The sequence below is a fragment of the Elephas maximus genome, chromosome 7 (genome assembly GCF_024166365.1).
Source record: "Elephas maximus indicus isolate mEleMax1 chromosome 7, mEleMax1 primary haplotype, whole genome shotgun sequence".
In the NCBI taxonomy this organism is placed as follows: Eukaryota; Metazoa; Chordata; class Mammalia; order Proboscidea; family Elephantidae; genus Elephas; species Elephas maximus.
In genome coordinates, this window is record NC_064825.1 from 98,958,796 (window position 1) to 99,217,015 (window position 258,220).

General features: G+C 39.2%; 1 protein-coding gene and 1 pseudogene across 3 annotated transcripts; one reads left to right on the forward strand and one right to left on the reverse strand.

The window, feature by feature from the left end:
• Window positions 1–47,649: 47,649 nt before the first annotated feature.
• Window positions 47,650–241,023, forward strand: HSD17B12 (hydroxysteroid 17-beta dehydrogenase 12). 3 transcript variants are annotated; one of them, XM_049890925.1, is made up of 12 exons: window positions 47,650–47,705; window positions 47,961–48,143; window positions 124,942–124,988; window positions 127,953–128,028; window positions 170,547–170,654; window positions 189,054–189,118; window positions 189,920–189,964; window positions 210,479–210,513; window positions 219,579–219,660; window positions 221,444–221,509; window positions 237,844–237,993; window positions 238,505–241,021. In XM_049890925.1, exons 2-12 carry the CDS (start codon window positions 47,984–47,986, stop codon window positions 238,607–238,609), a joined length of 939 nt encoding a protein of 312 aa, XP_049746882.1. In that variant the 5' UTR covers window positions 47,650–47,705; window positions 47,961–47,983; the 3' UTR covers window positions 238,610–241,021. The 3 variants fall into 3 exon arrangements, with proteins under 3 accessions (XP_049746882.1, XP_049746883.1, XP_049746880.1); XM_049890923.1 differs by lacking the exon at window positions 47,650–47,705 and having other exon boundaries at window positions 47,813–48,143; XM_049890926.1 differs by lacking the exons at window positions 47,650–47,705; window positions 170,547–170,654 and having other exon boundaries at window positions 47,809–48,143; window positions 238,505–241,023.
• Window positions 171,100–174,114, reverse strand: LOC126078858 (uncharacterized; annotated as a pseudogene).
• Window positions 241,024–258,220: the final 17,197 nt, after the last annotated feature.

The window sequence follows — 258,220 nt, forward strand, 5'->3', positions numbered from 1 at the left end:
GTAAGGAAACGTTTACTATTGTCTATCCCTCTGCTAAAAACAGCATTTCAATTAGAGGAAAAAAATAATGTGCTTTTAAACTTTGCTTATCCTAACTGATGTCAAACACTACAAAGACAATAGAAAGCAGGTTTTTTTAAGTTAAGTAAAACAAATTCATAGAAGTTTTTCACTCGAAAAAATCAACTTGCTCTTAAAAATAAAAGATCCATGTTTTTGCGCTTTCCCATAGACTGACATAATCATAAGATCCCACAATTCATCTTTTCTAAGTATTTCAGATGTAACCAAATTAAAATAAAAATTATATTTCTTTGTGGAAAGTTCCCCAAAAAATATCTGGCAAAATCAGAAGCAAGAGATTTTTTAGACACGTAGAATGTTCCTAAACATAAATATAAACTGATATGATAATAAAAAACACTGTTTTCATAAATTTGAGGGACTGGTTTTTACTTTAAAAGCAGGCCAGAGAATTAAAGTTAAGATTTAGGCAGTAACCAGGAAGCTTAAACTCCTGGATATACTTTCATATCAGGAAAATATTGTTTCGTAGTATCAGAATGTAAACATAAACAATTTGTTTAATCAGGCAAGAATCTGTGTTTTGTGTGTAATCTGTTTTCAGCTTTTGGTAACTGTCGTACTGGTAACGTAAGAAAGAAATGATAGACTCACTTTTTTGGCATCTTAGAATATTAGTAACTCATTCTGTTTTTGGCAGTAATTAGTGCAGTTTACTTGCATGAAAAGTATAAATTACATATGTGAAATTCAGATGTTTAAAAGCAGGTAAACTGAAAATGCAATTAAAATGTCTAAGCAAACATTTGAAGTTATTTTATGAAGTTAAAAGAATAAAAATAATTAGTTATAGAAATTATACATAGACCCTGTCGTACGATTTGCAAATGTGTACATTCTAGCTCCGAAACCAATACCACATTTGGGAAAGAATTAGATTGCAATGTTGGCCTTCTGTTAACATCCCTTCTAAGACATGAACAAAATTTCTCCTAATTTTAAATATGTCAATATAGTTGCATATGAATTTTTTTTTTAGTACAGAGATTTAGGTTTTAAAAAATTTATGTAGTAAAATAGAATCTAAAAACTTTAGAAGAAAAATACTAAATTCTTTGTATGATTGCAGAATCCATTTCCAGAATAAATTTGTCTTCTCCTTATAGACATATTTATATTAGTATTAAGTATATAGGTTAAGACTTACTTAACTTAATTAGGATATACTAAACTCCTAAATCATTTTTAAAAGAAGGATTATGGTAATCTGAAAAATTATAAAATTACTCCCAATGTGATCTTTAAATGAAGCCCTTTATTTTTGTCAGTTTTTTAAAAATCTTATATTTTGAGGGTTAAAAGAAAAGAAAAAATTATCGACCTCCTAATGGAAAATATAATCTCATAGCACTGAGAAGAAAGTTGTAAGCATGTGATAAAAAATAGGAATCAGTTTCATTTCTGGCTTATTTTTGAGTCCTTCTTATGAATCACACATATTTTGATATCAGTAGTATAAAATGTACATTATGCATTAAATGTTTACTGTTTGCCAACTATTAAAAAAAATAATAAAGGGAAAAATACAACTTTCCCTAGCTAAATACTAACTAAAGTGTTAAGTGAAAATTAGAAAAATACAGAAGCTAAAATAGTATGATGAACTAAAATTCCTTAAATAGATAGATAGGTACATATGTATATGTAATTTTTAATCCAGGTATAGCATTTTATCTTAATTGCTTATAAAACTACCTACTGTACATGAGTGAAAAAGGAAATAATAGAGAAGAATTTTTTCATTGTAGTTTACCAGATCAAAAAATGTTATTAATAAGCTAACTGCAATAATAAGGAACATGTTTAAAATAGAATATTGTAGTGTTTTGCTGAAGATGTATCTTTCCAGCGAGGCCTTGGGTTTTTGTGTCTGTGTTAGGATTTCTGAGTTATATGATTTGAAATTCATGATACATTTCTAGTGCCCTTTCAAATGGTAAAATATTTCCGTGGAAAAATCAAACATTGTGTACATTTTATTTTATATTTGGGCATGAGAAAAATAGCAGGTTCTTTGGGAGAATTCTAGTTGTTTTAGTGCATGAATCAAATGACAAATAATCACTCTGACCCTCAGTCAGTTACACGTTTGAGCATGTTCAGTTTGTGTATGAGCAACTTAGAGAAATTTAATTTATGCTGATGATACAGAGATCTTGAAATATGATTGTTATCTTTACGGAAATTATGGGCAATATATTTTAAAGAAATGTATTTTAAAACTCTTGTATTTAATTAAAATGAGAAAGACTTTTAAGGAATTCTTTCATGAGTAAACTATGTGATTGTGCACTTATCTAAATAAATAAGCTTCTTTTACTTTAGTTTACCTTTCGAATTATATTAAAATGTTTCTTTACCTGTTGTTTGTCTGTATTTTATAGTCAGAAGACAATAAAGCAGTAGTATATCCTATTTCTGATAATCTTTCCATCAGTATAGAGAGAGAAAGAGAAAGCAAACTATGTTGGCAAAATAGGCTTTTCCCCTCAAAAAAATTTAGTTTGAAATTGAAAAGATATATTGCCCACAACTGATTTGTTCTCATTAGGGCTTATTTGAAGTTGCATGAATTTTTAAGTCAATATATTTCAGAAAATGTATCTTAAAAAATGGAGAGATGTATAACATTGTGGTCAGTTATAGGATACTTTTTCTCTCTTGTTGATTCCTAGAGCTTAGAAAATAAAATTTAAATTACTAATGTTAAATACAAGATTTCTGGGCTATAATAATTTAGAAAAATGCCAAAAAATTAGAAAGGCGAAAGGGAAGATTAATTGAAGTTAAATGAGAAACATTTGACACTGAGCGCTCTGGAGATAACAAATTGTACTCCGTGAGGAGTATTTTTCTGGGCAGCTGGGGGTTTGTTTATGTGACAAGTAAAGGCGGAGAGACAGCATAACTGTAACTTGACAGAAATTCCGAAGTTAGTTTCGGGTTGTTAGGGTGAAACTAAGTGCAACAATTGGGTGTTGGAAGGGTGAAGGAAGCAGAACTCGCCACCCCAGCCGTCACAACAGGGTTAACCGCGGCGCCGCCCGGTGCACTCTGGGAGTTGTAGGCCGCGGGCATTGTGGGAGTTGTCGTAAAAGTTTGCTTTCTTGCAGTGATGGCCGTCTCTGAGGCAGGGAGTTGGGGGTTTCCACCTTTTCGGGTGGATTGGGGGCTTTCTGTCCCGTCAGAAGGCCCCCAACAGCCCCCAGGTTGCCGAGGGCTTGTTAATTATGTACTTAGGAGGTGGGCGAGCTGTCTTACGGGTTAACTTTGGGGCCCGCAGTCTCCAGATCGGCCTCTGGTGTCCAGATCGGTCTCTGGTGGCTCCTGGCAACTTCGGGCTCGGTGAGGGGCTCCTGCCCTCCAGACCTTGGCCTTCTGGCCTTATGCGTTCGAACTATCGGGGTGGCCAGTGCCTTTGCGTTTTGGGGTGTGCCTTATTTTGTTGTGGTTTGTGCCCTGCACGCCTCTCCCGTTTGTTACAGAGTCCTGCTCTGTCCACGTAGTCGTTGGTGCTTGGGTTCGTTTTCTTGGGTCTGGCGGGATTTGTGCAAGATGTGGGATTTTGAAAGTTGTGGACAGTAATATCTTGGATGTTGTCTGTCTTGTTTGGGGCGTAAAAAAGTTGCATGAGAAACGAGCGTGTGCGCGAATTTGTGGTTTGTCTTCTCTTGCAAGTGGTGAACCTTGTCCTTGTTTAGTAATGCGGAGGGGCGTGTTAGGCAGTTCCTACTTGTGAAATGCCTTCCTAGTAACTTTAATGTGTTCTTAAATGCATGAAAGCCTCCGGAGGGCTGTTCGGCAGTAATTTGTAGAAAGGTACGTGTCCAAAACTGCATGTAAAACAAAATGCCAGATCACAATTACCTTTAGTTATTGGGAGCGAACTTTTGGGCCTTCCTCGGGTTGTGAAGTAAATTGGGTACTTTTAGCTGTGTTACCTTACTCTTTTGGCTCACCGATCTTTTGCATGTTGGGACACTTTGATCTTATTTCGTACTGGGTACTTCTCAGTACTTGAGGCAAGATAGGGCACTGTGTACTGGCATGTCACTGCATGTATGACTCTCAGGATACCAGATAGCCAAGCACATCAGTACCTTGTTACCTCCCCAGGCAACCTTGAACCTCACTCTATTTCTGTCACTGTGTGTGGCTCCATAAGCTCTTCCTTGTCTGTGTAACTTGAAATCTAAAGATTCATGAAAAGCCATTTCTCAGACGCTATTATTTAAAAGCTTTTTTTCCCCACAAGTAGAGCTGGTGTCTAGAAATTTTTTTCACTCAAATTTAATAAAGTAGGGGATTTGAAATAGGGTACAACAGTGGTTTGGGAAATCAGCTATAAATGTTCCATTTTTTTTTCTTGGTATTTTAGAGCATGTAAAACCTGTTTCTATGTCATTGCATCAGACCATTTTAGTATAGATAACATTAAAAGCCCTTTAATGTTTTGTGATGAACTAGGTTTTCAAAATTTTCTTGTTGTCTGGTTTTACTTAGGACTCGACTACTTGAAAATGTATTAATGATAGAAAAAGAACAAGGGTAAAGGGTAGCTGGGTTTGTATGTGTATTTCTGTTGAATGTGATTCCAGGTATAGATTGATAGACTAAAGTCCGTTTGCTAGTCAAGTCTCAGGAAAGAATTTCCTTCTGTCTTTCTCTGCGACCTGACCCCAGTGTGTCGTAGAATATTAACTAATTTATCAACTGAAAAAAGATTTGGAACTTTGTTTTTAAATGATCTATATTGTCCATGGAGCCCTGCTGGCAAAGTGGTTAAGAGCTCAGGCTGCTAACCAAAAGGTCGGCAGTTCGAATCCACCATCTGCTCCTTGGAAACCCTGTGGGGCAGTTCTTCTCTGTCCTATAGGGTCGCTATCAGTCATAATCTACTTGGCGGCACACAACAACAACATATTGTCCATATTTGTTATTGTCTGGCAAGGTAAAATATGATTGATTCTGGTGAATTGGTTTTACATCTTAGGAAGACTCTGGATGGTAGATTTGTAGATTCATGCAGAATTGTTCAAAACCAACCACAACTACACTGTCAGTTTGCTTTTAAAGAAGATGCATAAGTTTATATTTGCCAGGTTACCTCTGACTTGAGTTAGCAGAAGCAATGATTCATTAGAAGGTGCTATACAGAGTGGAAGGATACTTACTTTGGTAAGTTTAGAGATAAACTTACCTCTACAATTTCACAGAATCCATCTGGAAATTTAGAAGCAGAACTGTCTTTCTACAAAATGGTGATGTTTTGCATCCCAAAATTTTGTACATTTAATCCCTGCAGCCTTTTTTGTACTCTGCTTTCCACCTCCATCATTTCAATTCTGCTACTGGTGTGCAATGTTCCTTGTAATATACAAAGTCAAAAGTAGTTTCAGAAAAAAAAAAAAATTGTATATGGTAAGATCCACTACCTTTTGGACAAGATGATTCCTAAGATTGTGTGTACTGATGTGATAGACTTGTCAGAGACTTTTTTAAATTTAGGCTTTGCATAGTTTTGATGAAACTACTTTGAATGAGACATAACATGGAAGTGTAACTTTCTTGACCTAGGTGTTTAAATGAAAGCCGTTGGTTTAGGGATTCATTCAAAAAAGAAATGCAGGCTTACTTCCAAATAATAGAGTTTGGAAGATAACAAAAAAAGTTTTCATTTTAGACTGCGGCCCAAATTTGGAAATGCTAGGTACGTAGAAGTTGAAGTAGGAACTTCTGTTTTGAGCTTTTACTCGAATCCTTTCTAATCCGTTGTTTCCTGTACATAACTGCTCAGAGTGCTGAAAGTGAGCATTTCTTATTAATGTGTTTCTGCGTCTGTGAACATTTGTAGGTAAAACTGCACATAAAAAAAAAAAACAACCAAACCCAGAGCTGTCGAGTCAATTCCGACTCATAGCGACCCTATAGGACAGGGTAGAACTGCCCCATAGAGTTTCCAAGACAGCAAATCACCCATTCAGGATTTGGCCCTTATTTTTCATTTACATTATTGGAAAAGGAAGACTTGTTGATTGTAGTTAGTGTACTTGTATGTGAATTTTGTTTTCTTACATTTAATACTTTTGTTTTTAGATTGCAGTGCTTTCAAATATGGAATGAATTTCCACTCCCCCTTCCCCTATCCTTCCAGAGTTTTTGGGAGAAAGGGGAAAAGTGTTTTAAATTTTTCTATGCCTGCCAATGCAGAATTTTATTTTCTGATTATTCCTACATGCATGTCCAGGACAGAGTGCATTATCTCTGCTCTGCTGGGCCCTACTTTTTGAAGTCAAAGTATTTATCATATGATTTTTATGGGCAGGAGACAGCAAACCAACAGTTCCTCCAAAATACTGTGTGTAGATTAAAAGACATAAGCTCATTTCCATTGAAAAGAAAACAAGATCATGTGCATATATCCCGCCACTTATAAAACTATTTATCTTAAAGTGTCAAAAGACCATAAAAGATCATTTTGCTTTCTCCTCTGCCTGCCTTATTTTTCTTTTTGTTCACCTCTCTCCCTCAGAATGCCTGCGTGGTTCCAGCATTTAAATGACATTTTTGTCTATTTTGGAAAATACTTTTCAAATTACTTGCTTCAACTTTTAAAACCCATTTTAATCTAGAATATTCATAATAAGGACATGATATTATGTCCTTGTCATATTACATTTTTATGATTAAGAATGCTGTAAATGTTGTGTTTCTTTTCTGTAAAAAAAAAAAAAACTGAACTATGACCTCCTTAGACCTAAGCATGAAATGCCAGAATTTGGCCTGGAAAAAAAAAAAAAGAGATGTATGGCTTTACCTTCTTTTCTATTGTCAGCAGTCTTTAGTTAATGAAGAGATGTATGGCTTGTCATTTTCAAAAGCAATCAGAGTATCACTTCTTGCCAGCCACTCTTGAAATACAGTTTGTGAGCATTTTATTAGGAAAGTGTAAGATGAAATTCTTGAATTTGCATAAAAGAGTAAAAGAAGGCAATTCTATATGTGTTTACTAGTTTAAAAAAAATTATTTGTAAACTGCCACCATAATTTTTTGTTTTTAAAACTCTGAAATCCAGTTTTCTAGATTTAAAATTGTTTTTAAAGGAGATTTTTTTTTTTTGAGCGAGGGAACCCCATTTTTAAATGAAGTTGTAGTAAAGTGTGGCCAATTTATCCCTTTTTGTTTTGTTATTAATCAAAGATGTAAACTATGTAATTTATAAGGCAAAAAAAAAAGTTCATGGTACTAGAGGGTTAAAGTTAAGGCATTTGTGATTATAAACTTTTCTGTACCATTTGTTATAATTACTTTTTGATAGAATTAGAATTTAAAATATAATTTTAAAATATTTGTGAAATGGCTTACTCCTGGATAAGATCCTATAATCATACTCATTCTTTGGAGACTGAAAGAATTAAGTAAGTTTTTTATCCTAACAAAAGGTTTTAAAAAAGGAAACCAACAGTAAAGTAAATTAAACCGAATTCTGTTTTCTTCTACTTGAGGAGGAAGTAGTCTAAAATTAAAAATTTGAAAAATACAATTTTTAATAAATGAAAAAAGTTTAATATGCTTAATATAAAGAGCTTTTATAAATCAGGAAAAGGTGGAAGGGCAAAGCCATGCTTTGGGTTTGTCAGTTCACAAATGTAAAAAGAAAAAAAAAAGTGGCAATTAATAATGTGGAAGATTGTGTTTTGCAAAGATTGCACAGCGGTATCTCTTAGCTTGAATGTTCTTTTGCAGTGGACAATGTCACTGTGTCATCAAGAGATGGAGTCTACCTTTCTACTTCTTTGAATTTGGGTGGACCTGTTGACTGCTTTGACCAGTAGAATACAGTAGAATACACAATAATGCTAGTTCCAGGTGTATTCCTTACCTGACTTGATAGCTTCTGTTCCCTGCCTTTTGAAAGGCAGCTACTATGTAAGAAATGAAATTACCCTGAGGCCACTATGTTGTGAGAAGCCCAAAGTCTTGAAAAGACGTCCTGGAGAAAGGCATAAAGTAGAGAAGTCAAGAAGCATTAAAGAGCCAAACCTGTGAGTGAGGAAGCCTTTTTGGAAATGGACCCTCCAGCCCCAGCCACCCTAGCTGCTGCTATGTAAGTCAAATGAACCTCCCAGTCTAGCTCTTTCCAATTCCTGACCTGTAATATCATGAGCAAAATAAAATGGTTGTCTTAAGCCTCAAAGGATTTGAGCAGTTTGTTAAGCAGCGATAGATAACTGGGACACATACAAGAAAAAAAGTTCATGTAATAGACAGATGACAGTATGGGAGAATAGATTTACAGTGTCTAAATCTGACAAGGAACAGGTATCTAGACTATGATGGGTGCCTAGATCTTCAAACAAATAATAAGAGCCCCGATAGAAAAATGGGCTAAGATTATAAACAGGCAGTTTTTAGAAGAGGAAACCTGACAGGCTAACAACATATAAAGGTATGCTTAAGCTCATTAGTAATGGCAGGAATTCATATTAATGCAATAATAAAATATCACTTTATATCCAGTAGATTAACAAAAATTAGAGAAGTGGATAATGCCAAGTATCAGTGAGGATGTGAAGGACAGGAACCCTTATCTACTACTGGTGGGAATGTAAAGTGATGGAGCTATTCCAGAAAGCGAGCTGTCAGAATTTAGTTAAATTAATATAAACTGTTTTTGAGTATCTATCCTTAAGAAATTTCACACAGGTCCCTAAAGGAACAAATATGTGCATATTCATCACAATGTTTTTGGAGGCAAAGGCTTGGATCCAACTTGGGTGTCTTAATCACTGGGAGCAATAGATAGCAAAAAATGGTAGATGCATATATTTAATACTACATTTATCAGATACAGTCAAAAGAGTACATATATCCACTACAACATGCATATATCATAAAAGAATGTTTAGTGAAAAGAATAAACAATGGAATTTATGGTACAATACCATTTATGTACATTTAAAACATATGGACATACAGAAAATGTTTTACAGGAAAATGTTCAAAAGCGTATGTGTCAGATACATTGGAATGGTTTTCTGAAAGCAAGAAAAATGCTGCCTGTGGAGGTAAAAGAAGAGAGAATAGGAGTGGGAAAGGAGGTAAAAGAAACTAAGAGGCCAATGATGATGGTGTGTTGTGAACTGAGGTATATGATTATCTTCTGTGCCTGAAGTCCAATGATGTTCCCTTCCCCCCAAGAAGAGGAAGTTACAATTTTACAGTAATTGAAGAAAGTAAGTTGAAGAAGTAGAACTATTTTTAAAATCTGCCACTTTTGGGGAAAAAAAAAATTTTAATGAAATTATTTCTTACAAAAGTGTGGTCAAACAAGCATTTTCTTATTTTGGGGCTGTGTAAATTGGTGTGACTTTTATAGAGGACAATCTGACCATATTTACCAAGGGTCTTAAAAATGCTCGTGTCCTAGCAACAAACAATTATAAATTGAAGTTAAGAAAGCAAAACCATTAAAAATAGCACCAGTAAACATGAAATATTTAGGGATACACTTAATAAAATGTATGCAAGACCTGTACACAAATGATAAAACATTGCTGAGAGAATTAAAAAATATCTAAATGAGAGTTATACTATGTTCATGAATTGGAATATTTGATATTGGAAATATGTCAACTCTTCTCAAGTTGACCTATAGATTCAAAGCAGTCCCAATTGAAATTTCAGCTTTTTGGTAGAATTTGACAAGCTAATTCTAAAATTTATACAGAAATGTAGAGGATCTAGAATAGCCAAGATAATTTTGAAAAAGAACAAAGTTGGAGAACTTATAATACCAGATTTTAAAACTACAGTACCATATTTTTACAAAAGTAATGCACACCTTCTGCATTTGCTTGCCAGCCACATCGTCTCTCCCACCCCCACAATACACCCTCACAAGTGCTGCCAGGCCAATCATCTTCCACGTATTGTAAAAAAAAAATTAGCATGTTTATGAAAATACCTTCTGGGGGGAGAGTGCACAAGTCACATGCAGAAGGCACACATTATTTGTGTTAAAATGCAGTAATCATGACAGTGTGGTTTTGACATAATGATAAATCTATGGGACAAAACAGAGTGGAAACATACATCATCAAGTGATTTTCAACTAAAGGTGCCAAGGTAAGTCAGTAGGGAACAGATAATCTTTTCAACAAATGGTACTGGAACAATTGGATAGCTGTATACAAAAAGATGGACCTCATCCTGTATACAAAAGTTAACTTGAAGTGGATCATAAATCTAAACATAAGAGCTAAAATTATAAAAATTCGAGGAGAAAATGTTTGCGATCTTGAGGAAGACAGATTTCTTGAATTTAAAAAATAAGAACCATAGGAAGAAAAATTGATAAATTGGATTTCATTAAACTTTTCCTCTTCAAAATACACTTAAAGAAAAAGCAAACCGCGGACTAGGCAAAACTGTTTGCAAGACATTAGATGAAGGACTTACATCCAGGATTTATAAAGAACTCTTAAAAAAAACCCTTGCAACTCAGTAAGACATAACCGAATTAGAAGTAAAAGATTTGAACAGACATTTCATAAAATAAATGAATGGTAAGTAAGTGCATGAAAACATGCTCATTGTCATTACTCTTCAGGGAAACACTAAAACACACTGAGGTACCACTACATACCCACTACATAAAAAAGGACTTAACAGTATCAAATATTGGTTAAGACGTTGAGGTACTCGTCGTGGGTCTTTAAAGCCTCTGAGCAGCCATCTAAGATTCTCCACTGGGAGATCCTTCGGGAGCAAAGGAGAATGAAGAAAACTAAAGACACAAGGGAAAGATTAGTCCAAAGGACTAATGGCTCACAACTACCATGGCCTCCATCAGACTGAGTCCAGGACAACTATATGGTGCCTGGGTACCACAACTGACAGCTCTGACAAGGATCACAATAGAGGGTCCCAGACAGAGGTGGAGAAAAAAAGTAGAACAAAATTCTAACTCAAAAAAAAAAAAAAAAGACTAGATTTACTGGCCTGACAGAGATGGAAGAAACCCGGAGAGCATGGCCCTCAGATACCCTTTTAACTCAGTAATGAAATTACTCCTGAGGTTCACCCTTCAGCCAAAGAGTAGACAGGCCCATAAAACAAAACAAGACTAAAGGGGCACACCAGTCCAGGGGCAAGGACCAGAAGCCAGGAGGGGACAGGAAAGCTGGCAATAGGGAACCCATGGTTGAGAAGGGAGAGCATTGACATGTTGTGGTGGTGTTAACCAGTGTCATAAAAAAATATGTATACTAACTTTAATGAGAAGCTAGTTCTGTAAACCTTTATCTGAAGTACAATTTAAAAATATATATAAAAAAAAAGATTGAGCTATTTATAAAACCTAAAATGATAACGATCATGGAAGAAAAAAATAGGGACAACACTAGGGCCCTAATTCATGGCATAAATTACAATACAAGCCATAACTAATGATGTATGAACACCAGAATGTAAAGTAGTTAACTGGGAGCTCCTAAAAATTAAAAGACTTAAACTCATCAAAAGACTTTATGAAAAGAATAAAAAGAGAACCTACAGACTGGGGAAAAAAATTGGACTACAACATATCCAACAAGGGTCTAATCTCTAAATTCTATAGAATACTTCAACACCTCAACAACGAAAAGAAAATTAATCCAATTAAAAAATGGGCAAAGGATGTGAACAGACATTTCATTCAGGCAGCTAACAGACACGTTGTTAGGTGCCCTCCAGTCAGTTCCCACTCATAGCCACCCTGTGTATAACAGAACGAAACACTGCCTGGTCGTGTGCCATCCTCACAATCATTATGTTTGAGCCCATTGTTGCAGCCACTGTGTCAATCCATCTCATTGAGGGTCTTCCTTTTTTTCACTGACACTGTACTTCACCACACATGATGTCTTTCTCCAGGGACTGGTCCCTCTTCATAGCATGTCCAAAGTATATGAGGGAAGGTCTTGCCATCCTTACTCTCAAGGAGCACTCTGGCAGTATTGCTTCCAAGGCAGACTTGTTCCTTCAGCAGTCCATGGTATATTCATATTTGCCAACACCATAATTCAGAGGCATCAATTCTTCAGTCTTCCTTATTCATTGTCCAGCTTCACATGCATATGAGGTGATTGAAAGTATGGCTTGGGTAAGGCACATCTTAGTCCTCAAAGTGACATCTTTGATTTTTAACACTTGAAAGAGGTCTTTTGTAGCAGATATCCTCAATGCAATACATCATTTGATTTCCTAACTGCTGCTTTCATGGGTATTGATTATGGATCCAAGTAAAATAAAATACTTGATGTCAATCTGTTCTCCATTTATCATCATGTTGTTTATTGGTTCAGTTGTGAGGATTTTTGTTTTCTTTATCTTGAGGTGTAATTCATACTGAAAGCTGTGGTCTTTGATCTTCAGCAGTAAGTACTTCAAGTCCTCTTCACTTTGAGCAAGCAAGATTGTATCACCTGCATATCACAGGTTGTTGATGACTCTTCCCCAATCCTGATGCCACATTCTTCTTCATATAGTCCAACTTCTCGGGTTATTTCTTATGTTATAAGGATACAGATTGAATAAATATGATGAAAGGTGCAATCCTGACTCAAGCCTTTCTTGATTTTAAACCATGCAGTAGTGCTATGAGTCAGAATCGACTCGAGGGCACTGGGACTGGGTTAGCATCCACTTGCTCTGCTGGAAAGACTGCCTCTTGATCTATGTACAGGTTCCTCAGGAGCACAATTACGTGTTCTGGAATTCCCTTTCTTCGCAATGTTATCCATAATTTGTTATGATCCACACAGCCGAATGCCTTCGCATAGTCAATAAAACACAGGTAAACATCTTTCTGGTATTTTCTGCTTTCAGCCAGGATCCATCTGACATCATCAGTGATATCCTTGGTTCCACGTCCTCTTCTGAATCTGGCTTGGATTTCTGGCAGTTCCCTGTTGATGTGTTGCTGCAACCAATTTTGGAAGATCTTTAGCAAAATTTTACTTCTGTGTGATATTAATGGTATTGTTTGATAATTTCTGCATTGTTTTGGATCACGTTTCTTTGGAATGGGTACAAATATGGAACTCTTGTAGTCAGTCATTTGGCCAGATAGCTGTCTTCTAAATTTTTGGCATAGATAAGTCAGCATCTCCAACACTGCATCTGTTTGTTGAAACATCTTAATTGGTATTCTGTCAATTCCTGGAGCCTTGTTTTTCTTCAATGCTTTCAGTGCAGCTTAGACTTCTTCCTTCAATATCACCGGTTCTTGATCATATTCTACCTCCTGAAATAGTTGAACATCAACCAATTCTTTCTGGCATAGTGACTTTGTGTATTCTTTTCATCTGTTTTTCATGCTTCCTGCTTCATCCAGTATTTTGCCCATAGAATTCTTCACTATTGCAACTCGTAGCTTGAATTTGTTCTTCAGTTCTTTCAGCTTGAGAAATTCAAGCATGTTCTTCCCTTTAGGTTTTTTAACTCCAGGTCTTTGCACAATTCATTATAATATTTCACTTTGTCTCCTTGAGTCACCCTTTGAAATCTTCTGTTCAGCTATTTTACTTCATCATTTCTTCATTCGCTTTAGCTATTCTATGTTCAAGAGCAAGTTTCAGAATCTCTTTTGACATCCATTTTGGTCTTCTTTCTTTTCCTGTGTTTTTAATGACCTTTGCTTTCTTCATGTATGATGTCCTTGATGTCTTCTCACAGCTCATCTGGTGTTTGGTCGTCAGTGTTCAATGCATCAAACCTGTTCTTGAGATGGTCTCCAAATTTAGGTGGGATATACTCAGGGTTGTGTTTTGACTCTCATGGACTTGTTTTAATTTTCTAAAGCTTTAACTCGAACTTGCAAGTGAGCAATTGATGGTCTGTTCTGTAGTTGGACCCAGCCTTGTTCTAAGTGATCATGTTGAGGTTTTCCATCATCTCCTTCCACATATGTAATCAATTTGATTCCTGTGTTTTCCATTGGGTGAGGTTCATGTGTATAGTCTCCATTTATGGTGTTGAAATAAGGTATTTGCAATGAAGAAGTCATTGGTGTTGCAAGATTCTATCATGTGATCTCTGGCATCATTTCTATCACCAAGGCCATATTTTCCAAATACTGGTCTTTCTTTCCAATTTTTGTATTCAATCACCAGTAATTATCAATGCATCTAGATTGCTTGTTCGATCAATTTCATACTGCAGAAGTTGGTAAAAATCTTCAGTTTCCTCATCATTGGCCTTAGTGTTTGGTGCATAAATTTGAATAATAGTCCTATCAACTGATCTTCCTTGTAGGTGTATGGATATTATCCCATCACTGACAGCATTATACTTCAGAATAGATCTTGAAATGTTCTTTTTGATGATGAATGTGACAACATTCCTTTTCAATTTGTCATTGCTGCCATGGTAGACCATATAATTGTTTGATTTAAAATGGCCAATACCAGTCCATTTCAGCTCACTAATACCTAGAATATCCATCTTTGTGCATTCCATTTTATTTTTGACAGCTTCCAATTTTCCTAGATTCATACTTTGTACATTCCATGTTTCTATTATTAGTGGATATTCGTGACTGTTTATTCTCATTTTGAGTCATGCCACATCAGCAAATGAAGGTCCAGAAAGGTTGACTGTATCCACATCATTAAGGTTGAGTAGGCGGCTCTTCCTCGGTTGTGTTTTGAGTGCCTTCCAACCTGAGGGGCTCATATTCTGGCACTATATCAGACACTGTTCTGCTGCTATTCATAGGTTTTCACTGGCCAATTTTTTTTTTAATAATTTTTATTGTGCTTTAGGTGAAAGTTTACAAATCAAGTCAGTCTCTCACACAAAAACTTATATACACCTTGCTACATACTCCCAATTACTCTGCCCCTGATGAGACAGCCCACTCTCTCCCTCCACTCTCTCTTTTCGTGTCCATTTCGCCAGCTTCTAACCCCCTCCACCCTCTCATCTCCCCTCCAGGCAGGAGATGCCAACATAGTCTCAAGTGTCCACCTGATCCAAGAAGCTCACTCCTCACCAGCATCCCTCTCCAACCCATTGTCCAGTCCAGTCCATGTCTGAAGAGTTAGCTTCGGGAATGGTTCCTGTCCTGGGCCAACAGAAGGTCTGGGGGCCGTGACCACCGGGATCCTCCTAGTCTCAGTTAGACCATTAAGTCTGGTCTTTCATGAGATTTTGGGGTCTGCATCCCACTGCTGTCCTGCTCCCTCAGGGGTTCTTTGTTGTGTTCTCCGTCAGGGCAGTCATCGGTTGTAGCTGGGCACCATCTAGTTCTTCTGGTCTCAGGATGATGTAGTCTCTGGTTCATGTGGCCCTTTCTGTCTCTTGGGCTCGTAATTACCTTGTGTCCTTGATGTTCTTCATTCTCCTTTGATCCAGGTGGGTTGAGACTCATTGATACATCTTAGATGGCTGCTTGCTAGAGTTTAAGACCCCAGATGACACTGGCCAATTTTTTCAGAAGTAGACTACCAGGTCCTTTTTCCTAGTCAGTCTTAGTCTGGAAGCTCTGCTGAAACCTGGCCACTAGGGGTGACCCTGCTGGCATTTGAAATACCGGTGGCAAAGCTTCCAGTATCACAGCAATACGCAAGCCAAACAATTCAGCAAACTGACAGATGCATGGTGGCATTAGCCATTAGAGAAATGCAAATCGAAACTGCAATGAGATATCATCTCACCCCAACGTTACTGGAATTAATCAAAAAACAGAAAATAACAAATTTTGGCAATGTTACGAGGAGATTGGAACTCTTATGCACTGCTCGTGGGAATTTAAATGGTACAACCACTATGGAAAACAATATGGCACCCCCTTAAAATATTAGAAATAGAAATACCATACGATCCAGCAATCCCACTCCTAGGAATATATCCTAGAGAAATAAGAGCCGTCATACAAATAGACATATGCACACACATGTTCATTGCAACATTATTCACAATAACAAAAAGATGGAAACAACCTAAGTGCCTATCAACAGATGAATGAATAAACAAACTATTGTATATACACACAATGGAATACTATGCAATGATAAAGAACGATGATGAATCTGGAAAACATTTCACAACATGGATGAATCTGGAGGATGGATGAATTACGCTGAGTGAAGTAACTGAATCATAAATGGACAAATACTGTATCAGACCACTGTCATACAAACCCAAGCAAAGGTTTACACACAGAAAAAAAAACAGCCTTTGATGGTTATGAGGGAGGGCAAGAGTGGGGAGGGGAAATTGCTAATTAGATAGTAGACAGGTTTTAATTCTGGTGAAGGGAAAGACAACACGCAATATAGGGATGGCAACACAACTCGACCAAGGCAAAGTTTTAGAAGCTTCCTAAACATATCCCAACACCTTGAGGACTGAGTTACTGGGGCTGAGGGCTGGGGACCATGGTCTCAGGGGACATCTAGGTCAACTGGCATAACATAGGTCATAAAGAAAAACTTCTCCATCCCACTTTGGTGAGTAGCATCTGGGGTCTTAAAAGCTAGCAAATGGCCACCTAAGATCCATCAATTGGCCCCAGAACATTTGGAGCAAAGAATAGTGAAGAAAATCAAAGACACAAGGCAATGTTAGTCCAAAGGACTAGTAGAACACATAAACCACAGCCTCTACCAGCCTGAGCCCAGAAGAACTCGATGGTGCCCAGAAACCACCACTGACCACTCAGACAGGGGTCATGATACAGGGTCCTGGGCAGAGCAGGAGGAAAATGTAGAACAAAATTCAAATTCACAAAAAAAGACCAGACTTAGTGGTCTGACGGTGACTGGAGGAACCCCCAAGACTATGGCCCCCAGAAACCATGCTAACTCAGAACTGAAGCCACTCCCTAAGTCTACCTTTCAACCAAAGATTAGACAGGCCTATAAAACAAAAACACATAAGAGGAACATACTTCTTAGTTCAATCCAGTATACGAGAGCAAATGGGCAATGTCTATCCAAAAGCAGAGATGAGAAAGCAGAAAGGGACAGGAAAACTGGATGAATGGACACTGAAAACCCAGGATGGAAAGGGAAAGGAGGACAGTGCTGATACATTGCAAGGACTGCAACAATGTCACAAAACAATTTGCATGTAATTTTGAATGAAAAAGTAAAAAAAAAAAATTACTTTGACAAATATTTATTGAGCACCTACTATCTGAAAGACAATATTCTAGGCGATTTTCAAAGGAAATGAGAGAGTCAAAGTCCATGTCCTCATGGAGATTATGGTCTAGAGAGGAATGTGGTCAATAAACAGATATGTCAGTGCATAATATAAAGTAATATCAGGCAATGATATTGTGCATTGAAGAAAGATAAGCAGGTATAGGGTCGAGAGAGATTGGTGGGAGAGTGCTATCTGAACAAACCTGAATGAAGTGAGGGAGATTTTGGGGAAACAGTGTTCCAGGCAAGAAACATATGATAGTTAATTTTTTGTGTCAGCCTGCCTGGGCTATGGTTCCCAGTCGTTTGGCCAAACACTAGTTGCTATCATGGAGTAGTTACATATGAATAAATCAGTGGCCTTCAGTACAGCAGGTTGCTGTCTATAATGTAGTGTAATGCAACGTAATTACATCTAACGTAATATAATACAGTCATTTTCCATAATGGAACCTAATGCAATGTAATCAATCAATCAGTTTAGGTCATACCAGTGTAAGGTGAATCCTAAACCTAATCACTTCTGAGTTATAAAGAGAACAGAATAAACAAAGATGCACACATACAGAAGAAGACAGATGACATGTGAGGATTCTGTATCAGCAAAGGAACAAGGAATGCCTGGGACTACCGACAAGAAGGAATAGACATGGCCAAGAAGCTGATTTATACTTTTTTGCCTCCAGAGCAATGAGAAAATAAATTTCTGTTGTTTAAAGAAAAAAAAAAAAAAGGTACAGAGTGCTGGAGAAAATGGTACCGCCACTTTGGAAAAACAGTCTGGCCATTTCTTATAAAGCTAAATACTCACCATATAGCTTATAACTCCATCCCTTGATATTATTTTCCCAAAGGAAATAAAAACGTACCCACACAAAGACTTGTCTGTGAATGCTCATGGCTTTTTTTGTTGATAATAGCCCCAAACTGAAAACAATCCAAATATTTATCAACTGTTGAGTTGACAAACCAAATGAAATACTGTTGTTGTTGGGTGCTATTGAGTTGATTCTGACTCACAGCGACCTCATGTGACAGAATAGAACTGCTCCACAGGGGTTTCTAGGTTGTAATCTTTACTGGAGCAGATTGTCGTTTCTTTCTCCCATAGAGCTGCTGGGTTTGAACCTCCAGCCTTTCAGTTAACATCTGAACGCTTAACATTGTGCCACCAGGACTCCTAAATGAAATACGACTAAGCAATAAAAAGGCACAAACTACCAATAACACACAACATGGATTAATCTCAAAAGCATTATGCTAGGTAAGAGAAGCCAGACACAACACACTACATGACCACTTTATTTAAAATTTAGACATTCTCAAAAAGGCAAAAAAACAAAAAACCTAGAGTGACAGTATGTAAAATTAGTGGTTGTGTTGCATAGAGAATCAGGGAGAGGATTTACTTTAAAGAGGCTTGAAGAAACTTTTGGAGATAATGGAAGTATTATGTATCTTGTCTGTGATGTTTACATAGGTACATTTGTCAGTAGCTGCCTGGGGCACCTCTCTAACCTTTCCTCCTATCATTCCCTTTCTTACCTTTACTCCCTCACACTCCAATTATGCTACTTTTTCTTCTTTCCTGCTCTGTAACTTTAGAAACTTAATGTATGCTGTTCCTCAATTCCCCCAATACCTGGGTGCTGGGAATGAGGGTATAATGGATTGAATTGTGTTCCCCAAAAATATGTGTCAACTTGGTTAGGCAATGCGTGGTTGTCCTCCATTTTGCGATTTTCCGATGTATTAAAAATCATAATCTCTGCCTATGATTAAAGAGCTTTAGGGTGGAATGTAACACCCTTGCTCATGCCACATCCATGATCCAGCGTAAAGGGATTTTCCCTGCGGTGTTATCTCTCAAAAGAGATAAAAGGAAAGGGAAGCAAGCAGAGAGTTGGGGACCTCACACCACCAAGAAAGCAGCACCAGGAGCAGAGTGCATCCTTTGGACCCTGGGATGCCTGCAGCCGAGAAGCTCCTCAACCAGGGGAAGATTGAGGACAAGGACCTCCCTCCAGAGCCGACAGAGAGAGAAAGACTTCCTCTGTAGCTGATGCCTTGAATATGGACTTTTAGCCTACTTTTTACTGTGAGGAAATAAATTTCTCTTTGTAAAAGCCATCCACCTGTGGTATTTCTGTTATACCAGCGCTAAATGACTAAGACATTTCTCCATTCCCCACCTTGTTTCAAAGAAAAGAAGGCTTATTAAGATGCTCACAATGCAAAATAAATAGAAGGAGGCTAGAGACAGGAAAATTCTTTGGATATCCTGTATAGATAATGTGAACATAGTTCACTTATTATACCTATTTCACAGAGACATAAGTCATATTTGGATTTAAAAAAAATTTTTTTTATTGTGCTTTAAGTGAAAGTTTACAAGTCAGTCTCATGTATAAAAACTTATATACACCTTGCTATATACTCCTAGTTTTTCCCCTCTAATGAGACAGCGTACCCCTTCTCTCCATCCTCTATTTCCGTGTTGGTTCAGCCAGCTTCTGTCCCCCTCGGCCTTCATATCTCCCCTCCAGACAGGAGCTGCCCACATAGTCTCATGTGTCTACTTGATCCAAGAGACTCACTCCTCACCAGTATCATTTTCTATCTTATAGTTCAGTCCAATCCTTGTCTGAAGAGTTGGCTTTGGGAATGGTTCCTATCTTGGGCTAACGGAAGGTCTGGGGACCATGACCCCCGGGGTCCTTCTAGTCTCAGTCAAACCATTAAATCTGGAATTTCTACAAGAATCTGAGGTCTGCATCCCACTGTTCTCTTGCTCCTTCAGGGATTCTCTGTTGTGTCCCCTGTCACGGCAGTCATCGGTTATACCCAGGCACCATCTAGTTCTTCTGGTCTCAGGCTGATGTAGTCTCTGATTTATGTGGCCCTTTCTGTCTCCTGGGCTCATAATTACCTTGTATCTTTGGTGTTCATCATTCTCCTTTGCTCCATGCAGGTTGAGACCAACTGATGCATCTTAGATGGCCACTTGCTAGCGTTTAAGACCCCAGATACCACGCTCCAAAATGGGATGCAGAATGTTTTCTTCATAGATTTTATTATGGCAGTTGACCTAGATGTCCCCTGAAACCATGGTCCCCAAACCCCCGGCTCTGCTACTCTGGCCTTCGAAGCTTTCGGTTTATTCAGGAGACTTCTTTGCTTTTGGTTTAGTCCAGTTGTGCTGACCTCTCCTGTATTGTGTGTTGTCTTTCCCATCACCTAAATTAGTTCTTGTCTACTATGTACTTAGTGAATCCCCCTCTCGCTCCCTCCCTCCCTCCCCACTCTGGTAACCATTAAAGAATATTTTCTTCTGTGTTTAAACTATTTCTTGAGTTCTTATAATAGTGGTCTCATACAACTGACTACTTTCACTCAGTATAATGCCTTCCAGATTCCTCCATGTTATGAAATGTTTCACAGATTCATCATTGTTCTCTATAGATGTGTAGTATTCCATTGTGTGACTATACCATAATTTATTTATCCATTCATCCAGTGATGGGCACCTTGGTTGCTTCCATCTTTTTGCTATTGTAAACAGTGCTGCAATGAACATGGGTGTGCATGTATCTGTTTGTTTAAAGGCTCTTATTTCTCTAGGATATATTCCAAGGAGTGGGATTGCTGGATCCCATGGTATTTCCAGCTTTTTAAGGAAGCACCAAATCGAATTCCAAAGTGGTTTTACCATTTTACACTCCCACCACCAGTGTATAAGTGTTACAGTCTCTCCACAACCTCTCCAACGTTTATTATTTTGTGTTTTTTGGATCAATGCCAGCCTTGTTAGAGTGAGATGGTATCCTATTGTAGTTTTGATTTGCGTTTCTCTCAGGGCTAATGATCGTGAGCATTTCCTCATGTATCTGTTAGCTGCCTGAATATCTTCCTTGGTGAAGTGCCTGTTCATATTCCTTGGTCCATTTTTGTAATTGGGTTATTTGTTGTTGGGTTTTTTCAGTATCATGTAGATTTTAGGGATCAGACGCTGATCAGAAATGTTATAGCTAAAAACTTTTTCTCAGTCTGTAGTTAATCTTTTTACTCTTTTGATAAAGTCTTTGGATGAGCATAGGTCTTTGATTTTTAGGAGCTCCCAGTTATCTAGTTTCTCTTCTGGTGTTTGTGCATTGTTAATAATGTTTTCTATACTGTTTATGCCATATATTAGGGCTCCTAGTGTTGCCCCTATTTTTTCTTCCATGATCTTTAACTTTTTAGATTTTGTATTTAGGTCTTTGATCCATTTTGAGTTGGTTTTTGTGCATGGTGTGAGGTATGGTTCTTGTTTCATTTTTTTGCAGATGGATATCCAGTTATGCCAGCACCATTTGTTAAAGACACCGTCTTTTCCCCATTTAACTATTCTGGGGCCTTTGTCAAATATCAGCTGCTCATATGTGGATGGATTTATGTCTGGATTCTCAATTCTGTTCCATTGGTCCATGTATCTGGTGTTGTACCAGTACCAGGCTGTTTTGACTACTGTGGCAGTGTAATATGTTCTAAGATCAGGTTGTGTGAGGCCTCCCACTTTGTTCTTCTTTTTCAGTAATGCTTTACTTATCTGGGGCCTCTTTCCCTTCCATATGAAGTTGATGATTTGTTACTCCATCTCATTAAAAAACGTTGTTGGAATTTAGATCTGGATTGCATTGTATCTATAGATCGTTTTTGGTAAAATAGACATTTTTACAATGTTAAGTCTTCCTATCCACTAGCATGGTATGTTTTTTCCACTAATGTAGGTCTCTTTTGGTTTCTTACAGTAGTGTCTTATAGTTTTCTTTGTATAGGTCTTTTACATCTCCGGTTAGATTTATTCCTAAGTATTTTATCTTCTTGGGGGCTACTGTAAATGGTATTGATTTAGTGATTTCCTCTTCAATGTTCTTTTTGTTGGTGTACAGGAATCCAACTGATTTTTGTATGTTTATCTTGTATCCTGATACCCTGCTGAACTCTTCTATTAGTTTCAGCAGCTTTCTTGAGGATTCTTTAGGGTTTTCTGTGTATAAGACTATGTCATCTACAAATAGATATACTTTTACTTCTTCCTTGCCAATCTAGATGCCCTTTATTTCTTTATCTAGCCTAATTGCTCTGGCTAGGACCTCCAGCACAATGTTGAATAAGAGAGTGATAAAGGGCATCCTTGTCTGGTTCTCATTTTCAAGGGAAATGCTTTCAGAATCTCTCCATTTAGGATGATGTTCGCTGTTACCAAAACCAAACCCACTGCCATCGAGTCGATTCCGACTCATAGCCACCCAATAGGTCAGAGTAGAACTGCCCCATAGAGTTTCCAAGGAGCGCCTGGCGGATTTGAACTGCTGACCTTTTGGTTAGCAGCTGTAGCACTTAATCACTATGTCATAAGGTTTCCTGTTGGCTGTTGGCTTTCTATAAATGCCCTTTATAATGTTGAGGAATTTTCCTTCTATTCCTATTTTGCTGACAGATTTTACAATGAATGAGTTTTGGGCTTTGTCAAATGCTTTTTCTGCATCAGTTGATAAGATCATGTGGTTCTTGTCTTTTGTTTTATTTATATGATGGATTACATTGATTGTTTTTCTAATGTTGAACCATCCGTGCATAGTTGGTATGAATCCCACTTGGTCGTGGTGAATTATTTTTTTGATAAGTTGTTGAATTCTATTGGCTAGAATTTTGTTGAGGATATTTGCGTCTAAGCATGAGGGATATGGGTCTGTAATTTTCTTTTTTTGTGGTGCCTTTACCTGGTTTTGGTATCAGGGTTATGCTGGCTTCATAGAATGAGTTTGGGAGTATTCCGTCCTTTTCTATGCTCTGAAATACCTTCAGTAGTAGTGGTATTAACACTTCTCTGAACTTTTGGTAGAACTCTCCAGTGAAGCTGTCAGGGCCAGGGCTTTTTTCTGTTGGGTGTTTTTTTACAATCCCTTCTTTTGTTATGGGTCTATTTAGTTGTTCTACTTCTGTTTGTGTTTGTTTAGGTAGGTAGTATGTTTCTAGAAATTCGTCAATTTCTTCTAGGCTTTCAAATTTGTTAGAGTACAGTTTTTCATAGTAATCTGATATGATTCTTTTTAATTTCAGTTGGGTCTGTTGTGATATCACCCAACTCATTTCTTATTTGGGTTATTTGCTTCCTCTCCTCTTTTTCTTTTGTCGGTTTGGCCAATGGTTTATCAATTTCATTAATTTTTTTCAAAGAACAAGCTTTTAGTCTTGTTAACTCTTTCAATTGTTTTTCTGTTCTCTATTTCATTTAATTCTGCTCTAATTTTTATATTTGCTTTCTTCTGGTGCCTGTGGGTCTCTTTTGTTGCTCTCTATTTGTTCAAGTTGTAGGGAAAATTCTTTGATTCTGGCCCTTCTTTTTTTTGAATATGTGCATTTATTGCTGTAAATTGACCTCTGAGTAGTGCTTTCACTGTGTCCCAAAGGTTCTGACAGGAAGTGTTTTCATTCTTATTTGGATTCTATGAATTTCTTTATTCCGTCCTTAATTTTTTCTATAGCACAGTCATTTTATTGTTCAGTTTCCAAGTGTTTGGTTTCTTTTCCCTGCTTTTTCTGTTATTGATTTCTACTTTTATGGCTTTATGGTCGGAGAAGATGCTTTGTAATATTTTGATGTTTTGAATTCTGTGAAGACTTGCTTTAGGGCCTAATATGTGTAGACATGGTCACTCTTGAGTAAGAGCTGACAGTAAAGTGGGTAGACCAGCCAGGCTAGAGAACTTGGCATTATGAAGGGTAACCAAGTAATTTTGCTTTTGTTTTTACTGTTTCCAACAGCTTGTTTTCTCTCTCTCTCTCCTTTGTCTGTAGACAGTAAACAAACTGATTTGGGCTAGTTGAGGCTATAGAGCTATGGCTTTTATCATTGTTATACAATTTCATTCTTGGTTCTGTAAAGGAACACTCCATAAATTACCAGCTAAGGGAAATGTTGAGCCAATGGATAAGCTACAAAATTTTTAAGTTGTGATTGATTTTTTTTCACCTGTTGCTCCTTGCAAGTTTTACACTTTTCCTTCTACAATAATAACCTATTCGTTCATTTAATGAATACTTATTGAGAGTCTGTTATATATTTACCATGGCCACAATGTTGAGTATGACAAACAGGCCTTTACAGACTTTACATGTAGTTGGAGTCAAGTATATGCAAACACTCTGGGGTAGGATGGACCTTGGTAAATTCAAGGATTGTAGAGAAGGCTCTTACAGTGAAAGTATAATAAGCAAGGGAGGGGGGCAGGGGCCAAAGCGTGATATGCTTCCTTAGGACACACACACACACACACACGCCGTATTAGTTTTCTATTGTTGCTGTAACAAATTATAACAAACTTAGTGGCCTAAAACAGCACACATTTATTATCTTACACTTCTATAGGTTAGAATTCCAACATCAGTCTTACTGGACTAAAATCAAGGTGTTGGCAGGCTGGCATTCTTGTCTGGAGATTCTAGGGGAAAATCTATTTCCTTGCCTTTTCTGCTTTCTAAAGACTGCCCACATTTCTTGGCTCGTGGCCTCTTCCTCCATCTTTAAAGCCAACAATGTTGCATCTCTCTAACCTTTCTTCCGTAGTCACATCTTCCTCTCTCAACACATCCAGGAAAGGTTCTCTAATTTTAAGGTCCCATGTGATTAGGTTAGGCTGGATAATCTTTCCATCTCAAAGTCCTTAACTTAATCACATTATTATAATATGTTACCATATAAAGTAACATTCATAGGTTCTAGCAATTAGAGCATGCACATCTTAGGGGGCGTTATTTTGCCTAGTACACACATACAGACACACATATGCAGACACAAATATATGTAATGAATTTTTAAACTTGTATAGAGATTTTTTTTAAAAAAAAGATTGAAATAGATATGTTGTTGGTAGGTGCCATTGAGTCAGTTCCGACTCATACTGACCCTATGTACAACAGAATGAAACACTGCCTGGTCCTGTGCCATCCTCACAATCGTTATTATGCTTAAGCCCGTTGTTACAGCCACTGTGTTAATCCATTTCATTGAGGGTCTTCCTCTTTTTCGCTGACCCTCTGCTTTACCAAGTATGATGTCCATCTCCAGAGACTAATCCCTCTGACAGCATGGCCAAAGTATGTGAGACGTAATCTCGCCATCCTTGCTTCTAAGGAACATTCTGGTTTTACTTCTTCCAAGACAGATTTGTTTGTTCTTTGACTGTCCATAAAAGCAAAAAAACTAAACCCAGTGCCGTCGAGTTGATTCCAACTCATAGCGACCCTATAGGACAGAGTAGAACTGCCCCATAGAGTTTTCAAGGAGTGCCTGGCGGATTCGAACTGCCAACCCTTTGGTTAGCAGCCGTAGCACTTAACCACTACTCCACCAGGGTTTCCACAGTATATTCAATGTTCTTCTCCAACACCACAATTCAAAGGCGTTAATTCTTCCTTGGTCTTCATTATTCATTGTCCAGCTTTCACATGCCTAGGAGGCAATTGAAAACACCATGGCTTGGGTCAGGTGCACCTTAGTCTTCAAGGTGACGTCTTTGTTTTTTTTAACATTTTAAAGAGGTCCTTTACAATAGATTTGCCCAATGCAACGCGTCTTTTGATTTCTTGACTGCTGCTTCCATAGCTGTTCATTGTGCACCCAAGTAAAATGAAATCCTTGACAACTTCAATCTTTTCCCTGTTTATCATGATGTTGCTTATTGGTCCAGTTGTGAGGATTTTTGTTTTCTTTAGTGTTGAGGTGTAATCGTACTGAAAGCTGTGGTCTTTGATCTTCATCACTAAGTGCTTTAAGTCCTCTTCACTTTCAGCAAGCAAGACTTGTCATCTGCATAACACAGGTTGTTAGTGAGTCCTCCAATCCTTCTTCATATAGTCCAACTTCTTGGATAATTTCTCAGCATAAAGATTGAACAGGTGTGGTGAAAGGATACAGCTCTGACGCACACCTTTCTTGACTTTAAACCACGTGGTATTCCCTTGTTCTGTTCAAACAACTTCGTCTTGATCTCTGTACAGGTTCTTCATGAACACAATGAAGTGTTCTGGAATTCCCATTCTTCACAATGTTATCCATAATTTGTTATGATCCACACAGTTGAATGCCTTTGCATATTCGATAAAAACATACATAGACATGTTTCTGGTGTTCTCTGCTTTCAGCCAGGATCCGTCTGATATCAGCAGTGATATCCCTTGTTCTATGCCCTCTTCTGAATCTGGCTTGAATTTCTGGCAGTTCTCTGATGATATATTGTTGCAGCCGCTTTTGAATGATCTTCAGCAAAATTTTACTTGCGTGTGATATTAATGATATTGTTCGATAATTTTTGCATTTGGTGGGATCGCCTTTCTTGGGAATAGGTGTAAATATGGATCTCTTCCAGTTGGTTGGCCAGGTAGCAGTCTTCTAAATGAGTACTGGCAGTGCCACATCTGTTTGTTGAAATATCTCCATTGGTATTCTGTCAATTCCTGGATTTTTGTTTTTCGCCAATGCCTTCATTGCAGCTTGGACTTCTTCCTTCAGCACCATTGATTCTTGCTTATATGGTACCTTCTGAAATGGTTGAATATTGACCAATTCTTTTGCACACAGTGGCTCTGTATATTCCTTCCATTTTCTCTTGATGCTTCCTGAGTTGTTTAATATTTTCTCTATAGAGTCCTTCAGTATTGCGACCCAAGGCTTCGTGTTTTTCTTCAGTTCTTTCAGCTTGTGAAATGCCAAGCATGTTCTTCCCTTTTGGTTTTCCATCTCCAGGTCTTTGCGTATGTCATTATAATATTTTACTTTGTCTTCTCAAGCCACCCTTTGAAATCTTCTGTTCACCTCTTTTACTTCATTTCTTCCTTTCACTTTAGCTATTCTACATTCAAGGGCAAGTTTCAGAGTCTCTTCTGACATCCATTTTGGTCTTTTCTTTCATTCTTGTATTTCAGTGACCTTTTGCTTTCTGCATGTATGACATCCTTGATGTAGATATAGGAACATAATAATAGGTATAGGAACATAAATAATAAAGGAACATAAGCAATAAGATAGTGTACCCTGGAACAAAACCACGGTCATTTTAGAAAGAACAGAATTATTAATTTTGTGCATATATTATTAATACATCTCTGATGAGATATTGCCCTTAATATTGCAGAAAAAAAGAAATGGAGAACCACAACCACAATGAGCAATAGGAATGATTCCAGAAGACTATCTAAGAATGTATCTTAAGTTGGATTCCCCACGAAACAGACTCTGAGATTGAGATATGAGTGCAGGCTGTGGGGAACAACATCTTTAAGGCAGTAAGGGAAGCAGGATTAAGCTGAAGAACGAGTTAAACTGTTTACAATTGTAACAGAGGCCTCAGCCTGTCTCACAGGGAGCTCTGGAACTGGGATGGCCCTTCAAAGATGTCCAGAATTGAGGTGTGGGGGCCAGACTCTTGTAGTCCCGCTTGGACCAGTCATTAGATGCAGCCTGACCCTGGGGAAGGGGCAAGGCATCATCTCCATTTGGCCAAGAACAATTCCCATAGAGGAACACAGCTATAAGCTCTCAGCAACCAGTACTCTTGGCCAATGGAGAAAATGAGTGTCTAGGTTCTGGAGTCTCATACCCCAGCTTCTACTATATTATGCCCTTATTTACATAGAGCTCAAACACAAGCAAAACTAAACATATTGTTATTTCATATATATTTGTGATAGATTTATACATATTTTATTTTATTGTCCAAGGAAATCTGTATTCTTCATCAGGTCCCCTTTACTTTCCTCGGGTAACTACTACCTGTTCTCAGATTTGAACTGAGCCACAGGCAGAGCATGAAAATGCATCTTTCTCTCTCTCCTCCCCACATTGGTGCCAGCTCTTGCTCTGCCTCCTCTTGGCCCCACTAGACACCAATGGCCAGGGGCAGGGAAGGAGGGAGAATGGTGTCCGGTAAAAGTATACATAATTTAAAGAGTAGAATGATGCACAACATTTAGAAATGTGATAACCTCTGGAAGGTGGTATAGAGTAGGGTTTTGGTTTTTTGGTTCTTGTGTTGGGTGGTGAGTTTACAGTTATTGATTATACACTTTATAACCAATTTATGTTTCATGTAAGTATCTTGTACTTTGTATGTATCAAATATATTTACAATGAAAGGAAGAAAGAAAAGAGCTGGGCAAAATTAATAGTAGAAATTAAATTAGCTAGAATTTTTAGGAAAAAAAAAACGGCTAAATCCTGAATCCATTGCTGGTAAGCATTCACGTGACTTTTTTTCCCCTATATCATTTGCCTGAAGTTTGCTTACATCCAAATCAAAACCAAACCCAGTGCCGTTGAGTCGATTCTGACTCATAGTTGTCCTACATTTTGTTATTTTTATGTCTTTTTTTTTTTTTACTTTAGATGAAGGTTTACAGAGCAAATTAGTTTCTCATTAAATGATTAATATACATACTGTTTTGTGACATTGGTTGCCAGTCCCACGACATGTCAACTCTCTCCCCTTCTCGATCTTGGGTTCCCCATTACCAGCTTTCCTGTCCCCTCCTACCTTCTCGTCCTTGCCCCTGGGTTGGTGTGCCCATTTAGTCTCATTTTGTTTTATGGGCCTGTCTACCTTTGACTGAAGGGTGAATCACAGCAGTGACTTCAGTACTGAGTTAAAAGGGTATCCGGAGGCCATACTCTTGGGGCCTCTACAGTCTCTGTCAGACCAGTAAGTCTGGTCTTTTATTGTGAGTTAGAATTTTGTTCTAAATTTTTCCCTAGCTTTGTCCGGGACGATCTATCATGATCCCTGTGAGAGCAGTTGGTGGTGGTAGCCAGGCACCATCTAGCTGTGCTGGACTCAGTCTGGTGGAGACTGTGGTACTTGTGCTTCATTAGCCCTTTGGACTAATATTTTCTTGTGTCTTTGGTTTTCTTCATTCTCCCTTGGTCCAGAAGGGGTGGGACCAGTGAAGTATTTTAGATGGCTGCTGACAAGCTTTTAAGAGCCCAGATACCACCCACTAAAGTAGGATGTAGAACGTTTTCTTTATAAACTCTGTTATGCCAATTGAGCTAGGTGTCACCTGAGACCATGGTTCCCAGCCCTCAGCCCAGTAATTTGGTCGGTTAGGGAGTTTGGATGTGTCTATGAAACTTCCATGACCTTGCCTTAGTCAAGTTGTGCTGACTTCCCCAGTATTGTGTACAGTCTTACCTTTCACCAAAGTTACCACTTATCTATTGTCTAGTTAGTGTTTTTCCCTCCCTATCCCTCCCCTCCCTTGTAACCATCAAAGATTGTTTCTTTCTGTGTGTAAATCTTTTCATGAGTTTTTACAAAAGTGGTCTCATGCAGTATTTGTCCTTTTGTGATTGATTTATTTCACTTAGCATAATGCCCTCCAAATTCATCCATGTTTTGAGATGTTTCATAGATTCTTCATTGTTCTTTATCACTGCATAGTACTCCATTGTGTGTATGTACCATAGTTTGTTTATCCATTCATAATGAGCTCTTAGGTTGTTTCCAAATTTTTGCTATTTGGATTTCTAATTGCTGGTTTTGTATGATTTCTAGTTGTTTGTTCATTTTCACATTTTGTTCCTGCATTATTTTCCTGAATTCTTCCATTGCTCTGTCTGTGTTTTCCCCAATTTTGTATGATTTTGTCTATTTTCTCCTTGTTTTTGTTAACGTTTTCCTTCACCTCTTGGAGAGCCCTGGAAATTGGAGTTTTAAATTCCCAATCAGGTAGTTCCAGTGCCTTTTTTCCTACTGGAAGGTCATCTGGTGTTTTTTTTGTTATGTTTTGGGTTTTTTTTTTGGCCACTTTCTGGAGCCATCCTGTTCTGTTTTTTAATGTTTTGATATTATCTGCTGTATTTGCACAGGGATTATTTTCTTCATTTATTGGCTGTAGATTTGTTTGTTTCATCCTACTTTTTTTGTTTTATTTGGTTATGTCTGGGCAGGTGGGCTGGGTGTGCTTTGTTGCCTGCTCATCTGTGGGTACAATGCTTCTCACCGCTTTGTCCAGGTGGACAGGGTCCATCACTCAGTTATGGTGCAGCAGGGCAGGTCCAGTGGGTGGGGGGGGAGGGGTGAGGATGGGTCATTTGTGGCACTTACTGGGGCTGATGGGGAAGGGCCAGGGGACAATGCAGGGTGGGGTCTGGTGGTCCACACCAGTGCTGCTCAGGTGCATGGCACTTGGCATATGGTGCAGATAAGAAAGAGGGAAGGGAAAGGATGTGATCCGTGGAGATAAGTAGGTGAGAGAAAAGAGAGAGAAACAGAAGCAAAAACAAACAAAAAAGAAGAAGAAAAGTAAATAAAATGGTGGCACAGCAGGTTTCAGTGGAGGGGGGCAGGACAGACCCAGCGAGGCCATGTGCTGGTGGCTCTCTAGCTGAGTGATGTGGCTTGGCCTGTTGAGATGGGGTGTGGGCAGCGCATGAGGCTAGGTGGGCAGGAGAAAGGAAGAGAGAGAAGAAACAACAGAAGAACAACAACACAAAAATTGGGGGTGGGGCTGAATTGGGGTGGCGGTGAGCTGATGACTCTCTTGTTGGGTGGTGCAGCACGGCCCATCAGGAAGGGTTGGAGGCAGTGCAGGACCTACATTGGAGGGAGAAGGAAAATGGAGAAAGGGAAAGATAAAGGAAAATAAAAATATGGTGCTGAGGGAGCCAGCTTGTGGGGGTGGTTCAGACCTGGGGAGGTCATGTGCAGAGGCTCTCTAGCCAAGCAGTACAGCACAACCCGTAGAGAAGGAGGGGGGGACAGTGCACGGGGCTAGGTGGGTAGAAGAAAAGAGAGGAAGGAAGGGAGAGAAAAAAAAAAAACACAAAAAAAAGAATAAGAAAAAACAAAAAAAACGGCAGGGATGTTGTGTGCTGACAGCTCTCTGGCCAAGTGGTGTGGCACAGCCCATCAAGAAGTGGGGGTGAGGGGGATGGCAGATGGGGCTAGCTGGGTGAGAGAAAGGAAAGGAGAGAGAAGAAACAAACAAAAAAAGGCACTGGAGGGGCCACTTGGTAGGTGCGAGGCGGACCTGTGTGACTATGAGCTGGTGTCTTTCCTGCTGAGTGATTGTGGCCCATTGTAAAGCCACAGACAGTGAAGAAGGGTGAGGGTGGAAAAGCGTGTGTCCCTGGTTACTGAGTGCTTTGTCTCCTCTTGGAAGCTCCAGGAAGTTGCCTTTCTGTACTCCCTGTCTGCCATTCTTGGTGGCTAAGGTCCAAAATGGCAAATCCTTGCTGTGTTAGCTAGTAGGAGATCTCTGCACCATAGCTCTCCTCGTTCTCTCTTTATCAATTTCTTATTCCATTTGGGGCTTGACTGAGTTCTATATTCCTTCATTTGATGCTTAGGGTACCAGGATTGACATTTGTATCTGTTTTACTAAGTTTTTTGGGTCTTTGCTGTAGAGGGAAAGCATGATGCTCTGTCTATAGCACCATGTTGACCTTTTTTTTTTTAAGTGGAAGAATACTTTGGGTAAGGTTGTTGGAATGATTATTAGACCTGATGATGCAACAAAGAAATCCAGTTAATGTGTAATATTGACCTGTCAAGATTTCACTGCTTTTTTTTTTTATGGTATATTATTGAGTGGAAAGAGAAAAGTTGCTGGATTATGAGCAACTTTTGTATGAGCCCAGTTTTTGGTTTAAAAATTGTGCACATACAGAATATATTATATAATTTTATATTTATGTAGGTGTTACAGATTGAACTGTGTCCCCCCAAAATGTTTTGTAAATCCTAACCTCTGTGCCTGTGGTTATAATCCCATTGAGGAAAGAGTTTTCTTTGTTATGTTAATGAGACAGGATTAGTGTCGAATGTGTCTTAAACCAATCTCTTTTGAGATATAAAAGAGATTAAACAAGCAAGCAGAGACAGGGAAAGAGACATGCCAAGCCACATGAAGACCGCCCAGGAGCAAAAGCTCGAAGGGGATGATGATCTTTCTCCAGAGCTGACAGACAGAGAAAGCTTTACCCTAGAGCCAGCACACTGAATTTGGTCTCCTAGCCTCCTCTTACTGCGAGAAAACAAGTTTCTGTTTGTTAAAGCCAGGCACTTGTGGTATTTCTGTTATACCAGCACTAGATCACTAAGACAATAGGCCAAGAAATTGAAGGATACACTCAAAGTTGTTAACCGTGATTGAGAGAATAGGACATGGGATGAGATACTTTTTCATTTTGTGTAATTCTGTGAGCTTTTGAAATTAAAAAGTAAATAAAATGTTAAAAGTTTATTTTCTAATAATTTGTTTCAAATTGAATGATTTTATTTTTATATAAGAAATAGTTTTACAGAAGTCTCCATGAAATGTTGAGCCTAAGTTTTGTTATAAAGTAGGTGATAGAGCAGAAAGAACCTGGGATTTTAGCGTAGAGTTCTTGTTTGAGAACTAGGCCCACGCGCCAGAGTGGTCCTTAGGCCAGAAGTTCACCTTAAAAAGCCAATTTCCTTGTAAGGATTAGGATTTTATTGTGATGTTTCAATAGGATACTGTGTATGAAATCACTTTGAAAATGCTAGTGCCATACAGAAGCATAATAAATGTCAATATTTACTTCTTACAATAATATTGTTTGTTAAGAAAATTAAATACAGTATTAACTTTTTGGAAATCTCCCAATTTCTACTGCTAAACATTTCAGCTTCTTTTAAACTGGTTTGTTCACTATGGCACTTTTTTTTTTTTTAAACCCGGGACTGAACGTCTTCTCAACTGAATTTAAAGGAGAAACAAAGTGCAATCTTTTGAGATACAAGTTTGAATGAAGATGAGCTAGAAGAAGGAAGAACAGTTTAAAATTTTTAACTTTTGTTGTACAGCCAAATGAAGTATCCAACTCTGTTGTCCTAGAGAATTAGCCAAAAAGGTATTCTGAAAAATTCTAACTTCTATGAAATTCCCTAATTGTGGATTTTCTTTCACTGTAATGAACGACATCTGTTTTCAGCATGAAAATCTGATCTAAAACTCAATCTACAGAAATATCGAAAACAAATTTAAAATTCAATGGGCATATTTATGTACTAATATAACACAATATTGTTGCTTCACATTTTCTCCATATTAACAACTATTCTGAATTCTAAATTCTTTTTAATAAATGAGACTGAAATCCAAAGTAATTGTGTCTGTTATTAGTGTAACAACTGAATATTTCTAGAAACTCTTCGGCTCCCTTAGGCATTGTTTATGCTGTCATCTCTGAACTAGTCTTTGAAATATGATTTCATAGCCACAATTTATTAGTTCAAATCTCAGTTCTACCACTTTCTATGTATACATAGGAAAGCTCTTAAACTTTGTAAGCCCCAGCCTTTTCACCTGTAACATGGGGGTAGTAGTAGTAACTCCCTTATCGAATACTTAATATTTGTCAATTACTGTACATATGTACAATTTGAATGCTTAGTAGCTGTCCTGGATTGAATTTTGTCCCCTGAAAATATCTGTCAACTTGGCTAGATCATGATTCCCAGTATTGCATGATTGTCTACCATTTTGTCATCCGATGTGATTGCCCTATGTGTTGTAAGTCCTACCCCTATGATGTAATGAGATGGATTAGTGGCAGTTGTATTGATGAGATCTACAAGGCTAGTGTCTTAAGCCAATCTCTTTTGAGATATAAAAGAGAGAAGCGAGCAGAGAGACAGGGGGTCCTCATACCACCAACAAAGCAGTGCTGGGAGCAGAGTGCATCCTTTGGACCTGAGGTTCCTGCGTGGAGAAACTCCTAGTCCAGGGGAAGATTGATGAGAAGGACCTTCCTCCAGGGCTGAGAGAGACACAGAGAGAGTAAGCCTTCCCCTGGAGCTAATGCCCTGAATTTGGACTTCTAGCTTACTAGTCTGTGAGAAAATTAATTTCTCTTTGTTAAAGCCATCCACTTATGGTACTGCTGTTATAGCAGCAGTAAATGACCAAGACAGTAATCAAATCAACACAGGGTCATACAGCTAATAAAAGGTAGAATTAGGATCTGGTCATCATGTGAATACCTGATACCAAAGCCTAAAATTTTATTGTATTGCTTCCTCTCTGGACAGCTATAATTATTAATATGTATTTGGTTAGTATGGATCTACCAATCCCTGGCAATTATTGTCTATATGTTAAGTTTTAGCACAGAATAGTGCTGAATAGGAGTGGGCCATCATTATAGGGTTCTGTATGCATTAGAGTTGGCAGTGGTTCATATAATGTATTCAGTGGTTCATAAAATGTATTCAAAGACCAAAAAATCCCATTGCTGTGAAGTTGATTCTGACTCATAGTGACCCTATAGGACAGCAGAGAACTGCCCTGTAGGGTTTCCAAGGCTGAAATTTTTACAGAAGCAGATTGCCACATCTTTCTCCTGTGGAGTGGCTGGTGGGTTAGAACTGGCGATCTTTTAGTTAGCAGCCAAGTGCTTAACCTTTGCACCACCAGGACTGCCTTATTTAAAGACAAAGGATTGCTGTTCAGTTCTAAAAGTGTGCAACCACTTGAACTCCAAAGAGCTTAGCTCTGCTGTATAACCATTTCATTCTGTGGAAGACACTCTTTTTTTACTTTTAGGAGATAAAATTGAACACTCCTAAAAGGAGGCTGAGGTAATCAGAATAAATGTGTATATTTTTCATAAAGACTATCCCTATTAATTACATGAGCAGTGCCCAGATTTTACAAAAAAAAAATGAATATGAAAATGAGATGGTCCCACCCTTCAATATTCCTTTTAGTTAAAATAACATACTCGGAATGAATTCTAATAGCAATGGAAAGTCTATTTCCGTGATACATGTCCTTATTTATAAAAAAACACAAAAGCAATGCTTTTTCGTTGTCTGTTTAATTTTGTGTCAGATGTTCTGGTAGGTGCTGGAGGTGCCTATATGTATTCTACAAAATCGTAACAAGACCCTTACTAGTTATTTTTTGCTCTCTCCACCACTGCACCTCGCCCCCTTCTTTGCCAGATTAGTTCCTACTTATCCTCAGAGCCCAGCTCAAATGCCATTCCTTAGAAAGACCTTCCATAGCAGTCTCTTCTCCCCATCTAAATTAGGTCTCCCTGTTATTCTCTTTCCTTAAGCCCTATTCTTTCTTTATTTGTGATGTTTTTTTTTCATTCAAAAACTTATTGTGACATTGGTTGCAATCCACACAATGTGACACCATGCTCCCCTTTTCCACCCCGTGTTTCCTGTGTCTGTTTGTCCAGTTCCTGTCCTTTCCTGCCTTCTCGTCCTGCTTTTGGACAGGAACTGCCCATTTGGTCTAATGTATTTGATTGAACTAAGAAACCTGTCTAATATTGTCTGCAAACTGGGCTTTGGGAATGGTTTCAGTTTTGGGTTAGCAAAGCATTTGGGGGCCATAGTTTTGGGGATCCCTCCAGTCTCTGTCAGGCCAATAAGTCTGGTCTTTTTCTGTGAGTTTGAATTCTACTCTACATTTTTCTCCTGTTCTGTCTGGGACTCTCTGTTGTGATTGCTGTCAGAGTAGTCATTGCTGGTAGCCAGGCACCATCTGGTCTGTTGTGTTCTCAGGCTAGTGGAGTCTCTGGTTCCTGTGGTCGCTTAGTTCTTTGGGCTAATATTTTCCTAGTGTCTTTGGTTTTCTTCACTCTGCTTTGCTCTGGGTGGGATGGAACCAACAGAAGTATCTTACGTGGCCGCTTGCAAGCTTTTAAGACCCCAGACGCTGCTCACCAAAGTGGAATGTAGAATATCTTCTTTATGAACTATGTTATGCCAATTGACCTAGATGTCCTCCAAGACTATGATCCCCAGGCCCCAGCCCCAGCTACTTGGTCTCTCAAAGTGTTCAGATGTATCAAGGAAACCATCAAAGAATGCTTTTTTCTGTGTGTAAATCTTTTCCTGAGTTCTTATAATAGTGGTTTCATACAATATTTGCCCTTTTGTGACTGACTTATTTCACTCAGCATAATGCCCTTCAGATTTATCCGTGTGAGATGTTTCACGGATTTGTCCTTGTTCTTCATCGTTCCATTATGTGTATATACCATAATTGTTAATCCATTCATCTGTTGATGGGCATTTAGTTTGTTTCCATCTTTTTGCTGTTGTGAATAATGCTGCAATGAACATAGGTGCGAATATGTCTATTTTGGTGGTGGCTCTTATTTCTCTCGGGTATATTGCAAGGAATGGGATTGCTGGATCATATGGTATTTCTAGCTTTGTAAGAAAGTGCTGTATCATTTCACAAAGTAGTTGTACCATTTTACACTTTCACCAGCAGTGAGTAAGAGTTCCAACCTCCCCACAACCTGTCCAACATTTATTATTTCGTATTTTTTTGATTAGTGCCAGTATTGTTGTGGGGGGAGGTATCTCAATGTAGTTTGGATTTGCTTTTCTCTAATGGCTAAGGATAGTGAGCATTTCCTCATGTATCTGTTAGCCACCTGAAAGTCTCTTTTGGTGCAGTGTCTGTTCATATCCTTTGCTCATTTTTTAATTGAATTATTTGTCTTTTTGTTGTTGAGGTGTTGGAGTACCTTGTAGATTTTAGAGATTAGACCCTAAATTGGATATGTTGTAGCCAAGTTTTTTCCCCAATCTGTGGTTTCTTTTTACTCTTTTGGTGAAGTCTTTTGATGAGCATAAGTGTTTGATTTTTAGGAGCTCCCAGTTATCCAGTTTCTCTTCTGGCATTTGTGCATTGTTAGCTATGATTTGCATCCTATTTATACCATGTATTAGAGCCCCTAACATTGTCCCTATTTTTTTCTTCCATGATCTTTTTCATTTAGATTTTGTATTTAGGTCTTCGATCCATTTTTAGTTTTTGTATATGGTATGAGGTATGGGTCCTGTTTCAATTTTTTACAGATGGATATCCAGTTATGCAGCACCAATGTTAAAGAGACTGTCTTTTCCCCATTTAACAGGCTTTGGGCCTTTGTCAAATATTAGCTGCTCATAGATGGATGGATTTGTGTCTGAGTTCTAAATTCTGTTTCATTGGTCTATGTATCTGTTGTTGTACCAGTACCAGACTGTTTTACTACTGTGGCTATAAAATAAGTTCTAAAATCAAGTAATGTGAGTCTTCCCCCTTTGTTCTTCTTCTTCAGTAATGCTTTACTCTCCAGGGCCTCTTTCCTTTCCATATAAAGTTGGCGATTTGTTTCTCCATCTCATTAAAAAATGCTGTTGGAATTTGGATGGGGATTGCATTGTATGTACAGATTGCTTTGGGTAGAATAGACATTTTCACATGTTGAATCTTCCTATCTGTGAGCATGATATATTTTTCCACTTATGTAGGTCTCTTTTGGTTTCTTGCAGTAGTGTTTTGTAGTTTTCTTTGTACAGGTCTTTTATGTCCCTGGTTAGATTCATTCCTAAGTACTCTATCTTCTCAGGGGCTATTGGAAGTGGTATTGATTTGGTGATTTCCTTTTTGAAGTTCTATTTGTTGGTGTAGTGGAATCCTACTGATTTTTGTATGTTAATCTTGTATCCTGCCACTTTGCTGAAATCTTCTATTAGTTCCAGTAGCTTTCTTGTGGATTCTTTGGGATTTTCTGTGCATAAGATCATATCATCCGCAAATAGAGATACTTTTAGTTCTTCCTTACCAATTTGGATGCCCTTATTTATTTTTCTTGACTTATTGCTCTAGCTAGGACCTGCAGCACAATGGTGAATAAGAGGGATGATAAAGGGCCTTAAGCCTTATTCTCTACTTTGTTGTACTTTTTTGCATTTTTAATCATATAATTAGTTGGATGTTTTGCCACTATTTTCATTTATCTATACATCATTCATTTAACAGGTATTATTGCATACCTACAAAATATCAGGCACTCGTAGATGCTGAAGATACAGTGGTGAACAAGTTTAAGGTCCCTGCCCTCATGAACTTACATTCTATTGGGAAGGTGGACCAAAAAAAAAAAAAAAAATCAATTTTAAAGCCTGAAATGCTATAAGGAAAAGAAAGCCAAGTAAGAGGCTAAAGACTGGTGGGGCAGAAGGGAGGGGGCTATTCTGCACGTATATTTGTATAGGATGGTCAGATAAAAACTCTTCTAAAGGGTATAATGCATGAACAAAAACCCAAATAATATAAAGGAGTTGGCCTTGGGAAGATAGAGGTAAAAAAATAAACAGTTTATGAAGAACAGTAACAGCCTTAGAATTTTGCTTAATTAATCTGATAAGAGAGTGGAGAAAGAGCCCGGGGTGGACAGGGAGAGTGTGAAAATGGTGTGGGGGTGTTGTCTGACTTCCCTCTAACTTCACAAGGGTGAAAGAGAATCAAGATCAACAGTCCAAGGCTGATTCCTCTGAGGCAGAGGTAAGACATGCTTCCTCTCTCTGACACCAACCATCCGACACACAGCACTCTCTACTTCTCTGCCGGGTTCAGTAATTCATGACAAAGACCACACAGAACCCACAGACAATACTCACAATTATGGGGGTTTATTAGGGAAGCAACAGATTACAATTCAGGTTCACAAATACTCAGGATACAGTTCTTCCATCAGAACTGCCTCTTCCCAGCCATGCTCAAAGACATGCCTCTCTCTGGCCCTTGGCCTCTGCTCTGCTTAGGCAAGTGTCACAAAGCTCTTCTAGCTCTGCCAATAAGTCCCCAGAGGCACCCCACTCCACCAGTAAGCCTTGGCCCAAAGGCCCTCAGCTTTATCGCTCTGTGTGCTGGTGTAAAAATGGCATGGGGGCGGTGTCTAATCTCCTCTTACTTAACAAGGGAAAAGGTGAATCAAGATCAACAGCCCAAGGCTGGTTCCTATGAGGAAGAGGTCAGACAAGCCTCTTCTCTCTGCCATCTTTACCAATTCTGACACCAACCATCCCTCCGACAGCACTCTCTACTTCTCTGCTGGGTTCAATAATTCATTGCAATGGCCAGGCAGAACTCACAGATAATATTCAAGATTATGGGGTTTATTAGGGAAGTAACATTTGCAATTCAAGCTCAGGAACACTCAAGATACAGTTCTTCCATCAGGGCAGCCTCTTCCCAGACGTGCTTGCAGGCATGCCTCTCCCTGACCCTTGGCCTCTGACCAAAGGCACTCAGCTTTTTCTCTCTGTGGGCTGGGAAGCTCACCATGCTGTCTCCAGCTTCTGGGTCTCTGCCGCTGGCTCTCGCTGCCTTCAGGCTTACGGCTCTTTCTCTCCATCTCCTAGTTCCAAGAGCTTCTCAGCACAGAGATCCCGAGTCCAAAAGACATGCTGGCTCCTGGCTATTCTTCTTTCGTGGTGGTGGGATCTTCTCTGTGCTCTGGAATTGGCTCTCTTTTAAGGCAAAACTGACCAATCCCCTTGGTAGGCCACAATTGCCTTATTTGTACAGTCCCACCCAATCACTCCCCTACATGTCTGTCAGTTCGTCGTACTGTGGGGGCTTGCATGTTGCTGTGATGCTGGAAGCCATGCCATCAGTATTCAGATACCAGCAGGGTCACCCATGGAGGACGGGTTTCAGCTGAGGTTCCAGGCTAAGACAGACTAGGAAGAAGGACCCGGCAGTCTACTTCTAAAAAGAATTAACCAGCGAAAACCTTATGAATAGCAGCGGAACATTGTCTGATATAGTGCCAGAAGATGAGCCCCCCAGGCTGGAAGTCACTCAAAAGATGACTGGGGAAGTGCTGCCTCCTCAAAGTAGAGTCAACCTTAATGAGGTGGATGGAGTAAAGCTTTTGGGACCTTCATTTGCTGGTGTGGCATGACTCAAAATGAGAAGAAACAGCTGCAAACATCCATTAATAATCAGAACATGGAATATACAGAGTATGAATCTAGGAAAATTGGAAATTGTCAAAAATGAAATGGAACGCATAAATGTTGATATTCTAGGCGTTAGTGAGCTGAAATGGACTGGTATTGGCCATTTTGAGTTGGACAATCATATAGTCTACCATGCTGGGAATGACAACTTCAAGAGGAATGGTGTTGCATTCATCGTCAAAAAGAACATATCAAGATCTACCCTGAAGTACAATGCTGTCAGTGATAGGATAATAAATATCCATATGTCTACAAGGAAGACAAGTTAATACAACTATTACTCAAATTTACACACCAACTACTAAGGCCAAAGATGAAGAAATAGAAGATTTTCAGCAGCGTCTGCAGTCTGAAATTGATCAAACATGCAATCGGGATGCCTCGATAATTACTGGTGATTGGAACACAAACGTTGGAAACAAAGAAGGATTGGTAGTTGGAAAATATGGCCTTGGTGACAGAAACAACGCTGGAGATTGAATGACAGAATTTTGCAAGACCAACGACTTCTTCATCGTGAATACCTTTTTTCACAAACATAAACAGCGACTATACACATGGACCTCACCAGATGGAACACAAAGGAATGAAATCGACTACATTTGTGGAAAGAGACGATGGAAAAGCTCAGTAACATCAGTCAGAAAAAGGTCAGAGGCTGACTGCAGAATAGACCGTCAATTGCTCATATGCACGTTCAAGTTGAAACTGAAGAAAATCAGGGCAAGTCCACGAGAGCCAAAATATGACCTTGAGTATATCCCACCTGAATTTAGAGAACATCTCAAGAATAGATTTGACGCCTTGAACACTAATAACCGAAAACCGGACGAGTTGTGGAATGACATCAAGGACATCATCCATGAAGAAAGCAAGAGGTCATAGAAAAGGCAGGAAAGAAAAAAAGACCAAGATGGATGTCAGAGGAGACTCTGAAATTTGCTCTCGAAAGTCGAGCAGCTAAACCAGAAGAAGAAATGATGAAGTAAAAGAACTGAACAGAAGATCCCAAAGGGCAGCTCGAGAAGACAAAGTATTATAATAACATGTGCAAAGAGCTGGAGATAGAAAACCAAAAGGGAAGAACACAATCAGCAAATCTCAAGCTGAAAAAACTGAAGAAAAAATTCAAGCCTCAGTTGCAATAGTGAAGTATTCTATGGGGAAAATATTAAATGATGCAGGAAGCACTAAAAGGAGGTGGAAGGAACACACGGAGTCATTATACCAAAAAGAATTAGTCAACGTCCAACCATTTCAAGAGGTAGCATATGATCAGGAACCGATGGTAATGAAAGAAGTCCAAGCTACACTGAAGGCACTGGCAAAAAATATGGCTCCAGGAATTGGCAGGATATCAATTCAGATGTTTCAACAAACAGATGCAGTGCTGGAAGTGCTCACTCGTCTATGCCAAGAAATTTGGAAGACAGCCACCTGGCCAACTGACTGGAAGAGATCCATATTTATGTCTATTCCCAAGAAAGGTGATCCAAATGAATGTGGAAATTACCGAATAATATCATTAATATCACACGCAAGAAAAATTTTGCTGAAGATCATTCAAAAGCAGCCGCAGCAGTATATAGACAGGGAACTGCCAGAAATTCAGGTGGGATTCAGAAGAGGACATGGAACCAGGGATATCATTGCTGATGTTAGATGGATCCTGGCTGGAAGCAGAGAATACCAGAAGGATGTTTACCTGTGTTTTATTGACTATGCAAAGGCATTCAACTGTGTGGATCATAACAAATTATGGATAACATGGTGAAGAATGGGAATTCCAGAACACTTAATTGTGCTCATGGGGAACCTGCACATAGATAAAGAGGCAGTTGTTCAGGTAGAACAAGAGATACTGCGTGGTTTAGAGTCAGGAAAGGTGGGCATCAGGGTTGTATCCTTTCACCATACCTATTCAATCTGTATGCCGAGCAAATAATCCAAGAAGCTGGACTATATGAAGAATGGGGCATAGGGACTGGAGGAAGACTTCTTAACAATCTGTGTTATGCAGATAACACAACCTTGCTTGCTGAAAGTGAAGAGCACTTGAAGCACTTACCAATGAAGATCAAAGACCACAGCCTTCAGTATAGATTATACTTCAGCATAAAGAAAACGAAAATCCTCACAACTGGACAATAAGCCACATCAAGATAAATGGAGAAAAGATCGAAGTTGTCAAAGATTTCATTTCACTTGGTTCCACAATCAACACTCATGGAAGCATCAGTTAAGAAATCAAGACGCATCGCATTGGGCAAATCTGCTGCAAAGGACCTCTTTAAAGTGTTGAAAAGCAAAAACGTCACCTTAAAGACCAAGGTGCGCCTGACCAAAGCCATGGTATATTCAATCGCATCATATACATGTGGAAGCCAGACAATGAATAAGGAATACCAAAGAAGAACTGACGGCTTTGAATTGTGTTTTTTTTTTTTTTTAATAATTTTTATTGAGCTTTAAGTGAACGTTTACAAATCAAGTCAGTCTGTCACATATAAGCTTATATATACCTTACTCCATACTGCCACTTACTCTCCCCCTAATGAGTCAGCCCTTCCAGTCTCTCCTTTCGCGACAATTTTGCCAGTTTCTAACCCTTTCTACCCTCCTATCTCCCCTCCAGAGAGGAGATGCCAACACAGTCTCAAGTGTCCACCTGATACAAGTAGCTCACTCTTCATTAGCATCTCACTCCTACCCAATGTCCAGTCCCTTCCATGTCTGATGAGTTGTCTTCAGGAATGGTTCCTGTCCTGGGCCAACAGAAGGTTTGGGGACCATGACTGCCCAGATTCCTCTCGTCTCAGCCAGACCATTAAGTCTGGTCTTTTTATGAGAATTTGGGGTCTGCATCCCACTGCTCTCCTGCTCCCTCAGGGGTTCTGTGTTGTGCTCCCCGTCAGGGCAGTCATCGGTCGTGGCCGGGCACCATGTAGTTCTTCTGGTCTCAGGATGATGTAAGTCTCTGGTTCATGTGGCCCTTTCTGTCTCTTGGGCTCATAGTTGTCGTGTGACCTTGGTGTTCTTCATTCTCCTTTGCTCCAGGTGGGTTGAGACTAATTGATGCATCTTAGATGGCCGCTTGTTAGCATTTAAGACCCCAGACTCCACACTTCAAAGTGGGATGCAGAATGTTTTCATAATAGAATTTATTTTGCCAATTGACTTAGATGTCCCCTGAAGTCATAGTCCCCAAACCCCCACCCTTGCTCCGCTGACCTTCGAAGCGTTCAGTTTATCCCGGGAACTTCTTTGCTTTTGGTCCAGTCCATTTGAGCTGACCTTCCCTGTATTGAGTATTGTCCTTCCCTTCACCTAAAGTAGTTCTTATCTACTAACTAATCAGTAAATAACCCTCTCCCACCCTCCCTCCCTGCCCCCCTCATAACCACAAAAGTGTGTGTTCTTCTCGGTTTATACTATTTCTCAAGATCTTCTAATAGTGGTCTTATACAATATTTGTCCTTTTGCCTCTGACTGATTTCACTCAGCATAATGCCTTCCAGGTTCCTCCATGTTATGAAATGTTTCACAGATTCGTCACTGTTCTTTATCGATGTGTAGTATTCCATTGTGTGAATATACCACAATTTATTTAACCATTCATCCTTTGATGGACACCTTGGTTGCTTCCATCTTTTTGCTATTGTAAACAGTGCTGCAATAAACATGGGTGTGCGTATATTTGTTCGAGTGAAGGCTCATATTTCTCTAGGGTATATTCTGAGGTGTGGGATTTCTGGGTTGTATTGTAGTTCTATTTCTAACTTTTTTTTTATTAACTTTTATTGAGCTTCAAGTGAACGTTTACAAATCAAGTCAGTCTGTCACATATAAGTTTATATACATCTTACTCCTTACTCCCACTTACTCTCCCCCAATGAGTCAGCCCTTCCAGTCTCTCCTTTCGTGACAATTTTGCCAGCTTCCAACTCTCTCTATCCTCCCATCCCCCCTCCAGACAGGAGATGCCAACACAGTCTCAAGTGTCCACCTGATATAATTAGCTCACTCTTCTTCAGCATCTCTTTCATACCCACTGTCCAGTCCCTTTCAGTTCTAATGAGTTGTCTTCTGGAATGGTTCCTGTCCTGTGCCAACAGAAGGTTTGGGGACCATGACCGCCCGGATTCCTCTAGTCACAGTCAGACCATTAAGTCTGGTCTTTTTGTGAGAATTTGGGGTCTGCATCCCACCGATCTCCTGCTCCCTCTGGGGTTCTCTATTGTGCTTCCTGTCAGGGCAGTCATCGATTGTGGCCGGGCACCAACTAGTTCTTCTGGTCTCAGGATAATGTAGGTCTCTGGTTCATGTGGCCCTTTCTGTCTCTTGGGCTCTTAGTTGTCGTGTGACCTTGGTGTTCTTCATTCTCCTTTGCTCCAGGTGGGTTGAGACCAATTGGTGCATCTTAGACGGCCGCTTGTTAGCATTTAAGACCCCAGACGCCGCATTTCAAAGTGGGATGCAGAATGTTTTCATAACAGAATTATTTTGCCAATTGACTTAGAAGTCCCCTTAAAGCATGGTTCCCAAACCCCCGTGCTTGCTCCGCTGACCTTTGAAGCATTCATTTTATCCCTGAAACTTCTTTGCTTTTGGTCCAGTCCAATTGGGCTGACCTTCCATGTATTGAGTGTTGTCCTTCCCTTCACCTAAAGCAGTTCTTATCTACTAATTAATCAGTAAAAAATCCTCTTCCTCCCTCCCTTCCTCCCCCCCTCATAACCACAAAAGTATGTGTTCTTCTCAGTTTATACTATTTCTCAAGATCTTATAATAGTGGTCTTATACAATATTTGTCCTTTTGCCTCTGACTAATTTCGCTCAGCATAATGACTTCCAGGTTCCTCCATGTTATGAAATGTTTCACAGATTCATCACTGTTCTCTATCGATGCGTAGTATTCCATTGTGTGAATATACCACAATTTATTTAACCATTCATCCGTTGATGGACACCTTGGTTGCTTCCAGCTTTTTGCTATTGTAAACAGTGCTGCAATAAACATGGGTGTGCATATATCTGTTTGTGTGAAGGCTCTTGTTTCTCTAGGGTATATTCCGAGGTGTGGGATTTCTGGGTTGTATGGTAGTTCTATTTCTAACTGTTTAAGAAAACGCCAGATAGATTTCCAAAGTGGTTGTACCATTTGACATTCCCACCAGCAGTGTATAAGAGTTCCAATCTCTCCGCAGCCTCTCCAACATTTATTATTTTGTGTTTTTTGGATTAATGACAGCCTTGTTGGAATCAGATGGAATCTCATCGTAGTTTTAATTTGCATTTCTCTAATGGCTAATGATCGAGAACATTTTCTCATGTGTCTGTTAGCTGCCTGAATATCTTCTTTAGTGAAGTGTGTGTTCATTTCCTTTGCCCACTTCTTGATTGGGTTGTTTGTCTTTTTGTGGTTGAGTTTTGACAGAATCATGTAGATTTTAGAGATCAGGCGCTGGTCTGAGATGTCATAGCTAAAAATTCTTTCCCAGTCTGTAGGTGGTCTTTTTACTCTTTCGGTGAAGTCTTTAGATGAGCATAGGTGTTTGATTTTTAGGAGCTCCCAGTTATCTGGTTTCTCTTCGTCATTTTTGGTAATGTTTTGTATTCTGTTTATGCCTTGTATTAGGGCTCCTAGGGTTGTCCCTATTTTTTCTTCCATGATCTTTATCATTTTAGTCTTTATGTTTAGGTCTTTGATCCACTTGGAGTTAGTTTTTGTGCTTGGTGTGAGGTATGGGTCCTGTTTCATTTTTTTGCAAATGGATATCCAATTATGCCAGCACCATTTGTTAAAAAGACTATCTTTTCCCCAATTAACTGACACTGGGCCTTTGTCTTGAAGAATTTTCTTCCTGCAATTTGATCGCTTGCTGGGGATTGGCCTTTGCTTATGGATGCAGATGTTGGAAAGTTCCAGCTGGAACAGAAAACATTCTTCAAGACCAAAGAACACGTTTGTCTCATCAGAGTACTGGTTTGATGGGGACAGGCAATTTAAAAGTTGGCTATATTTTTTTTTTTTAAAGGCATGAAGTGGCTGGCTTACTGACTTTCGTGGGTGTGCTTACACTCAATATGAGGGGGACAAGGGAGGATCCCCAATGAATAGATTCCTCCTTTCCTGATGGATCTGGGAAAGAGAGGGTGGGGGAAGATGCTGATAGAATTATATGATTCATTTGTGAGTGTTGATGGTTAACATGGTTAATTATGATTGTAAAAACACCAGCTCATGGTGTCAAACATCTCTTCACTTTGTCGAATTCTGGTCAGCTCATTCCTAGTTATCCAAGCTAGGTCATAATGGGTAGCAGTCTTAGGCTCAAGAGTTCACACACACCTCCCAGCACTTCAGACAGCCCCTTCACGCTCTCATCCGTAATCCCCTTGGGCTATCTCAACAGGAGTGAACTCCCTTTACTTCTGACAAGGCAGCCCTTTCTCTGTCTCTTTCTCACCCCTAGCCCTTGTGGGCTAGGCCAGTGGTTGCCAATAAAATACGTCCACACTCAGCCCTCTCTGCACTGCTGCACTGAGAGATAAGTCTGTTACACTAAATATTACATAACTATGACTTCAGCTTCAAGCTCGTTGAACTGTTAGCCCTTTTATTACCCTTAAATCCCTTCCTTAAAAAAACCTCTCAAGTGTTAAGTCAGCAGGCCTCACTGGCTAAGGATAAGCTCTAGATATCTTATGCGAGCTCCAAACCATGCCAGCAAAGGAACAATAAAAACTGTTGAAGAAGGATGAGCGAATAAGTGTGAACCATTTTATTGCACTACACAATTTCTTAACTTTGCTTTGTGGTCTTACTCCTTTGGAACTTCTCTTAGGTAGTTCCCATACACACTGTGGAGCGTCCCGGAAACTCCACTCCCCTCTCCCCATAAAAAAAGCAAGTTAATAATAATAAAGTAAAATAAAAATCTCTATCGTCCTTTCCTGCCCAGTTAAAACACCGACTTGACTCCCTTCTCAGCAAGCTGTTTTTCTGTAGTATATTTTCATTCATCTTGCAATTCTTATTCCATAGTTATTCAACTCCATCATTATTTGACGTAAACTCGAAAACGTTGGGAATTATGTGCTGTTTAATGCTCAGCGCTGGACGGAGGCCTTGCAGTTGGAAGGCACTCAATAAGTGAGTGTACTGAAACGATTGCGTGCTGTGGGGCAGGCTTAGAAACAGGAGACTGCAGCCCTCTGTCCAGAAAAGTTGATGGGAACAACAGCAGCGCATTGACAAAGAAGTGTTTAATCAGGAGGTGAAAATAAAACCCTGCCCGAAAGGCTCCACATCTACTCCTCACTACAATCTTCCCATTCTCTGTGGCTTCTCCGATTCCTTTCCTTCACAATCCCGGCTCAAACCAGGCTGGGTCTGACCGGCCAATCGGAGCGCAGGCTTCTAGAGTCGCGAGGATCGCCGCAGCCAATGAAAGACCTGGGCGATTTGGTGGTGAGACGCACCGCTCACTGGCCGAATACTGGGGGACGTAGAGACGCGGTTGGGCGGGCTGAAGCTTGATTGGCAGGCAAGCGATCTGCTGCCGGAGAACGGTAGCACCGCACATTGTGCGCGCGGGGAGAGGGGTCGTGGTTGGGGCAGGGAAACTCTAGGGGGTGGGCTCTGGTCTGTTTAGGAGTCAGCCAACGGCTGATACGTTACCGCAGAAGGAAGGCTGGATCACCAATGGCGGCACGTATACGGCGCTGTGGGCGGGGCTTGGGGCAAAAGCCCAGTAGGAGCAGCGCCTGTTACTGTCGTCTTCGCCGCCACCGCCGGCGCCACGCCTGGATTCATTCATTCCTTTTTTTTCATTCACGCAGGTAGTGAGGCCTAGTCGAAAGCCATGGAGAGCGTTGTCCCGGCCGCCGGCTTCTTCTACTGGGTGGGCGCGGGCACCGTGGCCTACCTGGCCCTGCGCATCTCGTACTTTCTCTTCATGGCCTTTCGGGTCTGGGGGTTAGGTAATGAGACCGCAGTCGGACCGGGGCTCGGTGAATGGGCAGGTGAGTCGGGTCCAGCGCCGCCGCCTCCTCCCTCCTGCAGCCGCTCGCCGGGCTCCCGGCCAGGCCTGGTCCATGCTGGCGAGTTCGGGGACCTACGCGTGGCCTGCTCTCCTCGGCTCCTTTCTCGTTCCTGAAGCTCCTGCGACCTCCCTCTGTCTCCCTTAGCCATCGTCTGGCTCGCTTAGATTTGTAGAGATTGTGTTTTTAAATACTAAGAAAAAACTAAAGTGGGGCAAAATATTGCTGGCTCAACTCCGGGAATCTGAATTGCCACTTTGTGCGTGCGGCGGAAATCGGGTCTTAACTCCCTGGGACTTGAGCGCTTTAAGCCATGCGGGTTCATGGCCGGGAGTCACAGTTCTTTTGCTTTCGCTTCAGTCACAATATACTCAACTTGGTTCACTCCTTCTGAGCGTTTTTAAAATAAAGTGTTCTCTTGTCTTGAGTACTGGCCCGGTGCTAAGGCTGAAAAAACATTTCTTTTGGGGGGATGAGGACAGGGGAAGAGGTGTAGGGACACGAAATTTCAGAAAGTTTTTGCTCTTGGGAAACTTACTTCTCCAGTCACTTGATTCGGCCTGCTTCATGTAATTTACAAAGTTTCTTTTAAAAAATCCTCGAAAAACTGTTCTGGAGTCATGATAGTAGCAAGAACTGTTGCTTCTTCAGAAAAAAAAAAAAAAGGTAACTCTGTATGTTAAAATCGGAAATAGTTTTTGCAGAAGGTACGTTTGTAGAAAAAAGTGTTCCCATAAAGAGTAACTCAAGCAAATGGATCTTGTTGTGTCCAGTCGGAGAGTTTAAAAAATGGGAGACAAGGGTCACATTGGAGCCCTTAGAAAACTTAACTGCAGGGAAGTTTTGCACTGGCTTTTTTTCTAACTTGTTTTCTTTCTTTTTTTTTAAACCAAGTGATTGCTTATGATTTGCTGTGGTCGTTCTTTGGTTATTTATTTTGATGTTTTATAATTAAGTGGTCACTTCACGTAGCATTTTATTGAGTTTTGGGGTGGTTGGGGATTGCGTTCAGAGTAGGTGTAAGTAAAATACATAATTAATGTTACTCTTTATTTGTTCATTCAAAAACATTTAAACAGCTCAGGAAAAACGTAAGTTACATTTTGGTACAGCAACATAAATATTAAGAGAAAACATATCAAACAGGAATGGATTTGTACCTGAGAGCTCTCCCCATGATATGAGGCAATTATCAACGTAACACTATCCACGATCATTTGTTATCTTTTGATAGTCTTTGAAAAGTAAAGTGCTCAACTTGATTATAATCTGATTTCACAAGTGAGTTACTAAAATTTTTTGGTTGCTAGCTTTGAGAAACTTGTTTGTGGACTTTTGCAATAGTTACACAAGATGGTATTAGGAAATCGTATAACTGGAAAATCAAACCCAGTGCCATTGACTAGATTGCGACTTATAGCAACCCTATAAAACCCCTTGCCACGGAGTGGATTCCGATTCATAGCGACCCTATAGGACAGAGTAGAACTGCCCCATAGAGTTTCCAAGGAGCGACTGGTGGATTCCAACTGCCAACCTTTTGGTTGGACCTTTTGGTTGGCAGCCATAGCTCTACACAGCCAGGGAATTTCGCAGATTTGCAAACAAAGATGCTAATGTTAATAACTTTTTAATACCTAAAGTTGACCATCCCCCAAATCAAACCCATTCCCATTGAGTGGATTCAGATTCATAGTGACCCTATAGGACAGAGTAGAACTGCCCCATAGGATTTCCAATGAGTGGCTGGTGGATTTGAACTGCCGACCTTTGGTTAGCAGCCGAGTTTTTAACCACTGCGTCACAGCAAGTCCTAGTCATCAGTATATGAATTCATCATAAAAGCCAAGTGATAATGATGTTGTCTTTTCATAAATAAGATTTGTGTTGGAAAGATTTGGCCCCAGAGAAAGGATATTTGATAAATTAAGGCAATTGTATAAGATTTAGAAAGGAAATTTGAACTAGAACACTGGCATAACAGAGAAAATGAACATGTCCTAATTGAACTTATTCATTGTCCAGCTTTCACATGCATATGATGTGATTGAAAATACCATGGCTTGGGTCAGGTGCACCTTAGTCTTCAGGGTGACATCTTTGCTCTTCAACACTTTGATGAGGTCCTTTGCAGCAGAAGCTGGACAATGAATAAGGAAGACTGAAGAAGAGTTGACGCCTTTGAATTCTGGTGTTGGCGAAGAATATTGAATATACCATGAACTGCCAAAATAACGAACAAATCTGTGTTGGAAGAAGTGTGGCCAGAATGCTCCTTAGAGGCAAGGATGGTGAGACTGCGTCTTACATACTTTGGATGTGCTGTCAGGAGGGATCAGTCTCTGGAGAAGGACATCATGCTTGGCAGAGTGTACAGGGTCAGTGGAAAAGAGGAAGACCCTCAACGAGGTGGATTGACACAGTGGCTGCAACAATGAGCTCAAGCATAACGATTGTAAGGATAGCGCAGGACAGGGCAGTGTTTTGTTCTGTTGTGCATAGGGTCGCTATGAGTCAGAACCGACTCAATGGCGCGTAACAACAACAACAATTAAACTTATTGTCAAGGTCAATTTTTGCTGGACTTTTGGAAAATCTGCTTAAGCGGAAGAAGTGATCAAGTTATTTGTTAACATTACTCACATTTTGTTGCCAGTGTCTTAAAAGTAAATACTTCTTTTATCTCTAAATTCAGAGAATCTTTGAAAAACAAAGAAAATTAAGAGTAGCTCATCTTGAACAGATTCTCTGTATCGGGTGGAGGAGTGAACTAAATAAGTTGAAAAACAAACTAGCAGAGATGACACTTGAGTAACTAGGGCTGATATGGTTAAAAATCGGTAGATAATTTTTTGAACCAAAATTACGATCTTAGAATTAATTTTTCTATGTAAATAGTGCTAAAAAGAGCCCCCTCTTCAAAATTGCTATCTTAAGCATGTCTATGTGTATTCCTGTGCAACTGAGAGTAGATGCTCGTAGGAAAAGTATTAAGGAGACATTGCCTTTCTAAAATTAATGTTCATTTATCATCTTCCTCTCCATAACCAATGAAATTCTAAGTGTTCTAATGTGTGTTGAATTGATGGCATATTTTTTTTTATTCTTGTTATTCTTAAGTCTCTTCATGTGAATATGTTTAATTACTCCAGTTCAGGTTTTAGGATTTGAAGGGTAAGGACTGCGGTGCCTCATTTTTTGTTTTTCTCCCACATTAACTGGCACTTTGATCAGATATGAACTCAAACTTAAAAACAAAACCTTGCAGTGAATCATGCTACTTATCGCTGGGCCCTTGGCAGGGGAAGTTAGCCAATCTAGTAGTTAGACTCTTTGCGGGTGGAGCTTCAGTTTTTTGAAGGTCATTGTAGCAAGTAATCAAAATAAGATTGCTAACAAAAGTGATCAGTTTGCTGATTATTAAGTAAAGAACAGTCATTGCTCCGTGACAATAGTGAATGTAATCTGCAGGATTTGGCCTTGAGCATAGATATATTTTGCATTTATTTGAACAGTTTATATCATTGGAGTTCTTAGTAAGGTGAACGATATAGGAATAAGGTGGAGATGATAGATACAAAGGCGAGGTAAATATACTTCCAAAGTCAAGATATTTTATAATTTTGAACACAAAACAGCATTTTGAGCACCTTATTTTTAGTTGTAATGGAGAAGATATTGCTTCTGGCAGCAAAGAATAAAGGATCTACTATCAATTAGTGAACTAAAATTTTTTTTTTTAACAGCTTTGTTGAAGTATAATTCACATACCATATGATTCACTCATTTAAAGTGTACGGTTCAAGATTTTTATTATTTTCATGGGGTTAAGCAACCATCATCACAATCTAGGAAACCGTGGTGGCGTAGTGGTTAAGTGCTACAGCTGCTAACCAAAGGGTTGGCAGTTCGAATCTGCCAGGCACTCCTTGGAAACTCTGTGGGGCAATTCTACTCTGTCCTACAGGGTCGCTATGAGTCGGAATCGACTCGGCGGCACTGGGTTTGGTTTTTTGGTTTATCACAATCTAATTTTAGAACATTTACGTCCCTCTTAACCTGCCCATTAGCTGTAACCTCCCCTCCCTACCTGCGAGCCCTAGGAAACCACTAATCTACTTGCAGCCTCTATAGATTAACCTACTCTGGATATTTCATATAAATGGAATCAGACACTATGTGGTCTTTTGTGACTAGCTTCTTTCCCTTAGCGTAGTGTTTTCAAGGTTCATCCATGTTGTATCATGTATCAGTAGTTCATTTTATTGCTGAGTAATATTCCATTGAATAGAGTGAGTTTAGATTTTACAAAGGGCCTTCACTTCTTCATTTGCCCTCTGCACATCTGCATTTGCAAATCCCTAAGATTTTACAGCTTTAGGTACTGATGGAACTCATCAGGCTCTGTACTACTCCACGGTTTTTCAAATCTGTAGATAATGAGGACTTAAATAGGAAAAGTGGTAGGGGGATTCTCCTGTAGAAGAGCCATTAAAACCAGGGGTTTGAGCAGATTGCAGCTAGCAGGGCAATCTTAAAGCTCTTAGGCCAGAGGCTGTGTCAGAAGAAGCAGGTGCAGCTGGAGAATCTGACTAAAAGCTTGTCTTGATCTTGGACCCCTGCTGAAAATTTGCATTTCTAACAAGTTCCCAGGAAGTTATATATAAGAATCACATGGGGATCCTGTTAAAATGTAGATTCTGATTCAGTATATTTCAGGGTGGAAACGAAAATTCTCAGCAGGAGTTTGAACCAGAATGAACCAGTTTGAAGCCCTGAAAAACTGGCTTTCCTTAGCCAAGCTCCAGGAACCGAAAGAATTCTCAGAAGCACGGATGTGATCCGCGTTTTGTGTTTTCACACTGGATGACCTTACAGGATTGGTTTAGTTATGTCAATGGTTGAAGGTACTTGAGTAACCAGGGTCCGTTGACAGTAGGTCCCTATTTTGAACTAGGTTTTGAGGTCTCACATCATTTGAAAAATTATAGATGAAATGTTAATTATTTGAATTGGAAAACCCAGGAGAAAAATTAATAACTGCTATTTATTGAATGTCCACAGTGTGCCAGGCACTTGAACAGATTACCTTTAATCTGTCTTTGAGCTGTTCTCCGTGTACATATGAGGAGATGGAGGCTTTGGCACTTGTCTGTGGCTTTGTAGTTAGTGAGTTGCAGAGTCAGGATTTGAAGCCAACTTGCCCATGCTGCAGCATCCCCACTCTGTGTGTGTTGGTGATTGACTTGTAGACTGGATGAATACTTGGGGGTGGATTCCTTTATACCCTGGGAACTTTATTGTTTGATTGAAGGCACAGTTTTGAATTGGCTCATGCTTGGTATTTCTGGAAGCATTGCAAATAGTTAATACATTTTAGAATCAAGTAGTTCAGGATTTTCTTCAGTTTTGCATCCACAAATCATGTTGCTTTATGACTTTTTGGAAAGTTACTTGAGGTACTTCATAAAGCAAAAGGGTTTGCCTGTCATCAGAATGGCAGGACCTAACTTCGAATGCTGTATTTTGTGTTTATCACTCTGACATTGTCAAATGGATTTAGCAACTCCCTGGAGCCCAAACCAAAAAACCCAGTGCCATCGAGTTGATTCCGGCTCATAGCGACCTTATAGGACAGAGTAAAGGAGCGCCTGGTGGTTTTGAACTGCCGACCCTTTGATTTGCAGCTGTAGCACTTAACCGCTACCAACTCCCTGGAGGTAAATGTAAGTTACCTGTAATGTGCTCCTTGTTGACATTCAGAAAATTCTAGTATTAGGGTATAGATACTTGTTTTGGCTAGTGAGATAATGTTGATCACAGTAGACGTTGCAAGAAAAAAAACCACTGATGTTGAGTTGACTCCGACTCATGGCAACCCTATGGGACAGAGTAGAACTGCCCCATAGAGTTTCCAAGGAACGCTTGCTGACCTTTTGGTTAGCAGCTGTAGCACTTAAACCACTACACCACCAGGATTTCAGCAGTGTTTAAAAGAAAGTGGGTCATGTAGGGGAGGACAGAGAAGCATATACACTTGGCCTAAAAGTTTTTGAAGATATTTATTCACTCAGCACTCCAGTTTCCTAACGGTAGTCTATGTGCCTAAGTGGAACGAGAGCTCCAGATTGGAGCTAGCAGGGCAACCTTAAAGTTCTTGGGCTGTGTCAGAAGAAGCAGGTGCAGCTGGAGAAACTGACCTGAAAGCTTGGCTTGATCTTGGAGGAAAAACCAAAGTGGAAAATTTGCTGGGATTAGGAGTTCAGCCTCTGTACTCTGTACTCTGAGCTCGATTATCTTTTCTCCCATCAACCTCTATTTTTCCTCCCCACCTCTTTCTGTTCTCCTTTCTGTGCAGCACTCACTTTCCTGTTCAGCAGTCAAACCTGAGTCTTGGAGTCTCAAACCTAGATTTGAATCCTGGTGGCGCAGTGGTTAAGAGCTACAGCTGCTAACCAAAAGGTCGGCAGTTCGAATCTACCAGGCGCTCCTTGGAAACCTATGGGGCAGTTCTCCTCTGTCCTGTAGGGTCGCTAGGACTTGGAATTGACTCATTGGCAGTGGTGCACGCAGTGCTGCTTGCTAGCAATGTTACATTGGGTAAGGTAGTAAACTCTTGAATCTTCTTTCCTCAACTGCAGAATGGGAATAATACTGGTGCCAAGCCATAGAATTATTGTGAAGGGAAAATGAGAGTCCTTATTATATGTAAGACAGATAGTACAGTGTCTGGCACTGTAAGTGCTTAATAATTTATTGTTATTGTTATTCATTGTAATAACATCATACTAATTGCCAGTATAAGGCTTAGAAAAAGTAAACATCTGGATGACTCCTGTCTTCTGAAACTGAAATTACTATTACTACTGCAACTGGGAATGTTGAGCTTCAAAACTGTTTTTTTGTTTTTGGTTGGTTGAATTGGGGATAATTTATTTCTTGCAGTGTCAGAAAAATTTGTTGAAAGATTTAGATAATGAGATTTGTAAGTTCAGAATACTTGGGTAAGTGGATTTGAATAGATCAATTCCAATGCCATTTGTAGATAAGGATACTTTTTTTTTTTTTAAATTGTGGATCCTTTATTTTGTTTCTTCTCATCATTAGTGAAAACAAAAATATAGCAGTTCACGTGCATGTCTTCTGGGATAAATTGAGATTAAGACTAGGGAGGCAGGGTGAGCAAATCCTTCACTATCCACCAAAAATATTATTGGGTGTCAACCATGGATCTTATAGTCAAATAAACTAAAACCAAACCTGTTGTCATTGAGTTAATTCCGACTCATAGCAGCCCTATAGGACAGAGTAGAACTGCCCTGTAGGGTTTCCAAGGCTGTAATCTTTGCAAAAGTAGAATGCCACATCTATCTCCCATGGAGCGGCTGGTGGGTTTGAACCACTGACCTTTTGGTGGGTAACCCAACTCTTAACCACTGCGCTGGGAGGGTTCCTTTATAGTCAGATGACTGTAGTCAGATGAATGAATTGCTGTAAGTGATGGGGAGAAGGGGTACCCGGTTCTTTGGGAGCTTATGAAGGAAGGTCAGAGAGGACTTCCGTGGGGAAGCCAAGACTGAGCTGAGGTCTGGAGGGTGCGTGTGGGCTAACCAGGTGAAGAGTAGCAGAAAACGCTGATGTAAGAACATTGTGGACAGAGGGAACGGCAGGTGCTAAGTTCCTGAGGCAGAGAAGAGCAGGACGCCCATGAAACAAAGCTTGAGTGACTGGTGCCAAGAAAAGATGAGGATAATGTGAGATGGGACTGAAGAGCTGGAAAGGGGCCAGCAAGCAGGGTTATTTAATCTTCACCCTAAGAACAATGGAAAGGAATTGAGGATTTTAAACAGAAGGGTGATGAAGCTGGTATGCAACTTTAAACAGAATTTCTTGTTTCTGTGACCTCCCAGAAGTTGTTGCTGCCCTCTGAGAAAACAGTGTCACTGAAATAGACCAATGGAAGTTTTTCAGATAATCTTAGTTAAGATTACTCCCCCGCCTTTTTAAAGTGGATTCGTACTTTACAGTAAAGGAGGCATTTTTGTGCACTCCCTGGTTATCATTCTCAGAGACCACGTCTCCCTGGTGGAAAAATCTGACCAATGAGGTATGACAAGCTCTACTCTTACAGGAACTGAGCGATGGGGTTGTTGAATGACCCCTGAAACTGGGTTATTGCTTTCACAAGGTAATTCCATAATACAGTGGTGTGACAGCTGAGAAGGCTACCACAAATCTTATTGGAGGGAATGCTTTGTTTTGTTTACTGATTTTGTGTAGTGTTATTTGCCTTATCTCCAACTGGAAATTCTGGGGAGACTCTCCAGTTTCTCAAAAGTTATCTTTACTACCACTAAGTGAAATTACTTTTGTTCAAATAAGCTAGTCATTGCTGGAAGGGGAAAGGCTAGAAAATCAAAGATTTTAAACAATTAGTGCATTTCAAGAGTATTACGTAGGGAAATAGTATACCTAACAAAGGAGCCCTGGTTAAGAGCTTGGCCGCTAACCAAAGGGTAGGCAGGTTGAATTCACCGGCTGTTGCTTGGAAACCCTATGGGGCAGTTCTACTCTTTCTTTAGGGTCCCTATGAGTTGGCTTGATGGCAACAGGTTTTTTAATTTTTTTTATATATATCCCTAACAAAAAGGGATTGGCTTTGGAGTCACTCAAGCAAGGGCAAACTGTTGCTTCCTAAGTTATTTGACCTCGGGCAAAGATAGTTAACCTCTGAGCATAACTTTCTTCATCTGTTAAAGGGGAATCGTACTTCTGAGGATTATTGTGACGATGAAATCAGATATAAGTGAGGTTCTATTGTAGTCCTTTATTTTTATGGATACTAAGTAACATATTTAAGAAAATCATTTATTGTTACCAGTTACTCCTATTTGTTGAAAAGGGATTGTTGAAACTAAGAAATGATTGTAGTTCCCTCAGCAGACATACCGCTGAAAATCTGAATTTATGAGCAGATCAGCTAGGAGGTGATTGGGGCTGTTGCTGAAGAATTCCTAGCTTTGTGGAAAGATTTACTAAGTGGTTCCTGTAAATATGGTTCCTCTTAGTGCATGTAAGATGATGGACGTAGAAAATTTTGGTTATATGCAACTTTTCAATAATGTTTGTAAAAGCCTTAAAGTCATCTTTGACTTTTCTTTAACTCTCACCCAACATACAGTCTCTCAAGAAATCCCGTTGACTTTAACCTCAAAATATATCCAGAGTCCAATCGCTTCTTCCATTCTGGTATAAGCTACCAGAATCTCCTGGCTTAATCATGATAACAGCTTCCTGTCTGCCTGCTTCCACCTTGGCTTCCCTGTCGCCCGTTCCCAACTTAGCAGCCCAAGCAATCTTTGAAAAACTTAAAGTCAGGTCATGTGATCCTCTGCCTAGATCCCTCAGTGGCTCCTCATCCCTCACAATAAAAAAGAGAATTCACTCAGTGGTCTGCCTACAAGGTACCTGTCTCCTTTTACCTCTGACCTCGTCTCTGCCTGTTTTCTCTAACTCCATTCTAGCCACACTCACCTCTTGCTGTTTCTTGAACAGGCTGGTTTGAGGAGTTTGCCTTGGTTATTCCTCATTCCTGGAGTGCTTCTCCCCCAGATATCTGCTGGCTAGCTCTTCTTTCTTCTTTCAAGTCCTTGCTCAAATATTACCTTCTCAATGAAACCTACCTTGCTACCTGTAAACACACAATCTTCTCCCCCCTCTTCTGATCCCTGTTACCCTGGCCTACTTTTCCTTTTTGTCATAGCGGTTATCAACATCTCTCATACTGCACGCTTTGCTTATTTTATGATGTTTCTGGTTTGTCTACCCTTGTCAGAATGTAAAAAGGAACCCTGGTGGCACAGTGGTTAAGGCGCTTAGCTGCTAACCAAAAAGGCCAGTGGTTTGAAACCACCAGTGGCCCTGTGGGAGAAAGATGTGGCAGTCTGCTTCCATAGAGATTTACAGCCCTGGAAACCGTATGGGGTCGCTATGAGTTAGAATCGACTTGACGGCAGTGGGTTATTAGAATGTAAGCACCATAAGGTTGGGATCTTTGTCTTTTTTGTGTACTTATGTATCTTAAGCATGGGGGCAGTGGTGGTTTGGTGGTAGAATTCTGGCCTTCCATGCAGGAGACCCGAGTTCCATTCTGGCAAGTGTACCAGATACTTCCATGTCTTTGCTCGAATGAATCAGGGCTTCAAGCCAGTTCGTTCCAGTTCAAACCCCTGCTGAGAATTCGCTTTGCCACTGAATATACTGAATCAGAGTCTACGTTTTACTGAGAATCTACATGTATACATAGGAATCACCTGGGAATCTTGTCAAAATGTAAATTCTGACTCAGTATATTTGGGGTGGAAATGCAAATTCTCAGCAGGGGTTTGAAACCAAATGAACTGGTTCCAAGCCCTGGAATGAATAAATGCAGATTTCTTTCTACCTTAGTACATGTCCTTCTATCCCACACCCTTCCTGATTGTTTCTGCTTGTGAAATTCTACCCATTTTTCAGAGTCTATATTATGAATTTTTCTTGAGGGCCCTCCAGCTGGAAGCAATACACCCTTTCGGAAGCGGAATAGTTCTAGCATGTGGGCTTTTTCACACTTTACCTTATTGTGTGTCTGTCAGTGTGTGTGCACATGCATGCAAATGATTACTTCATTTCTTCTAGATGGTAAGATCCATTAGAGTGAACAATAAATCTTATTTAGTGAATGGATTTTTTTTTTTTCTTTAGGTTCGGGTGTATTCCAGTTGGGAGTGGAATTTTTGTTTTGGATTTGTATTTTTTGCAACTTAATTTGTATACCTGTTTCCTCCTTTTTTTTTTTATTAGAATATTTTATTGTGTTTTCCATGAAGGTTTGCACAGCAAATTAGGTTTCCATTTGACAGTTTCTATACAGTTTGTTCAGTGACATTAGTTACATTTTTTATGGTGCATCAGTTTTTGCATATTTCTGTTTTGGTTGTTCATTTGCCAGTAATCTAGTTTCCCTGCCCCCTTGCCTTCTCATACTTACTTTTGAGTAAGTGTTGACCGTTTGGTTCCCCCTTGTTTTAAACCTGTTGTTGTTTGGTGCTGTAGAGTTGATTTCAACTCATAACGACGCCCTGTGACAGAGTAGAACTGCCCCATAGTGCTTTTCTTGGCTGTAATCTTTGCAGAAGTAGATCACCAGGTCCTTCTCCCATGAAGCTGCTGAGCGGGTTCAGTTAGCAGCTTAACCTTTGCACCACAGGGGCTACTTCACATACCCCCAAACCAAACCAAATCTCTTGCTGTCAAGTTGATTCCAACTCTTAGCGACCCTACAGTACGGAGTAGAACTGCCCCATAGGGTTTCCAAGGAGCGGCTGGTGGATTCGAACTACCGACCTTTTGGTTAACAGCCAAGCTCTTAACCACTGTGCCACCAAGGCTCTTGACACACCCCCTAAAAAGCTGTAATTAAGCCAAGGGTGGTTAGACAAAGGCTAGTTACAGTTTCTATAGCAGGGCCACTGTAATAGTTCTGAAAGTGTGTAAATACAATGAGATAAAAAAGATGTATTTCAGTAGCTTTGGTAACAAGCTAATGTTTCTTAACCTGTGGTTTTAGGAAACTGTCAGGGAACCACTCACTCTACCAAATTTAGTCAACATTTAAGTATCAGTGGATATTTGGTAATGTATTTATTTTGGTCTGAAATCTTCCTTACGAAATTGTTATGAATAGGTTTTCTTTTAGTAAGGCTTTTCCAATTAAAGTTTCAGTAAAATCTTACTGATATGGAGTAATTGGTATGACCTAGCAGAATTAATGAAAAATGGAATTCTGGGATATGGTGACCAAAATGTAGTTTTGTTACTTTGAAGTCCTGATAAAAATAAACCTAAACCTTCTAGAACCCTCAGATTTTTTGAATTGTTAGAGATATTGAACTGCATTCCCTGGAAATCTCTTTAGTAGTAAAGGCATTGCAGATAAACCTGGATAGCCGATAACTGTTGGAAAGCTAACCACAGAACATTAACTACATGGTTTATTTGCTCTGTGGAAAGAGGTGAATCCTACAGTTGGTACCAATCTTTAAAAATTTAGTCAGCCCTTTTATGAGAAACTTTGCGAAAAAGGGTAAATCATCAGGAGGCAGAGGAGAATAATGATAAAACAACAAAACTGGAAGGGAAATATGTGCCGGAAAAGGTAACTGCTTGCTCAAGATCATGTGTCCAGCTAGGGAACAGCCAAACATGACTGGTCGATGGCAAAGGGCAGAAAATGTGGATGCATCTTTGGTAGGCAGAAAATGTGGATGCATCTTTGGTAGGCAGAAAATGTGGATGCATCTTTGGTAGGTAGTTTAAAAGCAGTGGAGTCATGGGTGGCAGGCTCTGACAATAAAGTAGAAGGGACTTGCCAGAAATGAATTAAAGAGAGGAAACCAGATGAGGACAAGAGCAGTAATAATAAGAATGCTGGCAGATTGGTCTTCTTCACAGCTTCCTGAAAATGAAGAAGCTGTACTAGTTCTAAAGCTGATAAGGGGAGAAAAACAGTCCTCTCTTCGTTACAAGAGCCTGATCTCTTGAAGAAATGACATGTACCTCAGTAGCCCCCAAAGGCACCATTATGTTGTACTCTTTGTTTACCCTACCTGGGCATTATGTCCAGGGGACCTTTTTCATTGTATATAATGTTACAAGCTAAGTCAGCTGATCCAGGGTCTCTTACCTACAGTCTCACCTGCGTCTATACCTCAGATTACTGGGTATGCTGATGACACTGAATTGTCAAGGAAATATAATGTCTTACCATATGTCCCTCAAGGTGGCCAGGAAAGGCTATATAGCATCATTTAGAAATTTAAATACAGCTTTAAAATTCCCTTAACATTCCTAGTATGTAGAAAACTCATTCTCCGGATTGGTTTTACTGTAGTGACTGGCATTAACTGCTCACAACCAAGCTAACATCCAGTAAAAATATTGCCAAGCTTGCTTTAAGGATAGTTAAACTCCAGTGCTGTCACGTAAACAGTGCTAATATAGTAAACAAGCGCCCCTAATTCTGCACATTCAATCTAATGATTTTGCTGTGGAACAGAGAGCCGCTGCTTATCTGTGTGTTCAATACCTATTGTTGCCTGTCATGTGAAAGGAGGTGATGATCTCTTTATAGGTAATGTGAAGAAAACACATCAGGCTAGACAACAATGTTCACACATTCGGAATTCGAGGAGGCTGAATTAATGACATTTTACTGTAATGATGATGTCTTAATTTACAAAGTGCCTTTGCAAGGATTCTCAAATGATTTCCCGAACAACTTTATGAATCAGGTTAGGGTTGGCTGTGCTATTTTCAATTAGATATATGTATACATATGGACCAGAGGGAGACACAGTGATTGGTGTGTGGGTTACATAGCTAGGGAACGGTCGGAAGAAATTTAATCAGGTTTTCTGGCTTAAGGCTCTGCGTTCTCCCTAAGTTTCTTCCAAAGTTCCTGTCATGGATTGAATTATGTCCCCGCAAAAATGTGTGTATCAGCTTGGTTAGGCCATGCTTCCCAGTATTGAGTGGTTGTCCTCTATTTTGTGATTATAATTTTACGCTGAGAGGATTAGGGTGGGATTGTAACACCACCCTCAGCCAGGTCACCTCCATGATCCAAGGTAAAGGGAGTTTCCCTGGGGTGTGGCCTGCACCACCTTTTATCTCTCAAGCGATAAAAGGAAAGGGAACCTCATATCACCAAGAAAGAAGCACCAGGAGCAGAGCACGTCCTTTAGACCCGGGTTCCTTGTGTGAAGAAACTCCTCGTCTGGGGGAACATTGATGAGAAGGCCGACAGAGAGAGAAAGCCTTCCCCTGGAGCTGACGCCCTGAATTTGGACTTGTGACCTACTAGACTGTGAGAAAATAAATTTCTCTTTGTTAAAGGCATCCACTTGTATTTCTGTTATGGCAGCACTAGATGACTAAGACAGTTCTGAATAAGGGTGACTTCAAGGTAATTTGGAAATTACCTGCGGAAGAGCTCATAAGTTAAGAGGTTCTCAAATGTTGCTTGAAGGCGGAAAGGTCCACTATATGCCATGGTAATCTCCAAATTCATGTGAACCATAAGAATCAAGTGAATGTGTTTGTTAAAAATATAGATTCTATAATTTCATATGGAAACCCTGGTGGCATAGTGGTTAAGTGCTACAGCTGCTAAAGAAAAGGTTGGCAGTTCGAATCCGCCAGGTGCTCCTTAGAAACTCTGGGGCAATTCTACTCTCCTGGAGGGTAGCTATGAGTCGGAATCGACTTGAAGGCATTGAGTTTTGAGAGCTTCATACAGACCTCCAAGACAAAAAAAACCTCCAAGACGAGAACCCAGGAAACTGTATTTTTAATAAATAAGATGTTACTTAAGATCGTGCATGTTGGGAAACGCTGAACCATGGTAAAACTAAGCTTAGAAGAAGGCATTGTAGACTTTGTAGCTAAATATCTATTCTTCATATCAGAGTTTGGCTTATGATAGTGTTAAAACTCCCAGTGATTGCTATATTAAATATTTACTTACAATTTTGACGGTTAAATAGGGGTTCTGATATAGGCTAGCTCTGTGTTCATGCATTTGGAATAGATTAAAACACACACACACACACAAAAAATACTTGGAAATTCCATATGTTATATGCAATGACAGCCACATGAACAAATCCAGTATTTCTCAGTCTCCACCATTTGGAGATTGGGGTTGAGGGTAGGGAAGCCAATAAGAATTAGTTTTTGGTGAATGAAAATAATAGAATTTTTCATTTGCTTTGGTCCAGGCATGTCCAAGAGGGACAATTGAAGACTTTGGAAACTTAGCTATAAAGAATTGAGAGAACAGTATTTCATTCATTTTTTTTTTGCTTTTATTTGTGACTTCTTTTTAGTGGTCTCATGTTAATTGATTTGTATTATGTTAAGAGAAAAGGAAACCTGTTTTTCTTTACGGGGGAGGTAAAATTTTAAGTCATCTTCATTGTGAAATTAATAAAAATGGTACCTATTAATGATTATTCTTAAAGAGCTGAAAAGGATGTTCTAAGTAGTCTTTTTTTTTTTTTTTTAAGTTCTCCAAATGGTGAGGCAGAAGCCAGATGGGCTTTCGTTCAACCAGAAGAAATTTAGATTTCAGTTGGCTGTCTGGATGACCTTTGTAATGATTAAACAGTGTAATTGGGTTGTTCATTCATTCACTCGTCAGCTAAATGTTCGTTGCATGCTGACTATGTGCCACACACTGTTCTGAGTATGGGGATATAGTGAGAAAGACAGCCATGGTCTCTATTCTCTTTAGGGCTGCATCTAGCAAGGTACCATTACATAAGTAGCTCCAAAAAGTGTGATAGAAACTGAAATGGGAAAAGTACAAGTGCTATGGGGGCACTAACCTAGCTCAGGAGGAAGTAACAGTTAATCTACAATGTGGAATAAAAGGAATAGAAGGAAGATGATGATGTTAATAATGGTAATAGGATATAACACTTATTAAAAAGCTTACATCGTGCCAGGAACTTTTCTAAATACTTTACCTGAGTTAATTTGTTTAATCTTCATATATTCCAGTGAGGTAGGTCCTCTATTATCTCCGTTTTACTGAAAGAAAGCTAATATACAGAGAAGTCCAGTTATTTGCCCCAAGTCACACAACTAGTGAGGGAGGACCTAGGATTTGAGCTCAATCTGTCTTCTGAAATTCCTGTTAACCACTATGCTAAACTGCATTGATGAGTTAGAGGTAGGCAGGTGAGGGGTTTGGAGGACAGGGGACCATCCCAACCAGAGAGAACACCTTGGGTGAAGATCTCAAGGAAAGTGAGAACATTTCAGGAACTTCTCATGAAAGACAGGACAGCTGAGAGTCCTAAACCAAAAAACAAACCCACTGCAGTCTAGTTGATTCCTACTCATAGAAATCCTATAACACAGAGTAGAACTGCTCCATAGGGTTTCCAAAGAGTGGCTGGTGGATTCAAACTGCCAACCTTTTGGTTACCAACCAAGCTCTTCCCACCCTCCCCCTTTTTATTGAACTTTAGGTGAAAGTTTACAGAACAAACTAGTTTCTCATCAAACAGTTCACACGTTGTTGTATGACATTGGTTAACAACCCCACGAAACGTCAACACTCTACCTTCTCAACCCTGGGTTTGCTATTACTAGCTGTCCTGTTCCCTCCTACCTTCCAGTCCCTGCCCAGGGCTGGTATGCCTGTTTAGTCTTGTTTTGTTCCATGGGCCTGTTCAATCTTTGGCTGAAGGGTGAACCTCAGGAGTGGCCTCGTTACTGAGTTGAAAGGGTATCTGGGGACCATACTCTCAGGGTTTCTCCAGTCTCTGTCAGGCTAGCAAGTCTGGTCTTTCTTTTTGAGTTAGAATTTTGTTCTACATTTTTCTCCAGCTCTGTCTGAGACCCTCTATTATGATCCCTATCAGAGCAGTCAGTGGTGGTAGCCGGGCACCATCTAGTTGTCCTGGACTCAATCTCGTGGAGGCTGTGGTAGATGTGGTCCATTAGTCCTTTGGGCTAATCTTTCCCTTGTGTCTTTAGTTTTCTTCTTTCTTCCTTGTTCCCGAAGGGGTGAGACTAGTGGAGTATCCTAGATAGCTGCTGCCCGGGCTTTTAAGACCCCAGACACTACTCACCAAAGTAGAATGTAGAACATATTCTTTATAAACTCTGTATGCCAATTGAGCTAGATGTTCCCTGAGACCGTGGTTCCCACAGCCTCAGCCCAGCAGTTCGGTCCCTTAGGGAGTTTGGATGTGTCTATGGAGCTACCATGGGCTTGCCTTGTATATAGGTTGTGCTAGCTTCCCCAGTATTGTGTACTGTCTTACCCATCACCAAAGTTGCCACTTATCTGTAGTCTATTAAGTATTTTTCTATCCCCACCCCTCCCCTGCCTCGTAACCATCAAATATTGTTTCTTTTTGTATGTAAACCTTATCATGAGTTTTTACAGTAGTGGTCTCATACAATATTTGTCCTTTTGTGACTGACTTATTTCACTCAGCACAATGACCTCCAGATGCATCCACGTTATGAGATGCTTCACAGATTCATCGTTGTTCTTTAGCATTGCATAATACTCCATTGTGTGAATGTACCACAGTTTGTCCATTCATCTGTTGATGGGCATTTTGTTTTTTTCTATCTGTTTGCTATTGTGAACAATGCTGCAGCGAACATGGGTGTACATATATCTATTTGTGTGATGACTCTTATTTCTCTAGGATGTATTCCTAGGAGTGGGATTGCTGGATCAAATGGTATTTCTATTTCTAGCTTTCTAAGGAAGTGCCATGTCATTTTCCAAAAAGGTTGTATCATTTTGCATTCCCACCAGCAGTACATAAGAGTACCTATCTCCCTGCATCCTCTCCAACATTTGTTATTTTCTGTTTTATTGATTTGTGCCAGTAATGCCGGGGTGAGATGGTATCTCATTGTGGTTTTGATTTGCATTTCTCTGATGGGTAGAGATTGTGAGCATTTCCTCATGTGTCTGTTGGCCGCTTGAATGTCTTCTTTGGTGTCTGTTCATTTCCTTTGCTCATTTTTTAGGTGGATTATTTGTCTTTTTGTTATAGAGGTGTTGGATTTCCTTGTAGATTTTAGAGATTAGACCTTAGTCTGATTTGTAATAGCCAAAAGTTTTTTTTCCCAGTCTGTAGGTTCTCTTTTTACTCTTTTGGTGCAGTCTTTTAATGAGCATAAGTGTTTAATTTTTAAGAAGATCCCAGTTATCTAGCTTATCCTCTGGAGCTTGTGTGTTGTTGATTGTGATTTGTATCCTGTTAATGCTGTGTATTAGGTCCTGTAGTGTTGATCCTATTTTTTCTTCTATGAGCTTCATGGTTTTTAGCTTTATATTAGGCCTTTGATCCACTTTGAGTTAGTTTTTGTATATGGTATGAGTTATGGGTCCTGTTTCATTTTTTTTGCAGGTGAACATCCAGTTTTACCAGCACTATTTGTTAAAAAGATAGGCTTTTCCCCATCTGATGGACTTTGGGCCCTTGTCAAAGATCAGGTGACCATAGGTGGATGGATTTATATCTGGGTTCTCAATTCTGTTCCATTGGCCAATGTATCTGTCAATGTACCAGTACCAGGCTGTTTTGACTATCATAGCTGTTTAGTAAGTTCTGAGGTCAGGTAGTGTGTGTCCTTCTACTTTATTCTTCTTCTTCAATAGTGCTTTATTTATCCAGGGCTTCTTCCCTTTCCGTATAAAGTTAATGATAAGTTTTTCCATCTCTTTAAAGAATGTTGTTGGTATTTGAATCGGCATTGCACTGTATTTGTAAATTGCTTTGGGTAGAATTGTCATTTTCACAATGTTGAGTCTACCTATCCATGAGCATGGTATATTTTTCCATTTATGTAGATCTGTTTTGGTTTCTTGAAGTAGTGTTTTGTAGTTTTGTTTGTATAGGTCTTTTACATCCTTGGTTAAACTTATTCCCAAGTATTTTATTTTCTTAGGAGCTATTATAAATGGTATTGTTTTCCTGATTTCCTTTTCATTGTTCTCTTTATTGGTGTATAGGAATCCAACTGATTTTTGTATGTTTGTATGTTGTATCCTGCAACTCTGATGAATCTTTCTATTAGTTCCAGTAGTTTTCTCGTGGGGTCTTTTGGATTTTCTAAGTATAGTATCATATCATCTGCAAATAGGAACAGTTTAACTTCTTCATTACCAATTTGGATGCCCTTTATTTCTGTTTCTTGCCTTATTGCTCTAGCTAAGACTTCCAGAGCAACCAAGCTCTTAACCACTGTGCCACCAGGGCTGAGAGTCCTGGGGTGTGGGGGAAGAAAAACCAAACCAAACACATTGCTGTTGAGTTGATTCAGACTCATAGCTGTCGAGTTGATTCCAACTCATAGCAACCCTGTAGGACAGAGTGGAACTGCCCCACAGGATTTCCAAGGAGCAGCGGATGGATTCGAACTGCCAACATTCTGGTTAGCAGCCAAATGCTTAGATAAGACTGGAGAAATAAAGGCAGGGGACAGATCACAAAGGCCATTTTAAGCGGTTTGTTTGTCCTAAAAGTAGTGGGGAATATTAAGCAGTAGAGTGTCTTGGTCAAATTTATATTTTGGAAAGTTCTCTTTGGCATTTTGGAGAATGGATGTGGAGGGAGCAACACAGGAGATAGGAAGATCAGTTGGAGACCTGTATGGTGAGACTGGTAAGCCAGGCATTGGGTGATCGTGGCTTGGATTAAAGTAATGGGGCAAGAACTGGGAGGGAATCAGACCTGAGAGAGGTCGAAGGGGGAAGCCATGGGCCCTTAATTAGAAATTTGTTGTGGGAGTGAGGGAGACGCAAAGTCAAAAGGACTGTGAGGTGTCTGGACTTTGGGTAAATGCTGGTACTAAACACTGAACTTCGAACACAAAGAGAAGGAACAGGCTTGAGGAGAAAAATAATGAGCTTGATTTCTGACAGGCTTTCTATGGATGTCAGGTAATCTTACCGTAGATGAGCAACAGGCTGAGCCCAGTGTTTTAAATTCCTTACTTAAGTCCTTTGTTTCAGCAATCATTTATAGTTGTCCTAAATGATATGCTATATTTTACAGCCTGTAGAGACGTTTGACACCTCAACATGTAGTATTTGGGGAAAGGGAGAACATTATTTTATTTAAAATAATTTTTATTGTGCTTTAAGTGAAAGTTTACAAATCAAGTCAGTCTGTCACATATAAGCTTATATATACCTTACTACATACTCCCATTTACTCTCCCCCTAATGAGTCAGTCTGCTCCCTCCTTCCAGTCTCTCCTTTCATGACCATTTTGCCAGTTTCTAACCCTCTCTTTTTTTTAACCCTCTCTACCCTCCTATCTCCCCTCCAGAGAGGAGATGCCAACACAGTCTCAAGTGTCCACCTGATACAAGTAGCTCACTCTTCATCAGCATCTCTCTCCAACCCATTGTCCAGTCCCTTCCATGTCTGATGAGTTGTCTTCGGGAATGGTTCCTGTCCTGGGCCAACAGAAGGTTTGGGGACCATGACTGCCGGGATTCCTCTAGTCTCAGTCAGACCATTAAGTCTGGTCTTTTTATGAGAATTTGGGGTCTGCATCCCACTGCTCTCCTGCTCCCTCAGGGATTCTCTGTTGTGCTCCCTGTCAGGGCAGTCATCGGTTGTGGCTGGGCACCATCTAATTCTTCTGGTCTCAGGATGATGTAAGTCTCTGGTTCATGTGGCCCTTTCTGTCTCTTGGGCTCACAATTATCATGTGACCCTGGTGTTCTTCATTGTCCTTTGATCCAGGTGGGTTGAGACCAATTGATGGATCTTAGACGGCCGCTTGTTAGCATTTAAGACCCCAGACTCCACACTTCAAAGTGGGATGCAGAATGTTTTCATAATAGAATTTATTTTGCCAATTGACTTAGATGTCCCCTGAAGTCATAGTCCCCAAACCCCCACCCTTGCTCCGCTGACCTTTGAAGCATTCAATTTATTCCAGAGACTTCTTTGCTTTTTTTAGTCCAGTCCATTTGAGCTGACCTTCCATGTATTGAGTATTGTCCTTCCCTTCACCTAAAATAGTTCTTGTCTACTAACTAATCAGTAAATAACTCTCTCCCACCCTCCCTCCCTCCCCCCCTCGTAACCACAAAAGTGTGTGTTCTTCTCAGTTTATACTATTTCTCAAGATCTTCTAATAGTGGTCTTATACAATATTTGTCCTTTTGCCTCTGACTAATTTCACTCAGCATAATGCCTTCCAGGTTCCTCCATGTTATGAAATGTTTCACAGATTCGTCACTGTTCTTTATCGATGCGTAGTATTCCATTGTGTGAATATATCATAATTTATTTAACCATTCATCCGTTGATGGACACCTTGGTTGCTTCCAGCTTTTTGCTATTGTAAACAGTGCTGCAATAAACATGGGTGTGCATACATCTGTTCGTGTAAAGGCTATTTCTCTAGGGTATATTCCGAGGAGTGGGATTTCTGGGTTGTATTGTAGTTCTATTTCTAACTTTTTAAGAAAACGCCAGGTAGATTTCCAAAGTGGTTGTACCATTTGACATTCCCACCAGCAGTGTATAAGAGTTCCAGTCTCTTTGCAGTCTTTCCAACATTTATTATTTTGTGTTTTTTGGATTAATGCCAGCCTTGTTGGAGTGAGATGGAATCTCATCGTAGTTTTAATTTGCATTTCTCTAATGGCTAAAGATCGAGAGCATTTTCTCATGTATCTGTTAGCTGCCTGAATATCTTCTTTAGTGAAGTGCATGTTCATATCCTTTGCCCACTTTTTGATTGGGTTGTTTGTAGAGAACATTATTTTTGAATGCTTTGAGTGTATCCCATGTAGCATGCTTTAGTCTGGTAAATCAGTTTGTTATTTCCTTTTAATGCAGAAGAGCAGGGAAGTATACTGAAAAGTGCACTGGATTTTCAGAAGACCTGAGTTCTTACCCCAGCTTCCCCCTTTTGTTACTCACTAGCTGTGGAAACTTCGGTCAGCCATTTTTCTCTTTTGTCAAATGTATCTAAAAATACCCACTTTGTCTATCTTCAGAGCGTCAAGAGTGTATGAGATCATCTTTGGAAGCACAGTTTAAAGTACAAAGCATTATGCACACACAAATCACTGGGCCCTTTTTCCCCTTTCCATTTTCAGTTAGAAACCTCGAAATAGAATTGCCCCATTAGTTGATCAAATTGTTTGTGTGAGGTTCAAATTGCTGCAGAGATTTATTTTGGGATCTGTTGCCACTTTGTCGTGATCAACACCTGAGTCTCTTTTGATGTGATTATCTAATATATGTCAATTATAGAATGCACTTAAAACTTTTTTACAACTTTGTTAATGAAAGCTGATTTCTGAATTAAAAGTTGAAGTACTTTACTAATTGGGTTAACTTTAAAAAAATACTTTAAGGTTCAACTCTATTTTTAGCATACACTAAAGCTATGGTTAGGTACAATGGATTAAGGATAATTTAGGTATAACGGATTAAGGTTAAATTATTGCTAATGAAGTGTCATTTCAACTATGTTATCATTGAAAGACGTTTATAGCTTGACATAACTGTTTAAAGTCCCATTATTGTATTATAAGCTTAATTATAAGAGATGATTATAAGTTCCCATCATTTCTCACTCAATACCCCACTGTTCCTGCCACAGACTAAAAGATATTTAGAGTTTTCTTTTTTTTTTAGTTAAAGGCTTTCTATTGTTCTCATCGTTACTTGGAGTCTTATGAATTATGATGTTGATGACATAACAGTACTTTTTAGGTATGTATAGCAAAGGTAAAGGAACCCTTGTGGTACAGTGGTTAAGTGCTTGGCTGCTAATTGAGAAGTTGGTGGTTTGAACCTACCATACAGGGCCCTGGTGGTGCTGTGGTTAAGCATTCACCTGCTAACCAAAAAGTCAGCCGTTCAAATCCACTAGCCACTCCTTGGAAACTCTTTGGGGCAGGTCTACTTTGTCCTATAGGGTCACTATGAGTCAGGATCAACTGAACAACATATAACAACAACATAGAAAAAGCATCATATTTGAAATAAATATTTTGCAAAATGTACTTTGAATCTAACTTTTAAAAATATAGCAAAGATTAGTTGTTGTTGTTAGGTGCCATCGAGTTGGTTCCGACTCATAGCAACCCAATATACAGCAGAACGAAACACTGCCCTGTCCTGCACCGTCCTCACAACCGTCGTCTTGCTTGAGCCCATTGTTGCAGCCACAGTGTCGATCCATCTCGTTGAGGGTCTTCCTTTTTTTCTGCTAACCCTCTACTTTACCAAGCATGATGTCATTCTCCAGGGACTGATCCCTCCTGATAACATGTCCAAAATATGAGACGTGATCTTGCCATCCTTGCTTCTAGGTAACATTCTGATTGTACTTCTTGCAAGCAGATTCATTTGTTCTTTTGGCAGTCCATGGTGTACTTAATATCCTTCGCCAACACCACAATTCAAAGGCCTCAATTCTTCTTTGGTCTTCCTTATTCATTGCCCAGCTTTCGCATGCATTTGAGGCAGTTGAAAACATCTTGGCTTGGGTCAGGTACACACCTTAGTCTTCAAGGTGACATCTTTGCTTTTCAACACTTTAAAGAGGTCTTTTTATAGCAGATTTGCCTAATACAGTGTGTCTTTTGATTTCTTGACTGCTGCTTCCATGGGTGTTGATTGTGGATCCAAGTAAAATGAAATCCTTGACCACTTCAATCTTTTCTCCATTTATCATAATGTTGCTTATCGGTCCAGTTGTGAGGATTTTTGTTTCTTTATGTTGAGGTGTAATCCATACTGAAGGCTGTGGTCTTTGATCTTCATCAGCAAGTGCTTCAAGTCCTTTTCACTTTCAGCAAGCAAAGCTGTGTCATCTGCACAACGCAGATCATTAGTGAGTTCCTCCAATCCTGATGCCCCGTTCTTCTTCACATAGTACAGCATATCAGATTATTTGCTCAGCATACAGATTGAATAGGTATGGTGAAAGGATACAACCCTGATGCACACCTTTCCTAACTTTAAACCAATCAGTATCCCCTTGTTCTGTTCAAATGACTGCCTCTTGATCTATATACAGGCTCCTCATGAGCACAATTGAGTGTTCTAGAATTCCCATTTTCGTAATGTTATTCATAATTTATTCTGATTCACACAGTCAAATGCCTTGCATAGTCAGGAAAACGCAGGTAAACATCTTTCTGGTATTCTCTGCTTTCAACCAGAATGCATCTGACATCAGCAATGATATCCCGGGTTCCACATCCTCTTCTGGATCTGGCTTGAATTTCTGGCTGCCCTGTTGTTGATATACTGCTGCAGTCTCTTTTGAATGATCTTCAGCAAAATTTTACTTGAGTGTGATATTAATGATATTGTTCGATAATTTCTGCATTCGGTGGGATCACCTTTCTTGGGAATAGGCGTAAATATGGATCTGTTCCAGTCGGTGGGCCAGGTAGCTATCTTCCAAATTTCTTGGCATAGATGAGTGAGCACTTCTAGCTCTGTCTCTGTTTGTTGAAACATCTCAGTTGGTATTCTGTCTATTCCCGGAGCCTTGTTTTATGCCAGTGCCTTCAGTACAGCTTGTACTTCTTCTTTCAGTTCCATTGGTTACTGATCATGTGCTACATCCTGTAATGGTTGAACGTCCACCAATTCTTTTTGGTACAGTAACTCTGTATATTCCTTCCATCTTTTTTTGATGCTTCCTTGGTCATTTAATATTTTCCCAGTTGAATCCTTCACTATTGCAACTCGAGGCTTGAATTTTTTCTTCAGTTCTTTTGGGTTGAGAAATGCTGAACGTGTTCTTCCTTTTTGATTTTCTAACTCCAGGTCTTTGCAGATGCCATTGTAATACTTTACTTTGTCTTCTTGAGCCACCCTTTGAAATCTTCTGTTCAGTTCTTTTACTTCACCATTTTTTTCTTACACTTTAGCTACTTGAAGTTCAAGAACAAGTTTCAGAGTCTCTTCTGACATCCATTTTAATCTTTTCTGTCTTTTTAATGACTTGTTGCTTTATGTATGATGTCTTTACAGAACTTGTCTGGCCTTTGGTCATTAGTGTTCAACGCGTCAAATCTATTCTTGAGATGGTATCCAAATTCAGGTGAGATATGCTCAAGGTCAAACTTTGGCTGTTGTGAACTTGTTCTAATTTTCTTCAGTTTCATCTTGAGCTTGCTTATGAGCAATTGATGGTCTTTTCTACAGATGGAAAAGACCTTGTTAAGACTGATGATATTGAGCTTTTCTACTCTCTTTACACCGATGTAGTTGATTTGATTCCTGTGTAGCAAAGATTAGAACTACATGTGAACATCCACATTTTCTTATAATATTTGCTTCAAAACATTACTATTTTGATAATCGTGAATTACCTCTTTTTCTATACGTGCAATTTTTCTTTAATATTAATATTATTAATTACTAATTGATATTACAGCAAATGGAAATATTTACTTTTATCTCCTTTTGCATTCCTGTCTTAGTTTTCGTTCCCTTAGAAGCAGATACTGAAACAGAGATTCACGTACAAGCAGTTTATCTGGAAGGTGATTCCAGAAAACACTGGGAGGGGAGCACAGGGGTGAGACAGGAAAGATAAGGTAGCCAACAATGGGGGTTATCAGGTAAATTACCACTGTGGTCAACTGGAGCTTAATCCTACTGTGGAACCCCAGGAGCTAGTGGGGAACACACAGCTCAGTGTTTCTGACTCGAGAGGCCTGGGAGCTGGGGTATGTATATACCAATTTGGGTATTTGTCACTAGTTGAGGGCTCGTTGGGGTGTGGAGCGGCATTAATTCTCTAGCACTTCTAGTCTGCAGTGTACTTGGTATACTTGTGTGTTGCTGCTTCAGCCACCAGAGAAAGCCCTTGGGCAAAGAAATTGCAGTAGAATGTGCACTCCAATAGTACTGTAGGAGGGGATATGGGCAGGGCACCACCAGGTCAGCTGTAATTTTCATCACAAAATTTGCACTTGATTTCATCTTCTTTAAGCAAAGGTGCAAAAATAAACTCGAAGAAAGGATAGGAAGGAGTTAATTCCTGGATATAATAAAATAAATATTTACACTAGATTTGAGGCATAACTTGATATATGAGTTATAATCTGTCATTGTGGGTAGGAGTTTTGCCACCCCTCTCAGGGTTGTTGAGGGGTTGGCCTATTGTAAATATTTTAACATTTTATATAAATACAGATAACCAATGGCTAAATATTGATGGGCCTCATAGGGTTGTGTTTGTGTTAAAGTATGCATTCATCTCTTCCTCTTTACTCTTTAATTTTGACCCACTGAGTGAGAGATGATTTCCACATGGTCACTACAAAATGAATACAACCTTTGGGACAGTTATGGCAGATACAGTGGGTTGCCTATTGACAGAATCCCAATTTTGTGTAGGTATTGAATAACCATATACTTCTGGGGAGGTCAGCCCCCTCCTTGGCCCCAGAGGCCAAATCTGGATTAGTTTAAGCTTCTCTTGGTGATTACTTTCCCCTTGCTGTGGTTGGTTTGGAAATGGGCATGTATCATAGTTCTGGCCAATGAGATGAGAGAGGAGATCTGCTGGAGGGAGGTCTGGGAAGACTTTCCCTACCCTTAAAAAGGGGTAAGAGGAAGGGTATTGTTATGTGCGGATGCGATGTCTGCAGCCATCCAGAGGGAACCACCTGGGGGAAACACCAACACACTGAAGATTACAGAGGAGAAAGATGGAAAGCACCTGTGACCTAGATGCTGTCACTGAGCTGCTGTGTTAACCCACTCTGAGGGTGCCTTACACTTCTTGCTATTTTGAAATAATCAACCCCATTGGTCTTAAAACTATTTCTGTTGCTTGAAGCTGAAAGCATTCTAACTTACAGATTCAGTAAAAAAAAGAGAATTTCTCTTGCTTTGAATAAAATTTTATCATTGATTTAAAGCCCTATAGATTTAGGTGAACTTAATTTATTGCTTCTCATTTGAATACCAAAATGAATGAAAGGAGGCAGGCTTTGGTATGAAATATGATTGCAAACTTCATTAAATGAATAAAGTCTCATTCTTGATTATGCTGGTCATTGAGTTCTTATCCATATCAAGCCATTAAATTGTTTTAATGCCCGTGTCTACAGTTTATAAAGCCAAAAAATATGGGTGTGAGAGAATTGTCTTCTTGACATTATTCTTTCAGAATTATTACCTAATAATTCAGGAATATTGGCTTTTCAATTAACTTGAAGTTTCTTAGGATGGTTTAAGTTACCTCTAAGTAGCTATTTGTTTTTAGGGAGTCTTTGGTAACCTGGGAACCTTGGCCATTTTAGTTCAACTGAATTAGAAAAGGATCAGGACTGGGTATAAAGAGGTGAGTGTGTGTATGTGTGACTGTGTTACTGACCTTAGCACATTTTTTCTCTAGTTTTGTTACAAAGCCAGTAAGAAGTCAGTAGTGTTTATTATCCTGGTGGCACATTTTTAGCACTGCCGTTTCCCTGTGTTAACGTATTCTTAAGTATAAAAATTATGAAAAACATTTCAGATATTTCTTGTTTGGGATGATCATCAAGTATAAGGGTTAGAAATTCACTGGTACTCAAATGCCTTTATTTAAAAAATCCATATGGTGGGGGAAATAGGCCATTGGGTCACTGGAAAAGCTGGGACAAAGATACATGGAGCACAGAGAACTGGACTCTGCTTTTTATCCTAGGTGGAGATATGGCTGTAGAGATGCTGGGTTTATTTCAAGAACCGGGAGAACCTACTGTAACTTAGTCAGCCTTTGGCCTATGAATTAATGTATGTGTGTGTTGTGCATGTTCTTTTCCTGCCTTTCTACACTCATTACTTTTGGAAAGATGACTATTCCTGTACTTAAGGAATAGTATCTGGTTGTATAATAATGGGTCAAAGGCAAGTACAGGAAGAATAGAACAGCTATTATTCCCCATTTTAATTTTGGAGCTTTGTGCCTCTATTTTTAGTTACGTTTTTATATTACTACCATCTCTGCCCTGATTTGGTATTGGTGCCTCATATCAGCCAGGGAGGTTATACCGTCTATTCTTGAGCTTTCTCTATACTACCATAATTATTCTTTCATTTAATTTATTCAAAAAATATTTGCTCACCTTTAATGTACAGGACATTTTTCAATGTGCTGGGGGCTGGGTAGCAGTGAACAAAATGGGCAAAGTCTTCGTTGTCATGGAGCTTGCATCTGAATGGAGAAAGACTGACAGTAATCAAACAAATATTTGTTAAGTCTGGTGGTGAGGAGTACTATGAAGAAAAATAAAGCAAGATGGCTGACAGAGAATAACATGAGGAGGGTAGAGAGGAAGTTGTATCCATGCTGTTTTACAGAGAGTGGTTAGGAGAGAGTTTCTCATAACGTGTCATTTGAACTGAGACCTGAATAGTTTCCTCCCTCCATTCCAACTGTACTGGTCTCCTTGTTGTTCCTTGTAAATCTTCCACACAAGCTTTATACTATCTTGTCCCTCTGCCTCAAGAGCAAATTTCAGAGTCTCCTCTGACATCCGTCTTGGTCTTTTCTTTCTTTCCTGTCTTTTCAGCGACCTCTTGCTTTCTTCATGGATGATGTCCTTGATGTCATTCCACAACTCGTCTGGTCTTCAGTCACTAGTGTTCAATGCGTCAAATCTATTCTTGAGATGGTCTCTAAATTCAGGTAGGATATACTCAAGGTCATATTTTGGCTCTCATGGACTTGCTCTGATTTTCTTCAGTTTCAGCTTGAACTTGCAAACGAGTGATTGATGGTCTGTTCCACAGTCCGCCCCTGGCCTTGTTCTGACTGATGATATTGAGCTTTTCCATCGTCTCTTTCCACAGATGTAGTCAATTTGATTTCTGTGCATTCCATCTGGCGAGGTCCATGTGTGTACAGTCGCCATTTATGTTGGTGAAAGAAGGTATTTGCAATGAAGAAGTCGTTGGTCTTGCAAAATTCTATCATTCGATCTCCAGCATTGTTTCTATCACCAAGGCCGTATTTTCCAACTACCGATCTTTCTTCTTTGTTTCCAACTTTCGCATTCCAATCACCAGTAATTACCAATGCATCTTGATTGCATGTTTGATCAATTTCAGACTGCAGCAGCTGATAAAAATCTTCTATTACCACCCTAGTGGTTGGTGCGTAAATTTGAATAATGGTCATATTAACTGGTCTTCCTTGTAGGTGTATGGATATTATCCTATCACTGACAGCGTTGTGCATCAGGATAGATCTTGAAACGTTCTTTTTGACGATGAATGCAACACCATTCCTCTTCAAGTTGTCATTTCCAGCATAGTAGACTGTATGATTGTCCGATTCAAAATGGCCAGTACCAGTCCATTTGAGCTCACTAATGCCTAGGATATCGATGTTTATGTGTTCTATTTGCAGCTAAAGCAAAAGGAAGAATTGAAGTAAAAGAACTGAACAGAAGATTTCAAAGAACCTCTCGAGAAGACGAAGTAAAGTATTATAATGACATGTGCAAAGAGCTGGAGATGGAAAACCAAAAGGGAAGAACACGCTTGGGGTTTCTCAAGCTGAAAGAACTGAAGAAGAAATTCAAGCCTCGAGTTGCAATAGTGAAGGATCCCATGGGGAAAATACTAAACAACGCAGGAAGCATCAAAGAAGATGGAAGGAATACACAGAGTCATTATGCCGAAAAGAATTAGCTGATATTCAACCATTTCAAGAGGTGGCATATGATCAGGAACCGATGGTACTGAAGGAAGAAGTCCAAGCTGCTCTGAAGGCATTGGTGAAAAACAAGGCTCCAGGAATTGATAGGATATCAGTTGAGATGTTTCAACAAACAGATGCAGCACTGGAGGTGCTCACTCGTCTCTGCCAAGAAATATGGAAGACAGCTTCCTCGCCAACTGACTGGAAGAGATCCACATTTATGCCAATTCCCAAGAAAGATGATCCAACCGAATGTGGAAATTATAGAACAATATCATTAATATCACACACAAGCAAAATTTGATTGAAGATCATTCAAAAACGGCTGCAGCAGTATATCGACAGGGAACTGCCAGAAATTCAGGCTGGTTTCAGAAGAGGACGTGGAACCAGGGATATCATTGCTGATGTCAGATGGATCCTGGCTGAAAGCAGAAAATACCAGAAGGATGTTTACCTGTGTTTTATTGACTATGCAAAGGCATTCGACTGTGTGGATCATAACAAACTATGGATAACACTGCGAAAAATGGGAATTCCAGAACACTTAATTGTGCTCATGAGGAACCTTTACACAGATCAAGAGGCAGTTGTTCGAACAGAAGAAGGGGATACTGATTGGCTTAAAGTCAGGAAAGGTGTGCGTCAGGGTTGTATTCTTTCACCATACCTATTTAATCTGTATGCTGAACAAATAATCTGATATGCTGTACTATGTGAAGAAGAACAGGGCATCAGGATTGGAGGAAGGCTCATTAACAACCTGTGTTATGCAGCTGACACAACCTTGCTTGCTGAAAGTGAAGAGCACTTGAAGCACTTACCAATGAAGATCAAAGACCACAGGCTTCAGTATGGATTGCACCTCAACATAAAGAAAACAAAAATCCTCACAACTGGACCAACGAGCAACATCATGATAAATGGCGAAAAAACTGAAGTTGTCAAGGGTTTCATTTTACTCGGATCCACAATCTACATCCATGGAAGCAGCAGTCAAGAAATCAAAAGATGCATTGCATTGGGCAAATCTGCTGCAAAGGACCTCTTCAAAGTGTCGAAGAGCAAGATGTCACCCTGAAGACTAAGGTGTGCCTGACCCAAGCCATGGTATTTTCAATCATATCATATGCATGTGAAAGCTGGACAATGAATAAGGAAGACCGAAGAAAAGTTGACGCCTTTGAATTGTGGTGTTGGCGAAGAATATCGAATATACCATGGACTGCCAAAATAACGAACAAATCTGTCTTGGAAGAAGTGCAACCAGAATGCTCCTTAGAGGCAAGGATGGCGACACTGAGTCTCATATACTTTGGACATGTTGTGAGGAGGGATCAGTCCCTGGAGAAGGACATCATGCTTGGCAGAATACAGGGTCAGCGGAAAAGAGGAAGACCCTCAACGAGGTGGATTGACACAGTGGCTGCAACAATGAGCTCAAGTATAACAACGATGGTAAGGATGGCGCAGGACCGGGCAGTGTTTTGTTCTGTTGTGCATAGGGTCACTGTGAGTCAGAACCGACTTGACAGCACCTAACAACAACAACATCCCTCTGCCTAGAACACTGTTTTTACAAATAGCCATGATTTAAGTAAACAAGTTTGGAAGTGATCAATTGTGTTATCAGGCAAATGATTCTTCTTCTCTTAGGACTTCAGAATTTTGGCATTGGATCTTTTTGGTGAATCAGTTTTAAAATAACATGAATAATTTGTTTAGGTATATATGAGGTATATAGATGACCTTTTTGAAGATCTAATCCTAAGTTATTTCGTTAACTTCCATTTTTCAAAATATTAACTAGGACTAGTTGTAACAAAAAACTCAGTTATAATATTTTGTCAGTTGACCTAATAAAACATGATGACTTGGGCAATATCTGTAGAGACTTGACACAACGTAGAAAGCTTGCTGATAAGTTGAAGCCTAATAACATTTTTTTTTTTAAGTATATACTATTGTCTTATAAGCTTCTTTGAAAACTGTGCATTTACTACTTTACCTAGATGTGCAGCATTTAGGTGTCTCTGTACTAATCTTTTCCTAAAGATAGTGGAAATATTGGGATTCGTTTCTAAGGAAAAAGCAGCTATGAATGAATTGCTGAATAGCACCCCCTATTGGCTTATGTGCAAAATAATACAGAAGAATAACCCTATTTTTGCTGAGAATGTGATTTATGTTATTACAAAAGAACTGAGTGGTTCAACACCACATCCACGTGGCGATATCTTACTGGGACAGTAGCTGCATCGCTGTGGTTGAAAAGGAGAATTTCAATCTGCAGATCCCCTTTAGGTTCGTTGGTACCTAAAGTGGGTCATTTTCACCCTCATATTATGTCTTTGTTTTACACCTCATCTTTTATCTATACTTTATAGGCAGTGGGGTTTGAACCGTAATTTTTTTTTTTTATCTTAGCTGTAAGCCAATTTGTGATTATCTTTTATAATGGTTTTCAAGGAGAACAGATGGGATTCAGAGATATTACTGAAACATCCTTTTAGATAGCAGTTGTAACTTTGTTCCTCACCCATACATTTTCTGGAACTAGAGAACACACCAAATCAGAGTTCACCAAATTTTCTCCTTAGACAACTGTGCCCTCCAGTGGAGAAAGCACAGGGCAATGAAATAGCCCAGGTAACAAGCAGCAGAGAGACAGAGGAGAGGGGTATAATACAACCAGGTAAGATCCAAGCTGCGCAACTATTTCCTACATAAATGAAAGGGGTTGTTTTCACCCCTCATAAGCCAGAATATTATGGCCAAGTCCTGATCTTCATGAGTTTGTTGAAGATCCAAAGAGGGGTTCGTTAGCAATGCTTTGACTTAATTGCCTTTAGCAAAGCAGTTAATGCAACACTTCACTGTGTTTTATCCCTCCATAATGACGTATTCAGTTTATGAAACATTAGACAAGTCTAGTAGGAGTTGAGGTAGGAAGTAATTGGATTTTTTTTTCCCGAGAATGAACTCAGATAATGTGACTTTTTATTTTCAAATTTGAAGATCCAAAAGAAAACCTCAATTAATTAATGGAAGAAAACAAGGAAGATTTTACTGCTGAACATGTGCTATGTACATTCAAAGCACTCAGAAAATTGTGAATTGGCCACTGCTTCCTCCTTTTCTGAATAGAAAGGGCTGTTGTCTCGCGCTGCGGCTGCTGAACCGAACGTGGTCTCTCAGAGAACACTAGGCATCATCTGTGTGAATGGTGACTGGCTGTGCCTGTGCCCCTGGGAGCATTGCAGAGGGGTGTGATCTGAACAGGGGCCGGCACACGTGCCGCTCTGGGCTGGGGAGTGAAGGCGAGGTTGGGGTGCTGAACTAGGCAGCCTTTTGATGTCCACATTGTGCCTACAGACACTTCCCCTGTGTCTGTCCTTCGGGGGAAGCTGAAGCTGAAACATTATAGGAGATTTGATAGCAGTTTTATATTGGTGGAAATTGAGTGTTTTCACCGAAAGAGCTTAGTGTGTGATATTTGAGGAACAGTAAACACAAATATTCTTTTTCTTGACTTTTATAAAAACCTGGGCCAACTATCCTTACAAATAATTGTCATTTGAAGTTTTCTACATGTTTAAGAAATATAAGCTTCTTTATTTTATTGGAGTGTATATTATGTAAACCTTTTTACATTTTCAAGTGATTCTTAAAATTTAGACACACGTAGGATAATTGGAGCCCTGGTGGCACAGTAGTTAAGAGCTCGGCTGCTACCCAAAAGGCTGGCAGTTCGAATCTACCCATTGCTTCTTGGAAAAAATCCTATGGGGCAGTTCTACTCTGTCCTACAGGATCGCTATGAGTTGGAATTGACTCAATCAATGGCAGTGGGCTTAGTTTGGTTGGGTATGTAAGATACTTAGAAGTAAAAATTTTTAAAGGATCCTTGTGGTAAAACGTCAAAGGGCATAGATAGTACCTCTCACTTGAACCATCATTTGCAAGGCAACATAAATATCTTCAAGAGACATTGCCAAAATGTGCTAAATAAAGAAAAACCCCAAATGACATCATGTGTGTATTTTTAGGGCAGAAGTTTTGACATTTTTGAGGCGAAATTGTATGAACATGATTTAAGTTCCTTAAAAATTCTTTACCACTGTATCTTTTTTATCTTAAATAAGGAATTGTTTTAAGATCTAATTAATTCTGAACTATAATGGCTGGCTCTAGAGGGTGCTGATGAGCACCAAAGATTTACATTAAAAATGATTTTCATTAAAATGAAGTTTTTTTTAGATCTTTTTTTTAAGTAATTTTTATTGTGCTTTAAGTGAAAGTTTACAAATCAAATCAGTGAGTCACATATAAGCTTATATACACCTTACTACATACTCCCATTTACTCTCCCCCTAATGAGTCAGCGCACTCCCTCCTTCCAGTCTCTCCTTTCGTGACCGTTTTGCCAGTTTTTAACCCTCTCTACCCTCCCATCTCCCCTCCAGACAGGAGATGCCAATACAGTCTCAAGTGTCCACCTGATACAAGTAGCTCATTCTTCATCAGCATCTAAAATGAAGTTTTGTTTGGGTTTTAATACTTGAAAATAAACACATATTTTTGCCTCTAAAAAATGCCCAGAGCACAAATAGTATTTTCTGTATTGCATAAGTTACCACTTTACATTGACATTTTTTGGAAATTCCATTGAATTTGCAGATTTCTGGAAACAGTTTGAATTCTGGTTTTGAAAGCTTGTTTAACATTTCAGAAGAAAACAACCTACTTCATGGATATAAAATATAAACCTTGTTCTTGTTAGGTGCTGTCGAGTCTGTTCCGACTTGTAGTGACCCTGTGCACGACAGCACGAAACACTGCCTGGTCCTGCGCCGTCCTTAAAATCGTTACGCTTGAGCCCGTTGTAGCAATCCGCTGTGTCAATCCACCTTGTTGAGGGTCTTCCTCTTTTCTGCCGCCCTGTACTTTATCAAGCATGATGTCCTTCCCCAGGGACCGACCCCTCGTGACAACATGTCCAAAGTATCTAAGACACAGTCTCGCCATCCTTGCTTTTTAGGGGCATTCTGGTTGTACTTCTTCCAAGACGGATTTGTTCGTTCTTTTGGCAGACCATGGAGTATTCAATATTCTTCGCCAGCTCCACAATTCAGAGGCATCAGTTCTTCTTTGGTCTTATTCATTGTCCAGCTTTCACATGCATATGATGGGACTGAAAATACCATGGCTTGGGTCAGGTGCACCTTAGTCTTCAAGGTGACATCTTTGGTTTTCAATACTTTAAAGAGACCCTTTGCAGCAGATTTGCCCAATGTGATGTGTCTTTTGATTTCTTGACTGCTGCTTCCATGGGTGTTGATTGTGGATCCAAATGAAATGAAATCCTTGACAACTTCAGTCTTTTCTCCGTTTATCATGATGTTGCTTATTGGTCCAGTTGTGAGGATTTTTGTTTTCTTTATGTTGAGGTGTAATCCATACTGAAGGCTGTGGTCTTTGATCTTCATTAGTAAGTGCTTTTTTTTTTTTCAAGTCCTTTTCACTTTCAGCAAGCAAGATTGTGTCGTCTACATAATGCAGGTTGTTAATGAGTCTTCCTCCATTCGTGACGCCCCTTTCTTCTTCATATAGTCCAGCTTCTCGGGTTATTTGCTCAGCGTAAATATTGAATAGGTATGGTGAAAAGATACAACCCTGATGAATACCTTGCCTGACTTTAAACCATGCAGTATCCCCTTCTTCTGTCTGAACAACTGCCTCTTGATCTATGTACAGGTTCCTCATGAGCACAATTAAGTGTTCTGGAATTCCCATTCTTTGCAATGTTACCCACAATTTGTTATGATCCACAAAGTCAAATGCCTTTGCATAGTCAGTAAATCCTTCTGGTGTTCTCTGCTTTTAGCCAGGATCCATCTGACAACAGCAATGACATCCCTGGTTCCACGTCGTCTTCTGAATCTGGCCTGAATTTCTGGCAGTTCCCTGTTGATATATGGCTGTAGCTGCTTTTGAATGATCTTCAGCAAAATTTTGCTTGCATTTGGTATTAATGACATTGTTCTATAATTTCCACATTCAGACAGATCACCTTTCTTGGGAATTGGCATAAATATGGATCTCTTCCAGTCAGTTGGCGAGGAAGCTGTTTTCCGTATTTCTTGGCATAGATGAGTGAGCACTTACAGCGCTGCATCTGTTTGTTGAAACACCTCAATTGATATCCTGTCAGTTCCTGGAGCCTTGTTTTCCGCCAATGCCTTCAGAGCAGCTTGGACTTCTTCCTTCAGTACCATCAGTTCCTGATCATATGCCACCTCTTGAAATGGTTGAAGGTTGACTAATTCTTTTTGGTATGATGACTCTGTGTATTCATTCCTTCCATTTTCTTTTGATGCTTCCCGTGTTGTTTAACATTTTCCAGATAAAATCCTTCACTATTGCAACTCAAGGCTTGAGTTTTTTCTTCAGTTCTTTCACCTTGGGAAACGCCAAGCCTGTTCTTTCCTTTTGGTTTTCTATCTCCAGTTCTTGCACATGTCATCATAACGCTTTACTTTGTCTTCTTGAGCCGTGCTTTGAAATCTTCTGTTCAGTTTTTTTACTTAATCATTTCTTCCTTTTGCTTTAGCTGCTCGACATTTGAGAGCAAGTTTCAGAGTCTCCTCTGACATCCGTCTTGGTCTTTTCTTTCTTTCCTCTCTTTTCAATGACCTCTTGCTTTCTTCAAGTATGATGTCCTTGATGTCATTCCACAACTCGTCTGGTCTTCCGTCACTAGTGTTCAAGGCATCAAATCTATTCTTGAGATGGTCTCTAAATTCAGGTGGGATATACTCAAAGTCGTATTTTGGCTTTTGTGGACCTGCTTTGATTTTCTTCAGTTTCAGCTGTACTGCATAAATTTGTTATCTTTAAAATTCAGTTAAGTTTGCAGAGATATTTATTTTAACTTTAGATAGATGCTATTCAAAATACTTCAGACTTATAGGTTAACATTTAGTTATTGTTGTTAGGTGCTGTTGAGTCAGTTCCGCCTCATTGTGACCCTACATACAACAAATGAAACATTGCCCAGTCTGGCACCATCCTTACAGTCGTTGTGATGATTGAGCCCATTGTTGCAGACACTGTGTCAACCCATCTCCTTGAGAGTCTTCCCCTTTTTCGCTGATGGTCTACTTTACCAAGCATGATGTCCTTCTCCAGGGACTAATCCCTGCTGATAACATGTCCAAAGTATGTGAGAAGAAGTCTTGCCATCGCTTCTAGTGAGGATTCTGGCTGTACTTTTTCCAAGATAGATTTGTTCATTCTTCTGGCAGTCATGGAATATTCAATATTCTTCGTCAACATCATAATTCAAAGGCATCAATTCTTCTTCTGTCTTCCTTATTCATTGCCCAGCTTTCACATGCATATGAGGTGATTGAAAATACTATGGCTTGGCCAGGAGCACCTTAGTCCTCAAAGTGACATTTTTCTTCTAAGAAAAGATTGACTTTGTCAAGGATTTCATTTTACTTGGATCCACATTCAACACCATGGAAGTAGCAGTCAGGAAATCAAAAGATACATTGCATTGGCCAAATCTGCTGCAAAAGACCTCTTTTAAAGTGTTAAAAAGCAAAGATGTCACTTTGAGAACTAAGGTGCTCCTGACCCAAGCCATAGTATTTTGTGATGGTTTTTTTTTTCTTTATTTTGAAGTGTAATCCATACTGAAGGCTGTGGTTTTTGATCTTCATCAGTAAGTGCTTCAAGTCCTCTTCACTTTCAGCAAAACCAGGTTGTGTCATTTGGATATTGCAGGTATGCATCCTACATTTCTGATACCCTGTTCTTCTTCATATAGTCCATCTTCTCGGAATATTTGCCTAGCATACAGATTGAGTAGTATGGTGAAAGTATACAACCCTGACACACACCTTTCCTGACTTAAACCATGCAGTATTCCTTTGTCCTGTTTGAATGACTGCCTCTTGATCTAGGTACAGATTCTTCATGAGCACAATTAAGTGGTCTGGAATTCTCATTCTTTGCAGTGTTATCGATAATTTTTTTGTGATCCACACAGTTGAATACCTTTTCGTAGTCAGTAAAACACATGTAAACATCTTTCTGGTATTCTCTACTTTCACCCGGGATCCATCTGACGTCAGCAATGTTATCCCTTGTTCCACATCCTCTTCTGAATCTGGCTTGGATTTCTGGCAGTTCCCTGTTGATGTACTGCTGCGACTGCTTTTGAATGATGTTCAGCGAAATGTTACTTGTGTGTGATATTAATGAATTATTGAACAAGAATTTCCATATTCTTTTGCATCACCTTTTTTGGGAATGGGTACAAATATGGATCTCTTTTAGTCAGTTGGCGAGGTAGCTGACCTCCAAATTTCTTGGCATAGACAAGTGAGTCCTTCCAATGATTTATCTATTTGTTGAAACATCTCAATTGGTATTCTGTGAATCCCTGGAGCCTTGTTTTTTCTGATGACTTCAGTGCTGTTTGGACTTCTTCCTTCAGTACCATTGGTTCTTGATCATGTGCTACCTCCTGAATGTTAACCAATTCTTTTTGGTACGGTGACTCTGTGTATTCCTTCCATCTGTTTTTGATCCTTCCTATATTGTTCAATATTTTTCCTGTAGAATCCTTCAGTGTTGCAACTCAAGGCTTGAATTTTTATTTCAGTTCTTCTGGCTTGAGAAATGCCTCGTATGTTCTTCCCTTTTGGTTTTCTGTGCACATTTCCTTATAATTGTTTTCTCGAGCTGCCCTTTCAAGTCTTCTATGCAGCTCTTTTACTTCTTCATTTCTTCTGTTTGTTTTAGCTACTCTATGTTCAGAGCATGTTTCAGAGTCTCTGCTGACGTCCATTTTGATCTTTTTCTTTCCCTCATTTTAATGACCTTTTGTTTTCTTTATGTATGATGCCGTTGATGTTACTCCTCAAGTCATCTGTTCTTCGGTCATTACTTTTCAGTGTGTCAAATCTATTCCTGAGATGGTCTGTAAATTCAGGTGATGTATACTCAAGGTCATCCTTTGACTCTTGTGGACTTGTTCTACTTTTCTTTTTCAGCTTCAGCTTGAACTTGCATGTGAGCAATTGATGGTCTGTTCACAGTCAGCCCCTGGCCTTGTTCTGACAGATGATATTGAGCTTCTTCATTGTCTCTTTCCACAGATGTAGGTGATTTGGTTCCTGTGTATTCCATCTGATGAGGGCCATGTGTACAGTTGCTGTTTATGTTGTTGCAAAAAGGTATTTGCAGTGAAGAAGTCTTGGAGAATTCTATCCTGTGATCTCTGTTGGTGTTTCTGTCGCCAAGGCTGTGTTTTCCAACTACTGATCCTTCTTCTTTGTTTCCAACTTTTGCATTCCAGTCATCAGTAATTATCGGTGTGTCTTTCTTGATTGCTCGTTTGGTCAATTTCAGACTGCAGAAGTTGGTAATATCTTCAGTTTCTTCATCTTTGACCTTAGTGATTGGTGCGTGAATTTGAATAATAGTCGTATGTTAACTGGTCTTCCTTGTAGATGTATGCATTTAATTATTAGACAAGAATGAATTTTAATGTTTGCAGTCTGCTAACCTCTGAAGAAATGATTAATCTCCTTTTTTCCCCCTGACTAGCCCTCTGTATAATATTTCTTCTGAAATATCCACAGTTTTCAGTACTGCAGGCGGAAAGCCATATTAGATGAATTCTTTAAGTAATTTGACACGAAAACTGTATGTGTCATTCATTTAAGGCAGTATTGTCCAATAGAACTTTCTATGATGATGAAAATGTTCTATATCTGTGCTATGCAGTTTGGTAGATAACAGGTACATGTGGCTATTGAACACTTGAAGTGTGCCTAGTATGACTAAGGAACTGAATTTTTAATTTCATTTAATTTTAATATAAAATTAAATTAATAGCCATATGTGACTAGTGGAGCCCTGGTGGCACAGTGGCTAAGAGCTGGGCTGCATACCAAAAGGTGTGCATTTTGAATACACCAGCCACTCCTTGGAAACATGGGGGGCAGTTCTACTCTGTCCTAGAGGGTCAGTGTGAGTCAGAATTGACTCTACGGCAATGGCTTGGTTTGGGTTTTTTATGTGACTAGTGGCTTCCATGTTAAGTTGTCTCTGTTAGGTTATCATTGTATCAGGGACTGAATTATGACACTGATGGTGTATATGCATGTTCATTTAGTCCTCTTAATTTTTATAATTCTGCCTGAGGTACTATGTAATATGCAAATATGTTGTTTTCAAATAACCACATTTATTTGTAAAGTAGAGGAATTGTGTCTTGAAAAATAATATGTAATTGATAAGTTTGTTTAGGTCTAGAATTCTGTGACTCTTAAAACCCACAAATTAAATTGTGTCTGACCTTTGGGTATGTTTCAAAGCCTAAGGTCTTTTTGTGTGCGTGTGATTTTGAGGTAAAATACAGATAGATAGGATGTGACAGGTGATTGCAAAAATGGAGTGATTGATTAAAACAAAATAAAGCAAAACAAGAGTAACAGTAAACCAGAATTTATACATAGCTGGGTAGGGATTTTATTTAGGAGTTGGTATGCTTTTCTCAATGTCCTTAAGTATAGCATGTCTTCCTGCTTTGAGGGTTAACTTGAGTATTGAAAAGAGGTAATTTGTGATCATATCTAGTAAATAATTGTAAAATTTTTGTGTAATGCTTTGTAGTTTCCCAGGCAGATGCAATTTGATCTTCTGCATGGATTATTAGCCCCATTTTATAGGTGAGGGGCCATTATTTAATCAAGGTTTTAAAGTTTATTAATTCAATAAACATTTATTGATCCCTTACTGTTATGTGTAGATGTCTACTTTAGCAATGGGAGAAAAGTTCCTGTCCCAAAGGGCTTAACAGTCTATTGGAGGCAATTAAACAAGAAATTATAATATAGTCAAGACTATGTGATATGTATGCAAAGGATGCAGTGGGAGAGAAGGAAAAGCACCTGGAGTGGGAAGGAGATAAGGGAGTCAGGAGTTCCCCAGGTGAAGAAGACAGGGGAAGGGCACTCTAGGAAGAGGAGACTTCAGGGGCAAAATTGTGAAAGTGCTAGTGTTTTAAATCAAGGATTGCATTTAATACCTAGAAGATACCTGAAAATTCAGGTGCACAGAATTTACTAGTGGTTTTATATCTTCTTGACCTTGTTTTTCTTCTAGCTCAGTCTAAAGGAGGGCTGGGCTAAAAATAGCTCCTGGTACAGTGATGAAGCATGGAAGTAACAATTTCAAGGAGAAGGTTAAAGACTAGATGTAGTTATTTGGCAAACACTTAACTTAAAATATTGATGTGTTAATTAGAAATTATTTTATTCATTCAAGCAGATTCTTAAAGGTCTCTCCTTGTTTCCTTCATTCGAATATAAGCTCCACAATTCACTGCTGTTTTCCCAGGGCCTAGAACAGTACCTGGCACATATTAGGTACCTGGCACGTATTAGGTAGGCAGTAAATATTTGTTGAATCAAGGAATAAATCCTAGGTATTATCTTAAAAGTCAACATGTATGCTTAAAAGCATTAAAAATGTGACTCTTAAAAATTCAAGACTGCATTTTCATTATTCAGATGGACCTTTTCCTGAATGTCCCAGTTACCTATTGTTATGTAATGAACGACCCAAAATTTAGTGACTTAAAAAAAAGAACCATTTCATTGTTTACGATTTCATGAGTCAGTAACTTGTGCAGAGTTCAGTGGAGACAGCTCATTTCTACTGGAAGTAGTAGTTGCACAGTTTCTTAAGGCCTTGACCTGAGACTCATAAAGTGTGACTTCTGCCACATTGTGTTGGTCAAAGAAAGTGACAGGACCAGCCCAGATTCAAGGGAAGGTAAAGAGATTCCACCTTTTGATATTGTTATTGTGTGAAGTTGAATGGATTCTGACTGATAGTGACCCTACTGGACAGAATAGAACTGCCCCATAGGGTTTCCAAGGCTGAAATTGTTATGGGAGCGGATCACTGGTCTTTTCTCCTGCAAAGTGGCTGGTGGGTTCAAACTGCCCACCTTTTGGTTAGCAGCCAAGTGGTTAACCATTGTACCACCAGGACTCCTTACCTTTTTATGAGATGGTGGCAGGTTCCTATAGCAAAGAGGCATAGGATGGGAGGTATTGTTGCGGCTATCTTTGGAAACAATCTACTACAGTCTTCCCTCTGGACATAACAACTCATATTGCTTCCATCTGCAAAATACACTCACCCCTTCTTATCTCATTATGGTATGGACTTGAAGTCCAGGCTCTTATCCTCTAAATCAAGTCCAGATATAGATGAGATTCCTTAGGCCTAGCTGCCCTGGTACGGGTTTTCCTGATCTAGAGATTTGTGAAATAAAAGGAAAGTTGCCACCACCACCCCCACCCCCCACCCCCTACCCCCATACACACAACAGTGGTGAGACAAGGACAGGAAAGCTATAATAGGCACTGTCATTCAGAAAAGTCAGAATGGGAAGAACATAGCCATCACTGTTCCATAGTAATTTTGAAATCCAGCTGGGCACATGTCAATAGTTCTCTTATTCCACATACAGAAAATGTTCCTTGACTAGTGCCCAGTTCTGCTCTCTGGGAGTTGTTATCTAATGCATTGTTTTCTGAGGCTGTTGGCTCTACCCTTTGGGCTTTGTGATCTGCTTCTTCTTTTCATAAGAAATGGGTCATAGTTGCAGTTGAGTAGCTTTTTCAACCTACTCCCTATCCATAGGAAATTGGGCACCCCCAAAGACTTATTTTTAAAAATTTTGAACTGTTTTTGTCTCTTTGAGTCCTCTTTTAGCTGTGCAGTTCTCTTAAAAACTTTTAAGGGTTTTTCCATGAATTTTACTGGGATTGACTCCATATTCCAAAAGCCATATATGTAATTTCTTTCCAAGACAGACCTGTCAAACTGTTGTGCGATAAAGTCCTTAAGATTTTTAGAAGCTATTTTGTACAGGTTAGAAGGGTCTGCTAGGCAACGCCTTAAGTCTTTCCAAGATCTCAACACAGGGTCTTATGGCCAGACCCTCGATTTGATATTTGTTTTGTTGTGTGCTGTTGAGTTGACTCTGACTCATAGTGATCCTATAGGACAGAGTAGAACTGCTCCATAGGGTTTCTTAGGCTGAAATCTTTACAAGAGACTATCACCAGGTCTTCTTTCCCAACGAGCGACTGGTGGGTTTGAACCACTGACCTTTTAGTTAGCAGCCGCATACTTAATCATTGCAATACAAGGGCTCCTTGATTTTTTATTTACCTGAGGACGTTTCTTAATTTGATAATCTTTTGCCAGTTAGGGAGACTGTCCTGAACCCTCTGTACTTCCTCTAAATTCTGCTTGAAAATGAAACAGGTCCTTCTTTAGTTTCACATGGTGTCACCACAGGTTGGAATTGACTCGACGGCAGTAGGTTCTTTAGTTTCTTTCTTTCTTCCTGTACTTTATCATATGTAGCTAAAATAAGCCAATTGGCACTTTTAACATTTTGTCCGGAAATCTCTTTAGTCAGATCCATAAGTTCATTAGGTATATATTCTGTCTTTAACATTATTGCAGGCAACAGTCCACCACTATATTATGAGTCACTTTTTCTCCATTGCCTCCAATAGCGATTTTCTCAATATTCCTATGGTCTTTGCTAACAGCCTATTTGCTACCTTTCCAGTCTCTGCCTGCCACCTGGTCCCAAAACCAGTGCCACATATTTTACGTTTTTGTTTTGTCAATACCTCACTTGTAGGTATCAGTTTTTGTCTCAGTTAATCTATTGCTGAGACACAAACCACCCCAAACATACTTGCTTAAAATAATAGTCATGTCATTACTCACAATTTTCTATGCTAGAAATTTGGGCAGGCCTCACTGGAAGGCTTACCTCTGTACCATATAGAGTCAGCTAAGATGGCTAGAGGAGTCAAAATATGACATTGATGGGGACTGGAAGATCTAAGATGGCTTTACTCATATCTGAAGCCTTGTTTCTCTCCTTTTGTGACCTCTCATTATTCAGTGGTTTTGACTGGACTTCCTCACATGGCTGCAAGGCCTCATAAATTTAGGACTGAAAATGCAAAGCAAGTTGGTCAGAATGTCACAATGCCATCTCATATCCAAGAGTAGGGAAAATATATTCCATCTCTTGATGGGAGGAATGACAAATTCATATTGCAAAAGGATATAGAGTATGGGAGATATTGTTGGGGTCATCTTTAGACTAACTTATCACACCCAATAAGTCTAAATTTAGGAGATTAATTTTAGGAGTTGGGTGAGAAGTTAACAACTGGTGGCCCACGTATGTATTTGTCTCACAGTTATATTTTATCTGGTGTATGTGGAGTTTTAATTAAAAAACAAAACGGGGTAAGTTATCAATATTAACAACAAGAAGGTTTCATCTAGAAGTTTGCATATCTAACTTCTCTTGAAAAATAGTAAGCTATTGTCGTATTAGATCTGCATTTCCACATTAGCTGAAAATTGCCTGCTTTACTCATGCTATTGCTCTGGCCCCTGTAGGTATTGGGTCTGCACCCTTTGCTGCTGTAGATAATTAATTTATACATTAGCCTTTTTTAGAGTGATAAGTGCATAGCAGTTACATTCAAGTAAGGGAAGATGGACAATAATCAACTAGGCCAGTAAATAACAATCACAGATAGTGATACAGCAAGAATCATGTGAACAGTAGGGTGGGAGTATTGTAGATACAGGGTCAGGGAGGCGTCTCTGAAGACATGACATTGAGTGGAGACCTCAGTGATGAGAAGGAGCCAATCATGTTAAACTCTGAAGTTAGATTGTTCCAGGCAAAAGGAACAGCAAGTAAAATGACACATAGGTGGAACTGGGCTTAGGTGTGTTTGAGTAATGGCAAGGCATTTGGCTGAGTTATGTGAATGGGGTAGAATGCAAGAGGGGAAAATGGTAGTAGAAGAGGTAGGCCATGGATGAAGTCATGAAAGATCCCATGTTGTTGTTGTTGTTAGGTGCCATCAAGCCATTTCCGACTCGTGGCGACCCTGTGTACAACAGAATGAAACACTGCCCAGTTCTGTGCCATCCTCATAGTCGTTATGCTTGAGCCGGTCATTGCAGCCACTGTGTCAGTCCACCTCGCTGAGGATCTTCCTTTTTTTCGCTGACCATCTAATTTACCAAGCAGGGTGTCCCCCAGGGATTGATCCCTCCTGATAACATGTCCAAACTCTGTGAGATGGAGTCTTGTCACCCTAGCTTCCAAAGAGCATTCCAGCTGTATTTCCTCCAAGACACATTTGTTTATTCTCCTGGCAGTCCAAGGTATATTCAGTATTCTTCACCAACACCATAGTTCAAAGGCATCAATTCTGTCTTCCTTATTCATTGCCCAGCTTTCACATGCATATGAGGTGATTGAAATACTATGGCTTGGGTCAGGTGCACCTTAGTCCTCAAAGTGACATCTTTGCTTTTTAACACTTGAAAGAGGTCTTTTGAAGCAGATTTGCCTAATGCGAGGTATCCTTTGGTTTCTTGACTGCTGCTTCCATGGATGTTGATTGTTGATCCAAGTAAAGTGAAGTCCTTGACAACTTCAGTATTTTCTCTTTTTATCATGATGTTGCTTATTGGTCCAGTTGTGAGAATTTTAGTTTTTTTTATGTTAAGATGCAACCCATACCAAAGGCTGTAGTCTTTGATCTTCATCAGTAAATAAGTGTTTTAAGTCCTCTTCACTTTCAGCAAGCAAGGTTGTATCATCTGCATATCACAGGCTGTAATGAGTCTTCCTCCAATCCTGATGCCTCATTCTTTTTCATATAGTCCAGCTTCTCGGATTATTTGCTCAGCATACAGATTGAATAAGCATGGTGAAACACATCTTTTCTGACTTTACGCAGTATCTCCTTGTTCTGTTTTTGGTCTCTGTATAAGGTTCCACATGGGCACAATTAAGTGTTCTGGGATTTCTATGCTTTGCAATGTTATCCATAATTTGTTATGATCTGCACAGTCAAATGCCTTTGCATTAGTTAATAAAACACGGGTAAACATCTCCTTGGAAACTCTTTTTTTTTAACATCTTTCAGCCACAGTCCATCTGACATCAGCAATGATATCCCTTGTGTATGTCCTCTTCTGAATCTGTCTTGAATTTCTGGCAGTTCCCTGTTGATGTACTGCTGCAACTGCTTTTGAATTTTTTTTTTTTTTTTTTTAATGATTTCAGCATAATTTTATTTGTGTGTGATATTAATGGTAGTTTGATAATTTTTGCAATCTGTTGAATCATCTTTCTTTGGAATGGGTACAGATATGGATCTCTTCCAGTTGGTTGGCTAGGTAGCTGTCTTCCAAATTTCTTGGCATAGACAAGTGAGCACCTCCAGTGCTGCCTCAGTTTGTTGAAACATCTCAACTGATATTCCGTCAGTTCCTGGAGCCTTGTTTTTTGCCAATGCTGTCAGTGCAGCTTGGAATTCTACCTTCAGTACCGTTGGTTCTTGATCATATTATACCTGCTGAAATGGTTCAACATTAACCATTCCTCTTCAGTTTGTCATTCCCAGCATAGATGACCATATGATTGTCTGCTTCAAAATGGTCAATACCAGTCTATTTCAGCACACTAATGCCTAGGATATCGATCTTTATGCATTTCATTTTTGATAGCCTCCAATTTTCCGAGATTCATACTTCATACGTTCCACATTCTGATTATTAATGGATGTTTGCAGCTTTTTCTTCTCATTTTGAGTCATGCCACATAAGCAAATAAAGTCCCTAAAGCTTGACTCCAACCACATCATTAAGGTCGACTCTACTTTGAGGAGGCAGTTCTTCCCCAGTTGTCTTTTGAGTGCCTTCCAACCCGAGGAGCTCACTTTCTGGCGCTATATCATATAATGTTCCCTGCTATTCATAAGGGTTTTTTTTTTTTTTTTAAAGTGCTTTAAGTGAAAGTTTACAAGTCAAGTCAGTCTCTCGTACAAAAACTTAATACACACCTTGCTATGTACTCCTAGCTGCTCTGCACCTAATAAGACAGCACACTCCTCCTCTCTACCCTGTATTCCCTGTGTTCATACAGCCAGCTCCGGTCCCCCTCTGCCTTCTCATCTTGCCTCCAGACAGGAGTTGCCTGCATAGTATCAAGTGTCTACTTGAGCCAAGAAGCTCACTCCTCACCAGCATCATTTTCTGTCTTACAGTCCAGTCCAATCCCCACCTGAGGAGTTGGCTTTGGGAATGGTTCTAGTCTTAGGCTAACAAAGGGTCCAGGGCCCATGACCTCCAGGGTCCCTCTAGTCTCAGTCAGACCATTTAGTCTGGTCTTTTTACGAGAATTTGAGGTCTGCATCCAACTGTTACGCTGCTGCATCAGGGATTCTCTGTTGTGTTCCCTGTCAGGGCAGTGATGGGTGATAGCCAGGCACCATGTAGTTCTTCCGGTCTCAGGCTGTTGTGGTCTCTGGTTTACATGGCCTTTTCTATCTCTGGTGCTCATCTTTACCTTATGTCTTTGCTGTTCTTCCTTTTCCTTTGCTCCAGGTGAGTTGAGACCAATTGATGCATCTTAGATGGCTGCTTGCTAGCATTTAAGACCCCAGATGCCACTCACAAAAGTGGGATGCAGAACGTTTTCTTAATACATTTTATTATGCCAGTTGACCTAGATGTCCCCTGAAACCATGGTCCCCAAACCCCTGTCCCTTCTACTCCGGCCTTCAAAGCATTTGGTTGTATTCAGGAAACTTCTTTGCTTTTGGTTTAGTCCAGTTGTGCTGACCTCTTCTTTATCATGTGTTGTCTTTCCCTTCACCTAAAATAGTTCTTGTCTACTATCTAATTAGTGAATACCACTCTCACTCACACCCTCCCCACCCTCGTAACCATCAAAGAATATTTTCTTAGATGTTTAAATTTTTTCTTGAGTTCTTATAATAGTGGTCTCATACAATATTTGTCCTTTTGCAACTAATTTCACTCAGCATAATGCCTTCCAGATTCCTCCATGTTATGAGATGTTTCACGGATTCATTGTTTTTAACTGTTGCGTAGTATTCCACTGTGTGAGTATACTATAATTTATTTATGCATTTATCCATTGATGGGCACCTTGGTTGTTTCCATCTTTTTGCTATTGTAAGCAGTGCTGCAGTGAACATGGGTGTGCATATATCTGTTTGTGTGAAAGCTCATTTTTCTTTAGGATATATTCCAAGGAGTAGGATTGCTGGATCATATGGTAGTTCTATTTCTAGCTTTTTAAGGAAGTGCCAAATTGATTTCCAAAGTGGTTGTACCATTTTACATTCCTGCCAGCAGTGTATAAGTGTTCCAGTCTCTCCACAACCTCTCCAACATTTATTATTTTGTGGGTTTTGGATTAATGCCACCCTTGTTTTTTTTTTGTTGGGGTGAGATGGAATCTCATTGTAGTTTTGATTTGTATTTCTCTAATGGCTAATGATCGTGAGCATTTCCTTATGTATCTGTTAGCCGCCTGTATGTCTTTTTTGGTGAAGTGACTGTTCATATCCTCTGCCCATTTTTTAATTGGGTTATTTGTCTTTTTGTAGTTGAGTTATTGCAGTATCGTGTAGATTTTAGACATCAGACACTGATTGGAATTGTTGTAGCTAAAAACTTTTTCCCAGTCTGTAGGTAGTCTTTTTACTCTTTTGGTGAAATCTTTGGATGAGCATAGGTGTTTGGTTTTTAGAAGCTCCCAGTTGTCTAGTTTCTCTTCTGGTGTTTGTACATTGTTAGTAAATATTCATGAGGTTTTTACTGGCCAGTTTCTTCAGAAATAGACTGCCAGGTCCTTCTTCCTAGCCTGTCTGAAGCTCTGCTGGAACCTGTCCACCAAGGGTGACCCTGCTGGTATTTGAAATACCAGTGGCAAAGCTTCCAGTATCACAGCAACACACAAACCACCACAGTATGGCAAACTGACAAAGACTTGTGGTGGAAAGATCCCATAGGGCATGGAAAGAAATTTGGATGTTATTGTGAATAATAGGAAGTCATTAGAGAATTTCAAGAGGCATAATGCTGCGATGGAACTGTGGTGGCGCAGTGGTTAAGAGCTCAGCTGCTAACCAAAACGTTGGCAATCTGAATCTACCAGCCGCTCCTTGGAAACCCTATGGGGCAGTTCTGCCCTGTCCTGTAGGGTTGCAGTGAATTGGAACCAACCCCATAGAAAAAAAAAAAACCCATAGCAATGGTTTAATGATGTGATGTCATTTACTTTTTGTAAGGATCATTCTGGCTGCTATGTGGCAAAAGTGACTTAAGTGTGGAAGCAGGAAAGACATTAAGGAGGCTTGCGGATAAACGATGGTGCTTGGGGGTGGAGAAATGATCGCGTTTGGCATGTATTTTAGAGCTAGGTCTTGTGGATGGATTCAATGTGTGTATATGAGAAAAAGAAGGATCAAAGCAGACTTCTAGGTTTTTGGCTTGAGAATTGAATGAATGGGTGATCCCATGGGGGAATTCTGACAGATGACCAAGCTTGAAGTGGGAAACAAGAGTTTTATTTTGATCATTATTATTATTTTTTCTGGAGAATATGAGTAATAGTACCTGTTCTTTATTTTTCTCCTAAAGCAAAAAAGGCACTGCATGTGTGACATACTGTTTTTCAGGACCACTTTTCTGATCAGATAGCAGTGTCTCGGATTTTTCAAGGCTGTGTGAATTATGAAATGTAATTTAGTAGTATGTTTGAAAGTAGTTACGTTGATATTTATTAAGTTTCTGATGCCTATTATGAAAATAAGATTGATGAGAGCAAACACTCCTAAAAATGAAAATTTTTTTTCTCTTACACCTTTTAAGGAAACTTTGCCATTATTTAGATTGAGATGAAAGCTACAGTGGAGAAAGTATGTGGATGTATGTTAGAGGGTGTGTGTGTGTGTGTATATGCGCGCGCGCGTTCTTGAAATGTTGACCTGTTTTCCTTTATTTCAGTTGGGTGTGGTCATAAGGATAGAACGTAATTCATTATTCACATTTTATTGTAATTATGGACAGTTATTCATTTTTACTACTAAAAATGGTGGAATGATAGCAATCAAAATGTTCTAGAAGAGCCTTCCTGAGCTTTGTAACTCCTATACTTGAAAGCACCATTTAGCTACCACCAGAATCATAACTGCATAAGCCAGGATTGAGTAAGGTGAATGGATTTGATGAATTAAAGTGCTGCTTGTGAAGGATAGTAAATTCATTTTTGGATTTTGGCTAACAGCTTTTTATTGTAAGTTTCAAAGCAAAGTGAGATAATAGGGCTTTTCGCCCCATCTCCAGCATCATTTGGAGATAGCACTTTGATGAGACCTGCCATTCAAGTCAGCATGGCTTAGAGATGACTTATACTTTTATTTTTTATATTGTGATTTTAGGATATTATCATGAGATGATGATAAATGCCACTCCATTTTATTATAATTGCCTTGGGAGAAAATAATCTTTTATACAGAGTGAGTTAATGGTTTATTGCTATCACCATTTATTTTACCTTTTCTGGAGGGTGAAAATCACTTAAACTTAAATGTACATTATATACAGAACATAAGTGATTCAAAAGCATGTAAAATACCTTCTCTTGCTAACAAAACTTTCAATTTTTCTTCTTTGTAAAACCTTGAGTCAGAACATACTAGGGAGTGAGGGTGTTTGTATTCCAGTGGTGTAGCTGAACCAGACAGGTCTGCAGCACAGTGGTTTATTTTTAGACACTGGGTTGCCATTTTTATCCTGCACAAATATTCATCAGTGTCTTGCTGACAGGCCATCAGTTTTATAAATGTGTCATACAGACCAGATTTTGCTCTTGGTCTCATTTTCTCCCAACTCTTCTTTTCCCTTTATGATTTGTTCATACAACTGTTGGGAGGAGAATGTTTTTATTTCAATTCATGTATTAGATACTTCAATTCACAGATTTTCAGCGTCACACAGTTCATTCATCTTCTATCTGCAGCTGCTTACGCATCTCTGCTTATTGTCTATAATGGGAAACTCTTGTAGATGACAGGCGTTAAGGCAAGGAAAAGAGATGCATTGGAGGCTCTCTTCAGTTCCTGGCTGCCTTTCCCTAATAATGTTGTTTTATGTATGTGTGTACTCGTGTGTGTGTGTGTGTGTGTGTGTGTATTTATTTGTCTTACCTAGCCAAGGATTAGCATTATTTTGCATGAAATACAGCTGCCTCGGTGGCACTGGGATTTGTAACAGCCTAGGAAGGAGCCCTGGCGACACAGTGGTTAAAGTGCTAGGCTGCTAACTGAAAGGTCGGTGGTTTGAACCCACCAGCCTCTCTGCAGGAGAAAGATGTGGAGGTCTGCTTCCATAAAGATTACAGCCTTGGAAACCCTATGGGGCAGCTCTCCTCTGTCCTATACAATCACTGTGAGTTGGACTCATAGCCACCCTGTAGGACAGAGGAGAACTGCCCCATGGGGTTTTCAAGGAGTGACTGGTTAGCAGCCAAACTCTTAACCACTGTGCCACCAGGGCTCATTTAAGAGGCTAGGGGTTACCATATATGGCAGAAAGCCTACTAGCTTGCATCGAAAATAAGTCCATCATTATCTTTAAATACATAGAACGTAGAACACCAGTCATTTAATTTGCTAGGAGCCCCCCTCCCTTTTTTTTTAAATGTTGGATGCCTCAGTGGCAAATACAACTGTAACAGAAACAAGAGAATCTCAGCAATCAAGAGGAAGCAAGGGCACATACTCATAAAAATAATAAATTAATATTGATCAATTTATATTCATGCCTCACTTTTATAAGAACTCAGATTTCCAAAGCAGGGTGGTTTTCAGTTGCCTGTCTCTCTAACGAATACTATATACTTAAGGGCCCAACATAGTAATTACTTTTCTAGACATCAAGGCTTAGATAACAGGATTCCTGACTTGTAGAATTTATAATTATTTTAAAGAAAGGGTATTTCATATATGTAGCAGTATAGCATATTTATGTAGGCACTGGAGCCAGGAATTTGGGCTTATAGCTTGCTCTGTTATTTTCTAGTTGTGTAACTTGGGCAATCCATATAGCTTCTCTGAGCCTCAGTTTCTTCCTCTGTAAAACTGGTATGATACATACCTTATAATTTATTGTGAAAGTTAAATAAGATGATGCTTATTTAGCAATATGCTAAAAACACTGAGCGTCATGCCTGAACCATAATAAGCACTTAATAAATGCTCGTTAATTCATAATAGAAGTTGAGGATAATAATAATCCGTGAGTATTCTATCGTGCTTTATTAGTCAAGAATGTGTTCAGCTGTAAGTAACTGTATAATCAGTTCTGACACTAACTGCAGTATTAGTTCTTTTAACCCTTAACTCATTAAGGGGCATAGTCCTCCAGACTTCCAAGTCTGCTCAAGACTTCAGACACCAGTTTGAGGTTTCCAGGCCACTTGTACTTTTGACAGACTGGCTATGAACTTGGGGATTCCCACTACCCGCTCAGGACACCAGCCACAACCACAGGGATCCCCAGGACTCCTGCACATCTGATCAACTAGCTATGAATTCAGGAATTCCCAGGACCCCCTGAGGTTTGATAATTCACTAGGATGACTCACAGAACTGATGAAAGCTCTATACTTATGATAATAGTTTTATTATAGCAAAAAGGATACAAAACAAGACACATAGAGTAAGGTCTGGGAGGGTCCCAGACACAAACCTTCCCTGTTCCCAAAGACATGTTACACTCCTAGTATGCTGATGCCTGCTACCAACCAGGAAGCTCATGCAAGCTTCAGTATTCAGAGTTTTCTAGGGGTTTCATTATCTAGGTATGATTGATTAAATCACTGGCCATGTGCTTGAACTCAATCTCCAGCCCTCTCTACTCCCTGGAGGCCAGGCTGATATATAGTAGTGGGTCCTTCTGGCATGGTTAGCCCTGATCCTGGGTTGTCTCATTAGCATAAACTGTCAGGTGTGGTCTAAAGTCCACCTTGAATAACAAAGACAATCCATTCACTCCTGAAATTCCAAGGGTTTAGAGGTTACCTCCCAGGAACCTGGGACAAAGACCAAATTCTTTGGGTAAAATGACTTCTTTACCCCACAGTAACAGAACACCTGATTGTGGTGGCTTAAGCAGATAGGGATTTACTTATCTAACAAGAAATCTGGATGTAGACCAGATGGAATATTCACCATTCAACAATTACTTATTAAATATATGCAGGTACTATCCTAGGCAGAGGGGATCATCCATTAATAAAACAAAACCAATCCCTATCCTCACGAAGCTTATATTCTAGTGCGGGGGCGGAGGTGGGAGGAGGAAGCAGAATAAACAAACAAAAAATGTAAGCTATTAGTATGTTAGAAGGTGGGCATCAGAGGAAGCTTTATGAAGGAGGGGCAATTTAAGTTAGACCATAAGGAAGGAATGAGACTTAGAGGGTTTCATTAGCCATCAAGAAATTAGGAACCATGAATATGAGATTTTTGTAAAATTTCTAAAAGTTAAAAATGACCTGTTACTGTAATTCTCATTTTATTTAACAATTAGCAACTCGATACTTAAAACTTGAATAATAATCATCATACTAAAATGTAGTGTATGTATATCAAGCATTTTTCTGAGTATTTGGTAATAATTGAATAACTGTTAGTTGCCGTTGAGACAGCTCCAACACATGGTGAACCCAAATGTACAGAGATCTGCTTCATAGGTTTTTAAGACCGTGACCTTTTGAGGACAGATTACCAGTCCTTAATTCTAAGGCACCTCTGGGTGGGTTTGAACCACCAACATTTTGGTTAGTAGTCTACTGTTTAACCAAACATAATAATAATAAAAAAAAAAAACATAATAGCTAACACTTATATAATGCTAATTATGTGCTAGCAACTGTTCTAAGGACTTGACATATCCATATTCATATCTGAACCTCTGAGTTAAGTACTATTACTATTCTCATTTTATAGATGAGTGAACTGAGGTAGTTAAATAACTTCAAGGACAATAAGGGGCAACCAAACAGATAGAATCTCATTTCATAGCCAGTCTTCTCAGGAGTGGAACTCCAGGGAATAGAGCAGGTCATGGTAACGCTAAAGGAATATAAAAACCCGTCCATTTCTGTTGGGTTGATTCTGACTCAGAGCGCCTCTATAGGACAGAGTAGAACTGCTCCATAGGGTTTCCAAGGAGTGGCTGGTGAATTCAAACTGCCAGCGTTTTCGTTATCAGTGGGGCTCTTAACCACTGTACCACCGGGGCTCCTAAAGGAAATATAAGTAGACGGAATTTCTAAAGGCTGAGCAAAGAAAGAAAGGAGAAATTGAGGGTCCCTAAAAAAAAAAAATTTTTTTTTTTTTTTAAATTGGGCCTGGTGGCGTAGTAGTTAAGTGCTACGGCTGCTAACCAAGAGGTCGGCAGTTCAAATCTGCCAGGCGCTTCTTGGAAGCTCTATGGGGCAGTTCTGCTCTGTCCTACAGGGTTGCTATGAGTCGGAATCGACTCGTCGGCAGTGGGTTTGGTTTTTTTTTTTAACTGGGCCTGGGATGGCACGTGTAAACACTGTTAGCCCTGATTTCCACAACTCTGGTGGGGACTTAACCATTAGATGTGATTTGGTCCAGAGCTCTGACATATTTCGGAGACAGGCTTCCCAGTGCTAAGTCCTGTGCATATACAGGTACCATTAGAATACTTTTCTAATGGAGAGAGTGTCTTTGTTTGTTTCTTCACATGGTTATATCTTGAATTAAATGAAAGGGAAACTTCCCAGTTTCAAAATTGACCTTCTAATGGACTGTGTTTCCAAGACTATGCATATTTAGGTGGTAGCTGAGTAGCTCTTTTAGAACAAATGTTATGACATGCCCTGTCAATTAAAATTTCTGTCTATTTCTTACATGCATTCTTCCCCCAAATCAGAAACTGCTAGTCTTTTCAGAATACAAATGTGGTCCACTCTTATGGAAACGTGGTATAAGAAAATAAAAATTTATAAAAATAGCTAAAGGGGGAGAAGGGGAGATATTTCCATTCCAAAAGGATTCTTAAGGCTTCCATTAAGTTAATTGGGGAAATTTGCTTTACATAATGATTCAAAGAACACATTTTATTTATACGTTACATAAATTTGAGACCACAGCTATTACTAAAAGGATTAACTTACCTAAACATGTTGTTAGGTGCCGTCGAGTCTATTCCGACTCATAGTGACTACCTTAGTTATCTAGTGCTGTTATAACAGAAATACCACAAGTGGATGGCTTTAACAAACAAATTTATTCTCTTCCAGTGTAGGAGGCCAGAAGTCCAAATTCAGGGCACTAGCTCCTGAGGAAGGCTTTCTCTGTCTGTTGGCTCTGGGGAAGGGCCTTGTCATCAGTCTTCCCCTAGTCTAGGAGCTTCTCAGTGCAGCGACCCCGGGTCCAAAGGATGTGCTCCACTCCTGGTGCTTCTTTCTTGGTGGCATGAGGTCCCTCTCTTCTTTGCTTACCTCTCTCTTTTATATCTCTAAAGATACTGATTTAAAATAAAATCTAATCCTATAGATTGTGTCCTGTCTCATTAACATAACTGCCTCTAACCCTGCCTCACTAACATCATAGAGGTTAGGATTTACAACACATATGATAATCACATCAGATCACAAAATGGTGCACAACCACACAATACTGGGAATCATGGCCTAGCCAAATTGATACACATTTTCAGGGGACACAGTTTAATCCATGACAGCGACCCTATGTATAACAGAATGAAACACTGCTTGATCTTGCACCGTTCTCACAATTGTTGCTATGCTTGAGCCCATGGCTCAGTTAATACAATGTCATGTTCATTCTCAGTGAAGGGGACAATTGTTTAGTTAGATAGTGTATTAGTTTCCTAGGGCTGCCGAAGCAAATTACCAGAGACTGGGTGACTTAAAGTAAGAGAAAGGTGTTCTCTCACAGTTCTGGAGGCTAGAAGTTTGAAATCAAGGTGTCGGCAGGGCCATTCTCTTTGAAGGCTCTGGAAGAGAGTCTGTTCCATCCCTTTCTCTTAGCTTCTAGTGTTGCTTACAATACTTGGTGTTCCTTGACTTGTAAATGCATCACTTCAGTTTCTGGTGTCATCATGTGGCATTCTTCCTGTGTGTGTCTTTCTCCTCTTAAAAGGGCACTAGTCATATTGGATTTGTTGTTAGGTGCTGTCGAATTGGTTTTGCATATTGGATTAGGTCCACCCAATGAACTCCTCTTAAATTTGATTACGTCTGCGAAGACTGTTTCCAAATAAGGTTACATTCACGGATAGTGGGGGTTACAACTTCAACATATCTTTTTTAGGGGACACAATTCAACCTAAAACAGCATATGATAGAGTAAACTGTGACCTATTATTACAGATCAAGAGGCCCACTGAAGCTGAATGTGGCCTTGCTGGTCCTGTTAGACTGATTAGCTCTTGTCAGAAGGAATAAGTACATTCCATTAGACAATAAATTACAAAGTAAAATATAAGTGTATTTATGTTCAATATAATTTAAATTCAATGTATTTTAAATTCAGTATAAAATAACAGTCTGTTATTTTCAGGAGCCATTTCCCTAAATCTTAAGGAGCCCTGGCGGCACAGTGATTAAGAGCTTGGCTGCTAACCAAAAGCTCAGCAGTTCGAATCCAGTAGCTGCTCCTTGGAAACCCTAATGGGACAGTTCTACTCTGTCCTATAGAGTCAGTATGAGTAGGAATCAACTTGATGGCAGTGGGTTTCATAGGAGACCTGGTAGTGTAAACGGTTAAGCGCCTGACTGCTTACCAGAAGGTTGGAGGTTCATACCTTCCCAGTGGCTCCTCTGGAGAAAGACTTGGTGATATGTTTCTGTAAAGATTTCAGCCTAGAAAACCCTATGGGCCGGTTCTGCTCTGTCACATGGGGTCACCGTGAGTTGTAAATGACTCTACGGAACCCAACAACAGCAGAGTGCCTCATAATTATGAGGTACTTTGTTGATTTACATTCCCCTCATAAAGCAAACTACCATCTCTTAATGCTGAGTATTACAACTGTCTTTCTCCAAATACTTGGTGTTATGGTTGTTGTTGTTAGTTGCTGTCGAACCAATTCCAACTCATGGCAACCCCTTGTACAGTAGAACGAAATGTTGCTGGGTCCTGCACCATCTTCACAGTCTTTGGTATGCTTGAGTCCATTGTTGCAGCCACTGTGTATTGAGAGTGAGAGTGCCTTTCAACCTAGAGGGGCCCACCTTCCAGGACTATCTTGAGCAATTTTCTCTTGTGATACATAGTGTTTTTACTGGCTATTTTTTGAATGTAGATGGCCAGGCCTTTCTTCCTAGTCTGTCTTAGTCTGAAAGCTCCGCTGAAACCTGTCCACTATGGGTGACCTGCTGGTATTTGAAATATCAGTGGCATAGCTTCCAGGTATCACAGCAACATGCAAGCTACCACGGTATGACAAACTGAAAGCTGGGTGGTGAGGTGTTATGGTAAAGCAGTAGAAAAACTAAAATAATTCCTTCTTCATCCTTTTATCCATTTTGGTCTTTGGTCAGTCCTGTTCCTTTGCACTTTGCCCAGCAGACCTCTTGGTCTTGGGTATGGAGAGACAGACTGAAGCCCTGAGTGTACAGTAGTGTACAGAAGTGGTAGAATAGGTTTAGTTTGTTTCATTTCATTTTGTTTCTGGAAAACCTGAGTTTATTAAGTTCTCTTCCACCTAGGTTTTAAATGCTAACTAATGAACACACTATCTCATTGGACGATAACCACATGGGGACTTCTGTAGTGTAATTCTGTTTAAGTTAGCACTTACAGAATATAATTCTATTTGAGTTTTAAACTTTATAAAGATATTTAAGAAGTACATTTTCTTATTATAGAGAAATTAGAAAATATGGCTAAGTAAAAAGAAGAAAATTAAAGTTACTTAGCCTTCTACACAGAGGTAATAACCACTAACTTGTAGGGTACATCTGTGACCTTTTAGACGTTTTCCAATATAAGTGTATATACACAAACACATACACATGGGTATATGTAAATAGTTTTTATTAAAAGGATGGCTACTCTGCTTGCTACTCCTACTGCCTCTGGGAATTGGCTTATTTATGAACTACAGTATTGATAAGCTTCTTTGGCTTGTCATTAGATACTGTTCATTAGAAATTCCAACTAAGGGTCTTCAGGAGAAATAAACATTGGTAAAATAAAATTAATCGATTTTGCTCTAGTTTTTCTTCACTTAGCAATATATTATAGACATTTTTTACTGCCAGTAACTGTTCTTTGGTGCCATCACTTTTGATAGTGGCATTATGTTCATTTGTATCGATACAAATTTATTTATTGAGCAGTTCCTCATTACTGGATGTTTAGGTGGTTTCAATTATTTTGCTATTGTAAACAATGCTGTAATATGCCAGCATCTTAAAGGTCATGTTCATTCTGAAAAACTGAAAAGGATGGGCAATAGAGCATTAAGTTATTAGGGGCCAGCATATGGCATGGAAAGGCATGACATTTAAAGAATTGCTTCAGATGCCCTTATATTTAAGGATCAATGACCAATTAGGAGAAACAAGGACTACTGTACATCTAATAGAATCTGGTAGAACACTGAAATTTACAGATTCAGTAATGTCCTCATCTTGTGAGGAATTGAAGGTGTTTTCAAAATATTAAATAGCACATACCTGCAAGGTAGGTGAGTAGGTCAGTAAAGAATACAACCTTAACTTCAGGCATCAGAGACCTTGTTCTTTCTGTCTTTGAGCTCTAGTCTAGATAATGAAACTTTGTTAAATAATTTACATTTGAGAGACCAATGAGTTTCTACATATTCTTCGTAGAATAAAAAGAAGTGTAAGTAAATAAATGAGACGATTGAAAAAGTAAGTAAATAAATGAGGCTATTGAAAAAGTATGTAAGGTGACATTTTATATCTGCCTTTGGTTTAGAAATTATATTTGTAACTTGAAAGGAGGAGAGTATGCTTCCTTTGATTCCATCATGCTTCCAAACGGCTGTACTTGCTACCCAATCACTGTATCTACGATACTAGTTTATCCATGAACTTGAATAAGACAAGCTTCGAATGACAAGCAGAAAGTTATTTCACTGGTCTTTAGCACTTTCACCTAAGGGCTCACAGGAGAAATAAAAGTTATAGAAACAAGACTCAAGTTTTCTACCTTTCTGGATAAAAATCTTTGGAAGAAAAGTTAAGAATTATTAAAAGATTTTTAAAATTCAGTTACTCATATCTTGTCTTGCATTTCTGAAGAGGAACTAGCTGTAGGGTTATTCCATTATTTTAAATCACAGCTCTGGCTTGATTTATACTGTTTGTAAAGCTGCTAGATGTACTTTTTTTTTTTTTTTTTTTTAAAGAAATTATATAGGTGAGAGAGTAGTTACTTCTAGATTTTATGCATCTTACTTATGAAATCTTAGGGTCTGAAACTTTCATTTAGTCTGTGACTACATTTTAAAGATGCTGAAACTGAGGCCCAGAAATGTTAATTACTAGTTCAAGTTCATTTACTAGCAGAACCAGGACTGGAAAATAGGTTTCCTGACTTCTAGTCAGTCCATCACTATTTTATATAGGGTACAATCTCTGTAACAGAAAAATAGTTGAATTACATGAAGCTCCCGTAAAAAGATTCAGTTGGAAGTATATCTCATTGAGTGTTCAATTTGAAAAGTGCAACAGTTGTTGAGTTGCTTAGCATAATTTCACTGGTAGTCTTGGCAGTCTTGGGTTTTCCTAAAAAGCAAATAAGGGGATCCAGCCAGATGTTCTCTGACAGGAAGCAAATATGTTCGGCTTCCATGGTTTTGGCTGTTCAGGGATGAAAAAAAAAAATTTAGATGATAGATTAGCATTCTTTGTTTCTTTTCTCAAATTTGCTGTTGATACTACCATTATTTAGTCATTTATTGTTGTTAGTTGCCGCCGAATCCATTCCGACTCATGGCAACCCCATGCGTGCAGAGTAGAACTGCTCTGTAGGGGTTTCAGGGCTGTGACCTTTTGGAAGCAAATCAGCAAGACTTACGTCTTAAGTACACTGGATGAGTTTGAACCGCTAGCCTTTTGGTTAGTAGTCCAGCACTTAACCCTTTGCGCCACCCAGGGACTCTCAGTCATATATTTATATAGCTGGTTCTCCAACCAGACCTGAGTCAGACATGACTAGATTGATTTGACTTTTCTTATGTGTAAACACCTAGGGGTGTTTATGAGATCTTTTTGGCCACCACATTAATTATTTAGTCCTTAAAAAAAAAAAAAAAAACCAAACCTGGAGCTGTCAAGTCAATTCCAACTCATCATGACCTTATAGGGCAGAGTAGAACTGCCTGATAGGGTGTCCAAGGAGCAGCTGGTGGATCTGAACTGCCCACCTTTTGGTTAAAGCCGAGCTCTCAACCACTAGGCCACCAGGGCTCTATTTAGGCCTCTAGGGTACTGTTTTAATTCTTGACCAAAAAAACCAAACCCATTGCCGTCCCGTTGATTCTGAGTCGTAGAGACCCTATAGGACAGAGTAGAACTGCCCCATAGGGTTTCCAAGGCTATAATCCTTATGGAAGCATTCTGCCACATCTTTCTTCCATAGAATGGCTGGTAGATTTGAACTACTGACCTTTCAGGTTAGCAGCCAAGTGCTTTAACTACTGTGCCACCAGAGCTCCTTTTTATCTGAAGAATAGTGTTAAAATCTTAAACTGGATGAATTAGGTTGAAACAAGCCAAATAATCCACACCGTTGTCGTTGTTAGGTGTGGTGGAGTCAGTTCTGACTCATAGTGACCCTGTGTACAACAGAACGAAACACTGCCTAGTCCTGGGCCATCCTCACAATTGTTGCTTTGGTTGAGCCCGTCGTTGCAGCCACTGCGTCAATCCATCTTGTCAAGGGTCTTCCCTTTTTTTTCCCCAGGGAGCACTACGCCACACTAGACCCCCCTTGTATGTGGTCTATCACAATGTATATAAATTTGGACCATCTAAAAGGAGCTAATTACTAGAATTATTAGGTAGATCTCATTACAAAGCTCACTTTATCATCCCTGGGCTGTGTATTCAGAGGATACTCCTGGAGTAGGCACTATTGTATTAGTGGTGTGTTCACTGTTTATAAGCTGAGAGAGTGTTTAATTTAGTTATTACCCTACCAGTTAAATGTATACAGCCATGAGATATGTCAGGAGCTAAGAGGATTTCTTATTTTGAGCTATAGGACTAACCTTGTTGAAATAACTTCAGGTCTATAGGCATTTACTAGATGTAAATTTCTTACATAGGAATAGAGGGAATGTTATGGTTTATGTTGGACATTAGGCAATTGTATAGACTGGACCAGTTATTAATTGTCTTTTGAATGTTAGCTACTCCATGTTAAGAAGAATATAAAGCCAGGATTATATAACACACATCAGAACTAAGAATCTTGTTACTGTACCATCAACTCACTTTTTCCCCCTGGTATATGTCATGATCTAATTAATCATTAGAATTGAGAACCAGATCAAAAGTAAGAGAACTTCAGTTCTATTTCTTTACCACCGATTATGTTGAACTTGTGTATATTATTTAACCTCTACTCAGTCACTTCAGAGTGGGAAGATTAGTCAGGGTTTTGACATCCTAAAAGCCTAATAGCCAACCAAACTAAATGATTGCTGTGGTCTGTAAAAAAAAAAAAGCCTAGAAGTTCAGATTGTTGAAAGGTGGCATATGTGGGTGGGGGTTAAAGAGCAATGTCATACTCTATGTGAGTGGTGACTTGGGCACAACATGGAACTGATTTCCTGGCACATTGTTTGGGAAACACCAAACAGACTGATTGGCTAGAATTAAGAGGTAGGTTCAGGAATAGTGAAAAATAAAATTGGATTCAGCATTATTGCACTCATGAGGAAGGGATTAATAGTACACGGAACTGAATGCTAAACTGAAGATTTTGTAATTAAAATAGGTGGTGGTGGTGTTAGGTGCCGGCAAGTCGGTTCCGGACTAAGTGACCCTATGCACAACAGAATGAAACACTGCCTGGTCCTGCACCGTCCTTACAATTGTTATGCTTGAGCCCATTGTTGCAGCCACTGTGTCAGTCTACCTCATTGAGGGTCTTCTTCTTTTCTTCTGACCCTGTACTTTACCAAGCATGATGCCTTTCTCCAGGACTGATCCTTCCTGACAACATGTCCAAAGTATGTAAGATGCAGTCTCACCATCCTTGCTCCTAATTAAATTAGGTAGCAGGTGTCATTATGGATACTTGAGCAAGAGAGTGGTATGTCGAAGTCAGGTTTGTTTTTTAGTTGTATACTTCCCCATGAGTTTGTACATGAATGTCTTACGCGCTACATTATATTTGGTGTCTTCATACAGTTTGACAGATACTCTGCACTCAGCAACTAAGGAAGGAATGAATGAATTATACTGCCTGCTACCAAGTTCTAAGACATGTAAGACATGCCATTTTAGAAAGCTCCTGTGACCCAAGTTTTCTTAATCCTGTAATTGCATAGTACTGTGACCAGTCAGAGTCACTTTGGATTACAAGTGACTCTCTTCTATTTTTTCTGTTCTCACTATTGAAATATACTTTGTCTCTTTCTTTTGGGTGCTGGTTGAACTCCTTCATCATTCCTCTAGATTTGTATTATCCTTGTAGAAACTGGAAACATGAGGTCTTGCATGTTCCCATAGACTTTGGACTTGCATGTAGAGTTCTTTGGTATATTTGTACACAAGTGCAACATGGCTAAATGTGACTGTACAGGTAATTCTGAGTTTAGAATGCAAAATTCTATTGTGAATTCCTTTTGTTGTGATTAAACTTAGGGTGATGTGACTGTTGGCAAGTCACTTAACCTTTCTGAGATTGTTTCTCTATCTATAAAATGAGATTTAATTATCCACAACCCTCAGAGAGTTGTTGGGGGCAACTACTGTCTGTACCTCATAGAATGTTGGGACCATTAAAACAGATATTTTCTGTAAGGTGCCTGTTGCCATGTTTGGCATATGTTAGGTATTCAGTAAATTTAAAAACATGTAAAAGGGCTGTTCTATCCATAGGAACAATCCAAACTTATCTAGGTTCCTCTGCATTCTGTAGGGTAAATTGAATGATGAATTAATTGGAGTTTCACTTCCTGAATTCAAGTGGTGGTATAGTAAGAGAAATAGCAACTACTGTTCCTCGTCTAGCCCTTGATAAAAAGCTAACCCTTAGGAAAGATTTTTTTTAAGGATCAAAAAAAAAAAAAATCCAGGTAAAATTCACATAACAAAATTAACCACTAACCATTTTAAACCATACAATTCAGTGGCATTTAGTACATTCACACTCTTGCACAACTCTCATGTCTATGTAGATCCAGAACATTTTTATCACCCCAGAAGGAAACTCCATACCCATTAAATAGTCATTTCACATTCCCCCCTCCTCCCAGCCCTTGGAAACCACTAGTCAGCTGTCTCAATGGATTTACCTATTCTAGATGTTTCATAAAAATGGAATCATATAATCTGTGACCTTTTGTGTTTGGCTTCTTTCACTTAACATGAAATGTTTCTGAGGTTCATCCATATTGTAGCATATAGCAGAACTTTGTTCCTTTTTATGGCTGAAAAATATTCCATTTTATGCCTGTACCACGTTTTGTTTACTCATTCATATCTCCATGGACACTTGGATGTCTGTTCAAGTCCTTTGCCCATTTTTGATTGGATCGTTCCTTGTTGAGTTGTAGGAGTTCTTTATATATTCTGGATACTAGACTCTTTATCAGCTGCGTGATTTGCATGTAATTATCTCCCATTCCATGGGTCGTCTTTTCACTCTCTTGATAATGTCTTTTGATGCACAAAATTTTTAATTTTGATGAAGTCCAATTTATCTATTTTTTTCTTTTGATGTTTGTCCTTATGGTATTATATTTAACCTTAGTAACTTTTTATTTTTCTTTTTCCACCCCTTCCATGTCCTAGTATTCATCATCTAATTGCATACATTTATTGAGAATTTATTATGCACCGGGGCATGTGCTAAGTCCATTATATACACCGTCCCTTTTAATCCTCAAACAGTCCAATATGGTGGGTACTATTATTAACATTATTTATTAAACCTTTCCAATGATCCTGTGAGACAGATAGTCTTGTCTTCACTTACAAATAAAGAAACCAAGATGATAGAGATTAACCAACCTCTGAGAGGTGGCAGAGTTATGATTTGAACCTAGACGTGAACCTAGCCGGTCTGATTTTAGAGCCCACGTTCTTAACCACTCCGCATACTGTCTTTGTACTAACATAGCGAAGACCTAAAGCCTTTTTCACTGTGGTGCTTAGTAGGCCCTGTGATCCAAAGTAATAACTTCTTTGTTCACAGTCAGAATTCCTAGACTCTTCAGGCCCCTTGCATGTTACCTTTACATTTTGGGTATTCCAAAGGAAGCCACAAAGCAATTTGAATCGGCCAGCTCACACTGAGGTGTAAGAATTGATAGCCTTTTAATTCTTATAAAAGGGTTTGCATTTTTAAAGAGGATGAGGCATTAACTGAGATGAATCATTATTTGGAAAGGTTTTCAGTTAACTAAGTAAAGTGAAGCACTAAAAAAAAAAAAAAAAAAAGTGAAGCACTAGGCAGAAGATATTTTGGGGTTGTGGTGCACCAGACGGCATCACACGGCCTTGCCTGGAAGTCGGCCCAGGGGATTAGCTGCCTTAACCGGATCCTGCTTTTCACAGTTTCTTCCTTTTCTCTGTTCTGAACCTGTAGGTGTTGGAGTGTTTTTCTGGGGTTTTTTTTGTCTGCTTTTTAAATGGATAGGTGTAACTGTCTGCAGTATCTGGTTTGGTCAAGAGAAGGGGAGGGCAAGGTGAGAGAGAGGGCTGCTCAGTGGGGAACCTGAAAGGACTGGGCTAGGACATTTGTAAACTGGGCATTTTCTTTCTTGTGTAATATACTGTGCTGGAAAAAAAAAGGTGTACTCCCTTGAACCAGGGGGTCCTGGGAAATGCCCACAATATCTGGGTTTATGCATAGCTTTTTTTTTCCCCCATAAAATTATTTTTTATTAAATTAGAATTAGGAAGAACAAGTTACCATTGGCTTTTCTTATTTTGTATCACTTTCACTGTTGCATAAAAATGCAGGAAGTTGCTGCTGTATTATTCACTTGCAACCTGCATGCTTATCTTCTTTGTTCTTTGTTAAATATGAGCTGGCATGTGTTAGACTACGTTAGCATTTGCTCTTAGGGACTTCAGTGGTTTCTAAATTCAGCACTGCTAAGCCAGTACCTTGTTTGCTTGAATCAATTGAGACTGCTATTTTTAGCAACAAAAGGGAATTGAAATAGCAATTTTCTTTCTATGTAATAGATCCCCAAGAGGAATACTGATGCAAGCGCTCTGTCATTTTCTATTCTTCCCACCCCCCAAAAGCACTCAGAGGAGAGGCAGCTGTCATGGTTTGCGGCGGTATTAATCTTTAATCAATCGAGTGTTTTCTGCATTCAGGTGTTCAGAGAAAAAAAACGGGTCACGAGAAGGAACCTGCCTGGAATAACTAAGCTCTTATGCATGGGCTCTGCAGTCAGAATTTGGTGGGCAGTGGCAGGGAATAGACAGAGAAGCTAAAAATAGTCTCTTTGCTTCCAGTGTTCCTCTAGTCTATTTTTGATATTTGATTTTGATAAGGTTGATTGGGTTCTTACTAAAAATATCTGTTCCTAGCAAGTTGAGGACAAAAAGAGTAGAATATTTTTAACTTACACAAACGAAAGTATTTTTGTTGACTGTGTAAAATCTGGAAGCTTAGCCTTGGTCAGTTGCCAGTGTTTTATATAATCTTTAACAAGCTAGACACTTCTGGATGCCAAGTTGGGATATTCTTTATAGTTGTCAGCTTCCATCTTCTCAAAGGCTTACAAATTTGGGTTCTGGTGTTATATTTATACATGAAGACATAAGCCTTTCTTCTGTCTCTCTTTCTCCCCCCCTCTCCTTTCCTACTTCTACCTTAATTCCATGTACCATGGCCATCATAGGTACTCTTCTAACCCTCAGGGTTGTGGGTAATACTGTGGCTATCGTGGGGTTATGGGTAATACCTGTAGCTTTTTTCCGTATATTGTTGACAGCTGCATTAACTAAGCCACCTGCTCCACAGCAAAATGGAGTCTGAAAAGACCCACTGTTAATTAAAGGAGCAAATCTCAGTGAGAATAGTGAACTCACACTACCTTGGCGATGTTCAGTCGCATGCTTTACTAAACCAAAGTCATTACTCTCCCCTTTCCTAAGGGCCAAAACAAACTAGTGCTGTTTTGCACTCGTTCACATTATTACATCTGCCCTGGCACATTATGAGTGAAGTGGTTCTCTAGCATTGAAAACCATCTCATTTCAAGGACAGCCTCAGAATCCTTTGACTGTATATGTAATACACATTCATGGTAGACAAAGTTAAACTGTTAAATTTCTTGAAAAAAAATTATTTTAGATTACTGATTCTGGATATTGAGAGGGGCTGAAGAGTGTATGAGTTTGTGTAGAGCAGGCATTCTTTCTAAATAAGGAGTGAATAAACCAGTAGGTAGTGTCATAGGAGGCTAGTTTTCCATTCATAATCTCCTTTCATTCATTTCACTAATCCATTTATTCAGCAATACCTCATTAATCACCTACTGTTTGCCAGGTACGATGCTAGGGTTCAGGGAGGTTTTATGGAAGAGGAGCTGTTCAAGTGAAGACCTCAAGAGTAGGAAGGAGTCACTTGCTGGAGTGTATGTTGGGGGAAGAGGGACATTTGTGAAGAAAGTATGTTACCTTGGAGAAACTTGAAGAAGTTCAACATGACCAGGGCAGTGAATGGGGAAAAGAGTGTGGTGGGAGGCGAGGTCAGATCATGAAGACGTTATAAAGAATTTGGGTTTATGCCTAAGAGCAATGGGAAGCCACTGATGGATTTTAGGCAGGGGAGTAATGTCAGGCTTGCACTTTGGAGTGATCTCTTTGGTTGCAATATGGAGAATGAGTTGGAGAGGGGCAAAAATGGGAGCAGGGAATGAAAAAGCAGTTGCAGTAGTTCTTTGGGGAGATGAACGATGGTAGCCCTGACCTCAGGTGGTGGCAGTGGGGAGAACTAAATGGATCTGTATTTCAGGTTTTATATAATTGGTACTAAGGAACTATTGTCACTTCTTGGCAGATGAATGAAATCATAAAAATGGTGTTTGGGAAAGAGAATTCTTAACTTTGTGTTATGAATTGGATTGTGTCCTCTCAAAATGTGAGCCAACTTGGCTAGGCTATAATTTCCATTATTGTGTGGTTGTCCACCATTTTATGACCTGATGTGATTATCCTATGTGTTGTAAATCTTAATCTCTGCCTGTGGTTTATGAGGCAAGATTAGGTTATGTTAAAGAGGATTAGGGTCGTATGTAACACCCTTACTCAGGTCACAGCTCTGATCTGATATCAGGGAATTTACCCTGGGGTGTGGCCTGCATCGCCTTTTAACTTACAAGAGAGGGAAGTGAGTAGAGAGATAGGGGCCTCATACCACCAAGAAGAAAGTGCCTGAAGCGGAGAGCATCTTTTGGACCCAGTGTCCCTGTGCTGAGAAGCTCCTAGACCAGTGAAAGATTGATGACAAGGACCTTCCCCCAGAGCCAACAGAGAAAGAAAGCTTTCCCCTGGAGCTGGTGCCTGAATTTGGACTTCTAGCCTCCTCAAGTGTGAGAGAATAAGTTTCTGTTTGTTAAAGCCATCCACTTGTGGTATTTCTGTTATAGCAGCACTAGATAACTAAGACACCGTATGGCATGAATTCAGTGAAGAGGGACTGAAATGCTTGTGGTACTAGTCCCTGTGTAGTGGGCTGGTATCTTAGACTGGGGTGGTAGTCGCTGTGAGAATTAACTGGCTAGTATCAATGAAGTACCTTGAACATATATATTCTTATAATAATGTCAATACCAAGTATTTTGTTTTCAGAATATACTCTACTGATGGCTCACTCATGCATTATAGGCTTATAATAGTGGCTTTAATAAGATAATTTATTTCTCTATCACTCTGGAGGAGACTGGAACTTTTGTATATATGCAATTCTCCATGATAAGCAGTACAAAATGAAATTATTGGTTGAAAAAATGGCATGGTAATTCCATCGTGTCATCAGGGACCTTAATTCCCGTTATTCTATTCCATCATCATAGCCATGGCCTTAAGATTGCTTCATCATTCAAGAGACTGCTGGAGCTACAGTATCATTTTTGAAGGGCAAAAGGGGACCTTTTTCTGCTGAGTCAGCTTCCATTAAGTAGCCTTTCTGAGTTCCTCACAATACTTCTTGCATTTTACTTCTAAAATTTAATCACATGGCCACACACCTAGCTGCTAGGGAGGGTGGAAAATAGTCTTTAATTGAGGCCTACAATGTGCTGGGATAAAAAACCAGTGTTCTCTTGCAAAGGAAGAAGGGAAAAATGAGTATTGAAGAAGGCAGCTAGCAGGCTGTGTCCCAGATACTCATATAATATACGAAGGATGGGTCCCTAAGGTTGTTTTTGCATATTACATCTTATCATTTTAGTGTTGCTGCGAGTGCTTAGGAGCTCTGGTGGCATAGTGGTTAAGAGCTCACCTGCTAACCAAGAGGCTGGCAGTTTGAATCCACCAGCTGCTCCTTGAAAACTCTTTGGGGCACTTCTACTCTGTCCTATAGGTTCACTGTGAGTCGAAATCGACTCGTTGGCAACAGGTTTGGTTTTGTGAGTGGTTTTTTCTTTTTAAGAAATCACGAAACAAATTGAAAAAACAATTTGGATGACGTGGAAGCTGGTCTTTGTTTCATTTTTTTTTTTCTGGTTATCAAATGATACTTTATTAAAAATTTTTCTTTGTAGTCCTTAACTAGCTGGATACTCCACCATACCACTGTTGATGTCCTTTATGGTAGATGACACTGAACATTGTAGAGCTACAGTAATGCTACAGAGGTGGCTAAGAGAGGCCCTGGGTTTCCCAATTTGTTTTTTTTTTTTCATTTCTTTGTGCCTATAAAAATAATTATTGTACTCATGTTTTCTCAGAAAAAAATTTGCTTGCGAGGCCATATTTCACTTATATGCAACTACACAAGTGTTGGATTTGGTTTTGAGAAGTATTAGAAAATAGAACCCAAAAACCAAACTCATTGCCGTCAATTCCAACTCATAGTCACCCTATAGGACAGAGTAGAAATGCCCCTTAGGACTTCCATGGGGCGGCTGGTCAAATCAAACTGCAAAACTGCAGACCTTTTGGTTAGCAGCCGAGGTCTTAAATACTACGCCACGAGGGCTCCAGTAGAAAATGGAAAACTGATGTTTTTATCTATCTAAAAATATCAGAGGGTAAACTTTTCATATTTGTACAATTTAAAGTCAGGTTGTTTCTGCTTAACATTTAAAATCCTGACCATGGACTGGGTGATTTATAGACCACCTAATATCCAGAGTGGATATTGTATTCTCCATAGTCATGAATGTCATAGTTTGTAAAGACTGTGAGTTTGATTTAAATTTGATAGTTAATAGCAGGAGATAATAGGAAAAAATGTTCTTGCTGGGAGCATAAAGCCAAATCTTTGTTGAGAAGTGTGTTTAGTGTCTTATTCTATATGTTTAAGAGGGACCTGGGGGAACTTTCAGTTTTAAAATGGGCAAGTAACAATATTTCTGACTCTTTCTTCTCTTGGAAATCCCCTCACAAAACGAGAAGAATGAGAAATAGGAAGCTCCAATTTGATGAAATTAGGGAACTTCTGTCATCCTCAAACTCAAAAACCAAACTCATTGCCACGGAGTTGATTCTGGCTCATGGCGACCGTATAGGAAATAGTAGAGCTGCCTCATAGGGTTTCCAAGGTTGTAATCTTTACGGAAGCAGATAGCCAAACACCTTTCTTCCATGGAGTGGCTGCTAGGTTCGAACTGCTGACCACTTGGTTAGCAGCGAGTGCTTAACCACTGTGCCATCCCCAGTCACAGCAAATGAAATGGTATGATAATAACTGACTTCATACAGCAGACACCTGAGTGCTCATAGAAGGGCCACTGTTGAGAAGTAAGCCAGTTTGTTCCACAAACCCCAGAAAAGCCCAGGAATTAAAAGTATCAGGTACGTCAAAAGACAGGACCTGGGCAGGAGACTAAGTCAGATATGTTTAAGACTCAGGCGCGCTGGGCACAGAGAGCAGAGGAGAGGCATCTGACTGAGAAGAGGGAATTAAATAAAAAGTCTGCAAATAGCTGACCAACTACCCAGCAGCCAGAAGACTAGAAATTGGAGAATGAATCATAAGAGATACCAAAGGTCCTAGAGAAAGGACAGATACGTATTTTTGTGGGTTCCCCGATAAGAAAGCTGATTTGCCAGTTGATTGCCCTATAGCAAAGTCCGCAGTATAATCACTCCACCTATGCGCACTTATGGCATTTTAATGCCTCCAAGATGAGACAGACAAAAACAATCAACAAGGAACTTAGAGGAGACAGAATACAAGAAATGGAAGAAAATGTAGACATACAAACTATAATTAATATCCTCAGAGATAAGAGAAGATAAGCCAAAAAACCAAAACCCGTTGCTGTCGAATGATTCCTACTCATAGCAACCCTATAAGACATAATAGAACTGCCCCATAGGGTTTCCAGGGGCGGCTGGTGGATTTAAACTGCCGATCTTTTGGTTAGCAGCCAAGCTCTTGACCACTGCGCCACGAGGGCTCCAAGAGAAGATAAGCGATCTTTAATATGAACAGGATGTTGTTGTTTTTAAAGAGCAATCAGAATAGAGAAGAGCTCTTTAAAATTAAAAAATTGACAACTTGAATTTAAAGTCAACAGAAGGTTTGGAAGATAAAGTTGAAGAAATTGCTAAGAAAGTAGAACAAAAAGAAAAGTAAGATTAATAAACTGTTAAGTATAATATCTGATTAATAGAAATTCTAGAAGGAGAATAAAGAGAAAATGTTGGGGCAAAAATTATCAAAGAAATGTTGTTGTTAGTTGCTGTCGAGTTGGTTCCAACTCATAGTGACCCTATGCACAACAGAACGAAACACTGCCCGATCCTGCGCCATCCTTACAGTTGGTGTTATGCTTGAGCCCATTGTTGCAGCCACCATGTCAGTCCAGCTTGTTGAGGGTCTTCCTCTTTTCCGCTGACCCTGTACTTTACCAAGCATGATGTCCTTCTCCTGGGACTGATCTCTCCTCACAACATGTCCAAAGTATCTAAGACACAGTCTCGCCATCCTTGCTTCTAAGGAGCATTCTGGTTGTACTTCTTCCAAGACAGATTTGTTCATTCTTTCGGCAGTCCGTGGTATATTCAATATTCTTCGCCAACACCACAATTCAAAGGCATCAACTCTTCTTTGGTCTTCCTTATTCATTGTCCAGCTTTCACATGCATATGATGCGATGGAAAATGCGATAGCTCAGGTCAGGCGCACCTTAGTCTTCAGGGTGACATCTTTGCTCTTCAACACTTTGAAGAGGTCCTTTGCAGCAGATTTACCCAATGCAATGTGTCTTTTGATTTCTTGACTGCTGCTTCCATGGCTGTTGATTGTGGATCCAAGTAAAATGAAATCCTTGTCAACTTCAATCTTTTCTGCGTTTATCATGATGTTGCTCATTGGTCCAGTTGTGAGGATTTTTGTTTTCTTTATGTTGAGGTGCAATCCATACTGAAGGCTGTGATCTTTGATCTTCATTAGTAAGTACTTCAAGTCCTCTTTACTTTCAGCAAGACAGGTTGTGTCAGCTGCATAACGCAGGAGTTAATGAGCCGTCCTCCAATTCTGATGCCCTGTTCTTTGTATAGTCCAGCTTCTCGGATTATTTGCTCAGCGTACAGATTGAATAGGTATGGTGAAAGGATACAACCCTGACCACACCTTTCCTGACTTTAAACCACCCAGTATCCCCTTGTTCTGTCCAAAAAACTGCCTCTTGATCTGGGTCCCTCATGAGCACAATTACGTGTTCTGGAATTCCCAGTCTTTGCAATGTTATCCATAATTTGTTATGATTCACACAGTTGACTGCCTTTGCGTAGACAATAAAACACAGGTAAACATCCTTCTGATATTCACTGGTTTCAGCCAGAATCCATCTCACATCAGCAGTGATAACCCCCGTGTGTCTGTCAGTTTGTCATACTGTGGGGTCTTGTGTGTTGCTGTGATGCTGGAAGCTATGCCACTGGTATTCAGATACCAGCAGGGTCACGCATGGAGGACAGGTTTCAGCTGAGCTTCCAGACTAAGGCAGGTTAGGAAGAAGGACCCGGCAGCCTACTTCTGAAAACAGTTAGCCAGTGAAAACCTCATGAATAGCAGCAGAACATTGTCTGATACAGTGCGGGAAGATGAGCCCCCCAGGTTGGAAGGCACTCAAAAGATGACTAGGGTAGAGCTGCCTCCTCAAAGTAGAGTTGACCTTAATGACGTGGGTGGAGTAATGGTTTGAGGACCTTCATTTGCTGATGTGGCAGGACTCAAAATGAGAAGAAACAGCTGCAAACACCCATTAATAATCTGAACCTGGAATGTACAAAGTATGAACCTAGGAAAATTGGAAATTGTCAAAAACGAAATGGAACACATAAACATCGATGTCCTGGGCATTAGTGAGCTGAAATGGACTGGTATTGACCATTTTGAATTGGATAGTCATATAGTCTACTATGCTGGGAATGACAACTTGAAGAGGAATGGTGTTGCATTCATCGTCAAAAAGAACATTTCAAGATCTATCTTGAAGTACAGTGCTGTCAGTGATAGGATGATGTCCATACACCTACAAGTAAGACCAGTTAATGACTGTTACTCAAATTTATGCACCAAGCACTAAGGCCAAAGATGAAGAAATTAAAGATTTTTACCAGCTTCTGCAGTCTGAAATTGATAGAACCTGGAGCCAGGATGCATTGATAATTACTGGTGATTGGAATGCGAAAGTTGGAAACAAAGAAGGACTGCTAATTGGAAAATATGGCCTTGGTGATAGAAACAATGCTGGAGATTAGAGGACAGAATTTTGCAAGACCGATGACTTCTTCATTGTAAATATCTTTATTTCACCAATACAAACGGTGACTATACACATGGACCTCGCCAGATGGAACACACAGGAGTCAAATCGACTACATGTGTGGAAAGAGACGATGTTTCCATTAATATCATCGGTCAGAACAAGGCCAGGGGCTGACTGTGGAACAGAGCATCAATTACTCGTATGCAAGCTGAAACTGAAGAAAATCGGAGCCAGTCCACAGTCGCCAAAATACAACCTTGAGTATATCCCACCTGATTTTAGAGACCATCTCAAGAATAGATTTGACACGTTGAACACTAGTGACTGAAGACTAGACAAGTCATGGAATGACCTCAAGTATATCATACATGAGGAAAGCAAGAGGTCTTTGAAAAGACAGGAAAGAAAGAAAGGACCAAGATGGATGTAAGAGGAGACCCTGAAACTTGCTCTTGAACGTCGAGCAGCTAAAGCAAAAGGAAGAAACGATGAAGTGTAAGAACTTAACAGAAGATTTCAAAGGGTAGCTCGAGAAGACAAAGTATGATAGTGACATGTGCAAGGAGCTGGAGATAGAGAACCAAAAGGGAAGAACATGCTCAGTGTTTCTCAACCTGAAAGAACTGAAGAAAGATTTCAAGCCTCGAGTTGCAATAGTGAAGGATTCTATGGGGAAATTATTTAATGTTAAATAAATATTAAATTTCCAGCATCGAAAGAAGATGGAAGGAATACAGAATCATTATACCAAAAAGAATTAGTCGACATCCAGCCATTTCAAGGGTAGCATATGATCAGGAACCAATGGTCCTGAAGGAAGCTGCACTGAAGGCACTGGTGAAAAACAAGGCTCCAGGAATTGACGGAATATCAATTCAGATGTTACAGCAAATGGTTGCAGTGCTGGAAGTGCTCACTCATCTATGCCAAGAAATGTGGCTGTTAACCAAAAAGTTGGCAGTTTGAATCCACCAGGCACTCCTTAGAAACTCTGTGGGGCAGTTCTACTCTGTCCTGTATCGTCGCTGTGGGTCGGAATTGACTCGATAGCAATACAAGATGTTAGTGATAGAAACTAGGATTGGAATATATGGGAACTCTACTATATTCACCTATACATCTTGGCAAGTCTAAAACTATTCTAAAATAAAGAGCTTATTTAAAAACAAAAAAAAAAGTTTACAAGAAATTGTCTCCATGCATTCTTTCTTGGGAGGTTACTGGTGAATGAGCTCCATCATAGTGAGGGAGTAGAACAAGATCTAGAAAACCAGGGGTTCAACACAGAAGGGCATTCCAAGATGATTTCCCAGGACCACAGCTAGGCAGCACATTAGCAGAGTAACTATTCCAAATTGGAGAATGATAAAAGCTAGAGGGCTTTGAGAAGGGTGGGAAAAAAGGAACAAATTGATAGGGTTGATTGTGTGAAAAATTATATTGAGAGGCTGTTGGAGGATGAGGGAAGACTTAAATAGAAAACCGTGCAAATGGAAAAACAAGACTCCAAGAAAAGACAGAAAGGAAATAGACTATTCCATTTGACTCAGTAGTGAATAATATATTCCTATTGCCAGAATAATATACAGTGAATATCGACAGAATGTATGCATGTGTAAAACATTCATGAATCAGGCATACAATATAAAATTTGGGCCCCCACCTCAAAAAACACTCAGGAGATGAAAAGTTACAGGTTCTACCAAAAACATTTCAATCCACGAGTTAATAATGTTTCTTGAAAACAAAATCACAACAATAAAAACGAATGGATTACCTTTGGAAGATGCCAGGGAATCAATTTGTTTTGAAGACAGGTACGTAAAAGGAGGGAAAAAATCAAGCAGTTATCCTGAGTTCTTGTGCAAACTATATTTTATGATAAGAAAATAACTGAGGAGGAAGAGTTTCTCTGTGGAAATATCCTAGGTAATAAGTGAAAACGAAATCATAGAATTCAAATATCACCATTTTGTAACCCTTACTGAAATATTAAAACAGGAGCCTGGTTGGTGCACCGGTTAAGTGTTGGGCTGCTGACCTAAAGGTCGGCAGTTCGAATCCACCAGTTGCTCCTTAGAAGCTCTGTGGGACATTTCTGCTCTATCCTGTAGGGTTGCTATGAGTCAAAATCGACTTGACGGCAACTGATTTGGTTTGTTTTTAATGAAATAATGGATCTAGGCAGTGAGCATCAATGACTGCTAACATTACAAAAAGAAAGATAACCAGACATCATATGCCTGCTGATATAAATATACTGTATCACTTAAGAAATATTCTTAGCAAAAAAATCAAATCTGAATTTGATTAATCCTCTCTATCTAACCACAAAGAGACAGAGGAACATATTAAATGACATCAAAAGGGAATTTAATCAGCAAATGCCAGGCTGGGAAAATATAACTATGTGACCCCATATAACAAATAAATTGTATGTGAGAGAGAGAAATTTATTTAAAGACTATTAGAAGTTTTTAAGAAATAGTTGGGGGAAATTAATATACTAATTTGGATATTTGATATTAAAGAATTACTGTTTACATTTTGAGGAACGTGCTAGTGTGTTTTGGTTCTGTTTAATGATGGATACACACTGAACTATTAATGGGTGAAGTGATATGTTTGGAATTCACTTCAGAACCATCTGAGGTGGGGAGGAATAGGTGAGGGTTTACGTGAAACAAGACTAACATCAGGCTGATAATCTGTGAAGCTGGGTCATGGGTATTTGGGGATTTCTTATGCTGTTCTCTTTACCTTTGGATATGCTCAACTTTTTTCATAACAAGTCTTTAAAATTTTTCAAAAGATGCAGGCTGATGAGATTCTAAAAGATATGACCAGGAAAAATATGGATGTGTTTGCCACATCTCTGAATAGTAAAAATGGGGCTATCTTGTGTAATTTGAAACAAATGTTTTTTGGGGGAAATTTTTTTCTACTTTATACCATCATTTGTTTTCCATAAGTGCAAATGTGTTGGACAAAATCATAGAGAAATTTGGGGGACATCTCTAATCTTTTGAGGCAGATGACCATGCAACGAAAGTGATTCCAGTATTCCAAAGATAAGATAGCATGGTGTAGCCTCACCCATGGTAATTTCCAAATGTTTCTGCTACATCAGTTTTTTTAATTTGTAAGAGAAGTATGCATTTCCATGGAGGAATTAGATCTTATTCAATTTCTTTTCACTATCCTTAATTTCTAAAATAAACAAAAACATTAAGGTATAGCATATGTGTAAATGTATACAATGATCAATTCTTAACTGTACAGCTCAGTGAATTTTTACACACACACATACAGGTAACTGCCATCCAAATCAAGCTATTGAATAGTCCCTGTACCCCCAGAAGGTTCCTTTATGCCCCTTTCCTGCCATCTGTCCCTCTACCCGGAGCCTTGGTGGCACAGTGGCTAAACGTTTGGCTGCCCACCGAAAGGTGGACAGTTTGAATCCACTGGCTGCTCCTTGGAAACCCTACGGGGCAGTTCTACTCTGTCCCATAGGGTTGCTATGAGATGGCAGTAGGTTTGGTTTTACCCAGAGGTTATCAATATTTTGACTTCTATCACCATAGATTTGTTATGCCTTTTCTTGAACTTCATAAATGGAATCATAACATCCACTCATCGTAATGATCGGGAGGTTCAACCATGTTTTGTGTATATCAGTTTTTTTTTTTTTTTTAATTGCTGTGTAGTATTTCATTGTATGAATATACCTCAATTTACTCATTCTCCTGTAGCTTGACATTTTGGCATGTTTGGCTGCTATGAATAAAGATGCCAAGGGTGTTCTTTTGGTGGACATAATGCATTCATATCCCTTGGGAATTGCTGGGTCATGGGGTAGACATACGTTTAGACATATTGTTAAAGTTTTTCCAAAGTAATTGGATCAATTTACAGTGCTCCTAGCAATGTATGTGAGTTTTAGCTGCTCCACATCCTCACCAGTATTTGGTATTGCAGTCTTTTTAATTTTAGCCATTATGGTGGGTGTACGGAAACCCTGATGGCATAGTGGTTAAGTGCTACAGCTGCTAACCAAAGGGTCAGCAGTTCGAATCTGCCAGTGCTCCGTGGAAACTCTATGGGGCAGTTCTACTCTGTCCTATAGGGTTGCTATGAGTCAGAATCGACTCGACGGCACTGGGTTTGGTTTTGGTTGGTTTGGTGGGTGTTCAACCTTAAATTTGAACCACTAATATTGCTTTATATTTTACATTAAAATATTACACAGATCCTCCTGTGTATTGTTGGTTCCTAACGATGATCAGTTCTCCATTGTAGCTCTTAAACTAAACTGTTACTTTTTTTCTTTTCTCAGTTGTCACAGGTAGTACTGATGGAATCGGAAAGTCATATGCAGAAGAGGTAGGTTAACTTTCAAGGTCTTTCTTTTTGGTATAAAAAATAAGAACAAATATGTAATGATGTCTTACAGTAGTTTTGACATTTACAGTTAAAAACACAAATTTAATGTTATACAGTATGGTAGATGTTCTATTATTTGTTTTTAAAATAAATGTTATTGCAAATTAAGTACAAAGCTTTCTATTCTGGTAAGTTGAATTGCTAAGAATTTAGTGTAGTTTTATTTATATCCTGTAAGTATAGCCAGCCCTCAGTTTTTAAAGTTGTTTTGGACTTTTTTTCCAAAATATAGAAATATTATTATACAACAGTTAAGTTTCCAGGGTAGCCCATGGCATCATTTTCACAGAAGGGCTCTGACTGACAAAAGGTATTGACAGACATAGCAAAGGATTCTGCCAAGTCTGCTCTAATGTAATTAAATGATGAGAAAGAGTAATAGTTTGGAGACCGTTATACAAAGCAGAAGTTTGGCAATACCCTTTAGATGAACTTCTTCACCTTCCAGTCCTCATGAAGGTACCCACAACCTTTGATATTCGTTGACTGCAATGAGAATCCCATTAACTCCATTGAGACTCTCATTTGTCATTCCCAATGGATACATGTTTTTTAAATCCTTTGCTTTCCCAGCTTCATATTTTGACAAATACCAGAACTACAAAAAAGTTCCAAGAAGAATACAAGGACCACCCATATACCCTCTAGCTGGATTCACCTGTTGTTAACATTTTGCCGCATTTACTTATTATTTAGCTGGGGCATTTTTTAGTTACGGACACCATGACAATTCAACCCTAAGTATTTCAACATGTGCTTTCTAAGAATAAGAACATTCACTCTTCTAACCATAATACAGTGGTCACAGCTAGGAAATGTAACTGGGTGGTACGAACAGTTATCATGCTTGGCTGATTTGAGTCCTCCCAGAGGCTCTTTGGAAGAAATGCCTGGTGACCTACTTCCGAAAAATCAGCCACTGAAAACCCTGTGGAACACAGGTCTAATCTGACACACATGGCATTACCATGAGTTAGATCAACACCATGGCAGTGGGTTTAGAATACTCCCATGTAGCGTACAGCCCATATCCAAGTTTCTCAAGTTGTCTCAATAATGTCTTTTATAGCTCTTTTTTTTTGGTTTGTTTGTCTCAACATTCAGTTAAGGATTATGTGTTGCATATAGGTGCCATGTCTTTTAGTCTCTTTTAATCTAGAAGAATCCCCTATCCTTTTTTTGTTTTTCTTTTTATGCCAATGACATTTTGCAAAATCCAGACCAGTTTACAGAGGATTTCTTAATTTGAATTTGTCTGGTGATTTCCTCATGATAAGATTCAGATTAAACATTTTTAGCAGATATCAGGAAGCACGAGAAGTCCATTTGCTCCATTATTATGACATTAAGATAAATCATTTATTAAGACATTGTCCACCATAATTCTCTACTATAAGGGTACCTTTCCCCTTTTGTAATTAATCAGAAACCTGTGGACTGATACTTCCAGACTGCATGAATATCCTGTTTCCCAACAATCTTTCATCAAATGGTTTTAACACCCATTGACAGTTCTTGCCTAAATTAGTTATTACCACGGTGGTCTAAGAAGTGGTGATTTACTAATGATTTCTGTCCTTCTACATTTATTAGATGGTGTTTGACTATGAATAGGAACTTTTCATTATCCCTTCTCCCATGTTGATTTTTTTAAATTAAGTATCAGTATAGACTAAGAGCTTTTTTAGTGGTTTTATAGCAGATTAATTAGTGAATCATTACCAGTCTTCCTTACTTAAAAAAATTTTTTTTCCATATTTTCTCTTATATGTGATTATCGCTCATTAACTAATGAAAACTAAGTTTGGGATTTAAGGCTAGCATGTCAGTTTACCAGTCAGTTATAGTTCATAGCACCTAATTTATTGCTCATTTTTATACTGTCTGATATCTGGTTTACCGAAAAGTTTTATGTATATTAGTATGTTTTTTCTCTACCCCTATATTTATACATTTCGGGGGTTAGGGACTAGTTACCGTAAATCTTTTTCATCCTATACAGCATTTGCACAGTTCTGGGTACTTACATAGCAGGTACTCCAGAAATCAGTTATTTATTCAGTTAACCACTTCAGTTTGTCTTGATTGTCTATAAAATATAACTCTTAAAAATTTAAAAATTGACTGCATTTTTAGAAATTCCTAAGATTTTAACTGTAGTTTTCTTTATCAATCCTCTGGTCTTTGTTTTATGCATCTAACCAGAAGGAAGAACTTTTATAAAACTATTTTTTAAATTACAGAAGTAATAGATTAAAAAATTAAAACAGTATAAAAAGACAAAAACAAAACTCGTTGCCATCAAGTCAATTCCAACTCATAGCGACCCTGTAGGACAGAGTAGAACTGCCCCATAGGGTTTCCAAGGAGTAGCTGGTGAATTCAAACCACTGACATCTTGGTTAGCAGCCAAGCTCTTAAACACTGCACCACCAGGGCTCCTCAAACAGTACATATATATATACGTATAAAACCTGTTGGCGTGGAGTCGATTCTGACTAAATAGCAACCCTATAGGACAGAGTATAACTGCCCCATAGAGTTTTCAAGGAATGCCTGGTGGATTTGAACTATTGACCTTTTGGTTAGCAGCCATAGCTCTTTACCACTACACCACCAGGGTTTCCATTAAACAGTATAGAAGGGTACAGAATGAAAAGTAAAAGTCTCCCTTACAACCCTTGGGCATTTAAATACTAGCTTGATTTAGAAAGCTAACTCTATGGGGGATCCTTTCGTAAAGTGTTCTTTTTGGACTGCCCATTCATTACACTCAGGTTTATTTGTTTTTTAATTTGGATTATCATATAGCATGTTTTCTTAAAATGGGCATATATCTAGTTTCTGTTTTAAAATGAAATGCACAAGTGTGATTGAGCTGTTTGGTCTCTCTTATTGTTTCAGTTAGCAAAGCGTGGAATGAAAGTTGTCCTTATCAGCAGATCACAGGATAAACTGAACCAGGTTTCTAGTGAAATAAGTAAGTTCTCACATCACTGTCTCTGTCTTTCTCTCTCATGATTATGAAAGGAATACAGATAATCTGAGTTTAATGTTTTTAAGTAGATATACAGCACTGACGTATTGACTTACAGTTCAGAATACTTCTTTTTCATGCGGTTAAAAAGATGCTTTAAAGATGGATCATCAATTTTGTAAAATTAATTTAGTCCTATTGTAATTATTTAAAAGTCTTTTAGTGACTCACTTAGTTTCTGTTACTGCCAGGAGTCAAATATCTGATTCTTTAATCATGCTCTACTTAAGTGTCTGAATTTCTTTTCTGTTGCTTCATTTCTGTGTACTTGAATGTTTTTACTCTTTTGATTTCATCGTCTCTAAATATCTAACAAGGAGCCCTGGTGGCTAAATGTTTAAGCACTTGTCTGCTAACTGAAAGGTCATTGGCTCAAACCCACCAGCTACTCTGCAAAAGAAAAGACCTGGCAATCAGCTTCTGTAAAGATTGCAGCCGCGGAAACCCTATGGGGCAGCTCTTCCCTGTCCTATATTGTCGCCTTCAGTTGGAATCGACTCGATGACACACAAAAATAACAATAAATGCCTAACACAGATGGTGAAAGGAAAACACAAAAGGTAGCATGTACACGTGTGGCAGGGGAACTATTTTGAAATTTGACCTGAATTATAATATGGCAAATAGTCTTAACTGACATCTCTTTAACCAACCAGCTAGATAAACCAGTGCTGTCCATTTTGTTGGTAAAACACACTGACTGATGCCTACCGTATGATGATTCTTTGTGACCAGTAAGCTTCTCAGTGTGATTCTTGTGCACTTTTACTCCCACAAGTCAAGTTGTTTACTTATTAAGAATCAGTTATATTTGTTCCCAAACTTGCTTATGGTAGGAGTATTTGTTATAAAATAATTCTATAAATTGATAAAATATTAGTGTAAGAAGGAGACATGCTAAATTCAATGCTCTGAAAAAACTAAATTCAATGCTCTGAAAAAAAAAGTGAGTTCTTTCAGAAATTGGCTGTCAAATTAGAAGTGAACAAGAAATATGTAAAATATCAGAGAAAGTTATAAAAATTCAGAAGAAACTGACACTTTGATAGCTTCCTATGTGTTGAAGTTTTCACTGCACTGTAAAGGAACTGGAATTGGAATTATGTGATACATACATGGTATGGTTTATGCAAAAAAGACCTTGGAACTCTAATCAGCAGATCCAAACTCAAAGACGAGGCCTTATCCTACACAGAGGATTGGTGAATCAAGTTATTTATACATGGTTTAAGTGAAAATAAAATTTGGTTACAGTGTATATTTATCATTTCCTGTGATTCCTTGCTTTCACTGACTTTTCTCGGTAATAGACTATGCCAGTTCCTTCAGATGAGAGGATATCTACTGAGGTATTTTAAAAAAAATTTTTATTGTTGTTGTTGAGTCTACTGTGTTTTGTTAGTAACATTACCATTTACTACTAACGGTTGTATAGTGCTTTATATTCTTTCATTCCCTAACGTGTTATCACCTTTGATGCTCCCAACATCCTTGTGAGGTATATATTTTTGCTATTATTTCTCTCCAGACCACAGCTGGTCCTACTGGACAGATTGCACATAGGTGTACTTCGTCTTTAGGTGAAAACAGATCTTCATCTGTAGATTCCCAGTGTTAAGTGTGTGAAATCTCTCCCCACCTCTCTTTTTTTAATCCCAGCTGAGAGCAGAGATATTTACAAAGGTGAGCTATGTGGTATTTAAGCATTTAACATTCAAGGCTTCAGTTATTTAATGGCAATCCCAGTGGTCCAACACACAGAGAATTTGGTCATTTTGCTGAGGTGTTAATTTGAATTAAGCTGTGACGCTAATGAACCTGAGGTGGTTACTTAGATAGTAGGGAACTTAACATGCTGCCTGGATCTTAGTACTGTTTTGTTCTGTGCTACTTATAGTGGTGTATGTAATAACTCTCAGAGGGATAAAAATGTGTTATGTGTGTGTATGTAGAAATTGGCTCTTAATGAAAGCAACTACTAGTGCTAATGATGGAAGTAAAGATTCATAGTCAGAAAATAAAGGCTTTTATATAAAATGGAATGTTGAATTTTGAAATGCCTTGTCCCTATGATAAGAATGAATCCATCACCTATTCAATATGGAAACAAGGAAAGCTCTGCCTGGTGACATTCTTTCAGCATGTGCTCCAGCCTGTGCAAAGATTGCTCAACAAGTCAGAAGGTATACTTTAATGATATTTGAGAATTTCATTAACTTGTGACATGGGACTGTGAGCAATATGTGATTCTGGAGAAAGGTTCCTGTTCAAACATTTTCATGAAGCAACAGATGGTGAAGGCACTGAATTGACCTTTTAATATAAGTTTTTTTTTTTTTTTTTTTGGCTTGTTGAAAATTTTGTAGAATGTTTTTCTGGGCATAGTATTAATTTAGTGGGAGAGGTGACCATATTGTCAGGCTCTAAGCTGAAGAAATACACAGAAATTTGTAGGTTAGGATAAGTTTTTAACTCAGATATAAACCATCTCTGAGTTTTCACAAACATAACTATTCCAGGAGAAGGAAGGACCAGGATTTAAAGTTGACAAAGACAGACTAACTCTGCATTTCTTTGTTTATGCCTTCAACACATATATGAGTGCTTACTGTGTTCCAGGTACTGGCGGTGAGGATATAATGGTAAACAAGAAAGATACAAGATAGCTGTAGTAGTGGAGGGATTCTGTATGCAAAGTTGCATGTGATAAATTTACCCCAACACCTCTCTTTCCTTAAGGCTTTGGATTCCTTTCTCTACATTATGCCTGAGAAGTCTGATCTCCCACTGTCATTAAATGTAGGCTATCATGGAGTTGGAGCTCTGGTGGCACAGTGGTTAAGAGTTCAGCTGCTAACCAAAGAAAAAAAAAGGTTGACAGTTTGAATCCACCAGCTGCTCCTTGAAACCCTATGGGGCAGTTCTATTCTGTCCTGTAGCATCACTCTGAGTCGGAATTGACTCAAGGGAAGTGGGTTTTGGTTTATCATGGAGTCCAAGTTGCAGCTAACCAAGTTAACTTTTAGAGCCCCTTCCAGCTGTATGAGCTGACCATTAAATCCTAAATCCCTGGTAAACAACTCAAATAAAAAAATGTGGCCCAATCCAATGTTATAGATCCTTAATCTAACATTCTTAGAATCCTTTCCCACTTTTATTCTCCAAGTTTCCATTAATGCAAATTAGCAAAATTTTGCAATTCTTTTGGTGTATAAAATACTACTTTCTGGATCAGACTTTGTATATATTCCCCAGAGAAAACCCTAGTTCTGGGTAGCAGTAAGGAATGGTTGAGTTGGGTCTTGAGGTGAAGAGGAACCCTCTTGCAAGAAAACTGTCCTAGCAGTTATGGTGAAGTTGTTACATGATTTTCAAACCAGGAAAAGATACAGGAGAGCAGGCTGTATTTTCTCAGTTTCATCTGAGCCCACCTAGAATAGATTTCCTCATTCCAACTCTCAGGGTCTCACTTCTCATTCAGTGTTTTCGCTCTCACACATGAGACTTGGGGAGGCTGTAGAGTTCAACTTAATTCTAATTCTGCAACTGGCACAGTGAAATCTAATGCTCAGTAAGGTGGGCTGTATGGCTATAAGCAAAAAACCCCAAACCTGCTGCTGTTGAGTCGATTCCGACTTACAGTGGTCATGTAGGACAGAGTAGAACCTCCCCATAGTGTTTCCAAGGAGTGCCTGGTGAATTCAAACTGCTGACCTTTTGGTTAGCAGCTATAGCTCTTAACTGTTGTGCCGCCAGGGCTCCTGTATGGCTATAAGAAAGAAAAGTTTCTTTTAGGCTGCTATAGAAGTTCTCTAGCTCTCTGATTGTAAGTGTCAGTTAAAAGTTTATAAAGACCTAAGCTCTTCATTTTCTTTCTGTACGTGTTCCAGTGCATTCAGAAGAAGCGACCCCATACCATAGTCTTTAGACTCATCATTTTTGCTAAAATCAAATGCAGCAGCCACTTGGCCTCCCAAGGCACTTCTTCAGTAGATACTTCTTCATGATTGACCACAGGTGTTAATTTGATTAATTGTGATGCTACTGCCTCAGGGATCACTAGCATCCCATTGCCCTTTGGAAAAGAGCTTAGCAGTATGTTGAAGCCCAAGGACACAATCAGAGGACCCAATCAGCCCAATATAAAAATCCTGTCTTAGAGGGTCTATTTCTCAGCATCCTACTCTTGGTACCAACATCTGTATCAGTCAGAGTCCATTCAGGAAACAAGTTACACAGTTTAGCTGGGCTAAGTTGTTACTTCAAGTCCAGCTCATTAACTCACCCCAGAAGATTAAACTCACCCCTCCTACTTCCCCTTTTGATTGAAAGAGGAAAGGAGGAGAATGAAGAGGAGTCAACTTGCTCATTTAAGGAAAGTTAGGTGACCTCCTCTTGGCTTCTTTCACCTTCTAACTCTCCATTGTCACAAACTTGGGATTCTGTGCCTGTAGAAGTAATTCTTTGTGAATGCGTAGGACAGCCTACTCATCAAAGTCAAAGTTCTTCAGAAAAAAATTCAAAAGGATTATGTATAATTTAGCTGGGAGCTCAATGTTTCACCAACAGTGGATAAGTACTTTGTGAGGATCGACTGCTTTGATTAAATTACAGTTCTTTGTAAAGATGCCTGTCACCCATTGAAATAAGACACGCTCAAAGTCATCACATATATCATCAGCTTATTTTATTATGATTGTTAGCCAGGATTATTGATCTGTTAAGTTTTTTTTGCTAATTTTGATTTGTCAAAGAAAAAAATTCCTAGATAATTTTTTGAACACTGAATTGAGTTTTTATTAGCAATAAAGCATAATGCAAAGGAGGCTAGCTCTCAGAACAACCTACTGGTTCACAGCTTATAGAGATGGTGATACTTACAATTCATATAATTATGTGGCAGGTGGTAATTCTGGTTGGATACAGGTTGGTCAGTTTTGGCTTAAAAAAACACGTTTCTGTCTTTGATAATTAAAAAAAACCCGCATTTCTTTTTTCTATAACTTATCTCACGATGTAAAGCATCAGGATGTTCGTGTGATTCCATGGATTCATCTTTTGAAATGCAAACCTTTTAGGTATATAAATCTTACTGGTTTATGGTCAGATAGATGGCTAGGGTAAGGTTAAAAAATGTCAGTTTCACATTTTCAGTCTTTTTTTGTGGTCAAATTTGTGTTGTTCAGGTGTGGATTTCACCAAATAAGTTTGTCCCACAATTTTTTGAGGCAGTGTCATTGATACAATGATCTGTTATATTTAGCCTGTTTCATTTACATAAGAGCCAACAAGAGGCATTAATGAGCGCTTAAAGAACTTTTTGTTGTATGTTTAATTTAACTAGAACCACATGATGTTAGGATTAGAGAGAGAATCTTATAAAGCCCCAAGAGTCATTTCTATATATATATATAGAAATCACATCTGTAGTGAAGTCCCTGGGAGGTGCAAACAGTTAATGTGTCCTGCTGCTAAACAAAAGGTTGGAGGTTAGAGTCCACCCTGAAGTGCCTTGGGAGAAAGACCTGGTGAGGTACGCCCCGAAAACCAGCCGTGGAAAACTGTATGGAGCACAGTTCTCTTCGAACAGGCGTGGGGTCACCGTGAAACAGAACTGATTCTATGGCAACTGTTTTTTGTTTTCTTTTAATAGTGCCAGAAATATTTTTATCTCCTTTAGAGTTCACATCTCCCAAGGCCAAGAATCATTCAGTTTACCTCCACTGGTTTTGCTTGCAGTACCTATAATGAATGGTACAGGTATCATATTTCTAAGATCCCCAAATTTGTCTATGTTCCTGCTCTTCCAGAGAGTGTCATTCTGTACTAAGGCTGGTATCCCACAAGCCATGGAGCAGGTACCCGGATAGTTCCTCGGAGATCTTTGAAGCATTGTTTTCGCATATGAGAGTGCAGTCCATGTTCCTTACTAGGGGGCTTGTCGTGCCTAATTAAATGAGATTTACCGTTAAATGAGACATTTCTGGCGTGGTCATGGTTGCAAATTGGTTTTATCTAGTTATTTCCTGGTATAGAAAAAAATAGATTCTTATTGTGCCATGCAAATAATTGCATTGCCGTATAATATTAAAAAAACTCAACAATGACTGTAGTATTTAACCATTGTTCTGTTACTTTTTCCGACAAAAATCATTGAATGTGTCTTATATTTTCTACAAATTTATCATCTTTAAATTTACTTAATGATTTACTAGTTTATGTCCCAGTTACTATTGCTGCCTAGCAAACCACTCCAAACTTGGCGATGTAAAACAACAACAGCTTCAGATGCTCAGGAATTCTGCTGGTTGGGAATTTTGCCAGAACTCAAGTGAACAGTCCTTTTGTTCCTTATGGCATTGACTGAGATAACTGAGTGATGGATAGTCTGGTCTGAAGGTCCAAGATGGCTTCTCACATGTCTCATGCCATGGCAGAGGAGCCTGGAAGGTTGGACTCAGCTGGAGATATTGACTTGAGTGCCTATATATAGCCTTAGAAAGCTAGAAGCATGTAGTTGGACTTCTAACATGGTATCCATCTTCCCCCAGAGCAAATATCTTTTTATGTCCTAGTGTTGTATCTCATATAGCATTACTTCTGCTGTATTCTATTGGTCAAAGCAGACAAGCCTGTCCAGATCCAAGGGGAGGGGATTAGACTCTACCTCTTGATGGGGGAATGGCATGGTAACACAGTAGAAGAACATATGGGATGGGAGATATGGCTGTAGCCATCTTTGGAAAATACAGTCAGGCACAGTTTATAAATTATGTTAAGGCTTCCCAAAGAATATTTTTTTCTGAATTCTGAGGGATCACTAGGAACACACCATTCAAAGAGTATTTTATTCCAATTTGTATAGCCAGCCACAGTGAGGCTTAATAAAAAGTTAGGAAGAAAGAGAATATGTTTAAACCATTAGAAGATGTTTTAACCATTATTAAATCCTCCTCATTGGTTCTATTCAGTCTTGCATAATTAGTTCTTATTCTCGTGGATTTTGGGTCAGCATCGTGCTTTTACAAAGTGTCTGATTTTGGAATAAAGGAGTCCTGTGAGTACTGACTCAGTTTCCCGGTTCAATCTGTCAGATAGTCTGCCCTTGGTGACATCGCTGGCTTACACTGGGGAGGAAGCCTGCCTGACCCATGAGTCAATTCTCTGCAGCATCAGTAATACTCAAGAGTACTGATACAGTCTTTTACTGAGGCTGTTGCTCTTTTGGAAACCCTGAAGGCGTAGTGGTTAAGAGCTACAGCTGCTAACCAAAAGGTTGGCAGTTTGGATCCACCAGGCGCTCCTTGGAAACTCTGTGGGGGCAATTCTACTCTGTCCTATAGGGTCGTTATGAGTTGAAATCGACTTGATGGCAATGGGTTTGGTTTATTTATTTATTTAGGCTATTGCTCTTTTGATGTTTTCAATTTCTGACCAGCAGCTATGGTGGGGGGCTTTAGGCAAGCTTGAAGGAAAGGGAAGAACCCCCTGTTAATCAGACTAATAGCCTCTGGTTAATTTGTTACAGTATTTAACAGTATCAGAATGGAAGGAAATGGAGTCTTCTCTTGGGGTATTTTTTATTGGCCAATTTTTGGAAGTAGATAGCCGAGCTTTTCTTCCTAGTCTGTCTTAACCTGGACGCTCCACTGAAACTTGTCCATCATGTCTGAACCTGCTGGTATTTGACATAGCTTCTGGCATCATAGCAACATGCAAGCTACCACAGTATGACAAACTGTTTGGTATAGTTGAGGGCCAGCGAAGATAGGGAAACCATCACTGAGATGGACTGATGGCTGCAACAATGGACTCAGACACACCAACAATTGTGAAGATGGTTCAGGGCTGGGCACTGTTTTATTCTGTTATACATGTGGTCGCTATATGTTGGAGCCAACTCAACGCAACTAACAACAACATTGGAGTATAATATGGGACTAATTCATATGATTTAGTCAGTCATTATCCTGAGGATATGATTCTTACTATGGACACTAAAGGCATTGGCAGATCCAGGGCCCTCCATAAAGTGTGCTTTAAAATTGCCACCAATTAACAAAAGTATTTTATATTAAGACACATAATCTTAGAAATCATTTTGTTGACAGTTGTTGTGCCAGTCTTTGCACAGGGTCATGAAGATGTTCTGTCCACCCTGAAACATGTGCAAATATTGAAACATTTGCATTATTAGTTACATCTGACCTATACATAAGTGACCAGGAATTTGAACTTTTCTTATTGATTTAACAGTTCTTCCCATATTATGAGCTTGATAAACAGGACAACTCTCATAGAGATCTGAGCTAATGGAGGATATGGAGAATATATAACACATTTTAATTATTTCTAATATCCTCCTTGCTCAATAGTGCTACCTAATGGCTGCCTGGGAGGCACCAAAGATAGTTTGGGTGTGAAATATATCTTAGCAAACAATTTTATTATTCTGAATTTGAGTCCTGAATTTGGAAAGGCAGTGTCAAAACGAGTTGCTAGGAGACTAGTCATAGACAGCAAAGTAGGAGCATAAGTCATAGGTACCTAAGACAAGAAATGATTACAGTCTTGTTTTAGAGTAAAAGTGATTAAAACGTAGCAGCAAGAGACAATTGTTATGAAATCTAGCTTTTTCAAAAATAGAAACTGTTGTTTAAAAATGATTCAAGAACATGACAAGAGTCTTGCCACTCCAGCTCTTCTTTGGTAGTTATTTGCTTGCTATTATTTTTTTCCATCCTTTGATTTTTAATACCTTTATGTCTTTGTTTCTAAGGTGTCTCTTGTAGACAGCATATTTATTGGTGGATCTTCTTTTTTTTTTTTTTAATCCATTCTGTCACTCTGTGTCTCTTTATGGGTGCATTTAACAGCATGACAAAAGTCAACACAAAATCTCAAAAAAATTAACAGACTTTTAGGAAGTGAGAGTGTTCTCAGGAGATAAGGAAGCTTTGCTAGCCAGGCTGGATACAGAGGGTACAGAATCATTTTTATAGCTTTCTTGTTAAGAGAAGTCTGTGTTTTCAAGGATCAGTTTTCTCCAAAGCTACTGGATTCAGACTCTTTAATTCATAAGTTTCTTTGTTGATGTTAATATATTTTTTACATACCCACTTATACATAAATTTAGATGACCAGTTAAAGCTTTCAACTTTAGCTTAAAATATATTAACTCTGCCATTATGTTACGAGATAATTTAATACCACATTAAATTTATCCTAATTGGAGCTTTCTTTAGGAATTTTAATCTTCAGAAATTGTCAGTAGTCAAAAAGTCCACGTTATTAGCTCACTATGATATTAGTATAGTATCTTAAGATAAATGAGGAATCACAGAAATTATGTTTACATTGACATTACAGAACAACACAATCATTACTGATACCAAGTTGGTAAGAGAGATGATGTTGGAAAATTTTACACGGAGGGCAGGAAGAATAATTAAGTTCAAATGCTTTGCAGCGTTTTCCAAAGTTCATTGAGAGACATCAATTCTCATAACTTTAAATTGTGGAAGAAATAAGACTGTATATCTAACCAGGAAAAACGGTAGAAAATTTGCAAGGTCACAAGTATTGTTTTGGTAACTGAAGAGCTATTGTGAAACATCATAGGGTTTTTAATCTTGCACAGAAAGATACTTTTGAAATCCGGTTTATGTTCCAATTTTGGCACATGTGATTTTCTTAGCTAATTTGGGATCCTGTTGTAAAGCTGTCCAACTAAACAATTTCACCAAGTATAGCTTATTTCAACCTCATTACTGTTTGTTACCAATCGTTTACTCTGATAGAGAACAACATCTGTAATATGGGTGGATATTTTGTTCGAAATGTAGCATACGTACCAATTACTTGGCTCAGCCAAATTAGCATGTGTTGGTCTAGCATCTCCAATTAAGGCAGCTGCTTGAATGTTGCCTTTCTGCAGCTGGCATTAGGCATGTGGGAGTGAGCCGCACCATGGCGAGACACTAGCTGTACCTCTTAATTAAAATACTTGCCTGTGTTTGTATGGTTTCTTTAAAACAGCAAGTGGTCTTTCCAATTGGATTATTGATGGTTCAGTGACTTTTATATTAAAAAAAACTGTTTTTTGGTTGGGGAGAAATGGGACCAAGGTGTTCTGAATGAGCCCCATTTAAGTAGACGATTGGTGTTTCTCCTCCCACTTTTAAATTGTTGGTTGTTGCCCTAAGTGGATAATTGTAATTTGGGGTACAGCCTTCAGCTATAAAACAATTTGTAGAAAGGCATATTCTTTGAAACATTTATAAAATGCAGTAGTTTCATATAGGGGTTGCTTTCTTTTTCATCACAGAGCAAACGTACTTTGAAACTTTTATTGAAAAGGTGTTTCTCTTTAACGTGATTTTTCCATCAAGTGAAGTTATATATATGTTATCTGGTCTGTTATCCATTGTTTCGATGACCTCATTTAACCACTGTTTATTAAGTACATAATGTATGTTATGTGCTAGTCTTTAAAATAACTACACATCAGCTACTTTACAGGACCTAATCCTATGCATCTGGAGCCCTGGTGGCGCGGTGGGTAGGTGTTTGGCTGCTAATCAAAAGGTAGGCAGTTTGAATTCACAAGCTGTTTGTTCACTGAAAACGCTATGGGGCAGTTCTACTCTGGCCTGTAGGGTCACTATGAGTCGGAATCGACTCCACGGCAGTGAGTTTGGGTTTTTTTTTAATGCTATATCTAATAATAGGATAAAAAAGAGAAATCCTTTAAAACCAAGAGAAGTTTTCATAAATTTTGAATTATTTTATTCCTTTGCTATTAAAGGAAACCCTGGTAGCATAGTAGTTCAGTGCTACGGCTGCTAACCAAAGGGTCAGCAGTTCAAATCCACCAGGCACTCCTTGGAAACTATGGGGAATTCTACTCTGTCCTATAGGGTCGCTATGAGTCAGAATCGACTCGATGGCAACAGACTTGAGCTTGCTATTAAAAAAAAAAAAACCCAAAAGAATTAATATTTAATGTCAGCAGGCTACTAGTAATAGGAAAAAGCATTTGTTGTGCTGTCACTCTGTTTAATGCAAAATCTGAAGACGCAGTTACTCTGCAATGCCTGATAAAAATATTAAGCTCCCAAATGCAAATATATTCACTTTTGTGGGACTCTTAGAATCATGCTCAGGCATATGTATTTTGGAAACATACTCTGCACATGATTTTGAACGGTATCCCTGCTTGGAACTAAAACTCTCATTTTATCAAGATGAAAAAAAGAAGTCTGAGAGACCAAGTCATACCGAGTTAGTTAGTACAGGGTTCAGATTTGTGGCTTCCTTTGCTGTGTACTCCTTTACTCCAGGCTCTAAAACACACTTTAAATATCGTAGTTGAGTAGCTGAATGGTAACTTTTGGAAAGTACATTACAAAAATGTAATGTTAGACTTACGTAGCATCAAGAGAATAAAAAGCAAACTAAGCTCTATTTGCAACATGGCCTTATTTTAATGCAGTTGCTTATTAACAGTCATCATCAGATCGTTTAAAAGACATGAGTATTTTGGTTAAAATGGATGTATTTGTTCCTTTCTTTTTTTTTTTGAGGCAAAGCCATGTCTGGCTGTATAAATTTACTTATATTAAAACAGGAGCCTTAGTGGCATAGTGATCAAGAGCTTGGCTGCTAACCATAAAAGGTCTGCACTCCTTGGAAACCCTATGAGGCAGGTCTACTCTATTTTATAGGGTTGCTGTGAGTCGGAATCAACTTGACAGCAGCGGGTTATACTAAAACAAGCTTTAATTAAAAACAGCCCACCAACTACACGTCAACTAGTTTAAATGACCTGGTGCTATGTCTAATGCTAGAATCAGAGACTCTATTGAAACCAAGAGTAATTTTTATAATTTTGAATTATTTTCTTCCTTTGTTACTTAAAGTACCCCAGTCTTAGAGCAATATTTGAGATAGTTCCTGAATAAGTAATGAAATAAAATCCATAGTTGATTCTTAGGACATTTATGAGACCTGGCAAGGTTACCCAAGATTGCACATAGGCGGTAACCCTGGTCTTCAGTCATAGGCCATCTAACTGCAGGTCTAGTTCTCCTTCCTCTCTTAGGTAATCTTGTGATATTTCTAATTATTTTCTCCCCTAATTATCCATTATGGTATTAATTCAAGTGCCCTTGAATGTGTGTTCTGTTGTTTTCCTGTCTTGAATCACTTAGAATCAGAATTTTTTACTCCTATTTCTGAATTGCTTGGAGGATGCTGCTGTCACCCCCCATTTCTAGAAGTCCTTTATTCATCCTTCGTGAGCCTTTGAGTAATGGTTTGTGTGGTTGGGTGCTGCTGGGACTCCCATCTTTCCTACTGCTTCAGGGTTGGCCACTCTGCTTTGGTTAGTTTTATCTATTGTTTCTCATTCTTTTGGTCAAATTGCAATAGAAGTTTGAAACCCGTTGCTGTAGAGAACTCCCCATGTGTTCTCTGCCATTCCTTAGTGTTTCCCGCCTAACAAAGGGCGTATTTTACTCAGCATGTATCTTTATGTGTCTAGCCTTTAATCTTCCCTTTTTGTCTCAGAGGAAGAAATATCATCTCTAAAAGACAACCTTTTGCTGTTATCTTGATTCCCAATGTCTTCCTGGTTCCTTAGGGGCTTGTTCCATAGCTGTGTTGTTCTAATAGATCTCAAACAGGTACTGATAGATAAGTTTTGTTTAGCCTGCTTTTTGTTGTTAAAAATCAGGACATTTCACTTAATCTGATTTATGTCTTCTTCTGAAAAATTGTAAGATCTGTTAGCCCTGGGCCAATATTGCTGTAGGACAACAATCAGCTAACGCTGTGAACCAGTTGCCCTTTAGATGCGTCCTGCCTTGTGGGTTTTGCCTCAGCCCCACCACTCACACATTGCATACATATGCACTTTTATCAGGCCCTCTTCACTCACTTAAATAACCAGCTTGACTCTTGAGGACATTTGAGTTTGCAACCTCTATCATCTTTTATATTCTCTTGGCCTTGCAGCATACCTAAAGAGAAGTTCTATCTTGTTTGCAAGGCCCATGAAACATTTGCAAGACATGTAGAACATTATATCACTTGGATATGCCTTACTTTCAGTGAAATACATTTTTCTAGTATACCCGTTGCCATTGAGTTGATTCCAACTCATAGTGACCTTTTAGGACAGAGGAGAACTGCCCCATAGGATTTCCCGGAGCAGCTGGTGGATTCAAACTGCTGACCATTTATTAAGCAGCCAAGCTCTTAACCCCTGCACCACCAGGGCCCCTTTCTAGTAGAGTATGTTTATGTTTTATAAATATTCTCCATTAATTTTGCTTTTATCTCATAACAGAAGCATACCTATAAATGTTAATACTGAGAAATATATAAACTTAGGTTTTTGTGTACATGTACAGGTGAGCGAGTGATCACAAAATGAACCCCATATATCAACCCCTAGGTTTAAAAATAACTTTCTTATCACCCTAGAAACCTTCCTCATCCCCCCTCCAAATTACTATTTCATTACTCCCCGAGGGAAAGCTAACCACTGTCTTAAGTTCTAATATTATCATTTAATTTTGACTAGTTTGAACTTTATATAAATGGCATAATATAATATGTGTTCTTTTGGGTTTGGCTTCTTCAATCCAGCATTATGTTTGTGAGATTTATAAATATTTTTCTGTGTAGCTGTAAAAACCAAATCCATTGCTATCAAGTCGATTCCAACTCATAGCAACCCTATAGGACAGAGTAGAACTGCTCCATAGAGTATCCAGGGAACAGCTGGTGAATTCGAACTGCTGAGCTTTTGGTTAGCAGCTAAGCTCTTAACCACTATCCACCAGGGTATCTATGTGATGGTAGCTATAGTTGATTTTGAAAAGCAAAGTTTTCACTTTGATGACTAATGTGTTTCTTACTGAAGCAATGGTGTTTTCAATTGCCTCATACGTGTCCAAACTATGGTGCTGGTGAAGAATACTGAATATATCATGGATTGTCAAAAGGAAAGAGGAGCCTTGGTGCTGCAGTGGTTAAAGCACTTGGTTGTTAAGCAAAAGCTTGGCAGTTCAAACCCACCAGCTGTTCTGCGGGAGAGATGTGGCAGTCTGCTTCCATAAAGATTTACAGCCTTGGAAGAACGCTGTGGGGCAAGTTCTACTCTGTCCAATATGGTCACTATGAGTCGGAATCGACTGGATGGCTGCAGGTTTTGGTTTTGGTATCAAAAGAAAGAACAAATCAGTCTTAGAAGAAATATAATCAGAATATTCCTTAGAAGCACAGATGGTAAGACTTTGACTACTTCAAACATGTCGTCAGGAAAGGCCAATTGCTAGAAAAAGAAATCATGTCTGGTAAAGTAGATGGCCAACAAAAAATGAGGAAAACCCTCAATGAGATGGATTGACACAAGGGACTCAAACATACCAATGATGTGAAGATGGCGCACGACCAGGCAACATTTTGTTCTGTTATACATAAGGTGGCCACGAATCAGAGCTGACTCAATGGCAACTAGTAACAACAACCACATAGTTCATTTATTTTCTTCCATTTATGAATATACCACAATTTAGTTATCTATTCCATTGTTGATGGACATTTGGGTTGTTTCCATTTGGGGACTATTATCAATTGTGCTACTATGAACAATCTTGGACATGTCCTTTGGAGCACATGCGCCTACATATTTATTAGATATATACCTAGGAGTGGATTCATATTCGTGAGGCACACCGATAGTCTCTTTCTCATATGTAAGGCATTGCTGTTTCTGTTACAATCTTTGGTAAAGAGATAGCAAATACATTTCTTAAAGATCATCTAGCAAATACAGGAGCAGAATCAGAGTTAGCACCTATACTCTTTGTGTACTTCCTCCTTCAAAACAAACCAGAAAACATCTAATGAGACTGTAAATCTGACTCTTCATTTTCATATTGTAAGTTTTGATAGTTTTTATGAATTTTCAACCTCTACATAAATACACATATGTACAAACATACACTGTATCTGAAAACATGTCAACTTTTTACTAAAGTGCTTTTAAAATTTTCAACCTATGAAGTGTTTGTAAGTTGGTTCACCTGGAAGTTTGCCTTCATCTGGCATGATGCTAGGTGGTGAGTAGTTAATAGTAAGGAGACTTGAAGCACATTTTGAAGATCATGTTATTGTGGGTGGAGACTATATATGCTTTGAATTACTCCACTCAGAGGAAAACAGCCTTAAAATCTTTCCCGTTTTCTCTTACAAGTTCATTCTTCCAAGTGTTAGAAAACAAATATCTGTGTTCATATACTTGGGCATGTACTATTTTAAGCAAATCATGAATCAGAATATGTTTATAATTTTTTTGGCCTTGCTTTCTGTCTTCATTTCAAACACAGTGCTACAATGTTATTAATTGACTTTATTCCTGGCATAATTACGAGTTCTGCAGGAAGGGCTTAATGTTACCTAAATCATTAAATCATCATTTTACGTAGCAACATTACCTCTGGGATTTTTATACAGTGCAGCTACTTATGGTAGATGAAGGAAATAAAGTCCTGCTACACGGACTTTCAGGTATATTAATGTATTTCAAAAGCAGGTGAAATATCCCGTGTACTATCTTGTGATCCTTTGTGAATGGAGAATAAATTCATGAGAGTGGTTACTTTTTCTTGAATAGAAAAGAGCATCTTGGGAATGTGGGCTGTTCCTTATCTTTTTATGAACGGATTTTCTTTAGGTTGGCAGATTCTTATGAATGAGTTGGGGGAAAAGAAAAAGCTTTCAAGCCGTTTTTAAGATGTTCGCACATTTCTTAAAGAATATATTATGACGAAGGTTTTTGTCTTGTTAGATGTTTAAGTTATTTTGTACTTTATTTTATAAATGGCACTTTTATTGCCAGATGTCCTAAAGTAATAATGCCAGTTTTAATCATATGCAAGTCATTTAAACAACTAGAAAGTAAACAGTTCTGTCTAGCAGTTAAAAGTGACATCAAACCATTTTTAGACATGAAATAAAAACATTATGTTGTTTGCATAATGGGCCTAATTAGAGGGAATTATTATTTTGTTTTGTTTTTCATAAAACATGCAAGAATATGATCAAGTTAAAAATATGGATATAGTGCAATGTACATTTTTCATGGTCTTAGAAATTTTTCTTTTTTTGTGCCTACAGAATGTTTCTCCTAGATGTCTGCGTTTGGATTCCTTAGCTTATCCATCTTTTGACTTTTGAAAAATGGCATGGAAATTCTACTTTTTGCTTTTTATCCTTTTAATTAAAAAAAAAAAAATCGTACTGTGCTTTATGTGAAGTTTTACAGTGCTGATTAGTTTCTCATTCAAAAATTTATGCACGAGTTGTTTTGTGACATTGGTTGCAGTCCACACACTGTGTCAACATTCTCCCCCTTTCCACCCCAGGTTCCCTGTGTCCATTCATCCAGTTTTCCTGTCCCTTCCTGCCTTCTTATCTTTTAAGTTTAATTTTTTAATCTTTTAAATATATACATGTATTACTATATGTGTGCCTTTTCTCTTTCTGTATTGTATGCTAAAAGGGATCATTCTAGATTCCAAATCAGAAGTGTGTGTGCTTTATGGACACAGGATAAAGAGCCCTGGTGGCACAGTGGTTAAGCACTGCCTGCTAACTGAAAGGTTGGCAGTTTCAACGTTTCCAGTGACTCTGTGGGAGAAAGACCTGGCGATCTGTTCACATAAAGATTCCAAACAAAACAAAACACAACATGTAGCTGTTGAGTTGATTCCAATTCATAGTGACCCTATAAGACAGAGTAGAACTGCCCCATAGTGTTTCCAAGTAGTGGCTGGTTGATTCAAACTGCCAGCCTTTTGGTCAGCAGCTGAGCTCTTAACCACTGTACCACCAAGGCTCCCCCATAAAGACTGTAGCCTAGAAAACCCTATGTGGCGGTTCCACTCTGTCATTGTGGGGTCGATATGAGTCAAAATCAACTCGATGGCATACAGAAACAGCTTGGAGACTGAGCAGGTAATAGAAATGAATGCAGTAGTCTAGGACTTGAATAAGAGTTGAGTGTCTAGGCCTGGAAATTGAAGAGGCCATACCCCATGTAAAGGTTTCGGCTCTAGCTGATTGTTACTGTGTGGCAGTGCAAGCCCAGGGATGCCACGTTTTCCAATTATTTAGAAAGAATTTAAAAAGAAGGCTAGATGTTTTAGGTAAACCTTTGCAATTTTACATCAGTTTAGCCCTAATTGGGGCCAAACAAAACTGAGGGTGGAACAGCCCACGGACCACTATTTTCATTCATTTACTTTTATCCAGCCATTATTTCTGTAATGAATAAAGGTGCCTGGGATTACTCTAAGAGCTTTGCAGAAATCAAGTCATTGAATCCTCAAACTGTCCTCTGAGATTGGTACTATTATTATCTCTGCTTTAGAGATAATACCAGTAAGAAACAGAGGGATAAGTTTCTATAGTAGACAGAATTCTAAAACCGTCCTCAAAATTCCTCCCACTGAGTACACATGCTCTGTATATATACCCCCCCTGGAGTGTGGATGGGAACCGTGAATATGAGACATGTCACATTCAGGTTATATTATGTGGCAAAGGTGAAGAGATTTTTGGATATAATTAAGGTTCCTAATCAGATGACTTTGAGTTAGATATTATATCCTGGGTAGGCCTGACCTAATCAGGCGGGCCTTTGAAAAGAAGGCTTAAGCCTGCTGTGAGGTTAGAGACTTGAAGTAGCAGAGACGCTATCCTGTTGGCCATAAAGACACAAACTGCCATGGTGTGGGGAGGGCCTTATGGCAGGGAAATGGCAGGTGGCCTCTAAGAGCTGAAGGCCCCAGTCTTACACTGGTAAGGAACTGGTTTATGCCAACAGTCAGGGAGCTTGGAAGTGGAGCCTGAACTGCAGATGAAATCAAATCTTATGAGACCCTGAGCAGAGGACCCAGCTAAGGCAGGCCTCCACCCCTGACCTATAGAAACTGTGAGATGATAAACGGGTGTTGTTTTGAGCTGCTGAGTTTGTTGTAATATGTTACACAGCAATAGAAAATTAATACATGGGTCACATTGCTGGTGAGTGGCAGAAGTGGAGTTTGTACCCAGGCACCCCAGCAAAGAGTCTGCACTGCCTCATGTGGGCCACTTGGTGGCTTCTGATACAGACGGGGAGCTCCTTGAACAAATAATTTTAAGACTGTTTTTTAAAGCTTCGCCCTTGTGTCCTTTGTGAACACAAGATGTATATTCCACTATGAAGTTCTGCTTCATAAATCTACTTTTTTTTGGCAACTCAGAAGTTTCTTTGAGTTCTCTTTTTATCCGTTTTTCATATATGTTGTTGTCGCTGTTGTTAGGTGCCATTGAGTCAGTTCCGACTCATAGCGACCCTACGCACAACAGAACAAAACACTGCCCGGTCCTGAGCCATCCTTACGATCGTTGTTATGCTTGAGCTCATTGTTGCAACCACCGTGTCAGTCCACCTCATTGAGAGTCTTCCTCTTTTCCACTGAACCTGTACTCTGCCAAGCATGATGTCCTTCTCCGGGGACTGATCCCTCCTGACAACATGTCCTTGCTTCTAAGGAGCATTCTGGTTGTACTTCTTCTGAGACAGATTTGTTCATTCTTTTGGCAGTCTGTGGTATATTCAATATTCTTTGCCAATACCACAATTCAAAGGCGTCAGTTCTTCTTCGGTCTTCCTTATTCATTGTCCAGCTTTCACATGCACATGACGTGATTGAAAATACCGTGGCTTGGTTCCGGCACACAGTAGTCTTCAAGGTGACATCTTTGCTCTTCAACACTTTAAAGAGGTCCTTTGCAGCAGATTTACCCAATGCAACGCGTCTTTTGATTTCTTGTCTGCTGCTTCCATGGCTGTTAATTGTGGATCCAAGTAAAATGAAATCCTTGACAACTTCAATCTTTCCTCCATTTATCATGATATTGCTCATTGGTCCAGTTGTGAGGATTTTTGTTTTCTTTATGTTGAGGTGTAATCCTTACTGAAGGCTGTGGTCTTTGATCTTCAGTAGTAAGTGCTTCAAGTCCTTGTCACTTTCAGCACGCAAGCTTGTGTCATCTGCATAATGCAGGTTGTTATTGAGTCTTCTTCCAATCCTAATGCCCCGATGGTGAAGGATTCTATGGGAAAAATATTAAATGATGCAAGAAGCATCAAAGGAAGATGGAAGGAATACATAGGGTCATTATATCAAAAAGAATTAGTCGATGTTCAGCCATTTCGAGGTGGCATATGATCAGGAACCAATGGTACCGAAGGAAGAAGTCCAAGCTGCTCCGAAGGCATTGGCGAAAAACAAAGCTCCAGAAATTGAGGGAATATCAATTGAGATATTTCAATAAACAGATGCAGTGCTGGAGGTGCTCACTCGTCTATGCCAAGAAATATGGAAGACAGCTTCCTGGCCAACTGACTGGAAGAGATCCATATTTATGCCTATTCCCAAGAAAGGTGATCAACCGAATGTGGAAATTATAGCAAGATCGTTAATATCACACACAAGCAAAATTTTGCTGAAGGTCCTTCAAAAACGGCTACAGCAGTATATCAACAGGGAACTGCCAGAAATTCGGGCTGGTTTCAGAAGAGGACGTGGAGCCAGGGATATCATTGCTGATGTCAGATGGATCCTGGCTGAAAGCAGAGAATACCAGAAGGATGTTTACCTGTGTTTTATTGATTATACAAAGGCATTCGACTGTGTGGATCATAACAAACTATGGATAGCACTGCGAAGAATGGGAATTCCTGAACACTTAACTGTGCCCATAAGGAACCTTTACATAGAACAAGAGGCAGTTGTTCGGACAGAACAAGGGGATACTGATTGGTTTAAAGTCAGGAAAGGTGTGCGTCAGGGTTGTATTCTTTCACCATACCTATTTAATCTGTATGCTGAGCAAATAATATGAGAAGCTTTTCATGTATAGACATATATATTTGCATTGGTGTGTATATATATACAGGTAGACCTCGATTTATGATATATCCGAGTTATGATGAACTGCACTTACGGCCAACCCTCTGTTGTGTTTTGTTTTGGTACGTCTTACTATTAGTAATATGTACTACATACATTGTTGCAGTGCATACTTTGCTGATGTTATCATTCTCAGATGTTTAGTGTTATAATTACGGTTTCAGAACACTGGCAGGCTATAGAAACTAAAAAAAAAAAAAATGTATTTGACTTATGTCAGAACCACCTTATGGTGGAGTTGTTGAAATGGAACCCTGTTATACCCTGGGGAATACCTGTATATTTATCTTCCCTATTTAGAAAATTAGTTTACCTAAAAGTAAATTTTTATGTAGTGTGAACTAATTTAAAATTTCCTTTCTAATCTATTTGGTATAAAATTATAAAAACTGAGCATTAAGAAAGTTATTTGGTGAAAGCATTTGAAGTATTGCAGAAAGTTTATATTCCTTGATTTGTACTTTTTAAAAATGATAGACTATTTTAGAATTTGGCAGTTTAATAAGGTTCATCCCAGCTTTTTCACCTTCAAACCTTAGTGCTTACCTTACATTTAAAAATCATGAGATGGAATTTATCATTTTCTACTTTACCTTTATCTTCTTTTAAATATGTGAGTATGAAATGAGACCTGCCCAGAGCAGTGGGGGAGTATGTGACATGTGGTATAACCCACTGTGTGGACAATAAAAACTCTAAGGAAAACCCATAGGCTTTTATCAATTTTGTTATAACCCGCTGCTGTCAAGTTGATTCAAAGCGGCTCTATAGGACAGAGTAGAACGGCCCCATAGGGTTTCCAAGGAGCAGCTGGTGGGTTTGAACTGCCAACTTTCTGGTTAACAGCCAAAGTTCGTAACCACTGTACCACCAGTGCTTTTGGTTATAGGTATTAATTACTAAAAATATTAATCATTCATTATTAAGGATTATTAAGATTCTTAAGTGGGCTGAAATTGACTTTTTAAATGTTCTATTTTGGAACAGGAAATAAACTTATGACATTGCTTTTGTCCAGATTGCTCAAGAGCTGTAATCAGAGTAGGGAAAGGGAAGCAGGATGATGCTGTGACCCTGGGTCCATCCTTAGGAGGCCTGGATCCTTCTTGAGCCCTCCACTGAGACTTTTGATGACTGAGACACCTGGTCGTCTGCTATTCTTTGTGGCAAACATCATCTGTGATGATGATGGTAATCTGGTCTTTGTAACTTAGGGGATTGCTGTAGAGATCAAATGAGACCGTGTATTGAGAAGATCTTAAATATAAGTTGAGAGTTAAATGTCAGTCTTTGCCTTGCCAGGTACAGTATGTTCATTGCTTTCTTACGGGCTAAATAAGAAATACAACTATCTGTCACACATCTTCCACATTGATCCATTACTGCTTTCTTCTTGGGCAGGATGCTTGAGGAGAGTTACTGGATTTTGTTCATCTTTCTGCTTTCATTATCGAGTACCTACTGATTAAAAAAACTTGATTGTTTTCCCACTTCTGATCCTAACTGGCTGCCATTCCGTTAGAAGAATTGTTGGAAATTCATTGGTATTTGCAAAATAATTTTGCTGACTTGGATATTTGACAGAATAAGAAAGGCTAGTGTCTGAAATTTCATGGGCAAGACTGGTAGCAGGATACCATTCGCTTTTGCTACGTATGATATCGCTTCACTTACTCCCTCAGGCTGCTCGGGGTATCGTCTTATTTGTGTTGTCTAAGTTTTCTCAAGAAAGATGTTTAGAAGCTTTATATTTATAAAGCTGTCTACAAGGAAGTGCTTTTTGCCCTCCCACAATGCAGTGTGATGGACTTTCATAGCTTTTAATTCTTGTTTGCTGGTGGCATTTGATTATGAGGAATAGAAGTGGATTAAAGGGAGATAAAAGGTATTTATTGACCACAACTTTCTAAGGTAACTTTTTATGGGAGCAGCCGTGGTCCTTGTTGAAGTTGATAAAGTAGGAAAGGGTGTATTGCTACAGAGGAGTGTTGGCTGAGAGACCAGGTCATTGATGACTTAGAGGCTGGCTGGGTGTTGTTACGTTTAGGATTTGCAAATTGGTTTCTTCAAAATTAATAGTCACACTTCCTACAAATTTGACTGAAGATACATGTATGTGGACATGGGATTTATTCATGACAGACACATTGTACCTTATGTTTTCCATTAAATTGTGTGACATTTATCAATTTGAAAACTCAAAATTTTTGCTTACAAGTAATGGAAAAGTATAGCAAAAACAAGCAAATAAAATTCACTTCTGAAGGACTCAACATTCAGTCTGTTGTCTAACTTGGTCCATAGATTACCTGTGACACTGGAAATTTATTACACATTAGAATTTGACATGGGAATTTAAACAGAATGTTGAACCAGTCGGAGTAGGCAGTTTCTTTGCTGAACAAAAAATTCTCATTTTTCAAGAATTATTCTATCACTGCCTGTCCTTTTTTCAATTTTTCAAATGTTTTATTGTGTTTTAGGTGAAAGTTTACACAGCATATTAGATTCCCATTCAGCAGTTCATACACAAATTGTTCCTTGACATTGGTTCCAATCCCCGCCATGTGTCAGCACTCTCACTATTTCCAGCCCGTCTGCCCTGTTTCCATCCAACCAGTTTCCCTGCCCCTCCTTGCCGTCTCATCTTTGCTTTTGGGTAAATGGTGACCATTTGGTCTTGCATAGTTGACTGTTTAAAGGAGTACATTCCTCATGGCTGTTATTGTTTATTTTATAGGCCAATCTATTATTTGGCTGAAAGGTGACCTCCAGGAGTGACTTCAGTTCCAGGTTAAAAGGGTATCGTAGGGTGATAGTCTCGGCGGTTCCTCTAGTTTCTATCAGTTCAGTAAGTCAGGTCTTTTTTATGAATTTGAGTTTTAGCCTACATTTTTTTCCCATTCTAACTGGGACCTTCTATTGTGTCTCTGGTCAGAACGGTCAGTGGTAGTAGTCCCTATCCTTCTTAGAATGCTTTGTTTTTTTTCTCCACGGCATATATTACCAAAATCTGGTGTACTCTATTTATTTCTTTCCTGTCTCCCCATTAGACTCTAAGCCCTAAAGGGTAAGGAGCTTGATTTGGCTCATGGCTATATCCTAGTACCTGTGACAGTATCTGACACACAGTAGGCCCTCAGTACAATGTTTGTTGAATAAATGGATGAATATCTATAACATCAACTTCCTTGTGAAGAGGCTTTGGAGCATATGCTTTTTACCATGGTGAGACTATTCCAATTTTAATGATTTCACCATTAAAAGGAGATTAGCCAAGTTTGAAGTGCTCAGGGATGTGTTTTCAGGTATTTCTACACTGAGAGTTTCAAAATAAATTTGTTTAAGGGTGTTATTGTTAGTTGCTGTTGAGTCAGCTCCAATTCATGGTGACCTTACTAACAGAGCGAGTTGTTGCCAGGTCCTGAGCCATCTTCACCATCGTTGGTATGTTTGAGTCCATTGTTGCTGTTGTGTAGTTCCTTCCAGCCTAGGGGCTCATCTTCCAGAACTATATCAGACAATATTCTGATTGTGTCTGTGTAGTGACAAATAATCCTCAGCAAGGCAGGTGTAACTCTAAAACTGAAAATTTTATTTTATTCCTCCCAAGAATTTGGATCTGAATGTAAGGCTACCAGCCTCTATTGATAAGGAAGCAGCTTATGACATCAGCAAGAGATAGGGTAGCAGTGAGTAAGGAGTCGTCCCTGGTGTTGAATTGCCTGGGTTCCCATTTGGTCTCTAACAGAACTTTCTGACATTGGGCAAGCTATTTTACTTTGATTTCTTCATCTTAAAATGAAGATAGTCATAATACTGTGTTCTAGGATTGTTCTGAGAATTAGATGAGACAATCCATGTAAAACACATAACGCAGTGCCTGCTTAATGATAAGCACCCAAACATTGCTATTAAGATTTTTTTAAAGAACACCATGCAATGAGATAAATATTTAAGTCTGAATTAGAGCAACATAGTTTCACATTGTATATTTGTAAGAGGAGCTTGGTGTGGACTCTGGCCAGAAGGCAGGCTGCCGTGGACAAGGGGCCGTGCACACGGTGTGGTCTGCAGTGATTCACTAATGAGCGCAGGCAGAGAGCTCAGGCCTGGTGTGCAAAGAAGAACCCGTGAGCCTTGTATCCAAGACCCAAAGCTTAAATCCCACACTGGTAGGTTCAAAAGGGAACTCCTGAAGAACTTACCAAGATTCAGGAACTGGCATACAATTTTGCATGCCTGAAACCTGATTTTGTCAGGACCTTCAAACTGAGTGTGCCTTTCAGGGTTGAGCTTGAATTAAACCAATTTTAATATGCTAATAAAATCAGAATGCCCAGTTGGTTTTTGTTTTGTTTTGGTTATAAGTTTAGAAAATGAACCATAACAGTGATTCAGGTTATAATACTTATCAGTATAACCATTCCCTGTTGGCAGATCTACTCTGGAAGCCAAAATAAAACTAGAAGCTTCCTTCATGAGGGTGGCATCTCCATCCAGAAAGTATGCATGCTTAAGGGCGTCAAGGAGAGCAGGATGCCTCCATTTCCATGATAGGAGCAGCCTTGCCAGGAGATTTAACCATTTGATGCCCTCTGGCCAACTTCCTCCAAACTTGCTTTGGTGAACATTCCTGAGACTTATTCTTTCCTGTACTCAGCTCCCTCCATCCCTTCTCTGGCTTCTGATTGACACTTCCTCTCATCACATATTTTACTACCTATAGCCTGGCTATCTTTATAGTTCTTGTAGGGCTGGAGGCCAATCTGGACCAAAGGAAGTTTTTTTCTCTTTTCAAAGGACTTGAATAGACATTTCTCCAAAGAAGATACACAAATAGCCAACAAGCACGTGAAAAGATGCTCAACATCACTAGTCATTAGGGAAAAGCAAATCAAAACCACAATGAGATACCACTTTATACACTAAACCAAAACCCATTACCGTCAAATTGATTCCAACACATTGCGACCATATAGGACAGAGTAGGACAACCATGTAGGGTTTCCAAGGCTGTAAATCTTTACAGAAACAGACTGCCAAGTCTTTCTCCTGCAGAGACTCTGGTAGGTTCAAATCACCAATCTTTTGGTTAGCAGCAGAATGCTTTAACCAGTGAGCCACAAGGGCTCTTTTTATATCCACAAGCTTGGTCATAATCAGAAAAATGGAAAATAAGTGTTGGTGAGGATGTGGAGAAATTGAAACCCTCATCCATTGCTGGTGGGAATGTAAAGTTGTGCAGCTGTTGTGGAAAATAGTTTGGTGGTTCCTCAAAAAGTTAAATATAGAATTACTATGTGACCCAGCAGTTCTGCTCCTAGGTATTGCCCAAAGGAATTGAAAACAGGAACACAAACAGATATTTATACACCAGTGTTTGTAGCACCACTATTCACAATAGCCAAAAGGGAGAAACAACCCAAGTGTCCATCAACAGATAAATAGATAAACAAAATATCATGTATCTATACAGTGGGATATTATCCACCCATAAAAAGGGATGAAGTTCTGATACATGCTTTGACACAGATGAACCTTGAAAACACCATGCCGTGTGAAATTAGACACAAAGGGACAAATATTGTGTGATTCCATTTATATGAAATATCTGCCAAACCAAACCAAACTCACTGCTGTTGAGTTGATTCCGACTCATAGCGACCCTATAGGACAGAGTAGAACTGTCGCATAGAGTTCCAAGGAGTGCCTGGTGGATTCAAACTGCCGACCTTTTGGTTAGCAGCCATAGCACTTAACCACTACACTACCAGGGTTTCCGTGAAATATCTAGAGTAGGCAAATTCATAGAGACAGAAAGTAGATGAGAGGTTACTAGGGGTTGGAGAGAGATGGAATGGGGAGTTATTGTTTAATGGGCACAGAGTTCCTGTTTGGTGATGAAAAAGTTTTAGAAATAGATAATGGTGATGGTTGTACAGTATTGTGAATGTAATTTGTTGTTAGGTGCCATTGAGTTTGTTCTGACTTTCAGAGACCCCATTTACAACAGAATGAAACGCTGCCTGGTCCTATGCCACCCTCACAGTCATTGTTATGCTTGAGTCCATTGTTGTAGCCACCGTATCAATCCATCTTGCTGAGGGTCTCCCTCTTTTTCACTGACCCTGTACTTTACCAAGCGTGATGTCCTTCTCCAGGACTGGTCCCTCCTGATAGCGTGTCCAAAGTATGTGAGACGAAGTTTCACCATCATCACTTCTAAGGAGCATTCTGGCAGCACTTCTTCCAAGGCAGGTTTGTTTGTTTTTCTGGCAGTCCAGGATGTATTCGATACTCTTCCCCAACACCATAATTCAAATGTATCAGTTCTGCTTAGGTCTTCCTTATTCATTGCCCAGCTTTTGCATACATATGAGGTGATTGAAAACACCGTGGCTTGGGTCCACCACACCTTAGTCTTCAAGGTCAGGTCTTTGCTTTTTAACACTTTAAAGAGGTCTTTTGCAGCAGACTTGCCCAGTGCAGTGGGTCATTTGATTTCTTGACTGCTGCTTCCATGGATGTTGATTGTGGACTCAAATAAAATGAAATACTTGACAACTTCAGTCTTTTCTCCATTTATTGTGATATTGCTTATTGGTCCAGTTGTGAGGAGTTTTCTTTATGGTGAGGTGTAATCCATACTGCAGGCTGTATTCTTTGATCTTCATCAGTAAGTGCTTCAAGTCCTCTTCACTTTCAGCAAGTAAGGTTGTGTCATCTGCTTACTGCAGATTGTTAACGAGTCTTCCTCCAACCCTGCTGCCTCATTCTTCTCCATATAGTCCAGCTCCTTGGATTATTTGCTCAGCATATAATGTAATTAATGTCACTGAAATGTACACTTAAAGTATGTAAAATGGCAAATTTTATGTTATGTGTATCAGTGATAACTGTGGTTCAAACTATAACTCATATGTATATATAGGTTTTACCACACACACAAGTCTACAAGATTACAGCCTAGGGCATTCATAGTGCCTGTTGCTAGGGAGTAGGAAATGTAAAAATGTTTGCTTTTTTGAGGGACACAGGCTTTTTTTGTGTGTGAATTTGAATGATACAAAGCATATCCCTATAGAAGTATATATGTACAGAATATTTTTCCCGCAATTTTAGGGATTTCAGGGACTCCTCTGATAAATGTTTTGATCCAACCACTATGTATTGATATTATGGTCTAACATCAATCTTACTTTCTCTGTTTTTAAGAACTGAGGAAAAACAAGCAAAAAAAAAGCAACCCATTGGTGTTGAGTCAGTTCTGATTCATAGCGATCTTATAAGACAGAGTAGAACTGCCCTATACCGCTTCCAAGGAGCACCTGGTGGATTTGAACTGCTGACCTTTTGGTTAGCAGCCTTGGCTCTTAACCACTATGCCACCAGGGTTTCCTCATGATAAACCAGTTATTCGAAATAATAGATATCTGCCAAGCTTCTGCTACATTATTTTGAGGCAATTGTAAAGGCAGTGGAGGAGCCCTGGTGGCGCAGTAGTCAAGCATTTGGCTGCTAATCGAAAGGTCAGTGGTTGGAACGCACCAGCTCCACAGACGAAAGATATAACAGACTGCTTCTATAAAGATTTATAGCTTTGGAAACCCTATGGGGCAGTTCTACACTGTCCTGCAGGGTCGCTATGTGTCGGAATTGACTCAATGGCGATGGGTTTGGTTTTGGTAAAGGCAATGGAAATGTCACTAAATGGCTTTGTCTGCTATGGAGAAATTTGTTAAAACTGAAAGGTTTAGCTCCTTGGACTTCTGTCCAGATCACTATAATTTCTAAGAAGGCAGTTTCCTTGTATGTTAAGTGGAGCTAACCTGTTTTAAGGCCAACTTTTGATATAATAGAGTTACATTTTTTATTTGCAGTATATATATACTTTATAGTGTGTGGGGTCCTAAAGACAATCAGTATTTGAGCATGCTTTTACTATTTTAAATTAGTATAGAGGCTAATGGTATTATATGTGTGTGTTTATGTTATTAGATTTAGCTGTGATTAATTTTAGTAACATAAATTTCAGTTACAGAATTGTTTCTGTGAGTGAGTGGGATTCATTCTTCAATATCTATTTGGTACACTCTCTGAAAATGCTTTGGGCAAAGTATGGAGTTGCCTATATATCATTAGCAAGAAACTCAATAAGTAACCAAGAGCTAGTTTTGCCCCTAAAACATTCAAGTATTTATTTACATTTTTATCCACCAAGTGAAGGTCACAAATAAATCTATTCCTTTATAAACCAAGGCTAAAATTATGGTGTTTTATCAGCCTTTATTATGCAGTATGTATCAAAGACATTTGTGTGTGTATTATCTTAGCTGATATGCTATGTTCCGGAGCTCCAGAGGAACCTTGAGCCTACACACTTCGTCTGTGAGTCATCTATCAAAGCATCTCAGGTGGTGCCTCTCAGCCAGCAACCAATTACTCTTTGAGACACTACCCATAGGTACTGTATTGTGACTGTGGCATTGCCAGAGTTGGTTGCTGAAGTGTACAGTCTTTCCTGGGGAGCAGCACCGTACAATAGCAATGAGCAAACTGAGCGCCCAGATCTTGGTTTCTAAATACTAATTTCCAGTAAAGTTCCCGCAGAAACCAAGGCTCTATGGTGAAATAGCCAATTCCAGGGCAGGGTCAAGGGACAGTAGATAATGAGCCTGGACTATCACATGCCAAAAAGCAAGAAAGTATTCAAAGAATAATGGGCACAGTCAAAAAGACATAGAAGTCAGCTTGAAGGTACTCCCACTAACCAAATCAGGGCCAATTTGAGCATTAAAATTAAAATAATAGAAACAAATGATAACCTGTTGAGTAAAATAGAAACCATGAGCCGATACTGATACAGCTAAATGAATAAAATGAAATTTTGATGAGAAAGGGGATATTTATGTAGTCACAGAGTGCTTTCCCACAAAGTACCAAAATATTTGTTAATTAAAAAAGGAATAAACGTAACTTTGTTTTGGGGGACAAATCAAAATTGTGTGCCATCCTATCCACAGGTAGGATATAGTGAGAAACACAGCATCACTTCTGTGATATTCCTGCCAAAAATGCTTAACTTGACTCTAATCATGAAGCAATGAACAAACACAAATGGAGGAACACCCTCCAAAATAAGTGGCCTGTGACCTTCAAAGTATCCAAGTCATGAAAGTCAAGAAGAGACTGAAAAACTGTTCCAGAATGAAGAGGCTAAGAGGACATGGCAACTGAATGCAATGGGTTGGTTCTGAATTGGTTACTTTGGTTATAGAAGACATTGTTGGGCCACTTGGTGAAATTTGAACAGAATCTGAGGACTAAATGGTAGTAATGTATCAATGTTAATTTTCTGATTTTAATGGTTATATTTTTATTTTGGAGACTGACTTTGTAAGAATCACACACTAAAGCAGTATTGTCAAACTTCTTAGCGGACCCCTTTACACTCTTAAAAACTATTGAAGACCCTGAAAAGCTTTTGATTATTTGGAATATAGCTATCACTGTTTATTGTGTTAGAAATTCAAACTGAGAAATTTAGAATCTAATTCCTTTAAAAATAACAACAATAAATCTGTTACATGTTAACATAAAAATGTTATTTTTATGAAAAATAACCATATATTCCCAAACAAAACAAAATATAGTAAAATAGAATTGTTTTACATTTTTGCAAATCTCTTTAATATCTGGTATAATAGAAGACAGTTGGATTTGTGTATCTGCTTATGCGTTCAGTCTGGTAGGATATCATTTTTGTTGAAGTACAAGAAGAAAATCTTACCTTACGCAGATACGTAGTTGGAAAAGGGAAGGATATTTTAATAGCCTGTAGAGATAATTGTGGATATTCTTCTTTGATACTGTACCAAAACTCCTTAAGTGGAGTTTCTTAAAGGTTAGTTGCAATATGGAATTGGAAACCATAGAATGAATTTTTCATTCTCATTTACAGTAAAATTGACTTGTACTTCGAGTTGATCGGAACTTTATGCATATTGGTCATTTGGAAAATACTGGTTCCTGAGTTTTGCAGATCTTGCGAATGTTGATACATTACAAATCACAGTTGTCAATATCAGCAACAGTCTCATCAGAAAAATGTCTTCTGTCAAGTCCTTGGTGGCCAATACAAGTTTTCCGAATTTTGATTTTCACTTAAAAGCTCAAATTTTGCCATTGACAGCAAATACTGTTGCTTGTTTTCCTTGGCGTGACAGACTGACTTCATTCATTTTTGAGAATTTGTTTCTCCATGCCCACATCTGAGTAACCATAATTTACCTGTGAGTTGTTTTTCAAGTTAAACAGTGTTGCGTGAAAGAAATGGCCAACTCATCTCAGGACTTAATTTCACAAATGTTTTTCCTCAAGACAGCCATGATATTTAGGTACACAGAAAAAGTGCTTTCTACATACTTCTTATTTTGTCACACAGAATATTAAAAAGACGTGTACTCAAGGGTAGAGAGGTAATAAAATTAATGATTTTTATTGCCTCGTCAAGGGACATACTTAAATGAAACTGACTTTTTTTTTTTTTTTTTAATACTATAAGCATGTGGAGGATACAATGACTTCCAATACTGTTAGGTGCCACTGCCTCGAATTGTGTTAAGCTTCCAGCACTTTTACCCACCATTGCTTCTGTGTCATCAGTGCAAATGTCAACACAGTAAAAAAGGCAAATAATGTCTTAATATAATTATGACAATAGTTTTGACTTCCGGGACTCCTTGAAAGTGTCTCAGGAACCATTGAGTGTTGTAGACCACACTTTGAGAACCACTACATTGAAGTATCTGTGGGTGATGTGCATCATGTTGGCAACTTAATCTAAAATAGCTCAGGGGAAAAAGTAACTTTTACCTTATTTGTAAGTTTGTTTAAGATTACTTCAAAATTATAATAAACAAGTTATGGCCTCTTAAATATTGGACGCTAATATTTATATGAGATCAATCATTTGCAAGTTTCAGCAGTGTTCCAGTAAGTTCTTAATCAGATTAAATGACATAATGTGTCATTTAGTAGAGTTCTTGGTATATAGTTGATGCTCAATAATTGATAACTATAATAATTATTATATTGAATATATCATGGACTGCCAAAAGAACCCACAAATCTATCTTGGAAGAAGTACAGCCAGAATGCTTCTTAGAGGCAAGGATGGCGAGACTTTGTCTCATATACTTTGGACATATCCTTGGGAGGGACCAGTCCCTGGAGAACAACATCATGCTTGGTAGAGGATCACCAAAAGAGAGGAAAACCCTCAACAAGATAGATTGACACAGTGGCTGCAACAGTGGTGTGATCATTAAGGCTGTGTGTCAACTTGGCTGGGCCATGATTCTCAGTGGTTTGGCAGTCGTATGATTTTGTGATCACCTCCATGATGAAATTTTGGTATAATGTGACCACTTCCATGATGGGATCTGCGGTGAGTAGCCATTCAGTTGAAAGGGAGTTTCCTTGGGCGTGTGGCCTGCATCGAATATAAATGGACGTTCTAGCAAGGCTTGTGGGCTTTTGCTTGTTCTGAATCCTCCAACTGGCGCCTCTTTTTCTGACCTCTGGTTCTTGGGACTTGAGCTAGCATCTTACCTGTGGTCTTGCCTGGTGACCTTGGGATTGGTCAGTCTTCACAGCTTGTGATCAAGAGCCCTACTCTCTGACCTGCTGATTTTGAATTTACCAGCCCTGTGGCTTTGTCAGTCAGGGGAAGCCCAATATTCACATAGTGGAATACTATCCACCGATAAAGAACAGTGAGGAACTGTGAAACATTTTATAACATGGAGGAATCTGGAAGACATTATGCTGAGTGAAATTAGTCAGTTGCAAAAGGACAAATATTGTATAAGAACACTATTATAAGAAGTTGAGAAATAGTTTAAACTGAGAAGAAAACACTCTTTTGTGGTTACGAGGAGGGGAGGGAGGGAGGGTGGGAGAGGGGATTCACTAATTAGATAGTAGATAAGAACTACTTTAGGTGAAGGGAAAGACAACGCACAATACAGGGGAGGTCAGCACAACTGGACTAAACCAAAAGCAAAGAAGTTTCCTGAATAAACTGAATGCTTCGAAGGCCAGCGTAGCAGGGGTGGAGGTTTGGGGACCATGGTTTCAGGGGACATCTAAGTCAATTGGCATAATAAAATCTGTTAAGAAAACATTCTGTATCCCACTTTGAAGAGTGGCGTCTGGGGTCTTAAACGCTAGCAAGCAGCCATCTAAGATGCATCAATTGGTCTCAACCCACCTGGAGCAATGGTGAATGAAGAACACCAAGGACATAGGGTAATTATGAGCCCAAGAGACAGAAAGGCCCACATAAGCCAGAGACTACATCATCCTGAGACCAGAAGAACTAGATGGTGCCTGGCTACAACCGATGACTGCCCTGACAGGGAACACAACAGAGAACCCCTGAGGGAGCAGGAGAGCAGTGGGATGCAGACCCCAAATTCTCATAAAAAGACCAGACTTAATGGTCTGACTGAGACTAGAAGCACCCCAGTGGTCATGGCCCCCAGACCTTCTCTTAGTCCAAGACAGGAACCATTCCCAAAGCCAACTCTTCAGGCAGGGGTTGGACTGGACAATGGGATGTTTTTTGATGCTGGTGAAGAATGAGCTTCTTGGATCAGGTGGACACTTGCGACTATGTTGGCATCTCCTATCTGGAGGGGAGATGAGAGGGCAGAGGGGGTTAGAAGGTGGTGGAATGGACACAAAAAGAGTGGAGGGAAGGTGTGCGCTGTCTTATTAGGGGGAGAGCAATTAGTATGTAGCAAGACGTATATAAATTTTTGTATGAGACACTGACTTGATTTGTAAACTTTCACTTAAAGCACAATAAAAAAAAAGTGTATCTTGGAAAAGCTAAAATATAGTAGTTCAATGGCTAATCACAAACAAATTGAATCAAAGAAATACATTGTCAGTAAGCACATGACTAAAAACTAGATCATGACTGTTGATTCCATGGATGATAAATAAATCACTTTGTTAAGTAGTGTTGGATGTGGTTGGTCAGTTTAAAAAAGAATATGCTGTAGTTGCAAAGGGGTAGAGTTAAATAATGACACAGTTGATATCTACAGCTGCCTTTGCTGTTAAGGAAAAAATAACTGAATGTCATGTAATCCGTTTTGTACATATTGGCAGATAGAAGAAAAGAAAATACTTGCATAAGATTTTATACTTCCATAAAATACATTTTCATGTGCTATCACATGTAATCCAAACAATAACGCTGTGGGGTGGATCTTATTTCCTCTAGTTTAGAGGCTAAGAAATAGAATCCCAGTTTAAAAGACTTGAGTAAAGGGCCCTTGGTCAACAAGTGACTGAGCTGGTCCTCAAGTCCAGGGCTTCTAACTGCATCCTGTGCTCTTTCCAAGGGACTGTTGTTCCATATTATTAGCAACATAGTAGCGTATTATTAGCAACATCACCATGGTTCTTAAGTATAGCAATGTTAGGATTATTTTTTACATTTTTCTCCCATCGAAAAATGAAATACAGGTGCTTCCATTGGCAGGCTTTTTGTTTTTCAAGTGTAGAAAATAAACACCCGTATTTTAAAATTTCTTCAATGTTGGCTTGTAAGGGTCTGCAATACTGAACCAAGTGTAGAATGCAGGGCTTTCAAAAGAATGGAACCTATTCATGTCTTATCAATAGACCAGATTCACATTGTATAAGGTTTTTATTTATTACAGATGGTTGTTCTACTTAAATAGGCTGTAATGAATAAAATATAATAACCTTGGCTTAAATTTAAAAAAAAAAAATTTTTTTTTATTCGCGATTGAATCCTGATGAGCTGTGATGAATTTTTTGTTTTGACTGAAAGTGGGTCTCTTCATATGAGATTAAAATTATCATGAATATTTTTCAAGGGCAATGTCAAGAAATTGGACCATTATTTGTGTAGCATCTCTGATAATTATAATTAAATGGGCCTTAAAAAATGGAGCCTGATCAATTATTCCCTTCTAGGGCACAGTCACCTTTTCTCCAGAGCTACATAAGGGAGTACTTCTTTGTGGGGGTACGAGATGTCTCATTCCAAGGGGCAGGGAGATGGTAAAGCCTGGGAAAAACACAGAGAGGAAAAAAAGGGAAATTAAAAGCCTGGGAAAAACGCAGAGAGGAAAAAGAGAGAAATTAGGTAGAGAAAATTATTTGGTTGGGCACTTTTTATTTTCCCCTTAAAATTAGAGAAAGTATGAAAGATTCACTGTGCATCTTTTACATCTCTAAACACTTTATGATAATTATGTGAAAATAGTTTTAAAAAAAGAATGCAATATATTTTTTATAGTTGTAAAGTGAATCTTGTAGAGTTAGACTTCAGAAGCTAAAATTGGTGAGCAGTAAATTTAGTACTATTTCTCTGAGTGTCTCCCCCTCCTTTCCTGATTATTTTTTTCAGGACTGCAAATAGGGAGAGTGGTCTATGACTAAGATATCCTCAACCTTCATATCTTTGTCCCTCGGTTAAGCTTCTGGAGTACTTTACTCATAAGGCTAGATAGTTTCTAAGGTTTTGTACAACTCTAAAACTTCTGAGTTTCTACAAGAATGATAGTCCAACCCATGCAAGGTAGATGGAAAAACTGAGTTGTCTCAATTTATCTTATGCCTTAAAATACCTAATTAAACAAACAAACAACAACAAAAATGAGTTGCTGTCTACTCAGTTCCAACTCATGGCAACCCCATGTGTGTCAGAGTAGAACTGTGCTCCATAGAATTTTCAATGGTTGATCTTTTGGAAGATTTCCAGGCCCATCTTGCAAAGTGTCTCTGTACGCACTCGAATCTCCAACTTTTCTGTTAGTAGCCAAACACATTAACCGTTTGCATCACCCAGGGACTCCTCCTCACCAGGTACGTTGCTTTTCTGTTTTATGTAGACATCTCTTACCAGCATATAGTTTTATCTATATGGAATAATTCAAGAAATATTGAGAAATTGATTTTAATAAATCAGCTGTATTGACCTAAATGTATTTACTCATTCATAAGCCATTTGAGTGTCATCTGCATGTGCCAGGCATTGTGCTAGGTGCTGGGAATACAAAGATGACAAAGAAATGATCCCTGTTTATTAGGAAATAGAGACTCTTTGCATAAAATGTTATGGTAGATGCTTAATAGGGGTATATGGAAGGTCCCTAGGAGCACAGCTGTGAGAGTAAATAGCTTCAATATGGAGGAGATGGAAATCATGGGCAGTGTGTCCACAGAGGCAGTGACACGATTTCATTCTTAAAGGGTGAGTGGGATTCTAGAATATGGGAAAGATAAGGATGGATGAATGCAATAGGCATTTCATAATGGACAGCACCTAAAACCTAGGGGGAAAAAACAGATTGTTTATGTAGAGCAGATGTAGCGACAAAGGAGAATCAATATATTCTTTTGGGTATTTATTAATGGAAAAATTATAAATAACACAGAAATTTATGTAGACTAGCCTTCTCAGACCTAATATCTCCAGCCATCCAGAGGAAAAAAAAATGAGGAAAATCTTTTCAGGACCTCTAAAATTATTCTTTGAATTATCTTCAGCAAAATTTTACTTGCATGAGATATTAATGATATTGTTCAATAACTTCTGCATCCTGTTGGATCACATTTCTTTGGAATGGGCACACATATGGATCTCTTCCAGTCTGTTTTCCAATTTTTTTGGCATAGATGAATGACTGTTTCCAGCGCTGCATTGGTTTGTTGAAACATCTCAATTGGTATTCCATCAGTTCTGGAGCCTCGTTTTTTGCCAATGCCTTCAGTGCAGTTAGGACTTCTTCCTTCAGTGCCAGCGGTTCTTGATCATATGTTGCTTCCTGAAGTGGCTGGACAGTGACCAATTCTTTTTGGTACAATGGCTGTCTCTTCCTTCCATCTTCTTCTTTTTTAAAATATTTTATCGTGTTTTAGGTGAAAGTTTACATGCAAACCAGGTTCGCCTTTAAGAATTTTTATACAACTTTTTCCATGCTCTTCCATATTCTTTTGATGCTTCCTTCATCATTCAATATTTTGCCGATGGCCTCTTTCAATATTGCAACTCTAGGCTTGAATTTTTTCTTCCGTTCTTTTCAGCTTGAGAAATGCTGAGTGTGTTCTTTTTGGGTTTTCTAACTCCAGGTCTTTGCACCTTTCATTATAATACTTTGTCTTCTTGAGCCACCCTTTGAAATCTTCAGTTCAGTTCCTTTACTTGAGCATTTCTTCCATTCACTTTAGCTACTCTACATTGAAGAGCAAGTTTCAGAGTCTCTTTTGATAATGAACTGCCAGAAATTCAAGCTGGATTCAGAAGAGGACGTGGAACAAGAGATACCTTTGCTGATGTCAGATGGATCTTGGCTGAAAGCAGAGTATCAGAAAGATACTTACCTGTGTTTTATTGACTATGCAAAGGCACCTGACTGTGAATCATAACTCTCCTCGGCTGGGTTCTCTAGAGAAGCAAAACCAGTAAAGCATATAAATGTATATAGAGAGAGATTTATATCAAGGAAATGGCTCACATGATTGTAGAGGCTGAAACATCCTAAGTCCATGTATCAGGACAGAGGCTTCTCTCAATTCATGTAGCTGCAGGGGCTGGCAAGCTCAAGATTGGCAAGTCCGAGAGCAGGGCTCCCACTCTCAGGCTGTAAAGATCTACGAATTTCAAGATCTGCGGGTAAGTTGATAGCTCAAGTCCCAAGAGCTGGAGGTCAGATGAACAGGAGGCAACTGCAGGATCCGAATCCCAAGATCTGCATATAAGCTGATAGTTCAAGTCCCAAGAGCCGGAGGTCAGGCGAACTGGGGGCAGCGCAGGATCCAGAGTGAACAAAAAAGCCAGAACATTTGCTTAATATTTGCACACAGGCCACTCCCCTTCAACTGATTGGCTACTCATGGCAGATTCAATCACAGGAGCGATCACATATAAACACTGAGAATCATGGCCCAGCCAAGTTGACACACAATCTTAACCATCACAATAACAAATTATGGATAACCATGTGAAGAATGGGCATTCTAGACCGCTTAATTGTGCTCACAAGGAACCTGTACATAGACTTAAGAGGCAGTCATTTGAATAGAACAAGGGGATACTGTGTGGTTTAAAATCAGGGAAGGTTTGTGTCTCAGTTGTATTCTTTCATACTTACTCAGTTTGTATGCTGAGCAAATAATCTGAGAATCTGAACTATATGAGGAAGAATATAGCATCAGGATTGGAGGAAGACTCGTCAACAACCTGTGATGTGCAGATAACATAATATTGCTTACTGAAAGCAAAGAGGACTTGACACACTTAATGATGAAGGTCAGAGACCACAGCCTCCAGTATGGGTTACACCTCAACATAAAACAAAAATCCTCACAACTGGACTAATAAGCAACATCATTTTAAATGGAGAAAAGATTGAAGTGGTCAAGAATTTCATTTTACTTGGATCCACAATCAACACTCATGGAAACAGCAGTCAAGAAATCAAAAGACGCGTTGCATTGGACAAATCTGCTGCAAAAGATCTCTTTCAAGTGTTGAAAAGCAAAAATGTCACTTTGACGACTAAGGTGCTCCTGCCCCAAGCCGTGGTGTTTTCTTTTGCCTTATGTATGCAAAAGCTGGACAATGAATAAGGAAGACCAAAGCAGAATTGATGCCTTTGAATTATGGTGTTGGGAAAGAATATTGAATTTACCGTGGACGGCCAGAAGAAGGAACAAATCTGTCTTGGAGGAAGTACAGCCGGAATGCTCCTTGGAAGCTAGAATGGTGAGACTTCGCCTCATCTGCTTTGGACTTGTTATCAGGAGGGACCAATCATGCTTGGTAATGTATAGGGTCAGGGAAAAAGAGGGAGACCCTCAACAAGATGGATTGACACAGTGGCTGTAACAGTGGACTCAAGCGTAGCAAGAATTGTTAGGATGGCACAGGACCAGGCAGTGTTTCATTCTGTTGGACCTAGAATCTGTATGAGCTGGAACCAACTCGACAGCACCTAAGAACAACAACAAAATTATTCTTGGAGAAAGACTGTTACATTTCAAAAGAGATGTCAGTTTATCGAGCAAAATGAAAATAATGATGACCAAAATGAAAGGTATGCTAAACAAAAGGCTATTCCGATTATGCTTAAGACCTTTCTAGGTTTGAACCTGAAAATGTGTCAGTTTTACTCTTGAGAGGTGCTTTAACAACATCTCGAGACTACTTATGGGTGCAGTTCCTTCTCTGTAAGTTCCAGATTTTACCTTGAACTAATTCAGGATACTCTGAGTGAAAAATAGCAATGTTACTATAAGAGTGGGGCACCCATACTTGGAGGTGATGGAATGACTCAAGGCCAGCGAGGCCACTAATTATTATGAAGCTCTATTGTTATACATAATATCTGCTTTCAGTTATTCCGCAATTGTAGTTAAGTGTTTTTCAGTGGAGCGGTGGATAAAAAGGCAGTGGATAGTATCAGCCCAGCCTTTTCTTTGCTTCACTTCTCACTTTTTAATTAAGCCAGTGCTAATTTTCTGCGTCCGTTTCTGGTGCGTTGACTGGAGAAATTCATACCGATCATCAGAGTTTTCTGCTGCTTCTTTTTTGGTCCCAGCCACTATGCTGAGAGTGGGCCAAAACCATCTCAAAATCATTTCACTTTGTAAAAAGGGGGGGCATGATTATGTTTGGCCACAACTGTAAATGGCAGTATTCAGCCTGATTTCAAATACCTAACGATTTAAGTGGAAACTCTGGTGGGGTAGTGGTTAAGAGCTATGGCTGCTAACCAAGAGGTTGGCAGTTCAAATCTACCAGGTGCTACTTGGAAACTCTATGGGGCAGTTCTACTCTGTCATATAGGGTCACTATGAGTTGGAATCGACTCAGTGGCAATGGGTTTCGTTTTTGTTTTTTTTTGGTAATGATTTAAGTTAACTGGAATCATCAGCCTTACTGAGCATCTTTCCATAATGGTGTATAGTGTTCTAACAATGGCATTCTTTAACTCTTTAATTTTTTAAAGAATTTACAAGCACAATTTTTTTACCGTGAGACATTAAATAAAAGCAAGCACTTGAATAGGTGGAGAGCCTAGGGGGAATGCTACATCGTCATTCTCCATTAAATTTAATGGAAATATTTAATGTAGTCCCAATGAAAATTGAGACTAGACAGGTGAGGACACCCAATAAACTTTTGAAAAAGAATAATAATAAATGGGCCTTGCACTACTAGACATATTAAAATCTATTATGTTATTGTTCTTATAAGGTGCTATCACGTCAGTTCTGACTCATAGCAACCTAATTTACAACAGAACAAAACACTGCCTGGTCCTGCGCCATCCTCATGATCATTGTTACTCTTGAGCCCCCTGTTGCAGCTACTGTGTCAACCATCTCATTGAGGGTCTTCCTTTTTTTCACTGACCTACTTTACCAAGCATGATGCCCTTCTCCAGGGACTAGTCCCTCCTGTAAAATGTCCAAAGTATGTGAGACAAGGTCTTGCCATCCTCACTTCTAATGACCATTCTGACTGTACTTCTTCCAAGACAGATTTGTTCATTCTTTTGGCAGTTCATATATATTCAGTATTCTTCACCAGTACCATAAATTCAAAAGCATGGATTCTTCTTTGGTCTTCCTTATTCATTGTCCAGCTTTCACATGCAGAATGAGGCGATTGAATACCGTGGCTTTGGTCAGGTGCACCTTAGTCCTCAAAGTATCATCTTTGCCTTTTAACACTTTAAAGAGATCTTCTGGAGCAGATTTGCCCAAAGTAATGCATCATTCGGTTTCTGGACTGCTGCTTCCATGGGCGTGGATTGTGAATTCAAGTAAAATGAAATCCTTTACAACCTCAATATTTTCTCTGGTTATCACAATGGTGTTTATTTGTCCAGTTGTGAGGATTTTTGTTTTCTTTATGTTGAGGTATAATCTATACTGAAAGCTGTGGTTTTTGATCTTCGCCAGTAAGTGCTTCAAGTCCTCCTCACTTTCAGCAAGGGAGGTTGTGTGATCTACATATTGCAAGTTGTTAATGAGAGGCAGTAGGCTATGCCAAAGATTTTGGCTCAGATTCTGAGTGAGGTGGAAATCTTGAGGAAAGGGGTGACATGATCTGACCGGTGTTAGAAGAGAATAACCCAAAGTAGAGGCACTGATGAAAAAAATTAAGAGAAAAGAAGCTGTATGAATCAAACTTGAACATGATTCAGAGCAATCTAGGTATAAGTTGGGAAATGTTAATTATCTCGAAAAACTTGCATCAGAAGCCATTTTGCATATCCCAATGTGAATACAAAGAAAGAGCTTACTTGTGGGGTTCATAATTACAGGCAGTCCCCAAGTCTAAGTGTGTCTTTAAGTTGAATTTGTAGGTAAGTCAGAACAGGTGCATACTGTTCTTATTTAGCCTTACCTTAGTGCAAGGAATGGCTGGGAGCCTCTTCAGTGATTTAAAAGCTGCAGCAGCAGTAAGTGAAGGAGATTGTGATGAGGAATTTGTTGTGAGGAGGGGTTGGTTGAACTGTTTTAAAGTGAGGGCAAACTTATATAACATGAAGGGCAATTATGAGTTGTCTGTAAGTCGAGTGTTCATAACCCAGGGACTGCCGTATGTAACATTCTTTTCAAAAATATTGTTGATTTTTTTATTTTTAGCAGCATAGCTATACAGGACTCTACAATTTAAATACATTCACCAAATCCTGTAAGATATGAAAAGAGTATATTTGCTTTGGGAGTTGTGAGGTGGCATTTATTACTAAAGAAAATTTCCTAAATGTCAATACATTGTGCTAGTATAGAAAAATGCTTTTCTCAAAATAAATAGGTAAATTTATCTTATTTTATTCCTGAATAAAGTTTTACATTTAATAAAAGGTATACTTTAGCTTTTTTTTTTTTTGTCTTTTTTTTTTTTTTCTTGTGAATGTGAAGGTGCAATAAGGGCAGTGTTCTTACTGGTGGTAAACTCTGTGAACCATTTATAGTAAGACATGTTGAAACAGCTATTGTAAAATGACAGTCCTGTATCTGGCTCACTATTACATAAACACATATATAGTTCATTTATATTGGAGCACTAAATATATCTTAAATACCAGATAAGGTGTTTTCTAGGTCAGTTATTTTCCTCTCCAATTTTTTCATGGCGTTTTTTCTTGGGTTAATTCTTTTCATTGAGTCTCACTAAGAATCAAATCTCTTGTGAACCAGCTCTTTAGTTTTAGGCATAAATCCTTTTAGATCAGGCATGGATATTTCCTATATGGATTAATCTTGCATCATCTGTGACGAGCCAACATTGTCTTGGACTGAAGAAAAAATTATCTTTGGGAGCTGGATTTTTTAAAATTAATTCTTTTGAATTCTCAACACGTTCCAAATAATAAACATCGCTAGCCTATTAGACTTCACTAAGTGAAGTGAGACTGGGGACAGTTGGGGAGGGAAAGGGGATGCCAACACTTAAGTAGTGCCTCCCATGTACCGGTAGCTGTCTCTTGGGGCTCACATCATGAGTTGGGCAGTATTACCTTCATCTTCATAAGACAATGCTGAGGCTCAGAGAGGGTATGTGACTTGCTCAGAGTCGTTTAGCAAATAAGTGTGGAAATGAAATTGGACTGACATCATCCAATCTCAAAGTCCATGATGTCTCCTTAAAGGGAGCTAGTGAAAGCTGAAGTAAGCATGCATTACCTCAGATGAGTTTTGTTTCTCCAGGATCTCATTTCTTTAGCTATTACCTTCATCAGCTCCACTGGGACCTTTAGTAGTTCTGTGCAAAGTAGAACACTGAGGTCTGTCTTCCTTATGTCACTTTGTAGCTTTGCTACTATGTTTTTTGTGTCAATTTGTACAGGATTGTTAACTATTAACCAAGTTAAATTTCAGTAAGATTATATTCATTTTATTTCCACATTCATAAGATGGACTTTTTGTTTCAATATATCATACTTCAAAATATTTTATAACATAAAGGCTTCTTCCTAAAAGTATGAAACATCGATTTGGAGTTAAATAATTTAGGAGTATATAACAGTATGATAACATTATGATATGAATCATGTTTTATTATTTGTATCTAAGGGTATAAAAATTAGTTCTCATTAATGATTTATATGGGGAGACATGATTATGGAACACTCAACCAGCTGTGATACTATTGGAGTTTCTATTGCCCAACTATTGTGTTGACTCTGTATCATCTCTTAAGTGGTCATATGATTGCTTAAAATTATCCTGGACTAAATTTCATATGAAATTGGGACAAAGAGAAGCATTTGGAAGGGTAGTATGATCAAATGCTCAAATTTTAACTGCCATGTATTAATTTGTGTGTGTGTGGTGTGTGTTTTTACCTCGTAGGAGAAAAATTCAACGTGGAAACAAGGACCATTGCTGTTGACTTTGGATCAGAAGATATTTATGATAGAATTGAAACAGGCTTGGCAGGTCTTGATATTGGTGTTTTAGGTTTGTATCTTTGTCATATCTATAGATTCTTTTTGCATTTAATATTTGACTTTTCTACGACTTTACATTTCTGTTTTGGATATTAGGTATTCAGTTGGTAAAATGACTAGTGAAAAGAAAATTGCCTTGCTAATACAATTGATCATTGAACGATATTAAAATATGGACATGTGAATCTTCGTGTTTTTAACTATACATTCTTGACTATTCTACAATTTGGATTATTTTTTCCTGCCTGCTTTATTTCTAGTCGCTCATTCTTTCTGCATATATTTAGATATAACCAAATCATAATAACCCTTTAAGGTGAGTAATGCCAACCCATTTTACAACTGAGGAAATGAAGGCTTAGATTGTGTTTCTCAGCTTTTTATTTTTGCCTCCGTGAGGAGAGCAATATTTTTCTTATCCTTCCCTCCACCCCATCGTGATTTTTTTTTTTTTTTTAATTTTTATGGTTTTGCTTAGCACACAGAAAAAATCCTTTCAAATGAGCTGTATATTCATTTTCTTCGCTGCGCAGTCTGGCATTGGGATTGGTGACTCTGATGGCCAGCTGGGCTGCTCTCTCCACGATGACTTTTTGATTCTAGGAGGAAACGTTGTGAGTAATCTCAGCACAGTAAGATTTTTGCACATTAGCAGTACTTCCAGCTCCTTGATGTTGTGGACCAGCAACTTGAAGAAGCCATTGGGCAACATGTGCTTTGCTTTCTTGTTGCTCCTATGACCCATGTTGGACATAAAGATCTGGCCCTTAAATCTTCTCCACACCCTGTTGTCAGTGCCTGTGGGCTTGAGCCAGTCACGTTTAATTTTGACATAACGGTCTGATTGGTGCTGGATGAACTTCTTGGTCCTCTTTTTGACATACGTGGGCTTCACCAGGGGCCATGATGCTGGAAGGAGATGGCTGCCATCTCCTTAGGCAGCGCTGAGGAAGAGAACCCCATCATGAAATTTTAGTATTAACACATATACCGTAATATCTGTTATGTACTGCGTGTATGTCTTAGTCATCTAGTGCTGCTGTAAGAGAAATACCACAATAGGATGGCTTTAACAAAGACAAATTTATTCTCTCACAGTCTAGTAGGTTACAAGTCCAAATTCAGGGTGTCAGCTCCAGGGGAAGGCTTTCTTTGTCTCTCTGTCAACTCTGGAGGAAGGTCCTTGTCCTCAATCTTCCCATGGTCAAGGAGCTTCTTAGGCATAGGGACCTTAGGTCCAAAGGATGCACTCTGCCCCCGGCACTGCTTTCTTCATGGTACGAGGTCCCCAACTCTCTGCTTGCCTATGTGGCACAGGCCACATTCCAGGGAAACTCCCTTTATGTTGGATCAGAGAGGTGACCTGAGTAAGGGTGGTGTTACAATCACACCCTAATCCCCTTAATATAAAATTATAATCACAGAATGGAGGACAACCACAGAGTACTGGGAATCATGGCCCAAGTTGATACACACATTTTTGGAGGGACATAATTCAGTCCATGACAAAGTATATCTATGCTTTATACATAAAAAGAATATGATTATTTTTGACCCCTTCCCCCATGAGAACCAATTTTTACCCCCTTAGGGGACATAGCACCCTAGTTGAAAACGTGTGGCTTTGAGACATGATGTGATGTGCTAAAGGTCACACAAAGAGAAAGTGGCCCAACTGAAATTTAAACCTTTATTTCTTTTTTTTTAAATCTACTAGTCCCTTGTGCTACATCTTCGCTTCTCGCTCTTATTACCAAGTACAGGTGCTTTTGCCGAGATGTCGGACCTTCTTATGGAAAAGATTCACCAGAAGATTTTTAAGGGAAAAATTGGGTTTTGAAAAGTTAGCCACCATTCTTCTAGAGCTATTGCTAGAAAGAAACAGAGTATCTAGTTCCAAAAAAATCTCTTTCTTGATAAATCTCTTTATCCCACTACCTGAAATAGCATGGACCTGGTAGTTGCCATTGTTTTCTTTATTCAGCTACAAAAGGAGGATAAATGAAGAGGAAATAGGATTTTTTAAAAAAATGTTTTCTAACATGCCTTTAGTCAAGGCTGCACCTGTCTTTCTCTTCCTGTAAAGGAATGATCTTTTATATACTATCTAGACAAGGCAATTAAAAAGAAATAAAGAACAGTTAAACAATGATAGCCCTGCACAGTACCGTGAGACCTTGGGGTAACCCTGGCTTTGATGTGCCATCTTTTTCTCATTTCTTGCCTGGTCCAGATCACTTACCATCATACCCCACCTAACTACACCACTGCTCACTTTTTAGGAGAACCAACAGGCAGAAGATGAAGGGAAAACACAGGTCTAGTTGTTGCCTTTGTGTCTGTATAGTCTCTAAATGCATTTATTGCCTGGGAAGCTTTCACTGAGTTTCTGTTATTTAGTCTAGATCTGGAATATTTAAAGCACCGTTAACATCTGTACAACTCTTGACTCTGTTTTAACTTCAAAATCAGTAGCAGCCATAACTTACTAGTTAGTACAGACCCTGCCAAGGTCCATCCTAAACCCCTTTCAAACTAGTAATGGACTGGCTTAGGCAGGAAGGTGGACCAAGGTCCCCTAATGAGAAGAGATTGGGAGAAAGTCTTAGCACTTGTTTTGAATTTGTGTTCTTAGAGAGTAAATTTCTGTCAGAAGTAGTTTAATTCATCCTGACTTTTCTTATGTTTGGATAAATCTTAGCAGTTTTTTACTATGTAACCTTGAAACTATAGACACCCTAGGGCTCTAACTTTGGAGAAGGACAATGTGGGACATTAGGTTGGAGGTTTACAAAAGGCAGTCTTCAACTGTTCTTCCCTGATCCTGTATATGGAAAGGCTTCACTATGAGTTTGGACACAATAGATCTGTTAAGGATGAGATACAGGGCACATGGTCCCCAAGCAGTTTTTCCTTACTTGTAGAATCCTAGGACTTTCTTCAATACATAAAATCTGATATTTAGACATATGGACTGATATTTTCCCAGCCTCCCTATGCTAATGGAACCATTGTTTTCATAATCCAGATCCTCTGTAATTTGCTAGCTGTGAGTTAACAGCTTGTACCCCACCCCCATCTCTTCCTCCACCCTCCCTCGCTGGCAATACAGTGATGAATAAGAAAGTACCTACTTTTATATAGTATAATGTTCTAGCAGGAAAGGCAACACTGAGCAAAATAGTTACCTGTACATAAGCGTTTTGGGAAGGGAAGGGCAGGGTGTAGTAAGAGTATAAAATGGGTGAGGGAGTTAACACAGGAGAAATGATGGTGTCTTGGTCTGGCCAGTGGGGTAGGAAAAAGAGAAGGAATCCAGAAATATTTAGAAGTAAAAGAAGCAGGACTTTGTGAGAAATTGCAAGTGGGGTGAAGAAGGGAGAACTCATGATGGCTTGCAAGTTTCTGGCTTGAGAATCTGGGTCAATAGTGCCGTTACCTAAAACAGGAAATCTTTGAGAAGGAGCCATTTTGGGTGTGAGGATCTTTTAAACTTGGGGTTCCTCCAGGATGTCCAAGTGGGGTTGTTAAGTCAATAGTTGGATATATGGGTATGTTAGTCATCTAGTGCCACCATGACAGAAATACCACAAGAGGATGGCTTTAATAAAGAAAAATTTATTTTCTCAGTCTAGTAGGTTACAAGTCCAAATTCGGGGCATCTGCTCCAGGGGAAGGCTTTCTTTGTCTCTCTTTCAGCTCTGGAGGAAAGTCCTTGTCTTAAATTTTCCCCTGGTTGAGGAGTTTCTCAGGCGCAGGGGCCCTGGGTACAAAGGACGCTCTCTGCTCCCAGTGCTGCTTTCTTGGTGATATGAGGTCCCCAACTCTCTGCTTGCTTTCCTTTCCTTTTATCTCTTGAGAGATAAAAGGTGGTGCAGGCCACACCCCAGGGAAACTCCCTTTACCTTAGATCAGGGAGGTGACCTGAGTGAGAGTGGTATTACAATCCCACAGTAATTCCCTTAACATAAATTACAATCACAAAATGGAGGACAACCACAGAATACTGGGAATCATGGCCTAACCAAGTTGATATACACATTTTTGGGGGGACATAATTCAATCCATGACAATGGATTTAGGTTTCAGTAGAGCCCTGGCCTGGAGATAAGAGTTTAGGGAATAGTTATCTAGGAGTAGTAATCTCATTGAAGCAGTGAGTTTAGAGATCACCCAGGGAAAATACAGAGCATGTAGAGAGAAGACAGAGCTCTTCTCAGTTCCGTACCCTCTCATCAAATGCTGCCTGGGATGTGTAGCATAAAGGGAGGGATATTTTTTGCTCCCATTTGGCAGTAGGAATACAATGCAAGCCACACAGGCAATTTTAACTTTTCCAGTAACCACATTTTTAAAAAAGTTTAAAAAAGGTGAAGTTTATTTTAGTAATGTATTTTATTTAACTCACTGTATTCAAAATATCATTTAATCAACATAAAATTTATTGAGATACTTTGCGTTCTTTTTTTTTTTTTGTACTAAGTTTGTAAAATCTCATGTGTCTTTGACACTCACAGCATGTCTCGGTTCAGACTGGCCACATTTTAAGTGCTCAGTAGCAAAGTGTGGCTAGTAGCTGCTGTATTGGACATCATAGCTGTAGTTCATCGTGATCTTTTCTCATCCTGAGTTTGTACTGAGAGCCCTAAGTATAATTCCTAGAGTTTTCTTATGCTTTAAAGCAGTGGTTCTCATCGGGGATAATTTGCAATGTCTGGCAATCTCCAGAGATGTTTCTGGTTGTCACTACTGGGTGGGGGGTGGGGTGCTACTGGGCCCAGTGAGTAAAGGTTACGGATGCTGCTAAACACCCTGCAACGCACAGGACAGCAGCCCCCCGACAAAGAATTATGAGCCCAAAATATCAGTGCCGAGGTTGAGAAACTCTGCTTTAAAATTACACTGTAATTAAACAGTTCTCATTGAATATTTACTAAAACACTCACACACACCCACACCTTTGTTTTTTATTTCTAATTGATTATAGATCGTAATAAAAATAATTACAGCTAACATTTACATAATCCTTTAAAGTTTTAAGTAGCACTTTCACATACATACATCTCTTATTCACTGGAGTATAAGTTTAGTTTTCGTCCTATTCTACCACAACTGCCCCACAGGGTTTCCAAGGAATGGCTGGTGGATTCGAACTGCTGACCTTTCAATTAGCAGCCGTAACACTTAACCACCGTGCCACTAGGGCTCCTTAAAAAATGATTATTATTGACAGTTATTAGTAAATATCTTACACTTACATTGTGTTGTAATTTTAATTCATCAAGATTTTTGAGGGAACTATTACAACTTTTGAGATCTAAATTTTATCTTATTACTAGGTCATATCTTAAGTCTATGAGTCTGAATTGACTCCACGGCAGTGGGTTTGTTTTTTTTTTTTTGTTTTATCTCAAGTCTAATCTTATACTTCCTTCTCTAGTGTAGCTATAACCCACTAGAACTTGTCAGGGACCTGTTATTTATATGTGTTCTTCCTCTTAGGATTACCACTTCATCTTCTTTTTTTCCACCCTCCTTCCCCCATTCAGATCCCACATACCTCTGTCTAATCTTATTTATTCTCCTTCTTCCTCTGCTTAATACCAGTCTTACCTTTATAATATTCCCTAAAATAATATATGTATAGATTGATTTCTAGTAAGATTTAACCATCCATATTAACTCACAGGAAGGAATTTTTCCTACCTGGTATTAATGAAACTAGTAATGATGAAGGGAAAAATAAACCACCAAGGTACACTCTACCTGTTTGAATAGCATTGAGCACCAAAATACTGTCAGTACTTAATTAAAAAAAAAAAATTAATATTTCAGAATTAGAAAGGAAGATGTTAAAGCCCTCTGTCATAAAAGAAACAATAAATTTTCGATAAGATAAATGGAAAGAAAACAGCCATGAATTGTGTGAATTCATGCTGTAAGGTCACCGTAACTTGATGAGACTCTATAAATCCTTAAGGTTGAGAAGTTGTATTCTTAACTGTGTTATGTAAAATAAGTAAGCAGCTCTGTCTTCTTTCAAGCAAATGCCAAGAAATACAGATTAGAGAAAGCTGATAAAACTTCAACTATTTAAAGAAAATGACATCAGTCCTGCTTTGAATAAGCAAACAATTGATGAACAAAATGTGATTGCTATGATGCTTACTTGATTCCTCAGGAGAGACTCTCATATGTGCACCAAATTGATTTGGAGGACTTTGCACAATACATTGTGGGGAGGTGTGATTTGCCAAGGCCAAAGGAAGGAGTAGCCTTGGGTTTGAAGCATGCCACAGATAATACTCCACTACAGGCAGTCCCTGGGTTACAAATGAGATCCATTCCTAAGTGTGTCTTTAAGTTGAATCTGTAGGTAAGTCGGAGCAAGTGCATACAGTTCTTATTTAGCCTTTCTTTAGTGCAGGAAAAGGCTGGAAGGCTTTTTAATGATTTAAAAGCTACCCATGCAGCATGTGAAGGAGATTGTGATGATGAATTTGTAGCAAGTAAAGGTTGGTTGAATTGTTTCAAAGTGAGGGTAAATTTGCCTTGCCTGTACTATGACTTTTTTAACTTTTAAAAAGAGTGAGATTTTTTATTCTAGAAGGAAAAATAGAAAGGTCCCACTGGAAAAAATACAGTTACTTAGTTTGTGATTAATTTTAAAAAAGAAAAAAAACCATAGCTTTATCCAAGCTTTTAATGCAGTCAAGACCAAGATTTTCCCCATGCCCAATGTTTTCAAGGTCCTCTCTGCTCATATTGTCATGGTTTATATAAGTTGTAGAGTCAGTGGGCACAGCATGACTTGTGATGCCATGCTGCCTTGGTGTATTCAGGATTATTTATCATCCATCAACCTTTTTGGTCCTGTCCATACACATTGCTTATAGCTTAATAAGAGGTATTATTTTAAGAACAATAATATGTATAAATAGTAAAAGTCGATTCCAAATAATCTCTGATCACTAAAGCTGAAATAAACCATATTCTCTTTTTTTCCAATGCCTTTTATAAGTGGATACTAATACACATGGTGGGTTATTTTATAATTAGTGTCCTTCCTTTCTCCCTCAACTGAATGCTTATATATCTGATTTTGTTATCCTTGCCCATGCAACTACTTTCCTCATTAAACTTTATGTTGTTGTTAGGTGCCATCAAGTCGGTTCCAACTCATAGTGACCCTATGTACAATGAAATGAAACACTGCCCAGTCCTGCGCCATCCTGACAATCCTTGCTTCTAAGAAGCATTCTGACTGTACTTCTTCCAAGACAGATTTGTTTGTTCCCTTATGGATTATGGGAAATACTTGGAAAGCAAGTGTAAAGTTTAGTATATCCCTATATTTTCTGGGTTGAAAAATAGTAGAGTGTTGAAAATATTTACCCTAAAAGACAGTTTGAGGAGAAATGTTGAATAGTTAAAATCATTCAACCCTGTCTCTGTTTATACTTAAGTTTTCGAAGTTTCTTAGCAAAAGATCCAAGTTGTCTTAGCTACTTGGGGAAAGGACCAATTAGCATCTACATGGCAAACTCCTATCAAATTCGGTTGAAATCCAGAAATGGTTTTCCCAAAGTATCAAAGGAAGAGGAATAGGTGTGGGCCTAGGAAAAGGAGCCAGGGGGCTGTAGGAACTATGTTGAAGAAAGCTTATCTAGGATTGCTTGGAAGGAAGGTGTCCAAGTCATCTAGTGCTTTAACAAAGAGAAATTTATTTTCTCAGTCTAGTAGACTAGAAGTCCAAATTCAGGGTGTCAGCTCTGGAGGAAGGTTCTTGTCATCAATCTTCCCCTGGACTAGGAGCTTCTCCATGCAGGAACCTCGGGTCCAAAGGACATGCTCTGCTCCCGGTGCTTCTTTCTTGGTGGTATGAGGTCCCCACTCTCTGCTTGCTTCCCTTTCCTTTTATCTCTTGTAAGATAAAAGGTAGTAAAGGCCACACTCCAGGGAAACTTTACATTGGAACAGGGATGTGACCTTCATAATTACCATCACAAAATGGAGAACAACCACACAATACTGGGAATCATGGCCTAACCAAGTGAACACATATTTTTGGGGGACACAATTGAATCCATGACAGAAGGGGAATTGAGCATGCTAGGAGGTGATGCTGCTTCCCAGTCCCAATTAATTAAGGAAATTACAATTAGAAAAGTCTTTTGCTTCTTTAGAGGATTTAAAAATAAATACATCAGGCTACAGGTTGTCTTTTTGCTTTCTTAGGAACTCTACTAATCAGAAATTAGTTTTAATATTGTCCTCTTTTGAAATGTGAATATCTCCAAAAGGGCCGACGATGGCATCTGTCATTTACATCTTAGTGGAATTAGTACTTTCAGTTTATTACCTGTTTGCTTCTTGCTGGATCAGTTGCCTTGAAGAAATGGCTATTTTAGTTAGTGGAAGAGATGGAGAAGTCATTTTGGCATGGAGAAGGAAAAAGGAAACTCTAATGGGTGATCAGAGAGGGCTGCTGAGATGGAAGAACAGAAGGGGAAAAAAAAAATTGAGAGGGCACCAGAGAGAAACTTCATATGCTTGGAAGTACTCCACTACCTGGCCTTTCCAAAGGGTCAGCAGTTCGAATCCACCAGGTGCCCCTTGGAAACTCTATGGGGCAGTTCTACTTTGTTATATAGGGTCGCCATGAGTCGGAATTGACTTGACGGCACTGGGTTTTTTCCACTGGTTTTAGGTATAAAATGTCATGGACTCAAAGAGTAGAGGCTGTTAGCCTAGGGATATAGGAAAAGCTTACAGGAACATGATAGGATGATAATTTTGGGGGGGAAATTTTTTTATACCAGGGAGTGATTTTTGTGCCTTTTAGGGGTTTAGGACACTTCAAAAACTTTGCTTTCCTTCTCTATTTGTTGAGTGATTGATTTAGTCAATCAGAATCAAGGTTCCAGGCATAGAGCAGTTAAAAAAAAAAAAAAAAGACAGACATTGTTCCTGTTTTCATGGAAGACAGCCACTGAACAAGTAATTGAGAGAGTGTTGAATGTGTTACTGAGGAAGGTAAGGGTATCAGAGATCACTTCCCTGAGAAAGTGATATTTAAGTTGAGACCCAAAGGCTGATTAAGGCTGGAGGAAGAGTTGTGGGAAGGGTTTCCAGGTAAGAAGCAGCAGCATATACAAAAGCCATGAGATGAATGTGCTTGGCATGTTGGAGGAACTGACAAAGACTTGTAAGTCTGGAGCATGGGTTGCAAAGGGACAGTGACAAGAGATGAGTCTGGAGATAAAGCAGGGCCAGATCATGAAAGGCTTAGAAGACTTTATTGGAAGGACAACGGAAAGCCATTGTGGAGTTTCAAGTGGTGAGTTGACATATTAGAATTTTAGAGAAATCGTTCTGCCTCTTAAGCGGAAGAGCACGAGAATTGATGAATTAATACAAGGAGACCGGTAATGCTGTTGCGGCAATGAAACATAAGATGTTGATGGCTTATATTCATTGGAGATGAATAGAACTGGACTGACTGGAGAAATGTTTAGCAAATAGAAACAGGACCAAGTTCTGATGAGGGAAGGGCAGAAAGAGTGAATAATAATTGAGCTTTTTTTTTTTTTTAATTATTATTTGCCAACATTCATTGAGCATTTTTCTGTGTCATTCACCGTGCTAAGACATTTTTATGCATGAATCTCATTTAATCCTCAACAATCCTATAAGACCCAAACCCAAACCAAACCCGATGCTGTTGAGTTGATTCCGACTCATAGTGACCCTGTAGGACAGAGTAGAACTGCCCCATAGGGTTTCTGAGGAGCGCCTGGCAGATTCGAACTGCCCACTGTTTGGTTGGCAGCCACAGCACTTAACCACTATGCCACCAGGGTTTCCATCCTATAAGATGGTTATTAATATTTCTATGCCCATTTTATAGAGATAAAACAGACTTAAATACATTCTTCGAGGTCACCGCCACAATCACCACTACCAGTATCAGTTGCCGTCAATTTTGACTTACGGCGACTCCATGTGTTACAGAGCAGAATTGCCCTCCAGGGGATTTTCATGACCATGACCTTTTGGAAAGCAGATCACAGGGCCTGTCTTCTGAGGCACCTCTGTATGGGTTTGAACTGCCAACCTGTAGATTAGTAGCACAGCGCTTAACCGTTTGCACCACCCAGGGACTCCTCCAGGTCACGCCAACTAGTAATTAGCAACTTTTAGGTCTCACCTGACAGGTGCTATTTCCCTAAGATAGGAAACCTTGGATCAGGAGCAAATTCTGTAGAGAAAAGTGATGATTTCACTTTGGGATATGTTAAGCTTTTGAGGGCTGTGAGACTCAATTAGCCGGTTGGATCGCTGGCGTGCAATGCCCTTCTTCACTGAAGGGGAGCCTCCTTTGTACTGAAAGAGGTAGAAGAAGCCTGGTATAGCCATTCATGGCAAGCAGGATAGCTACACAGATTTTCTTTTTTTTTCCATCAGGAACATTATCAGACTAAGCACAGTGCCTTGTGGTTCCATTAGATGTGTTGACTGAGATTGAATTTCTAAAGTGAGCCTCAGATTTTTAAAATTCAGGTGTATTTCCTTTTACTTGTAAACCACTAATAGTATTGATTAAAGCAGAACCTTTAACTTAAAAAATGGGTAATTAGCTGTGATTTCAGAAATGTAAATAGAACCGTAATTCATGAAATTGCTAAATGTTTCTCCCATTAGTATGATTCAGCTACCGACTGCATGTTATCCTTCTCTACCCATGCCTTCTTCCAAGTTCACGTATGGCGAGTCTTACCTAGTTTTGTAATGAGGCTCACATAGCAATTGATAATTAAACAGTAGAAATGAAATGTTCTATTGTGTTGCTTCTGCCTTGGTCTTAATTTTCAGTTTCTGATTAAAGGCACTGCAAATTCAAAGCTTTGTAAACTCTCTTTTATTTAGAAATTGCTTCTCACAAGTGTATGAAAACTGTAAAGTTTGCAAAATGTTTTACATAGTGTTCCAAATATCATCTGTCAGAGTAGGAACATGTGCTAGCTACAGCAATATGTTAAATAAGGCAAAGAAGGAATTTTTCTCTGCATCACTTCCCAAACTCTCTGTAGACTGTAAGACTAGATTGACTTGAATGAAATAAAGAGGGCAGAGGAGCAATTACGATAAATTGAATTAGTATAAACAGCTATCCTGGTTAACTGCTGCCCTGGCCTGTGTCTTTCAGAAGGCACTTCACTTTAATGCTGGTCATATATAATAAAAGCAGGGATCTTGACTGTCTGAGACTCTGCTCCATCTCCAGCACCTAGAACAGTGCCTGGCACACAGTAGGAGTTAAGTAAATATTTGCTGAATAAATAATGACCACAGACAATCACAATTCTTCCTCCTCCATTTATTAGCATATTAATAATCCCTAGATATTAGGTTAATGATTTCATGCATATTACCTCATTTAGTTCTTAAATTACTATCCCCATTTTATATACAGGGAGGAACCTGAGACTTAAGTGGGTGAAGTCACTTGCCTTTTCTTAGAAGCTGGTAGTAGTAGAGCCAGGACTAAAACCTGGGTCTGTTAGACTCTGAGGTCCATACTCTTAGCTCAAAAGCTTCATTCAGGGCAAGTTTTCCCCCATGTTGTATGTACACTATTAGTGAAGTCTGCTTTTAAAAATTCAGTTTATTTTGAATTCTAACGAGATGGTAGCATTTTCTTCCTAAACAGTTTTTATTAATGAACTCCAGTAAGTCCAAGCTGCCCTGAAGGTATTGGCAAAAAACAAGCCTCCAGGAATTGATGGAATACCAACTGAGATGTTTCAGTAAACGAATGCAGTGCTGGAGGTGCTCACTCATCTATGCCAAGAAATTTGGAAGATAGCTACCTGGCCAACTGACTGGAAGAGATCAATATTTGTGCCCGTTCCAAAGAAAGGAGATGCAACAGAATGCAGAAATTATTGAACAATATCATTAATATCACGAACATGTAAAATTTTGCTGACGATAGTTCAAAAGCAGCTGCAGCAGTACATCAACAGGAAAAAAAACCCCCAAACCAAACCCATTGCCGTTGAGTCAATTCTGACTCAAAGCGACCCTATAGGAGAGAGTAGAACTGCCCCATAGGGTTTCCAAGGAGTGCCTGGCGGATTCAAACTGCCAACCTTTTGTTTAGCAGATGTAGCTCTTAACCACTACACCAGCAGGGTTTCCCATCAACAGGAACTGTCTGAAATTCAAGCCAGATTCAGAAGAGGACGTGGAACAAGAGATATCACTGCTGATTGATGTCAAGTAGATCTTGGCTGAAAGCAGAGAATACCAGAAAGATTTGTACTTGTGTCTTATTGACTATGCAAAGGCATTTGACTATGGATCATAAGAAATTATGGATAACATTTCAAAGAATGGGAATTCCAGAACGCTTAATTGTGCTCATGCAAAAGCTGTACATAGACCAAGAGGCAGCCATTTGGACAGAACAAGGGGATACCGTGTGGTTTAAAATCCGGAAAGGTGTGCATCAGGATTGTATCCTTTCACCATACCTATTCAATCTGTATGCTGAGGAAATAATCTGAGAAGCTGGACTATGTGAAGAAGAACAGGGCATCAGGATTGGGGGAAGACTCATTAACAGCCTTCAATAAGCAGATGACACAACCTTGGTTGCTGAAAGTCAAGAGGACTTGAAGCACATACTGATGAAGGTCAAAGGCTACAACCTTCAGTATGGATTATACCTCAACATAAAGAAAACAAAGTCCTCAGAACTGGACCAATAAGAAACATCATGATAAATGGAGAAGATATTGAAGTTGTCAAGGATTTCATTTTACTTGGATCCACAATCAATGCCCATGGAAGCAGCAGTCAAGAAATCAAACTATGTATTGCTCTGAGCAAATCTGCTGCAAAAGATCTCTTCCAAGTGTTAAAAAGCAAAGACGTCACTTTGAGGACTGAGATGCACCTGATTGAAGCCATTGTATTCCGTTGTCTCATATGCACTGGAAAACTGGACATGAATAAGAAGACTGAAGAAGCATTGATGCCTTTGAAATATGGTGTTGGTGAAAAATATTGAATATACCGTGGACTGCCAGAAGAACAAATTTGTCTTGAAATACAACTGAAATGCTCGTCGAAAACAAGGATGGTGAGACTTTGTTTCAAGTACTCTGAACATGTTATCAGGAGGGACCAGTCACTGGAGAAGGACATCATGCTTGATAAAGTAGAAAGTCAGTGAAAGAGAGAAAGACCCTCGAGGAGATGGATCGACACAGTGGCTGCAACAATGGGCTCAAGCGTAGCAACAATTGTGAAGATAGCACAGGACCAGGCAGTGTTTTGTCCTCTTGTACATAGGGTCGCTATGAGCTGGAACTGACTCAATGGCACCTAACAACAACAGCAACAATAGGCTTTCCGTTTGTCTAGTTTTTAATTTGAGTGCTGGAATTGGATTAGGACACCTAACTACAAATGTGACAGAAATGTAAACTTAACATTTTCTTTTTGTTGTTGTTATTCCTCAATTTTTTTTTTTAATTGTGCTTTAGGTGAAAGTTTACAGAGCAAATTAGTTTCTCATTTGTGTATTGTTTTGTGACATTGGTTGCCAACTCAGCAATGTGTCAATGCCCTCCCCTTCTGCACCCCAAGTTCCCTGTTTCCATTCATCCCTTTCTGCCTTCTCGTCTTTGCTTTTGGGCTGGTGTGCCCATTAGTCTTATATCCATGATTGAACTGTGAAGCCCATTCTTCACATGTGTTATTGTTGGCCCTATAGACCTGTCCAGTCTTTGGATGAAGAACATTTGCTAATTTGATAGAATGAGAAGGAAAGAGAGGAGAGACGAATACTTTCTATTATTCGATACATACTGGGAAGCCCACCAGGGAATGTATTTTTAAGCCACCTTAATTTTTTATGTCTCTGATTCATGAGGAACAAGAAGCAAGTTGAAGTTGACCTGTGTGTGGTTATCTGTCTGTTACTACCGTGGTCGCACAAATGGATTTTTATTTTCTAGCGATTTATTGTTTGCTTCTCCTCCATGCCTAGCCCAGATACCAAAAATCTGATTCTCTAATGACATTATTATCTCTGTAGCAGCTGGTTTTGATAGGGGATTCTAAATCCAGTGAGGTCAGCTGTAGCAGCAAATGAATTTAGGAGCAGAGATCTCCTTCTACATGTGTTATATGCTCTCTCTTTTTTTTTTTTAAATATGAGATATGAAAATAATTTTAAAAAACTAAAAAAAAAACTAGTATGATATAATTCAGAATTTATGTAACATTAAGAATTACTCTATGGGTATTCTGGGTCTTTTAAATACAACACTAATTTCTAAAGTTTGGATGGGGAACTAGAGGTCTTTGTTGCTGAACATAGCTCACTGATTGCCCTTCCCCGCGAGGGTCAACTGTATTAGAGCTGATTCTCTGCCCGCCTCCCCATTCTCTTTCCACCCACCTGGTCCTTCTTCTTGGTCTGTCTTCGTCTCTGCTCTCTGTCTGCCTCATCCCTTTTTTTGAGCTCTTCCCAATCTTAGAATTCAGATGAGAGACTGATGGGAAAGGTTTTATATTACTCCTGAAGGTCCTGGGGTGTTTATTGGGATAGTGTTGGGAGTTCTGAGATTGCATGGACATCCTGTATTTTCTGAAAGAATGGAACATGCTGGGTTACATGAGTAAGAGGGTTTTGAAAGTCCCTGAATAGAAAAATTTTAAATGTCTCTGTTGCCTCACTTTAAGAGTTCAAGGAAACTCACTAAGGAACCGATTTTTAATGCTAATTTAAGATATTACTGTTTAAAAGGGATTTTGACTATCTGAATAATGTTGGAACAACTGGTGGCATTGTTTGGTGTGGTGAATCCTGTAATGAATCCAGTAATATATAAAGATGGCATTGCATGCACCCACTGTTAGTGAGATTGTATTATAACGGAAATATTTCTATCCTTCGGTCTTACCCAAAGCCTGTTTTCCTCCTTTCGCAGTTCCCAGCAAGCTTTCTGCCTGCTGTCTGGTTATTGCTGCCACCTAGTGTCTCAAAATAAAATTGAATTTGCCTTTTCCAAAAGATTTGCACTGTACTGCTGTTTATGAAAATAGCTATTTGAGAGCAACAGTTGTTTTTCTATGTACACATAAATGATAGCACTCTGAGGTGATTACTTATTGTAGAGAAATTACGGGTAGCATGCAGTCCACAAACAAAATGTGGATCTAGTAAAGCAGAAGAGATTCTTAGAGTCTTAGAGAGAACATAAGGGATTTAGGAGTCCTAATCTCTAGTATAAGACAAACTGCCAGTATGACCTTGGCATGTACTTACCCTCATGAAATTGAACTTGATGCTCTGAAGATCTATTCCAGCTTTAGCATTTTTTTTCTTGTGTACGTTTTGATTATAAAAGCATACCCCTTACTCATAATGACCCCATAGCGTTTCCCAGGCTGTAAATCTCTGCAGAAGCAGACTGCCATATCTTTCTCCTGAGGAGCGCTGCTGGTTTTGAACTGCTGACCTTTCAGTTAGCAGTTGATCGCTTTAACCACTGCGCCACTAGGGCTCCTTATCCTTTGTATATGATCCCATTTATTTCTTTGAGCTGAAGGTCTCAATGTTCAACATGTTTTTTAATAGAACTATATTAAATAGATATTCACATTTTCATTGTGTGAATAAATAGCTTTGTTGGCTTTCCTTTGCTCAGTTAGCAGAGACAGAGTCCAAGTTACAACCTTAACCAGAGTAACACTTCCCTGCTTGCTTAGTTGTTCCTGGGCTTCATTACCTTGACTTTGTGTTTGTAGTGTGTGTTAAGATTGTGAAGTCAACTGGGCTGCTTACAAAGTTCATGATTTTCTTTTTTAAACCAAAATCTGAATTTTAAAAGATTTATAATGACACTATCCTATTTTCTTTAGCATTTTGAAATGTGGCATTAATAGTTCCATGGGTTAGAAAGGAATCTGAAGATAGAAAGTGTTCTAAATATGGGAGAGAGATGGGAGATGGGGTTTTCTGTATGTGGTGGAATTGTTTTTTTAATCCTGAAGAATGTTGTAATTTGACAAAACCTTTACTCTGAGGATTCTGTTACCTGTATTGACATTGTAAAGAATATTTTGCATTTTAACAGGTATTTAAATGTTGCTGTAAATAAATTATTCATTTATAGTGCTGTAGATGGTTGAAGCAAAGTCATGTGAGCATAAAGCTGCACTTTAAACTAGTTTCATCTTAGTCGTTAACAGATCTTTTATTAGAATGGATTCCTAGGACCTCTGGTGGGTGAAAAATAGGACAAAAACAGACTGGGACCTACTGTTACTAAATATGTTATCTCTATTCAGATGGGCATGGATCCTAATTAAATACAGTTTGCTTTGCCATAATCCATTGCATACAGATTTTCAGACAGGTTTCAATGATCTTGTTCAAGCCATCCTGACCAAATTTTGCAAATAAAATTTTGAAAAATCACAGCCTCAAGTGACTGGCTTGCAGCTACATATAGAATCTTTACTGAGTTCCTTTGAGCTACTAATTTTGTTAGCCTATTGAAAAAGTTACCATTACTACTATCAGGTTTATCTGGCACAATTCCTTATAACCTTTAGCCAACTGATCGTAATTTCATTATCTTTTTGCTACTGAAATTTTCTTTTCTAATACTTTACAGTTTTATTAAACATTGCTATCAGATTTTTGTTTATTATCCAGTTATTACTGATATTTTTCTGAATTGCCTACTGAATGCAAGCATACGATGACTTTAACATAGTGGTTAAGAGCCCAGACTCTGAAGTAAATTCCCAGAGCTTAAATCCCAGCCTTACTTTGCTCTAGGACCTTGGACAGATTATTTAATCTCTGTGACTTTCAGTTTCCTAATTTGTAAAAGAGAAATAATAATAGAAACTACTGGCTAGCGTTGTTAGAAACCCTGGTGGTGTAGTGGTTAGGAGGCATTCCCTGGAAACTCTGTGGGGCAGTTCTACTCTGTCCTATAGGGTCTCTTTGAGTCAGAACCTACTGATGGCACCGAACGACAACAATAGGGTTGTTGTGATTTAATGTGTATGTGTATCAAAATAATATATATGAATACGTATATTTATATATCATTTACAGCAGTCCCTGGTACCTAATAAACCCTGGGTAATTGTTGGCTTTTTTATTATAGTCTGTAATTTCTAGAAGAAGCAAGAAAAAACTGAATAAAGAACACCATTAATAAATCAATTGCAATTTATGAGGGTGTAGATGACGTATATGGATAGCAGGGAACCCCAAATCATAATTTGTTGGTCTGAGTACATTCAGATTATCCATTAGATTAGTTATTTACTTAGCTAAAATAAATTCCAAGCAATTATATTTATTTATTTGGATCCCTGCAAATGCTCCTTATTCTGGGTTTGCCTTTGTCTTTCCAGAGCCTAGGAAATCTGAGTACTAAAATCATGTACCTAATTTTATATATATATATATATATATATATATATATATATATATACACATGTATTCATATCTTCTTGATTGTATTGTACCCGCAGCCTTAGGTTAGGTAATGGTGGGGACTCAAGGCAGGTTAAGATATGACCTCTTACTTTTAGGGCCTTATGGGCTAATATGGATTTGATGGTATCAGAGACCATTTAGCCTGACCCACCCTCCTGGCCTCCACAAAGATGTCTTCCCTCGCTTCCCAGATGAGGCCAGGCTCTCCAGGAATAGGCTTCTTTGGTGTTCGGTACTTTATAGTGAAATAATTGTTTAATTCTTTTTGTCTAGTGTCTTCCTACTAGGTTATATGCTCCACAATGCCAGAAACTCTTTTTCTTTCTGGTTTTTCTAGTTCATAGCACATGTCTCGCCCACAGGTGTGTGGCAGATATTTGTTGAATGAATAAATGAGCACTTATTTTAGAGATGAAGAATCTGAGGGCATGCCTTTGGTAACTTCTGCCAGGTCACACATTTTCTGAAACAGTTATAACTGGAACTCAAGTTTCCAGTCTCCTAGTCTACGGTACTTTCTACTACACTAAGAAAATTTAAGATCTAGAGAAGGATTATGTAATATCTACCAATAACTGTGCTACAAAGGCAGAGTATGCATATTCCAAGGGACTATGGAAATTGAAAGGAGATTACGAGTCCCTTTGTCAGGGGTTGGATGGGAGGTACAGAAAATCTTAATGAAGGAAGTGACAGTTGAACTGGACTTTCTAGAATGGGTAGAAAGCTGTGGGAAGTCACTTTCTAGCCATAAGCAGTATTTTATGTAATTGTGCATATCACTTTCATCTTAATATCTTTAATTATTATTTCAATATATCTTTAAGATGTATTTATTAGCCAGCTAATGATCTTGTCTTATTTCAGTGAACAACGTGGGAATGTCGTATGAGTATCCTGAATACTTTTTGGATATTCCTGACTTGGACAATGTGAGTTTTTCTTTGTATATTACAATAATAAAAATAATGGGTGCAGGCATTGGTGAGGCAGTAAGTATAATGATTAAGACCGTGCGCACTAGAGTCCAGCTGCCTGAGGGTTCACACCCTGGCTCTTCTACTGACTACCTGAGTTTCCCTGGGGGATGATCTCAGCCATAGAAGTATCAGTTCCCTCGTCCATAAAATAAGCAACTCCATAGGGATGCTGGAAGGATTAAATGAGAAAATATTCATTTGTACAGCACCAGATTCAGTAATAGCTCTAGCTATTTTTATTATTATTTAAAAATCAGAGATATGTTAATATAGCAATTGTGGCTGATTCAGGTGGACCAGCTCTACCAAACTGAAAGCTGTATCCTTGATGCGTATATAATCCTTTAATAAAAAACTAGAAAAGCATGTTATTGAAGGGATATGTAAATTTTAAAAAATTTTAAATATTATTGAAAATCTTATATTCAGTAATTTCTGTTCTCCGTATTAGCAGAGCAGAAATTGCAAGTGTTCATGTTTATTTTAGATTTAGTGTGTCCTTTTGCTTCCACATTTAACTTGCACATATACTTTGGATTTTGCGTGTTAGGATAATTGCCACTGCTGATAGAAAAATACTATAATACTGCAAGTAAAATAAAATCCACCCATCCACCCCAGCTCCTACCATTTTTCCAAGGTCTTGGTGATATCTGGGGAAATTTTCAATGCATCCCTAGGTTACTTACATATATTTCTAATATGGTCACTTCCATTATCAAATCTACGTAAAGCTATCAATTTTTTTTGCAGGTGATCAAGAAACTGATAAATATTAATGTTGTTTCTGTTTGTAAGGTAAGCAGCCTTTTATAAATATGTCATTCTTTTCAATGCTTTCTATTTAAACATTGGCATAGTCAATTTGTTTGCTTCAGTCAACTGTTACTCAGATATAGGTATGCTGTTACCCGTTGTTGCTACCTAGACGTCTGGGAGAATGCTCAGAAATTCTAATTAGTTTTAATATCCTTACTTTAGCCTTATAATTAGGTAGATACTGTTTTGCTTTTTAACATACAGTGTTTTCCAAAGCCAATTAAAAATGGCATTTTAGCTATTTACACTTTTCTTCTCTTCCATAATTTTTTTTTTTTTCTCTTCCATTAGCACAGGCAGAATTTGGAATAACGGCAAGGAAATACTTTTACAAATCCGTAAGAAGTCTAAATGTAGAAAGATACTGTATAGGTTGAAACACTGTATTAGATTAATAGCACTGTGGTGTAAATATATTTAATTTAAATTAAATTTAGTAATTTCTTAGTATTAAATCCCTAACTTCTGACTTGGGACAAGAAACTGGTTCCTTAACTTCTTTGTAAACAACAACAAAAAAAGGCAGCTTTGTGTTTTAATTTTAAAACTAACACGTACCCATTGTAAAAAATTAAAACAATCCATCAATGTAGGTCGTAAACAGTGAAAGCCTCCTTCCACCTGTACCCTAGCCTACTTGGTTTATAAAAACAGGCAGACAGATTTATTGTTGTGATATGTGTATTTTTTCCCTATTAAAAACAGTTCTTCAGTGCTTGTGCACACTTATATGAGTGGCTCTGTAGGACAAATTTAGAGAAGTGCGATTGCTTGGCTAAAAGGTTTTTACATTTTAAAATTTTGTTGATGTTGTCAAAGTGCCTTCCACAGAACACTTGTTCTAATTTGCATTTTTACCAACATTATATCCGAATGCAATTTTCCACATTCTTTGTAACCTTAAACCCATTGCCATCATGTTGGGATCCAGCTCATTGGGACCATTAGGTATGATGAATTAAAAAAAAATTTTATCCATTAGGCAATGAGTGGCATATTACTTAATTGTATTCTTTCCATTATTCTTTGACTGTCCTTCCCAATGTCTCCATGTGTGTTTATTCTGTGAATTGCTTTTTCTGCCTTTGCCCATTTCTATTAAATGATTTGCCTTTTTAAATTTGTTCGTTGGTGCTCTTAATATGCATTTTGGATCTTAACACTCTGTTATATATTGTACAAATGTTTCTCCCAGACTCTCATTTTTATATCTTAACTTTGCTTCTTGTGTCTTGTCATATATAAGTTTTATTTGTTCGTATGGTAAGCTTGTCCGTCTTTTCCTTTGTGGCAGCTAGGCTTTGTGTTTTGCACGTGAATCTCTTCCCAACCTCCAAGATAAAATAATTTTATAAAAATATTCTCCTTCATTGCCTTAAATTAGCTTTGTAGTTTTTTTCCTCGTTTGTTTGGATCGTTAAGCCATCTGGATTTTTTTTTTTTTGATAAATGGTGTGAAATAGGAATCTAATTTCTAATTTAGTGTTTTTTTTTCCCAAATGGATACCTAAGTGGTTAAGTTTTCAATTATCTGTCCTTTTCTCACTATTTGGAAATGGAAATTTTTTCTTTTCTGTTCCGTTGGTCTATTTTTCTATTCCTTTGCTCTTTTTTAATTACTCTATTGTTTATATTACTAATTATTCTATTGTTTATATTACTAATTACTCTCTTGTTTCATACCTATTAGGACATGTCTTTCCTACATTTAAAAACTTTCTTTGTTATCTTCTTAATTTATTCGTCCAGATCAACTTGTGACTGAACTTGTCAAGATCTCCTTGCCACATATGCATTCGTGTACACACTTGCAACCTCATTAAGATTTTTGTGAGAATTGTATTAAATTCATAGATTAGTGTGAGAGAATTGACATCTACAATATTATATCTTTCTAGAAAAATAGTATGCTTTATTTATTCAGGCCATTTATGTTTTTCCCGGAAGTTTTGGAATTTGCTCCGTATCCATCTTACACATTTCTTATGGTTCTTCATAAAAATTTTATAATTTTTGTCACTATTGTGAGTGTGATCTCTTTGCCATTAGATTTGAAACATGTTTTTATTATTTTGTAGACTTTTTTTTAATGCTTATTTTATATCTGGTCATCTCTTTCCTCCTCCTTCCCATGATAATAATAGCTAACGTTTTTTCGTATTTACCATGTGCCTGCCACTGTTTAATGGCTTTAGCTTTTTCTTCTGGTGTTTATCACTGTATTTCTAAATAGTATTTAAAACCTGAACCTGTTACCATCAAGTCAGTTCTGACTCATAGCGACCCTATAGAACAGAGCAGAACTGCCCCATAGGGTTTCCAAGCAACAGCTGGTGGATTCAAACTGATCTTTTGGTTAGTAACCAAGCTCTTAACCACTGTGCCACCAGAGCTCCAAAATAGTATGTATATCCTATTAATTCTTAAATTCATCAATTTAGGCATTTCTATTGATTTTCTGTTATTGTAGAAGTGATCTTTATCCCCATCATTGCCTCTTCCCCATCTCTTAATCTCCTAATATAATTCTCAAATTGTTATTAAGTCTATTCATTGTTTTTAGTGTTAGGACGATATAAATATTGTTTCCTGCTAAGCCAAATTTTGGGCTTTGATAACATTTCTTTTTGTGTACAACTGTTAGTTTGTCCTAGAGTTAATGACTGCCTCATTTAAAAAATTTTCTTAGTTTACATGAATCTGTGAGTAAGTCCTCCGGCACCTCCAGCAACTTTGTAAAATGCCTTGTGATATATTTTGCTTCAGTATCATTTTATTGGTTTTGATTTTTTCCTGGAGACACCCATCCAAGAGTCTTCTAACATCCTGTTCCAATCTAACCAGGCTATTCAAGAACCAGTTTTTGTTCTCTACTTGTTCCTTTTTTATAGCATCCTATTCTTGTTTCATGGGTATAATAGTTTATCTTTCTAAAGTTCCTAATGAGATCTTTTTTGCTTTTGTAGTTTTCTTCTGCTTCCTGCATTGTCTCTGTTTACTCAAGTACCCTTTATCTTATTTTGGTCTCTATTTTCATGTTAGAAGTATGACCCAAAAATCTGGTGATTCTTGGCTGTTTTTTCATATTTGAGAGTGAGATTTAGAAACCCAGGCTACACTGATGAAACTTTAAAAATAGTGGATTTCATTGAAGGGTAACAAGGCAGGCATCTGAATTTTTCTAAGAGTTTCCCCAGCTGTGAGTGTATTATGATCTTTCCTCTGGTGCTTCTTGAGTTTTCCAAACAAAGATCCTCCATTTTCCTGCTTACAAAGTGTAAGAGTGGCTGCTGGATGTTCTGGAGCGGAAAGAGGGCTGGGAGGGAGGAAGAGGTGGTTGACCTGTAGTCATCACACAGGAATGGGAAAGAGACGTGAGTGATTCTTTTGGAGATCTTCAAAGATTCCCCTTTTTCTGGACCTTCTCCTGGCCCCCTTCTTTCTTTTAGGATACCTCCAACTATACCTCTAATTTCTGACCTGTTCTAGGTTCTTCATAGCACATTGGCTTGCTTTTCATTGGTGCTCTGTGCTCCCTTACTAGAACTTCTAGGATTGAGCATCCTCTGCTCCACTGAGCCATTCACTATTTAATGTTGTGGGACCATGGTGGTATAGATATATCCTAGTTTTATAAAAGATGGAGTTTCTATTTCTTCCTCTTCTTATGGTTTGGGATGATGTTTGTAGGAGAGATGGAAACAAAACTCTTTTCTTCCACCAGTTTCAAATTTAAAGTCTCAAAAGAGTGTTTTTGTTTTTTTGTGTAAATTGAGATTTTAAGTGTACTTTCATGGAGTAAAACTCATTCTTCACTGTTTATAAGGTTATTTCTGAGTTGTAAAATATACGTATCCTTCCTCTTCCCCCATTTTTAGTAATTCCTATATTCCCTCATCCAGTCTTGGGTTTCACAATCAGACAGACAGAAAGTGCAAAGAATCTTTTTTTTTATTGTTGTTTTTATATCTGTAATGGGGGAAAAAAGGATAATTTTAATATGCAAATGATTCATTTTGTTTTTGTTTTTAATTTCTGGTTAACTTTTAGTTTTATTGCATTGTAGTACAGGGAAGTGGTTTACTTCCTTATGTCTTCAGGAAGTAGAAAGACCTGAGCACCAAACAGATGTCTGTATTTTTTTTTTTTTTTGCTCTCTGATGACTGAGAATTTATTAAATACCTCCTATGTACAACCACTATGGTAGGCACCAAGACTATAGAAACAGTTTGAAGATTGATTTTTAGAATGTTTTCGTCTACATGAAATTCATCACTGATAAATTGTTTTATTTTGTCTCCCCTGTGATACATAAGCTGATGAGTTAAGCACTGTGGTAAAGCAGCAAAGGCATCCTATGGGGAGTTTGGGATTATCAAGAAATGAGAGTGACTTTTATTAGCCACAAAAACTAGTCTAGCTGCTTCATAGCCATGTCACTTATAGACACCAGCAAAAGACTAACTCAGCTAATATCTACTATAAGAAAATTTAGGTAGCAAATATGAGAATCTGGGCACCATTTATTCTTACGTTTTAACAGTAATTAAAATAAGATACCATACCTTGATTATACATACTAGACCAGAAAATAAAAATTTAATGTCAGAAAGCTCAAATTTGAACATACTTACAGAAATCCAGATCCATTTTCAATAACTCATGTGTACTACCTGTTGCCTCCAAGTCGATTCCAACTCATAGCGACCCTATAGGACAGAGTAGAACTGCCCCACAGGGTTTCCAAGGAGCAGCTTGTGGCTTTGAACAGCCAACCTTTTGGTTAGCAGCTGAGCTCTTAACCACTACACCAACAGGGCTCCAAAAATCAAACCCTTTGCCATCTAGTCAATTCTGGTTCATACTAACCCTCTAGGACAGAGTAGAACTGCCCCTCAGGGTTTCCAAGGAGTGACTGGTAGATTTGAACTGCTAACCTTCCTTTTGGTTAGCAGCCAAGCTCTTAACCATGTGTCATCATGGCTTCTCTCATGTATACTAGTTTAAGGAAACCAAAGCTTTCTGCAAACTATTACAGTTGATCAGATAAATATGAATATGTATAAATATGAGTAAGTATGTAATTATTATTACTTTATGGCACAGCCTTGGTCTTTTCTCTCTTACGTATGTTTAAATAAAAACTTCCACGTCCTCATGTTCTGTAAGAAACTGTAAATCGGAAGTAGTTGATTTCAAGTCTGAGAACCCTTTAATCTTCTGCCTTGTCCCCCTTTTCATATATGGCTATGCCTTTCCCTGTGTGATGTATGTGTTGCTTAAAATTTATTATTTCAAATTTTGTAAGACAAATCATATTTTGGTACCTTGCTTCTTGAAGGCAGCTCAGATGAATTATGTTGCAAAAAAGACAATCACTCCCACTGTATCTTTTTGTTGGTGTTATTAACCAAGTTTAAATGAAGGTACGTGAATGAACAAGTTGAATTCTGAGTAAATTTCCATATGAACAAAATTGCTTTTAAAACATGTTTAATGTAAATATGTCTATATAGCTTTAAAATAGAGCCCTGATGACATAATGGTTAATGGTTCAACTGCTAACTTAAAGTTGACAGTTTGAACCTACCTAGAGGCTCTGTGGGAGAAAGACCTGGTGATACGCTTCCATAAAGATTACAGCAGAGGAACTGACTTGATTTGTAAACTTTCACTTAAAGCACAATAAAAATTATTTAAAAAAAAAAAAAGATTACAGCAGAGGAAACCCTGTGGATTTCTACTCTGTCACATTGAGTCGTTATGAGTCAGAATTGAGTTGGCAGCACCCTACAACAACATAGCACAGCATTTTCCTTGGTATATTTGTATAAATGTAATAAAAAAAAAATGTAATACGTCTTCTTTAATAATCTGTATGAACTGTCAAGTAATTAAATAACTTTACCATTTACTAGTTATATTATCTTGGGCAAATTAACCTCTGTGCTTTAGCTTTTGGGTTTTGTTTGTTGTTTTCTTTCATCTGTAAATTGAAGGTGATAATTCTGTCTCACAGAGTTACTGTGAGAATTAGGCAGGGTAGTACATGTAAACCTCTTGGTGTAGTACCCAGATTATAGGAAGGTCTCTAAAGCTGTTGTTGTTATTTTGTTAATTGTAGAGCTGGTGAAGATTTTTTGTGCATATGTACAAATATGATGATATTTAGCAAAGTGTTTTGCTCAGAATTAACATCACTTCTAGTCTATAGTTTAAATGTTTTGTGGTTTTTCCATTGGAAGTGATCAGTGTGTACTACTTTTTTGATAATCTCTTCTAGTATGTTTGATCAAATGCTTAAAAATGAGTGTTAAAACTGTGTACATGTGCTTCATAATATACTGTAATGAGCTGTGATGAAAATTACGTTCATGTGTTTAAGTTTTATTTTATAGACTTGTTAATACTAGCTACAAATTAGTTTTCTGATAATTTTAACTCCCATCAGATACAGTGTCTAGGGTCTTTAATCTAGGCACAGTAGTATTTGCTCTTAAAATCTCCTGCTTGTCTGCACTTATATGTATGTATATGGCAATTATGTAAAGCCCTGGCCCCTTCTGTCTCCTAAAACATGCATTTTGAGCTGTCAGTCTGTAGAAACTAGTATTAGTAGGTCAAGGTCCTGACCTTGATCCCTGTGAGAGCCAGTCAGCTTGCTGTGCTCCATGACCACAGAGCCATCCTTCATCCAGCATCTGACCCCAGATTGGCATGTGCTGGTGGTAATCACGTCATGTGCCTCCTGCATAGAGACTGAGTAGTACAAGAGGCAAAGTGCTCCTCTTTATAAAACAGCATCAATCCAACAGCACTATAGAGCAACTTTCAATTTTTTAAAAATGATAACGAAATAATTAGCACCAGTTCCAGTATCTTGACAAATTATAAAACACTCTCCCGCCCTCTACATTCTTCCTCTTCTGCTTTCTTTTTTCCCTTTGGCCTGTACGCTTGTTCCCATGAAATGAATTTGTGGAGACAAATGCTAATTTATGAAACGCTTGTGAACCAGGTTATTGTGCATTGTCACTAGCAGAAGAACTGAATATATGCTTAAAAAATTTATACGTAAGCCTTTTCTCTTTCTTTTTTTGTAAGCCAAGTCCCAGTTCAAAAGCACTCAGGGAGTTTGCTATTTAAAATACTTCTTTAAGCCAAAAAATCACCTTTAATTTATCTCAAGTGTAAATCTGAATTTTCCTGTGCCTTTGTGGTGTGCACTTTGTAATGGGAAAACAGTCAGAGCTCTTAATTTATTCACTACAGAACTAATAACATCTGGCGGACAGCCTATTAGTGTTTGCTGTGCTATAGGCAGGATCATTATAGCCAGAGTCTCTAGCACAGTTTACTAGTGACCATTCAGATACGAAGATGGCTCCACTAGAACAGAGGGACGTGAGCAATGTACAGCCACTAACCAGAAGGCCAGGAAGTCAGTTAGGCCATGATTGTGCAGAGTCTTCAATGTGGTGCTCAAGAGGATGGAGAGCCATTGGAAGCTTTAACATAGGTAGAAGTAAGGCATGATCCAGTCTACATTCAAAGAGGTTCAATTCGAGTGGCAGAGTGACATGGCCATATGCATTTATACGTGTTTATCTTATCTAGACTGAGAACTAGAAATCACCTTGATGGAATTTTGTGTGTGATGCTCCCAGATATAGTGTTCTTGCGTGCTGCCATGGTTTGCCTTGTAGTCTATTTTGATGAATCACACCTGTTTTCCTTTACTTGACTGTTACCTTGCCAGGCCAGAGCTACATTTTCAGTAGTAGTGGCCTTTTGGAGCCCTGGAGTAACTTAAAAGAAGATGAAAACTGGTCTGACTCCAGAATCTTAGAAGGTTTTATGATAGCTGGCCATCAAGGAAAGGAGCCCTGGTGGCACAGTGGTTAAATGCTTGGCTGCTAACTGAAAGGTCAGAGGTTTAAACCCACCAGCCACTCTATGGGAGAAATATGTGGCAAGCCTGTTTCCATAAAGATCACAGTCTTGGCAACCATATGGGGCAGTTCTGCTCTGTCGTACAGGTTCGCTATGAGTCGGAATCGATTTGGCAGCAATGGGTTCGAACATCAGGGGAACCAGGGCATGGATGTCTGCAGCCTGGCACCACAAAAAATGTACTGAAAAAGGCTTATATAAGAAAGAGAACAGTCTCTTCTCACCATCAGCGTTGGTCCAAGTTTTATCTCCTCACCAAACCACATGATAGAAGATGAGTGGTTGAGTAGCACACCAGGGGAGACTGGAGAAATCAGTGTGCCCTTTTGACCTTGAGCCTGTGCCCCTAATTCAGAGATGTTTGCTGGTTAGGGCCCCTGCATCTTCTTATAAGTCCTGTGCTACTCCATGAGCATTGATGGAATGATCTGGCTTTACTAGATTCTTTCAGGCCCAAGGTTATTGCTTGGCTCTACATCTTCTGTCCTGGATCAGTAGGTCAGATGGTTATAAAAATTACAGAAGTCCCACATTAAAGCCAAACCAAACTCATTTCCGTCAAGTCGATTCTGACCCATAGCGACCCTACAGGACAGAGTAGAACTGCCCCATAGGGTTTCCAAGGAGCACCTGGTGACCAGAGGAATTGGAGGTTATCACCAGATGAAGTGGTTATGTTGCAGTCCAGAAGAATATTGCAGAAGAAATATTAGCTAGAACAGTTTTAACTGTAGATACCTTATGCTTAACCATAGGGTCCAGTTTAATTCTCCCAGGCTATCTGATTATTTTCTCCAGTTCCATCAGATTATTTCACTTTTTGAAATCTTACCGGATAATTTAGGCTTATTCCTTTTTCTCTCTCAGTGGCTTACTTGACTGAGTTTTCCTTTACCAGGTATGATCCTGGTGGTTGAGGCAACCCTAGCGGTGTTTAGAAGCTTTGTTGTCTGATTTTCCCCTTTTTCTCTCAAATCCTTCAGGGTTAAATTTCATCTCGTTCTTGTTCCCTGCAGAGCAGTTATGTGCCAAGGTAAAAAGATCAGTAGCTTTGAAATTCGATATAGGTCATCAATATGGCAGGTAGATCACATCCCAAACTGGAAGAGAAAGTCCTAATCGCTAGGGCTTTTCTCTTATGATTTCAGATGTTCTGTTACTAAAATCTAAGGGGAGGCTTATTTTTCAAGAACGATCACCTCAGGCCAGCAATGGTGGGATTTGGAGATAATCAAACCTCATGATACTGAACCATCACACGTCTCTAAAATAGTTCAGGTTTTATGCCTGGAGGGGTTTCCATCCCAGAACACCGAGAGAGATTGCAAATGGACTTGTTGAACTGCCATTGATTACTCTTAAAGAAATCATGGAAAATGGGAGAAGTGCCACAACTCCAGAGGCGGGTAAATAATAGGTCCAGTTTCAGATAGGTTGTACACTGAGTTCCATGGCAATCCAAAGACAAGTTCTAAGATAGATCTTGTATGTACTGTTTGTTTTTTGAGAACACTTGTTTTATATTTGCCAATTTGGGGGCTGCTTTCCTTCTCTAGGGCAGACTGTTCTTTGATTCTTTTAATCAATTTGAGAACCTCAAGAGACCATAAACTCTTCAGTCCCTTTCAAATGAGCACCGCTCAGACAATACTACCTGAACTGCCTGCAGCCCTTACTTACCTAAGGATGGTAAACCATTCACTTAGATGGTACTGGACCCTGAAGCTGCTGCTACAGTAGGTGGATAAGGTGGAAGCTTGCTTTATTTGAGAGGAAAAAGAGTCTCAAGCAGGAGATAATAATTTAGTCTTTTATCAGATATTCAGCCAAGGTGGGAACTTGAACATGGCTTATCAGGAGTGGTTGAAAGAAATAGAGATGTTTAGTGTAGAGAAAGGAAGTCCACCTGTCCAGCTTCATCTCAGGTCTCTCTCCTTGTAGCTTTCTGTGTTCAAGTCCCAGTAAAGTGTGCAATCATTGAGTCTTTTGAACCTAGAGTTTTTCAGGCTGTTCCCTTTCCATGGAAGTCTGCCTGTCTCCCCACTTTACTAATTCTATTCATCCTTCAGTTCTCAACTAAAATATCACTTATTTGGGGGTGGTGGGTGGATGGAGAGCCTCCCTGACCCCTCCAGACTAGATTAGGTCTCTCTATCATACGGTTTCATAGCACATTGCACGTCTTCCTCTCCCTGGGTCCCTCTTACTCTACTGCCTGTAAGCCTTCCTTGCCATATCCTAGCACTGCACCTCATATATGGCAGGTATACAACACTTTTTGAGTAGATAAATGAATGGATTAAAAAACTGAAAAATTGCAGTTCTAGTTTTTGGATAAGCATCCTTCTGGTATTCTCTGCTTTGAGCACCCATGGAAGCAGCAGTCAAGAACTCAAAAGACGGATTGCATTGGGCAAATCTGCTGCAAAGGACCTCTTTAAAGTGTTGAAAAGCAAAGATGTCACCCTGAAGATTAAGGTGCGCTTGACCCAAGCCGTGGTATTTTTAATCGCATCACATGCATGTAGAAACTGGACAATGAATAAGGAAGACAGAAGAAGAATTGACGCCTTTGAATTGTGGTGTTGACGAAAAATATTGAATATACCATGGACTGCCAAAAGAATGAACAAATCTGCCTTGGAAGAGGTATAACCAGAATGCTCCTTAGAAGCAAGGATGGCAAGACTCTGTCTTTGGACATGTCGTCAGGAGGGATCAGTCCCTGGAGAAGGACATCATGCTTGGTAAAGTACAGGGTCAGAGGAAAAGAGGAAGACCCCCAACGAGATGTATTGACCCTGGCTGCAACAATGGACTCAAGCATAACAACGGTTATGAGGATGGTGCAGGACTGGGCAGTGTTTCATTCTGTGGTACATGGGGTTGCTATGAGTTGGAACCGACTCGACAGCACCTGACAACAACAAGTTCTTTGGGAATAAGGATCATACTTATTGTATGTGGCCTTAGAAGGCTGAACTTGGATCATTGTCGATACTGTGAGAACTTCCTAGTCTTTGGGTATCCAAGAAGTTGAATGAGAAGAAGATGAGCTCCCTTTCCGATTCTAAGCCAAAGGTTGCAAACCAATGGTCTGTGAGCTGAATGTGGCCTACCAATATATTTTGATTGACTCAAACAGTATTTTCAGAATTGGGAAATTTCATGCTTCTCTTGGAAAAAATCTGAAAACTGGGCACCACAGACCCAAACTACTGCACGGCAACAAGTGATTAGAAGTGAGTAGCAGCTGAGTATGCTGAGTAATTGGGCCTGTACTCTCCAGATCACCACAGTCCCCACTAGTCCCGATTGTCTGACTTTACTCACTTACCTTACCGACCTGACCCTTTTAGGCATTTGAATTTGAGTTCCTCTGTCCCATGTGACCCCAAGTGTTCGGTCAATTCAAACCAAATAACTGTTTGGTAGAGTTAAGGGATCGGAATAGATGATTTAATTAAATCAGTCTTTGCCATTCCTATGATTCCCTGAAATTGAAGCACGCAGAACACCAGGCTCTTTATGTGCTTTTGAAAACCTTTTTTTTTTTTTTTTTCTCCTAACAACACTATGTATTCATCGTAGGTCTCTCAGACCAAAGTGTCTAATGCTGTGCCCTGCCCATGGGGTAGATCACAAATGTTTGGATGGATAAAACCATGGAAGAAACATTTGTTTCCTTTTTCTACATGGATTGCCTCTGGCATGTAACAGATTACCAGCAGGGGGAGCCCTCTATTAACTTGGAAATCAATGAGAAGAACCTCTGTTCAGCAGTCTAATTATATTTAATTTAGGGATTATGCTAAGAATTTTTGCCACATACCCCACACACCCTTCCCCAAGAATTTAGGTTAACAACATTAGGAAGTTAATAAATTTCAAGAAGCAGAATATGACCCTCACCACCCACCTCACCCAGGGCTTTTCTGGATGAAAACATTCCAAGTTAGTATCTATGGTCTTTTAATCCATTTTGAAATCAGCTATTATTAAGCTCCTAAAATTTCCAAATTATTGGGTACCTTTAGCCCTTAGGGTTTCATGGTAATGGGCTGCTTCAGGCATAGCTACAAAATGATGGGTTTGCCAAACTGTTGTGACAACCACTCCGTCCACGGCTTTTTTCCTTCCAAAAATGAGGGAATAGTTGTAGAATGTTTCTAAGGTTCTTTCCAGCTCAAAAGAGAAGCTAGTTTATTAGAGCAATGACTTTATGGGTGAAAATGTAAAAGTATCTTTGGAGATCTCAAATTTTGTCACTTTTGAGAAGTCAGCCGATTTTTTTAAAAAACTAAGTAATGGAAACTCTTAGAATATTACTATTGGAGAAACAGTTTATGATGATATATACATTCTCTTTATTTTTACTTTTGTTTACAGCTTATATAAACTACAGCTCTAGACTCATAATTATTAATTGGCATGCAGCCCTGTATTCTGGAAAGGTCTTTTCTGTTAAATTATTTTAGCATAGGTCAAACCAGAATTTATTACAAAAGGAAAAACTTTGTTTTTCATGGTATGGAGTTGTATTTAGGATTACAACATGGGTGGGGGAAATTGGGAAGGAGGGCTTTTTGCTTCCACAAAAACTTAACCATTAATAAAGAGAAGAATCAAATAATACTTGGAGATCTCAAAGCACTCTAAAAACTTAATTAAGCTTTCCACCCCCTGTGCAGTAAATATTATGTTAGCTATACAGGTAAGACTCTAAGAATTTCTAATTAAGTTTTGTTCTTGGTACCATAGAGCTCAAATTATGCAGCTCCCCAAAGGAAATGTGTGCTGTGTCACTCTAGTATGACTTCCAATGGAGTTACCTTCTAATTTCTCCAAAATAGTCATTGTGTACCATCGCTGTTACTTCATGTAATTCTTTTCACTATTATACCATGATTTTTAAAATTGTTTTCTTCTAAATCATGTGGGTTCGCTTTTCAGTTGGTTGGATTCAGATCCTGTTTACTCCAGGCAGGTTTCTTTGGGGTAGGGAGTGAGGCAGAGGTGGACAAAGTAGCTATTTGTGGTGTCCTGAGTCTCTGTATGAAGAGCTTGGAGTCTTGGGGCTTTGCCTGAATTCTAGGACAAGTTGTTACATTCCATTTTCTACCTATGTATAATGGTGGTATAGGTGACAGTATTTGTTTTCTAATTTTACTGAGGCATTTTTAATTTTAATGTCATCTTTTCATTTGGGCCTTTGAGCATTATACAGTAGCGTTCTTTGTACCATTCTCACCATAAAATGTCCAAATGCCAGAAATTACATGATACAAAAATAATTTGCTTATATTATATCAGGTTTCATACTCAACTAAACAGTAGGGAAACCTAGATTGGCTCTTGAGTATATAAAAAAAGTTCCTTCTGCAATCTTGACTACTGATGCTATAGAAGTGAAAGAAAAAAAATTTATTCATACAAATTTTTTTAGAAATAGTTTCATTGTGGCAGCTTTTCTAATTACAAAACTAGTATAAGATTGTTGCTGAAAATATGGGAAATCTGTTAAGAACCCCAGAAAGAAGATAAGTCATTTATAATCCCAACCACAGTGGTTACATTTTAATGTAACATTTTCAAGGATTTTCTAGGCTAGCCAATGTATTTTTAAGTTATGTATCTTCCCAAATGAATGATGTAATAATGCTGATTTTGATTTTGTATGAGCCTCTTGTTTATTTCCCAGCCAGACTATACATAGTTGTGGTGGTAGATACCAGCAAATAATTCATTCTTGAAGTTGAGTACGTGGTGTCCCCAAAGGAATTCTAATTGAGCTGTCATCAAGACTTCCATTTATCTTTGTATGTTTGTGTACTTTTTACGGCCATCTTGCATGCAAAGTGATGGGGTGTCTAAACCCCGTTGCCATTAGTTGATTCCGACTCAGAGTGACCCCACAGGACAGAGTAAAACTGCCCCATAGAGTTTCCAAGGTGTGCCTGGTGGATTCGAACTGCTGAGCTTTTGGTTAGCAGCCACAGCTCTTAACCACCAGGGTTTCCATGAGATGTCTAGGTGCAGTGTAACATATATATTGGCCTTTCTCCTTTGATTTTAGGTTTCTAGGATTTCGTTGTGATGATTAATGAAACTATCATTGAAAAGTATGTGTATAAAAATAGGAAATGATTTTCCCTGCAAGGATTTGAATTTCTCATTGTTGTAGAGGTAGAATTGCAATAACTTTTGTCTAATTTTTTTTTTTAAAGACCTAAATTAAAATTGTTTGCTGTACACTTTTGGAAACAACATCAACATGGAAGAAAATATATACAGAAATCATCATGGAAATCACACTACTGCTGGTCTAATATTCTTAACCACTGAACTAACAAGTTATGGTAACCCTATTTTATAAATACATTAACGGGAACAAAAAATTTCCTGGTTCAGCAGTTATCACCTGCAGATGGCCTTAAATTAGCGTATTGAGTTCATTCCAGAAACAGCTTGTGAGCTGTGCAATAGAGTTCAGATAGATAGTGAGATTTCACAGAAGATGTTGGTGTATTTGTATAAATAACCAGTATCAAGTTAATAATTGGTGCATGTAAAGTGAGACTACTAATAGCTTAGTTAAAATATCTTGTGTAAAACTTGATGTTAAAGAGAATTTAATTCACTGGGAACATACTGAAGCCTCTGTACTTATACAGAGTATTAAGAACTAGTTGTACATACATACCCAAACAAAGACGCCTTGAAATTGAATTTATTACAATTTATAATCTGATTAGAAGGGAAGATAATTTAAGTATAGATGACGGCTTTAATCAAATTTATAGAAGCATGCAGATTTCAGGTCATCTTTTCTCAGGCTTTTCAGTAGTCATTATTTGACCCCCCCCAAAAAAAAGACTTTCTATTGTGATGGCAAAGAGAAATAATTTTGAGTCATGTAACTGGGGAAGCCCATGAGCAGTGAGAAAGAATTTATTTTTTCTTGGGAGAACATGTTTCTCTGCTGATGAGTCATTTGGCCATTGATGATTCAACACGTATTTCTTGGTGACACGAGAAGTATTTAGAGGTTAGACTCTGAAAGCACTGCTTCTTCCGTTGTGTTGTTATTGAGCCAAGTTTCTTCTCATAGGTAATAAGTTACAAGTCTAAGCAACTTCTTATTTTAATTCATACTTGTAAAGAATATGTTTTTAACATGTTCATACATTGAAGACCATCAAGAAAATATTTAATGTTTAACATGCGTTGGTATAATTTTATAAATGTGGTTATGTCTTGTGGGGCTTCAATTTGTCTCTGGTCATTTGCTTGCTAATTTTTTGCCATTCAGAAGGGAGACATTTAATACATACCATCCATGTGGTGTAAGAAAAGAAAAGTTCCCGATGTATGAGTTTATATTTCTGTGTTCTCCTCACTAAAAGTGGTATTTTTTCACAGGACTGTGCTGAAATGTGTACGTTCTTGTCTTGGAAAAAATCAGAATTGAACTTAGAACTCTGTGTGGCGATTATTAATATTCATATGGTGCTGGGTTCCCTGGTCGGTATAAAAGGATCCATCAGTAGATCTTGCGGACTTTCTTGGTGGTTCTTCAGGTTGATTGCTGCCTCTATGCTTTATTCCTTTTGGGAAGGAGAGCTAAGCAGGCCGTGGCTATCCCTTCTGTACTCCACTTAGCTGCTTTGCCGTTACCAAGTCTCATTTCCTGGCTAGAAATGCATACACCCACATCCACATCCACATGCCCCTGGGGGAGGACATTTTTATTACCAGTCTTCTTCCTCATTCTGTTTCTGGTGATCTCAGGACTTTAGGGAACTGAATAATGGACTCACTTCACAAACGCTTGGGAACTTCTTTGTAATACATTAGCTAAGTGTTATGGTCCCCTTATGAAATGTGCTACGTAAAAAATGTTTCCAGATACTGTTAAGAATGCATCTAATCTAACAGGGAACCCAGGGTGGAGGAGGGGAGAGTGTTGACACATCGCAGGATTGACAACCAATGTCACAAAACAATTTGTCTATTAATTTCTTAATGAGAAACTAATTTGCTCTGTCAGCTTTCACCTAAAGCACAATTTTTAAAAAATGCATATAGCCTATCCTTACAATAAAATATCCCATAGTTCTCGGTGTGCCTGATGTACATCTGTTTGTACTAGCAAGGAAGACAGTCCATGATATAGTATTAAATGAAAATGCAAGCAGCACAAAAATACTCCTTTCTGTGCTTACTTTATTCATTCAACAAAGTTTTTTAAATATATCTGTTTCATAGCATACACTGTAGTATCTCACAGCTCTTTGACTTACGGCATTCTATTCCTTCTATTAGAGTTTTTTTTCTGACTTCTGTCGTTAGTTGCCATCAGGTTGCCTCCCACTCACGGCAACCTTGTGTATAACAAAATAAAACGTTGCCCGGTCCTGCCCCTTATTCATGATCACTGCTATGTTTGAGTCCATTCTTGTGGCTGTTGTGTCAACCCATGTCATGAAGGGTTTCCCTCATTTTTGCTGGCCGTCTGCTTTACTGAACGCGATGTTCTCTTCTAGCGGTTAATCTTCCCTGATGATGTGTCCAAAGCAAGCGTGTCAAAATCTTGCCATTCTTGATTTTAAGGAACATTCTGGTTGTACTTCTTCTAAGACTGATTTGTTTGTTCTTCACAATATATTTGTTCTTCATGATATATTCAATATTCTTCACCAACATCACAGTTTGAATTCATCAGTTCTTCTGTCTTCCTTTTTTGTATCCAACTTTCGCATGCATACGAGACAATTGAACCACTGGATGTACTTAGTGGTACTGTATCTTAAAAGGATAATACATGCTAGTATTCTGACTTGTGGGTCAGATGCACCTTAGTCATCAAAATGACATCTGTGCTTTTTAAAACTTTGAAGAGGTCTTTTGCAGCAGATTTGCCCAAGCAATATGCCATGTGATTTCTGGACTGCTGCTTTTATGGACGTTCATTGTTGATCCAAGTAGAATGAAATCGTTGTCATCGATTTTTTTTCTGCCTGGTGAGCTCCTATTTATTCTTTCAGAACTTAGTGGAGATATAATCTGCAAAGCTATTTCCAATTTCCCAGACATAATTGTTCCTTCTCTTGTCAGTGTCTGTGTCCTCACTTGTACTGTACAACTTGTAGCTTTGCCTGGTAAAGATGTATTTATCTGTTTTCCCACCAGACAGTGAGCTCTCACCACTGTGCCCCGGTCCTGGCAGATAAATGGCCCCAAATGAACAGAAGAATGACTCTTCATTACTTCACAGTGCTGCAGGCCATAAGTGTATAAACACAGAGCATTTCGAGTGCTCTTTTTGTCTCCTATGTTTGATAAAGTAACATCAAATATATTTTGTGGTTCTAGCTCTTTAATTCTTACTCATGTGGTTATTGAAGTATTTTTTTAAGACAGTTTTATTGAGGGATAGTTTACATAACCATAAAATTTATCTGTTTTAAGTGTACAATTCAATGATTTTTTTGTAAATTTACAGTGCTGTGCAGTCATCGCTACAATACAATTTTAGAGCATTTCTACCATCCCCAAGAAGATGACAGTTGAGATATTTGTAAACATTGATGGAACTGTCCAAAACTTCTGTGTGCTGAGTTGAACTGGATGACCTCAAAATGTGTCTTTGTTTGTGGCTTTAAACTGTCTGGGGCACAACATTCTTAAAGGAAGGCCTAAATATACTTAGTGGTACTGTATCTTAAAAGGATAATACATGCTAGTATTCTGACTTGTGGCAACCCTATACGATAGAGTAGAACGGCTCCCATGGGGTTTCCTAGGCTGTAATCTTTATGGGAGCAGAGGGCCAGGCCTTTTCTCCCTTGGAGTGGCTGGTGGGTATAAACCACCAACCTTTTGGTTAGCAACTTAGTGCTTAACAGTGCTGACAATAGGAACACTAATTTCCCTTTAGAGGCCTACTGTGTGCCATGGTCGGTGCTAGGTCTGTTGTATACATTACCTCTTTTGAGATTCAGAATATAATAACCTGTAATGTAGATACCTTCTTCATTTAGAAGATGAGGATTCTGAGGAGGAGGGTAAGGGACTTACTCAAGGGCACACAGCTAATAAGTGGAAAGGGCTAGGATAAGACTGAACCAGCAGGGGATTGAGTTACCCCAGGGAGCTCTCTCCTTATCCAGAGGCCCCAAACGTGACAGAGAGGTTATAGGAATTGTAATTTTTATGGGGGGCGGTGTGGGGGGCAGGGAGGAGAGGCCATAGGCTCAACCTTTTAATTGCAATGGGAATTAAGTGAATGTTGTGGGACAATTAGCAGTCTCTGCCCCATCATTTTCTGAGGATGAGTTTAATATGCAGATGTAGACCTGTATGTAAGAGGGAGAAAGATGTGGAAGGCTTTAGGCCAAAGTTCTCTGTTGTTTTCTTTTTTTGTCTGGGCTAGAAGATTCGGCCAAATCCAGATACTTTTGTGGAAATGATTCCCCTAGGATTTGAAGATACTTCTTTGTCTGTTTGGTTGGCAGTTTGTCAGTCTGTTGTTTATGACACAGTGTTGCCTTGAAGCTCGTATTTTTACAGGGAGAGGGTATGGAGCAGCTCTGAGGTTGGCATTTGGGTTGGGAGCACCACATAGCAGATTTTACCTTGGTATTCTGGATGGCTTTTTCTTTTTTAAAAAAATATTTCTACTGTGTGTTTTAGTTAATACTTTGTACTATTCAAGATAGAAAGCTTGAAATTCCCATGCTTGTCATGCATTCAGACCTTTCTGCTACAAAACAGCATTTGTTTCTTAGAGAACTGATGATATCTAAAAGTTAGAAATTCATGTTCCGACCACGGTATTTAACTATGATGTGACCTTTACTAAGCCATTTGGACTTCTTAAATTTCTTGGTTAAGAATATCTTAAAACACCACTCTTATAAGAACTCAAGAAAAAGTTTAAAACAGAAGAAAATATTCTTTAATGGTTATGAGGGTGGGGAGGGAGGGAGAGGGGTGTCCACCAATTAGATAGTAGACAAGAACTATTTTAGATGGAGGGAAGGACAGCACACAATACAGGAGAGGTCAGCACAACTGGACTAAACCAAATCAAAGTTTTCTGAATACAGCCAAATGCTTCGAAGGCCAGAGCAGCAGGGACGGGAGTCTGGGGACCATGGTTTCAGGGGACATCTAGGTCAATTCACTTAAGCAAATGTTCTGCATCCTACTTTGGTGAATGGTGCCTGGGGCCTTCAATGCTAGCAATTGACCATCTAAGATGCATCAATTGGTCTCAACTCACCTGGAGCAAAGGAGAATGAAGAATACCAAAGACAAGGTAAAGATGAGCCCAAGACACAGAAGAGGCCACATAAACCAGAGACTAAATCAGACTGAGACGGGAAGAACTAGATGGTGCCTGGCTACCACCGATGACTGCCCTGAAAGGAATACAACAGTGAATCCCTGATGGAGCAGGAGAACAGTAGGATGTAGATCTCAAATTCTCATAAAAAGATCAGGTGTAATAGTGTGAATGAGGCTGGAGGGACCCCAGGAGTCATGATCCCCAGACCCTCTGTTAGCCCAAAACTGGAACCATTTCCAAAGCTGACTCTTCAGACAGGGATTGGACTGGAGTATAAGGTAGAAAATGATACTGGCGAGGAGTGAGCTTCTTGTCTCAAGTAGACACATGAGATGGAGGCAAGATGAGAAGGCAGAGGGAGACAGGAGCTGGTTGAATGGACACGGGGAATACAGGGTGGAGAGGAGGAGTGTGCTGTCTTATTACGGAGAAAGCAGGTAGGAGGCATAGTATGGTGTGTATAAGTTTTTGTATGAGAGGCTGAGTCGATTTGTAAACTTTCACTTAAAGCACAGTAAATACACAAAAAAGGAAAAATCTTAAAAGTAGTGTCTTGTCATATTACATATCTTTAGCCAACAACTCTGAATTCCTTTAAAAATTCAGATACCACCTTTTCATCGTTGGTTATTGGAGATCACAGATAACTTTATTTTCTTTAAGGATGGGTTTTATTCGCAACTAGCTAGACCAAGAGAAGTAAATGTGAAGATATACTTAACATTTGCCAACATATCACCTGATATCATTCTTCTAAAGGTTTTTTTGACTGGCAAAGATTGTTTGAACTCTTGAGATTAGAAGCTTAAATAGTCTTGGTGAGCAGAATATTTCTTGTGATAACATGTGTCCTTTTCTGGGAACGCAGCTTGGGAGACGTAGATTTCACCGTGAATCCTTTACTATTTGAAGATCTCTGTGCCAGTATTACATTTCAGGCAAGACTAATTTTAGTCAAGTTCACCGAAAATGTTCCCAGTGTTATCTCCAGTAATTTTATCTGATTCCTTTTTATGTGCTCTTGATACAGCCAAATTATATAGGGTATATAAAAGAATCTACTATCTGTAGAAATGGTGAGTGGTTTTGTGATTCCCTTCCTTCTTGTGAGGGTGGATTTTCCTCACTGTTTATCTGTTCCTTGCATCCTTAGCCATCATGACTGTTTTGTTTTTCTCTTTTGCAGATGACACGATTGGTGTTGCCTGGCATGGTAGAAAGGTGAGTCATGAGCTCACACACAAACACTATAGAGGCAGAGCTCATTATTATTTATAAGGGAGAATCCTTTCTTTGAAAAATTCATTAAAGTGACTAATGAACCTAGCCTCCATGTCTTAGCAGCAGAGCAATGTGCTGGGCGAGTCACACGGTGGAGCATGAGTCATCGGGTGGTGGAGGCCTTTTCCACTCGATTCCCTTTTTATTTTCCTCTCTAGGGTTGTGGTGGTTCCTTTAGATCAGGATTAAAAAGCCTGCCTGAGTCACCAGCACTAACTCAATTGCCTGCTATTTTGAGGGGGCTGATAGAGTTCCTGGGATGTTCCTGGGAATACCTTCTTAAAGCTGCATACACTACTTGGTCAGAGCCCAATTCAGTGGAGTTTCACCAAGCAAGGCCCCATCCTCTGGTTTCTCCATTCTTACTGGGAGAATAGGTGTATGCTAAACTTAGGCGTGTTAAGTGATTATACGATGTCAGACCAGCCCTTGGAGGAAAAAGCTGTGCCCACTAGCGCCATCTCTGTTCTAGTTTGAATCGGATTCCACTAGGATACAATGCCTGTCTTTTCACTTTTATCGAGAAATGTGTTGTAGAGGTCTTATCATTGAAATAACATGAAGAGTGAAATTGTGACTGAGTTCTGCCCCTTCCTTGGGAAAACCTGAATGATGGCTAAGCTTTCACAGAAAAACACTGAAAAGAGCTGTTGCATCCTGAGCTAGCTTGATCATTTGTTGAATTTAGGGCTCCACGGTCATCCTTTATAAAATGGCTAGGAGTTTGGAAGAGACTCAAAAGATTTACAGCTTTGAAAAGGGAAGATTAGAGGACTGTACTTCTGTTAAGAGACCTCTAAGAGCAGCTCCAAGCAGGGTTTGCAGCTAAAGTTTATTGAGCACATACTATGTGCCAGGTGCTGTGCTGAGATCTCATTTAACTTTGATAAACCAAACACGTTGCCATCAAGTCAATTCGGACTCATAGTGACCCTGCAGGACAGAGTAGAACTGCCCCCATAGTGTTTCCAAGGAGTGTCTCGTGGATTCAAACTGCTGACCTTTTGGTTAGCAGCCATAGCACTTAACCATTACGCCAGCAGGGTTTCCTTACCTTTGATAGCCTCCTACTATTTTACAGATGAGAAAACTGAGGATAGGAATCGATTTTTGTTTAACATCCGTAGAAACCAGTTGAGAAACTGCTTCTCAGTAAAGCTCTTTGTTTGAAATTCCATCTTATATGCACTGTTTTTTGTATATTTTAGTTGCTTTGCTTTAGTAAAATTTCCCTTTAAAATCTGCAAAATGTTTTTTGTTTGTTGATAGTGGGAGTGTGCCCCTGGTGATCAGATATAGAAGTGGCACTGATCAAATCAGAGCTGAACTCTAAAAGATTACAGAATGTTGGGACAGAGTAGAACCCAGGAGGGATGAAGTTCGGGCAATTACCTTAATCCTGGTTTTGACATCTGCAAGTGACCTATCCTACTAATTATCCTATTAATTCAGGATGGTAAGTCCATCCATTAAGAAAGAAATACTTACAAACCACAGAGGTATTTGTAAAAGGAATTTTTATGTGTGTTGGTAAAAACTGTATCAAAAGAGATAATGGTTAGAAAATCATCTTGCAAGGCGTCAGGTATTGGATTCAAAGAGTCATGGAATTCAGTACTTTAAAATAAAAGAGTCAGAGTCATAGAGTCATAGAAATTTCAAGGAGTTATAGAATTTTAATACTTAAAAAAAGTTGAACTACTCCCCCTCATTTGACAGAATAACCAGAGACAGTCGATTCCAACTCATGGTGATCCCATTGGCATCAGAGTAGAACTGTGCTCCAGTGGATTTTCAGTGGCGAGTCTTTTGGAAGTAGTTCGAAAGGCCTTTCTTCCGAAGGGCTTCTGGTTGGACTTGAACTGCCAAACTTTGGGTTGGCAGACAAATGCATTAACCATTTACACTACCCAGAGACTATGATGGGGTATACAGAAGATGAATTGGATCCCTGCTTTTAAGAAATCACGTTGATTTTAAACTGAACTTAAGAAATGATCTGGTAGAAAGCCATCTTAGGCTATGAACGGATAATGGACACCATGCGGTAATTTTGGCACTTGCTAAGAACTAGTGGGAAATGTGAGTAGATTTGTATGAATTAGTACTTTTGGGAAAGAACGTCCATTTCCACTTGTATTAGAGGGGTCCCTAACTGTATTAGTCAAGGTAGGCCAACTGCTGTAACAGAGCACCTCAAAATCTCCGGGGTTTAACACCATAAAAGTTTATATCTCCCTGGTACAACAGTCTAATATGAATTAGTGCTGGGGACTCTGCTCTACCTAGTCATTCAGGGATCTCGGGCTCCTTCCATCCGGGGGTCCGTTATTCCCTAGAGCCTTGGAGTTCTCCACTGGATCCTCTGCATCCAGCTAACATATGAGATGAGGAAAGAGGGAGTAAGATGATTTTGCAGGAAGTTTCATGGGCCAGGCCTGGAATTGGCTCACATCACTTCTGCCCACATTCTGTTGTCTGGAACTCAGTCACAGGCTACAGCTAACGACAAAAGGGAGGCCAGCAATATCATTAACTGTGTGCCCGGAAAGAAAGGAAAACTCCAAGTTAACAGATCACCTGAAAGCCTTCTTACTTACACTTATTAGTAATTTCATTATAGCCTGCCCTTCTTACTGCCCCCAAATGGTGTATTTCCTATGGTTGGTTTCCAATGGATTGGTATCTCCACTGACTAATAGCAGAGTGGTTTATAAAAATCTTTTGTTGTTGTGATTGGGGTTTTTTTTTTTTCTTTTCTTTTCTTTTATTTCACTGATTCTACATCTGATGTATGAGATTTTCCAAACCCTCTAGAACTATAGCCTAAGGCCAGTTGACTATCACTGAACAAGTATCTGTAATCAAACTAAGGTATTATTACCATAGAAGTAGAACGTGCATAATTATATTATAGAGGAAACTTGCTCTTTCCACTTCCCTGGAATTATAAACATTGTGTACAGCTGGAGCCAGGAGGTAGTTGCCATAACAACCGTGGAAAAGCTAAAAATAGCCTCTTTCATACTGTACTGCTTAAGGTGGAATTATGACATGTTATGGTGTTTTAGGGCAGGTAATTCTCTTTCATGTGCTAACTGTTTGCAAACTTTCTTCAACAAAGCAATATTTGCATAATATAAGTATTTGGATTGCTGGTTCTAATTATATACCTGGCCCCTATGTTCCAGTATTTTTTTTCTGACACAGAAACTCTATTTTCATGCTTCTCAGTCTTCTTGAGAGTCTGTGGGAGAACTATCTGTGCCAATTTCAGTATTTAAGCTATTAAAAAAAAGCAATGACCCTCCAAGAGCATACTTATGTGCTCCCTGAGAAGAGATGGAAATGTGAAGATTGCCAGGGAGTGTATTTTGCAAGTTTTCCCTCAAACTCTGACACAGCTACCTGTCCACATTAGGCTGGACTTGTGGTTCCAGGTCTTCACAGCAGCATTTGTGTTTCTCCCCTCCCCGCCTCACCTGCAGTGTGAGACAGTGATGAGGTTACTAGACAGAAATCAGTGACTTACTTCGAGGGAGTCCGATCACCTCCTTTACCACAGTAGGGTTTTTATAGAGCTGTGGGCAAGGATAGTACAATAGTCTGATAAAATAGTAGGACATTTATAGGAGAATAAAGGCTTGACAATTTTTTATCCAGGTGACAATTAAGGAGGGTATTATTATTATTGGGAATTTCACAGGCATGAAAGAACTCTACTAGAGCATATAGCTATAAATGCAAGGTCTGAACTTTATAGCGTTGGATAAGTTTAATGTTTGACTTGTGGGATGGCTAGTAATTGAAGATAATATTTTTATATGAGGAGATGCTTCCTTACCAGCAGTTGGTGTTTTCTGATTTATTTTTGCAGTCTTTTAGTTCTAGTAGATCCTCAATAATTTGTTCCACTGAGACATCATTGTATGGCTGTTAGCAAGTAAGCAGTGTTATGAATTAAGAATGTTGCATCACAGAAAATATTACTCGGCTTGTTTATTTGGATGTTTGTCATAACAAACTAGAAAATGTGCTGAAGTACGAGCAACATGAGTCTTCATTATAGAACTATAGCAAAAATTCTTAATGTACCTTCCAATCTTAGAATTGTTCCCCAAGTCCCAGGAAAATGAGAGATTAACCAGGGTTTGGTTTTATGTTTGTTTCTGTATGCAATTAAGCACAGCCCATTTTGTCCTTCTGCTTGATATAACAGAGTTGTCGTGAGTCTGACTGTGCCATGGAAACTGGTTTGACGTCACTAATTCTGCTTAGATGGAGGATTAGAGCTAGACAAAGTGGCTGATTTTAGAGATGCGTCCTTTGTGCCTCCCAGCCCCAAATGTTCACGTAAAGCATAGGCACTGTGTACAGGATGAGGGTTGAGACAGGCTATACCAGTGTGTTGTTTATGTATGATTCAGACCAAACCAAGTTGAATATTATTGTCCTTGGAGGGGGAAAGGGAGAGAGAGAGAAGTATATGTTGTGTGTGGGTGGGTGTCGGGTATGGTTTTTGCTAGACAAATATGTGTGCTTCATGGTAAGACAGATTTGTAGAGGGGGTGTTTTCTCTACTGAACATGTAAAATGAAGACCACTTAAGTATTGTCATTTGGGTACAAGTATAAATGCTACTGTCCTTTTATTTACTTAGATCTAGTGCATTCTTGGAGTCCCTGGGTGATTCAGTTAAGCATTCGACTATTAGCTGAAGGGTTGGCAGTTCAAACCCACCCAGAGGCACCTGAGAGGTGGCGATCTGCTTCTGAAAGGTCACAGCCTTAAAAACCCTATAGGGCAGATCTACTCTGCACACATGGGGTCACCATGAGTCAGAATCTACTCGAAGGCAGCTAACAACAGCAGCGCATTCTCACTTTATACTTTGTTGACTTTAGATTTGCTTGAATGTATTTCACAGTGTATTATGTTTTGAATAAAGTGTCCTAAATTTTTCACTAATTCAAATTAGCTCTGCCCCTAGATATTTTAAATTAAGATAGAATATTTCGGAAACGGACAAACAAAAAAAGCAGTTGCCTCAGGGAGTAAAAAATTAAAGGCACGTCCCTGCATAATTGTGACAAAATTGGTTATTGATCTGTATTAGTTTTGAAAATGGGAAAGAAGCTTTTATTATCTTTGAATGAATTTTTCTATGTTGAAATCATTGCTTTGGTGAGTGAAGCTTTACAAGTGTATTTTTGGTGAGGTCAAGATTTAATTTTGAAAACGTGCTTGATAAAGTTAAACTTTTTAAGACTTTTGAAATTTTACTTAATTTGTGAGGACTGAAATGAAAAACTAAGATTTTTGTCCAAAAGCAAGCACAGCCACCCCAGCCAATCTGAGTATAATGGAGCAGGTAACCCAGGTGATAAAAGAAGCAAAAATAGGTTGCAGCTTCAGAGAGAAATGTCATCTTCTGCAACTGTGTCAAACTGGCTTTTTCTTCACTTGCTTTGAATGAGTGAGGATGTAGCAATTGATGGTGATATGAAGAAAGGTTAAAATGCAACACTCTCCAAACCTACGATGCTTGGGGATGCTTGGGGCACGGGAGGCCGGCGCAACTTGTCTAGGTTTTGGATTGCTTCTCGGAAAGTATATTTAGTGTTACATAAGATATAATAGCTCTCGTATCTTCCACTGGAAACCCTGGTGGCGTAGTGATTAAGAGCTATGGCTGCTAACCAAAAGGTCAGCAGTTTGAATCCACCAGGCGCTCCTTGGAAACTGTATGGGGCAGTTCTGCTCTGTCCGATAGGGTTACTATGAGTCGGAATCGACTTGACGGCAACGGGTTTTTTGGTTTATCTCCCACTTGATTGGGATCTGCACTCAGCTTAAAGGTGACACATTCCAACATCCTAAATACATTTCTTTCTCTCTCTCTTTTTTGAAACAGTTTTATTGAGATATGTTTCACGTACCATAAAATTCACCCACTTAAAGTGTACAGTTCAGTGGTTTTTAGTCTACTCACGAAACTGTGCAACTATTACCACAATCTAATTTTAGAATGTGTTCAACACCCCAAAAAGAGAAATATATTTTAAACGTTATAACTTATACTTTGTTAAAAGTGTCCAATAACAAAAGTGGCTTTTATTCCATTTTTATCAACGTAATTCTCACAAATATGGGTAAAATGAATGACTATGTATTTATTGCTAATTCACCAGTTTTTATCTTAGAATTAAAAAAAAAAAATTGCTGTCAAGTTGATTCCAACTCATAGCAACCCTGCAGGAAAGAGTAGAACTGCCCCTCATAGGGTTTCCAAGGAGCACCTGGTGGATTTGAACTGCTGACCTTTTGGTTAGCAGCCAATCTCTTAACCACTATGCCACCAGGGCTCCTATCTTAGAATGGCTGGATTCTCACTCCTGATGCAAACTTTTACCCACTTACCTTAAAATTAGAAAAAGAAAAGAAAGAAAGAAAAAAGCTTTTCTGTCTCTGAGAGAGACACTACAAGAAAAAAAAAATTGAAGAATTATGTAATTAATACATCGACTAAATATTTCCAACTTTCTTCAAAACCCTAATAACAATTTTGAAATTTGATGTCTGTCTCCAAAATGTTTACGGTTTTCACTGCTTAGGAAAGTACGTATTACTAATAAGGACTTCTGTTAAAAAACAAAACAAGAAACAACAACTTGCTTCAGTGACACACATGAAACTGAGGTCCCACACATTCCTTTGACGGTTGGAAGTGGCATCTTGCCTAGTGGCTGGCAGATGGACTAGGTGACCTTTAGGGATTATTTCTTTTCAGATTTGTGTCTAAAATCACTTAGATGCCATTTAATCATGTTTCTTTTATTATTTTGCATAAGTAGGATCTCTATAGTCCGTCCATTTTTTTTTTTTTTCAATACTCAAAAAATAGGCCTTGGGGAAGTAAATCCAAAGGAAGGACATGAGCAACCAGGCAGAAGGAAGGAGACCTGATCTGAAAGACAGGAGGTGGGTGGGGACAGGTTACAGTAACAGAAGAAGGGGAGCTCTCTGAGAAAAAGATTTGAGAGGGAAGAGTTGCTTGTTAATTCTGTCTGAAATTCCTAGAACCATAATTCCACACTTTACCTAAACCATTTTTGTTCCCTAACAACTGGTATATTCATAACATTGTTTTTCATGAACTTCGCCCCCCCCCTCAAAAAAAAGCTGCCATTGAGTCAATTCTGGCTCATAGTGACACCACGTGTGTCAGAGTAGAGCTGTGCTCCACAGTGCTTTTGATGGCCGAGTTTTGGGAGGTAGATCACTGGGACTTTCTTCCAAGGCAGCTCTTTGATTCAACTCAAGCCTCCAACCTTTTGATTAGCAGCCGAGTGTATTCACCGTTTGCATCAGCCAGGGACTCCTTTTTGAAACTTTATTTATAGAAATAGAAATTCCTGGTAGCTGTCTGACTTTTAACTTTCAGTAGTCCCTACAGGTTATAGTAGAAATGGAGCGTTCCCTTTTGGTAAAAGGAAATGATTTTAAGAACCATTGAGTGTCCTAAGTTTATAGTCAACTCTTTGTTTAGTGCCTGGATATCTATAACCCAAGGAAAGCAGGAGGGCAGAATATAACCATTCATTCACTGCCAGAGTTTTTATTAAGTACCTGTTAGAGGCTCAGGACTGTACAGAATGTTTTGAGGAAAAGTGTAGAACAAGGGCTGTGGCATCCAGAAGCTTATGGTTTTGTTGAGGGGGAGAAATTTTATACCCACAGAGTGATTAAATGCTACAGCAAGGTAGTACATGATGATATGCCAAAATAAAATGCATATAGGGGGTACAAGAGGAGCCCTGGTAGTGTAATGGTTAAGCATTTGGCTGGTAACTGAAGGGTCAGCAGTTTGAACCCACCAATGGCCCGTGGGAGAAAAGACCTGATGATCTGCTCCTGTGAAGATTATTGTTGTTGTTAGGTGCGTTGACTCAATTCAGACTCAAAGTAACCCTGTGTACCACAGAACAAAACACTGCCCGGTCCTGCGCCATCCTTACAATCATTGTTATGCTTGAGCCCATTGTTGCAGCCACTGCATCAGTCCGTCTTCTTGAGGGTCTTCCTCTTTTCTGCTGACCTTGTACTTTACCAAGCATGATGTCCTTCCTCAGGGACTGATCCCTCCTGACAGCATGTCCAAAGTATATAAGATGCAGTCTCATCATCCTTGCTTCTAAGGAGCATTCTGGCAGTGCACAGTATATTAAATATCCCTCGCCAACACCACAGTTCAAAGGTGTCTGTTCTTCTTCAGTCTTCCTTATTCATTGTCCAGCTCTCCGTGCATCTGATGCGATTGAAAATAACTATGGCTTGGGTCAGGCGCGCTTTAGTCTCCAAGGTGACATCTTCGCTTTTCAATACTTTAAAGAGGCCCTTTGCAGCAGATTGGCCTAATGCTGCAATGCATCTTTTGATTTCTTGACTGCTGCTTCCATGGGTGTTGATTGTAGATCCAAATAAAATGAAATCCTTGATAACTTCAGTCCTTTCTCCGTTTATCATGATGAGGCTTATTGGTCCAGTTGTGAGGATTTTTTTGTAAAGATTACAGCCTAGGAAACCCTATGGGGCAGTTCTACCCAGTTAAATAGGGTCACTGTGAGTGGGAATCTACTGGAATGCACACTACAGCAACCCTACTGTGTACAAGAGCATTTCTGAGAGTGAGAATTCTTGGTGCTGTTGTCAGGGAAGACCTCATAGAGGGTAGAGATTGAGTCGAGACTGTAGATCTGATGGGTCATGCCCTGGATTACTAAATTAGGGAATGAGCTAATCAGAAAGAAGAGCTATTTTTAGTTGATTGAGTTATACCTCATTTACTGACCAAGCATATCACACACTGATGAAAGGCAAGAGGAGACGTGGACTAGAAAAACAGCTCTGTCATCGGTTTTAAATAATTATATATCTTGACCATCATTCATAAACAATTGTGTACATGATTTCATTCTGTTTGCTTGGTTCATTTTTCTTTTTAGATCAAAAGGGGTAATTCTGAACATCTCCTCCGCCAGTGGCGTATACCCAGTTCCCCTACTGACAATCTACTCTGCAACCAAGGTGAACAATATTTTTGTTAATCATGTCATTGTGAAAATGAAGACTAATTTACATCCTGGGGAATTAACGTAGATTTCACTTGCCTGAAGTTAACTCCAGTGGACTGGAAAGAAAAGGAAAATAGCCAACACTGGTATCAGGAGACCCAGATATGGTGACATACTGGCTGGTATAAACTTTACAAATGGGGCACAAGGATATCAGATCCACAGATTTTGTTTTTCCCTCCTGGTAGTTTACTGATTGCAGAAGTGATACTTGTACTTTCCATAGAGAGCTGGCTTAGGCCAGTATGCTTGGTTGATTAGAACATTATGTTAATGAGTAAGGTTGGGAATTTGATACATGAATGAGTCAGCTTCACACAGCGTGAGTTGCAACACTGCAGAGCTGAGTGGAAAATGCAGCCAGTCAGTGCATAATTGCACATAGTAGAGGCACAGTGTTTAAAAGCTCAGCTGCTAACCAAAAGGCCAGCAGTTTGAATCCACCAGCTGCTCCTTAGAAACCCTGTGGGGCAGTTCTGTGTCCTATCAGGCCACTATGCTTCAGAACCGACTCGACAGCAGCAGGTTAGGTTTGAGGCACAAGATAGACTGGGTAAGCATGTAACTGTTTTGTCGCATCATGCAGAATACAGAGATGTTCAGTGTCTCTTCTGGCATGAGACAAGAGTTCCCAGAACTCCCTGTAAGATGTCATAATTGTATACCAGATTATCACTCACCTCTGCACATTACTACTAGGGAAATAATTTAGAGTGCATTTTCTACTGACTGCAAGTCAATGGCGTCGTGTCCGTTGCTGAGGCAGAGAATACATCTCTGAAGACAAAATGACCATTTAGATATCGAAATTAAACAAGCTTTTTAGGGGAAAATAAGCAAAATATGATACACAGTAAGAACTTGTATTATGTCAGGGAGGGAAAAAGCAAAACACCTGCCTTCTCTTTTTACTTCACTATTTGTCCTTTGAAAAAAACTAAAACAGCAACTACTGTTTTTAAAAAGCTTGGTGCTTACCATCCCTTCCCCCTCAATCCGCTTGCTTTCTGTGTATCTGAAACATACAGTAGGCATGTTTAAAATGAACACCATGTTTCTTGAAGTGATTGGTGAGCTCCAACTTCTTATTCATTATGCTCTGCTGAGACAAAACTGTTAGTAGCTGGAACACTTGTAGAGTCATTATTGATAACTTTGCATTTCAACTCTGAGGTTGAGTCCATATTTGACAAAATCGCACTTTATATTCTACAAATAGATATAAGGTTCTATTTTCAGAAGAAGATAGGCCATCACATTCGTCTTTACACTTCTTGAATCTTGCTATCCCAGAGGTCCAAGAGGATGCTTGCTTTTTCCTTCTCTGTACTGACAACAAAATCCCCATAGAACAGAGTTGAACAAAATTCATATTGTGTTTCTACTCGAGTGGCAAGTGGAGAGAAGGAATGCATCCTTTGTTACATAATAAAAAAAAAATTCTCTTCTTTTTGGAAAGTAATTTTCTGGAAAGAAAAAAAAAAGGAAAGGATAAGAAGAACCTTTTCCAGTTAAAATTTGATCTGAATACTATATTTGGTTAGAAAATATGCATTTTAGTCACAGGTAAAAACAACTTGAGGCTGTTTTTAGGGTTCCTCCTGCATTTCAAAGAAAAAGAATGATTAGAAATTAGAGCGTTAAATAGTTTATTATTATTTTGTTTGTTTCCATGGCTACAAATTAGGCAGATCAATGTAATGTGTGTATTTTCTTCTCACCCCTACCTCTCCCAGGCTTTTGTGGATTTCTTGTCTCAGTGTCTCCATGAGGAGTATAAAAGTAAGGGCATCTTTGTGCAGGTGAGTGGAGTTTGTTTCAGTTAAGTAGCCCTGTTTTTGTGTGGTTTCCACAGCAACTGTTGCTCTCTTGGCAACGAAAGAAAATCACATCCCTAACTAAGTGAACGTGACGTTAGCACACCATTAAATACACAGTTGAGCCTAGATTTTTAAAAATCATCCCCTAGGATATTTTTAAAAAAAAAAAAAGGATATTTAAGTAGGAATACCTAAAATAGAGCTAAATGCAGTATAAACAGTTGAAGCATAATTATTATCAGTTCTCGTGGTCTTGTTATGAAAGAATTGCACTATCAATATCTCTTAGCAGCCAGGTTAACAAGCGTGTGCTGTCACTCTGTTTCCAAAGCCAATGTGTAAAAACTACGCAAGAGAGTAGAGAACTTAATAAAGCTAACTTTGACTAGAGTGGGGATGACTGCCAATGCTAGGATGATGTAGGTAGTGGTGACGTTTGATTTTATCATGTGGCTAGCAGATACGGTGCTGTGGAAGCACAATACAAAAGAGGAGAGGAAACAAATCCAGGAGTTTTTATGGACGTCTATCACAAATCAGCTGTCCTTCCACACAAAGAAATCATAGCTCACAGGATTTCCATTTTTTAAAATGTCTTGGGAAAAGTTACAGTTCTTACCCCTTTCCTATACCTGCCTCCCCTCACATCTGCAAGCACCCAGTGTTCATTATGGTTTTTATTACTCTGAGCCTAGTACTTCACGTTTTATACCCTGAAGCTCCAAATGATCAATCATCATAATAATAGCAAATATTTGAGGGGACACTTTTGCCAGGCACAAGGCTAATAAACAGTTTATATGTACCATCTCACTGCATTTCATAATGCTACCACAAAATAATAGTGTGATGATCACTACTTCTTCAAGTTGCAGAAACTGGATCTTAGGTTAAACCACTTGCCCACATTGAATGAGGGCTCAAATCCGGGTCTGTTTGGCACCAAAGCCCTTCTTCTTAACCGCTAGGCTACTTGCACCAGGCCTTTAGGCATCATGGACAGCAAAGGACACCTATTGAATTCCTCCGCAGTTACTGAGCTACAACCACAGGGGACTTGGCTGCTTAGTTTCCCTTCCTCCCGTATACGGGCCTGAGTGTTAATCCAGATCTAGGTTCTCAACCTTCGTGTACTATGAGTGGATACCGAAACTAAATCGCCCACAATAAGTGGGAGTGGTAGTCAGTGGAGTGGTGGGTGAATGTTTCCTCACCTTCCAAGGTCAACTTAGAGCTTGCTTCATCTAAAGTGCCACCTGAGGTTTGGCCCAAGGGACCCTTAGACATCATATCCATTTGGTATTATTCTAGTTTGCAGCTTCCCATATGTATAGGTTACACTGGGGAGGACAGGGTTTTCCAGAATCATGAATTTTATACTGAACCATCATACTCCCCGGCGCCCCCCTCCCCAACTTCCTTAACACCAGCCATTTTAACACTGATTAGCTAGTCACTGGAGTCTGCTCTGTAAAATGTGTTGTATTTTGGTAACAAGGAAAGTGGTAAAGCATTCATGGAAGGTAAGGCATCACATGCCATATGATGTATGATTTTCTAATTCTGATGACTCTGTTATAATCAAGTTATTAATTTAATAATTTTAAACACCTACTGTGACTAGGCAGGAATCCTAAAGGCCCATTTGTAGGCGACGTATAGGCAGTATGACAAGAAGCTGCAAGTGTTTCAATGATATGAGGTTAGTAGTGGGCCTTGTTAGCTCAGAAATTCTGTTGATAGAGTTCTGTTAATAGACAAGACCGTCTGTCTCGGTTGTTCAATGCTGCTATAACGGAAATACCACAAGTGGATGGCTTTAACAAAGAGAAGTTTATTCTGTCACAGTCCAGTAGGCTAGAAGTCCAAATTCAAGGCACCAGCTCCAGGGGAAGTCTCTTTCTCTCTGTCACCTCTGGAGGAAGGTCCTTGTCATCAGTCTTCCCTTGAGCTGAGAGCATCTCAGCGCAGGAAGGAACCTCAGGTCCAAAGGATGTGCCATACTCCTGGTACTGCTTTTTTGGTGGTATGAGGTCTCTATGTCTCTCTGCTCACTTTTCTCTTTTATATCTCAAAAGAGATTGGCTTAAGACACTACCTAACCTTGTAGACCTCAACAGTATAGTTGCTGCTAAGTCATCTTATTACATCATAGTGATAGGATTTACAACATACAGGAAAATCACATAAAATGGTGAATAGTCACATAAAATGGTAGACAGTCACACAATACTGAGAGTCATGGCCCAGCTAAGCTGACAGATGTTTACAATTCAGTCCACAACACCATCTCTTTTGTCATTTCCACAACTCGTTTCCCTCAGAATTTTGCCTCCAGATTCCCCACCTGTTAATCTGGTATGGCTGGAAGCCTCTGCAAAGACACATTAGCATTTGTCTTCTGAAATTTTTTACTTTGATAAACTTTCATGTTTCCCTAGTAATTACTTATAAATTATGTAATTTCATCAATCCTTGTCTTTCTCCATATGAATTCATTCAAGGTTTAACTTAGAATGAATTGGGGAGAAAACAGAAGCTCAAAAGTTTGTGAAGGAAAGCACAGTTGTCTGCGTGAGCACTATCAGAATGCTGAAGTAGACTAGAATGATAACCTCCATCGATTCTGATCGAAGGGGCAAAACAGTCTGGCCTAAATGAATCTCAGATTTAAAAATTATTTTCTTTGGCATTGTTTTATATCTGAAAATTTTTTGGACTATGTATTTGTCATCTGATCTCACCTTCCTCATTCCATCCCACATACTGTTTCCTGGGTGATCTTGTTAAAATACAAACCAGAAAATGTCTTTTTCCTTTGTCATCCTCCAGTGGCTGCCCATATGTTTAGGGTTCAGTTCACATCCACAAGGCCACCTGTCTCCTCTGCACCACTCCATCATCCCAGCCTGCATCAGGCCAGAGTGGACATGCGGTTTCCAGTACTTGAAGTGCCTGTGATTGTTCCTTCACCGGCCTGCCCTTTCCCCAACTCCCTTCCCAGTTTGTTCTCCATATTTGTTTTCTACCCCATATGCGCCTGAGCCTATGGTCCCCTTATCCATCTCTCATGGCTAAGGTCACAATTCACCTCCACCAGGAAACTTCATCTCAGTCCCTTGGCACATGTACTTACACCTTTCCTTATGCTCTCATGCACTGGCACTCTCTGGCTCTTTCCCCACTACACCTCACTGTATTCCTGAGAACAGGGACTTTATCCTACTTGTCTCTTGTGCACGTGTAATCCGTGGCATACTGGAGACCTGCCTTTTGCACGGCACCCAGAGGACTCTGGTTGTATGAGGTCATACTTCACAGTGCACCCTCGTCTGCTTTTAAGGTGTTTGAGCTTCTTCAGTTGTTCCCAGGTACCTCTAGTCTTGAACTTACTCTGTATTTATTATGTCTAGAGGACTTCCAGGCTAATCTTACATTGCCAAGTTTCAGTTTCTTCTAATTTTGGGAAGGAAGACTCTCTTTTTTAGGTCATCTTCATGTGAATGTATATTAATTCCTCTTTGAAGAGGAAGAGAGTATTTTTATTTTTCAAATTCTAGATTTTTTTTTACAGGAATTCCTTTATAAAATTTTCCCTCTGCTTCCTGCTCCCCATCTTTCCTTCATCTCCTTTGCTGTAATTTTGTAAGAGCATTTAAAATTTGCTGCAAGAATTCATATTTGCCATTATATAAGCATTTCCTAGAAATATAGATAGTATAGGCAACAAGTGATATAAATGCCCTGGAGATAAATTATGGGCCTAGTAGAGACTCTTATCTATTGATGTACTGTTGAATAGTACATCCTCGAGTGAGCCTTATCAAGTGTACTCTGATAGTGGGGACTGTTTGTTTTCAGTATTGCCTTGTAATTAAAGCCCAGTCAAAACTGTGCTTAAACCTTTCAAAGGACAAAATCATAAGTAATCTGATTGGTTAGCGTAGTGAGTCCTAGACCCTGGCTCCTTCTATCTGCCCTGTACTGACTAGCCATTAATGTTGGGCAAGTATGAAATAGCTGCCTTCCTAAGAATATACTTCATGAACTCTTGTTCACAAGCTGCCTTTGTTTTTGTTTCTTTGTTTTGTTTTAACCTTTTATTTGGAGTCATTTCATATCTACAGAAAAGTTATAAGAATAAGAATAGTGCAAAGGACACCCTAATACCCTACCCAGATTTACTTCTTTTTATCCCATTTGTTTTACCAACGGAGAGTAAGTTGCCTACATCATGGGCTTTTACCGCTAAATGCTTTAGTGTGTGTTTCCTAAGAATAAGAATATTTTCTTATATAATCGCAGGACAGTGACCAACTTTAGATTTAACACTGACACAATACATGTTTAGGGACTGGGAGTACAGTTGTTAACAAAAACAGAGTCCCTAATCTTAAAGAGCTTACATTTTAGTAGGGGGATGCAGACTATAAACATTCTAAAACGCACACAACAGCAGGTGATGATAAAAAGAAAAATAAACTCGGGTAAAGGCAGAAACGATAGAGGCTGTTCCTGCAGTTAGGCTGATCAAGAATGGCCTCTGATATGATCACATATAAGCAAATAACTGAATGAAGGAAGGAAGCTAGCTGAGAGGATACGTGGGTGCAGAGCCTTTTAGGCTGAGGGATGAGCAAGTACAAAGGCCAAGGAGGCCAGTGTGACTGGAGTGCATTGGGTTGGGAGGGAAAGGGGGTAGCAGGAATGGTAGGACATGCAGTTAGAGAAGTAGCCGGGGTGGGGTAGGGAATAATATTTGATATTAGAACAGAACATCGTAGGCCATGGTAGGAACCAACTCGATAGTATCTAACAACAACAACAACAGTATTTCATAAAAGAGAAGACCCTCAACGAGGTGGATTGACACAGTGGCTGCAACAAGCATAATGATTGTGAAGATGGCACAGGACCAGACACTGTTTCATTCTGTTGTACATAGGGTCGCTAAGGCGTTGAAATCGACTCAGCAAAACCTAACAACAACATATGAAGACATTGTAAACTGTGAAATATATAAGTGTGAAGCAGAGAGGAAAGAAACTTGTTTATTGAACATCCGTAATATGCCTCATATTTTCCCCTGTTTTGTTATCTCATTTGCCATAGACTTTAACCTTGTCCCATTTGACAAACAGGAAACTAAGGATCCGTAGGAGTCATGTAACTTGTCTAAGGTCAGTTCAATTTATCAGACAGTGAAACCCAGCTACTTACCAGGTCCTTAGCTAGACAGTGGGAAATGATGATGAATTAAGACACAGTCCCTGTCCTCAAGGCATACACAGAAAGAAAAGACAAATGTTAAACACATTCCAACAACAGGGGATATAGTAAGTACAAAACTGAAGGTATATATATGTATGTATATATAGTATTCCACATTTCTTCCATCAAGAAATATTCAGAGGATACCTAACAGTCTGGCAATTGGGGATACAATGGCAGAAGAGACAGATGGAGCCCCTTCTGTGGTAGAATTTACATTCCGAGAAAAGGGGAGAAGCAATAAGCAAGCAAACAAAGATGTGGATAACATTATTTTGGACAGTGCTCATCCTTATGAAGAAACTAAAGGAGAATGATGTGTTCAAGAATGTGGGAGAAGGCTGAGGAATTTACTGATCTGGGCTTGCAACCTGGGTTTGAATAACTCCAAAGTCTGTGTTCTTTCTACAGTGGCTTTCTGTTTCTCACAGAGCTGTTGTTCCACGCCATACAGTTTTCTTCCTTTGAGTCTGGGAAACCAGGTCTCTGGAAATGCTATCGATGAGGAGATTATTTGTTAACTAAAGCCATCCCCCAAGGTTTACTTTACCTGACTCTTTACCAGAGGAACGATGAGGATGCAGGTAGAGACTGCCTAAACCCAGAGGAGAAGGCGGTTTGTAGATTTCAGCTGGTTTGAAATGGAAGTGGATTTTCTCATTTTTAGCAAGTGATTACAAAATAATACTCCATTTAAATTCAAATTTACCATCATGGAGGAGTCCTTTGGGCCCCGTTCTCTTAAGTTAGCACCTTTAAGTGCCTTGGTCCTCTTTGATGAAAGTTGATGGTTTTGTTAATCCAGTTAAAAATGTAGTTTTTAATCAGAATAGACTACATTTGGTTTTATCTATGAAACTTGGAAAACAAATAGGACAAGTTAAGATGAGGGAGAAGACAAAAAAATTTTTTTTTTATTAATGATACTGTCGATGTAATTTAAGGAGATATTCTTCTTTTATATTTTGTTGCTTAAAGTAATTATACGGATCTATTGGGCTTCAAAGAGCTAGAAAGCTAAGTGTTAAGAAATGGCTACTGGGATTGAAAACAAGTCTCCGCCTATTCATCTTATTAATTGCCAGTGGAAAAAAAGAAGGTAATGGAGTGTGTCTTTAGTGCAAATGGAGTCTAAATAGGAAGAACTATAAGGCAATGTGAAGATCCTCACAGGAAATATTCATATCTGGTCAACTGCACCAACTTGGAGAAATGACTTAAGAAAAGTAAAATCAGTCCTATTGGGATAATTGGACTTGGAACTGTTCCAAACAAGTGAATCTCCGTTTTCGTCAGTGATGATGTCTATTTTTCTTGGCCCTTTACAACAGTGTTGCACCACAAGAACTAAAAGCTTAGGAGGTTCCTTCATCCATCCAAGCCATATCAGATCTGTGTCCAAAAAGAACTAAGATATCCAGATGGTCACCTCAACAGTCAGACATTTTCTATGGAAAATGCTTTTGTACACACATGCGTCATAGGATATAAAAACTCAAACAGCCAAGTCTTTCTCTCCAAATTCGTTCTGAAAAATATAAAACTTTAGAAAATGTAGAAAATAATTGCCAACACACACCAGAGTTCCAATCCCACACACGTTAACTTACAGTACTTCATTCGTAGTACAGTAGGGAAGGTGCCCTATCCCCCAATTACTAAGGAAGAAACTAAGGCTCAGACATTGGATATTTCCTCAAGATCACACAACTAGTGAGGAGTCAATCTGGAATTTGAATTCAAGTCTGTCTGATTTGAAAACTAATGCTGTTTTCCCCCTCTAATCTACTGCCTGTTTTTCTCATACCCCAAATTCAGTGCATCAGGAAATCTGACCGACTTTAGTTTATCCTTGAAATATATCCACAGTCTGTCCACTTCTCGTGACCTCTGCTGCTACCACTCTAATCCGAGCCACTGTTATCTCTTGCCCTGGACTTTCTGCAATATCCTCCTATCTGGCCTTCCTACACTGAGCCTTGCCAGTAGCCCCGATAGTCTGCTCATAGCAGCCAGAATGATCTCTTTAAAAATCAGGTGAAAAAAAAAAATCTCATTTAAAAAAAAAACAACAAAAACAAAAGCTAAGAAGTTTCCTGAATACGACCGAACACTTCAAGCCACAGAGTAACAGGGGCACGGGTCTGGGGACCGTGGGGCTTGAGGGGACATCTAGGTCAATTGGCATAACAAAGTTTATTAAGTTAATGTTGTGCATCCCACTTTGGTGAGTGGCGTCTTGGGTCTTAAAAGCTAGGAAGTGGCCATCTAAGATGCACCAATTGGTCCCAACCCACCTGGAGCAAGGAGAATGAAGAACACTAAAGACACAAGGAAAATATGAGCCCAAGAGACAGAAAGGGCCACATAAACCATAGACTCCGTCAGCCTGAGAACTAAATGGTGTCCAGCTACCACCAATGACTGTTCTGACAGGTAGCACAACAGAAAAATCCCTGATGGAGCCAGAGAAAAGTAGGGTGCAGAATTCAAATTCTGACTGAGACTGGAGGGACCCCAGAGGACATGGCCCCTGGACTCTCAGCCCAAAACTAAAACATTTCCCGAAGCCAACTCTTCAGACAAAGATTAGTCTGGACTATAAGACATAAAATGATACTGGTGAGGAGTGTGCTTCTTAGCTCAAGTAGACACATGAGACAGTGGGCATCTCCTGTCTGGAGGCGAGATGAGAGGGCAGGGTGGGACAGGAGCTGGTTGAACAGACACAGGAAATACAAGGTGGAGTGGAGGGATGTGCTGTCACATAGGGAGAGCAGCTAGGGCCACGTGACCATGTATGTGTAAGTTTTTGTATGAGAAGCTGACATGAACTGTAGACTTAAGACTTAGCTGAAAAGTTACTTCCTCATTTAACATAGTAAAAATGTCTATTCTACCAAAAGCCATCTATACATACAATGCACTTCCGATCCAAATTCCAATGGCATTTTTTAATGTGATGGAGAAACAAATCACCAACTTCATATGGAAGGGAAAGAAGCCCTGGAAAAGTAAAGCATTACTGAAAAAGAAGAAGAAGGTGAGAGGCCTCACTCTATCTGATTTTAGAACATATTATACAGCCACAGTAGTCAAAACAGCCTGGTACTGATACAACAACAGGCACATAGCCCAATGGAACAGAATTGAGAACCCAGGTATAAATCCATCCACAAATGAGCAGCTGATATTTGACAAAGGCCCAGTGTCAGTTAATTGGGGAAAAGATAGTCTTTTTAACAAATGGTGCTGGCATAACTGGATATCCATTTGTAAAAAAATGAAACTGGACCCATACCTCACACCATGCACAAAAACTAACTCCAAGTGGATCAAAGACCTAAACATAAAGACTGAAACGATAAAGATCATGGAAGAAAAAATAGGGGCAACGTTAGGAGCCCTAATACAAGGCATAAACAGAATACAAAACATTACCAAAAATGATGAAGAGAAACCAGATAACTGGGAGCTCCTAAAAATCAAACACCTATGCTCATCTAAAGACTTCACCAAAAGAGTAAAAAGACCACCCACAGATTGGGAAAAAATTTTCAGCTATGACATCTCCGACCAGCGCCTGATCTCTAAAATCTATATGATTCTGTTAAAACTCAACCACAAAAAGGACAAAGAACCCAGTCAAAAAGTGGGCAAAGGATATGAACACGCACTTCACTAAAGAAGATATTCAGGCAGCTAACAAATACATGAGAAAATGCTCTCGATCATTAGCCATTAGAGAAATGCAAATTAAAACTACGATGAGGTTCCATCTCACTCCAACAAGGCTGTCATTAATCCAAAAAACACAAAATAATAAATGTTGGAGAGGCTGTGGAGAGATTGGAAGTCTTATACACTGCTGGTGGGAATGTCAAATGGTACAACCACTTTGGAAATCTATCTGGCGTTTTCTTAAAAAGTTAGAAATAGAACTACCATACAACCCAGAAATCCCACTCCTCGGAATATATCCTAGAGAAATAAGAGCCTTTACACAAACAGATATATGCACACCCATGTTTACTGCAGCTCTGTTTACAATAGCAAAAAGCTGGAAGCAACCAAGGTGTCCATCAACGGATGAATGGTTAAATAAATTATGGTATATTCACACAATGGAATACTACGCATCTATAGAGAACAGTGAGGAATCTGTGAAACATTTCATAACATGGAGGAACCTGGAAGGCAGTGTGCTGAGTGAAATTAGTCAGAGGCAAAAGGACAAATATTGTGTAAGACCACTATTATAAGATCTTGAGAAATAGTATAAACTGAGAAGAACACATACTTTTGTGGTTACAAGGTGGGGAGGGAGGAAGGGTGGGAGAGGGTTATTTACTGATTAGTTAGTAGATAAGAACTACTTTAGGTGAAGGGAAGGACAATACTCAATACAGGGAACGTCAGCTCAACTGGACTGGACCAAAAGCAAAGAAGTTTCCAGGATAAACTGAATGCTTCGAAGGTCAGTGGAGCAAGGGCGGGGGTTTGGGGACTATGGCTTAAGGGGACTTCTAAGTCAATTGGCAAAATAATTCTGTTATGAAAACATTCTGCATCCCACTTTGAAGTATGGCGTCTGGGGTCTTAAATGCTAACAAGCGGCCATCTAAGATGCATCAATTGGTCTCAACCTACCTGGATCAAAGGAGAATGAAGAATACCAAGGTCGCACGATAACTACGAGCCCAAGAGACAGAAAGGGCCACATGAACCAGAGACTTACATCATCCTGAAACCAGAAGAACTAGATCGCGCCCGGCCACAACCGATGACTGCCCTGACAGGGAGCACAACAGAGAACCCCTGAGGGAGCAGGAGATCAGTGGGATGCAGACCCCAAATTCTCATAAAAAGACCAGACTTAATGGCCTGACTGAGACTAGAAGAATCCCAGCGGTCATGGTCCCCAAACCTTCTATTGGCCCAGGACAGGAACCATTCCCGAAGACAACTCATCAGACATGGAAGGGACTGGACGATGGGTTGGAGAGAGATGCTGATGAAGAGTGAGCTACTTGTATCAGGTGGACACTTGAGACTGTGATGGCATCTCCTGTCTAGAGGGGAGATAGGAGGGTAGAGGGGGTTAGAAACTGGCAAAATGGTCACGAAAGGAGAGACTGGAAGGAGGGAGCAGGCTGACTCATTAGGGGGAGAGTAAGTGGGAGTATGTAGTAAGGTGTATATAAGCTTATATGTGACAGACTGACTTGATTTGTAAACTTTCACTTAAAGCACAATAAAAATTATTTTTTAAAAAAATGATTGACTTAAGACAAAACCTAAAAAATAAATAAATAAACCCTGTGGAGCAGAGTTCTACTCTGACTCACGTGGGGTCTCCGTGAGTCAGAGTCAACTCAATGGCAACTGGTTTTACTGGTTTCCACAGAAGGAGGAATGGCTAAGTGTCAGCATGTCACACGTTTTCAAGGTAGTGGAATTCACTAGTCTTGAGGATTTATAGCAACCTGGAAACCAGAAAGAACATCTTAACAAACCAATGCTATATAGTAAAAGCCTACTCAGAGGAGACATTAAGCCAGAAAAGTGTTTGTGGGATAAAATGAACCTTAACTTCCTTAAAAATTATCAGAAGCTCTATATGCATAAGTAAGGTCCATGTTAACATTTAAAATAAATTTAAATTGACTAATAAATCAAAAAAAAAAAAAAGTTACTTCCTCTTGGTATCCTTTCCATCCTCCACTAGGCCTTGTTAACTGCCTTGTTTTTAAACCGTTGTAGAAATCAGTAAATACACCTTCCAGAAAAGAATTTATGTTTCTTAGTTGAAAAAAATAATAACTCTGAATTTCTGGTTGTACATCTATTGTCCCCACCCCCAGAGCCAGGGATTCTCTAGACCTTTTCCATGATTGAGCTGAATGATGAGTTAACCTGTGGCACCATCAAGTGGTTCATTCGGGCAGTGCAGCTTAATTTTTCCACAAGATCAAAATAATCCACGGCAGTGGGATATAATGGACAATTTATGCCATATATATGTATTTTGGATATTATATGTATATACATATATGTATATGCATATATATATTTTATATATATTGTTGTTGTTAGGTGCTGTCAAGTTGGTTTGGACTCATGGTGACCTTGTGTACCACAGAACGAAACACCGCCTGGGCCTGTACTTTCCTTCTTATGCTTGAGCCCATTGTTGCAGCCACTGTGTCAATACGTCTTGTCGACGATCTTCCTCTTTTCCATTGACCCTGTACTTTACCAAGCATAATGTCCTTCTCCAGGGACTGATCCCTCCTGATAACATGTCCAAAACATGTAAGACACAGTCTCACCATCCTTGCTTCTAAAGAACATTCTGGTTATACTTCTTCCAAGACAGATTTGTTTGTTCTTTTGGCAGTCCATGGTATATTCAATATTCTTCACCAACGCCACAATTCAGAGGCCCCAATTCTTCTTCAGTCTTCCTTATTCATTGTCCAACTTCACATGCATATGATGTCATTGAAAATACCATGGCTTGGGTCAGGCGCATCTTAGTCTTCAAGGTGACATTGTTGCTTTTCAACACTTTAAAGAGGTCCTTCGCAGCAAATTTGCCCAATGCAATGCGTCTTTTGATTTTCTTGACTGCTGCTTCCATGGGCGTTGATTGTGGATCCAAGTACAGCGAAATCCTTAACAACTTCAGTATTTTGTCTGTTTATCATGATGTGGCTTATTGGTTTAGTTGTGAGGACTTTTGTTTCCTTTTTGTTGAGGCATAACCCTGAAGGCTGTGATCTTTGATCTTCATCAGTAAGTACTTCAAGTACTCTTAACTTTCAGCAAATGAAGTTGTGTCATCTGCATAACGCAGGTTGTTAATGAGTCTTCCTCCAATCCTGATGCCCTGTTCTTCTTCATATAGTGCAGCTTCTTGCATTATTTGCTCAGTATACAGATTGAATAGGTATGGTGAAAGGATACAACCCTGACGTATACCTTTCCTGACTTTAAACCACTCAGTATCTCCTGTTCTGTCTGAAGAACTGCCTCTTGATCTATATACGGGTTCCTCATGAGCACAATTAAGTGTTTTGGAATTCCCATTCTTCGCCATGTTATCCATAATTTGTTACGATCCACACAGTCAAATGCCTTTGCATAGTCAATGAAAAACAGGTAAGCATCCTTCTGGTATTCTCTGCTTTCAGCCAGGGTCCATCTGACATCAGCGATGATATCCCTGGTTCCACGTCCTCTTCTGAATCTGGCCTGAATTTCTGGCAGCTCTCTGTTGATGTACTGCTGCACCCGCTTTGGAATGATATGCAACAAAATTTTGCTTGTGTGTGATATTAATGATATTGTTTGATAATTTCCACATTCTGTTGGATCACCTTTCTAGGCATAAATATGTATCTCTTCCAGTCCATTGGCCAGGAAGCTGTCTTCTAAATTTCTTGGAATAGACAAGTGAGCACCTCCAGCACGACATCCATGTTTTGAAACATCTCAATTGATATTCCATAAATTCCTGGAGCCTTGTTTTTTCCCAGTGCCTCCAGTGCAGTGTGGACTTCTTCCTTCAGTACCATTGGTTCCTGACCATAAGCTACCTCTTGAAATAGTTGAACATTGACTAATTCTCTTTGGAATAATGACTCTGTATATCCCTTCCATCTTCTTTTGATGCTTCCTGCGCCATTTAATATTTTCCTCATAGAATCCTTCACTATTGCAACTCGAGGCTTGAATTTTTTCTTCAGTTCTTTCAGCTTGAGAAACACCAGGTGTGTTCTTCCTTTTGGTTTTCTAACTCCAGCTCTTTGCACATGTCATTATAATACTTTACTTTGTCTTCTGGAGCCACCCTTTGAAATCTTCTGTTCAGCTCTTTTACTTCATTATTTCTTCCTTTTGCTTTAGCTGCTCGACATTCAAGAGCAAGTTTCAGAGTCTCTTCTGACATCCATCCTGGTCTTTTCTTTCTTTCCTGTCTTTTCAATGACCTCTTGCTTTCTTCGTGTATGACGTTCTTGATGTCATTCCACAACTGGCCTGGTCTTCGGCGTCAAATCTATTTTTTTTTATTGTGCTTTAAGTGAAAGTTTACAAATCAAGTCAGTCTCTCATACGAAAATTTATATACACCTTGCTGTATACTCCTAATTGGTCTCCTCCTAATGAGACAGCACACTCCTTCTCTCCACCCTCTATTTCCATGTTCATTTAGCCAGCTTCTGACCCCCTCTGTCTTCTCATCTCCCATCCAGACAGGGGCTGCCCACATAGTCTCATGTGTCTACTTGATCCAAGAAGCTCACTCCTCACTAGTATCATTTTCTATCCTATAGTCCAGTTCAATCCCTGTCTGAAGAGTTGGCTTTGGGAATGGTTCCTGTCTTAGGCTAACAGAAGGTCTGGGGACCATGACCACCAGGGTCATTCTAGTCTCAGTCAGACCATTAAGTCTGGTCTTTTTAGGAGAATTTGAGGTCTGCATCCCACTGATCTCCTGCTCCCTCAGGGGTTCTCTGTTGTGCTCCCTGTCAGGGCAGTCATTGGTTGTAGCTGGGCACCATCTAGGTCTTCTGGTCTTAGGCTGATGTAGTCTGTGGTTTATGTGGCCCTTCCTGTCTCTTGGGCTCATAATTGCCTTGTGTCTTTGGTTTTCTTCATTCTCCCTTGCTCCAGGTGGGTTGAGACCAATTGATGCATCTTAGATGGCCGCTTGCTAGCATTTAAGACTTCAGACACCACTCTCCAAAGTGGGATGCAGAATGTTTCCTTAATAGATTTTATTATGCCAGTTGACCTAGATGTCCTCTGAAACCATGGTCCCCAAACCCCCACCTCTGCTACACTGGCCTTCGAAGCGTTCATTCAGGAAACTTCTTTGCTTCAAATCTGTTCTTGAGATGGTCTCTAAATTCAGGTGGGATATACTCAAGGTCATACTTTGGCTCTCGTGGACTTGCTCTGATTTTGTTCAGTTTCACCTTGAACTTGCACATGAGGAATTGATGGTCTGTGCCACAGTTGGCCCCTGGCCTTGTTCTGACCAATGATATTGAGTTCTTCCATCACCTCTTTCTACAGATGTAGTTGATTTGATTCCTGTGTATTCATTCTGGCGAGGTTCGTGTGTATAGTCGCAGTCTATGTTGGTGAAAAAAGTTATTTGCAATGAACAAGTCATTGGTCTTGCAAGATTCTATTATCCGATCTATGGCATTGCTTCTATCACCAAGGCCATGTTTTCCAACTACTAATCCTTCCTCTTTGTTTCCAACTTTCACATTCCAATCACAAGTAATATCAATGCATCCTGATTGCATGTTCGATCAATTTTAGACTATAGAAGCTGATAAAAATCTTCAATTTCTTTATCTTTGGCCTTAGTGGTTGATGCATAAATTTGAATGATAGTCATATTAATCAAAGTTAGCTCATGTACTCTGAGGAAATTAATTTACTTAGTATGGTTCTATGGCTGGAGGGACTGAGGAAGAGGAAGATGGAGAGTGACAGTGGTTAGGCCCTTGGGTTCTTGGTTCGTAACAAATAGCTGAAGTTTCAGCCCACCTACTAAGGAGGATGGGTTGTATTCTTTGACTCATACTTGGGAATAGGGAAAACCCTGGTGGTGTAGTGGTTAAGTGCTATGGCTACTTACCAAAAGGTCAGCAGTTTAAATCCACTAGATGCTCCTTGGAAACTCTGTGGGGCAGTTCTGCTCTGTCCTGTAGGGTTGCTATAAGTCAGAATCAACTCAATGGCAAAGGGTTTGGTTTTGGAAACGGGAAAAATATTACTAAGTAATGGCCTCCCCATATCTGGGTACATACAAAGAGACATGGGAACACTCCTAGGTCTCAGCAGGAAGGAAATCCATAGTCTAGAACACATCTTAGTTTTATTTCCACCTCTAGTAAAAAAAAAAAAAGTTCCAGTTTTTGCTTTTGACTACCATGTGTTGACCACCTCTTCATTAATAGAAGTATCATTGTAATTTATACTTTTTCCTTTCACATGTGTGAGGCAAACAATACATTCACTCTTTTGTGGGCTGCTAGGCCCAAGATGGAGCCCAGGTAGATCTCAGGCTGCTAACCAAAAGGTTGGTGGTTCCAATCCACCAGCCGCTGCTTGGAAACCCTATGGGGCAGTTCTACTCTGTCCTGTAGGGTTGCTATGAGTCGGAATCTGCTTGATGGCAATGGGGATGCCCAAGTTATTTCAAACTACAGAAGGAACCTCTTGTGTCCTGCCTCATGACTCGTGTAATAGGGTTCCACTAAATTTCATGTTGAATCACATCCCCAAAATGTAAAAAGCATCAGTTACAAAGAAGTGAACACTAGTTATGTTCCTCTACAAGGTGATGTTCAGGTTTGTCTCCCACACCAGCCCTGTAAGGTGTCTTTTAGTTACCCAACCTGTTTCCATATTTTTTTGCTGCCTCCCCTGCTGCCATAGAAAAAATAAATGTACGAAAAAGGAAGGTGGTCCTATCTTATCAATAGCAGAGTTTATGAAACTTAGAAACAGAATGGTAAGCAACTAGGGAAGGAAAGTGGTAACCCAAGGCTGAGAAAATGAAAAGTATTTTTGTGAAAGACCAGATCTGACAGAACAAGCTTAGTTAACCATTAGTTATGGAGAAAATTTAGGGAGAGAAAATGTCAGAAATGCCCTGTTTGGTGGTTCTGTAACAATGTTCAGTTTTGTCAGGGGAGAAAGAATATCCCGTCCTGACTCATTCTGCTCTCTAGATTTCTGTTTAATCTTTCCTTTTAAAATTTTCTGCTTCTTTTTACTACCTTTCCTCTTCCCAAATTCTGTGTTACTGATGGAATGAATGCTTTGTTACAGTTTGTTTTATGCTATCATATATTCTTTCAAGTTGGCTTTAGATAATTGTATCTTTCTTTTTCTCCCTCTAAAGATACACATTTCGTCAGAAGGTTTCTACTAATAAGAGCAGTGAAGCATCACTGTTTTCTGAGTTTGTGGCCTTCCTAATTAATGACATGTTTTGGGGGGCATTTCCTTTACAGAGTGTCGTGCCACACTTCGTAGCTACAAAGCTGTCTAAAATCCGAAGGGCAACTTTGGATAAGCCCTCTTCAGAGACATATGTGAAGTCTGCGATGAAAACAATAGGCTTGCAGTCCCGAACCAGTGGATACCTGATCCATTCTGTTATGGTATGTAAAGTTTTAAGTCCCAAATCAGTACTTTCTGGTTTGGAGTTCTCTTTCCCACTGAGTCACAAAATAGTACATGACATACCAGCATATATACATTGTCCAGACATACTAACAAGCCACCCCTGTTATTTTTTTGAACTGTACACCAGATAACTTTAAAATCTACCTATGAATAAAATAATAGCTTGTGATAATAGGCTTGGATAGGAAAGTTGTAGAGTCGCTGGGTGGTACAAATAGTTAATGTGCTCAGCCACTAACTGAAAGGTTGGAGGTTCAAATTCACCCAGAGGTGCCTCAGAAGAAAGGCCTGGCGATATACTTCCCAAAAATCAGCCATTGAAAACCCTGTGGAGCACAGTTCTCCTGGGACACCCATGGGTTGCCGTGAGTCGTAATCGACTCAGCAGCAACTGGTAGATGGTATATAATAAAACATAAGATCATATGCTTCAATTTAGCCCGAATTGTGGGCAATAATTACATATCTCATCCTTTCTCTTCATAGCTCTCAATAATCTTATCCCTGCCTTCTTGGATCGCCTTTAAAATAATTATGAACATCAACAAGTCTATGCGGGCTGGCTATCTGAAGAAAACCAAGAAGAACTAAGCGTGGGTAGCTTCACTGGATACCTTAGGCAGATGCCTCAGCCTCTGCGTGTGCACTGCCAGGCACCCTCCTCTCTCCTAACCCTTCAGTTGTCATTTTAATTGTTACTAACTTGGCTAAATTTTGCATAATTGGGAGGAAAGTTAAGTTGCTTTTAGGATACTACTGGGAGTTGTTTTGAAGTTTTCTATACATGCTCAAATCAAATGGATATCAAATTAATAATTAGCAAGAACAGCGTAATGGGAAGGGACACAATCATAGCAAATCACAGAATTGTAGTGTCAGACATAAAACACAACTCTTGCACCAGGTTCAAAATGCCAATGATCATTATCCTTCTGTTTTTCTCCGAAACAGACTTGAGAAAGTAATGACTAAAACTCTTTTTTGTTTCTAACACTTTGAGGAAATGGAGATTAGTTGGTTTGACTTATAGGAGGCTGTACTACCATTCGCATAGATCTCTGTGTAAGGTTTTCTGAAAGTATGTTTCAGTTTGCACATTTACATGAAATTATTCTTTCTCACAGGTAGCTAATGGCATGAAAATAATTTATGAAATAACAGGGTCGTTTCTGACGCATGAAACCCACTAACATGTTTTCGTCTAACGCATGTTTCTTCTGAGTTTAAATGTGTATAAATACTGAAAGCTATATGGTATGATTTATAGAGGTAAATAGACCAAAATGTACATTGAGACCGGCAGCCACCTATTATGCCACTGGTCCAGGAAAGCCTGAACCCTCATTCTTCTTTGTGTCTGTACTGTACCTACCACTAATGTTCATGTAGTGAAAACACCCTACTCCTCTAACAATAACGACATTACAGAGCTGGTATTACACTTTTTAAATCAGGATTCTATGGGGCAGTTCTACTCTGTCCTATAGGGTCGCTATGAGTCGGAATTGACTCCATGGCAGTGAGTTATAGGTATTGACAAAGTTTTAATAAAAGATGATATAACCGCAATGTTGATTGAAAATATATTTTTTGGGTGCTTGAAATTAAGGCCATGTTTACATTGACCTGAAATAAATTAAGACTTAATTTTTATCATGCTACAAAATTTTAATGGAGAATTCACCAAGAACTAATTCAAGATTGTGGAACGTGTAACACAGAAGGTAAACTTTTACCTAGGCTCTGTAAGAGATTTTAGGACCCAAAATGTAGGAAGAACATAATCTCAGAATAAAGGATAATCATTTAAATGGAATAAATTTGACTTTACGAAAAACTCATGGTTTACCCTTTTTCTCTCTCATTTTGTCATAGAAATATGTGTGTAAATAGACACTGATGATTTGGGCAACATTTTATCTGCTTTTACACATTGGTTGGTTGGTCGTGATTGCTGTTTTGCGGGGAGAGGTGGTAGACAGGGGAAGGATTGATTTGCAAGGGTACAAAATGCTTTGTTTTCTTTTATCCCAGTTAGGAAATAATTGAATTCTGGCTAGGAAATGCCTTAGCAATTTCAGAACTTCTGAGCTATAGTGCTCTCTGCCTCAACTTGGCAATCATCCCCCGTAGTCGACACTCAGGGATGAAGATGACAACACGAAAATGTGTTTTTCCAGCACATGAACAGAAAAGCTGTACCAAAAGAGAAACCAATGACTGCAAACACTCAAGGTAGTCAAGCACATAGTCCTTAGACTTAACTTTATGCTGACTTGGTTACATGTTCTTATGTGTGCTGGGCGAGGCTTAGAACCCAAAAAGAGAAGAGTAGAAGGCAGTATTGATTATACATGTGTAATTAGCTTACCTCACAACATAGGAAACTGGATTTTAATTCGTCTGTTTCATCAAACATAATGATGTGTGCCGTTCTGATTTGCCCTGTGTCAGTCACACGGGCACTTGGGATAAATAAGTGCTAAAGATGGTGTGGAGCCCTGGTAGCACAGTGGTGAAGCGTTCACCTGCTAACCAGAAGATTGGCAGTTCGAATCCACCAGCTGCTCCTTGGAAACCCTATGCAGCAGTTCTATGCTGTCCTATAGGGTCACTGTGAGTCGGAAATGACTAGACAGCGATGGGTAAAGATGGTGTTACTGCTCTCCATTTCCTCAAATGTGGCCCTGCTCTGAAGAGATGAATTCTGAATTCTCATTTGATATTTACTGCATTGAAGTACAGTAGAACTGAAGTTTAAATGGAGTGAACATTGATGGCAGTACCAATACAAATGGTGCTGATTCAGTGTGGAAGAGGAAACTTACTGTGATAATAATATGTTACAAGACTGAAACAAGCCTAAGTAGTGCTCTAATTTCTTTTAGCTCTGTTGACACGAAAAATCCCTGAGGTATAGGTGGTCCAGTATTCTGCTCCTTTGCTATGTGGTTTGTCAACATTAAAACAAGTTCTCAAAGGTTTTTTTTGTTTGTTTGTTTTGTTTGTAAATATGTAGGAAACCAATTGAGTAAAAAAAAAAAAAATGTAAAGGCTCACCACTTTGTGACATTCTGATATTTTTAGATTAGTTATTTATGTCACTCATTTTGTGATGAACATAAATATGAGCAGAATTTAAGTTCCCTTGTGGAAATATAAGTCTTCTTTCTATTGATATTTATTTGGTGAAATCTAGAAATGTAACGTGTTATTGCAATGACTTGCATGAACGTAAACATATTAGGTTTTTAAAAATTTAAATGTGATCAATGGCATATTACTACTTTCTCCACTCTCCTCTTACGTGGGTCATTAAATAGCAAGCAAAATGGGTAATACAAATGGTAATCCTAAAAGGATATAAAGCAAGCTTGTCTTCAGTGTTATTAAAGTTTCCAGGCATTACCGTTCTGTGCATTTATTGGGTGCCAGCCATGTGCCAGTTACTCTTTTGGATGCTAAAGAAAAAGCAGTACACAAGTAGACAAAAATCCTTGCCCCTATTTGAGCTGAGGAGGCCAGGGTTGGGTATGAAGGAAGGAGACAGACAACAAAAGAAATCATGTAGTATTAAGTACCTCTAAGTGCTATACGAAAGTATGAAGCAGGGTGAAGAGGATGGGGAATGAATGTATGCTGGGGTGAGGGTAGGGGGTTTGCAATTTTAAATAAGGTACTCCAGTAGGCCTTACCGAGAGATGGCCTTTGACCAGTCTGGAGGAGCGTTTTCACTATCTGCAGGAAAGGCATTTTAGGCAGAGGGACAGCTAGTGGGAAGAGCTGATACCTGGTATATTTCAAGAACAGCAAGGAGTCCAGTGTGGCTATATATATTGAAGTACATATGGGGTGATATATATCCTGAGGATTTATGTTGCAGAGATCTTTTTTTAGTTATTACTTTCCAGTATTAAATTCCCTTTACATACTTGATTTTACTGCATTATCTTTATACACTGCTGAATTCAGTTTGCTAGTATTTTATTTAGGATTTTTGCATCTGTACTTATGAAATTGATCTGCAGGCTTTCTCTTATTTTTCTTGTCTGCTTTTGGTATCAAAATTAGTTGGGGAGGCTTACCTATTTTAGCATTATCTGGAAGAATTTTAGAAGATTGGAATGATCTCTTCCTCGAAAACTTGTAAAACCATCTGGCCCTGGTATCTATTTGTCTCATAATTGGTAGTAAGGTTAAGACTATTTGGTGGGAATAAGAATTCTTAGGCTCTCCATTTTTTCTTGCGACAAGTTTGAGGAAAAAAAAAAAATTTTTCCTAAGCATTTGCCCATGATAGATTTTTTTCTAATTTATTAGCATAAAGTAGCTCAAGAAATTTCCATGTTAAACCTATGCTGAATATGTACTTGTAAAAATGGCGTGGGGGCAGTGTTTGACCTCCTCTGTCTTCACAAGGGGAAAGGATAATCCAGATAAATAGCCCAAGCCTGATTCCTATGAGGCAGAGGTCAGACATACCTTTTCTCTCTCTACGTCTCTGCTGAGTTCAATAATTCATTGCAGAATTCGCACTGAACTCATAGACCATACTCACAATTATGGGGTTTTATTAGGGAAGTAGCAGTTATAATTCAGGCACTGGAACACTCAGGATACAGTTCTTCCATCAGGACAGCCTCTCCCAGCTGTGCTTGCAGGCATACCTCTCCCTGGCCCTAGGCCTCTGCCCAAAGGCACTCAGCTTTCTCTCTCTGTGGACTAGGAAGCCCACCGTGCTGTCTTCTGCTGCCAGGTCTCTCCTGCAACCATTACTTACTGTCTTCAGCGTTACGCTTGCTCTTTCTCAGTCTTCTGCTTCCAGGAGATTCTCAGTGCAGGGATCCCAAATCCAAAGGACATGCTGGCTCCCAGCTGTTCTTCGTTCGTGATGGTGGTTTCCTCTCTTTCCCACCTCTGGGATAGCTTGCCTCAAGCCCAACGAGATGGCAAAACTGACCAATCTCTTTGGTGGGCCACAATTACCATATCTGCACAGTCCCGCCCAATCACATGGGTGGGAGTTACAAGACCATGGCTAGAAAAGCCACACAAAAGTGATCCATCACACCATAGTACTTTCATTTCCTTTTCTAATACTGTATCATCTCGCTTTCCTTTTTTTCTTCACCATTTTGCCAGAAGTTTATTAGTTTTTTCGAAGAACCAACTTTTGGCTTTGTTAGTCCTCTCTGTCCTTTTCTTTTATGTTCTGCTTTTTGAGTTTATTCTGTCATTTTTCTCTTTGTAAATTGAATATTTAACTTATTAATGCAGTAGGTTTTTTTGTTTGTTTTTCCTATTCTTACGTAAGCATCTAAGGCTCTAAATAGTTTAACTGTCTCTTTTGCTGCATCTCACAGTTGTTGACGTGGGTGTACACACAAGTATATACACTTTTCAGTGCTAATATTTTTACATTTATATTATGATTTCTTTGATCTATGTATTAATTTGAAATGTGTTTTTCAACGTACATTTTTATAAATGTATTTCTTTAAAAATAACTTCCATTAATATCACCACTGATATGGCAATTTTACATTATATGCACCCTGATAAGCTGCACTGAAGATACAACGCCACTTATGTGGTACTTCTGCCCAAAATGCATAACCTGAATATAACGAAGTCTTAGAAAAACCTAATCAAGAGGTTTTCTACAAAATAACCTGCCCATACGTGTCAAAACTTTCAGATTAAAGGAGGCTAAAGATCTGTATTAACTAACTGCAACACAGATTCTGGATGAGATCCTGGTTGAGGGGGGAAAAAGTTAAACTTTTGCTATAAAGGCTATATTTTGAGACAATAGCTGATGTTTGAATAAAGTCTGTAGATTCCAAAAAAAAAAAAAACCAAACCCAGTGCCGTCGAGTTGATTCCGACTCATAGTGGTCTGTAGATTAGGTAATAGTATTATAACAATGTTCATTTCCTGATTCTGATCTTTGTGCTGTGGTTACTTAAGAGAAAGTCTTTTGTTTTCTTAGGAACTCTACACCGGGATATTTGGGCGTAATGAGGCATTACATATGCAACTTAATCTCAAAAGGTGCAGAAAAAAATTTTTTGTATAGAGAAAATGATAAAGCAACTGTGGTAAAATCTTAATATTTGGAGAATGCAGATGTGCGGTATATGGGAATTCTTTGTACTGTTCATGCAAATTTTCTCTGAATAGGAAATTTCAGATTGTTGTTGTTGTTAGGGCCCATCAAGTCTGTTCCAACTCATAGCGACGCTATGCACAACAGAATGAAACACTGCCCAGTCCTGCGCCACTCTCACAATTGTTACTATGCTTGAGCCCATTGTTGTAGCCACTGTGTCAAGCCATCTCGTTGAGGGTCTTCGTCTTTTTCGCTGACCCTCTACCAAGCATGTTGTCCTTCTCCTGACAACATGGCCAAAGTATGTGAGACGCAGTCTCGCCATCTTTGCTTCCAAGCAGCATTCTGGGTGTACTTCTTCTAACACAGATTTGTTTGTTCTCTTGGCAGTCCATGGTATATTCAATATTCTTCACCAACACCACAATTCAAAGGCGTCAATTCTTTGGTCTTCTTTATTCATTGTCCAGCTTTTGTATGCGTATGAGGCAATTGAAAACACCATGGCTTGGGTCAGGCGCACCTTAGTCCTCAAGGTGATGTCTCTACTTTTTAAAAAAAAACTAAAGAGATCTTTTGTAGCTGATTTGCCCAATGCAATGTGTCTTTTGATTTCCTGACTGCTGCTTCCAGGGGTGTTGATTGTAGATCCAAGCAAAAATGAAATCCTTGTCAACCTCAATCTTTTCTCCGTTTATCATGATGTTGCTTGTTGGTCCAGTTGTGCGGATTTTTATTTTCTTTGTGTTGAGCTGTAATCCATACCGAAGGCTATGGTCTTTGGTCTTCATCAGTAAGTGCTTCAAGTCCTCTACACTTTCACCAAGGAACGCTGTGCATCTGCATAACGCAGGCTGTTAATGAGTCTTCCTCCAATCCTGATGCCCCGTTCTTCATATAGTTTAGCTTCTTGGATTATTTGCTCAGCATACAGATTCAGTAATTATCGTGAAAGGATACAACCCTGACACATGCCTTTTCTGACTTTAAACCATGCAGTATCCCCTTGTTCTGTTCGGATGACTGCCTCTTGATCCATGTACATATTCCTCATGAGCACTATTAAGTGTTCCAGAATGATCCACGCTGTTGAATGCATTAGCATACTCAATAAAAGACCGGTAAACATCTTTCTTTTATTGTCTGCTTTCAGCCAGGATCCATCTGACATCAGCAATGATATCCCTGGCTCCAGATCTCTTCTAAATTCAGCTTGAATTGCTGGCAGTTCCCTCCTGATATACTGCTGCAGCTGCTTTTGAATGATCTTCAGCAAAATTTTGCTTGCATTTGATATTAACGATATTGTTCGATAATTTCTGCATTCGGTTGGATCGCCTTTCTTGGAAATAACTGTAAATATGGATCTCTTCCAGTCGGTTGGTGAGGTAGCTGTCTTCCAAATTTCTTGGCATAGATGAGCGAGCACTTCCAGCGCTGCGTCCCTTTGTTGAAACACCTCAAATAGTATTGCATCAGTTCTCAGAACTTTGTTTTTCGCCAGTGATTTCAGTGCAACTTGGACTTTTTCTTTCAGTCTCGTCGGTTCCTGATCACATGTTACCTCCTGAAATGGTTGAACATCTACCAGTTCTTTTTGGTATAGTGACTGTGTGTTCCTTCTATCGTCTTTTGATGCTTCCTGCATCATTTAATATTGTCCTATAGAATCCTTCAGTATTGCAACTCGAGGCTTGAATTTTTTCTTCAGTTCTTTCAGCTTGAGAAATGCTGAGCGTGTTCTTCTCATTTGGTTTTCTAGCTCCAGGTCTTTGCACATGTCATCATAATACTTTGTCTTTTTGAGCTGCCCCTTGAAATCTTCTGTTCAGCTCTTTTACTTCATCATTTGTTCCACTCGCTTTAGCTACTGTACATTTAAGAGCAGGTTTCAGAGTCTCTTCTGACGTCAATTTAGGTCTTTTCTTTCTCTCCTGTCTTTTTAATGACCTCTTGCTTTCTTCATGTGTGGTGTCCTTGATGTCATTCCACAATTTGTTTCTTCTCATTTTCAGTTGTACCACATCGGCAAATAAAGGTCCTCAAAGCTTGACTCCATCCTCATCATTAAGGTAGACTATGAGGAGGCAGCTCTTCCCCAGTCATATTTTGAGTGGTTTCCAACCTGAGGGGCTCATCTTCTGGCACTATACCAGATAGCGTTCCACTGCTATTCATAAGGTGTTCATCGGCTAATTCTTTTCAGAAGTAGACTGCTGGGTCCTTCTTCCTAGTCTGTCTTAGTCTAGAAGCTCAGCTGGAATCTGTCCACCATGTGTGACCCTGCTGGTATTTGAATACTGGCGGCATAACTTCCAGCATCACAGCAACACACAAGCCCCCATAGTATGACAAACTGACAGATGCGTGGGGAAAATTTTCAGAATAAAAAGTTAAAAATATCTTTTGATATTGATTTCTAATTAATTGCTCTGTGGTAAACAAACAGTATGATACAGGTTGGGCAAATTATAACCTTTCTCTGCCTCAGTTTTGTCATTTGAAATAGGGGAATAATAATTGCACCTATCAAATAGATTGTTATGAGCATAAATTAATATATATTTAAAGTGCTCAGAACCCAGCCTGGCACAAAGTAAAATATATATATATGTACACACATTATACTTATATATATGCACATATGTACACAACTGGGAATTCCAGAATGCTTAATTGTGCTCATGAGGAACCTGTACGTAGATCAAGAGGCAGTTGTTCGGATAGAACAAGGAGATACTGCATGGTTTAAAATCAGGAAAGGTGTGTGTCAGGGTTGTATCCTTTCACCATACTTATTCAATCTGTATGCTGAGCAAATAATCTGAGAAGCTGGACTGTATGAAGAAGAACGGGGCATCAGGATTGGAGGAAGACTCATTAACAACCTGCGTTATACAGATGACACAGCTTTGCTTGCTGAAAGTGAAGAGAACTTGAAGCACTTACTGATGAAAATCAAAGACCATAGCCTTCAGTATGGATTACACCTCGACATAAAGAAAACAAAAATCTTCACAACTGGACCAATAAGCAACACCATGATAAATGGGGAAAAGATTGAAGTTGTGAAGGATTTCATTTTATTTCGATTCACAATCAACACTCATGGAAGCAACAGTCAGGAAATCAAAAGACACGTTGCATTGGGCAAATCTGTGAAAGGCCTCTTTAAAGTGTTGAAAAGCAAAGATGTCACCTCAAAGGCTAAGGTGCACCTGACCCAAGCCATGGTGTTTTCAATCGCCTCATATGCATGCAAAAGCTGGACAATGATTTAGGAAGACAGAAGAATTGTGGTGTTGGCGAAGAATGTTGAAAATACCATGGATTGCCAAAAGGATGAACAAATCTGTGTTGGAAGAAGTACAACCAGAATGCTTGTTAGAAGCAAGGATGGTGAGACTGCTTCTTATATACTTTGGACGTGTTCTCAGGAAGGATCAGTCTCTGGAGAAGGACATCATGCTTCGTAAAGTACAGGGTCATCGGAAAAAGGGAACACTCTCAACGAGATGGATTGACAAAGTAGCTGCAACAATGGGCTCAAGCCTAACAACGATTGTGAGCATGGCACAGGACCGGTCAGTGTTTTGTTCTGGGGTACACAGGGTCGCTATGAGTTGGAACCAACTCAATGACACCTAACAACAACATACCTGGAGCGCTGTTGGAGCAGTGTTTAAGAGCTCAAGCTGCTGACCCAAAGGTCAGCAGTTCAGATCCACCAGCCACTCCTTGAAAGCCCTATGGGGCAGTTCTACTGTGTCCGATAGGGTCACTATGAGTCAGAATCGACTTGACAGCAATGGGTTGGGTTTATATATGTATGTTATAATAGGCTGAATAATAGCTTTGAAAGATACCAGCCCCTAATCCCTGGAACGTATAAATGTTACTTTATATGGAAAAAAGTGTCTTCGTGTGGTGATTAAACTAAGGATCTTGAGATGGATAGATTATGCTGAATTATTGTGTTCTTGTTAGGTGCTGTCAAGTCACTTCCGATTCATAGCGACCCTGTGTACAACAGAACAAAACACTGCCCAGTCCTGTGCCATCCTCACAATCCTTGCTGTGTTTGAGCCCATTGTTGCAGCTGTGTCAAACATTGTCCCCATCTGAAAAAAGAAACATGGTTGGAAGTTTTTTCTCAGCACCTACTCCAAAAAAGTTGGCTGATAGCCACCTGCTTTCTGTTTTTGGCGTGAGGACTCAGTAGCTGTAAAATGGAATCTGCTAAGCCATCTAGATAAAGCATAAGAACAATTTATAACCAGGGTCTGCTGGATCACACTGTTCCCAACCCTGTGATTTCAACTTACATGAAATTCTCTTTTGAAGACATTGAGAGAAACCATCTACCAGGTCAGGCAATGGCTCCATCTATCACTTTAGAAAGTCCTGTCTTTCCTAATTGGGCTTTCATCCTGCCATGTATTTGCAGAGAAATAGCATGGTGGAATGTGGCATTATGCTTCAGTTTTCTCCTTTGTAAGATGGGTCTAATAGTAATAGTACCTACTTCATAAGGTTGTTCTAAAAATTAGATAACTGTGTACATGTTACACTGGTGATAACTGGTGGCGCAGTGGCTAAAAGCTCAGTTGCTAACCAAAAGGTCGGAAGTTCGAATCCGCCATCAGCTCATTGGAAACCCTGTAGAGCAGTTATACTCTGTCCTATAAGGTTGCTATGAATCAGAATCAAATGGGTTTTTTGGTGCATATCAAGTGATTAAAGCAGCACTTGGCACACAAGAAGCTCTCAAGAAATGTTAACCAATATTATTTGCTATTATGTAAATGTTGCTTACTGTTTTTAAGGGGGTAATGTGACTATCAGAATACCTTTGAGCCATCTGAATGCTCCATACTTTAAAACCTTGACATAAATCCCTACTCTACATAAATCCTTGGCTGATGACCATACCCTCTAGTGATCTCTCCTGTCCCTGGATTTTTGTCTGCTCTCCTCAATTTAATGTGTGGTTAGACTGTTCTTTAACTGTACCTCACATAGTTTATATGGTCCACCTGAAGGAGATTTAGGTTCAGTCTCCCTGGCCTGTACTACTTTTTATTTCCTGCAGCACCGACAGTCATGGTGGGCATTGAACAGGAGCTCCTCTCTGGAGTCTGGCAGACCCTCCTCTCCTCATCACCACGTTTAAGGTTGGTTGAGACATAAAAGCATTCATGCAAACAGGCTGCAGAGTTGGCAGGCTCCCTTCCCACCCTCCTACCCTCAAGCTGGGAATTGCTAAGCCTTTGGCAGTGAGACACGGGTTGGGAATGTCTCTATGCCATACCTTCACTGAGAGCGATTAGCACGATGTGCCATTATTTTCCTTGGATTGGACGTTCTCGGGGATACAGCAGCAGGTACTCTACAAGCTACACATGATTGAAACAGGGAAGGTTTGGCAAAAGTCTCCTGTGAAAACCGGCCACTGGAAATAGGCTGCAGTGTGTGGCTCACTCAGAATCACTTCTAAGAGGCTCCAGCACTTCATCAGTTTTGCGGGTCTCCGGGATGAGATAACTGTTGGCTGTAAAACTGATCACCTGCAGGATGCAGGCAGCTGGAAAAGCTAGAGAGAACTCTTGCTGGTTTTTGCAAAATGAAAACAAGGCTTTGTTAAAAATGCAACTTACATTTGCAGAGAAGTGGCATGTAGCTACTTCAGACCTACTAACCCAGAAACTTGATGGGGTGGGGCCTGGAATCTGCATCGTTTACAAGCACCCCTAGTGATTCTGACACAGCTGGTTTCCAAACACACGCTGACAAATACTGTTTTCAGAGTAGAGGCAAGACAACCAAACCAGCAAAACCTACTGGGACTCTTGGAGGATTGTCTCAGGTGAGGGGAAACAAGAGGGAGTAGCACCAGTGAGCAGGGTCAGGAATAGTAAGGACCCAAATCAGAGGCACACCGATTACTTCCAGTTTAAGGCCAACCCTGGGGCCAGCCACTCATTTAGCCATTGCTCCCAATCCCTGATATTATCACCATCACACTGTCACAGTTAAGATTCAGACAGAAGATAGAAACTACATAGTAATTTGGGCAGGAAAAAATAATGGATTATTAATGATAATAAAGGGCTGCCTACAAGGGGAAAAGCTACTGCCACCACCTACCTGTCAGTTCATCTTACTGTGGTGGCTTGGGTTTGCTATGATACTGGAAGCTATGCCACTGACATTTCAAATACCAGCAGGATCACCCAGGGTAGACAGGTTACAGTGGAGCTTCCAGATAAGACGGACTAGGAAAAAAGGCCTGGTGATCTACTTCGGAAAACTAGCCAATGAAAACCCAATGGATTACAACAGAATATTGTCCAATACAGCAAGCTACCTAGGTTGGAGGGCGCTCAAAATACACAGTGGCCACAACAATGGACTCGAGCATACCAACAATCATGAAGATGGCACAGGCCCGAGCAATGTTTCGTTCTGTTGTACATGGGGTCTCCATGAGTTGGAGCCTGTAGATGGCAACTAACAACAAGGAGGAGGAAAGGAGAACTTAATGTGGAAGAATTCCCACCTGCCAGGGTTGAGATCCAGACCTCGCTGGAGACGATGTGGCCAGGCTCACTGGATGGTAGAGAAGTTTGCTGAGGTGCTGTGGCAAGAGAGCTCACTGGGACGTCTGGAAAGTTGCCCATAGGAGGTGCCAAATGCTTCTGGCCACCGAGCACTGCAGAGCCAGCTGAGAGGAGCACACTGAAACCAGAAAGAAGAGGGGCTCTTCTTCCTCCAGTGTCCCTTCAGCAGCCTCAACTGATGAAGCTTAACCTTATGCCAGCTGTCTTGGAGAAATATTCCAGTATCACAAGCAGAGCATTGAAGGGAAGATTTGGAGCTGAGAGGCAATGAATGGATTGATAGCTGGTACAGCCCACTCCTGTAACTGCTGAGTTTCCATATGCACTCTTCCACATATATTTGGAACTTCTGCAGAACACCACAATAAGCAACAAGATATAGCTATCCTTCATGTAAGTGGAGTTCTCATCCTTTCCCCGAAATGAAGTTCCAACTCATGACCGTTAATTATGCCTCAAATTCAATCACAATCCCACTGAATAGTCTGTTACCTAAAAACTAAATTGTAAGGGTTATCTCCAACAATGTATATACAAAGTGATACCGGAAAGAAGGGGAGAGAAGAAAATGGTTAGCATACATAAATAAACATATACATTTAACAAGAGACCACACAAAGCTCATACAGTCTTTGTTTCTGTTATTAGTTATGAGATCATAATTGATATCTATGGCTTCTTCCTCCACTTGTTAGGTGCAGTCCAGTCGGTTCCGACTCATAGTGACCCCCATGTACAACTGAACGTAACACTGCCTGGTCCTGCACCATCCTCCTAATTGTTAAGCTTAAGCCCATTGTTGTATCCACAGTGTCAATCCATCTTGTTGAGGGTCTTCCTCTTTTTCGCTGACCCTCTGCTTTACCAAGCATGATGTCCTTCTCCAGGGACTGGTCCCTCCTGATAACACAACCAAAGTAAGTGAGATGCAGTCTCACCATCTTTGCTTCTAAGGAGCATTCTTGTTATACTTCTTCCAAGACAGATTTGTTCATTCTTTTGGCAGTCCACCGTTTATTCAATATTCTTTCCCAACACTACAGTTCAAAGGTATCAGTCCTACTTCAGTCTTCCTTATGCATCCTCCAGCTCTCCCATGCATAGGAGGCAATTGAAAACACCATGGCTTAGGTTAGGCGCGTCTTAGTCTTCAAGGTGACATCTTTGCTTTTTAACACTTTAAAGAGGTCTCTTCTAGCAGATTTGCACAATGCAACGCGTCGTTTGATTTCTTGACTGCTGCTTCCATGGGTGTTGATTGTGAATTCAAGTAAAATGAAATCACTGACAACTTCGAACTTTTCTCCATTTATCATAATGTTGCTTATTGGTCCAGTTGTGAGGATTTTGTTTTCTTTATGTTGAGGTGTAATCCATACTGAAAGACTGTGGTCTTTGATCTTCATCAGTAAGTGCTTTAAGTCCACTTTCAGCAAGCAAGGTTCTGCCATCTGCATATCACAGGTTGTTAATGAGTCTCCAAACCGGATGCCCCTTTCTTCTTCATATAGTCCAGTTTCTTGGACTATTTGCTGAGCATACTGATTGAATAAGTATGGTGAAAGGATACAACCCTGACATTTTTCTGACTTTAAACCATGCAGTATCCCCTTGTTTTGTTCGAACGACTGCCTCTTGATCTATGTACAGGTTCCTCATGAGCACAATGAGTGTTCTGGAATTCCCATTCTTCACAGTGTTATCCATAATTTGTTAGGATCCACACAGTCGAATGCCTTTGCACAGTCAGTAAAACACAGATAAACATCTTTTTGGTATTCTGTGCTTTCAGCCAGGATCCATCTGACATCAGCAATGATATCCCTGGTTCCACTTCCTCTTCTGTATCTGACTTGAATTTCTGGCAGCTCTCTCTCAATGTACTGCTGCAGCCATTTTAAAATAATCTTCAGCAAAATATTACTTGTGTACCATATTAATGATATTGTTTGATAATTTCCACATTCTGTTGGATCACCTTTCTTTGGAATAGGCATAAATATGAATCTCTTCCAGTCGGTTGGCCAGGTAGCTGTCTTCCAAATTTCTTGGCATAGATGAGTGAGCACGTCCAGCGCTGTACCCATTTTTTGAAACATCTTAGCTGGTATTCCGTCAATTCCTGCAGCCTTGTATTTTAACAATGCAGTGCAGCCTGGATCTCTTCCTTCACTACTATCAGTTCCTGATCATATGCTATCTCCTAAAATGGTTGAATGTTGACTGATTCTTTTTGGTACAGTGACTCTGTGTATTCCTTCCATCTTCTTTTGATGCTTCCTGTGTTGTTTAATAAGTTCCCTGTAAAATCCTTCAATATTACAACTCGAAGCTTGAATTTTGTCTTCAGTTCTTTCAGCTTGAGAAATGCCAAGTGTGTTCTTCCCTTTTGGTTTTCTAATTCCAGGTCTTTGCACATTTCATTATAATACTTTACTTTGTCTTCTCAAGCCACCCTTTGAAATCTTCTGTTCAGCTCTTTTACTTCATCATTTCTTCTATTTGCTTGAGCTACTCGACTTTCAAGAGCAAGTTTCAGAGTCTCTTCTGACATCCATTTTGGTCTTTTCTTTCTTTCTTGTCTTTTTAATGACCTTTTGCTTTCTTCATGTATGATGTCCTTGATGTCACTCCACAACTTGTCTGGTCTTCGGTCATTACTGTTCAACGCATCAAATCTATTCTTGAGATGGTCTCTAAATTCAGGTGGGCTGTACTCAAAGTTATGCTTTGGCTCTCGTGGACTTGTTCCAGTTTTCTTCAGCTTCAACTTGAACTTGCATATGAGCACTTGATGGTTTGTTCTGTATTTGGCCCCTGGCCTTGTTCTGACTGATGATATTGAGCTTTTCCATCTGGTGAAGTCCACGTGTATAGTCGCTGTTTGTTGTTGAAAAAAGGTCTTTGTGATGAAGGAGTCGTTGGTCTTACAAAATTCTATGATGCAATGTCTGGCATCGTTTTTATCACCAAGGCCATATTTTCCAAGCACTGATCCTTCTTCATTTCCAACTTTCACATTCCAATCACCAGTAATAATCAATGCATCCTGATTTCATGTTCAATCAATTTCAGACTGCGGAAGGTGGTAAAAATCTTCAATTTCTTCATCTCTGGCTTTAGTGGTTGGTGCATAAATTTGAATAATAGTTGTATTACCTGGTCTTCCTTGTAGGCGTATGGATATTATTCTATCACTGACAGTGTTGTACTTCAGGATAGATCTTGAAATGTTCTTTCTGACAATGAATGCAAGCAATGCCGTTCCTCTTCAAGTTGTCATTCCCAGCACAGTAGATCATATGATTGTTCGATTCAAAATGGCCAATACCAGTCCATTTCACCTCACTAATGCCTAGGATATCTATCTTCAAGAGCTCCATTTTAAGAGTGGCGTCTGGGGTCTTAAATGCTAGTAAGCGGCCATCTAAGATGCATCAATTGGTCTCAACCCACCTGGATCAAAGGAGAATGAAGAACACCAAGGACACAAGGTAATCACAAGCCCAAGAGACAGAAAGGGCCACATAAACCAGAGACTACATCAGCCTGAGACCAGAAGAGCTAGATGGTGCCTGGCTACAACTGATGACTGCCCTGACAGGGAACACAACAGAGAATGCCTGAGGGAGCAGGGCAGCAGTGGGATGCAGACCCCAAATTCTCCTAAAAAGACCAAACTTAATGGTCTGACTGAGACTAGAAGGGCCCTGGTGGTCATGGCCCCCAGAACTTCTGTTGGCCCAGGACCGGAACCATTCCCAAAGCCAACTCTTCAGACAGGGATTGGACTGGACAATGGATTGGAGAGGGATGCTGGTGAGGAGTGAGCTTCTTGGATCAGGTGGACACTTGAGACTATGTTGGCATCTCCTCCCTGGAGGTGAGATGAGAGGGTAGAGGGGGTTAGAAGCTGACGAAATGGACACGAAAAGAGAGTGGAGGGAGGGAGCGGGCTGTCTCATTAGGGGGAGAGTAATTGGGAGTATGTAGCAAGATGTACATAAGTTTTTGTGTGAGAGACTGACTTGATTTGTAGACTTTCACTTAAAGCACAATAAAATTTTTTTTAAAAAGCTCCGTTTAATTTTTGACGATTTCCAATTTTTCTAGATTTATACTTCATACATTCCATGTTTCAGTTATTAATGGGTGTTTGCAGCTGTTTTTTTCTTATTTTGAGTTGTGCCACATCAGCAGATGAAGGCCCCGAAAGCTTGACTCCATCTACGTCATTAAGGTCGACTCCACTTTGAGGAGGCAGCTCTTTTTCACTCATATTTTGAGTGTCTTCCAACCTGAAGGGTTCATTTTCTGGCACTATACCAGACAATGTTCCACTGCTATTCATAAGTTTTTCACCGGCTAATTCTTTTCAGAAGTAGACTACTATGTCCTTCCTAGTCTGTCTTAGTCTGGAAGCTCAGCTGAAACCTGTCTGCCATGGGTGACCCGACTGGTATTTGAATAATACCAGTGGCATAGGTTCTAGCGTCACAGCAACGTGAAAGCCCCCACAATACAACAAACTGACAGACATATGGTGTCTTCTTCCACGTAATATTTCCCTTGCCCTTAGCCTGAATCTCAGCTGGTTTGTGTCCTTTCCTGGTGGAGTGACCCAAATCTTCATTTCTGAAGGCTCCAGTCATTAATTGTTCTGCCCCCCCCGCCTTTTTTTTTCAGTTGCTGTAGTTTTCCGTTAATCTTTGTGAATGGGCATGAATACTAAGAGGCACTCCAGAAAAATGCCCTGAGTTCCAGACATAATCCTTCTTGCCCACGTATGTAGCAGCAACCCAATATCCCCTTACTAATCAGGATTAGTTACAGTAACCAATAGAGTAACACTTTTTTTTCCTCTGCCTTTTGCTTCAGTGACATAAGGACCCCAAAAATGGCCAGGTGGCAGTCTCATATTCCAATTCAATGGAACCATTTTTTTGTCCCCTGGTGGAAAGATTCCGAAATTGAGGATTAAGGCCTGCAAACCAGCAGAGTTCAAAGTTGCTGGGATGGGAAGCAAGTGGGTTATTAGTTATACTCATGGCAGGAGTCACTCTCATTTCCAGCCCTTGATTCCCAGACTCATGTAGTCTAGCTAAGGGGGAGAGATCACCATATAAAGGTCTCTGGTTCAAGGTATATATTGTATTCCAGTAATACGGAACCTCTATTTTTTCAGGGTATTGTCTCCCAGTGGGGGCCATAACTAAGTCTTCAGTAAGCATTCCAACCTTTCAATTAGCCTGTTTCCAGTTGATGGAGAGTTAATTCCATGGGCATGAGTCCACTAATGCACTTTCACTGTGAAATGAGTTTCTTGGTAAGAAGCAACCCTACGGGGAAATACCATGGTAGGGGATAATACATTTGTAAGTCCATAGACGGTGGTACTGACTGAAGCAGTATGGGCAAGAAAGGTAGATAAATCCATATGCAGAATATTTTCCAGTGAGGACGAATCTCTGATCTCTTCATGATGGAAGATGTTCCATGTAATCAATCTGCCATCAAGTGGTTCGATGGTCCCCTGGGGAATGCTGGTCTTGGGTGTTTGCGGATTAGGCATTCAGCAGTAGCGTTAGCCATATCAGCTTTGGTAAGGGAAATTCCATGTTGTTGATCCCAGGCATAGCCTTCTTCTCTGGCACCATGGCTACTTTGTCATGCTGTGGAAAGATGACTGGCATTGACAAAGGGCATCATTTTGTTTACTTGATTATTAAAAGCCTATCTTCACAATCTGTGTCTATCCACTTCACTCTTCCCCAAACTTCCTTGTTACAAGTCTTCCAATCCTGTTCCTCTCCAGTGCCTGACTGTACAGCCAGCCAATTAGTTACTCCTTCTAAATCAGTATACATCTGTACTTCTGGCCATCTCACATTGAAGACAAAGTGGACAATTAAATGTACTCCTAGAGAATCTATCCACTGGGAATATTCTCCTTCACAACTGTCCATCAAGGTCACCCCTGAAGGGGGCTGTAGTGCTGCAGTTATCCACTTTGGGGTGGTATTTGCATATTATGCAGACTCACGTGTAAAAAAGGCCATCCGTAAACCAGTTACTTGGTCAACTGGAATACCTCAAGAGGCTATGGGCAGGTTGAGGTAGAACATATGATACAATAGAGTTATGTTGAAGGAGTCTGATCCACCTGCTCATGGACTGGCCTGAGATCAATTTGTTATATACCATTTCCATTTGATGATAGATTGCTGCTGCATATACCCAATGTTATGGTTAGGTGGGACAGAGAACACCTAGTTCATGATGAGCAGCTTAAGCCACTTGGTCACCTAATGTCCCATCATTAGTTCTTCAGTCCTAACCAAGGCTCAGTAGCAAGCCAGAACCTACTATCAAAAGGAGAATAGTTATCTGGCATACATACCTATCCTTCATTCCCTCTCCTCTGGTCTCCATAACTACTCCCCTGACAAAAACACAAGTACTACAAATAGAAATGAGGAAACTCATATACCAAGACCCATCAAAAGCATCTTTCTTCAAAAGCAAATTTAAGAAGGCAGGAAGGGGCAGGAAAACTAGGTGAAGGGAAACGGGGAGTCCCAGATGGAAATGGGGAGAGTGCTGACACATTGCGGTGACAGCAACCAATGTCACAGAACAATCTGTACAATGGGAAACTAATTTACTCTGTAAATTTTCACCTAAACCACAATAAAAAAAAATTTTTTTTTAAAGAAACATCTTTCTAATACTATACATTCACTTGTATCTAGGGGACAAACCAACCCAATTTGCTCAAGACTGTCCTGGTTTTGGCACTTAGAAGTCCCATATCCTGGGAAATCCCTCAGTCCCAGACAAACTGGGACAATTCATTACCCTATCCGTGCCCCCAGAGGTTTTTAAACTTCCTGCTTTTCATAATAACCTTAGGCACTTAGTTAAAATGCAGGTGATTCTGTTTAAAAAAGAAAAAAAGTCAGGAACTTTGGAGGCAAGTGGACCATGGATTGATTTTTGAGAAACATTCTACTTGAGGCTGAAGAGGTGTTAATCACTACTTTTAGGGATTCCTTAACCCAGGCTTCTTTGTTCTGTTCCAAAACCGTAATCATTGCAAAGAAAGAAATGACATCTTTTGGAAAATGCAGCCAAGGTTCCTGAACCAGAAGCGGACACTGACAAATTCCTAGTTGATGAAAAAAAGATACAAATTATAGTCTGGACTTAGACCACTTTCCTTTCTGTTCTAGGTTAAGTCGTTTTTCTTTCAATGTCACAGAGTATAACAAAGAAAAATAGATGCTGTGAAAATTGTATTTGATACTAGCAACAATATAGGTACATTGATGTGGTACACTGAGCTTCCTGCAGGTAAGCACTACACAATACAAGACTTATTTTAAAGATTTTCACAGTGACGATGCTTTGGTGGATCTCAGAAAAGTTAACTTGCAAAAAAATAGCTACTTCAGTGCTATGTTCACTGA

Coding starts and splice junctions, on each gene's coding strand:
- HSD17B12 (XM_049890925.1), top strand. CDS start 47,984: ATGGAGAGCGTTGTCCCGGCCGCCGGCTTCTTCTACTGGGTGGGCGCG. Junction 189,965..210,478: donor ATGTTGTTTCTGTTTGTAAG/GTAAGCAGCCTT, acceptor TCTCTTTTGCAG/ATGACACGATTGGTGTTGCC. Junction 210,514..219,578: donor TTGCCTGGCATGGTAGAAAG/GTGAGTCATGAG, acceptor TTTTCTTTTTAG/ATCAAAAGGGGTAATTCTGA.